The sequence below is a fragment of the Molothrus ater genome, chromosome 8, assembly GCF_012460135.2.
Source record: "Molothrus ater isolate BHLD 08-10-18 breed brown headed cowbird chromosome 8, BPBGC_Mater_1.1, whole genome shotgun sequence".
In the NCBI taxonomy this organism is placed as follows: domain Eukaryota; kingdom Metazoa; phylum Chordata; class Aves; order Passeriformes; family Icteridae; genus Molothrus; species Molothrus ater.
Window position 1 is genome coordinate 35669466 of NC_050485.2, and position 272777 is coordinate 35942242.

Sequence of the window (272777 nt, forward strand, 5' to 3'; positions counted from 1 at the left end):
CCTGATGGGGCAGAGACAGAGAGCCCATGTGGTCACTCAGGCTGCTGGACACACATGGTCACTCAGGCTGCTGGACACACGTGGTCACTCAGGCTGCTGGCCACGCGTGGTCACTCAGGCTGCTGGACACACGTGGTCACTCAGGCTGCTGGCCACTCCGGAGGGTGCAGGAGATGGGGTGGAGGAGCAGCCACAGGAGCATGCTCTGGGAAGGGGCAATGGGAGGAGCAGTAGTTCCCTTCTTAAGCACAGAAATAGCACCTTGGATAAGGCCTCTGTTTCGAGATGCAGCTCCAAATGGTGAACATTTAGAATTTTCTTTCCAAGTTTTCTCCTTAATAATGGTTTTCTAAAATCCATGGGAACATGGGGCTGGTATTCCAGCAGAAAAAGGCTCAAATGAATAAGCATTTTAATAAGAATTTTATCCTGTGTCATAAAAAGAATTACATGAAAACCCCACTGCTTTATGTGCAAGAACTGTATTTACTACAGGCAATTGAAGAAGAAATAAAATTCAACTTCCACCTCATTTCGATTTGCAAGTTATGAGAAATGTTTCTAGAAGGAGCTAATAAATGTGATGAATGCACCCAGCAGTAATTGATCATTTATATAAAAAATTCTGGCAAACATTTAATTCCACTATTCATTAAAATGTTGCCCTTGCATGACATAATCCATAAAAATGATCTATCTAATAACCAAGATGTCAGGGAGCTGAGATTGAGGGTGAAGGTAACCTGGGATTCCAGGAGGCAAATTCCAGATGCTGATTCTCGGGTGGGTGAATGTGAGTGGTGCTGTGTCTGCCCAGCCCAGTGTAACAGAGAGGAGCAGCCTCTCTCCCGGGCTCGAGTTCGTGATTTCTGAGCTCTTCTGTTCAATATAAGGTTTGTGGTGTTGGGAAGAGCAAACACAAGTGCTGTACACGTTTTCCCTGGTCAGCTGCTGGGCTGCATTGTGAGCAGTGCACATGCTGCTGCAGCCCTCGGCGTGTCCCCAAGCCCCCACTTCAACCCGGTGTCACCTGAGGTCCCCGAAATCGCTTGGGTGCTGTCTTGTCACATCCCCCAAAGGCACATTTGGCTTCCCAAGGGGTGCTTCGGGAGCCTGCCCGAGCTGTGGCTGAGGAGATCCTCCACCAAACCACTTCTGGGGCTTCAGGGCAGTCACAGGGGCACTAATGTGACAAATGGAGGTGTCCTGCAGGTGGGGAAGGAGGGAGGATAAGGTGTGGATGTGTGGATGCTGTGGGTGGGATGGGCAGTAGGGACGGGCTGGGCAGGAGGAGCAGGGTGGCTCTGGGGCATTGCTGGGCTCAGTGCAGAGTGTTGGGGCAGCACCAGCTGATACTGGGGCAGAGCTTCTCATCTTGGGCTGTTCCCAGGGGCTCCAGGTGCCCCCAGTGCACCCAGGCCTGGGGGAGCCCCAGGTGTGTCAGACGCGCCCGCTGCCCTTCCCTAAACCAAAATCCTCTGAAAGGTGAGCCAGCACTGCCTGGCAATTCTAATTGGAATGGCAGGAAAAAAATAAAACCAATTAAGGACTAATTGCAGAGTTGCCCTAATTTAGGGAGTGATGATCTGTTTCTGAGCAGATAAACAAAGGCAAAGGGTTTGTCTTCGCTGGGAGCTGCAGTGCCTTGGGGAGGAACAGATCCCGTGGCCGAATCGGAGAGGAAATTCAGCATTTCAATGTGAGGTTTTTGGCCTCCTGTTTGTCCTTTTTTCCCAGTTCCTCTTCCTAGTAATCATAAAAGCCATGTGGATGTGGCCTCTGGAGACATGGGTTGCTGGGTCCTTGGCAGTGCTGGGAGCATGGTTGGTCCGGATGGTCTGAGAGGCTTTTTTGACATAAGCAATTCCATTATTTCCTACAGCCAAATGGCATGCCAGGGCCAAAAGGTGGGCTTCCCCCTCATGAGACCTGCCCAGGAATGTGTCTGCTCCCTGGGCACAGGGCCTGTCTCGCCGGGCTCCAGCCCTGGCACTGCTGCTCTCTGCTCCAAGGCCCTGGCCCTGCAGGGCTGCCTGGCAGAGCAGGAAGGGTCAGGCAGCCCAGGGACCCGGCCTGGGTGCCAGCATGATGCTGGTGCTTTAAACTCCTGTTTAATTGCCACTGAGAGGGGAGGGGAGCAGGAGCCCAGACACAGGGAGAGAGAGGGTGGTGATGGTAGCAGAATCCCAGGCTGCACAGGAGAGGTCATACTGGCATGCAGAAATGTCCTCCAGAGAATGGATTTCAGCAGGCACCACCCACCCAAAGTCAGAGATGCATCTGGGGCAATGAGCTGAGGAGGCTTGGGACAGATGGGTGGCAGGAGGGAGAGGAGCTCAGAGGCTCTCAGAGGAGCTCAGAGGCTCTCAGAGAAGCTCAGAGGTGCTCAGAAGTGCTCAGAGGTGCTCAGAGGTGCTCAAAGGTTCTCAGAGGTTCTCAGAGGTGCTCAGAGGTGCTCAGAGGTGCTCAGAGGTGCTCAAAGGTTCTCAGAGGTTCTCAAAGGTTCTCAGAGGTTCTCAGAGGTGCTCAAAGGTTCTCAGAGGTGCTCAGAGGTGCTCAGAGGTGCTCAGAGGTGCTCAGAGGTTCTCAAAGGTTCTCAGAGGTTCTCAGAGGTGCTCAGAGGTTCTCAGAGGTTCTCAGAGGTTCTCAGAGGTGCTCAGAGGTGCTCAGAGGTTCTCAGAGGTTCTCAGAGGTTCTCAGAGGTTCTCAGAGGTGCTCAGAGGTTCTCAGAGGTGCTCAGAGGTTCTCAGAGGTGCTCAGAGGTGCTCAGAGGTGCTCAGAGGTGCTCAGAGGTTCTCAGAGGTTCTCAGAGGTGCTCAGAGGTGCTCAGAGGTGCTCAGAGGTTCTCAGAGATTCTCAAAGGTTCTCAGAGGTGCTCAGAGGTGCTCAAAGGTTCTCAGAGGTGCTCAGAGGTGCTCAGAGGTGCTCAGAAGAGCTCAAAGGCTCTCAGCAACAGTAGGCAGAGGAGAGGACACTGCAGGTGTGATGGGACAGAGTCAGCAGGAGCTGCTGCAGGGGGTCAGTGGGCAGTGGGAATCAGAGAACATTCTGAGCAGGAAGGGGCCCCAGGGATCACTGAGTCCTGGCCCTGCACAGGACACTCTGTGCCTGAGAGCCTTGTCCCAGAACTCCGTGAGCTCTGGCCACATGGGCCTCTGACCACGTCAGTCCTCATTTCTCATTAACAAGAGGGTAGGTTTATTTTAACAAAATTGCTTTTTTCTTAGTTAATTCTGTCATTTCAGAGCTTTATGAAAAGCAAACATGACTGCCCTTTTGAAGCCACCATTTATATCACTATGCAGCCGTACTGCAGAGCTCTCTTACAGAGATTTTATGGTTTTCAGGACAAATCCTTCTATACATAGAGACATGCATTCCCGAGAAATGTATTTGTTTGAAGTTAGTGTTTTCTGGAAAACATCAAGTCATTTATGAGGATTAAGTGGATCATTATCATTTTGAAGTACTATGTGGGATCAAGGGGTGTAAAAGACATTCTCTGACGAGAGCTTATTGCTGGGGCATTTCAGGCCGAGGTTGCAATGAAAGTTGACCTAATTAGACAATTTATAGATATTCAGTTACCTAATTTAAATTGGCTGCAGTGTAAGCGCCAAAAAAATATTCCCTTTTTACCTCCCCTCTACTAAGTCTTCTCTTTAGAAGTTTATAATGTTTTAAAACACCACTGGAGCAGCATTCCAGGGTTTTTTTTTTTTTGAGGCTCCTTCATTTTAAAGCCATCACAGTGCACTTCAAACAAGGTGGAATTGCAGTCTCTCAGAGGCATTTCCAGGTAGCAGAGCAGGTCAGGAGATCAGCTGCCACAGCTCACCCTGTGCAGAGTGAAGCACAGCCAGGGGTCCCAGGGGATTCATTGTCTTCAACCCATTTCATTCAAGGATTCTGTGGAATTCCAGAATGGTTTGGGTTGGAAAGGACCTCAAAGACCACCTCGTTCCAAACCCCTGTTCCCTCACCTGCTCCTCATCAGACTCGTGCTCCAGACCCTTGTGAGCTCTGTTGCCCTCCTTTGGACACAGGTTTGGGATCTGTCAGCCCTGGGCTCCTCCTCCAGCTCTGCAGCTGGTCCATTCAGTCCTTCAGTTCCCCTTTCCAGTGCCTCTTTGTTCATTTGGGTTTAGGGAAGTAGGCTTGTACGTCAGGCTGAAATGGGCATTAGATGTGGAGTAGTGCAATTTGGAGGCCTGACAGATACACTGGATCCTGTGAGCTCGCTGTGGTTTTACCAGCACTGGCACTGTGACTGCTGTAACCTCCTCAGGTAACGTGTGTGCAAAGGGAGCCACGTGAGGAGGTGAAGCAGGTTGTGCCACTGGGGAGCAGCCTGCTGCAGATGTCAGTGATGTGCCTCCTTAGTCTGTTCAGTGACCCTGCTTAAAATCAGCCTTTTCTCAGCAGAAGGAGCTGGTGGGGCCATGCAGTCTCTGGCTGCAGGTGTTGTGGGAGCAGCTTCAGCCGCAAACACTGCCAGAGACCTTTCTGATAAGCAGCTATTCTGTAACATGATCTCTAACATGTAAATGCTGCAAAAGCAGCAGCTGACAGCGTGGATTAACTCAGCACTGAGGAATGAGCATTATTTCCTCTGCACTGTACTCTGGGGAGAGCCAAGGCCAAGCCCTCCTGTGGGTGTAAGCCTGGGTGCTTGGATCCATGACCAGTTTGACTGGCCGAGGGGGAAGCCAAAAGAAACCCTGGCTGATGTTTTACTCCAGCTCTCCAGGAGTTAGGTGGCTGACGGGATCACAGTGAAAGAGCAAAGGGCAGCTGGGCTGAAATGGGATGGAAGAGCTGCAGCCTTGGAGCAGCAGGAGCCCCTGGCAGAGGCTCCTCTGTAGGAGAACAGGAAGAACAGGAGGAACAGCGGGAACAGGAGACGCCTGCAGTGCCTGGCTGGAGGCTCCAGGGGCTCCCAGCCCCTGCTCCGTGTGCCCAAGGCCTCAAGGCTGGGGCTCAGCAGCACCTTGTGAAGATGGGACTGGTGCTCTGCCTGCTCCCACACCCAGACATCTCAGTGCAGCGTTGGGACAGGGATGCACTGGAGGCAGGAGGATGCTGGCAGCAAGCAGCCAGGCCAGGAGCATTGATTTCCTGGAGCTGCCCAGCTTCCCATGGAATCTGCCTTTCTTGGAGGCATTCTGTAAACAGACAGCTGTAATTTTTCTGATTCTAGTAAGACACTTTAATATTAGATTTTGTATTTTACAGCTGTATGGGTAGTGCAATTTACAGTGGAAATATCCCTTTTGTTCTGAAAAGTGCCTTCCTAGCTTTCATTTGAGGGCTTGGTACACGGCAGCCACTGTGGAAGACCTAGATTTAGAAAAGACCTGGAAATTTTGCTGTGTCCCTCAGCCCCGAAGGAGGCGCCTGTCTGAGGGAGCTGAGGCCAGTGGGACTGGTACCTGCCCGGCCAGAACCCCAGGACACAGAGAGAGGAAACCAAAAGCAGGCTTAATGCTGAAATATCCCACTGGTGTTTCTAATCTGCAGGGTATTACACTGATCCCCTGAGCAGCGTGTGTGGGGCTGTAATCCCTTTATGTAACCCTCGAGGAGGCAGCTCTTACCCCTGCATGGGGCTCTGCCCCCAGCCAGAGGAAAGGGCCTTATCAGACCCTGCCTGGGTGATGTGGTGGGAAAGAGGCAGAGGTGGCTGTGGAAGGAAACAATTCCCTGTGAGTTTATTGAGGTCCTGAAAGGGTCAGTGGGAGAGAGGGGGTGCTGTGTTCGAGAGCATGCACCTGCATTTCAAACAGCTTTCAGGGGTTCTGCATCCAAAGCCTACAGTTGATGTCAGCTGCAGTTCCCAGTGGGAAGAGACAGTAGGTGTTAAAGGAAAAAAAGGCAAAACAAACAAATGAAACTAATAAAACCAAAACAAACTAAAAACCACCAACCCCCCAAAACAAAACAAAACAAAAAAAAACCCCACAAAAACCGTAGAAGAGTGGGAGTGAGGTGCCACTGCCTGCTGACCGTAACACACTCAATATGGGTACCCAAGCAAAAAAAAATACTGAGAAACTGCTCAAAATGGGCAAAAAGAGGCAGAGTACAAGAAGATGAGAGAAGTTAGAGGCAGCAATGGGTTGTGGGGTGGCTGTGACCAGCTGTGGAAGAGGTGAAAGCTGGTCAGACACCAGCGCGATCCTGAGCCATCACTGCAAGGGCAAATGCCAGGGAAACGCTGACTGGGAGGGAGCTGGACTGCTCCTCTTCTGTGCTCCAGGACATCATAGGGTCACAAAGTCATGGTGTTCTAGCCTGGCCTTCAAAATGCTGTATTTTATCCCAAGTACCAGGCCTGAGGGCACAGCTTTCTGTGCCCCAGCCAGGGGCTCTGTGCTGTGCACTGATGTTGTCACACGGTGCTGGCACTGATACTGTCACATGTCCTTTTGTCTGCTGGCCTGGGCCATCTCTACTCTACCCCTGTGACCGTGCTGAGCATTCCTGGTAGAATCACTCACATATCCTGCTTGAACATTCATTTTTGGGCCATTGTTAACAAGTTTGCTCCTCGTGTAATATGCCCCGAGTCTTTCTCTTCCCCAAAGCCTGGAGGACACTGACAATAATGTTGGTGTGATCCCATCCAAGGCTCGGGCAGCCCGTGGTGCTTTGATTTCGGGAGGTCGCTCCTGGAACACTCTCCAGGGACATCAGTGCGGGTTCTGCAGGGATCCAGTCCCGCAGCAGCGGCAGAGCAGAGGGAAAGGCTGCGGGGCCGGGATGAGCCTTGCACAGGGCCGGGATGAGCCTCGCACAGGATCGGGATGAACCTCGCACAGGATCGGGATGAACCTCGCACAGGATCGGGATGAACCTTGCACAGGATCGGGATGAGCCTTGCACGGGATCGGGATGAACCTTGCACAGGATCGGGATGAGCCTTGCACGGGATCGGGATGAACCTTGCACAGGATCGGGATGACCCTTGCACAGAGCCGGGATGAGCCTTGCACGGGATCGGGATGAACCTTGCACGGGATCGGGATGAGCCTTGCACAGGATCGGGATGACCCTTGCACAGAGCCGGGATGAGCCTTGCACAGGATCGGGATGAACCTTGCACCAGGATCCGCTCTGTTTCCGCAGGCAGAGGGAGCCTGAGCCCCGACGGTCGCAGCCTGCTCTGCGCTCGCTCGCTCGCTTCGTTGTTCCGCCCCGATTTCCGAAGACCTCTGTAGGAGGAACAGGAGGTTTAGGAACACAAACACAGCCGGGGAAAGCCGTGCTGTGCCCGCTGCCGGCGGAGCCCGTGCTGCTCCCGGCTCTGTGCCCTGTGCCAGCCAGGGCTGCCCACCTCCCCTGCCCACCTCCCCTGCCCACCTCCCCTGCCCACCTCTCTGCCCACCTCCCCTGCCCATCTCCCCTGCCCACCTCTCTGCCCACCTCTCTGCCCACCTCCCCTGCCCATCTCCCCTGCCCACCTCTCTGCCCACCTCCCCTGCCCACCTCTCTGCCCACCTCCCCTGCCCACCTCCCCTGCCCACCTCCCCTGCCCACCGGGGCTGCCCACCTCCCCTGCCCACCTCCCCTGCCCACCTCTCTGCCCACCTCCCCTGCCCACCTCCCCTGCCCACCTCTCTGCCCACCTCTCTGCCCACCTCTCTGCCCACCTCCCCTGCCCATCTCCCCTGCCCACCTCTCTGCCCACCTCCCCTGCCCACCTCTCTGCCCACCTCCCCTGCCCACCTCTCTGCCCACCTCCCCTGCCCACCGGGGCTGCCCATCTCCCCTGCCCATCTCCCCTGCCCACCTCCCCTGCCCACCTCTCTGCCCACCTCCCCTGCCCACCTCTCTGCCCACCTCTCTGCCCACCTCCCCTGCCCACCTCCCCTGCCCACCTCCCCTGCCCACCTCCCCTGCCCACCTCTCTGCCCACCTCCCCTGCCCACCTCCCCTGCCCACCTCTCTGCCCACCTCCCCTGCCCATCTCCCCTGCCCACCTCTCTGCCCACCTCTCTGCCCACCTCCCCTGCCCATCTCCCCTGCCCACCTCTCTGCCCACCTCCCCTGCCCACCTCTCTGCCCACCTCCCCTGCCCACCTCCCCTGCCCACCTCCCCTGCCCACCGGGGCTGCCCACCTCCCCTGCCCACCTCCCCTGCCCACCTCTCTGCCCACCTCCCCTGCCCACCTCCCCTGCCCACCTCTCTGCCCACCTCTCTGCCCACCTCTCTGCCCACCTCCCCTGCCCATCTCCCCTGCCCACCTCTCTGCCCACCTCCCCTGCCCACCTCTCTGCCCACCTCCCCTGCCCACCTCTCTGCCCACCTCCCCTGCCCACCGGGGCTGCCCATCTCCCCTGCCCATCTCCCCTGCCCACCTCCCCTGCCCACCTCTCTGCCCACCTCCCCTGCCCACCTCTCTGCCCACCTCTCTGCCCACCTCCCCTGCCCACCTCCCCTGCCCACCTCCCCTGCCCACCTCCCCTGCCCACCTCTCTGCCCACCTCCCCTGCCCACCTCTCTGCCCACCTCTCTGCCCACCTCCCCTGCCCACCTCCCCTGCCCATCTCCCCTGCCCACCTCTCTGCCCACCTCTCTGCCCACCTCTCTGCCCACCTCCCCTGCCCACCTCCCCTGCCCACCTCTCTGCCCACCTCCCCTGCCCACCGGGGCTGCCCAACTCCCCTGCCCACCTCCCCTGCCCACCTCTCTGCCCACCGGGGCTGCCCACCGGGGCTGCCCACCTCCCCTGCCCACCTCCCCTGCCCACCTCCCCTGCCCACCGGGGCTGCCCACCTCCCCTGCCCACCTCCCCTGCCCACCTCCCCTGCCCACCGGGGCTGCCCACCGGGGCTGCCCACCTCCCCTGCCCACCTCTCTGCCCACCTCCCCTGCCCACCTCCCCTGCCCACCTCCCCTGCCCACCGGGGCTGCCCACCTCTCTGCCCAACTCCCCTGCCCACCTCCCCTGCCCATCTCCCCTGCCCACCTCCCCTGCCCACCTCCCCTGCCCACCTCTCTGCCCACCTCCCCTGCCCACCTCCCCTCTGACCACTGCCCTGTCCCTACTTTCCCCTGTCCCCAAAACCCCAGCGGTCGCTGTATCTTTTAGCCTCTTTTTGTGCTGCTTCCTCCCGATGGGAAGGGGACTTGGTAAATCCCCCTGAACCGATGGAAGGTCTGGCTCCACAGCAAATCTCCCTGAACCGATGGCAGGTCTGACTCCACCCTTCAGCAGAGAAGGAGCTGGGAGTCCTGTCATGTTAGTGGCCAGAGCTGCGGAGAGGATGCTGAGCGATGTCTTTGCAAACAGAGCACAACCCTTTGCCCTCCCCAGCTCACACTCCCATGGCCAGAGGGAAAACTGCATGCAGGTTTTGTCTCCAAGGCCACCCTCAGATGAAGAGCAGACACTGCTGAGCTGCCAGGAGCAGGGTGGGCAGTAAGTGTTGCAGCCTGCCAGGGTGACCTGCACTGGGATGCTGTTCCCAGCCCTGCTCCAGGCACACACAGCCACGACAGCTGAGACAAACCATGAGGGGTTCATGTGCTACAAACAAGGAATGGGCAAGAAATTGCCAGTCTCAGCAGGCCAGCTGTCACAGCAAAACCTTCTATGACTAGGCTTTTCTTTTTTTTTTTTTTTGAAAGTAACAGCAAATTTTATCTCCAAGGATTTACTTTCCATGCATTAGGGATGTGCAAATCATAAAGGGGAGAAGAGAGGGGCATCACTCAGTCCCACGCTGAGCTCAGTCCTGACCTCTCACACTGCCTGTGAGCCAGGAGCAAGTGCAGAGGGCGAAGAACAACTCCCAGATTTCTTCCCAAATCTGTGGCTGGGCCCAGGCCTTGTCCTCATATCCTGCAATGTCCCAGCCACTCCAAGAAAGGTGTGACTGTTTTCCTTTCAAACACTTGATTTTTTTTTGTAACTGTAAAATGTAGCAAAAAGCATAAATAACACCATAAACTCTAAGGGTGGGCCATTAGTCATCTGAAAAGTGTTCTCTTCCTTGAAACACAGTGGAGATTGTCTTAGCAGAACATTTTGAAGCAATACAAATAGTAATGCCAATTCTTAGGATACTAACATCAATAAAATACCATTTTTCTCTACATCAATATTGATAAACATGTCTTGAAAAGCTATAGCACTAAAGGTTAAAAAGTAAAATTAACTTGTGCCTATGAAATTCACTTGTTTTAATTTATGTTTATTCTTTAAAAACAGCCCTAAAAAGCTTCTTGCCATAATTTATTCTTGAAATGAGTATTCCTCTGAAGTTTCCATAGTTACAGATGTTTCTGGGTTTGTAATGTTTGCACAATTGACATTTACTGCGCAGTGAAAACCCCTGATTGATTTTTCTACCTGGAGAGGAGAACACAAGTGCCCGAGATACACGAGGTGTCCAGCTGCCACGTTCTGGGGGACCCGGTGCTGGAACAGCAAAGGGCACCACACATAAACAACGCACCAGTCACAAGGTCAGAGTGTCAGCAGAGAGCAGCAGTGGAGGGGGCAGCCGCACCCCTCCTGGGAGCCCGGGTGTGCCGGGAGTGTCCCATGGCTGCGGCACTCCTGGCACTGCCAGGGGCATGGCCCTGCTCTGGCACTCAGCACTGGCACTCTACACCCTGCACCGGCACCCCGCACTGGCACTGCACACCCTGCACTGGCACTCTGCACCCTGCACTCTACACCCTGCACTGGCACCCTGCACTGGCACTCTACACCCTGCACTGGCACCCAGCACTGGCACCCCGCACTGGCACTCCGCACTGGCACTCTACACCCTGCACTGGCACTGCACACCCAGCACTGGCACTCTACACCCAGCACTGGCACTGCACACCCAGCACTGGCACTGCACACCCTGCACTGGCACTCTGCACCCTGCACTCTACACCCTGCACTGGCACTGCACACCCAGCACTGGCACTCAGCACTGGCACTCTACACCCAGCACTGGCACTCTACACCCTGCACTGGCACTGCACACCCAGCACTGGCACTCTACACCCAGCACTGGCACTCTACACCCTGCACTGGCACTGCACACCCAGCACTGGCACTCTACACCCAGCACTGGCACTCTACACTCTGCACTCTACACCCTGCACCGGCACTGCACACCCAGCACTGGCACTCTACACCCTGCACTGGCACTCTACACCCAGCACTGGCACTGCACACCCTGCACTGGCACTGCACACCCTGCACTGGCACTCTACACCCTGCACTGGCACCCCGCACTGGCACTCTACACCCTGCACTGGCACTCTACACCCTGCACTGGCACCCAGCACTGGCACTCTACACCCAGCACTGGCACTCTACACCCTGCACTCTACACCCCGCACTGGCACTCTACACCCTGCACTCTACACCCTGCACTGGCACTCTACACCCTGCACTGGCACCCTGCACTGGCACTCTACACCCTGCACTCTACACCCTGCACCAGCACTGCACACCCAGCACTGGCACCCTGCATTGGCACCACACACCCAGCACTGGCACTGCACACCCAGCACTGGCACCCTGCACCCTCTACCAGCTGCCGTGCTCCAGACACCAGGGTGCCAAGTTTGACTCACATCAAGCATTCCCAAACTAAGAATCCTCCACCTGAAATAAAGGAAATCGTGCAGGGAGAGAGGAAAGCACAGAGGAGGCACAAAGAAACCCTGGCAGGTGATGCCTTCAGTGATGGCACAATGCATTTAACTCAGCCACAGCTTGAGGGTCCTGGCTCCCCTCCTGCTCATGCTGCAGACTGGCTGGGAGGGTGGAGAATCCTTTCCAGAGTTTATTCAGCATGGCTGGGTGTTTGTGAGGCTGGTGGGTGAATGGAAGCTCTAAACTAGGGATCCAAAAGCAGCTGGTGCAGCCCTCCCTACAGCCAGCACTGTCCCCCAGCTGGCTCTGCCCCATCCCGGGCTCTGTGCTCTGTGCTCTCTGTGCCCCACAGCCAAACAGCCATTGCTGCTCACCCTCAGGTGTGCCTTGGAGGGAGTTCAACTGACCAACAACACTAGCAAAGGAAAAAGTATTTTCACTATTAATTTTTTAATGCCTTTTTTAAGTGCTGGCCCTAAGTTAGCTATATTGACAGCAATCTCTAAGTCCTAAAAGTGAAGATATGGATATATAGTGCCTTAATTTTCTCAGTTGCCTTGTTCTATCTTCAAAATAACAGGAAATGATGACGCATGTTGGGGAGAAACAGCATCAATTTATACTGAGAAAAGTAAATCCATTCTCAGCTGCTGTAACTCATGGGACTGTTACTTCCGTAAAACATGTGAAATCTTTTTTCAAACGTAATTCCATCTTCTTAAAACGCCTCCACTAGGATGTCCTTTTTCCTTCTTCCCTGGGTGTTTGATTATTTTCAATTACTTCTAATCAGGCAACAATGAGATCAGGAGAGAAGTATCTGAAAGGGAAAACAAGGTGGATTAAAGCATTAGGACTGTAGCAAACCAGAAAATATTAGGAATTCCACTTTATAGTCCCAGAGGCTAATGCTGCTGAGAACTGCAAGAACAGTTTAATGGGCTGATGTGAACACCATCAGGTTAAACTTCTTGTCTCCCTAAACCCATTTTCCTCATCTCCTGTTGTTACCCAAATACGGCTTGTTTTTTGCTGTTTTGAGGAGATTCAGACCACGAGATAAAAGCATATTATGTAAGGAGACATATGGTGTGGTTTGGGGATAACTGCTGGTGAGAGGCTGCTCAGGGCTGTCCTGGGCTCCAGTGACCAGAGGCTGTCAGGGTTTCCTGTCTGCCAGGGGTGCAGCCCTAAAGATATCTCAGCCAGCCTTTTCACAGACCTTATTCCTTGTAAAGCTTTCATGATAACAGAAATTCCTTAAGAAAACTGAAATTACTTCTAAAAACTATTAAATATGGCTGAAAAAGTGCCCAAACCTGAGCTGGATTCGAGGGTACTTTAATAATTAAAAAACATTTTTCACAGAATGGTGACAGGATCTTTTTTCCTGCATGGAGAGTTTCCTGGCAGCCCACAGGGCTCATAAACTCACTGGGGTTGGATATTAACCATGACCACACAGCCTAACAGAAGGAATGGGGAACAGGAGCCACAGTAAAGGTGTTCCCATAGACAGCCCTGGTGAAAAATGAAAAAAAACCAACACAAAACACAAAAGGTGATGGGAACTGACTTTGTGTGTCAGGCAGTGTGAGAGTTCTGGACAGTGTCAGCAGAGTGAGCAGCACTCGAGTTTGATGTGGGAAAAGAGGGAGAGACACAAAGGGAGGGGCAGGAAACTGCTGTGGTGTGGGTGTCCTGGGAGGCTGCAGCAGGGCTTTGGCCAGGTCCTGGTGCTGGCATCACGCCATGGTTTAGACCCCTCCTCAATCTCCTCATTGTGCATCTCAGAATTCAAGCTCCAGAGTAATCAGCAGCAATATTCCCAATAACAGTGAAGGTTAATTAGGATTTTCCTTTTCCAATAATTTCTATTTTTCAGCTTCTACACTTTAATTATAGCTGGCAATTCCACAGACCAGGGGTCATTGTGTGGGCTGGGAACAAGCCCAGGTGAGCTGAGAGAAGCCACCTGGATGGAAATGGCAGCAGTGGCTGCTGGCCCCATGGCACTCCCTGCTCCAGCTGCTGTCCTCATCCCTCCTCACACAGAGCACGTGGCAAGGGCTGTGCTCCAGGCAGGGCTCAGGGCCCCACCGCCCAGCTAACAACTCTGGAGCATCTCCAGGCCCACTTTCCCCACTGTTTCAAGCCTCAGATTTCAACCAGTGTTTATTTAAATTGGTTGGTCATGGCAGAGTTAAATTGTTTGAAGGCTGAGCCAGAAACTCTTGGCAGCTGGACAGGAAAATCTCAAACAAACAAACAAAATCTTAAACTGTAGGCATTGCTTAATTCTTCAGTCTTAAGTACAAAACACCTTAGAGAAAGCATCAGTTCTGTAAGAGTAACGAGGCCAGTGCTGTTTCTTTCCAAGGTACAGCCTTTGGGGTTTGGGTGTTTGTTGCTGTGGGCACAGCACCGGGCTGGACCCACTGGCCCCGAGTGCCATAGAGCCTCGGGCACCTTCCCCTGGCACAGGCCACCAGCTGGGCAGCCAAGCAGAAGCACAGAACATCTTTTCCTCTGCATTAATAAGAAGAAAAGAAAATAAAAAGCATGACCAGCACTTTGCTGTCCATTCTCCAGGGGCACAGCCTCATTTTGGCGATGGATGTTAGTGCATGCACACACAAAATCCAAATGGGAAACAAGCAAGTGAAATGGGCTAGAAGAAAATATTCAGTATTTCCTTTTGGAATGTTTTCTACTCAAATACCCAGCTTGTGGATTTCATGATGGTTTGCTTGCTGGTGCAGACTGAGATTGGTACCCTCTGATCTTACACTGAGGTACTGAGGAAATGCTACCATAGCCAGTGAGGCAGGGGAGCTTTTCCAGGAATCCCTGCCCATCTCTGCCAGTGCTGGGATAACTCTGCGTGGCACTGGGCACTCTGGGGGGCTCCAGCTGCTGCTGCAGGGTTGGGCACTGCCTTGGTCTCCCAGACTGTGCTTCTGTCCCAGGCCAGGACCAGCTCTGAGGGTTTTACCTGGCATGTGCTAGTTGAATATGCACCTGGGGATACCCAACAATACGGACACAGCAGAGTCCCTAGAAAGTTGGTTCTGCCATCAGCTGAACTTACCACTGAGTTCCTCGTGCCGAAACCCAACCTTTCCTGTGCCAGGTGAAGCACACAGGGTTTGTTCCCTTTGCTGCAGGGGGCAGCCTGTCCCCTGTCCCTTTCTGACATCTGTGGGAGTGCTCCAGGCTGGCTTTGTCTCCTGGGGTTGGCTCTTCAGCCTCAGCAACCAATTTCACCCTCTTGGTTTGAGGTTATCACCCAGCCCTGGGCTGGGCCTTGGAGCCCGGCTGCCCTGACCTTACCTGCCAGGCCAGTGGCCACCCTGGGCAAGGCCGGCCCTGCTGGACGCTGGGCAGATCCCCTCCTGCCCCAGGGCTGGGGGAGCATGATCTGCTACAGGGGCCTGGGGGTTTGCTCTGGGGTGCTACGGCAGAGGGGACATGGGCTGGGAGGGAGGGTCCGGGAAGAACTGCGCAGTCACAGCCTGGTGACACTCCAGCAACACCCTGATGACACTCCAGTGAAACCTGGGTGACACCCCAGGGACACCCCAGTGACACCCCGGTGACACCCCGGTGACACCCCAGTGAAACCTGGGTGACACCCCAGGGACACCCCAGTGACACCCCGGTGACACCCTGGTGACACCCTGGTGACACTCCAGTGAAACCTGGGTGACACCCCAGGGACACCCTGGTGACACTCCAGTGAAACCTGGGTGACACCCCAGGGACACCCCGGTGACACCCCGGTGACACCCTGATGACACTCCAGTGAAACCTGGGTGACACCCCAGGGACACCCCAGTGACACTCCAGTGAAACCTGGGTGACACCCCAGGGACACCCCAGTGACACCCCAGGGACACCCCGGTGACACCCTGGTGACACTCCAGTGAAACCTGGGTGACACCCCAGGGACACCCCGGTGACACCCGGGTGACACCCCGGTGACACCCTGGTGACACCCCGGTGAAACCTGGGTGACACCCCAGGGACACCCCAGTGACACCCCAGGGACACCCCAGTGACACCCTGGTGACACTCCAGCCCTGGACTGCCCGGCCAAGGCCCAAGGCTGGGCAATGCCATCTGCAGGGTGGCAGCAGCCATGGCCACCACACGCTCCCCACGCAGCCCATGGCAGTGCTGCTCCGCAGACGCCTCAGGGGAAATCTGCTGGTGTTGAACAAACCCGGCAGAACTTGGTGATGCAGACAAACTTCTGTCGGGATCCAGACTGAGAATCCCAGTCTGGTTTTACCTCTGCCCCGAGACACTTGAACAAGGTTTTCAGAAGGAGAAGAGCAATAAATCAAGTCCGCAGTGCTGCAGGCCCTTCCCCAGGGAGCGGGTTAAAATTAGCACGGAATGCGGCCCGCGGGAGCCGGCCCTCAGCCGCCGAGGCCGCGGCGCCGCGCCCGGCCCGGCCCGGCCCGGCTCTTCCAAAAAAGGCCAGAACCGCTCTGGGCCCTGGGTCCCCGTGCTCTCCTGGGCCAGGGGCTGCCCTTCCACTGAGAAATGAGCTCCTGCCAGCGTGGGGAGAGCCTGACTCCAACCTAAATACTGGGAAAGGAGAGGGATGAGGCATCCCCGGGTCCTTGTGAGCTTCAGGGCTTTTTCTACACATCACGGAATATTAATGGATCATTCAGCCCAAACAGTTGAAGGGAGACTGCTGAGATTCCCAGGAGCTCCCTCTATCCCAGAGAGGAGGGTGATGGAAGGAGCACCTTGGCCGTGACAGCAGCCACAGCACGCAGCGAGGTCAAGGAAGTGTCCTCTGGGTGTTCCGGCGCAAGGCCCTACAGTCCCAAGCATGCAGTAAAAATCAGGGCAAAACACGTTATTGCAATCCTGATGGACCCAACAGTAGGTTTTGGGAAGGTGGGGACAGGCCAGGTGGCATGGTGCTCAGACAGCCCCAAACACCAGCTCCCAGCACAGGGAGGGCAGGAGGGGCCCCAAAGGCCTCCCAGAATTTACTACTTCTGCCTGTAGGGAATGGAGCATTAGAAAGGATGTCTGGCTGCTGCCTAACTTGCTCTGCAGGCAGCAACAATGCCCTGGCTGGCACATCCTCCTCAGCACACAACAAAGCCACCCCGTGTGCCCGTACCTTATGACACAGAAGATCATCTCTGCTGAGCAGATGCCCATTTCAAAACCTGCATGCCAGACTTTCCTGCTTGTTTCCAAGGAACAAATAATCTGTACTTTTAAAAAGAAGCTTTCATTTTTCTTAAGAAAAGACACTGATGGTGGCACATTCACCAGGAGCAGCCTCCAAAGGCAGGTTGGATGGGGCTTGAAGCAGCCGGGTCTTGTGGAAACTGTCTGTGCCCATGACAGCAGGTTGGAATGAGATGAGGTTCAAAGTCCCTTCCAACCCAAACCCATCTGTGATTCTCTGATTAATTCCATGCCAGCCGTCAGTGGCCAGGTGGCAGTGCCAGCTGCTCCCTGTCTGCTCACCACGTCACACAGCTCATGGGACAGGGAAGGAAATCTGGGGCTGACTGAGATCAGGGTCCGCTCCAGCCCTCCGCTGTCCTCTCTGCTGCTAATGCTGTCGGGTTGGTGTGAGCTGTGCAGGAGGTGGCACTGCCCTGCCCTGTCACAGCAGTGCAGGAGGTGGCACTGCCCTCCCCTGTGTGAGCTGTGCAGGAGGTGGCACTCCCTGCCCTGTCACAGCAGTGCAGGAGGTGGCACTGCCCTCCCCTGTCACAGCAGTGCAGGAGGTGGCACTGTCCTTTTTCTGTCACACCATGCAGGAGGTGGCACTGCCATTCCCTGTCACAGCTGTGCAGGAGGTGGCACTGCCCTCCCCTGTCACAGCAGTGCAGGAGGTGGCACTGTCCTTTCCCTGTCACACCATGCAGGAGGTGGCACTGCCCTCCCCTGTCACAGCAGTACAGGAGGTGACACTGCCCTCCCCTGTCACAGCAGTACAGGAGGTGGCACTGTCCTTCCCTGTCACAGCAGTGCAGGAGGTGGCACTGCCCTCCCCTGTCACAGCAGTGCAGGAGGTGGCACTGCCCTGCCCTGTCACAGCAGTGCAGGAGGTGGCACTGTCCTCCCCTGTCACAGCAGTGCAGGAGGTGGCACTGTCCTTTCCCTGTCACAGCAGTGCAGGAGGTGGCACTGCCCTGCCCTGTCACAGCAGTACAGGAGGTGGCACTGTCCTTTCCCTGTCACAGCAGTACAGGAGGTGGCACTGTCCTTCCCTGTCACAGCAGTGCAGGAGGTGGCACTGCCCTCCCCTGTCACAGCAGTACAGGAGGTGACACTGCCCTCCCCTGTCACAGCAGTGCAGGAGGTGGCACTGTCCTTTCCCTGTCACAGCAGTGCAGGAGGTGGCACTGTCCTTTCCCTGTCACAGCAGTGCAGGAGGTGGCACTGCCCTGCCCTGTCACAGCAGTGCAGGAGGTGGCACTGCCCTCCCCTGTCACAGCAGTACAGGAGGTGGCACTGTCCTTTCCCTGTCACAGCAATGCAGGAGTGGCACTGTCCTTTCCCTGTCACAGCAGTACAGGAGGTGGCACTGCCCTCCCCTGTCACAGCAGTGCAGGAGGTGGCACTGTCCTTTCCCTGTCACAGCAGTGCAGGAGGTGACACTGCCCTCCCCTGTCACAGCAGTGCAGGAGGTGGCACTGTCCTTTCCCTGTCACAGCAGTACAGGAGGTGACACTGCCCTCCCCTGTCACAGCAGTGCAGGAGGTGGCACTGTCCTTTCCCTGTCACACCATGCAGGAGGTGGCACTGCCCTCCCCTGTCACAGCAGTACAGGAGGTGGCACTGTCCTTTCCCTGTCACAGCAGTGCAGGAGGTGGCACTGTCCTTTCCCTGTCACACCATGCAGGAGGTGGCACTGTTCTTTCCCTGTCACAGCAGTGCAGGAGGTGGCACTGCCCTCCCCTGTCACACCATGCAGGAGGTGGCACTGTCCTTTCCCTGTCACACCATGCAGGAGGTGGCACTGTCCTTTCCCTGTCACAGCAGTGCAGGAGGTGGCACTGTCCTTTTTCTGTCACACCATGCAGGAGGTGGCACTGTCCTTTCCCTGTCACAGCAGTGCAGGAGGTGGCACTGTCCTTCCCTGTCACAGCAATGCAGGAGGTGGCACTGTCCTTTCCCTGTCACAGCAGTGCAGGAGGTGGCACTGCCCTCCCCTGTCACACCATGCAGGAGGTGGCACTGCCCTCCCCTGTCACTGCAGCACAGCAGGGTGACGTGGCTGTCAGGACACCTCAGGAGCCCACAGGATCCTCTGCAGCCCTTGGGGTTTGCCACAGCCCACATTTGGGCAGGCACTGCCCAGCTGTGAGCAGAACCCAAGGGCTCCCTTCACTATTGCTGGTCTATTTTAAGAACAGCAGATTATTGTTAATGCATTTCTTGTGTTTGGTTTCTATCAGAGTCAGTTTGTTTAACTAGTAGGCAGATTTATTTACTGAAAGGAGGAGGGAAGCAGCAGTTAAAAGGATACAGCAAATCCAGCAAATATTAATCTTGTCCCCAGAAAAACCACTGGCAGCACCTTGGAATTTTTTCAATTTTTCCACAAGGTCTTTAGATTGTAGTCAAAATAATGCCTTAATCTGCACATTCCCAACTCCAAGGTCTGGAGCAGGAAGGGCTTGTGCTGAAGAACAGTCTTTGCTGTAAAATGCAATGGAATTCATTGAGCAACAGTGGAACAGATGCCAAAAACGTAATTCCCATTTATCTCAACAGGAGATTCCTTACTGCTGCTCAGGGCCTACAGTATAGGCACTTTTCCAATTTAAAAGAAAAAATCTCCTGTTTGGAAAAAGTCTCCTGGAATTACTGTCCTCCTGCAAGAGACGACAATAATTCCAAATTAATTTTGTCTCCTCTTTTACCAAACAGAGTTCCATTCTGTTTCTTGGACACCATTAATGTAAATGTTACTCTGAAGCTAAAATTGACACTGACAAACGTTTTGACAGTCCCACAAAAGTCAGACTGTTGATGCGATAATACACAATTACTGTAGTTTATTTGGGATTAATGATTTATATAAATCATGCATTCTCAGAATTTGGGTTTGAAGGGCCTTTGACGCATTCCACCCCCTGCCATGGGCAGGGACACCTTCCACAGCCCAGGTTGCTCAGAAGTAGCTGTACGGAGAACCACAGGATGTTTTTCTGCCTTCTGTGGAGCTGTGCGAAGGCACAAGACTAAAACATCCCTTCCCTCTGGGCTCACACACGGGGTGGGACGCTTTATTAACCATTTCCCTTCTGAGTGCCCCAGGACACAGCTTTGCGTCTGGGTCAGCATCCAAGCAAAGGGAAATTCATTTGTTCAGAACATAAAACAACCATTTCTTTGCTCACAGAATCTGTCAGAGAGCTGCCTTTTTCCTTCATTTGCTTTACAAAATGTTAATTTTGCTTAACCACCAACACACAGCATTTTATGAAAGAGAACCATTTTATTCCCATTACGATGTTTATGTTAAAAGGAAGAATGAGCAGCTTTGTGACAAGAAAACATCTGAGTTTTCCAAAGAAGTGTAGCAAGCTGGCTGTCACGTATTGTTTTGCCATTCTCATATTTGCATGTCAGCGTGATCTTTGTTAAAGGTTTGCAAATGAAACACTTGAGATCCATTTTTAGGCCCCAGCTGAGGGCAAGAAGCCCTGGCCAGGGACACCACAGAGGCAGGGGGGCACGGTGCCACCCCTGCTCTGGTGCCACGGGCAATTCCAGGGCTCGCCCTGCAGCTGCCAGTGTGCTGCTGGGCTCTGAAGGAGCACGGATTTGCCCTCAGCCCTGGTTTAGATGTAGAGCTCAGCAGCTGTCTGGTGTCACCTGTCACAACCTGTCCCCAGAACCCCTGCTCTGTCTCACCTGAGGTTTTCTGGCTGCTGTGCTGTGCGAGCTGTTCTGCTCCCTCCACAGAGGGACAATGCTTTCACAAGGTGAAGAGCTCTTCACACTGCTGGCCCCAGGTGTGGGACCATGGCTCAGGATGCAGAGAGCAGCCCCCCTCCTGTGCTGGCCCAAGGCTTCACCATTGGGAAAGCAGATGGGAAACATTCCTGCCATCTGCCACCACCGTGGAGCTCAGGGGCTGACCCTGCCCTGCCAGTGGCACCCACCCAACAGGGCTCCAGCAGGCACACCAGTGGGGATACTCCCCCTCCTCAGGCCTCAGTGGATTTTGAATATCCACCTCCCCCAGGAAGTCCAAGAACCAGCTTTGAGCTGAGTTGAGTTGAGTTTCAGGCTTTTACTTTTTCAGGGCAATAGTTCATATTTCTCTGATGCTGCTCTGTGCTCATCTTTTGTATATTCATTTTACCCTCTTCCTGTTTTATATGTTCCCTAAAGCCACCAAATCAGAGACATGATGGATTTGGCTTGCTGAACCCTAGTCTTTCTGTCAATAAAACTCTTGCTATCTTCAGAACCCAACTGTTTCTCACCAAAAAGCTGAAAAGATGCTTACACTCAGCCCTTACAGGTCACCCTGTGCTCCCCATCCTCCCAGGATCTCTGCTCCCAAAGGACAAGATTGATGCTTCCTCCTGTCACTTACATCAGGCCTCTCTTCCTATAGCTTCAGGCACACCAGGAAATGTAAAACCCTGTCTGATGAGCCAGGATTAGGCCTTGCTCTTTCTTGAACCAGCTGATCATTAAAGGAGACTTCGTAATCGAGACACGTTAGCGATTTAGAGAGGTGAATCATTTCCTCTTGTAAGTACAGAGCAGCACCTGGGATGACATCCATCTGAAAGACGCACTGATCTTCAGAAACCCAGTAAACACTCCTGGTAATCCTGATTATGTGCTAATATGAGCTGCATTTTTTCTGCTCTCTTTCACCCTCATTATCTCCTTGCACCCTTTCACTATGTTCCTCTCTCAGGAAGGCTGTGTTGGGAGACAGATTAAACCTTTACACAGGTACTTGAGAAGAAACATCTTTGAGAATTTGCTACCTTCCAGCAGTTTTAGCACATCTCTTGGAAAGTGCTGTCTTTGTGTGAAATTCAGCAGGCACCATCCCAGCTGATCCAGCAAACTCCATCTATGGAGAAGTCACCTTCTTTCTGTAAGCATATTCAGTCCTCTTGATATTGGTTTTTGTTTGTTTCTTTTGTTATTTCCTGTTTGCACAGGCTGGTTACTCTGAAAATGAGTCCCTGAACTGTGTGGTTACTCTGAAATGAGTCCCTTCCATGGTGGGAAGGCTGGTTGTCTCAGATGGAGCCACAGCACCCAGACACCAACCATGGCTCCACCAGTCACCAGCACTTCTCTGGGGAAAGGCATCTGTCACTCCACTCTGTTTAGTGTCTCTTCCAGCAGAACTAATGCAGGCCTGTCTGCAAAGTTTTTTTAGGCCTCTTTCCCAGCAGCTCTTTGAAGGAAAATACTCCAGCAGCTGAGCAGTGGCTGGATGCAGAGGCATGTAAACTAGCTCTGAGAGTGCCAAAACAAACGAGCTCGTACAGTGGGAAAGCTCAGGCTGCATCCCAGGGGTGAGTCCTTCCCTCACAAATCCCTGCCAACAGGCACATGTTCCTGCAGCACAGTTTGGTTTGCATTCACTTCACTGGAAGCCCTGAAAAGCCAGATTCCCTGACACTCAGGTGCAGGTCACTCCCCTCTTGCTTGTCCCCACCTCCTGAGAGAACACAAAGCTGAACTGAAAGGAATGTGGTAAGGGTAGATATATGTTCATGCATTTAAAAAACACACAGGAAAATGAAACAACATGAGTCAATGGTAAATAGTTGCAGAAAAGAGCACAAAAATTATCTCCATGACAGCGCCAACATCAAAGGCTGTGTGTGACGGAGATGCACAGAGGGCACAATCAGACACAGGTGAAAGCATGCCTGGGAAGGGCACACCAGGGAAAGCAGCAGAGCTTGCTCACAACAGGTGTGGAGGGGTCTCCTCAGGCACTGAAAAGCCTCATTGCTTGGAGAACAGTCACAAGAGGAGAACGAGCAAGGCTGAACTGCTGCCTCCCTCTGGGAAAGGGTCTGACCACTTGGCTGAGGAGCAAGGCACTCGCTGTAAGGTTTTCTTCCCTGCCCCAGCCATGGATGAGCTTTTGGCTCTGGTGGTACATTTTGTGACCTGTCTCCTGTGGAAAACCCAAAGAAACAAAGGCAGGAGCGCAGTCTGTGTCTCATCAAGCCCGTGCTCTGAGGACACCTCTCTGGGGCTTCCTTTGTCTGAAGCCAGGATTTCAAACCCCATACCTCGTGTACTACACAAGGTAGTGTTGGTGCTCACAGCAACACAGGTTTGGACAGAACAGAATTGTTCAAAGAATATCTGGTTTATATAATTCAGAGTTTAAAAAAGAATTAAAAGTGCAGAAGTCTGGTTATATTTTTTAACATCAGCAGAGAGGTAATGGTGTATTGGAGGACCCAGGGGAAGGTGGGAGGGCACAACCTAGGAATACGTGGATCTTTTTGCCAGAACCGTGGGTTGTATGTTTCTATTTAAATATGTTGTTAACGTCTTTATATAATTAATTTCTAAGTTGGTCACCATGGCAGCAATGGCAGACTCACATGAATGAAAATAGACTTCAGCGCAGATGAGACCGCAGAATAGCTGGATGTTGTTTTTGCCATCTCTATTGGTCTTGGATCCACTAGTTCCCAAGGGAGTGAGTTTCCCCAGCAAGGGCTGATTCCTTTGCCAAGCTGCTGGGAGCTGGGCACCCTCTGCCTGCCTGGGATCACCTCCCAGGCATGGCACAGAGCTCTTTTTCATCACATTGAGCTTAGGACCCAGACTCAGCTTTATTGCCATCTTCCCAGGTTTCTTTCTGCTGCTAATCAGCAAAGACAAATTTGCTCCCATAGCACCACAAAATACCTGCCTTGTTTGGTTGGCACCTGTGTGAGGAGCAAGTGAGCCCTCATCCTGCATCCTCCTAAATCCAGTAAATAGAATCCTGCCAGGCTCTGGAAGCAGAGGACTGATGGTCCCCAGGGACATCACCCAGCACTCAAAACATCATTCCCAAACCTTCCTGCTAGAGGAGAACAAGGCAGGAAGAAGCTGATGGCAGCACGGGGCTGTGGTGTCAGCTTTGGCACTGGCCTCTGACCCCCTCACCATCCCTCCTCATCAGCTGTGTAAGTCCTGTTTTCAAGAATGGAATATTCACAGCTGGAGAGGGGAGAGCACAGACACCCTTTGGAACAGCTGAGTAACTGGACATTAATTAAAACAAATCTAGGGATATTAAATTGTCTGTGACTGGTTAATTACCCTGCAGAAAGCTTGCCAGTGAGAGAACTTTAATGTTGCCATGGACTTGTGGCACTGTCAGGACATCAAGGACAGACATGGATACCAGGATGTTTCTCACACAGAAGGAAAACCCCGAGCTGCTCCTGGAGTCCTGTAGGACAGTGTCTGCCTGTGATGCTGGGCCACCTCACAGGGCCAGGGAGGGGACAGCAGCAGCCTCTCTGCTGACACTATCCGAGTGCCTGGGGGGAACGGGGCTTCCTCTCACTCTCTGCCTTGGCTTTCTCCTTGAAGGAAATCTGGTGGAAGATTTACATATGTCCATGTTAACGTAAACAGAGAGTGGAAAAGGAAGTTTACACCAAATGCAAAGAGAAGTTTCCCAAACAGGCTTTTTGCTAAGCCTCATCTAAAGGAACCAGCCATGCTTGGCTATTGGAAGGTCCAGGAGGGAGCTCTTAGCTGGGGGCACAGGATGCTGGGGATTTCAGTGCTGCATTCAGAAAAAGCAGATTGAGATCAGACTCATCGGGGATTAGGTAAATAAACAGCTTTCATTTTCTGCAGAGAGAGAGGCTGGACATTTCAGTCATTAGGCAGAAGATAAAAAAACAGCTAAAAAGGAAGGTGGTGTCAGCCCTTCATCCATTCCTAAGCCACAGGTATCAAGTAGCAGTAGCAGCATTTCTGGACTGTCAAGGATGGGTTTTGGGAGAGAGATTGTCTCAGGACAGCTTCCTGCCAGTGTCAGGGCCTTGTTCCTCAGCTGGGTGGGCACCTAGGGGTGGAGGAGCAGCTGGCCAATGGAGCACAGTGCTGGTCTCAGCTCACGCTGCTGCTCACTGCAGGACCCGGGTGCTGCTGGGGAGGGCACTCAGCCAGGGGACACCAGGCTGTGTCCCCATCCCACCAGCCCACAGAGCCCCTCCAGTGCAGGCTCTGCTCCAGCTCTGGCCTTGTGGCTGGTGCTTTCCTCCCTGCTCGGTGCCGTGGCAGTGGCGCACACACCAAGCCCCCAGACAGCCAGTTATGCAGCCAGGCAGGGGGGGAAACCAATTTTTGTTTATTTCACATTTTATAACTTGTTCCTAGGAAATTGAAACAGCTTTTATCAGAGGTATATTTGCTTCCATGACCATGAAGGTTTCTGCCAGAGGCAAGTGCTGTCTCTCTAGGAAGGGAAGTTCAGCCAAAGGCTCTTCCTGCCTTGGTTTGTTTTCCAGACCCACTACACTAGTTTTTAGTCTTTTGACCAATTTCCGTGTAATTTGATAGGGACTGAAGCATATTAACCAGCTAGCCACAGGTTTCACTGAGGAGAGGAGGCAGGAGGTCTTGCAGAGATGAGCGCAGCCAGCAGGGACCCCAGGCACCCCCAGGTGGACACCGCTCTGAATGGACAGATGGACACTGCTCCAGACAGATGGACAGACAGTGCTCTCCAGCCCAGGCTCAGTCCCTGGGCAAAGCGGCTGCTGGGTTTAGAGCTGCTCTCATTTGGCTGAAGGGCTTGGGATTAACGAGGTGATAACTTGGGCTCCCCAGTACAGGGCTGGGCTGCAGCCCAACCCACTGAAAGTGAAGCACCAAACTATTTATGTTCCAGTTCCTACAGCTATTTTTAATAGAGCTTCAGAGACTTGCTGTATTATCCTGCCTTTTTAGCGTCTGCTTCTTTTCTTAATCTCATTTCCCCTGCCCTTTCTTTATCTTTGGATCAATTTATACCATCCTTTTTATCATGCTCTAATCAGAACACACTTTATGATTTCAGATAAATGTAGTCATGGTAATTTTCCACTCCATTTAGGTCAAGTGAGGATGAAACAATTTTTTAAAATCTTATCTAGTAACCACCAGAAATGGCTCCTTGTTAAACTGTCTGTCCCCTTGCTTTTCTAACTTCATTAGATTTTAATGTCAACTGTCAGTCTCTTTTTTTGGGTTCCTCAGGAGATTGGTCCTGCACTGAAAGCCAACTTGTCAACCCTGGAAGAAAGGCAGGGTGGCCCCTTTCCCAGCAGGGGTGCCTGGTGAAGCTCTTCCATCCCTTGGTGACGGGACTGCTGGCATGTCCCGTGACCTTGGCTGGGGCTCCACTTGCTCTCTGCAGTCAGCTGAAATCTGCCTCGCTCTCCTGAAGTATTTGGAGCAGGACTTCGTTGGCTTTGGGTGACACATGCTGTCTGAGCTTTAATAACATCACTGAGAATAATAATATCAGCTTTGCGCAAGCTCACAGAATGTTAACAATAATTTCATTTCATATTGCATGATTTCAGAAGTATTTATGTGCCAAAGTGTCACACAGCTCCTCTGTTCTGTCTGCTGAGGATGGCATTGGCTCCAGCTTTGAAGTGCAAATACCAGCCCCAGAGCTCCCACTTCCTTGCAAAGGTTAAGAACACATTTCTCTGCTGCTCCTGGCTGGCTGGAGAAGGGCAGGAGCTGGGGACTGGGATGGGGGCTCTGGCACAGCTCAGGCTCAGTTTGGCTACAGGGGCCTTTGAGCTCTGCTGATTATATTGTCCCCTCACATTCTGTTCATATTCTGTTTAGAATTGAGAGGCTGTTTAATTAAATATTGCAGCTATTGGCAAAGATAAATTTGAGACTTCTGAGGATGTGTGAAGTGAGGACAGAAGTATTTGGGATAAACATTATTTTAAAACCTCAGTGTAATTAGGGTAATTAAGCAATTTGACTTTAAAATCACAATTGGATTGTTGGCCAGGGTGCTCTGAGGATGCACAGTGGAGCACAGGATCCTCTGCCGAGGAGGGCTGGGACAGAGTTTGGGGCACCAAGGGAGCTTTGGACAAGGGACAGCTCCTGTTCCGGGGCAAGGGGCAAACCTGGCCTGGCCCGCCCGGCGGGCACAGGGGCAGGGGAAGGAGGCTCTGCGGTGCGGGTGGCGCCGAGCGTCCAGGGCGAGCCGGGAGGGTGCGCCGTCCCGGGCGGGATGCAGTGCCCCGGGTGGGATGCACTGTCCTGGGCAGGATGCGCTATCCCGGGAGTGATGCAGTGCCTCGGGGCGGGATGCAGTGCCCCGGGCAGGATGCAGTTCCCCGGGAGGGATGCGCTGCCCCGGGTGGGATGCGCTGTCCCGGGTGGGATGCGCTGCCCCGGGTGGGATGCGCTGTCCCGGGTGGGATGCAGTGCCCCGGGAGGGATCCGCTGTCCCGGGTGGGATGCGCTGTCCCGGGTGGGATGCAGAGCCCCGGGCAGGATGCAGTGCCCCAGGTGGGATGCGCTGTCCTGGGTGGGATGCGCTCTCCCGGGTGGGATGCAGTGTCCTGGGTGGGATGCGCTGTCCTGGGTGGGATGCAGTGTCCCGGTTGGGATCCGCTGTCCCGGGTGGGATGGGCTGTCCCGGGTGGGATGCGCTGCCCCGGGCGGGATGCGCTGTCCCGGGCGGGATGCGCTGTCCCGGGCGGGATGCGCTGTCCCGGGTGGGATGCGCTGTCCCGGGTGGGATGCGCTGTCCCGGGCGGGATGCGCTGCCGGGAGCCAGGGGCTGCTCTGCCCATGCCAGCCTCTCGCCTGGCCTGGGCAGAGCAGCATTCCTTCGCCAGCATTCCTTCGCCAGCATTCCTTCGCCAGCTACCCCTCCTGCTCTCGCGGCACGCTCAGCTCCTTCCCATCCTGGCTTACGTGCCCTGCCCGCAGCCCCGTGTCACCCTGGCAGCCCTGACTGTCACTGGGGACGGCGGGCACGGCGGGCACGGCGGGCACGGCGGTCCGGACAGCTCCGGGGGGACAGCGGGACACAGCCCGGGGACAGTGGGACACAGTCTGGGGACAGCGGTGTGCAGTGCGGGCCGCACGGGCAGAGCAGGGACAGGAGGGGCAGAGCAGGGGCAGGAGGAGCAGAGCAGGGACAGGAGGGGCAGAGCAGGGGCAGGAGGAGCAGAGCAGGGGCAGCAGGGGCAGAGCAGGGGCAGGAGGGGCAGAGCAGGGACAGGAGGAGCAGAGCAGGGGCAGGAGGAGCAGAGCAGGGACAGGAGGGGCAGAGCAGGGGCAGGAGGAGCAGAGCAGGGACAGGAGGGGCAGAGCAGGGGCAGGAGGAGCAGAGCAGGGACAGGAGGAGCAGAGCAGGGGCAGCAGGGGCAGAGCAGGGACAGGAGGGGCAGAGCAGGGGCAGGAGGGGCAGAGCAGCGACAGGAGGGGCAGAGCAGGGACAGGAGGGGCAGAGCAGGGGCAGGAGGGGCAGAGCAGGGACAGAGCAGGGGCAGGAGGGGCAGAGCAGGGACAGGAGGGGCAGAGCAGGGGCAGGAGGGGCAGAGCAGGGACAGAGCAGGGGCAGGAGGGGCAGAGCAGGGACAGAGCAGGGGCAGGAGGGGCAGAGCAGGGGCAGGAGGGGCAGAGCAGGGGCAGGAGGGGCAGAGCAGGGACAGGAGGGGCAGAGCAGGGGCAGGAGGGGCAGAGCAGGGGCAGGAGGAGAAGAGCAGGGACAGGAGGGGCAGGAGGGGCAGAGCAGGGGCAGGAGGGGCAGAGCAGGGACAGGAGGGGCAGAGCAGGGGCAGGAGGGGCAGAGCAGGGACAGGAGGGGCAGAGCAGGGGCAGGAGGGGCAGAGCAGGGGCAGGAGGAGAAGAGCAGGGACAGGAGGGGCAGGAGGGGCAGAGCAGGGGCAGGAGGAGCAGAGCAGGGACAGCAGGGGCAGGAAGAGCAAAGCAGGGGCAGGAAGAGCAAAGCAGGGACAGGAGGAGCAGAGCAGAGCCGCAGCGAACCCGCCGGCCCGCGGTGCCAGAGCCCGGCACTGCCGCTCTCTCCCTGCCCCCGGAGGGACGGCAGCTGTCCCAGAGCTGCCCCGAATGCATCAGACACCAAAATGCTGAGATGGTGTCCGAAGGGCTCATCATATGCAGTGCCATCATCTCTGCTGCTCACATACATGAGCTCCTCTAGAATAAAATAAAATCCGTGCTCCCCAGTAGTTTGCAGAATTTAAATCCTGTGGGTTACACCACGGATATTGCTGCCTCATAATATAAAGTAGCAGCACTAGGCCCAAGAGTGCTAAAATCAAAGGGAAGCAAAAGGAAAATTACTTGGTAATGCTTTTATTGGGCTCTAACAGCTGTCAAACCACAGCATAAAAAGGCCTAAACTGTGTAATTTCTACTTTCAAAATGAAACTGGACTGGAAGAGGACAGTCTGCCTCAGCATTAATCTCTTGTCTCTCACTGAGCTACCTGAGGCATCCGGACTCAGTGCCACAAACCTCTCTTTCAAGGAGCCACCAGCCCCTACATGACAAGGTCATGTGCCCCAGGAGGGTCCATGAGGTACACTGAGGTCATTCAATCTGAAAAAACTCTCTAAGATCATTGAGTCCAACTGTTCCAACCAGTACTGCCAGTGGCACCACTAAACCATGTCCCCAGGTGCCACATCCACAGGGCTTTTAAATCCCCCCAGGAATGGTGACTCCACTGCTTCCCTGGGCAGCCTGTGCTCGGCCTTTCCAGACAGGAATTTTCCCTAATATCCAACTTAAAGCTGCCTGGTGCAACTTCAGGGCTCCCTCTTGTTCTGCTGCTTGTTCCTTGGGTGAAGAGACCAAGCTACACCCAGGTCTTTGCCAACCTGGGGACGGGGGGTAGGTTTGTAATTTACAAAACATCTGTGACTTACCCAGGGAAGGCAGCTGACATAGAAGGGGACTTGATGCATCCAGCCCTTACCAAATTTCACATGTCCTGCTTTTACAGAACGAAAAGATAACGTCACACGTCCTTATGGCTCTCAGCTCCTCTTGCCTCGAGGGTGCCACTGACACTTTAAGGTGGAAAAGCCCTGTGCTGAGCCCTCCTGCCCAGCTGTGGTTACAGCAGCAGCAGCTCTATGGAAACAGATCATGAAAACTGGTTTAATAAGTTCAGAGCAATTGGCTGTTTGTTTTGGTCTGTGCTGTGACAGGGGAGAGGTCAACTCTTCGTTTTGGGGTTTTAAGATTTCTTCTAGGTACAAGTTAGGAAGTAAACAGCCTAAAAGACTTGAAGTGAATGTTATCAGGAGTGTGGTGCTCTAATTATAATTGCATAACTCATATTTCAATTTTATGGGAATATTAAAAGGATTCCTGGGAGAATTTTGAACAGTCTAAAAGTGCAACAGCACAAAACCCAATAAACCTTGCCTTCTTTTGGAGGACATTTCCTTAAAGAGCCCAGCTCAGCTGCCAGAGCTGCAGTCTCTGCACAACTGAAATTTCCTCAAACTCGCTAAAAGACAAACTGCTTTCACTCTAGAATTTTCTCCCCTCCACCCTATAGAGTAATGATAGCTTTTGCTGTTGTCAGGGCTGGAATCCAGAGGACTGTGTGAGTGGATGCAATGTATAAATATTTTCAGTGCATGCCTGATTTGTATAGAATGCAAGATGTATTTATAGCCCTCATGAACACAAGATGGATGTGAGCTGAGAGGGAGCCCTGTCTGTGTGGGCAGGAACACTTGCTGACCTACACAGCTAGTTCAGGGGGGGTTGAAGGGCAGCAACATCATTAAACTTCTCCCCTCTTGCAGTCCCAGAGCTGCTGGCAGGTCCAGCTACCACGGGCAAAGCCAGGCAGAGCCAGGACCATGAGAAATCATCCTGTGACACCGCCTCTCATTTGGGGTGAACGTGGCCCCACTGGCTCACACCCAGCACACACCCCAAGCACTCTGCTGCCTCCTGCCCCAAGCACGTGGCTGCTGAGGGCAGGAGGAGAGGGCTCTGAGCTCCTCTGAGGGCACACAGCGGGCTCGGGGCACAGCCCAGAGTGTGTCCTTGTCCGGGGCAGAGGAGCAGGGAAGCTCCTCCTGCACCTCTCTGCCCCATGGCAGCTGCCACAGGAGCTGGGGAGCAGAGCCCGGGCACAGGTGGTCACAGGGGCATGGCCATGGTGGTGTGGGGGCAAGGGGAATGTCCAGCAGCTCTGCCCACACCTGAACCAGGCAAGGGGGCAGCTCTGGAGGAGGTGAGGGAGGGAAGGGAGTTCTAGACGAGGGTGAGGGTGGCCATGGTGGCCTGCAGGGTGGGAATGGGTCCCTGGAGCTCCATAGCTGCTGCAGCCCCTACAGCACCAAACTCCCAGCACAAACAGGGGTGGGAACAGCCTGGAACGCCTGGCAGCACACCAGGTCTGAGTGCCTGGGCTGGGGTCAGCAGTGCCAGGGGCCAGGGCAGCCTGGGGAGCGCTGGGCTGAGGGGTGCCCATGGCCGGGGGGTGCCCATGGCCGGGGGGTGCTGGGAGCTCTGCTGCTGCCCACGGGGACCAGAGGGTACAATGAGATTCAGAAGCCTTAAGCAGAGTTTCCCAGCCCTTGTCTGCTCTGATACCCAAACACAGCCTGTAGGAAATACTGCCTGTGCTCCCCGGAGTGCAGAGAGGAATGGAGGGAAGGACGGAGGGGGGATGAGTCCCAGCCCCTACACCCATGGCCTGGCAGCAAAGGAGCTGCAGCCCCTTGATCCTATCAGGACCCCAGGTCTCCTCAGCCCTAAGATTCCACAGGTGCCCCACCCACACCCCTGACTTCTTCAGGCTTAGCAAAGTGAGAAAGACAAAATGTTGAAACTCTCATTCCCTCTAGGAAATAAAAAAATATCCTTAATATGTGGGCTGTCATCATCTTTTAGGTCTTCAGACACTACCATTTCATGACTTGGGTATTTGTGCTTTAGCAGCTTCACACCCTGAAGCACTTTCTGGAAGGAATTCATTTGGGAATCCTCCTTCTCACAAGTAGGGTCTGCTGGCATGAGCGTGGGAGGAGACCAAGAAACCTGAGCAAATGCCCTGGCTTTCTTCACAGCTTCCCTACTTTCAGTTTTCAGGGTTAAATGAATTTTCTGAATCTCCAGTTATTGGTCTAATGAAACTGCAACATACTTGCTGTGTTATTCATCTCGTTCTCCACGTACCCTCAATCCTGACTCACAGTGACAGTTCCTGCATGGGAATATGAACTCAATCAAAAGTCATGCTCTGAGATTGTAAACCTTTCCAGGAAAGTATTAAGCCTTGCCTACAAGCAAAATTACATGTAATATTATCAGGTGATCCTTTCATGATAAATTTTAGACAAAATAAAGCTCAATGAATCAATTTCTGTAATACAGTGCAATGCTCAGTTTTATATAGTGAGAGCCAGGGGATTGACTGGGACCTGGGAACCAATCTGCAATGTGCACTTGTGTGTAAATGCATGCACTAAACATAGGCACAGATTTGGGCACATGAAAAAGTTCCAGTGACCTTTCCTGTTCGGCCAGACACATCCTCCCTGTGTGTGCAGGTCAAAGCACAGCTCAGGGCTGGGGATCCTGCAGGCAGGGCATGAATTTTGGGTGAAGTGGCACCAAGAGAGCTCTCCCTACCAAAATGCTGCTCTCTGGAAAACACACTGGCCTCATGACAAAGGCCTGCTGGCTACAGAGCAAATGCTCCCACAACTTTCTGCAGCTGTGCCAAGACATCTATGCAAACCCTTTTGTGCAACTTTCCTCTGTTTCTTTCCAGAAATTTTCTAGGCTCGTTCAGCCTATGCTAAGCTCAAAAATGAGGATAAAAACTAACCCTAGAAGATGTTGTTACCCTCGTGAGGAACACAACTGCACTCACACTGGGCCAGAGGAGCTGCCCAGCCCGTGGCAGAGGGAGCACAGCCCTGTGCTGATGCTCATGGGGTGAGGGTGGTTCCTTCTCCCTGCAGGAACGGCCGGGGTGGCCTGTGTGACTCAGGAGGTGCAGCAGTCTCAGGCTGAGCCTGTTCCTGCCCTGGCTGCAGCCGCTGCAGTCTGTGCCACGGGGGTCCCTGGGGGTCATACCCCACCCTGTGCCAGGGCCGTGTCCTTCCCCTGGTGTCACAGCTTCGAGAACCGACTGCCACCTCCCCCAGGTGACACACTGGGACAAAATGGGGCTTCTCCAGGGCCTGGGTGCCTTCCCCCTACTCCTGCAGGACAGAGGGGCAAATCCTGAGAGCTGAAGAGCCCTTCTGCCCGAGAGAATGTGATTTAGATTAACTATTTTTAGCGGGTTCTAGTGGGAGTTGAAGAAGGAGAGTGTCTTCCAGGAGATGCAGAATACCACGCTATATCGGGCGCCAAAATCGGAGCAGATGCTTCCAATTACACTTAATTCACCTCAATTATAGAAAAAGTAAAAAAAAAAAAAAAAAAAAAAAATTACAGTTACACTAAGAATATCCTTCCTCTGAAGTTACAAGCGTTTGGCACTGCAGACTGTCCGCATTGGAGAGCAGGGACACTGTGACACAGCCAGCCTGGAAGCAGCTTGGGACCTTCTGCAGACCCCTGCTGCAGACCCCTGCTGCTGCTGCTGCTGCAGACCCCTGCTGCTGCTGCTGCTGCTGCTGCTGCTGCTGCTGCTGCTGCTGCTGCTGCTACTGCTGCTACTGCTGCTGCTGCAGACCCCTGCTGCTGCTGCTGCTGCTGCTGCTGCTCCTGCTGCTGCTGCTGCTGCTGCTGCTGCTGCCGCCGCCCCAGGGACACGGCACTGGCTGCAGCGGGGTTCACTTCACATTCCTCTTTGGGACAGTTTATCCCAAACAGTGGCTGTTTCCTGGCATCAACCAGCTTTGTGGTGTATTAGATGTATTAGTGCATATGGAAAAGGTATTTTGTTAGAGCTCACACAGTAACATGGTCTGGTGTCATCCAGAGCAGATTATGTGACTGGTGACCACACCGTGTCAGCCTGTTCAGGTGACAGAGGCTGGGACTAATGGATCTGGAATCATAGCCCAGCTGGACTCTCCACTGCCACAGCAAACAGGAACAGTCTGCAATGTGCTCGAGACTGTGAGGTGCTCCAGAGTGCCCATGTTTCACACATTCATATCCTGCTTGGAGGAGAAGAGCTCTCCCAGCTTCCTGGTGGTGCACCCGAGGTGGGCCGAGGAGCTCATGCTGGCACACTGTGCCTGGTCTTGGATGGCACTTCCTCAGGGCCAAGCCATGAGTCACTTTTTCCTCTGGCTTTTCTCTCTGACCAGCTGTTTGCTCCAGTCATGCTGCCCTATTTATCAGCTGGAGGCAGACACCAAAGCCTGGGGTTTGCACCCGCTCCTCGCTCCTCAGGGAGGGCAGGCAGCTCCAGCCCAGGCGCCAGGCTGCCCCCAGTCAGCTCTGGGCTCTGCTGCAGCCAGGGGCTGCCAGCCACAAAGGGTCCCTGGCCCAACCCCGTGTCCCAGCAGACCCCTGTCCCCCCGGGCTCTTCCAGCTCTCCCCTGGGCCCAGACGGCCCTGGGCCCCCATCCCTGTGCTGCAGCTGGACAGATTCTTGACATTTTGTCAGACTTAAGGGGGAGAAAAAGTCATTCAGTCCGTGCTGATTTCCTAATTCAGTGTAACCTTTTCATATCCAGGCTAAGGACAGCTTGACATTTCCTCTGCATCCCAGGGAGAGGCTACAAAGCCTCTCAGCTCTGCTCCTGATGCTGCTGCCCATCTCTGCAACACATTGTGCATTGTCAAACATTTGGGAAATATTAAACTAATTTTTACAGCCTTTGTTCACCCACCTGAGTCACTGTCATGGGAAACCTGCAGGGCATTCCACTCTGCTCTGCCCACTCCTCCCCAAAATCCTCCAATTTACAGCTTCCCTGGCAGGGTGGGCAGCCCTGGCACAGGTGCCCAGAGCAGCTGGGGCTGCCCCTGGATCCCTGGCAGTGCCCAAGGCCAGGCTGGACACTGGGGCTGGGAGCACCTGGGACAGTGGGAGGTGTCCCTGCCATGGCAGGGCTGGCACTGGGGGGGTTTGGGGTCCCTTCCAACCTAAACAGTTCTGGGTTTCTGTGATTTTCTCTAAAACACCAACATAACCATTTCAAGAGAGTGTGTTACCCTTAGAGGAAGCACCAAAATGAGCTCAGGTCCACTTAGATATCATTGTGCAAGCTCTTCAGAAGGGGAAGGGAAAGCTGTCTTTCAATCATGGAAAAACACCAACCTTGGCTCCCTTTTCCCAGCTTCTCCTGCTGCCTGAGCACCCTCCAGCAGCTTTAACACATGGCCAGTGACTGCTTTGTCCTCACTCTGCTCAAAGGCAACTGTTATTTAACATGGCAGAGAAGCCTTTGAAAATAATATCTTGGATGAATTAACATTTCATTTCTATGCTTGATTTGTTGTCCCTAGATAATGTAACAGGAACAAGCTTCTGCCAGGCTCCCCCATGTACCCTTTATGGGATTGTGGGAACTTTTAAAGCCTCCCTTCATCTGAATGTTCTGCAGGTGGTGTTGCTCCAAAAAGCAAAGGTATCTGTCATCTTGAACTAAATCACCATGTGGGAGATTAAAGAACTACTTTCTTTCCATGTTTCTCACATCCCTTTTTGTTCCAGAATCAGCCTGTGTCCTGTTCCCAATTGAATAAGTAGATCTTTTTCCAAACCTTATAATTTGCAGAAACTTTGCAGGCTGATTGTCCCTCAAACTGGCTGGAGTTGTTTCTTTTTTAATAACCATTTTTCAAGCTGCCAGCAGCTCTTAAAAGTAGTTTTGGATTAAAAAGGAAGGAAGACATCCCAGGACTTCATGTTTCTAATTATGCTCCCAGAGAGCCTTGAAATGACTTTCATGAATCTATACCCAAAGCAGCCAAGTCTCTTGCTGCTCACCATGTTTCTGTCCTGATACAAATCTATTCCCTTTAATGGGACTATTACTGTTTTTAAAGGGCTTACATAAGTGTAAGCCAGTGGGTGGTCTCCAGCTCACACCCCTTCCCTGGTTTCAAACAGCTCCTGAAGAACAAAACCAAGTTAGTTAAAATAAGGCCAAAAATGTTTCTCCACAAGTAGAAAGAAGGGCAGCACATTGTCCACCCTTGGTCCCCAAGATGAGATGAGCTCCAAAAGTGTTGAGAGCCCTGAGCTTTCCAAAGCCAAACACTCCTGGTGGGCCCAAGATTCCCATTCTCTGCAGGTCCTGAGTCCATCCACTGCCTGGAAAGGGAAGTGAAATCACAGTGGCCATGCCAGGCTGGAGCCCAGTGCTCCTGGGCAAACCCACAGGAGCCAGCTGGGTCAGTTTGGAGAAAAAGTTGTTCCTAAATAATTGTCTCTTTACAATTAAGGGAATTGTGTCCTTACAACAACTTTTCTATTAAAGGCTGGATTTTAAAAAAGGCATTTTGCACTTAACCACATCCAGGTCTTGTCCATTCTTGCACTTCTCCATGGCCCTCACCAGTAATAGGGGAAGTACAGTTAGTCCATGTTGAAGACTGATGCCAACTCACCAGGCAGCCTACAAATATGATGTCTTGCAGAATTTTCACATGAAGGGAAGCACTGGATATTATTCTCAGATTCACTTTCCTCTACTAGGCTTCTTGTCAAAAGTAGAAACAGGACCATGAGAATATTTTTTATCTGGTTATCTGTCTCTTGACAGCTACTGAAAAACAAAAATAAAGCTGTTTCTTTAAAATTGCAAACAATTTTGGCCATGAAAGGGGCATTAAACAATACAGGTTCATAAAGAAATTGAAATACAGCTCTGCAAATGAACTCATGGTGAGGTGTCTCTGTGGATGGCTTCTGGAGAGCGAGGAGGAGAAAGGAAGTGTTCACTGAAAATAACTTGAGTCTTGCCTTGGAGTTACTGCAGTTCCTGTTCCTGGCTTCCTGCTCTCATGTTCTAGGGCAGAAGAAATGCACGGGTGGTGCCTGCATCCCTGCCCCTGCCCGTTCCTCTTCGGGCAGTCCCTGCACCCGAGCCCTGGGGGCTGCCAGAGCTGGAGGAGCCGTGGGCATCTTGTGAGCAGGTGATGAGCTCTGTTCCTGCTTCAGGAGGTGAACCATCTTCTACAAGCCGTTTACAAGGGTTTGTGTGAGGTGGAGGGCCCTGCTGGCACGGAGCTGCTGCCGCAGCCCCTCAGCACCGAGCCGTGCTCAGCACCCACTGCAGGCTGAGTGGGGCTGGCTCTGGAGCTGGGCTTTGCCTCAGGACTGTCTGGCAGCGGATCCCCAGTGACCATGCCTGCTTCTGGGGAAAAGCTCTCCTTAAACCTGCTCAGAGCAGGAGACACAGAGGAGAAAGGGTGACTCTTTAGAGGAGTTGGCACTCAGTGTGAGATGCTCTTGTTTTGGCACGTTCCCTTGTTCCCTATCAACACAACCATATGGAAGGTCCCAGCTGGAAGTGCTGTACCTGACTGGACTGTGCACCTGGCCAGGAGCTGCCACAGCATGGCAATTCTCAGCTCTCATGCTTGCTTGCTGAAACGCAAACGTGTCGCTGTGATGGTGGGGTTGGGTTCAGCTCGGCTTTGAAGAAGCCCAAAATCACATTGCAAAGGGAGATGCTGTAGCTGGCACCAGTGCTCCGGGTGCTGCCATCCCACCAGGGCCAGAGGTTCCCACATGGCAGGGACATGGCAGGGACACAGGCACAGAGCAGTCGGTGCAGGTGGTGCCAAAGGAGCAGCCCTGGGGCACCAGTGCAGAGGGAGAGAGCAGAGACTGCCTGAGCAGGGCTGGGAGCCAGGGGCAGCTCTGGCCAGGGCTGTGAGGGAGCTGAGCAGTCACCACACTGCAGCAAATCCCACCTCTGGGTCAGCTCCAGAGCTCTCCCCAGTGAAGAGTGGCAGCCACTGAGATCCACTAGTGAGGTTTCTGCCCTCTGACAAGTTTCCCTTTGGCTGCAAAAATCTAAGCTATTAAATAGAAAATTTAATTGACACAGGGCTCCAGGCTGTGCACAAACAATAACCTTGTGTATGTGTGCAGGTGTAGGGTGAATAAAACCCTCACCTGGTGCTCATGTTTGCACATAGGGAACTGTAAGGAAAACCCCACACTGATTAATGACACAGGGATTCAGGACTAGAGCAAATAGCTGTGCATGCTGACTGAAGCAATCCACTGTCTTCGCCATAGGCTGAATAGAAGTTCATCTTTGGCTCACTGTGAACTTTGTACTTTAAATAAAGTGGCACGGTTGAACCCAAACAATTCATTGGCATTTGTTGTCAGGATCCCTGTAATTCTCTTCTTTTTAATTTTTTGGGGGATCCTTGCTGTCCAGCTGTGGCTCCCAGCACAAGCAAGGTCTGCAATCTGAGGGTTTGGGTCTAAGACAGCAGCTGCCATCTGGGGGTCTCCTCCAGGGCATGTTGCTCACTCAGTGCCCTGGCTATGGGGGATCCTCCCATGGCCATTCACAGTTCCTTCCTGGTTCAACAGGTGTGTGTGGCCTCAGCATCATCCTCAGCTTCATCCTCGCCTTCATCCTTGGCTGTGCCTTCCACTCAGTCATCTCTGGAAGACCTGCTTCCTTGTGGCTGCCCAGCTCCCCTCTGTTAACAGGATTTAGCTAATTAGCTGTGAGCAGTGCTGTTCTCCCTCACCAATGTAAAGGGTTTACTATTTTTATCTGACTCTGGATGTTTTTGGTTTCTAGGGGATTAAGGTCACAGGGCACATATTTATTCAGATGCTGGAATTCTTACATCGTTTTTCCATTACTCAGTTGGGAAGGAGGAGCCTCAGCCTTCAACTCCCTCTTCCTCCCCTCTGGCTGCTCGCCCTCCCTGCCTCCCTCCCTGCTCCGCATGGGAAGCCATTTCCTCTGAAGCAGGAACGTTCTCTACTTTCACTAGTGGTGCAGAAACCAAACAGCTTATTTTTAAACACAAGTGGTGTCCAAGGGAGCGGCAGAGCCATGCAGCCACTCCATAAAGTGCCCTGTTGTTTATCTGCAGCAGGAGAGTTTATTCTAAGGCATTTTTGAAGCTATTGCTTCCATATGTTGCTGAAACCAGGATCCTGCCTTGCAGGACAATGCTGTTTTCCTTCAGGAAAGCTCTCCCTGGGTACAGCCCCAAAAACCCTCCACACCCTGAACTCGCTCTGCTCACGGTATTTCAGCCATTCCAATGCTTCAAAGTGCAGCCTGAAAACCTTCCTGATCCACACACACCTGGTTCGCTGGGTTCAGCTGCACTGCTGGAAAGGAACTTTCCATCAGCAGTTCCAACACCAGCGCAATCAGAGCATCATTTCAGGAGCTGCCCCTGTGTGGCTTCAGCCATTCCAGGCTGGCTCCCTGCTGGTGCTTCGTGCAGCTCAGGAGGGGCTGAGTGCTCTGGAGCAGAAATCACACGTGCTCCGAGGCGTTTTCCTCCCGTGTGCAGTATTTAACATCTGGGGGATAGGACAGTACCCAGGTGAGGAAGGCTCAGCTTTAGAACTGCATCTACTGCAGAAACACTGGGATTCCTGGTGAGCCTCAGATCCTATAGGAATTTCTGCAGGAATCTCAAGCTGGTCCTCACAGTTTTGCTCTCTGCTCTTAAGTTAAAGCTTTACAGGTTGCCACCTATTTTCCAGATGAGCAAAGCTACTGATCATGACCTTCCCTGCCCATCACTGATCTGCTGCTGTGCAGTGGAGGACCCTGCAAGGAACATGGGGATCCTGGCTTGATAGAGGCTCCCCAAAGACTCTGGTGGAGTGAGGGGGCCATGCTCCTGCACCCTGGTCAGACATGCCCTGGAACTCATCCTTAGGTAGAATTCCCCACAGGCTGATGGCTGTGGGCTCAGGAAAGTTGTGTTGCTGTAGCTCAGGTGAGATGCATGTCCTTTGTGACACATCTCTGGCTGAGGATCCAAACCTCACCAGGTTATGGTTTAGTCCTAATTTTCTGTTCATGCTGAGCTCATCTTTTATGATAAAATATTTTACAAATTATGGCCCATTTCCTCCCATCTTCCCACATGGTAAAGGCCAGGCTGGACAGGGCTTGGAGCAACCTGGCCTAGTGGAAGGCATCTCTGCCCATGGCAGGAGGACAGAATGAGATGAAATTCAAGGTCCCTTCCAACTCAAGCCATTCTGTGATTCTATGAAATAGAAATGGTTTTTTGAATGCACACAGGTTGTTGGTCTTTAAAGCCAGCATCAGATCTGAGTCTTCTTTCTATCTCCTTCACACTGTAAAATATGCTACAAGATGAAAATGACTGGAAAAAGAAGGCAGAGAAATATGGTACACATTTAACAATAATATATCTATATAGAATTCCACAGTGTATTGAATCTATTTAATGAGTTTTCTAGATTAAGTAGAAGTCTGGGGAATTTTTATTATAATGCCATATCCCACAAAAATATCTATGGTCCTGGGAGAACAGACACCATGTTAATCTATTTCTTTAATGTTGGGTGATTAGGTAATAGCCTTTCTGCAGCAATGATATTGACACTGTTACTCCTTGTGTAATTTAGTTTGAAAGTTCTGTTCCTCTAGGCCCTCTCCACCCCAGCCTCAGGGCAGGGTAAAAAGGGTGAAAGTGCAGTGGCTCTGCAACCTACAGGCTATAGACCAAATTCAGGCATTCCCCATTCCAAACTACACCTGGATATTTATGTTTTTATGTGTTTTGCGTGTGGGCAGCTCACAGAGGGAAGAAGAACCTTCATGGGGAGCGGCTCCTGCTCTGCCAGCGCGGTGCTGTGAGAGGCTGGGGGTCCCTGGCCTCCCTCCAGGGGCTCCCAGAGCCCAGCAGGACCCATCCTGCTGCCCTGCCTCTTCTCAGTGCCCCACCCCTGTGCTTCACCCATACAGCCTGAGGCTTCTTAACGGGTTTCAGGAAAATCAAATTTCTAGAAAAAGTTGGGTGCAGAAAAAGAACTGGAGTCATTATGCTGGGTTGTCTCCCTTTGGAGACAGCAGGTTTGGTCTAATCACACAGACAGACACCCAAATTATATCATAGCTCTTGTTCAAAAGAAACCAGATTCTGAGAAACTGTAAGTGGCTTAAATTATAAATTAGTTGCATCTATGTGCGAAGGATTTGCTTATGAGATTGGGAATTTCCTTGTCATGACCTTGTGAAAGCCTTGGGAAGGAGCTGGGGCAGCTGCACAGATCCCTCAGCAACCACTGCTGCCACCAGCAGCCCCAAACCATGTCCTGGTGTCCCTGTGCAGCACCTGCAGGGGTGCAATCCCCTGTCCCTGCTCAGTGCAATCCCCTGTCCCTGCTCATTGCAATCCCCTGTCCCTGCAGGGTGCAATCCTCTGTCCCTGCTCATTGCAATCCCCTGTCCCTGCTCATTGCAATCCCCTGTCCCTGCTCAGTGCAATCCTCTGTCCCTGCTCATTGCAATCCCCTGTCCCTGCTCATTGCAATCCCCCTGTCCCTGCTCATGGCCCTGGCTGGACCCTCAGTGGCACTGGGACCCCTTGGTGGCACCGGGACCCCTCAGTGGCACCGGGACCCCTCAGTGGCACTGGGCTGGGACCCCTCAGTGGCACCGGGACCCCTTGGTGGCACCGGGACCCCTCAGTGGCACCAGGACCCCTCAGTGGCACCGGGACCCCTTGGTGGCACCGGGACCCCTCAGTGGCACCAGGACCCCTCAGTGGCACCGGGACCCTCAGTGGCACCGGGACCCCTCGGTGGCACTGGGACCCCTCAGTGGCACTGGGCTGGGACCCCTCGGTGGCACTGGGACCCCTTGGTGGCACCGGGACCCCTCGGTGGCACCGGGACCCCTCGGTGGCACCGGGACCCCTCGGTGGCACCGTCCCCAGCAGCTCCTGCCCTGGCGCCTCCCTTTGGCACACAGCAGGGTCACTGAGTGCCCAGCCCTGCTCACAGCTGGGCACCAAGATGCCTGGGAGTCCTCCACAGACACCCAAAAACAACTCAGTAATTTAGGATGGCCAAAGGAGGGTTAATTCTTCTTATCACGAAAATCAACGACCTTCTGGGAAGAGGGTTTTAAATTTTTTCATGAGGAAATTGCTCGGCATAAATCCTTAATTCCCTTAGTGTGCCACCATGTATCTCACAGGCCCCCATGGTTTTCTGGGTTTTTTCTTTATTTTTAGGGACTTGTTTGTTCTATCAGGTATAAATGGACAATATAACAAATCCAGACTTCAAAAAAAATAGTTTATAAATATTGCGATACCTGCTGTGTGAATATATTCATGCTTAATAAGCTCTGCTTTCTCCTGTGACTTTTTTCCACACTAATCCCATGACACTGTGGTCTTGGTGGTTTTTTCTTACTGCTTTATATGAAAGTGAGGAATTGAGCATTTCTTAACATTCCCTGAAGTCCCTCTTTGTTCACTTTCTGGTAGAATCAGCTGAAAGTCCTCAACTTTTCTTGTTACACTGTTTTCAGTCTTTACAAGAGATGGAGGCAATGGTGCAGCTCACACTGTGTCTCACAGGTGTCTCACAGGGCTCTGGGAGATGGTTGTGCAGGAGAATGACCAATGGTTTGCTATTTAGATTCCTGCTTGCTCTAATATTTTCTATATATTTATAAAATTTTCCATTTCACACATTTCTATACATACAGCTTTTTTGCAGCAGAGACTAAACTTTAGCCAAGAGCAGAGACAGCTCATCCCCAGCTGGCAGAGGCCCAAATCCAGCTGTAATAAGTTTTGAATGCTCTCAGCAGAAAATCGGGGTCAGCACCTAGTGGCACTCCCCAGCTCAGTGCTGTCCCTGCTGTCACTAGGAAAGCTGAGCTTGAAGCACTCAGGGGAGCCGAAACCCACCATGGCAGCAGCACATTTATTGCTTTGGAATAAATAAAATAAATAAACTCAATCCATATTTCTGTTGAACAAATAAATGGTGTTGCAGCTTTCCAGCAGCCCAGGCCCAACCCTTCCCAGTTGCTGCTGCTTGGAACGTGGCTTCCTGCTCCCGAGGGTGAGCAGGGCTGGGAATGGCACCTGTGATTTCCCCGGCACTGTCCTCCTACCTGACTCTGCTTCTGAAGGGTGGTGGCCTGGTGATGAGCTCCCCCAGGAGCAGCTGCACCTCATTCATCAAGGAAACACCCCAAAACAAAATCTATACAATGCCTTAGGATTTCTCAAGAGGTGTTTGCAAGGTGTGACTCTTTATGAGCTGTAAAAAGTAAATATTTGGATAGCATTTAGCAGACCAGACGGATCTATCTGAAGCTAAATCCTCGTAAGGGAAAGAACTGTAAGAAGAGAATAAATACGAGAAACACAAAGAGTTGGAAGAATGTACAAAAAATCTTTTATTCAGCAAAATGTTCAAAAACAGGAGCAGCAAACAGTTTGGGGGCAGGGCTGTTGCTTGGCTTCTGCAATAATACTTCTTCTGGCTGAAGTTTAAAAGCTCAAAACTCTCTGTTAATCTTTATTTGGCAAATGACAAACACAGAAAGAACCATGTTAAACGTGTAGGTTTTGTTTTGCTGTTAGAGGAATTCCAGTAAGTTTCATTTGGATGTGTGTGCTACAACACTAACCCATCTCAAACGTGTGTAGGTTTTGTTTTGCTGTCAGAGGAATCCTGGAAAGTTTCATTTGTAAATGTGTGTGAGAACACTACAAAGGCAGCCGGAGATTAGGGACCCACCAGAGACTGATGAGAGCCCTGGGATGCTGTGGGAACAGCTGTGGATGCCCGACAGGAAACACAGCAGCACAAAGGCAGAGTTAAGCTCTGAGCAGACCTAAGCTCTCCTGGATGCCACACTTAGTCCAGGCTCAGAGGCCTTAGGGGGGGCTCCAGGAAATGCAGGAACAGCCACACCACTGCCTGTGCCCCAGTCTGGCTCCACTGTGGCCAACCCACTGCACCAGTAACCTCCCAGTGCTCATTGAGTGACTGCTTGGCTGGAAATACGCTTTAAAGGATGAAAACCACTCACTTACTCACCTCATTGCCCTCCCTGCCCTTGGCTGCTTGCAGAGTCTGCAGAGCCCCCACGTGCCTCGGGGTGCCCGTGCCCAGGGACAGCAGCCAGAGCTGGGCAGGGAGCAATGCCTCGCCATGACAGGGACCTGCTCCACTGCTGGGAGAGCAACTGGGGCACACAGTCAAATCCTCCCTGACTGGCAACGGGCTTGTGGCAACTGCCCGGACTGAGAGTGAGGAATGTGTGTCATGGCTGCTGGGCAAACCCCACACACCCCCAGGTACGAGGGGACGCGACCGCGCTGGCTGCACCGGCGTTATCCCGAAACGCTTGCAAGGCAAGAATGGGGAAGGGTTATCGTCCCTATTGTGCCCAAATCTTTACTGAAAGTGTGGTTGGGCATCAGCAGGGGCTGCCCAGGGAGGGTTGCAGTGGCCATCCCTGCAGGTGTCCCCTGGAGGTGGCACTCAGAGCTCTGGGCTGGGGACAAGGTGGGGATTGGGCACAGCTGGGACTCGATCCTGGGGGGCTTTTCCAGCCTCAGTGATTCTGTTATTCTATGAATACAGCTGACATAGTTGAAGATGATTATCAGTGTGAACTTCTCTTATTGCTCAAGAGACTTTGGGCACAGGTCCTTCAGCAAGCTCTGTGCTGCTCAGAGAAGCCACCCCACTGAGCTGGTGCCAGCAACACCTCCCTGAGAGCCCCTGGCTTATTGCTGGGTGTCTGGCTCGTCTCTTACATTATATAGAGATGCCCACAAGCTGTCCAGGCACCACCTTCCTGGGGATTACATTCTGGTTCTCACAGAGTGCTCAGTGGACTGCTGAGACACTGTGGAGGTGCTGCAGAGGCAGTGCAGATTCCTGCTGTTACAGGAGGGGATTTGTGAGTCCTCAGTTTTATTCCTGTGTGTACCACTCCTTTTCCTTAGGATCCCTTTTCCTGTGTACTTTGTCACTGAGGGTGACAAACACTGACACAGCTGCCCAGGGCAGTGAAGGTGCAAACTTCACCATTTGCCCTTTCCCCACCTGCCCCGATGTTGTTTGCAGTGGGATGAGAGCTGCAGCCCTGGCCTCACCTCACTGCAGGAGCTGCACGAGGCACCCACTGGGCTGCCCCTGCCAAAGAACAGCAGCAGCAGCAGCATCTCACTTCTTGAGTAGCTGGAAGAAATAGAGCCTCACTGAAGACACCAGCCTGTGATGTCCTTTCTGCCCTCATTTACTCCTGTATGCTCAGCATAAAGTAAATCACATCCTACCCACTGCAAAAGTCACAGAATGGTCAGAAGGGACCAGCCCTTGCCATGGGCACCTTCACCAGACCAGGCTGTTTAGTGCTCCACCCAGCCTGGCCTTGAACATTTCCAGGGATGGGGCAGCCACAACCTCTTGGGACAACCTATTCCAGTGCCTGACTGCCCTCAAAGTGTGCATCATCCCTCCTGTAAATCACCGTGGCTGTAAACGCAGAACAAAACATCCAAATAGTTTCAAGCACACTGGGAAACATTGTGGTGCACCTGGAAATTGTTTTTGAATAACAAATTCAGTATTTTATTTATGTGTTTTAAAGCAGTGTTTTCAGTGCATAGCATGGACTGGTGCTCGTTGGGGTAAGGGACATTCACTCCAGGAAATACAAAGAATCTTCTCATTTGTGTCACAGACCTGATCAAATGCAGCATTTTAAAAAAGAGCTTTAAATAAAAGAAATTGCATTTGTAATGCTTATAGAGAACAGTCCATGTCTGTCAGAAGTTACATTTCCTTGTTGCCTCCCTCATGGCTTGGAGTGTGAGCAGGTCTCTGCCATCCTCCAGAGACAGAACAGGCACACGTGTGTGCTGGGCTGTGAACAGCTCCACTGTGCATCACCTGAATTTCCATGTTAAACTCATCAGTTGCAGCTGCCCAGAATCACAGCAAGAGGCTCTTAATACAAATGGCACTGCAGCTGTGGGACACTGAGATGGGAGTTTCACCCTGAGGGAAAATCGCGACAATTCATAGGACCAATCATTAGTGATGGTTAAAGATATTTAGGCTCCGTATCTAAGCCAAACCTGCAGAACATTTCCCCCTCATTCTTGCAAAGCTCCTTAGTAAAAACCAACCTGATTCTTGAGCTCTCTTGTTGCATCTTAGCATTCAAGGCAGGCACCAAGACTGGAAACACTCAGACTACACTGTCTGGGTTTTAAGTACTGGAAACGAGGGACAGGGAACTTGAGGCAGCCTTAGCTAGCAGTGGTGCTTTCCCTACAGCTCCCACTGGCCTTCCAGCTCTGGGTGGGGAGGAAGGGAAATATCTGACCTGCATCTGACCCTTGAGCCCGTGGGACTCAGTTCAGGGTCAGAGCTGGGAATGCTGGAGCTGGTGCAGCCACAGCCCCTGCTCACTGAACAGATGCAAAGTGGCATTTTCATCCTACTCCCATTTCCCCACCATTATACTGTGCCATCCCCTCTGAGAGTTATCCTGTGCAGCAGATGAAAGAAAACATCAACTCTGCAGCACCCACTGAGGTTTAACATTCACGTCAGGACACAGAACTCAGCCCCCACCTTTCATGAGTGCTTTACTCACTGCTCATTTCCCCATTGCCACGGGCAAACTTTCATGTTCAAGCAGATTTTCCCAGTTATTTTGTTCCCACATAGCGCAGGTATGGATCTTGTTCATCCAAATTTAACAAGCACCAAAGTATCAGCCCTGCACAATTTGCCTTGCAAACCAGCTCACGTTCCTCTAGCCCTCCCCTGCATCTTCCATCATGTTTGTACTGGCGCCTGTAGCAGCCCAGGCCGCACCTCTGGGACAGAACATGTGGGATGTTCTGTCTGCCCTGTGCTTCCCCACAGCTGCTGCTCTCAGGTACCACTGCACCTCACTCACTTTAGCGCTCCTTGACTTTGGAAACAGCTTCCATGACAATCCCTGACTGGCCAAAGCAGGCTCTTGGGAACTCATCTGAACATGCTTTGTGTGTGCTGTGATTCTTCATGTTCCTGTTTCTAAGCTTTTACGCACTCCTCTCTGTGCAGAAGGTGTGGGGCTCACAGCCTTCAGCCCGGGCAGGTCGGACACTCTCTGCTGTGTGCAGCTGTGATGCTCTCACACTGCAGAGCTTCCTCTGCCACAGCAATTGGCAAAGTCCCTGCACATCGCAGCGGCGATTCCTCCCTGGGCTCTTCTCATTCTAGTTTCCTGTTCTTGAGCACTGCCAAACTTTTCACCTGGATGCCATAGGGCTTGGGATGCCTCTCCAGCTGGTGTAACCTGACACGGCTCCCTCCAGCATACCCTGGCTTTGATGTAATCGCTGTTGGCCGAACGCTGTAAGACTGTGCCAAAAACACAACAGCAGCAAAAGTTCCTTCCCCGATTTATTTTCTTTTTCCCTGTCTGTGGATATATCAAAGTACACCAGGGTGGTGTATTGGATCAGCTCACTTTCGACAGCTGAGAGCTGCATCCGTGTAAGATCACTGCATCTACAGTGCAACTTTATGCAGCTGTCTCAGGAGCTGCGCGAAACCCTAGAGAAGACTTTCCAGAGAAGTCCAGCACTGTTCTCTGTTTCTGCATTGCATCTATCTGCGTGCCATAGATCACTGGAGGTCAGCAAGTATCCCATGGATAAAGCAGAATTTCAATATGCTTTTCATTTAATTATATATTTAATTTGCATCTTCTGACAAGGAAGGCCGGTGCTCCGGATCTGGCAGGGCGTTTGCCATTCCAGCCGCATCCCTGCCGGGTAGTTTGCCACAGAGGAGACTGGGGAGGATTGTCCCCTCAGCCCAGCGTCACTCGCGCCCTGCCCAGGCTCCCCAGCTCGGGCGCGGGGCTTCCGCGCCTCGTGTCCCTGTCCCCGAGCAGCGAGGCACGGACCGCCACCGGGGATGTTTCACGCACAGCAGCAGTGACTGATCTGTCATTTCTCGGGTTTCTTTGGCGAAGTTACCGGGCAGGTTTGTTCCGCAGCGGGAGTTGCCGTGAGCTGCGGAAGACTTTGGGGCAGCCGCGGGCTCTGCACGGACCGCAGCCCTCGGCGGGGTGCTCGCTCCCGGGCCGAGCGCGGGATGCTCCTCCAGCATCATTAACCAGGTCGCCGTCCCCTCGCGACAGAGCCCTGTCGCGACATGCGCCGGGCCCCTCCGGTACCGGTACCGCTGCCCGCGAGCCGCGCTCGGGCGGTGGCACCGCCGGGGCCAACGGCGGCTCATCTCATTCCGTCCCCGGGGACAGACCCCGGTCGCCGAAGGGGCCGCCGGGCCCGGGGAGCCGCTCCCCGCTGGAGGCAGCGCCCGCCCCGCCTCGTTCCGAGCCCCGGTACCGGGCGGGCAGCGCCGCTGCGCGCAGGTGGGGCAGCCCCGGTCCCGCCCGGTCCCCGGGGAGCGGCCCCCGGGGAGCGGCCCCCGCCGCGTCCCCCGGGCCGCGCTCCGCGCCGCGGGGACCGCCGGGCCGCGGGACGGCGCCGCCGGGCGTGCGCGCGCCCGCCGCGGGTGGCGTTGCCCTTTTAAGAGCGGCGCGAGGCGGCGGTGACGTCGCGCGCGCAGAGCGCTAGCCCGGCGCGCCCGCCCGCCCGCACAGCCGGGAGCGGCGGCGGCACCGCGGAGCGCCCGGACCCGCCCCGGCACCGGCCCCGCCGAGCCCTGCACGGCCCGCACCGCACCGCACCGCCCCGCCGGCACCGCCGCCCTGCCATGCGCCGCGGCCCGGCGCCAGCCTCCGCCGGCGGGAGCCGTCCCGGCAGCAGCAACAGCAGCAGCAGCGCGGCGGCGGGCGAGCGCTGAGCCGCGGCCCCGCAGGGCGCGGATGTTCGCGGGCTGCCCGCGCCGGGAGCTCTCGCTGCGCTGACGGGGCGGGCCCGGCGCCCCGCTCGCCGCAGCGCCCCGCGCCCGCCCCCGGGCTCCCCGCAGCGCCGCCGCTCCCGGCCGCGCTTCCGCCCGCGCCATGGCGGGGAAGGCGGCCGCGGCCGGCGCCGGGGTGCTCCTGGTCACCGCCAACGTCGGGTCCCTCTTCGACGACGTAAGTACCGTGGGCACCGGGGCGAGCGGGGGTCCGCGGGCCGCCGGTCGCAGCGCCGCCCGCCCCCCGCGCTGCCGCTGCCGCCCTGACCGCGGGTGCCGGTGGCGCTGGGGGCCCGGCGGCCGTCCAGCCGAGCCCCGGCGCCTCCCGGGGGTGGGACGGCTCTGCCGGAGCGCGGGGCGGCGGCACGGCCGCGGGAGCGCCGGGGGAAGGGGGCGCCGCTGCCGCGTCCCGGTCCCCGGGGTGGTCGCCGGGCGGCACCGTCCGCAGCGCCCGGGGCCCCTCCGCGGCGCCTTGCCCGCCTCCGGGCGCTCTTCTCCTGCCGCCGGGCACAGCGGGGCACCAAAATGCAGCGTAATTTCTGCTCGGCGTAGTGACAGGGCAGAGCTCCGGAACGCTTCTCGTCCCTGCAGATGAGGCGAGAGCCGCAGCTGGCACGGGCCAGCAGGGCGAGGAACGCTCGGTTCCGCTCGGCTCAGTGCGTGAGTGAAGGCAGATGCTGATCACCATCGCTAGGCTCCCCACCCCGGACGCTGCCCCGAGAGCCGCTGGAGCCGCTGGCAAAGCCCCCCGGTGCCCGAGCAGTGCGGATGCGTCCCACAGTGCGAGAGGAGCATTTCCAGGGCTTTGCTCGTTATAAAGTAGTGCACCTCTGGCAGAGAATTGGGTCCAGGCTTGTGCTGTGTGTTGTTCTTGCTGTGTGTTAGGAGGGGCTTTGCTCTAAGCCTGATGCACAGAGCCCCGAGGTGCACTAACCCAGGGAGTTTTTTTGTCTGGTCTTCAAAGTCCACTTAGCTTTTTCGTCACTTTAAAGCCTTTTCTGGCGTTCAGACTTTGATTGTAACTGCTGTAGTCAAAGGATGCAGTTCACCTTCTCTTCAACTTAAATGGACTTTTACTGTTATCACCACAGTTAATTTTACACTTGGGCGTGCCGCTTGGTATTAAAATAACGTTGTGAAATGTTCGTGTCACGGGGATTGCCGTGGCTGTGGCCTTGGGCATACCCAGCCTCTGTGTGTGAGTGATGCTGGAGTGTTCAGCAGGTGGTTCCTGCCTTTTTCCTCCTCCGTGGCTGGAGCCGAGGGGTGACACCTCTGTGCACTATCCATGAGCCCTGTGACTCGCTGTGCTCCTCCTGTGCCTTGGCAGGGGCAGTGTCCCCGCAGGCTCCCCGGCCCTTCCTGCCTGTTCCTGGTGGGTGTTGGGGCTCCTGGAGCGCGCTGGCTGAGCGGCGTTCGCTGCTCCAGAGGGAACGCGCTTCAGCTCCAGCCAGCTGCTGCCTTGCCATCAGAAACTGAGCTTTCTGCAGCAGCGAAACCGGGCTTGTTTGGATCAGTTCCACTGCAGGGTGGGACATGGAAAGATGCTCTGAACGTCTGTGGTTGTGGTCCTGGTGTGTGGCTGTTGGAGTTAGGACTGGGGGCTGCCTGGCTGGGCTTCTGCAGTTACATTAGTGCAGGTTGGGTGCGGAGAAGGTGACATGAGCTGGGTTTGGGGACTTGGCTCTCCAGCTGTGTGTGGGAGCTGTCAGTGGCTGCTTCTGCTTGCTGGGCCCTTCCCGTGCAGTCGAGGAATATGTTTCTCTGCTGTGACCTGGAATGGTTTCAGTCCTGAACAAGGACTTGCTTTGATGAACTGGGCCAGAGCTGTGCTGGAAAACCACTTCCCATTCCTTTAACTCATGTTTTCTATTTCTGATTTCAGTGGGTGATATGTATTTTAGTTTAACGCTGCACTCTTAGTGAGATGTAGCCTGAGCTCCAGGCTATGTAACAGCGTGTGCTGTCACAGGGCAGTGCAGGGGTGCTGGCAGATGGGGTGGCCAGGCCAGGCACCCTCACTCACACACTGCTGCTGGCCCTGTGCTGGGCTCCTGTCTGCAGTGGCCATTCCCCCCCTTGGGGAGCCATTCCCCCCTCTGGGGAGCCATTCCCCCCCTCTGGGGAGCCATTCCCCCCTCTGGGGAGCCATTCCCCCCTCTGGGGAGCCATTCCCCCCTCTGGGGAGCCATTCCCCCCTGTGGGGAGCGTTCCCTGTGGGGAGCGTTCCCTCTGCAGCTCCGGGGCAGGTGCCCGTGTGCGAGGCTGCGGGGGCAGGCTGGGTCTGGGCAGGGGGCTCTGGTGCTGGGGGGCTCCAGCCCCGTCCCACCCAGCAAACCCCTGATGGCTCTGGGCTGCCCTGTGTCCCTCTGTTCCTGAGCAGGGCTGTGTGGCAGCAGCACGGTTTGTGCTTCAGGTGTGTTTTGTGTGAGCGCTGTTTGCTTGTGTGTGCAAATGCTCTTGAGACCAGCATTTCATAGCTCAAAATACCTTTGGTAGGCAGGTTGGCCTGGGTGGACAGTCTTTCCTAGATCAGGAAAAGCCGACCTGCCTGTACTTTTGCAAAGAGGGGAAAGTTGCTTTTTTTTTGCTCTCCAGTTGCCAGAAGCGAGTCAGGATAACATATGAGTTTGCTCCTGCCAGCCATCCCCATCCACTAATTACCTGTTGCAGTGGTGACCTGGGAGCTCATGAATAAATATGTGAAAGTGAAGAGGGACTGAGCTGGGTTCATTTCATTCCTCTAGTAGCTTTGCTGCTTCATTAAAAATATTAGTGGAATATTAGATTTTCAAATATTCTTCCAAGTTACATGAACATGTGCATTTCATGAATATGAATGTGTATGATTTTTGGTACCTTTGTGTTTAGTTAAGCATTTAATGCTTTTCTTGCTGTAGAATAATTTCCTGGTTTTATGACGGTATACACAGTAACAAAAGATGGAGTTCACCCTACCCAGGAGTCACTCTTTCTCTTTTCCCCCTCCTCAGATGCCCCTGCCTATGGCAGGGGAATGCAATTAGATGATCTTTAAAAGTCCCTTCCAACTCAAACCTGTTATCTATCCTCTCCCTCCCTGATTTCTTGCTTCCTTTGCTTCCTCTGTCTGCATTGACAAAATTTCACGTGTACCTTGCAGTGAGCCGAGTGCTGTGGCGGGCACAGAATCCATTTGCCTGGCACTGCACTGCTTTTGCTGTACAGGGGTTTAATTTGTGTCCTGTGGTTTTTTCCAATCTGGTATATCCCCTTCGCTCTGTTCAGGTGCTTCTAAACAGCTCAGTGCCGCTTTTGCTGCGGCAGACCCTGGAGAGGGCTGTGGGCAGCAGGTGAGTGGAGGAATTGCCCTCAGCACAGGAGCTGTGGCTGCTTCTGCTGCAGGGGCAGCTGGCACCTCTGCAGCTGTGCTGTTGTGGCTGCCCCAGGAGTTTGGTTGCTGTGTGCTCTGTGTTTATCTGGTGCAGGCACAAACACTGGGAAACCACCTTGCTGCTCACACCTGAGAATCGTCTCTTGCTCCGGGTCAGTCTCAGGTGACTTTGACCATCTGGGTTGGTTTTCCAACACAGATTGTGTCTCCGCACAATTAGACAGACATTAAGTGTCTCCATGCAGGTCTTTAGGGAAAGGATTTCCAAGATGCCCGGCAGACTTAGCTGTACAGGTTCTGACATTTCTCCCCAGGATGGAAAATAGTTCATTTGTTCCAGTTGTCTTTGAAATTGCTGTGCATGAGCCTAAATCAGGTTGGAGCTTGCAAAACCCTTCCATCTTCATGCACTGGATGTATGTAATCCTTAAATTCTCAGGACAGGTTTAGTCAGAATAGATGTGCAATGATGACAAGGTAGGTAAAAATTAACCAGGACATGTTATTTTATTAGCTTAAAAGAGAAGGAGGGGAGAAGTGTGCCAGGGAATTGCTGTATGGTGCTGATACCCAGAATTCTGAATGACTGACAGCATCACTGCCCTACCTGAGCCCCTGTTTTCTTTGTCTCTGTGGAACACTGGCCTTCATGTGACAGTGCCATGGTAGGGCAGTGAGCTCTGACATTCCAAGGTGGCCTTCACCTATCCACATTTGGGTGAATGTGTCCCTTTTTCTTAAAGTACACAAAGAGGGCAGGGATGGAACTTCCTGCTTCAAGCCCTGTTAGTAGTATTATTATAAATAAACTTATTCTTTAATTCTGAGTATGAACTTGAAGTATTCTTTACTTCTGTTAGAAGCTGAAGTCAATCAATTGAATTTGAAGTGGTAATAGTTCCCATGATAATTTTTTAAAACAGCCTGGCCCTTCTGATGGGTGGTGATCACAGTGTAGTCTCTCTTTATCATGTCTGATTCTAATTTTCTGATTCTGAAGCAGTGGGTGTAGGTTTGTTTTGGTATTGGACATCTGTGTATTTAGCTGGTATTAGCTGAAAACTATAAAAGGTTTTTTGGCTTTCATTTTGGTTTTCTTTTTTGATTTATTTCTCCCATGAATAATTATTTCAATTTTGTGGAACGTTTCAAATGTGGTAGGATGGGAAATGTATTCGTTTGGTTTTGATTTCTAAATAAGCGTTAAGAGCAGCATGTTGCAATTCAAGGCACCCTCTCTTCAAACCACCGCTGTGAAGTTGAGTGAAAGGTGGAGTTTGATTCATTGTGACTTTTTAGAAGAAACTTGTTATTCCCCCGCTGACCCTGAGGGTGAGGTCGGGCAGCGTTGGTGCGGGCTGCAGCGGAAGATGCGCCGAAGCCAGCAGGTGAGGGTGATGTTTCTGTGGGTGATGTTTCTGAGGGTGATGTTTCTGTGGGATGCCCAGTGTGGGAGCGTTCCCGCAGGTGGGCCGGGCTGGCAGGGAGGGACTGGGGAGCCCGGGCTGCTGCCCTGGCCAGGCGAGGGCAAGAGGAGCGGGAGAGGCTGCTGGGAGGGGGCCTGGCCCTGCGTGGGTCCGTGCTCCTCGCTGTGCTGCCCCATCGGGGAGCTGGGGCTGTGCCCGGCTGGCTCTGGGGGGCTGCAGCCTGGCTCTGAGCGCTCTGGCTGGCTCACAAGGGCCCCAGACCGGGGGGTTCTTGTCTTGCTCTCTTTGACGCTGCAAGATTGGGTGCTCACAGCTCAGACTTGCCTTTGAGGGCCATGTACTTTTTGAGCAATAACACATAAGGCCAACAGAAAAGTATTGTTCAGTGTTCTCTGCGATGGGAACTGTAGAAATAAGTAATCTCCAGCTTTCCTTTCTCTGACTCTACACTCTGCTTTCTAGTTTCTGATTGTTTTGGTGTCTGCTTTCTGGGTTTTTTTTGTTGTGGGAGTGGCCCTGTTAATTTCTTAAATATTGTTGCTGCTTTCTGTTTGTTTGGTTTTCTGTGGCAGACTCTCAAGTGTTTTTCTTTCAGTTTCTGCCATACTCATGTTTATGTTGTATTTTAGGAGGCTATCTTGTTTCACTCTATTCTGAACTCCCCGTGCAGGAGGTGGAACTTTGAGTAGACCTGGCTGCGGAACAGCCCTGGCTTTGGGTGCCCTTTAGATGCTGTAGAACGGGATTTTGGTTTGGGAATCCTTCTCTGCTGCTCGTGTTGTGCGCTGGGGCTGAGCTGAGGTGTGTGTGGGCTGGAGGGTGCAGCAGCAGCAGTGCCCAGCTGCTGGGCTGTGCTGCACGGGTGCTGTTTCCAGTGTCGGGGCACACGGAGCAGTGCTGGCACCTGGAGCAGCGGTGGGCTGCCCGGGGGAGGTGGTGTTAGGAACCCCTCCTTTGTGGGTCTTTGGAGGGTGGTGCCCTTGCAGCTGTGCGGGGTCACTGTCAGTGCCCCCCTGCCTGCTCGGAGAGGAGCTGAACGCTTGTCCTGATTTCAGCTCCCAGGGAAGCCAGCCCTGGGCATGCCGAGGACTGCTGTCCGTGTGCTGGGGTCACTGGTCACCTCTCAGAGCATCCCCAGCTCATGCCCTGCTCCAGGGCGCGTGTCCTGCTCTCCAGCAGCCCCTGGGTGTACTCAGAGTGACAGCTGAGCATGAGCTGCACAGAAAAGTCCTCTGTTTAGTAGAAATGAGGAGCAAGACCCAAAGCAGACGTGCAAGAAAGCAGTGACACGTTATCGTGCATCCACAAACTTGTAAAATTTAAAGCTCTAACTTGCTGAAGATAACTGGAGCAGTAACAGTACAGGCAGCACAGAGGGTGGAGGTTTCTTCCAAGGTGGAGTTTTTCTTTAGCAAAAATCCAGCACTTTTTTCTTTTTAGCAGATAGTTTTACAATTTTCTGAGCAAAAGAGTTTCCATTCACAGCTGGTACAGTGTCTAGGCTTCCTTAAGAAAGATGCTCAGAGCTTTATCTTCTAGACTATCTTTTTTTTTTCCCTTTTGATTAAGTGTTATCACTGACAACAAGAGCACATGGAACACCAGGAGGTAATAGTAGGAAAGCACATTATAATTACACCTTTCTTTCAATGTGGTTTTATAGCAGTAGAGTTGGCGTTTTGCAGCTTGTCAGGCTTCCACAAATCATCAGTGTATCAGTGTGAGGTTTTAAAAGGACTTGGTTCCTATTTTATTTCATATTTGAAAATGAAATTATGCAATGTGGGTAGGATACCATAGGAAGAAAGATTTTCACACAGGTCTCATAGTTTTTTAGCTTGGACAAGCACTAGGGCATATTTTAAGGGTTTTGTTCCTCTTTCAAAGTTTTCATCATCAATTTTTCTACCACAAAATTTGACTTCAAAGACACAGAATATGAGTCAAGCCCTCAGATTTTATGATTTACATAAGAAGCTGATCTGGTTTTTACTTACTATTTCTCTCTTTCCCCTTTTCTATTATTTATTTAGTCATACTGTTTATATATTCTACCCCCATGAATGTGTTTCCTCTTTTTACCTCAGATGCTTTCTTTCCCTTTCTGGTACCACGTGAACTCACCTCCTTCTGAAAGCTCTTCCCTTACTCCTCGTTTATGATTTCAAGGGAGTCACTTGAAGGAGTGTTGCTGATTTGTAGTTTTGTGGGAAGGTGAGCGTGGCTGCCCTGAGCACACTCCTTTTCTTTTCTCTTCTCTTCTCTTCTCTTCTCTTCTCTTCTCTTCTCTTCTCTTCTCTTCTCTTCTCTTCTCTTCTCTTCTCTTCTCTTCTCTTCTCTTCTCTTCTCTTCTCTTCTCTTCTCTTCTCTTCTCTTCTCTTCTCTTCTCTTCTCTTCTCTTCTCTTCTCTTCTCTTCTCTTCTCTTCTCTTCTCTTCTCTTCTCTTCTCTTCTCTCTTCTTTTCTTTTTTCTTTTCTTTTCTCTGCTGCACAGGGGATCCCACCAGGTTAAACCCAGTTTGCTCTCCACCATGGTCATGCCGTGCCCTGGCATCCCAGTGGGAAGAGGAAATCCAGTGGCCTTGGAAATCCTTCCTGCCTTGGAAGGCAAGGGAAATCCAGGAAATCCTTCCTGCCTTGGAAGGCAAACTGGATTTAAGTGTGGCTCTGGGAGGTGTCTCTTCCACCACCCTGCAGAAGATCAGCCACTTTGGCTGCCACTTTGCCTTGTCCTCTGCTCCTAAACTCTTACCTTAAAATGGGGAAAAAAAAAAAAAAAAAGGAAAAAGGCAGCCAGGTGTGACTGCAAGCCAGTTGTGTGCTTTTAGAATGTGGAAGCTCCCAAAATACATCTGTGTTAGTGCAGGTTAATACTTCATTTGATATTCTCTAATCATTTTCACTTTCTTTATGGAGAACAGGAGGTGGTCATGGGAAAACAGGGCCTTCTGACTTCAGTGGCTGCTTGAATGGCCTGTCAGAGTCCTTTAGCATCCTTTTGGCATCTTTATTACTGAAGTGGCATCTTCCTTGCTGAAATTTCCATGGAAATATGCTATTTTTCATAACGTGGAGTAGGTCACATTAAGCACAATAATCATCATTCTGGAGAAGACTGAGTATTAGAAGTAAAATGTTACTTTGGCTTCTTTTCTTCCAATGGTGTGTAGTAGTTACTCAACATTCTTAGCACTACTATCAGTATTAGTACATACATTAAAAATGTAAATATTTTATTTAATCACTTTAATTTCTAATGCTTTTCCTGTTATTGGCAAAACTTGAAGTTAAAGCATGTATTGAAGCAAACAAAAGTGTTCATTGTTCTTATGATATTTGAAGTCAGATATAATTGATGGTTTTCATTAATGTCTTCAAGTTGTTAAGCACTCATCTTCATGAGTCAGTCAGCTGTTACAGACGATGTCCTTGAAAGCAGAAGATCGAAGCTAAGGAAAGCAATTAACCTGTGGCGTTGTCGCAGGTGTTGTTCCCTGGTGGTGGCTCGGGGTGCGTTGCAGCAGCTCTTGGGGGTGTGAGTGTCACAGACACCTGGGTGTTCATTACCTGCAGCGCGGCTGAGCCCTCTGGGCTGTGCTTCACGCACCACGGCTCAGGGGTGTGCTTACAAGTGCCAGGGTGCGGCATGGAGAGCTTTCCTTTCGCTTGTGGTTTGTGACTGGAAGGATTTTCCCTTCAGGTTTTGGTTTGTCTGCAGTAAAACAGCTTCTGATCTTTTCTTGTACTGTTTCCCAAGCTGGTGAAAAGCTCTCCTGCCTATATTTCTTGCCTGCTGTCCCTGCCTCTTTTATCTCTTCTTCTCTTCCCTGGTTTCACCTTGGTTTCCTTTCTAATACAGTTCACGTCCAGAAGTTTTAGCTGGGAGAGGCTTTAATGTCACACAGAATTGCAGCAGAGCCAGAAAGAAGGCGATGGGTGATTTGGGGTGCCTGCCCTGGGCAGAGCCGGCCAGGGGCTCTGCTCAGCCAGAGCTTTTGGATAATGTGTGGGTAAAGCAGAAGAAATCCTGATCTCTCACACACAAGCTTTTTTCTAAGGCAAACACGTGTTTTTGCCTCTGCCCGCTTCCTGCATCCATGCTGGAGGCCGCAGTCAGCTGGCCAGCTCTGGGCCACGTGTGCCCTGGGCTTGCCTGCTCCTTGCAGGTCACTGACAGCTCCAGAACCACTGGACATGTGGCATTTGCTCATATCCTGCTTGTGCTCAGTCTTTGAAAGCCAGAAGGAAAAAGTGTTGATTTGGGCTGATTTGCATCTGGAAGCCATGCACTGTTCCTCTTAGACATGCCCAGGGACAGTCTGGAATGGTGCTGGAATGAGGTGGTTTGGAGGTTTTCCCTTGCAACACAAAATGTCTCATTAAATTAGGCTCAAATTTGGAACCCATGGTGTTGGACTGCAGCACCCAAGGCTGCAGATCACAGCATGGGAGACCAGTAGCCACCACAGTTCAGACAGTGACTGTGTGCCTGTGTTGTGCAGCAGCTGCCCTGGACTGTCCGACCCTCAAAACAGCCTGGAGAAAGAAATAGCTGCCTTCAGGGCAAAAGGGGTGTTTCAGGAGGAGTGTGGTTAATGGTGGGAATGCTGGGCTGGGCTCTGGAAATCTGGGCTCAGTTTGCATTCAGCCACGAGCATCCTCTGGGACCCAGAGCAGGTGGCAGCAGGTCCCCCGATGGAGGCGTTCCCAGTCCCGGGACAGGCTGCAGACACGGCCTCTTGGTTCTCCTGCCCAGGAGGGGAGGATTTTGGAAGGATGCTTTGGAGGTTCTGATGTTGAGCTAGAGCAGTGGAGGGCTGTGATGGCAGTGAGCATGGCTCTGCAGCTGGAGCAGGTGTGCAAACAGGGAGCTGTCAGGGGAGCTGGAGTGTGTGGGCCATGGAGGAGAGCCACAGCAATGGCTTGTTCCTCTAGCTTCAGCTCAGGAAAGGCAGAGGAACGCCTCATGTGGACTACAGCGCAGCCTGTGTGGGCATGCATCACCCTGGGTTGCTGGAGAAGCTCCTGGCCAAACAAAGGCTCAGATAATCTGAGCTGTGTGAGCCTTCTGCTTAACCAGAGGTTCTTGGATTGCACAAGCTGAAAGCAAAACCAGCTCTCTTTAGTTATGGGAGTAAGTACAAGCAGGGAGAGCTGCTCCGTGTGAGTCTGTGCTTTGGTGAGGCTGACAGACACTGTTTACAGGATGTGGAGAACGTCACCTTCTCTAGAACATTCACCCTTGGTGCGAGGCCTCGCTCCGGCACAGGAGCGGCCGATCGCAGGCTCTGGGTACCATGGGAACACGCAGGATCCCAAACCTGTTTGTTGTACTTTGCCTGAGGTGGAGCTGCCTCTACATGTTCACTCCTCACTTCCCATTTTCCACTGCATTCTTGAAAAGAATGTTTTTTTAGTTGCCTTGGAATGCTTGAGTGTGTTGGCAAGGCTCTGCATATTAATGGCTGGGCTCTTTGGAGCACCTCTGTGCGGGGCTGGTGGCACTGTGGGCACTGCAGCGGGTGAACAGTAGAGCCACACAGGCATTGGGAGCATGACCTAATTCTGAATTCTTTCATTAAAGCTTTCAAAGTGATGTGCTGGGAGCTTGTTTTGAAGCTTTTTGTTTTCCTGCTGTGGCAAACTCTCTAAATTTAGAGGCTTTACTAATCCTTTTGGAAAAGCAAAACTAGTTTTCCTGTAGGAACGGCTCAAAACTGTGTGCTGAACTCTGTGTGTCAAGTGAATATGAAATGGTACAAAAATCACTTGAAAATCTGTACTCATCAAGTACCATCAGCCAGCATTGGCTCTGTTTTAATTACTTCAGAATTTTTATTTAAGGACAGAATTTGTGCTTTTCTCAGACTCTCTGGGCAGAGAAGACCTTTCCGTGCACTCTTGGGCTGACAGCTGTCATTGGGTCTAGCACTGCAGCAGATTTGCACGAAGAAGGTTCCCTTTGACAAAAGCATTGGCTCTCTGTGAGAGACCTGGCCATTCAAAATGTTTTTAAAAACTGTCTGTTCAAAGTGAAAGTTTTGATCTACAATTCCTATTGTGCTTTTTATTGGAGGAAGAAATTGGAAAACTGTTTGGGTATTTATTATATTTATTTTTAACTTCAAATGCTGCCAGGCACATGAAGAAGTCAAGAACTGGGTGGGACTGTACAATAGGACCAACCCACACACTTCAGCGAACTGGATGTGACCCAAAAGTCTTCTGCTGAAACAAGTTTATTTTCATGAACTGGCAGTGTTGTTTTTCTGGGCTGGGAGGACAGGCTTGATCCTGGCTCCACTGCTCACCAGACTCTGAAGCCAGTTCTCATTTGTCTTGTGGGACAGCCTTTTAGCAAAAAGGAAAAAAAAAACCCTTTTCAGCTGTCCTTCCTAAATATTAAAGTATTTATTTATCACCATTGTGCACCTTTTACTTATCTTAGAAAAGAAAGATCTGTAGTTCCTTTCCCACTTTTTGGTAAATTATATGAATGTTGTGTGTATCTGCTTGTCCTTGTGGGCTGTTACTATCATTGTAGTGTCACTGAGGTATGTGAACAGAAAGTTGTTTCCCAGGGTGGAGGAAGACACAACTGTATCAGCCAGGTGAAGGGAGACATCCTTGATAAGTGGGTGAATTTCCGTGCAAGACTTGCTTGTGGCTCTTAAAAGTAATGAACTTCTGTGAACATTCAGTGTTGTATAATGAAAGTGCATATTAAACAGATAAGGGTAGGAACTGCTGCATTGGGAACAGTGCAGGAAAGGTCCATAAGGAAATGGCAGAGAGCTGTGGCACCTCCATCGCTGGAGGTACTTGGGAGCCATCTGGACAGGGCCCTGGGCCCCTGACTCTTGGGACACTGCTGGAGCAGAGAGCGCACCTCCAAAACTCCAGCACATTCTGTGGCTCTGTAGCCAGACATTTTACATTTTTTCCTTGGTTTTGTCTTTGTTGCTGATGCCATTGCCCATTGCCTTCCAGCATTTGCTAGGGGTGACAGCGTACTTCTCTGTCCAACATCTTGTGGCAAATCCTCATTCCCTTTTTATCTGCATTTCTGTTATGGATGTAGACCATTTCCAGATGCTTTGTGGAGTGACTGGTCCAGGAACTGGAACGAGTGCATGCTTTCCTAAAAATTGGAGGAAAACCATGCATGTCTGTCAGCTTATAAAGCCTCTAAATATTGGGAAAGCTTCCTCATGCTCTCTTGGTGTGTGGGAACGGGAATCTCCAAGTCAGGCTTGGAGCTCTTGTTTTGTTTGTTTGCTTTTCTGTTGACATTTCAGTAGCAAAATAAATATGCTGTTCCCAGTTACTTCAGAAGTGGGAAAGAGCCGGCAGAAGGTTCCAAGTGCCTGGGACCATCAGGGCAGTGGATCCACAGGGTTTACTGGCAGCTAATGTGGTATTTACCCCAAAATGAAGCTGCAGCCAGCATGTGCTGAGAAGTGATTCAAAAGCAGAGAAACTGCTATGGTTGTGTGTTTCTTTTTTACCTACTCCTGCGCTTGCAGCATTGCTGGTTTTTACTTGAAGTATGATTGGTCCAAACAACTGTGCTGAGAGCCGGGAAAAGCCGTAATAGGACAGAAAGTAAAAAGAAAGCATTCCTTTCCATGGATTTACGTTTCTGTTCAATGCCCTTGTCACGTACAGCACAGAGACCTGCCGTTCACGTTGGAGTGACTCACCTGGCGCGGCCCGAGCTTCTGCCAGCCCTGGGACGCCGTCCGTGGCCTGGCGGCGCGGGGGCTCGGCAGGGCCGGGCTCGGCAGGGCCGGGCTCGGCAGGGCCGGGCTCGGCAGGGCCGGGCTCGCCCGCTGCGCTGCGGGGCCGGGCCGGAGCCTGCCCCGTGCCCGGAGCGCCAGGCCTGGCCCACGGCGTGCTGCCATTGCTGGCTCGGCGCTCCTGCCCGAGCCGGGACCGTCCCCTGTGCCCGGGGCCCGGGCTGTGCTCTCCCTGCCGGGCTGGCTCCCCCCGGGGCCGGCGAGCTCCGCTGGGCAGCGGGCGGCGCGGCCGGGGCTCCGCGGGCAGCGAGCGGGGCACAGCCCGAGGGGACGGCCCCGGCCGAACAGGGACGGCACACGGAGATGGGGCAGGGTCACGGAAGCAGGCGGGGCTGGAGGCGGCTCTTGAGGCCGTGGTTATGGGTTATCGGCAGTGCTGTCTCTCCATCTCCGCGTCCCCTCTCCGCCAACGCAAAGCAGCTTTGCAGCTGTGTGAGCTCTTTATGGGAGGAGTCTCTGTCTCACCTGCTGCTCCAGGCGCTGGGCATGGGTTTATCCTGAAAGCCTGTGCAGGGTCGTGTCCTGGAAGCGGAGAGCCCCATCTGTGCCGCGCACCATAAACACACCGCTGGGTTTTGCATGGTTTGTGACTTAGGTTCGCCTCTGCAGTGGGATCCAGAAACGGGAACAAGGACTGGAGCAGGAGAGCGTGGACAGGGCTCTTATCCAGAATCACAGCCATCTCCCTGGGATGTCGCACAAATACCGAAATATCAATGTATATCCTGCATAAGAGACAGGTGTTTTAAAAAAGTTTTAAAAAACAGCAAACAAATAAAACCCAGCCAAGAAAAAACCCCAAGCACATCCCCAAACCCTCAGACAGTTAAAAGTGAATGTTATGTAGCCTCATACTCGGCAGGAAGGTTGTTACTGTTTTTTCTTTCAAGTACAAGAATAAGCCCATGAATCTTAGCTTCAGTGAAAATCTGGCTTTGCTGAGGAATCTGGAAATGCTTGGGTCATGTTACCGTGTCCCTTAGAGCTCCTCAGAGCTTTCCCGGGGGATTGGAGAGTGTGTTAGACAGCACTTTACTATCTTTGCATGAAATGTGCATCGCACTGTCCTAGAGGGACATACTTGCAGCTGCTCAGCTTTTCCAGACGGTTCAGTAGTATTTTAATTAATTGAAAAATATGAGGTGTTTTCCTGAGATCTTGGCAGAACTGAAATTCTTACTTTGACTTCACAGTGCTTCTTCCAAAACCTCTTAATTAAATCCATGAACCTAAAAGCTTTAAGAAAATTGAAGTTCTGATTAAATGGCCATATAAAAAAAGTTGGGAAACTTACAAAGTTGTTTGTTAAAGTAGAAATTTCCAGTGTTTCTGAAATGTGACATTGACAAAGACCACTTATTAGACTATGTCATGTGTTCTGTTTTTCATGCTTTTTCTTGCTTAAAATGGGTATTTTTCCTTTAAGTACATGTTTTAAGGTAAAGAATAGGAGGTGTATGGTGTCAGTGCTTGTAGAGGAAAGGTGCCCACAGCCTTCCAAGGCTGTTTGCCTGATGTTTCAGGGCAGTGCATCCCTTTCTGTTGTGTGCCCAACCTGAGGTACATCACTGTAAGTATAATCCTATGTCCTATAAAATATCTGTGGGACTGTGCAAGTGTTTCTTCTGGAGAGCATAAGCAAATCATAATGTGAAAATACAGTCGGTGAATCTGCCAAAACCCCGTCTGGAATTGGGGGATTTACTTAATTTGACTGTTCTGTGTGTCTCTAAGCACTAGCTGTGACTTTCCATGGGAGACAAATGGGTGCTTTTTCAAAATAATTTAAGTAACCTTGAATTCAAATGGTATTCTTCAATGCATTTTGGAAATAGATGTTAGATCTTTGAGAAGAGAGAGTACAAGCTGCATTCTTCCCTAAGCACTAGTTCAGTGTCTCAGGGAGATGCAGGTTTGAGTTCTGTCTGTGCAGTTCTCTGTGTGTCAGGGAGATGCAGGTTTGAGTGTTGTGTTTGCAGTTCTCTGTGTCTCAGGGAGATGCAGGTTTGAGTGTTGTGTGTGCAGTTCTGTGTCTCAGGGAGATGCTGTTTGAGTGTTGTGTGTGCAGTTCTGTGTGTCAGGGAGATGCAGGTTTGAGTGTTGTGTGTGCAGTTCTCTGTGTCTCAGGGAGATGCAGGTTTGAGTGTTGTGTGTGCAGTTCTGTGTGTCAGGGAGATGCAGGTTTGAGTGTTGTGTGTGCAGTTCTCTGTGTCTCAGGGAGATGCAGGTTTGAGTGTTGTGTGTGCAGTTCTCTGTGTGTCAGGGAGATGCTGTTTGAGTGTTGTGTGTGCAGTTCTCTGTGTGTCAGGGAGATGCTGTTTGAGTGTTGTGTGTGCAGTTCTGTGTGTCAGGGAGATGCAGGTTTGAGTGTTGTGTGTGCAGTTCTGTGTCTCAGGGAGATGCAGGTTTGAGTGTTGTGTGTGCAGTTCTATGTGTCAGGGAGATGCAGGTTTGAGTGTTGTGTGTGCAGTTCTGTGTCTCAGGGAGATGCTGTTTGAGTGTTGTGTGTGCAGTTCTATGTGTCAGGGAGATGCAGGTTTGAGTGTTGTGTGTGCAGTTCTGTGTCTCAGGGAGATGCAGGTTTGAGTGTTGTGTGTGCAGTTCTGTGTCTCAGGCAGATGCAGGTTTGAGTGTTGTGTGTGCAGTTCTCTGTGTCTCAGGGAGATGCAGGTTTGAGTTCTGTGTGTGCAGTTCTCTGTGTCTCAGGGAGATGCAGGTTTGAGTTCTGTGTGTGCAGTTCTCTGTGTGTCAGGGAGATGCAGGTTTGAGTGTTGTGTGTGCAGTTCTGTGTGTCTCAGGGAGGTGCTGTTTGAGTGTTGTGTGTGCAGTTCTCTGTGTCTCAGGGAGATGCAGGTTTGAGTGTTGTGTGTGCAGTTCTCTGTGTCTCAGGGAGATGCTGTTTGAGTTCTGTGTGTGCAGTTCTGTGTGTCTCAGGGAGATGCAGGTTTGAGTTCTGTCTGTGCAGTTCTCTGTGTCTCAGGGCAGATGCAGGTTTGAGTGTTGTGTGTGCAGTTCTGTGTCTCAGGGAGATGCAGGTTTGAGTGTTGTGTGTGCAGTTCTGTGTGTCAGGGCAGATGCAGGTTTGAGTGTTGTGTGTGCAGTTCTGTGTGTCAGGGCAGATGCAGGTTTGAGTTCTGTGTGTGCAGTTCTGTGTCTCAGGGCAGATGCAGGTTTGAGTGTTGTGTGTGCAGTTCTCTGTGTGTCAGGGAGATGCAGGTTTGAGTGTTGTGTGTGCAGTTCTGTGTGTCAGGGCAGATGCAGGTTTGAGTGTTGTGTGTGCAGTTCTGTGTGTCAGGGAGATGCAGGTTTGAGTGTTGTGTGTGCAGTTCTCTGTGTCTCAGGGAGATGCTGTTTGAGTGTTGTGTGTGCAGTTCTGAGCCCTTTGGTTCAAAGCTCAGCCTGCTCTTGGGTTCCTGGCCTTTTTGTGGAGCACTGGCCCTTGATGTTCCTGGGGGGTGCTGCCCTGCTGGGCTCACCCCAAAGGCCCAGGGGGAGCTGGCTGGATCTTTGCCCTACTTCTTGTCACATTTTCCCTCTGATCCCTGAACCAAGGACAGGCAAATTGGCCTTTATAGTAAAGTAAGGTTATTGTGAGTAATAAAAAATAGCTGGAAAGGCTGCTCACCTTGTAGCTTGAGGTGATTGACAGAGCTATGGAAACAGTCTGGCTGTTTACTCCAGCGGTCTCTGTTCAGCAAACCCTGAGTTGCAGGGTGTTTGGGGCTGGCACTGCTGTGGGGTGTGCTGCAGTGGCCTGAGATGTGCAGGAGGAGCCCTGACCCAGCGCTGCTCTCTCCCTCCTCACACCTGTGTCTGTCCGTCGGTGCTGTTTGCTAGCCCTGGTGTGCTCCAGCGGCACTGCTCTCCAGGCTTTAGAAATGCAGTTAGTTGGTTGTGTGATGGGCTTTTTTGTTTCTTTGTTTGCTCACTGGGTTTTTTTGGGGTTTTTTTGTTTTGGTTTTTTTTTGTTTGTTTTGTTTTGGTTTTTTGGGGGGTTTTTTTTGTTTGTTTGTTTTTTGTGGTGGTGTTTTAATTGTTTTGTTTTGGGGGTTTTGGTTGTGTGACTTTTTTTTTAATGTGTTTTGAAAGTAACTGATTTCTGACAATGAACTTGAAGATAAAGTGATGTGAACAGGTTGCAGTAAATACTGCCCCAGTGAACTGTGCTTGAAATGAGTTATTAGAGAGGTAGTAAATCTCCTTGGTCCTTTTAATCCTCTCCTAGGTTTGGAAGCCCAGGCTCCATGGTAGTGAGTTTTCTTGGAGCTGTGTTCTCCCTTCTGTCTGTCTTGTACCTTTCTTCTCCTTTTGTCATTACCTGTGCCTCAAAGATGGATAAAAATTGAAGTTTTTTGTCTAAAGCCATGTTGCATAAATACTTCTGTATGTATATACAGAAGTCTCATATATAGCAAGATGTATTGGCTGTTTAGGGATCTCAAACAGGAGCAACAGGTGAACTGAGCTCTGGCTGTATTCATGATTAATTAATGTTATGGTGCCTGGAGAGCCCTAAGTACAATTGGCAGTATAAATGCATTGTAAATGATAGTGTGTACTGAGAAGACAAGGTCTCAATATGGGAAAACAAATTGGTTTTAAAACCTCCCTAAAATTCAGTGCCTGATACAGAACCTGGAGTATAGCAAGTATCTTACCTTGTGGAACAAGAGAAAGCAAATGCCAAAGGACATGGCATTAACAGAGATTATTTAAATGCCTGAGGTGCCTGACAAGCAGGGGCTGCTGTGTGAGCAGAGCTGGAGGTGCCTGTTGCTGGCAGTGTGGGCTGGGTTTAGACAGCCTGCTCTACAGCTTTGCTGCTCCCTCTCATCAGAGGCTGCGGTGGCTTAAATATTGTAAGTAGGAACAGAGGTGAGATTACTTCAGGGAATGCTGCACCATCAGCGAAGTGGCCACGTTGTTTGTTTGGCACATTAATTGATTCGTTATTTAATTGGTTCCCCCTTTAGTTCCTGTGCTGTTAGGTAGCTCAGTACCCGAGAGGCTGCTCGGTGCTGGGCACACTCTGCAGAGGAGATCAGCACGCAGCTGGGTTTGCTGTGGAAGTGAGGGATGGCAAGAACCATTCTGGAAAAGCCTGTGTTCCTCATGGCACTCTGGAAATGGCTGTGATGGGGGGGTTGGCCCAGCAGTGTGCTGGAAATTGAGGGGCACACTTTTCAGAAGTGTCCACTCTCCAGACTGCCTGACATTTGCTCCTCTGTTAAATTGCAGAGCACAAACCAAGGCAGGGAGCAAAACTGACCTGCTTTCATTGAGCAGTGCTTCAGATCTTCGCTGGAATTTATCGCTGCATCTTGTTTACTTCTTTGAGTGTTCTTTGCAAACACAGCAGCGTCAGATTTGGCCTTAAAAAAAGGAGGCAATGTGCAATTTCTGTTGTACCTCATTTTGTTTAATTGAATATTTTTTGAAATGTGTCTGCCATCCTTGCTTGCCAAGGCCCCCTGAAATCTCTAGCCACAAGAAGCTCTGCTTGCCATCCGTGAACTGGATTTTCTTTTAGTTTTCTTTCTCCAGTTGCTGTTCTTTTTTTAAACTCGGCACAGGCATTCCCAGCATTGGGTTTGTGAAAGCAGCCTCTGTGAGTGGCTGTGCCTGTGAGCAGAGTGTAAGCCCAGAGCTCTGCTGCTCCTTTGGAGCACTGCAGATAACAGGGAAATGAAAACATGCCAGTTCCTGGATTTTTACCAAGTAACTGTGAATTTTGGTAGTTCAACAATGTTTAGGACTAGCATGTCTAGAATAGACCTTTTTTAATTTGTTAAACAGAATATGTTATTTTCATGATAAACCAAGTTTAATACTCTGCTAGTTTTTAAACCTGATGAATAGCTAAAAGTAAAAACCCCCAGCACAATTGCTGTATTCTTCCTTTAGAATGATTTTTATTAGTTGGTATGTTGCAGCAATGTGTTTCTCTTGTACTGATGTCAGTCCTTCCTACCTGTCAGGGAGAGGAACCTTCACATCTTTATGTATTAATGAGCAGAAAGGTTGAAGTACACTTCTCAATTGATGGATTGTCCTCATGTGTTGAACCTGGTCTTTGTTGTTTTAGAGGTGCCGAATGTCCCAGCTGAGCCAGGGCTGTGTGCCAGGGCTGGGCCAGAGGCAGGTGATGCAGGTGTTCCGTGTTTCTGGTGGCGTTCCCAGCCGTGGCTGGGAGGAAGGAGTGGTGTGCTGCACCCCTGGCACAGCCCTGCGAGTGCCCGTGTGGCGCTGGCACTTGTGTGCAGGGCTGCGTTTGGGGGCTCTGGCCTCAGCTGAGTGTGTCTCCAGACACGGGCCCAGGTGCTCACCTGCCGATTCCCGAGAGCGTTGGAACTTGGTACTGGGAGTGCTAGACGTCAACTTGTGATGACAGTCCTAATGAAAATGACGTGAAATTATTTATCCGAGTTTTGACCTTGATGTGGCTGCTTCTATTTCTTGCATAAATTAGTGGGTTTTCATTAAATATCGCACAAAAACTGTGATTGTGTACAAGGGAAGACAGGAATGGAAAAATGATGGAACTAGTATCTGTAGTATCTGTTCTTACTGGTTTATCAGCTCTGTTAGTTTTTTGGGGTTTTTTTCCATGGGAGATTTCATAGGGTTTGTCTATGTAAGTAACTTCATCGACCCCACAAGCCTCTTGGTGCAAAGAAAACTAATAAGATTTTCCACAAATACAAGCAGTGAAGCCAAAATAGCTGTATTCAAAGTGAAACAACTGAGGACTGGGTTGGAGGATAAGGTGTGTATTATTCAGGAAGGAAGTAGGAAGCATTGGAGTGAAGCCGTGTGTGAATTCTCTCACTCTTCTGTATAAGGATAACCCACAAAGGTGATGTTTTCCTATATCTGCAAATATTTATTACATTAGATGGATTGATGTTTTAAACAAAGTAAAGCTCTTGATGAAATTTAGTTTAAGTTTCCATATGGAAACTATGTCAAATATAATCAAAGCAGATAGGCAAACTATTAATAACTGTGCTTAGGAAATCTTTTAAGGTTTTGATGAGACCTTTATGTGTTAGGGATTAATATGCTTTTTTTTTTTTCCAGATACTCACTGAAATTACTTTTTCTTCTTAAATTGTAGTAACTGCTGGAAGAGTGATTGTGTGAAAATGATGTTGCTGCGTCACTGGCTGTAAAGGACTGGCCATGTGTGTTTCAAACTCTGCCATTCCATTCCCACGCTCCTTGGGAGCCTCTCTCATGATGTTCTGTGTTACAGTGCAAATACTGTGGATTTCCAGCTGATCCTCAAGCACGAATGCTGTGACTGCAGTTAACAGCTGCCTGAAAGTGTTACTGGATTTTAATTTTTTTTTTCCTGAGCCATCTCCTTGGATAGCTTTTTGAAAATTGATAAACCAAGTTTTACACTCCAGTGCAATATTTTTATTGTATTTTGTTTGCCTTCATCAAGTATTGTGCATGGATATATATAAACTGAGGGCACTGTATCTTCAGGTTAAGGCTGTAATGATAGAAACACATATGTGCCTCTTAGGTAAAACAGAGATGGAAAGAGTAACCAGAAGGCTGGGTTTTGAGTGACAGGGTGCAGTGTTTACTAACTCTTACAGTGGAGCTTTTTTTCCTTCTGTAATGTAATTCAAGAGTTTTCAGTGCAGGGAGATACCTAGCAGGATAAAAACAGCCATTTTGGGGTTTTTTTCATCTTTCATAAAGGTTCTTTTGTGCCAAAGGGCTGAAATTCTGATAAATCCTTCTTTGGAAAATGGTTTCAGCATCAACATGTGGGACATGCTGCATCTTAAGAGGTGAATTCTGCAGTGAAATTATTCAGAGCCAAAGGTAAAGGCTTTGTGGCCAGGGGTGTATGTTTGGGGTGCACTTGGTGCAGTAGAGTTTTGTTGGGCAGGAGACAGCCTCCTTCGTTCAAAGCTTGTCTTCATCCACTCAACTGGGACACGACCTGATTGCTGCTTTTCTCCTCTTCCAGTCTTCCTCTGGCTTCTCCCTTCTCCATGTAGCTTTGCAAACACAGACCAGGGCTGTGCTCTGCAAGTGGATCCTTTTATTTTCCCTTGGCATCACATGCGGTCCTAGCACAACAACCAAGGTGGCACAAACAAAATGGGTGCAGCTGTCTGGAGCTCTTGCCAAGCTCTGTCCTTAAGATGCAGATTTCCATGGCAGTGAGGGAGCGGATGGGACCAGAGCTTTTACTGAGGCTCTGGGGAGTGTGTTGGACAGGTGACTGTGCTGTTCCTTTCAAGCACATAGCCCTGGGGAAGCTCCCACTGAGAAGCTTTCTCCGTGCTGGTGAAGGGAAGAGCAGATTCCACTTGTCCTACAGGCTGTTCCCAGTGTTCCCGACCTGCCTGTCTCTCAGATGTCTGGCCAGCATGTTTTATTCATGTGTTTGGGGGCTGAGCTGGATTTCAGGTGTGCCAGCAGACAGGCTTTGCTCTTCAGTGTTCCCTTGATTTGCAGCACAGCCTGTGGGTTGCTTCATGCATCATCTTCATTCTTATCTCACCTAATTAGCTCCCAGGCATTGCAGGAGCCCTTGGGGTTAATGATGCTTCCAGCTCTCCTGGCATCTGCTTTCTCTCACCAATCTAATCTGCTGAGAATAGAAATATTTAATTTAAAAGTTCTACAGACAGTGTATGGGAATGTAGGTGAAATTTATCAGAGGCCAGCTGTGATGTTGTGGTTCCTTTTGAACTCTGAAAGCTATTGCAGAATGTTTGTATGTACTGACAGGAATGCGAAATGGGCGGGGGGAGGAGAGAAAGAGACACAGAGGGGGAGAGAGACTGCCTGTTTTAAATTATTCAAGAATGAGAACCTTGCAGAAACAGAGCTGCTGGATTTTTAGAATCTACAGAAAACTCCTGTTAGTTGGTATCATGTGTGAGATTATTTTGAAGATTAATTTGAAGATGCCCATTAAGTATGGATTTCATGACTGGTTCTGGCTGTTGAGTTTATGACAACCTTGGCTCTCTATCTGTTGGTATTGTGGGCAGTGTGGGAACCATTGGGAAACGAAGGGAACAAATGATACTGGCAGGTGTGCCCTGTGTGAGGGTGTCACCTGTTCTCCTGTGCACAGGGGACAGATCCTGGGGAGCAGCAAGCAGCTGTGACCCTGCTTTACTGTGTCAGACTGACTTGCACTCTTGTTATTCAGTCAGAGAGTCGCAGGATGGCTTGGGATGGAAGTGACCTCGAAGCTCATGTCCTTCCAGCCCTGCCATGGCAGGGACACCTTCCCCTGTCCCAGGTGCTCCAGCCCCAGTGCCCAGCCTGGCCTTGGGCACTGCCAGGGATCCAGGGGCAGCCCCAGCTGCTCTGGGCACCTGTGCCAGGGCCTTTCCACTAATTTCTCCTAAATGTCCAACCTGAATCTACCCTCTGACAGTGGGAAGCCATTCCCACTGTCCTGTCATTCCAGGGCCCTGTCCCTCTCCAGCTCTCTTGGAGCCCCTTTGGTGCCTTTAAGCCCCAACTCTCCCAGTCTGGCTGCAGAGCAGAGGGGCTCCAGCCCTGTGCTCAGCAGAGGAGCCTCCTCTGTTGCTCCAGTGTTTGGCAATGCTGACTTACTAAAGGCAAGGGGAAAACTACTTTTTTTCCTGTCATGGAGTATCTCATGTATCTGGACTTCTCAGAAATTCATAATGCGATTGATTGATTGATTGATTGATTGATTGATTGATTATTTTCCCCCTTTTTCCTTTGGATGAGGAAATGTACAGTAAGCTTTTTAAGCTGGAGAACCTAATTGCAATTATTGCCACTCTTGCTACTGATGTACATCCTTAAAACTGAACTGATTAAGAGTCTTTTGAAATCAATGAGTTTATTAGAACCAGGTCCAGTAAATGGAGGTAATATTCTTTCTTCTCTAAAATTCAGGGCTTGGATGGATGTTGTCTCTGTCACCAGCTGTGTGAGGACACGTAGAGGGATCTGACCTGGGATATCTAGCACTCAGCTGCTGAGGGCCGTGGGTTTGAGGAGGGTGCTTTCACTTTGTATTCATTTGCTTTTTATATTAAGGATGTTCTTGGGAAATTTGATGGTTTCTTATTTCAAAACCACCCTGTTGCCTGGTCTTTTAATATCTCTTAGTGATTGTTGGAATATCAAGCTTCCTGCAAGGTTGTGCAGAGAATGTATTAATCTGGGATGATTTTTTGTTAAATCCTCTATGCGGGGATATTTTTTTTTCCTCTTTTTGTCTAGGTATCTTCTTTCGTACATGTCCTCATTTTTACACTGTACCATCCTTTCTCTTAGCAGTCTTCCTGCTGATCACATATCAGTAGAGCAATAGAACTGTAATTTTTCAATCCCTTGTACTAAAATAGGGTGAATCTTTCTGAAACATACCAATGACATTTTCTTCTTGGACTCTGAAAGATTCAAAGCAAGCTCAGCTTTGCATCATGAGGAACAGCATGGCTTGTTGGATTTGTTGGCAGTGTCAGGGGGGCCGTGTGCCTGCAGTGTTCCTGGCTTTGAAGAATTGCTGTTTGATGGTAAGACAGAAGATGGAATGAGTTCTTAATAGTTGTCCCGTCCATCAGGATTAATTGTACATAAGCAAGGTCACGTGTGAATGATTTGGTGCTCAAATGATGCTTTGTGGAATACTGTGCAATATAAGGCAGTGGTTTCTGTGGGTGTTTGCTCTAAAGAGAGGGAGTCTCCTCCCCTCTGGCTGGTAGTCCTGGGTGAGGGTCACCAGCCCCTCTTGGGGCAGCTCTGCGGACTGTGGGGGTGAGCCTGGCTGCAGCGTGATCTCATCCTCATCAGGAGCTTATCTGGGAGCTCCGTGCAGCCACGGTGATGTGGAGTCATCTGTGGGGATTGCGTGGTGCCATCTCTGTGGTAACCACAGCTCCGCCTCACATGGGAAAGGGATTTTTAGAAAGTAAAGTATTTTTAGCTTCCCTGACTGAGCTGCAGCAGCTGGGAAGGTGGAGGGGCCAAACCAGCATAGGCAAAATCTTTTCAGGGTTTACCCACTCTCAATTTGAGCACACTGGATGCGAGCCCTGCCTGTGCCTTCCATCCCTCCCCAGCTCTGGGTGTGCTGGCTCCCAGCAGCACTGCAATGGCTCTGCCTCTGGCCAGTTGTGCAGGACATCAGCTCTGTGCTGGCTCTGGCTGTGGTGGAGCTCAGGTTTGTGTTTAGCAGGATCAGAAGCCGTTGGGACACGAGCTGCCTGCCCGGTGTTGACATCGGAAGGCTGGTTCTCTGCTGTTAATAAGGCTGAGGAGAAGATTTTAACCTTGAGCTCAGACTCTCAATGTAATAATAAACTCCAGATCTGCTCCTGTTGCATTTATGTCTTCCTCTTGCTCTTGTACAGAAGATGAGTGAGGGAGATGCTGCTGCACGTACCAGGGAACAAATAAATCATCCTGCCTAGGGTGTAGAACAGTGCCAGTACCAGAGGCTGGGACAGAGCTGAGGGCGGTGTGGGAGGGAATGGCCTCCTCCAGGAGGTGCCTGGGCTCACCTGGCAGCAGCTGGCATTTGGCTGTGCTTTGTGAGGGCTGTGCAGTGCCTGCCTGCAGTGCCAGGGCAGCTCTGTGTCCCTGGAGCCCAGGCCGGGCAGGCAGGCAGCTCTCGTGGGACCCGCCCTGAGGGACAGCGGGGTGGCTCCGCTCAGCGTGCAGGTGGCCATCTGGTGAGCACCTGGACACACCTGTTCAAAAGTTTCCTGTTTTCACAGCAGGAAGCCCAGACAGATGCTCTTCTGTTTTCCCTGTAGAATTCCTTTAGATACAGTGCACAGGGCACAGGTGGGGATGAGCTGCCTAGTGCTAGCACAGAGAGTGGGATGTGGGACTTAGAGAAAATTGAAGCATTTCATGAGATATGAAGTAAGTGGGGAAGTGTTTGGGGGTTAATCCTCTCTAAGGGGAAACAGAAGCTCTATATGGGGATGTTTCATGGCTTGCATTTCCCGGTTTTCCTGGATGGAGCAAGCTGGAATTCACTGCACTGTCTCCTGCTGGTCTGCAGCCTGACAGAGCTGTTTGCTTGGGAACAGCAAGCCTGACATTCAGCATCTGTTCCAGCTTTGCCTTGGGCACTGTTGAGGTCTGTGCTAAGTGCGTTCTGTCTCTGTGGGAGATAATGTATCTTGGATAATACAGGCTGAAGTGCAGTTTAAAATGCTTCAGAAGGTCCAAAGTGGATTTGGAGACCAAGTCCTGAGTATTTTTATTGATATTTAAAAATTCTTTTAATTGGTATATTTATTTTCTGTGGTGGAAATGTCTGTTTAATGCATTAAGTCACACAAGATATGACACTTCAGTTAAAAACGCTATGTCTTTGCACTTTTATACCATTTGGTAGCAGTGAGAGAATCTGTTGATTTTGAACAGCAGTGTTCAGACTACCTCGAGTTTGATCTTGTGGGCTAAATACCTGTCTTAAAAGCTGGAGTGCATCACTCCTGGTGGTTTCCTTCAGAGAAGATTCAGCAGGCTCACTCCGACCAACAGTTAGGGGAAGAAATCAGGATTTTTTTCTTGTTTTGTCAACAAGAAATTGATAGGAAGGAATGTTTTGGGATGTGAGAGCCTTCTGAAAGGGAGGTAAAACCATAATGAGATGTTTGCATAGGTACAGAAGACACAAAGGCGTCCTGCTGTTAAGTGTTCTAATGTATTTACAGTAGATGCAAGATTTGGTCAGTGTGAGAACAATGATGCCTTTCTTTCTCGCTGTTCCTTTCTGTTAATAGTTGGTGTGTTCAACAGCCCCACTGAAGAGCTCTGAATAGCAGGCACTTGCCTTCAACAATACACTTCTGTTTTGGAAGCCTAGGTCTGCTTCCAGGATCACCTCTGATGGAATTAGAAGGTATTTCCTGAGTAACCTTGACTCTGAATTTTCAGGCTACTGAGTGAAGTGGTTTTGTCTCTAGTCTTGTGGTTGTGTTGGAACTGCAAATGAAGAACTAAAAAAAAGTAATCCAAAATTATCCAAGTTTTCTAGGGAACTCCTTAAAAATACTAATGAAGCTGGGGGTTTTGTAATTAAAAAATGAAAATATTTCCTTTTGTAAATATGGAACGATGCTCTTAGACCCTTCTTGCTCATACTTTAGCTGTATAATAATCCAACCTGAAAAGGCAGATAATTGGAAGTAAAATGGGTTTAATTAACTTTTGACCCTATCATCTTGTTTGGCTTTTCAAAGTCAGTGAAATCTTCCCCTCGATATTGGCAGTGCTAGTTTTAGTGCACCTGTTTCTGCTGCTGTTGGCTGTAAACTGCACGGTTGTGCTGTCTCCCCACTGTGTAATTAACTCCCAGCAGCACCGTGGGTTGTCTGGCTGTTGTAGCAAGAAGTGTCACTCAGAGTTTGCACCTCAAGGACTTTAATTCCTCCTAGCAGAGAGACAGATATACAGGTGTATATAGGCACAGTGTTGCTTTGGGGTCAGTGAATTTGCAGCCTGTAGCTGGAATCCAGCCTGCTTAGGGCCAGTGGCTGCCCTGAGCACCATTTCTACCAGCCTGCAGCAAAGTACTGGTGGTTAATGTTAAGGGTGTGCTATGGCTCTGTCTGGGGTTTGGGAATCTGCCCATGTACACTCCTGTCATTGGGTTGTAAATGTAATTACAGCTTAAAAGTCACAGCTGACGTGGAGAGCCAAGCTGAGCATGTGCAATCTGGGTCACTTCATTAGCAGCCCATCTGTGTGGGATGGTGCCGGGGAGAAGCCCAGTCTGAGGGATGCTCAGGGAACCCCAGCTGGGGTTTGGCTGTGAATCTGTTGTTTTCATCTGAGTGTTTTCTGGCTGCTAAGCTGCACAGAAGGGTGTGTGGCAAGATGCTGATGGGAGCTGTGCTGTCCCCCTGCAAACGGGGCCCCTCAAAGGCCTGCCCTGGCTGCAGCCCCCTCGGCCGTGGGCCAGGCCCAGCCCTGCTCTGGGATGAGGATGGCACCAACACACTGCTGTGAGGAAGAGGCTGCAAATGCCCAGGTTACTGCTCCCTGGGGAGCTCCTTGCTCCACAAGGACCTCCTGGTCCCTTGTCACATGCCCTAATTCCAGCTGGGGGCTGTGGCTGGTGGCTCTGCAGCAGCCCCTGGCAGCTTCAGGCACCAGCCAGAGGAGGAGACTCAAGGCCAAGGGAGGCTGCACCCTCAGAGCCCCTCTGAGCCTCAGGAGGGGTCACAGCTTCATCATTTACTGTGGTTTGCACTCTAATCTCCATGAGAACTGTGACATGATCACCCTGGCTAATATCCTCTTGTTAATTAAAGATGGAAATTGGAGAATGGGAGGAAAATTCTGGAGTTCTAACATGGTTCAGACATTTGGTGTGCCTTTAAGGATCTCTGACAGGCCAGTTATGGTTGCAAACAAAAGTAGGTCTATTTTGCATGTATTAAGCTGTGCCCTGTCACTTTGAACTATCTGTTCTCAAAATAGAATAAGTGGCAAAGCAGGTGAGCTGACACTGAGTGTACTTGTCACATGAGGACACCTGTGCTGGCAGCTCGGCTGGAAAACTGAGCTCCTGAGCCCCAGAAAAAGAAGTATAAAAAACTTGATGTTTTACTGTGGAATTTGGGAGGAGGTTTCTGTTCTGATGTGACTCTGGCAACTTCTGAAGTTGGACAATGTACAGGGATGGATGGAGCCAATTCCAGTGTATCAAACCTTTTTAGTTTTGAGTAGAACTATAAACCAGGTATATGACAGCCTGTACATATCAGATACTAACTAAGAGTGCATTAATAAGTAATTCCAGTTAGTTTTATTAACCTGTAACTACAGTTGAGTAAATTTTGTGTTACTATGGAAAATATCTGTGTGAAAACTTAAGAGGGAAACAAAATCCAGTTGGGCATGTAAGAATGCTATCAGCACAGGGCAGGAAGAGAATTTTCACTTGTGCAGTTGTTTTTTTAAAATACTGAGTGAAGTGCCCTCACTTCACTTTATGAATAAACAAAATATTCCAGCAGTAGAGTAGAGGTCTTAACTTCTCTGAGGGAGGAAATTCCATTTGTGATGTGGATCTGAAGTCACCATTCAGGTCACCTATTAAAACTCCTCCTTTTGCCTCTGTGTGTCAGAGGGGCCTTTTGGACGCCACTGGGTGCAGCCAGGCTGTGACCCGCGTGGTGGGACACTGGTGACCCAGGTGGGGTGACACTGGTGACCTGCAGTGGGGCCGCTGCGGTGGGTGGCTGTGGGCGTGTTGGCAAATAGCAACTGTTGTGCTCCTCCAGGAGGGCTGGAATTGGTGAGAGACCAAGTTTTTAGTGCTGAGCTGCTCTGAAAAATGAAATCCGTTTCAAGGATGGAAATAGTTGCTATTGTTTAAACTAAATTAATGTGATGAATTATTTGCTGTAGGTTTTGACAGTTTCCATAACTCTTTTCCTGTGGAATGGGCTGTAGATTGTGTTGGTGCCACGAGGTGGAGAACAGTTTGTCAATGTAGAAAAGTGTGGCACACAGAAAAAATCCCAATACAGGGAGTCTGATGCACAGGGTTGCTGGAGGGTGGTGGTTCCTGAGCTGCAGCCTCCCTCCTCCCTGTCGTGCTGCCTGTAGGCTCTCTCTGCTGGGAGGCAGCAGCTCCAGCCTGAGGACTGTGGGGCAGCTTCCAACCGAGGGGAATGGCAATTGTGTTGATAATCCCAGTTCTCAATCCTGAATTTAAGGACAGTTTTACCCTTGCTTTTTAAATAAAATTCACATATTTCAGCATAAATATATGTTTCCAGAGCTCTCCTAGAAAGCATGCAAAAACATGTACAGCTGTCCTTGTGAGTGTGTCCCCAAATCTGCAGCATTGTCCTGAAACACATCCTTGTGCCCTGGTAGCCAGTGATGAGTCTGCAGTTCCATCTCTTTTAGGTGATCAGAGGAAAACTCAAGGTGGCTGTCCCCACCATAACCCACAACTCATTTGGGATGTTTAAAATATGAGAAAAATTTCATGGAGAAAAAGTCAATAAAGTTATCCTCACTTTTTCTCAGAGTTTAATTGAAGCCTGAAGCCCATTTTCCTAAACAGGAAAAGAGCCATTCCAGCACCATGAGGAATGTTGATACTAGGTGAAGTGCACTTCCTTGTGACAGAGAAAAATAGAGGTGTTACCTCACTGCAAACAGGATATCTCTGAATAGTTAGGTTTAAATATACAATATTTTCCATAGTGCCTTTGGATTTCTGGAGCCACGGACACAGAATGAGTTTTGGCTGCGGTGGTGTTGCTGCTGGCTGGGTGTTGGGGGGGTTCCACTGGTACTTCACGATGCCACACATTTGGTTTCAGTGTTTGATCAAGCCTGGTTGAATAAATGTGTCCACAACGTGTTTGTGGAAATGCATTTTTGTGCTTGGCTTTTTAATTTCTCATACATAGAATAGGGTTGTGTGACCATGCCAGCTGCAGGATGTGCCAGGGGAGTGCAGGCTGCCCACCAGCGTGGAGTCACCTCCCCTCCTGGGGCCCATCCTTGTGGCAGACTCACCCTTACTTCTAATTACTGAGGGGGGTTGGAGATGGAAAGTAAGATTTTCAATTGATGATGTCTTCCCTCTGTTCCCTCCAAAGTCTGTCTTGTCAGCAGCAGTGGATGGTGAATGTTGTGTAGCAAAAGAGAGTGATTTTCTCTAAGACACTTTTCCTTCTGATAAGCAGGTCCCAGAGTGCATGCTCTTGTTGTGCTTGACTTGCATTTTAATTTTCAAGCAGGTGCTTATTCAAGTCCAGTGTGCCAGACTGTGTATATGTACAGTAGGTTGGGATGAGTTCAACAGTTCTGGGGAAATGTATGCATCAAATCTCTTGCTGCAGTCTTGTCTCTTATCTGAACAAGATACGGTTACAAATGAGGAAAAACATTCTGGAGATGTAACTTCTAAATTAGAAGTCTCTATTCCTGGCTGTGTCTTGTGATTAATTTTGTAGATGGGTGTAGAAGAGCAAAGTGCTATTTAATGAGTTGGGGGAAAACACTTCTAGGTGTTTTCCATGTGTATTTTTTTGTTACTTTACCTGTAGGTTTGTATATTGCTACTAAGCCTTGTCATTTTGTTCTGCTTTTTCTGTCTGTGATGCTTTCTGCCAGCAGCAACTTCCCCATGAGCTTATTAAGAATCTCTTCAGGAGTCCCACAGGAGTGTTTATCCCAACCCCAGTGTAGACAGTGTTTTTCTGGCTCCTCAGGTTCAGGCTCAGTCGTGACCTTGCTAATGCTCTGCCCAGGCCGACGGTCAGCCCTGCTGCCTGCCTTGCTCAGGTTCTTGCTTTGCCCCTGGTTACTGTAAAAGGCTTTCCCCACTTTGTGTGTCGCATCTGTCTGGGCTGTGCTCACACACAGATCCTGTCTGGCCTGCCAGATTCAGTCTGTCACACATCCTTTGCTCCTTGTCATGTCTCTTGGTTTAGTTCACATTCCATTATTTTGAGGATAAGCTCCCTAACTTCATGTAAAGCCCTGTGGCTTGCTCAGCCTTGCCAAGACATTTTGTGTCAATAGTGGGAAACTGACTTCTGGTTGCTTGGTTTGTTTATTTGTGTTTGGCCAAAGCGTCCTGTCTTGATTGCTCTCACACTGGATTTGCCGGGAGATGTTTTTGTCCTATTGCAGGACAAAACCATGTGGAAATCTACAAAACCTTGAGGGGGACACTAAAAATTTGAGAGGTGTTGAACAGCCCGTGTGCTCGAACAACAGCCTTCGATGCTGGCTTCTAGCCTGCTGAGCTCCCTGTACTCTTACAGCCTTCACAGCTAATATCATTTTAACATATATTTGCATGTATAAAAACCACCTATATGTGTTTGTAGTTAAAGAATAAATTGGGGCCTGGGCTGCAGTGCCTGGCACACTGGGTACCACTGTGGGGCTGGCACCCCTCCTTGCTGTAATTTGGGGTGTCACAGGGACGGGGGACTGAGGTAGCTTGTGCTGCAGTGAAAGCTCCGATGGAAGATGCAAACAGGACCGAGCTGCCAGGTGTTTCCCTGTGAAATGCACCATGAGAACCTGAGTCACGCTGAGGGGGGATGGAGGGCCCCATTGGATGGGGAGCAGATCACAGGAGCCTTGGAGGAAAGGTGCCCTGGGCTCTAAGCTGGGTGGCAAAACTCGCTGCTCACCCTCTGCCTGAGCAGTGAAGCTTTGCTGAACCAGCCACGGTGGTGCTTCACATTTCTGCCATTATGTATGGAACTTCTGCAATTTATTCTTGTTTGTTCAGCTCACTGCCCTGCTTTACCCTTTGCTTGTGTAAAACTAGTGCTGCTGAATATCAAGCACAGATACAAAAGATGTTTTATAAGGCATGGCAAATAAATTTGCTTTTGTTTTTTACAAAAAGGACACTTTGAAAAGCAATTTTTCAGCACCTGAGTCCTTTGGAGCTGGTTGCAGCTGTGCAGCCTGTCAGATCACTGCTCATGCAGTGAACAGAATTTTCTTCTCACACCTGGGGCTGGAGTTTGAGGTGTTTCTGCCCTTGTCATGGGATGATCAGGGGCAGCATTGGGGGAGCTGCCAGTCCCCAGCCTGGTACTAAAACTGTGGCAACAAACCTGAAATCAGGATATTTGAGGTCTTACTCATTTGCTTCTGATTGTTATACTTTAAAGAATGCTTGATGTTTTCATGTTCATATAGCCACAGAGAGAAATTGTGAGAAGTCACATTTTTCATAGGAATGATATCTGAGGTACTCACCTGGCCATTGGAGTTTTCTTTAAAAATAATCTAAAAAGGTCTAAGTCACAAACACAAAGCACAAGTTTTGAGTGCTGAGGCAGTCGATGCAGTAGTAGGAGCTGACTACACACTATTCTCCAGTAAATGCCTGGGAAGGGCTGCATGCAGGAGCATGCAGGGATGATCTCCTGCTTGGCAGGTACTTGGTTACCTTCAGCAGGTGTCCTCTGAAAATGTGCTCTCATTTCTGCTCTTCACTTGCTGCCTGATGTGATCCTTCCCTTTCACCAGTGTTGGGTGAAAATCTGCAGAAAGGTGGTTTGGGCCCTAATTCTGCCACACCTAAGCTTGAGGTTTGCTGTAGGGCAGGAATGCCATTGTTGTTTTGCAGAGTTATACTGAAAATTGTGAAAATAACACAAATTGTCCTTTGTTAATATCTGTCCCTGTTTTCTGTTAGTTTCAAACAAAAAGCCTCTTGCCTGAGCCTGGAAAATTGTGCAGGAAATGCAGATAGGAAGTGATGGAAGCCCAGCTGCTCTTCCAAAGCTTGCTGTGACAGCTTTTCTCTTTGCAGAAGACTTGTAGTAACAACTACCACTTTGGTTTTCAGCAGCCCCTTTGCAGCCAGGAGGGTTTAGATATTAAATACCTTTTGCATCACTACCCACTGATCACACTGGTTTGACAGTAACTTAATGAATCAATTAGTCTGTTCACAACTGTAAATGCAAATTACAAGTAATAAACCTTTATTCAGGTGGAGCTGGGACTGTGTGTGCCCTGAGAGCCATGAGAGCTTTGGTGCTCCCCTCTGGGGGTGGTCACAGCCCCTCTGGCTGTCACATCCACAGTGATGCTGGGGGAAATGATCCTTGTGGAATGTGCTGTCCTGCTGAGTGTAACAGGCTTGGAGGAGCTTGACTGGGAACGAATGGAAATCTGAGAAATATGCATTGACACTTTATGTGACAAAAGGGATAAATGTAGAGTAGCTGTCTGTAGGGGCAGGAACAGGTAGCACAGCGTTTGAGCTGTGCTGGGAGTGCTGCTTCTCACCTCAAACTGTCCATGTGTTCCAGAGCACAGGGGCTCCTTTGGCCATACACAACAGGACCAGGGAACAAAGTAAGCTTTGTCTTTTGACCTCTGGCTGTCCTTGGATAACCCTTATTGCACTTCTTTTGGGCAAAAGCAAAGACTTTTGGACTGAGTCTTCGATTTGAGTTCGTTGCCGTTTGTTTTACACAAGAAATGTACTCTGTTAGTTTTGTTTTCCTTGTTCAGGGCTCTTGGCATGTACAGCTGAGGTGTGGGAGCTCAGAAGTTGTCTGTGCAGGAGGGGAGGTCGCTGCAGCCGGAGACAGGGTGGTCTGGAGGCAGCACTGGGGATGGTGCCTGCAGTGGGAGCTGGAGGAGACCCCAGGCTTGGTACCTGTGGGAAGTCGCAGTGTGGGAGCTGGTGCATTGGCAAGCTCCAGCATCCTCCTTTCCCAGCCAGATGTTTGAGTGGAAATGATCAAAGGGGTGCAGCAGCTCCCAGTCTGGGTTACACTGCTGCTCGCTGGTGCCTTGTGTCGTGGGAACAGCACGATGGTTTGAAGACAGAACTGGAATTAGATGTTCGTGTTGCAGGTTCTCACATGGGGCTGGGCTCACAGCCTCCTGAGGCTGTGTTTGGGGTGTTAGGAATAAGGTTTCACTTTCCCAGGGAAAGCTGTGAGTGGCTGGGCTGAGGAGCTGTGGGGCTGGCGATCAGCAGAGAAGGGGCACCAGGCAGGGTACGCTGGGTTCTGTGTAGTGTAGGACACCTCCCAAAGTAACACAACGTGTAGGCTTTCAGAGCTGAGCAAATTCCACCTGCTTAAAAGCATAATGGTTGCATTCACTTGAGCATTTTAACGCGATGAGGAGCAGTCAGGATCCTCTGAGGCTGGAGTGCTGGCACGGTGTTTTTCTGATCTGTGCATGCTTTTGTTGCTTTAGATATTTTTAAAATTGATTTTCAGCAATGGTGGATGCTTTTTTTCCTCAAACTCAAGAGAAGCTGTGATCTCACTGTTGGTTATTCTGCAGGTTTTGTGTTGGCAGAGTGTGTTTATCCAACACGGCACGCTGACACTCCTCGCTGCTGTTGTCTGCCTGATGTTTCCTTCCTTCAGAGTCTATATTTAGCGTTGAACAGCATTCACTGTGGCACAGGGCTACAGGCAGTTTGCTTTCAAGCCAAAGGAAATGGTTCTCTTTAAGGATAAGAGTGAACAAGGGGCAGGATTTCCTGTGGAAACGCACCCACAGGAGAGTTGACTTTTACTTTGAAGTTAATGGCAAAAAAGGCAAAGTGAAACCCTGAAGAGCTTATATGCACAGAAACGATATTTTGTCTTGCCTGGTGAAGGAAGCCTGAGTACAGGGAGGGGTCTGAGCAGGGGGCTGCAGGTCTGCATCCTCGGGGATGCTCCAGCCCCTGACACATCCCTGAGAGCCTGCAGTGGGGACCTGCAGGGTGGGCAGAGACCCCAGCTGCTGCCAGCCTGTTCAGCCCCTTTCAGGTCACACGGAGCACCTGTGGCAGGTGTCACCGAGCCTGCTGGCCGCTGCGTTTGCGGCTCTCATCCTCATCCGGGGCTGGCTGGTGCTGCAGAGGGGCCACGGGGCCCTGGAGGGAGCAGAGCAGACCTGGAACAGGTCCTGGCAAGGAGCTGCCCCTGCCCTGCGTGGGCGCGGAGGGGCCAGGGCCTGCCTGCCTGGCTGAGGGGCAGAGCTGGGGCCATCACGCACCTGCCTGGACACACAGCTGGGGCCTTGCTCCTGCTTTAGCTTCCGGGGGCAGCTGGAATTCACAAAAGAAGTGGGGGAAGGAGGATTGCTCGGGGACAGCAGCGAGTTTGGCTTCTGCCTCTCCCCACAGTGAGGAAAGCTCGGAGCACGCAGCTCATTAGCTGGAGGGGCTGGGGATTGACAGCTGCTTGCTGGGGATGTCTCTTTGCAAGGCGAGGTAGGGGTGCTGCCCACCCTGCTCCTGGGCAGCTCTGGACAGGCGTCCTTCACAGGAGTGCTGAGCTGCTGCCCATCAGTGCTCAGTGCAGTGAAGGGTTTCTGGAATTCCAGAACTGCCACCAGTGCCGCCTTTTTGGCACTGTACTAACCTCATATGAATTAATATAATGTTGCACAAATCAGTTGGGAATGCATATTTTGTTTCATCTCATGTGTTTACTCTTTATTTTCTTCTTTCATGAAAGCTCTAAAATTCCACTTTATACTATAGAATGCGTTTTTGTCTGAGGGGTGGGGGAATAGGAAAACATTCTCTTTCAAAACATACCGTGTTTGGGATTTTTGCTTGTTTTCCCACTGTAACAAAAGGATTGAGCCTTAGTGTATTATTGTAAGATGTATTCTGACTGAAATCAGAAATACTGACTGTACATCCAATTTTTATGTGTAGAAGCCCAAGGACCTTACAACTGTGAATGGATCAATATAACAACAGGCTCTTTTCTGTAACTAGGGCCCAAACACAACCCCTAAGATTTATATACTTGAATAAATATGTGGTGATATCAGCATTCCAGACATCTAAAAATCACCATTTCAGTATTGCTTGTTAGTTAGGTTTCCAAATGAATATAAATGTCAGATTTAAAGTACATCTGTTTTAAAAGCAGTAGTAAAGTATCTGTGTATTTCATTTAAGATATTGCTTCTGCTGAAGCTGGATGAAACACTTCACGAAGGGCTGCACACATCTCTGCCAATTTATTTCTTTCTAAGTTGGCCTCTCTGCCAGATCTCTGATGGCCTTTTGTGGAAACCTAAGGGAATACTGAGGATGGTTATTCCCAGTTGCATATGTCAGTTCTGGTGCTGTGGCTTCCTTGAAACTGCATCAGCAATGTTTTGTTAAGTGAGCAAAGCTGTTTTCCTTTCAGGACTTTCTCTAAATTGTTTGTTCTGAGTTGTCCATGGTTTTGAAGATTCCTATTTCTCCTTGTATGCTGTATTTTTACCATAAAGAATAATCTAGATAGTTTCTTCATAAATTTTTGCTCTTATAGCAATTGCATGTTAAGTGCAAATGTAGCACCTAAACCTTGTTCTGGGCTCTCCCAAGGGTGTAGGAGGGAAAAGGATTTGGCTCCTGAATAACCAAGATGTCAGTAATAATATATATGGGACCACGGAGGCTTCCTGTGTTCAGTTGGTTTGTTGGTGGGTGCTTTCCCCCATCCTTCCTGTGCAAAGCAAATCAGAAACCTTTCCTTTAGCTCGAGCACACCTGGTTGTGACACACAGCAGTGGAGGAGGCTGCTTCAGTGTCACTGGCAGGAGAAGAGTCTTCAGGTCCCTTCACCTGAGCTGAGCAAGCTGGACCACAGCTCTCCTCTGCGTGCTGCTGCCCTGGCATCGCGTGTGCAGCCTGCCCTCAGCTCCCCAGAGCTGTGTGCCACCAGCCCCTGCCGGGCAGCACTGGCAGAGACTCCCTGCCCGCTGCCAGGAGCAGTGCAGGGGGCACAGCACGTAGTGCCCAGCACTGGGCTGCCTCCAGCATGGCCAGGTGTGCTCAGCAGGTGTGTCCCTCAGGGCTGGGCACCCAGAGCCCTGTGCCATGGCATGGCCAGGTGTGTCCCTCAGGGCTGGGCACCCAGAGCCCTGTGCCACGGCATGGCCAGGTGTGCTCAGCAGGTGTGTCCCTGAGGGCTGGGCACCCAGAGCCCTGTGCCACGGCATGGCCAGGTGTGCTCAGCAGGTGTGTCCCTCAGGGCTGGGCACCCAGAGCCCTGTGCCATGGCATGGCCAGCTGTGCTCAGCAGGTGTGTCCCTCAGGGCTGGGCACCCAGAGCCCTGTGCCACGGCATGGCCAGGTGTGTCCCTCAGGGCTGGGCACCCAGAGCCCTGTGCCATGGCATGGCCAGGTGTGTCCCTCAGGGCTGGGCACCCAGAGCCCTGTGCCACGGCATGGCCAGGTGTGCTCAGCAGGTGTGTCCCTGAGGGCTGGGCACCCAGAGCCCTGTGCCACGGCATGGCCAGGTGTGCTCAGCAGGTGTGTCCCTCAGGGCTGGGCACCCAGAGCCCTGTGCCATGGCATGGCCAGGTGTGTCCCTCAGGGCTGGGCACCCAGAGCCCTGTGCCACGGCATGGCCAGGTGTGTCCCTCAGGGCTGGGCACCCAGAGCCCTGTGCCATGGCATGGCCAGGTGTGTCCCTGAGGGCTGGGCACCCAGAGCCCTGTGCCATGGCATGGCCAGGTGTGTCCCTCAGGGCTGGGCACCCAGAGCCCTGTGCCACGGCATGGCCAGGTGTGTCCCTCAGGGCTGGGCACCCAGAGCCCTGTGCCATGGCATGGCCAGGTGTGTCCCTGAGGGCTGGGCACCCAGAGCCCTGTGCCACGGCATGGCCAGGTGTGCTCAGCAGGTGTGTCCCTCAGGGCTGGGCACCCAGAGCCCTGTGCCACGGCATGGCCAGGTGTGTCCCTCAGGGCTGGGCACCCAGAGCCCTGTGCCACGGCATGGCCAGGTGTGCTCAGCAGCTGTGTCCCTGAGGGCTGGGCACCCAGAGCCCTGTGCCACGGCATGGCCAGGTGTGTCCCTCAGGGCTGGGCACCCAGAGCCCTGTGCCACGGCATGGCCATGTGTGTCCCTCAGGGCTGGGCACCCAGAGCCCTGTGCCACGGCATGGCCATGTGTGTCCCTCAGGGCTGGGCACCCAGAGCCCTGTGCCACGGCATGGCCAGGTGTGCTCAGCAGGTGTGTCCCTCAGGGCTGGGCACCCAGAGCCCTGTGCCACGGCATGGCCAGGTGTGCTCAGCAGCTGTGTCCCTCAGGGCTGGGCACCCAGAGCCCTGTGCCACGGCATGGCCAGGTGTGTCCCTCAGGGCTGGGCACCCAGAGCCCTGTGCCATGGCATGGCCAGGTGTGCTCAGCAGGTGTGTCCCTCAGGGCTGGGCACCCAGAGCCCTGTGCCACGGCATGGCCAGGTGTGTCCCTCAGGGCTGGGCACCCAGAGCCCTGTGCCATGGCATGGCCATGTGTGTCCCTCAGGGCTGGGCACCCAGAGCCCTGTGCCACGGCATGGCCATGTGTGTCCCTCAGGGCTGGGCACCCAGAGCCCTGTGCCATGGCATGGCCAGGTGTGCTCAGCAGCTGTGTCCCTCAGGGCTGGGCACCCAGAGCCCTGTGCCATGGCATGGCCAGGTGTGCTCAGCAGGTGTGTCCCTCAGGGCTGGGCACCCAGAGCCCTGTGCCACGGCATGGCCAGGTGTGCTCAGCAGGTGTGTCCCTCAGGGCTGGGCACCCAGAGCCCTGTGCCATGGAGCCCCTGGCAGCCCCAGCTGTGCTCACCAGGTGTGTTCCTTGGGGCCTCAGCACCGGGAGCTCTGTGCCATGGAGCCCTTGGCCCTCCATCCTTGCTGGATGCGCTGGGGCTGCGTGTGGCTCACAGACCCCTGACGGGTGGGTTTGGGGCTTTGAGCTCTGGCTGGAGGCTGTGGGACTCCAGATGACTCCTGATGATTCCAGAGCTCCTTCCCAGCATGAGATGCTTTGTCTCAGGGGAGCATTTTGCCATGTGTTTGTGGGAGCCTTATTGGCAGAGGATGTTACCCATAGGAGAATGCCATCAGTTCCAAACCCCTCTGCTGGGCTCACCCTCAGCATCACCAAAACAAGGTTGGTGTTTTCATGTGGCAGCTCTGAATAAAGCTGAAAATAAGCTTTTGTGGACTATTGGGCCATTGGTCAAAGATGCATTTATTACAGAAATTTGCATAGCAGCAAGGAGGAGGAAAAAAACCCTAGTCCTGAAAACCTACTCTCTAGATCAATTTGAAATAAATTTCCAAGTATCTCCCTTAGCCCTTTACTTTTTAAATAGCATGTAAACAACTGCATTGTCTGCTCTGCTATCAAATACATGTATTAGATAGATCACTGTGTGTCCCAGGAGTGTGTTGAACTCCCCCGGGATTCACTTGCTGGTAAATTCACAGCTGTCTTGGGAGTGTGGTATTTTGGTGTGAGGGCTCTTTTTTTCTAGTAGAATGTAGGGTGTGTTGGAGCTGCCTCACTACAGCTCGCACTCTCCTGGCGTGTTCCTCCTGGCACTGATTCTGCAGCCATTCTGAAGAAGGCTAGGACTTTCATCCCTAGCAGAACAGTGCTCCATCACATGGCATTTGGCTCATAAATAAGGATATATATCTTCTTGAGGAAAGAGCATTTATTACTCAGAGGAATTGATAGACACTGCTTCACAGCAGGGCATGCAACTCATGACCTTTAGGTCTTGAGCTTTAGGTCACAGGAGTTACTGTCTACAAACATGAGCACTTAGATAAAATTACATTTTTATTTTTTTACAGAGCACATTGTACCTTATTGATTTAAGGCAATTTTTTCTACAGGTCTCTGCAGTTACTGCCTGAGCTGCTGGGCTCAGATGCCCAGAGCTGTCGGTGTGTCAGGCTAGGAGCACGTGTGTGTATGGAATGAGTGACTGTGGTGCTCTCACCAGTCTGTTTACTTGTTGTGGAGAAGGCTCTGCGAGTCTGGGGATGTTCTGCTTCATGGTGCCAGCACAGCAGGGCTGTGGAAAGGCCTGCAGCTGACACAGACCACTGGATTAATAAAATATGTGGAATGTTTTCAAGCCTTCATAAAACTCAGCCCACAGGAAGAACCATTTGGATCACTGGCCTTCGGTTCCCAGGAGAGGCGAGTCCGGATGGTGCTGCTCCCCTGGGTGTGTTTCTGTACCATGCAGATTTAAAAGAACAGTTGTAGATACCCCCCTGTTCAGCCTGGGGGAGTTTTATTAAAGATTTCACTTCAAACAAATATAGAAAGAAACCCCACAAATACACAGGACAGGCCATGGTGGTGGCTGTAGGTGTGAATTTTGCCAGAGATCTATTTTATCTATCCACATGTGAAAGCAGATTAATTTGATTACACTCTTTCAGTTTTCCCTGTGTCATTCCAAAATCAGGATACAAACCAGTGGAAAACTTGAGTGTATTAATGTCTTTGATCTTGCTATTTGCTAACAATTAGAGTTTGTGTGGTGTTGGATTAACTCTTGTTAATGCTCTTAACACGTTGGTTATTCAAATATCCAGGAGCTTTTAAGCTTTCAGTAAGATGTCAGTAATAGAAGTTATTAAATTTGAAGTACATGGGCAGTTCACTGGGGTCAGGAGACCCAAGATTCTGGACTTCTCTTATTTCTGGCTTGTGCGTGTCGGGGTTTATCCTGAGTGTGGGCTGTGGAGAGCAGTCAGCCCAGAGAGGCTGTGTCCTGGCCCTGCTCTGGTTTTATTGTGTGCCCAGGGACAAACCAGGCTGAGCTCGCGGGTGCCCAAGGATAAACAGTGTCTGTGTGCTGCATACCTGCAGAAAACATGCTTAAACAGAGCTCAACTTCATGTTTTAAGGGTGTGTCTGTATGTGTTAGACCTGTGTAAGCCTGGTCACGTTGCTGTCAGATCTACTGAATTATTTTCTACACCAGCAATTCTGAAGATCTGGAGCTTCTGTATTGCTCCATCTCAGTATAATCTAATGTAATGCTTAAGAAAATTACCTGCTATGTAAACTCTACTAAAAATGTGTATCTTCAATGAACTGTTCTGTGGGAATGTTACAAGGGAAAGTTGAGATCCATTTGTGCTGAGAGAAGTATTTTTCTTTTGTTCTGTGATGCTGGATTAGCCAAGAAAGGAACAGACATGGGACAGACACTAATACTTTGCTTGGAATATTGTAGAATCACAGATGGATTGGGTTGGAAGGGACCTTAAAGATAATTTCATTCCACCCATCTGCCATGGGCAGGGACACCTTCCACCAGACCAAGGTGCTCCAAGCCCTGTCTGACCTGGCCTTGAACTCCTGGTGCTGGCTCTAAAGCTCCATAGCCACAGGAGTGCAGTTTCCATCTTTCTACTTGGGAGTTATAAATATTGTGTTACAAACTTGGGTATTGTATGTGATTGATGAACTTCCTGAGATTCAGTTGTTCTTATGAATGGCAAATTGCTTTTAGTCACTGCCCTGAATCATCATGTATTAGATGCAACCATTATTTGTGCTGAATTAGGTGACCGTTTCAGGTTTGCCATGTAAATTTCGCTTTTTCCATTGGTGATGAGTAGTTTTCTGTTTTTATTTTTTCCTTTCCTATTTTCTTTGAGGGATATTTTTGAGTTGACCTTGTTCCTTTGTCTGCAGAGTTTAGGTGGGGCTCCCAAATGTCTGCATTGAGAACCTGAGACAGAGGAGCTCTTTGGGGCAGCAAAGAAATTGCACGCTCCTGTTGAACAAGCAGTGTGTCTGTGGTGTTCCCTCCTCGCTGGCCTGTCCTGCCTGCAGGGAGCTGCTGCTCACCCTCCTGGCACCCTCAGGTCACCCTCTCCTGGCACCTGCGCCCACCGGGCTCTCCACATCCCAGAGACTCTCTACATCCCAGCCACGAAATTAAACTAAACTGGCAATGCTTTTACTGACACAGATGTTCTTTATTAAAAAGCATTTGTTGTTCTAACTCATTTTTTACTTACGTGGCCAGAGGAGTTTGTTTTACATGGGTTCAGTAAATGGCCCTGGGCTCATGGGCTCCGTCCCATCCAGGAGCTGCTTTAAGTGCTGTTACTGCATCGGCCTCATCAGCTGAAGAACTAGAGCTTGTTCCAGCTGCTGCTCATGAGCTGTTTGCTCCCAGCCTTGCTTTTGGGGCCATCTGTGTGATTCTTTGGTTGTTTCAGAGTCTTATAACCTGTAGGATTGGTCAGTGATGTTCTCGAGGGTTTGAAAGATCTTGTCCAGATGGGAGTACTGACAGGACATGTTACCATTATTATGTAGATGGTAAAGACAGGTGGCTCTTTCCCCCTCCCCTATCCTGTGTTGTTTGAGGAGCAACTAATTGCATGGTTGTGGTATGAACTATAATATATATATGTTACACACACACCTGCATCTGTGTATGCCTTTACATCCAGATCTTTTGAAGAGGTAGGGACTTGCTTCCTCACCCTTGCTTCTGTTACATTATTCCTTACATTTCCCTCAGATGTGGCCGGAGTAGTTAATTAACAGGTCACTGTTTGCTGTTCCTGTTTTAGGCTGCATTTCCTGTGCTTCTGTGCTCAGAATTCAGCATCCCTGGCTGGGCAGGGCTGTCTCTCTTGGTCCTTTACAGACTGGGACAGGTGGTTTCGGTTGTTTCAAGGGCTGCTGGTTTCTCCTGCGTACGCAGACACCAGTTCATACACAGCTTTGGCTGTTCGGAAACACACAGAGCCTTCGAAACAGCCAGCAGGTGCCGAGTCTGTTTCTCTCAGCGTGTGCTGTGTTGTGCCAGGGAGCTCAGGCCCCGCGGTTCCCGCCCCTCTTTCCCCGTCCCTCTGTCCCCGCGGTTCCCGCCCCTCTGTCCCCGCGGTTCCCGTCCCTCTGTCCCCGCGGTTCCCGTCCCTCTGTCCCCGCTGCCGGCTGAGCCGCTCGGGCCGTGTTCGCTGCCGAACTGACTGCGCCGGAGCCGGCCCCGCTTCGGCTGCTCTTTGTATTCCCAGCGAGCACTGTCTCGGCTGAGAGGCGCTCACGGGAAGGGAGATCAGCCGGCAAGGTCAGCAGCGAGGGTTTGGTGTTTGCGGCAGCTGCGGCCGTGCAGCGCGGCTCGGGGCTGGGGCAGGGGCAGGGAGCTCCTTCCCGGAGCCGCTCCGGACCGCGCCTCGCACGCCAGCAGCGGGCCCGGGCCCGCCCGGCTCTGCCCGAGCCTGTCCTGGTGCTGCCCTGGGCGCTGTCACCCTCCCCGGTGGGGCTGTCCCTGCAGACACGGCCGGCCCTCGGGCACTGTCCGTGCTCCTCCTGCTGTTCCTGGTGATGTCCCCCTGCCCTGGGCACTGTCACCCTCCCCGGTGGGGCTGTCCCTGCGGACACGGGCACTGTCTGGCCCTCGGGCACTGTCCGTGCTCCTGCTGCTGTTCCTGGTGCTGCCCTGGGCGCTGTCACCTTCGCCGGCAGGGGCTGTCCCTGCGGACACGGCCGGCCCTCGGGCACTGTCCGTGCTCCTGCTGCTGTTCCTGGTGCTGCCCTGGGCGCTGTCACCCTCGCCGGTGGGGCTGTCCCTGCGGACACGGCCGGCCCTCGGGCACTGTCCGTGCTCCTCCTGCTGTTCCTGGTGATGTCCCCCTGCCCTGGGCGCTGTCACCTTCGCCGGCAGGGGCTGTCCCTGCGGACACGGCCGGCCCTCGGGCACTGTCCGTGCTCCTGCTGCTGTTCCTGGTGCTGCCCTGGGCGCTGTCACCCTCCCCGGTGGGGCTGTCCCTGCAGACACGGCCGGCCCTCGGGCACTGTCCGTGCTCCTCCTGCTGTTCCTGGTGATGCCCTGGGCGCTGTCACCCTCCCCGGTGGGGCTGTCCCTGCAGACACGGCCGGCCCTCGGGCACTGTCCGTGCTCCTCCTGCTGTTCCTGGTGATGCCCTGGTGCTGTCACCCTCCCCGGTGGGGCTGTCCCTGCAGACACGGGCACTGTCCGTGCTCCTGCTGCTGTTCCTGGTGATGCCCTGGGCGCTGTCACCCTCCCCGGTGGGGCTGTCCCTGCGGACACGGGCACTGTCTGGCCCTCGGGCACTGTCCGTGCTCCTGCTGCTGTTCCTGGTGATGCCCTGGGCACTGTCACCCTCCCCGGTGGGGCTGTCCCTGCAGACACGGCCGGCCCTCGGGCACTGTCCGTGCTCCTGCTGTTCCTGGTGATGTCCCCCTGCCCTGGGCACTGTCACCCTCCCCGGTGGGGCTGTCCCTGCGGACACGGGCACTGTCCGTGCTCCTGCCCGCCCTCGCGGCCGTGCCGGGCAGCCCCTGTCCCCGTCCCCTGTCCCAGGAGTGGCGGCAGCGCCTTCCCCATCCTCTCCGCTCAGGCTCTGCTTTACCCCGGGTTACCTGCTGGCTTTTTTTCTCCGTTTCTCCTGGTTCGGTGTCCCGCGATCCACGGCGTTGCTCAGCCTGGGAGTAAATTGGCCTTAGACTCCTGGATGACAGAGGCGCGTGTCCAACCCCTGCTTTTCAGCCTGTGTTAATTAGGCTGTGCTGTGTTTTTTTCCCCGCACCTGTTCCTTGATCCTGGTGACTGTCACTGGGCTGTAACAGCACCAGGATGGGACTGTGCTTTTTCTGCTGCTCCTTGGGAAAGTTGCAGGCTTTCAGAAATGCAGAACTAAGGGACACCACTGTTGTGTTTGTAAGTTGTTTGTGCAAATGCATGGAATAAAAACACAGTGTTTAAGTTTGGATTTTGAAAAATCTGCATTTTTCTTTCAATGTTTTTTCTTAAACTCATAATTCTGGTTTTGCTGGTTGGTTTGCCGACACGGGCTTTGAAATGTTGTGAACTCATGATGTGAACAGAACATGCAGATTATCATCTTTTTGTTTGTCATTTAAGAGTGTAAAGTGGGTACAAAACACCACATTAATAGCACCCAGCTGATGGGGGGTTTTGCCAATATCATCTGCGTAATCCAAGAGAGCATAGCAACAGCAGTGCTTACAAGTCTATTTGAAAATAAAAAATATTAAAATTCAGTGGATCTTTGAATATAAATGTCTAAAGGGTGCCAGTAAATTTACAAAGGTAATATAAGCGATCAAAAATACTGATCAGAAATTCACGATATAAATAATTGTGTTGGAACAACTGTGATTGTCACCCATGTTGGCGGGCTCCAAAGAAGTTTTTGAGTAAGCCTATTGCTGGTCAAACAGAACTTGATCAGAGGTTTTGCTTTTCATTAAATAAGTAGAAAACCAATTATAGTCAAGGCAGGGAAAAATAGCCTGCATTTTATATTTTTCTTTATGTGTCTTGAAGTATAAGATGAAAAGGCTCTGGTCCTACCTGGGACTGCACCCTTGGAGTCTTTGACTGCAGCAGGGCCCCTGTGCTGCTGTAGGATGCCAGGAGACTTCTGGAACTCAGGGTTCCAGTGATCCCTCAGCCCATGTGGGGCTCTTGGGGCTGTTTCAGTCAGGCATGTAGAAAAGGCGGCTGCTTGTGCCTTGTGTGTTCAGGCAGTGTGCAGAGTCCAGGTGGCCAGTTGTCCTCTGATTCATTTTGGAACCCAGTTTTCACAAAACGAGTCAAGATTTTTTTTCCTTTTAGCTTAAAATATGAGCCTATTCTTTTCTAAAAATAAACTTCACAAAATAGAACCTGCTTTCTATAATTCATTGGCTTTCTTCCATTTCCCTCTGTACAAAGCTGAAAAGAAATTTTCCAAGCTGTTAATTTAGTTTCATTTAGTTCTTTTCCCTTTTTCCTTTTGAATGAAAGGCTCCTTATCCTGTCTAAATATATATTCTCTTTCTCATTTTTTTGAAAAGACTCCTTCCCCATATGAGTATATTTTTGCAATAGGCTTAAAGCTTTCCTGTTGTCTGTTGAGTGTAAATTTGTAGGAAATAGAAGTACTGGGGAGAAGAGAGACTACTTGTACATTGGATTTGAAAAGCCGCTTGTTTTTGGGCTGTTACCAGCTCCTGTGGTGTTCATGTGTTCACAAGCTCACTGGTTTTTCTTATAAACCTCACCATTACAGTGACCAGTGTGACATAAATAGACTTCAAGTGGAAAGTCATCGTGAAAAGAGATAGTTTGAGTGGGATTTGGAATTCCAGGAAAAGGTCAAAACTGCTTTTAATTGAGGGGAGCAGTGCATGCGGGACGCATGTCCTGGTTTTTTAATATGGATCCCATGTGGTGTTGCTGTCTGGAAGCTGTGCTTGTTTGAGGGGAAGGGTTTCTATTTGTGGCTCGGTGGAGTCGAAATGTGTGCCTGAAGGGTGCGATGAGAGCAGAGCCGTGCTCCTCCAGGCACAGGGGCGTTTGCTGGGCTCTGCCTGCGGAGTCCGGGTGTTTGAGGAGCAGCCTGCGGGGAAATGAGCAATGTGAGCAATCCGTGCTGGCCAGCCTGGTGCTCCTGGGCAGGCGGCTGGGCACAGGGCTGGGCTCCCTGGAGCCTGAGCTGCAGGGGCCAGGGAGGATGGAGGGACAGGAGAGCCCTGGGCACTTGGGAGGGACACCTGGAGCACAGACTGCGGCTCCTTCGGGTGGCAGGAGAGCTGGAGAGGGGCTTTGGGCAGGGCATGGAGGGACAGGGCACAGGGAATGCTTCCCACTGCCAGAGGGCCGAGGCTGATAAAATGGCCTTTGGATTAGTGACCCGGGAGAAATTGGTTCATCGGTGAATGGGGATGAAGGGATTTAGCATCAAAGAGGACAGGGAAAAGATTAATTTCCATTATGTTACAGAAGGAATGAGATAATTTAATGAAGGACGGAGTGCAGAGAGAAGGGATAGGAAGAAGTCCAAAGTCTGTGGAAGACATGAAATATAATGTGCCTATTTTTAGACAGAAAAATAAGAGGAAGATAAATTGTCTTTCTACTTGATTGTTATCTCCAGTCCTTCAAAAGTTCAAATTGTTTCATTTATGTGAGGTGGCTGGACAGGAGTCCGAGGTGAGGGCTGGCTTACAGAATTGTACCACAGAGTGGTGAAAGTGGAAAGAAAAGATGTGTTGGTGCCAGAGGAGGGACTGCTGGAGGAGGGCACAGCAGTGGGAGCCAGCAGGGACCTTCCTGTGCTGCCCAAGCCATGGGCACACAGCCAGGGTGAGCCATGAGCCAGAGACAGGGCTGGCACAGGCTGGGCACAGGAGTCCAGGGTGAGCCATGAGCCAGAGACAGGGCTGGCACAGGCTGGGCACACAGCCAGGGTGAGCCATGAGCCAGAGACAGGGCTGGCACAGGCTGGGCACACAGCCAGGGTGAGCCATGAGCCAGAGACAGGGCTGGCACAGGCTGGGCACAGGAGTCCAGGGTGAGCCATGAGCCAGAGACAGGGCTGGCACAGGCTGGGCACAGGAGTCCAGGGTGAGCCATGAGCCAGAGACAGGGCTGGCACAGGCTGGGCACAGGAGTCCAGGGTGAGCCATGAGCCCAGAGACAGGGCTGGCACAGGCTGGGCACACAGCCAGGGTGAGCCATGAGCCAGAGACAGGGCTGGCACAGGCTGGGCACACAGCCAGGGTGAGCCATGAGCCAGAGACAGGGCTGGCACAGGCTGGGCACAGGAGTCCAGGGTGAGCCATGAGCCAGAGACAGGGCTGGCACAGGCTGGGCACAGGAGTCCAGGGTGAGCCATGAGCCAGAGACAGGGCTGGCACAGGCTGGGCACTGGAGTCTGTGCTGGCAGCCCCGAGACCTCCTCAGCACCCTCTTTCTTGGAGCTGGTTACAAGAACTTAACTTTTGTTTTGAAGTTGTGTCCAGCTCTTTGAAAATAGCACGCTTGATGGCAGAGCAGAGCAGAAGGCTGGTGCCTGTGTTTGCCTCTGGGCAGTTGGTGTCAGAGCTCTTTGTCAGGGATGGATGAGCTGTCTCTCTGTTTCCAGTTTCATATGTTTCTGCTGCCTCCCACCAGTTCTGGACGTTCCTGCCACTGCTGTGACAAGGAAGTCTGATTTGTATTGTTATTCCCCATTAGGATGTAAAAATTATCCAGAAGTCTTGTTGTTGAAGATAAAGCTCAACAAATCAATTCTCTCCCTCTGAGATCCCTTCTCAGCCCTCTGAGGCTGGAATCTGTTCCTGAAAAGACAGAACTTGGCACTTAACTGCAGTTTTGCTGTGTCAGTTTTTGTAATTTCTGGAGCAATCTGAAAATGCTTCTCCCAGTTTGTCCTTGGCAGGAGGTCTGATGGGATGGAGCATCCCCAAAAGCACGGTCATTCCTCTGAACCAGCTTGTGTGAAGTAGCTCTGGCTCATGGAAGCTCAGGTGGCAGCAGTGGTCTGGGTGTGGGCAGGCTGGTGGGGTTTCTGATCCCCAGGTGATCAATGTGCCCTTCCAACAGCACACAGTTCAGCGTGCCACTGCCTGATGAACACGTGGGTACGAGTGCTGTGCGCTCACACACAAAATGCACCAAGGCACCTTTCTGGAGAGAATCAGAGGGGGCTTGGGAATGGAGGGGTGAGGCCTGTCCAGTGGCATCGGGGAGGAACATCCTCGTGTTTGTACTTTTTGCTTTAATTGTGAAAAAAGCTCCCTTCTTGAACGCACTGAGGAAAGCAATAATATCACGATATTGCTGTAAAAATAGATTTGTCTTACTTGTAATTAATTTTTGCCTTTTGTTTTTCAGCCAGAAAATTTACAGAAGAATTGGCTTCGGGAATTTTATCAGGTAAGGTAAAGTTTTTTTTCTCATGGAGTCTTATGCATCTTTGTTTATGACCTAATTAGTAATGTCAGGATCTTTTGCTCTGTGAAGTGAAATTGCTATTTTATAGTGATTTTGTTTTATAGTAAAAGACGGCCCTGAAAATATGTGTCTTCCTGGATTTCTAAGTAATCATTATAAAAATTCAGCATATAAGCACAATTTGTTCTCGTCAACAATTCTCTGCCTAAAAAATAGATTCAGGTTTTATAAAATTGACTTCAGTTTGGCATGAAATGGTCTTTTTAAGTCTACTAAATAAGATATATATTTGAGTACTTAAAAAAAATCTGTTGGGAAGTTTAGTTTACCTTAAAATTGAAATACAACAATTTTGTCCTGTCTGCTCTTTCTTAACAATTTTCTTGTTTGGTAATGTGGAAGTATTGACATTAAACCCATATTATAAAATGTGCTGTAACCTTCTAGTGTGAGGGGGTTTTTAAAAAGCCCCTCTCACACACTGTGTTATTGTAGTAGAGACTTGACTTGCAGTCTTTGTGTGGAAATGTGGTGATAAGCAACGGGGAATGAGCACTGCTGGGGCATGGAGGTGCCATCCCTGGGCAGCAGCAGCAGCAGCAGCAGCTGAGCTCTGTCACTGCTGACAGAGCTGAGGCAGTCTGGAGTCCCACCGTGGGCTGCACTGGAAGGGCCTCAAGGGACCTGAAAGTCCATCTGGATGTCCTGTGCCAGAGGCAGGGACACTTCACTAAAACAATCTGTTCCAAGCCCTGCCTGGCCTGGCCATGGAAAAGCGCCACAGCATTCCTTTATCCAGTCCTAGTCTCTTACAGAAAAATAGCTCAACAACAGAATGGTGCTGTTCAAATTGTAAAGTGAAACTGTGTGCAGAAAATATGATTAGCAGAATTTCATATTTTCCTTTTGTAATTGAAAGCATCCCACAAGTCTCTACATTCTCAGGTTGCCAGTGCAGCCTGTGACCTTTATTACGTTGATGTAAAATACTGCAATTCACTTTTACTGGCAAATTACTTACTTTACTGGTAAGAGATTTGCAAAAATCCAAGGTGAAGTAACCACTCTTACATTCTTTAGTATCTGCCAACTTCAGATTCATCTCTTTATTTTTCTTCTTCCGCCTTGGTTGATCACTGCTGTATGTACATGGTGCTTGCACGATGCAAGTGTCTCAGCTAGTTCTGATTCCAACCCTCCACAGCTTCAGGAAAAACTCTTCCTGTGCAGGAAATACAAATAAACATGGAGAACTCTTTATTTTTGGTTGTTTTTTTTTTTGATGGCTACATACTTTTCATCACCACATGACTGATTTACGTATCTGTATCAAGGAAACTCCTTCTGTGTTCATTTGTTTTCTGAAGTGGGATGAGCGCTGCAGAAACACTTCTGAACAGTTTGTGGAAAACAGGAAGAGGCGGGGAAGAGAACGAGCTGCTGGTATCTCAGGGACCACTGACACGTGACTGAGCGCGGTCTGTCTCTGGCCCAGTAAATGTTGTGTGTACAGAGCTCCAAAGAGGAATGCAGTTACCCGTTAATGCTCCACGGTGCTAGTCTACTGCAGGGTCCAGAGCAGGGACAGTGTTGCTGAGGCAGACCCAAGCCCATCCCTCAGCTGGGGGGGTTCTGTTCTGTTCCCTCTCCATACCTCTGCCCTCTGTCCCTGCAATGTGAGAACTGTATTTTTAAAAAGAAAAAGAAAGGAAGAATAGACAGAGTTAGCAGTGCTGCCCATGGCTGCTGCTGGCCTCGTCCTGCTTCCCCTCTGGGTCTCAGCAGCGGGCTGGCTGCTCACGCCACGCTCTCCAGTACAGTAGGAAGTGGAACAAAACCTGACAAAAAGCTCCTTAGGGAAGAGACAAACATGTACCTACCAAAAGTCACTTAGCACCATTCTGGCTCTGGCTTCAGAGCCGCCCAGCAAATGTGCAGCCTCAGAGGGATTATTGTGTTTAATTCCACACGCTCTGTGCGAAACCTCTGTGAACTGAGGTTCAGCAGCAGCACTGGAAAATGACTCTTCGTGCCTCTTTGTAAACTTGAAACCAGATAAACCGCAGACGGCAGTTTTTCCATTCTTCTGAGGAATTCAATTTGCATATGCAGTTGTGTCAGGGCGGTTTGCATAACTTCTGAGGATGAGGGCCTTGTGTAAGCAGTCAAAATGTTCTCCACAGGAAAGGAAGAACCATTACCTCTCTAAGTTTAAAATGTTTCTAGAAATTAAACCTGTAATGTCTTTGAACTGATGTCAAAGAGCATATTGGTTAAAGAGCATTTTGTGGACTTGTTTATAAATTCCAGTAAATTAAAGTAAGGGATTTTATTCACTGTCATGGGTGAATACAAGTCACTTATGTGTTACCATTGGCTTATATGCCATATGCATTTCCAAGGACATGGTAGCATACAGAGGCCTAAAATAAGATTCAAATGTCACGTGTTCAATTTTTGAAACTTCTGCCATTGATCTACAACTATCCTATCTTACATCATTAACATGAAAAATGTGGCAGATCTAATGCTGGTAAGTGAAACAGTTTCTCCAAGAAATGCAAATGGGAAAGAAGATATCTTCAAAGACCCTTTCCAGGCTGGTTTTAGCAGCAGCTGCTGGCATAGCTCAGAGAGCAGCACGTTGGCACTGTGCTGTGTGACAGTGGGCTCGGGGAGACAGCACCAGGGTGTCCGTGTACTCTGGCACAGCGCAGCACACGCTGTGCTCTGCTTGGCTTGTTGAGCTGGAGAGAGGGGTCCGGGTTCAGTCAAGGCCAGTGGGATTGGTCAGTGGGACAGTCAGTGGGACGGGTCTGCAGCATCAGTCAGCGGGACGGTCAGCGGAACGGGTCAGTGGGATGGTCAGTCCCTGGGATGGTCAGTGGGATGGTCAGTCACTGGGATGGTCAGTGGGATGGTCAGTCACTGGGATGGTCACTGGGATGGTCAGTCACTGGGATGGTCAGTGGGATGGTCAGTGGGATGGTCAGTCCCTGGGATGGTCAGTGGGATGATCAGTCAGTGGGATGATCAGTCAATGGGATGGTCGGTCACTGGGATGGTCAGTGGGATGGTCAGTCACTGGGATGGTCAGTGGGATGGTCAGTCCCTGGGATGGTCACTAGGATGGTCAGTCACTGGGGTGGTCAGTGGGACGGTCAGTGGGATGGTCAGTGGGATGGTCAGTCACTGGGATGGTCAATGGGATGGTCACTGGGATGGTCACTGGGATGGTCAGTCACTGGGATGGTCAGTGGGATGGTCGGTCACTGGGATGGTCACTGGGATGGTCAGTCACTGGGATGGTCAGTGGGATGGTCGGTCACTGGGATGGTCACTGGGATGGTCAGTCCCTGGGATGGTCAGTCCCTGGGATGGTCAGTGGGATCAGTCACTGGAATGGTCAGTCCCTGGGATGGTCAGTCCCTGGGATGGTCAGTGGGATCAGTCCCTGGGATGGTCAGTGGGATCAGTCCCTGGGATGGTCAGTCCCTGGGATGGTCAGTCCCTGGGATGGTCAGTGGGATCAGTCAGTGGGATGGTCAGTCCCTGGGATGGTCAGTGGGATCAGTCAGTGGGATGGTCAGTCCCTGGGATGGTCAGTGGGATCAGTCAGTGGGATGGTCAGTCCCTGGGATGGTCAGTGGGATCAGTCCCTGGGATGGTCAGTGGGATCAGTCCCTGGGATGGTCAGTGGGATCAGTCCCTGGGATGGTCAGTCCCTGGGATGGTCAGTGGGATGGTCATTCAGTGGGATGGTCAGTCCCTGGGATGGTCAGTCCCTGGGATGGTCAGTCCCTGGGATGGTCAGTGGGATCAGTCCCTGGGATGGTCAGTGGGATCAGTCCCTGGGATGGTCAGTCCCTGGGATGGTCAGTCCCTGGGATGGTCAGTGGGATCAGTCCCTGGGATGGTCAGTCACTGGGATGGTCAGTGGGATCAGTCCCTGGGATGGTCAGTCCCTGGGATGGTCAGTGGGATGGTCAGTCCCTGGGATGGTCAGTCCCTGGGATGGTCAGCGGTGTCGCGCAGTGGCTCTGGGAGGGCGCCCCGGGCCTTGCTGAGGGGTGCTCCGGGCCCAGAGCGTGCAGCAGCACCAGCCTGCGGGCAGGAGACACATCCACCCCCGGTGCAGCCGTCTGCCTCGGCCCCGCGCTCAGGACTGCGCCGTCGCGGGCTCTGGGTCACCCTCCATGCCACATGGTGCCGCTTCAGAACCAAACCTAGGTTCCTATCAGGAGTAGAAGCAAGCACTGTGGGGGAAAGATGCTGTAAATCTTAGGGTTTTCAGAGTTGGCTCTGGTTTCTAATGTTCAAAGCAGAAAATTGTGTTTGCAGTTGAAGACAATCTGCTGGAATCAAAACAAAAGAAAAAAGGCTTGTGAGCAAGTATGTCACACTGTGGCCCTGATCATCGGGAATTGCATCAAAGGGTGGAAAAGCCCCCTTGGGGGGAGGCAGGATCCAGTAAAGTCCTGGTGCTGGGGATTGTGCCCCATCTCCTAACTGCAGATAGGTACTGGTAACTTGGATCTGAAAGAGCTGAATTTGGACTAGTCCTCTTCCCAGTAAAAATTCTCTTACCCCAAAAACCTACACTGGAAATGAGGGGGGAAAGGGGTTGTTGGGAGAGAGTGGAAACAGCCTGAGAGCAGCGTTTTGGAGTGTTTAATGTGTGATAGGGAAGACTTCAGTTCTTACCAAGAAATGGGATGACTGGTGATCGAGATGGTAGTGCTTAACAAGCAGTGGGGTGATTTGGTGAGCTCGCTGCTGTGCAAATGAGAATATGCACATGGGAGTTCTGTCCCACTTGTGCAAAGTGCCCATGCCCTGGCTGGCAGCCTCCATGTCAGTCAGTGCACAGGACAAAGACAGGGGAACAAGCTCCTGGAGCATGAATGGAGCTGCTGGCAAGCAAAGGTGTAGGAGCGCAGAGGGAGAACTTTTATTGACTTATTTATTTACTTAGGACTCTTTTTCCTTTTCACTCCCTCCTTTCCCCATCCCTTGCCCTTTCTCCATCTGCACTGGGCCTCATGTTTGGGGCAGGAGGAGTTCAGGAGCTGGAGCTAGTGGAAATCTGCACTGATTTTAGTAACTGCCTTTTTGTGTCACATTCGTGGCACATGGTCATTTTAGATGGAAGCTTGGAGCCAGAGGGTTTTTTCCCCTAATGCCATTTTCCATGTTGCCTGATGTGTTTGAGAGTATTTTGAGCTTTTATTTTTATTAATGCAGAAGTTAAAAGTTTACCTAATAGCTAAAGGTCATCTTGGTATAGCTGCATGGGAACTTCGTGTGTTACCCTTCAGAGAGAAGGAAGAAAAACAAACAAAAAAGGCCCAAACCAACCAAACAAAAATATCGCAAACCCCAAATCACAACAAAACCCCACCCAGCCACTCAAAGGTTGTTTAATTATTCTAGTGGACCTAATGCTGCTTTTTTAACTACAGGGGGTGATTAAGAGTTTTTTTTTAAACTAGAGGGGGTGAAAAAACTGTGTTGCAGCTCCTCCAAGCTGAGGTCCTGGCCCTTTCCCAGAGGGTGTTTTCCTCAGGTGGAGGCTGTTTGGGCTGTTTGTGTTGGTTTGAATCCACGGGCTGTACAAGGGTAGGGGGATGTGGGCCTGGGCTGCTGCACGCCATCGAGGCTGGAGCTCCCGTTCAGCTTTGCTTGGGTTGAGTCTGACCCTGGTGCCCTTGTCCCTGTGCCCCTCTGGGAGGGGCCTGGCCAGCAGCGTGGGGCTGTGTCTGTCCTGGCTGCTGCCCCTGTTCCAGCCTGGCTCCCCATCCCCATCCCCTGCCCAAACAGGCAAACATCTGCAGCACTGGGAAGATGTGGGGCTTGTACATTCACCAGTTCTGTGTTCATACTCAGCTGTGCTGGAGCATCTTGCTTACTTACCCACATCCCCCTAAATAACTCCTGGTTGTGGCTTCCTTTACACTGTTTTTGCATATCCCGAATTGAAAATAATGCCCAACTTTGTAAATACACTGTGCTGCCGTGGATGCAAATTCATTATTTATATGGTCTCATGTATGATCTTTAACCTCTGGCAACTGGGAGTTTTCAGCTCTGAAGTATTCATTACTCATTATTATGTACTGTTTGTTCTTCCATAAGAGTAGAAAACTAGTAAAAGGTAATGAAGCAGAGCCAATTTGCTTTTAGTTGGAGGGTACTTATTATATGAGAGGACATAACTAATATTCAGGTATGTTCTAGTGGTTTAACCTGCAAGAAATGCCACAAGAACCTCACTGTTATTAAGCCAATGCTGTTTCCCCATCAAAAATGACATAATTATTTTTTTTTTTTTAATACCCACTATGATTTCAAGTTCTCAAGGATTTGTATACAAACAAAAAAAAACTGTGTCTTGCATCTTCAGAGTCTGGAAGTGTTTTCTGTTGCTGCTTCAGCACAATGGAGTTGTTCTCCAGTGTTGTCTCACTGCAGGACTCCCCATTCAGGGCTCCCTGTGACTGATGGTTCCTAAATCTTACTGGAAATAGTTTATTTTGTTTTTGTCTCACCACTTTATATTTTCATGGGCTGTGTAAGAAGAGCTCTTCCGGAAGCAAACTCTCAACAGTTAAAATGAGTGACACGATGCTCAGCAGGTTCCTGAAACAGTGACAGTGGGTGTGTTGGCTTTACAGGATTAAATAGTTACACTGCTTTCTGATCATGGTGTCTTCATAGGGCTCTCCAAGTAGATAAGGTGAGGGCTTGGAATCCAGAACTGACTGGGAGCAATAAAGCACATGGAGAATTGGGATGGCCTGATGTTAGGGTCCACAGATGAGCTCTGTTCAGAGCTCTGCTTCACGGGCTGTGTTTGGTGACTATTGCTCTCCAGACAGCCAACAAAATGAACCAGCCAGGTAACCTTAGTGTTGATTGTCATTTGCTGCTGCTGGCTCTGATGGCAGCCTGCTGCCAGTGGTCCCTTGGGCAGCGCCTTAGGGAGAGAGGAACATCTGTACAGGGACATCTTCTCAGCAACGGTGTCTTAGCTGTTCGTAAATCTATGATAGGAAATAGATATCAGAGGAAAAGCATGTCCCAGTTCAGTATAATTTCTTGCATTTCAGATATGGTTTTAGACATCTGGTCTGTCACCTGCTTTTTTTTTTTTTCCCCCAATTAAACTTAATATTGGGTCCTGCTCTGGCTCATTCTCCATCCCTACCGATGGTGGCATGCTTTAAAGCAAGTTGCTGATATCCCTGTTGGCAGCAACCAGCGTTAATAATCTAATGGAAGTGCTCAGTGATCATCAAACACCTGAGTGGGAGTATTTACTTTTTCCCTTTATGCAGTAATGCTGCAGCAGCAGCTCACCTCAGAATGCTTCCCCAAGCAGGTCAGTGCCAATGACCAGGAAGCTGAGGCACAGACAGAGGAAGTGGCTGTTGGAAGTGACTCGGAAGCCCACGGCAGGCAGGACGTTCCCTTCCCTTCCCTTCCCTCTGCAGGGGTGACCTGGTGAGGGCTGGCAGTGCTGTCTGGAGCTCCCTGTGTGCCCTGGATGTGGCAGCACACCGGGTTCTCCTTGGCTCTGGCTGCGCTCGCTGGCTCTGGCGGGGGTGCCCTCTGCTGCTGGGGCCCGCTGGCACGGAGGGGCTGAGCTGGGCACTGATGGAGGGGAGCGCTGTGCCAGGAGCGTCCCTGAGGAGGGAGGGCCGTGCTGCCCGTGCTGCTGAGCCCTGCTGGGCGGGCCCTGCTGTGCCCCGAGGAGCCGGGGCAGGGCCTGGCACTGCCGCCTGCGGGCCCTGCCTGCTGCTGCCCCCGAGCTGGGCGGCTCTGCCGCGTCAAAGCAGGGACCCGGGACTGCCTCAATGGAACCTGCTGCACTTCAGATTCTTTAATTCATTGTCTTTGAGCTGAATTGTCTAATGAGGTTGTTTGTGCAATCAGGAATGAAGGATTTTGCACTCTGTCATCACGTCAAATGGCAGTTTCTCTCCACTGTTGTTTCAAAGACACATCCGCAACTGTTGTGGTGTCCCCTGCCTGGAAGTGTTCACGGCCAGGCTGGGCAGGGCGGGCAGCAGCCTGCCCCAGTGGAAGGTTTCCCTGCCAGTGGGGTGAAATGAGATAAGATTTAAGGTCCCTTTCAACTCAAACCGTTCTGTGATTCCATGATTCCTAAAGACCTTTTAACAGTGATATTAGTCACTGTTGATTTAAATAACTAAAAGCAGGAGTGCAAAAGTGTACCATGCCTGTGCCTTTTGAGAGTTGCAGGGCAGAAAGGGGGAGCAGTCCCTTTTGTCTTCCCTCGCTGTGTGTGCTGAGGTTCGAGCCCTGCAGTGCCAGCGGGGCAGACGCTGTGACCCCGAGGGCAGAGCCCCCCGAGCCCTGCCCAGGAGCTGCTGCTGCAGGGGCTGCCAGAGCCCCCCACCCCTCCTGCCAGGGCTGCACGGGCAGCGTGGCCTCTGTGCCGCCCATGAGCAACGAGGGGATCCCGTTTGGAGTTTAACTGTTCGCTCCGTGTATGCTTGCACGGGCACGTTGTTGGTTGTTTTGGACTGTTCCCTTTTAAAACTGAAGTTGTTCTGGAGCTTGTGTCCATTAATTCACACTAAGACATGGAATACAAGGTATAGAGACTCAATATTAAAAGAGATATTTTGGATGTACTGTTTGCAGTTCTGAATAGAGGCAAAGCAGAGAAAATTCCATAGGACAGAGTAACACTGAATGCTATAAACTATATTTGATTTGAGGTATGAGGAAAGGCAGACATTCTAGGGTTTTGGTATGGTAATTGCATCCTAGTGCTGACTGTGTAGTATCTAAGATATTTGCAGTGTTCAAGACTAACACCTGGAATAGTATGATGGATTTCCATGTCTCCAGTGTTAACAGGTGTGTATGTGCATCTGTTATTTAAATACTTTTGTAAATAAGATACTCCATAAATAAAAATATCAAACACAACTGCATAAGTGCTGCTAAACAGCGCTGAGAAGTTTTGTAAAAGTTGAAAAAAATCCACTCTAGCAAATGAATTGTTTGAACTCTTCTACCTCCCAGACAAGGAAAGGTTTGGCTCATCTTAATCATGTCAAGTCATCTTTGAGGGGAGATGGAAAAATATATTTACATTTTAAATAAAAATACTAAAATATATTTAAAATATATACACAGCCCAGGAACTAAATCATAGTTTAAAAAAGGAAATATTAGTTAAGAATACTGGAGATCATAATTGTGTATTATGCATCTTTTATGTGGATAGCAGATGATGCTGCCCTTGCTGGTTGCTGTGCCCGTGACCTCTCAGGTAGTAGCTGCCAGTCCTCCCTGAGCACCCAGGTCCGTGTGGTTCTTGCTGTGTGCTGAGCTGTGACACAGCCGTGCTGAGCGTTAAAACTCGCTTTTCTCTCTGTTCCAGGTTGTCCATGCACACAAGCCCCATTTCATGGCTTTACACTGTCAAGAATTCGGAGGGAAAAACTATGAAGCTTCAATGTCTCATGTGGACAAGTTCGTGAAGTAAGTGGCGGGGGCTATAGCCTGGCCCCCCGAGCCGGGGACAGGGGCAGGAGCGGTCAGTCAGCGGTGGAACGTGCCGGGATTATTTATCCCGGTTTAATTTAATTTCTCCCGGTTTAATTTATGCCGGTTTAATTGATCGGGCTGGGAGGGAGCGCGGGCAGCGCCGCGAGCCGCGGCCGCGCGCGCCCTCTGCTGGCGGCGGCGGGAGCCGCGCGCTCGGGGTCGCGCTCGGGGTCGCGCTCGGGGTCGCGCTCGGGGTCGCGCTCGGGGTCGCGCTCGGGCTGCGGCAGCGGCGGCACAAATTCCCCAAATTCCCCCAGTGTTGTCGGCCCCACAGACCCGCGCCCTTCCCAGCCGTGTCCAAATGGCACTGGGAAGCTGACGATCCGCACCGAGGTGCAGCTGATGAGGGCAGATCTGGAGTGTGCGGGCAGGTGTCGGGGACAGCTGTGTCCCTGAAATTCCCCCCAGAGGACAAGGGAGGCCCTGGGTTCCTTTGGGTGATGCTGGGGATGTCACAGCACAGAGCAGTGCTGAGGCAAGGCAGTACATTTGTATCTCCCTTTACATGCTCAGTCTTTTCTTTCTCTTTCAGAGAACTGTTATCAAGTGATGCAATGAAAGACTACAACAGAGCTCGAGTTTACCTGGATGAGAACTATAAATCACAGGAACATTTCACGGTAAATTTCTTTATTTCATGAGTGTAGTTTAACCAAAGGTGAATTTCTTCTGTTTGGGATTTTTGACCCATGTGGGACTGCGAGCTGTTTCCATCCTGATGATGATAATGTTTTTACTACTACTGCGTTTTACTACTAAGAGTGTTTATTCTGTGGCATGTGTACCTGCTGATTTCACAGAGGTCCATCCATGTGAAATGAGCAGAATATCAGTGTGCAGTGTCTTTTGTTCAGAAGGGTTGTCTGAGGTCTTTTTTCCTCCAACACTAACTTTGGCAGCTCAGAATCACCTTCCATTCCAGAGCCTGTCAGTGTCTGGCAGTGTGAGGTGGCGCCAGCACTGAGTGTGATGAGCTGGTGACGAGCTTGGCAAGGGTTCAGGGCTTGTGCACGGATCTCCAGAGCTGGCTCACAGCCTCCCTGGCCTGAGGCATGGTGGCAGCAGCCAGAGCACAAGTTTGCATTAGCACACGAGCGGTGTTCAGGTACACGTGAAGTGATGTGTGCGGGGCTGCCTTTGCTGCAGAGCAGAAAGGCTTCTGTGCTTGTTGCCAGTGCTGTGCATTGTGCCAGCACGTCTGCTGTGTGTCCAAGTGATCACTGCGAGGTTGTACAGGAGAAAACAACCCTTTGGACATCTCCCTTCTTCCCAGGGCAGAAGCTTCCTTCTCCCCCAGTATGCTGCTCAGAGGCAGTGGTGGCTCAGAGGAGCCCAGCTGGAGACCTGGTGCTGCCCAGCAGCCAAGGACAGCACCTGGGACAGTTCAGTCAACAAAAAACACAGGTGCCCAGCACACACACAAACCCCAGCCTGGAGGCATATAAGCTCAGGGAATAAGAACCTGGAAAGGTTTTTATTTCTTCATTTTTTTAATAACTCTGGCTAGAAGCCCTGCTAAGATGAAACTGGAGGAGAGGAATCAGCAGGATTTTTTCTCTTGCTCATTGGAGAAGATAAAAACAAGACTATCAGCTTTACTGAGACTTAGAGGGACAAACCATTAGTGGGTCACTAATGTTGAAACCGTGCTCTGCAGATACTCAGAAAGTGCTGGCAGGTAAGAGCAGTAGGACAGAGCTGCATGTTTTGGAGTCACTCACAGGTGTGAGCTGCATCCAGATGACCCCACACACTGGTGGAGTCCCTGTGGGGCTCCTGCAGCACAGATCTCCTGATGTGGGCAGGGGAGCTGCAAGGGGCTCTGCATTTACCTGATCTGCCTTCAGCCAGGTGAGCTCCAGAGCTCCCTTCCAGCCGAGACTTTTCTGTGATACAGGAACAAGGGATAATTACCTGTGATCTTAATTTGGAAAACAGCATAGAAGACTAATGCAATCCATAACAAAATACAACTTCTTTGTGTTTAGGAATAGTCACATACCTCATAATATTGAAATTATTTTATTTAGCATGGGGTACATGGATTGGATTTGATGGCATTCCTTTGGTGGATAAAGAGGCTCTTAGAGAGGTTGAAAGGAATCCCAGTCAGAGCATGTGCTGTTTGTGTCTCTGTGAAGAATCCTGTATTTTGCAATGTCCCCAGTTCAAGAGCTAATGTGGTTTCTTGTTTCACATACCAGCATTATTTTCTAGGCACTGTGTTTCTTGCAATATTCCCCAACCACCTTTGTACTTTTCCTTTTCTTTTCATAAATATTACTTTGCATTTTTTTTCCTAATCCTTCATTTACTAAAGCTGGGCCTTCCGGGGGAAAAAAAAAGTTCTGTCAACATATTGATTCAATAAAGGGGAAAAGAAAAAAAAGACAGCTAGTGCCAATGTTGTTTTCCATGGAAATTGTGTAACCAAAAACATGTTCTTACTGTTTGGTTAAATTACCCTCTGTTGAAGTGGTGACTGTAAAGATAAAAAATGGGTTTACAGAAGTGTTTGATGTGTACTCCACGTGATAGGCTGTTTGTGACTTTAAGAACCTTTTAGAGCTGAATCTGCTTAGTGTGGAAAAGGCAGAACCCAAAGGAAGAGCAATTATTCAATGATGTTTTGTGTTACTATCACTGGGAGGAAATGCTGTGTGCTAGAGGAGTGTTTTATACCTTCATTGTTAGACTGTGGTAGTAGTGGCTTGCAACCAAAGCCCAAAAACCTAGAAAGGAGGGAGGGTGCACTTTCACGTTGAGCTCCTTAATCTTCTGACTTGTTAGAGTCTGTTTCTTGGCACTGAATGCTCCCAGTCTGCATTCACAGATCCTGGCACTGGTGTCAGGAATCAAAGCTTCATAGAAATGGTTTTTCACACTTGATTTGAACTGGCAGAGCTCCAGCTCCTCTGCTCCGTGTGTGTGTACGTGTGACTGTGCAAGCAGGGGTTTCACATGTGGTGTGTCCATTTAGGGTAAAGTTTTGCTCTTATCTCCTGTGTGGTTTGCCTTGTACGATGTCACGTGTCTACATGTTTCTTGTTAGTTCTATTTGATTGCAAAGTTCTGTAACTTCTGTGGGCTTTTTTCCATCCCTTCTAAGGCACAGACTTGGCACAGATGGTAGCTTTGGCGTTATATTATTACCTCTCTGAAATAGAAATGTTTATCATATATTGCTGTATAATGCTATTTGCTTTAGAAAGGGAGAAGCCCAAGTAGTTACAGTTTGGCTAACCTTTATCCCTGCTGCTCTCACATCCCCTTTTTTACCAGTTTTGGCATCACTTCCTCTGTAAGGCTTTCCTTGGCTTGGCTCCTGCAGAACTAAACCAGATTTTGCTGCCCACAGTTACTCAGCTTGGCTGTGATAGGACTGGCAGCAAGATCTGAGACAGCACTATCAGTGGCCTCTGTCTCCAGCTCACAGCAGCACAGGTGCAAATTGCACATGAGAAATAAGAAACCAGTGTAATAATGAGGTGTCTCTAGTGGAGCCACTTCGTTTTAAAAACTAATAATCCACATTGTATGAAGGATCAAAATGGATCATTTTGCATCATCCCAGACATAAATCTTAATACCAGGATTTGTCATTTATGGTCACTTATACCCAATCTGGTGTACGAGCAGCTGGTTTTAGGTCTGGGGAGGGGGGTAGGTGCTGTGATGAGGGAGAGAGCTGTGGTTCAGTGGATCGTGTTTGTTCTGCTAGGAATGATGGTAGGGTGAGACTGTGTGGGATTTTCTCGCACTCAAAACTTATTAAACACATGCACAGAATGAGCCCCAGAGCAGCTGGGGAAGGCTGGGGAAGGTGCTGGGGCAGCAGGTCCCTGTCCCGGGGAAGGGGTCAGCCCGCAGGGTCAGGCTGGGCGTGCAGCTTGCGGCAGCGACTGCTGGCCCAAGGCGTTCATTAGGGCCAGGCCTTGGGGGCAGCAGGGGTGTCACAGGTGCACGGGGATGAAGTGTTCGTGTCACACTTGGGAGAGGCACAGCTCTCTCAGATTTAAAAATGATAAAATGACCTGAAGATGAATCTCTTGGCAGAGAGCTGCTGCATTAGAGCTGATGCCTGTCAGCGCTGGGAAGGGGGCAGTGCTGGAGCTCAGAGCTTCCAGCAGTTATGGATGAGGATGGTGGGTGACAGCCTCCGCAGGGCTGACAATGGCTTCCCAGAAATCTCAGATTAACTAAACTGGCAGCTGTGCTGCTGTCTCAGTTCTGACTGGAAATACCAATAGCACTCAAGGGTGGATAAACTGGCTCATGTGCTAAATTTCAGAACTCAAATAACTTGGCAAATCCTTGTGAAACACAGCCTCCTGTAAATCCCTGTTTGAAAGCATGGTGCTTTCTTTTGTTGTATGAAATGTTATACAGGGGGTAGATCTTGATTGCTGTTGAAGAACGTACAATTAATGAAAAGACAGATATAAGAAGACTGAAATAGGTAAAAATCTGAGAAGCTGAAAAATTCAGTACATTGCGGGGTTTTTTTGTGACTATACTGAATGGACTTCACTTGTAGCAAAACAGGTCTTTGCAGTTCCATTGATTTTACCAAACATCCCATTATTTACATTCTCTGTTAATTTTATTGTACTTGGTATATTTCATGTAAGGGGTAAATTATAAATCTTGTCATTTTTCTATGTGAAGAATTACTCAAAAATAGTTGGGTGTGTTGAACTTTTGCATGTCAATACTTCTTGAATAACCCAAGTTAATGGTAAATAAGGTGTTTTTTTCTGGAATAAGAAAATGTACTAAAGGTAAATATCAGTCAGAAATACATTGATGTTTTCATCAAATCCATAACTATTTTTATATGAGAACACATCAGTATAATCAGTGACATTTTTATTGTAATGAGATCAAGTCTAGTTTTGTTTTGTGCCGTGTATTTATTGATTTCTGGAGTACTCAGTTAAGGTCTTGCATTGCTTAGCAAATCCTTGGCTTCCTTTTCATTGTTCAGAGAAGGCAGAGGAAACTCCTGTGTATCTTAAAGCCTCTTGCTGCCTTGAACATGTGGTTTCTGTAGGTTGGGAGAGAATCTTTGCTGGAGTACATCAGGCAAACCAGACCTCCAAGGGTGAGCTGACCACTAGCTCTCCTGCCTGGAGTGTTCAGGGAGCATTTTGAGAGCTGTGTGGCTGGCACAGCCCTTAGCTGATGGGCAGAAGCATCTGCACAGTGGGGTAATTGCTCTACTCCTCAGTATAGGCTTATTTTTAAAAAATAAACAGAGTCTTCCATTGTCTGTGTGCCTGCCCAGGCCCACAGGTGACCTTGCAATGAACAAACAGAACAAATAGCCACTGGGCTCTACGTGATGTGCTGAAGTTCCAGCCTCCTCCACCTGGTAACAGCGCAGTGCACTGCAATTAGTTCATTGTATAGCAAGGTTTCATTCAAATTAAAAAAACAGAACAAAACCCATCCTTTCAAAACCAGTGTTTCTGACATTGGAGTGATGTGTTTAAACAACACTGGAGCCTCAAGCTGCAAGCAGAATTTTATTAATACCGATGGATTGGAGGGAGAGAGGATGCTGTGCTTGCACAGCTCCCCGTGTTTGTGAGATAATGGTTGAAATGAAACATCCCTGCAATAACCTCCTGGGGGGTGGACAAAGTGAGTTATAAGTGAAGAATCCAGTGGCAACAGGCATTTTCCTGACCAGCTCTCTTCCCGCAGCCCTGCGGTTCCGTTACTGAGGCAGAGCGGTGTGGGGTGCCGGAGGTGGCAGAGGCAGCGGTCAGCCAGCACCCACGTGGTCTCCGGCCATCGCACCCCTGTCCATGGGCGCGGATCCTGGGGGATGTGGGGAGCTGACTGTCCCTCTGGCTGCCCCTGCCATCTGCACTGGTGCTTGGTGGTGCCCCTGCACCCGTGGGGCAGGACGGGCTCAGTGGTGGCCCCAGGCCATGCAGCACCCGGTGCTCCTCGCCGGGGGTGGCTGGCACCAGACTGTGGGAACACTGAGGATAAAACAAGTCCAGGCATTGCTAGGGCGTGCAGGAAAAGGTTGTGCTTTCTTTTTTTCCCCCGGATTGTTTTTAGTTCACACACTCTGTACCAGTATTTTTTTTAATGTAAAATGGCTCCTACTGCAGGGTGGATAATGCACTGGTAGCCTGCAGCAGCATCCAGGGCAGACCTTTGCTCCAGTCACTATCCTTAAGAGCAATAACCTGAGCCAGCATGACGGGGGCTCCAGTGGGGGAGCAGTGGTCCTGAGAATACAGATGGGCAACATGTTATTCAAGTGTGTTATTGTACCTTAAAATTATATCTGCTCGTTACTGAGAGAATAGTAAAGTTAATTTTTGTTAGATTAATGATACTTGAGTAATATTTTTGGTTGAGCTGAGTTCAAATAATTGGCCATTAATTGAAAAAGGAAATTGAAATTAATTTATTTTACACATAAATCCTGTCGTAGTTATTAATGCATCTTAGAAAATATCGTCCTGTTCCCAGAAATGGATGGTGTACACTGATTCTCCTGAGCTTATTAGCTCTGTCAATTTAGAGTTTGGTTAAGTAAAAAAGATGATTTAGGAAGAGAGCTGTAATTGAATTGAATATTGAGGGAATTCACATGGTGATGAGTTCTCAGCCCACTTCTTCATTAGCAGTATTACAGGAATGTTGAGGCTCGGCAGAAAGGCAGGATTTCCCCAGGAGATGGAGCTGGAGCTCCAGGCTGCAGTGCCCAGCTGCGGGCGCTGGACACCCTGCAGGAGCCCCGCACTGCGGCTGGGGACACGCTGGGGACACGCTGGGGACACGCTGGGGACACGCTGGGGACACACGGCCACCGGGCTGGGAGGGCACACTGGGGACACGCTGGGGACATGCTGGGGACACGCTGGGGACACACTGGGGACATGCTGGGGACACATGGCCACCGGGCTGGGAGGGCACGCTGGGGACACGCTGGGGACACACTGGGGACACGCTGCCACCGGGCTGGGAGGGCACACTGGGGACATGCTGGGGACACGCTGGGGACACGCTGGGGACACACGGCCACTGGGCTGGGAGGGCACACTGGGGACATGCTGGGGACACGCTGCCACCGGGCTGGGAGGGCACGCTGGGGACACATGGCCACCGGGCTGGGAGGGCACGCTGGGGACACGCTGGGGACACGCTGGGGACATGCTGGGGACACATGGCCACCGGGCTGGGAGGGCACACTGGGGACACGCTGGGGACACACACAGAGGGCGTCTTTCAGGGCCAGTGCTCTGGCCCTGGGGAGGCTGGAGAAGGGGCTCTGCTGCTGCTGCTGCTGCTGCTGCTGCTGCTGCTGCTGCTGCTGCTGGGATGTCGGTCACTGTCCCAGATTTGTCACTGTAGCCCACTGCTGAACAGGAGACTTTAGAGTGTGTTTTCTTGCTTCTCGATTACTGGAGTCTTGAAGTGAATTTTCTTTTACTATTCACATGAGCCTGTTTCCATTTATCCTTTCTTCCTCCCTCTCCTTTCTGTAGAAAGATAATTTGTATACGAGTGTTTACTTTTATACTGGTATCTGTAAAAATTATGCCGACCCAGAGAAGTAGGAATTTGTCTGCGTGGGTGGCAGCAGCACTGCTTGGCAAAATGTGATGATCTCTGGAGGGAGGGTTGGAGACTGGGCTATTCTGTAAGTGCAGGTGATGCCACAGGAGCCACAAGTGTCATTCAGACTCTCTTCTCAAATTAACTCCTATGAGGTTCATCCACAGAACAATCTTCTGGGATGAAGAAAAGTCCAGACTTCCTTCTAAGAGGCACATATGAGAAACCTGCAAGTGTTCTGTCATCATCAGTCTCCCACGTCACTCCTGAGCAAATGCTCCCCTCTGTCTCACTGTTGTTTTGTTTTCCTTAAGTGATAGGTTAGTATAAATATTTTTAAACAAATCTTACTCTGCCAGTCCTTTGGGATTTTTTTGTTGGTATTTAAGCCCAAGGAAGCAGTGTAAGGCTAGTGGCAGTGAGAGACTGCCCAGGTGCAGGCTGTCTTGGGCAAGAGCTGGCAGCAGAGCACTGGTTGTGTGCGAATGCTGGCTACTTGGATACTTGTGTGATCTTTACTTTTTCCTAGCTCCACTTACTAGGCAGAATAAAAGGAATAAAACCATTTGAAAAACATGTTAGTATTCCTTATAAAGGGCCTAAAATGCCAGAAGCAAATCTCCAGCCACGTGCTTGCATGCACAGAAGTGCTTCTAGCGAGGTGTGTGTGGTAGAAAAATAGAAATGGAAAAATGAGAATTTAAACCGTCTGTAGGGAAAATGCAAAGCAGGATGGAGCCTCGTGGTGGCAGTGCCTGCCAGGGATCAGGGCTGGTACTGCACTTGGTGGAGACTGGTTCTGCACATGTTCCAGCAGTTCTTACCTCACTGTATCCATCCTTATCCTGTTCATCGTTTTCATTGTAACTCAGAATCCTTTCCTTTTACAGCCTCCTGCTTTTTCAGGAGTTTTAGTGAAATACACGGTTGGGAGCTTCTTGAAATGTGCGTCACAAAGTTTGACCTCTTCATTAGCGTCTATCTTCTTGTAATTTAACAAAAATGGGTTTGTGAAGAAAGCTGGTGAATGTCAAAGTTAATCCTATAGCTTCTGACAAAATCCTAGAAGAATGGTTGTAGAAGTATTGTCATTCAGTGACGTGGACATTTACTTATTACAACCACCTGAAATGAAACTTCCCACTTAATTTCTTAGGGAACTAAGTTGTCTGTCAGGTAGTATCTTCCAATCTCTTCTGGGTGGGAAATGGAATTTGAAAGGTGTTGCCACAAGCAAGAACCTTCCTTTGGTTTTGAGTTGTCTTTTTTCCCGTGCATTTTTGAAATATATCTCTTAATCCATCCACAGAGTTCTTGTTGGGAGGGCATGGCTCATCTTCCACCTGTTTTCTGACACTTTTATATAATTGTGAGAGGAGGAATAATTATAAAACAGTGAGGGATTTCACAGATCAGTAGCCCAGTAATACAGCCATGTGTGCATCTCTGTTGCTTACAGATGTGCTGGTGCTGAGGAAATCGGTGATAAAGCGGCTTCTTTATCCACAAAATTGTTTTACTGTTTTGTATCAGCTATGGAATTCCTATATATAATTGAATTTTCTATGGCTGTGAATTTTATATTCATCCTGCAGTTGTGTAACAGACGACATGGTTAGGGGAAAAAATTATTTGTAAAGAATAATTGCAACCTGTTTTTGTAGGAGTTCATCTATCTAAATAACAGCTGCAATACTTGAAATTAAATGGTAGACTATAGTCTCTGTACACGAGAAGAAATCAACTATTTTAAGCTTTTAAAGGTTAAAAAAAGAGACTTTTCTAATTGCTGCTGCAGAGGTGAGGCTAAAGCAAAGCCTAGCTCTCCTTTCCGGCAGAGCCTGCTATGGCTGGCGGTCCTTGGCCGGTGCTCGCCGCACACGGGCAGCCCCGAGCCTGGTGTCCCTGCAGCCGTGTCCCTGCAGCCGTGTCCCCGCCGCGGGTCTGGGGGAGCCGTGCGGGGCTGGGCTGGGAGCGCCCGGCCGACGAGCAGCAGCTGCCGGGGAGCGGCTGAGGGCAGCGAGGCGGCCGCGGCCGCTCCCCGCTCCGGAGGGCCCTGTCCCCGCTCCGGCGGGCCCTGTCCCCGCTCCGGAGGGCCCTGTCCCCGCTCCGGAGGGCCGCTGTCCCCGCTCCGGAGGGCCCTGTCCCCGCTCCGGCTGGGCCCTGCCCCTCTCCGGCTGGGCCCTGTCCCCGCTCCGTCTGGGCCCTGTCCCCGCTCCGGCTGGGCCTGTCCCCGCTCCGGCTGAGCCTGTCCCCTCTCCGGCGGGCCCTGTCCCCGCTCCGGCTGGGCCCTGCCCCTCTCCGGCTGGGCCCTGTCCCCGCTCCGGCTGGGCCCTGTCCCCGCTCCGGCTGGGCCTGTCCCCGCTCCGGCTGGGCCCTGCCCCTCTCCGTCTGGGCCCTGTCCCCGCTCCGTCTGGGCCCTGTCCCCGCTCCGGCTGGGCCCTGTCCCCGCTCCGGCTGGCCGCTGGCCCTGTCCCCGCTCCGGCTGGGCCTGTCCCCGCTCCGGCGGGCCCTGTCTCCGCTCCGGCTGGGCCCTGTCCCCGCTCCGGCTGGGCCCTGTCCCCTCTCCGGCGGGCCCTGTCCGCGCTCCGGCGGGCCCTGTCCCCGCTCCGGCGGGCCCTGTCCCCGCTCCGGCTGGGCCTGTCCCCGCTCCGGCGGGCCCTGTCTCCGGCGGGCCCTGCCCGCGGCTGCTGGAGGGAGCCCACGGGCCGGCAGGGTGCCGCGGGCAGGACGGCACCGGGGATGTTTCGGGACGGACAGTGTTTGGGGTTTTGTTTGCTGTGTGTTGCGGTAGGAGCAGCAGAAAGCGCTGAGTGCCGGGGCCGTTCCTCGCTCGCCCCGGGCCGCCAGCAGTGGGTCACCCGTGGCACTGCCGTGGGGCCACCTGCTCTTGTTTCAGTGCACGAGCAGCTGGCATTTTTGTTTGCTTCTGCCTTGCTGCATATTTAATTACTGCATGTTCTTAAAGTATTTTGACCAAAGATTTATGGAAAGAGTTATTGGTTGGCTCAACACATACCTCAAACAGTAAATCTTCTCAATCATCTTCCATTTGTTTGACAACTCTGCTTTTGACAGTCCAGTGATATTGCTTACATATTTCCAAGGCTTTGGCTTGGAGTTCATGGCAGCTTAAGACTTGTTGCCTGCTTTTTGCATGAAAGTTCTCCATTTTTACTTAGCTTTTTCCCTTTTGTTATAGTACATAGTACTTGAAGAACATAGAACTTAAGGAAGTACATGTCTCTTGAAGAATAATTCAGTTTGATAAATTTGTTCTATTCAAACAGTAAAGAATATTGAGCCATAGCATGACTAGTAGAGATTCTCACTTACTGTGAATGGAATAAAAGTTTTGTTTTCTCGCCTGTTATTTTAATACAGTTTCTTTGCAAAAATACAGCAAATCTTCTGGAAGTGAAAGGAAGGAAATTTCCGTGGCAGGGGAGCTGGGAGCAGGCTTTGCAGGGTTAAAGGCTGTCTTGGTACAGGCACAAGGCTCACGGCTTTGTGGCATCCATCCCCTCCCCAGTGCAGGGGCTGACACTGCTGTGCCCTGTGTGTCTCTGCCTGTGCGCAGGACCCTGCTGTGTGGCGCTGGGTGCAGCAGAGCAGCACCAGCCCGGAGACGCTGGAGCTGCCCCGCTCAGTGCAGGCCCGGTGCTCAGTGCAGGCCCGGTGCTCAGTGCGGGGGGAGCTCAGTGCGGGCCCGGAGCTCAGTGCGGGCCCAGCTCAGTGCGAGCCCGGTGCTCAGTGCGGGCCCAGCTCAGTGCGGGCCCGGCTCAGTGCGGGCCCGGTGCTCAGTGCGGGCGGGCTCAGTGCGGGCCCGGTGCTCAGTGCGGGCCCGGCTCAGTGCGAGCCCGGGGCTCAGTGCGGGCGGGCTCAGTGCGGGCCCGGTGCTCAGTGCGGGCCCGGGGCTCAGTGCGGGCCCGGGGCTCAGTGCGGGCCCGGTGCTCAGTGCGGGCCCGGTGCTCAGTGCGGGCGGGCTCAGTGCGGGCCCGGGCTCAGTGCGGGCCCGGGGCTCAGTGCGGGCGGGCTCAGTGCGGGCCCGGGCTCAGTGCGGGCCCGGCTCAGTGCGGGCCCGGTGCTCAGTGCGGGCGGGCTCAGTGCGGGCCCAGCTCAGTGCGGGCCCGGTGCTCAGTGCGAGCCCGGGGCTCAGTGCGGGCCCGGCTCAGTGCGAGCCCGGGGCTCAGTGCGGGCCCGGGGCTCAGTGCGGGCCCGGGGCTCAGTGCGGGCGGGCTCAGTGCGGGCCCGGGGCTCAGTGCGGGCCCGGTGCTCAGTGCGGGCCCGGGGCTCAGTGCGGGCCCAGCTCAGTGCGGGCGGGCTCAGTGCGGGCCCGGGGCTCAGTGCGGGCCCGGCTCAGTGCGAGCCCGGTGCTCAGTGCGAGCCCGGGGCTCAGTGCGGGCCCGGCTCAGTGCGAGCCCGGGGCTCAGTGCGGGCCCGGGGCTCAGTGCGGGCCCGGCACTTACGGCCCGGCTCATTGCGGGCCCGGTGCTCAGCGCCGGCCCGGGGCTCAGCGCCGGCCCGGAGCTCAGTGCGGGTCCGGTGCTCAGTGCGAGCCTGGCTCCCCAGCGGGCGCTGTGGGCACAGGAGCTGTGATTCCCCACCCGCGTGTTCACTGCGAACATCTCCGGGCCGGACTAGGCTGGGCCAGGGGCAAGGGAGCTTCCCCGGAGCGGAGAGGAGAGCAGAGGGTTGCTCGGTGTCCGTGGTCAGCAGCTCATCCCTGAGCAGTCTCTTCCCCCAGCGCTGCCCTGTCGGCAGCGAGTGTTTCGGTTCCTGCTGGGTTCGGCACACTGGGGAGCACGTGTTGGACGCTGAAGTGTTGTGCAGTGTGTCCACTCGGACCTGACTCTTACCTTCTGCCGCACAGGGATCCCTCCCCGCCTTCCACTCGGGCTGTGGGGCAGTGCTCAGCAGCCCTGCCCTTGTCCCCGGCCCCTCGCTGCCCACTGCTCCCCTGCTGACCAGGCTCCTGACAAGGGCTGCGGCTTCGGGGGCATTTTCACTAAAGGCTTGGTAAGTGCTCAGGAGAATGTGGTGTTTTTAATAGAACAGAAGGAATGATAATGGAAAACAGTGTTATCTGCTCAAGTAATTGAGGATCTAACACAAATAATACAGGAAATACTTTAAATTTTCGAAGCCCCACGTTGGGGGTCCTCTTTAGAAATTTGGGCAACTAGTTCCCAAGTTTTGTCTTTTTACAGAAAAAAAAGGCTAAGGTATGGAGCAGTCAGAAATCGTGTTTGCATTTGTGTGTGGTAAGGTGAAGGGCAGGGCCAGTTATACAGAGCCTTCATGTTATTAGCAGCTCTTTTCAGGTAATGCATCTGTGGAATTTGGTTTGTGTGACAAAATGTTTGATGTGGAACAGCTCTGGCTTTTAAGAAAAGATGTGAGATTGGAAAATATTAAAATAATTGCTTGAGATATTATGAAATGCTGCTTAAGGCACTTGCTAATGTGTTTGTCTGAGGCACTAAATTAATACTTAAATAAGATCAGTGTGACTGTGGAAAAATCAGATGTGTGGTGTTTACTGACAGAAATTAATGGGTTTATTAGTGTTTGAAATAATGTTATAATGCAGCATTTGTAGCCAAAGAGAAAGCAATCCATGAGACTGCTCACACCCTGACTGTGGACATCCTACGGCAGTTGGGTTTCACTGCACTGCTCACCCACCATACCGTGCAGAAAGGCTGGGAATGCAGCTGTTGTTTCACAATGAAATAAAAACTAACGGGAGCAAAAAGATGGAGTTATGTCACCTGACGATATCTCAGGGCATGGCTGTTGCTGTGGAGGACACTGAACATCCAAGGGAAAGGCGGTACGGTTCTGCGCAGCTCTGGGGTGGTGCTGAGCTGAGCTGAAGCCTGCAGGCTGTGCTGGTAGAGGTCGGTGGGTTTCAGTGGTGGGGCCATTCCCAGGGACAGAAGCCAGTGACAAAGGCCCAGCTGACAGCGTGTCGTGCCTTCAGGAGCCTGAGTGCTCAGAGGTTTGGACGGGAGTGTCGAAATACCTCAGACACACTCTCACTGCTCCGTTACATTTAGCAATGTTTGCAGCATACAGACCCAAACCAGAACCCTCTGACACTGAGGAAGTGTTTCCACTTCGTTTTAGAGGGCTTTCCAAGTATCTATTGATCAGTGTTCCCTAACAGCACAGAAATAATGTGTCTAATTTAACTGGCCACATGGAAGAGTATAGAAAAAACATTAGTTATCCCTTGAAAGGCTTGGAACGTCGATAGGAGGACATAACATTAATGACTTTCCTATACACAAGCTTCAAAAATGGCTAAATGAGGAAGAAATTACAAATTTATTTTCCTATAATTTCAGCAGTTGTCTTGTTTTACTGCACCAGTAAAGCATTAAGCAATGAAATGTCAAACAAGGAGTATTTTCCTGATAATTTGTCTGACATGCAAAGTGTGTGAAACAAAAGAGGAAAAGGTAGAAATGTGGGGTTTAGTCATTTTGACAAATTTAGTGATTTTTGCTCATGAATTCTGGCTGAGACACTGCTGCCTCTGTCCAAACAGTTCCAAATATTGCTTTTTACTGAGTGGCTCGCTGTACAGGAGTAGCTTTGTGTCTCAGTTCTGGCCTTTACACTGAACACAGATTGCCATATTGGCAGTAATTTATTAGCATAAATAAATGTAGCAAAACAAAAGCAACTGATCATACTTTTTTTTTTTTTTTAAATAAAAAGGATAAATACCAGGTCTCCAGAGGTGGAGTTGTAGTTGGGAAGGGTTGTTATCTGTTCCCTTCTTTTAGTTGTGTAAGAAAAGTGTAAAGGAGTTGGGGATTGGTTCCATTCTATTCCATCTTTTCCAGGCAAAAAAAGATGTTGTTGGAGAAAAACATAAAATCTGATTTCTGAACGAAGTAAAGTCACTGTGAACATTGGTTCTGGGAGTGATGGGCAGTACTCCTGGGCTACCCACAAAGCCTCCCCAGGTGGTGTGTCCTGTGCAGGGTCCCTCCCTGGCAGGGGTGACGGGGCCCGGTGCCCGTGGCTGGTGGGGAGGGCAGGTTTGCCCGTGGGGTTTGGGTGCGCTTGTGCCGCCCGTGGGCTCGACGTCCTTCCACTCGGACTGTTCAGGGTGTGCATCTTTCGTCTCTTCTTAGGCTTAGTGGAGAAGCACTCATCCTAACATTTGGAAAAGGCTCCCATCTCTCACAAGGAGACATGTGTTTCTTTGCTGAACAAGTTGTTGCTGTACCAGGGTTCTGAGACATCCGTGTTATTTTTCCTCAAACTAGAAGGTTTCTCTTACACCTTCTTTGTAATAAACATAGGAAAAATTGTGCTATAGACAGGAATTGGCAGCTGAAAAGTGGATTCCGTTTCTTCTAAATAACAAGGTCAGTAAAGGAGCAGAGTTTTATTTGGAGCGGGAAGGGGAATCAGCCTGTCCAAGTGGGAACACCAAATAATATAAATTCCATGGAAGGTGGAAATCTATCTCGTGCAGTGTTAGAGCTGATCTTTAATGTCTGTGGAAGTCAGCAGATGTGCCAGGGATGAGCCAGTCCATGTCCCTGGAAGCCGGCTGGGACAGCACGTGCCTGTAGGTACAGCTCATGGTCATGGAAATTGTGGGAAATAGGGCTGCCCAGAAACTGGGCCAGAATTCGTGTGGCCCTCATATTAAAATTCATAGTTGATGGTTTGACCACTTAGAGTAGAGCAGTTTGGGGGGTTTGGACCATGGAGTAAGGAATCATATAAGGAAGGGAAGTCTGCATGGGTGGGTAATGTGTGAGAATGTTGGGAACAAAGTCCTAATGATCATTAAATGCATGTACACTGGGGGGGTAGAAGAAGACAAAGTAAATAATAACTTTATTCTAAAAATCCCAATGAAACCAAAACACACACACACACAAACACCAAAAACTCACAACAAAACACAAATCCTCTAACTCGTTTTGCAAGAATTTTTGTCTCTCTCAGCTAATTACAGTAATGGCTTACTAAACCTAGGCTCGGAAGGCTGCAGTCTTATATGCCTTGCATTCCTGAAAAGGTCTCCAAAAAAGATGGACTATTTCTGTACTGACTCATTTTTTTGTGAAACAAAGAGAGTGCAAATCTCTGCATTGGGACGCTTAGGCTGAACCAGAGCTTATCTGCTGCACACACTCTGGACCTTCACTCGTTGGGTGTGTCCTCTCTCCAGACTCACCCTCTAGGCAGGAGCAAGGACTCCTTTCTGGTGGTACCTCCATTTAGCTTTTGGGCAGCAGTGGGAGAACACTTGCCTGTGGGCCAGAGACACCAGAAGTAAATGGGGAAGGGAGGGATGAAAATATAATTTGGAAGTTGCTGTTTTCTGTGGATGTGCAAAACAGCTTCTTTGCTATAAATTTGTATTGACTGGTTCTCCATGTAGACAAGGGTTATTCTTCTGTATATGGAAATGATTTTTTTGATGGACAAAAAAAAAGTATCTCCAGTGGTCCTGAAAGAGTGAGAAAAATCTGAGCTAAAAAAATTAGAACACTTGGAAAATACAAACTTAAAAAACTTAGATGAACCAATCCTAAACTAGGCTGTGAAACAAGACAGTAATTTCTTAGGATTTCCAGTGCGCCACAGCTCTGCTTCATTTTTGTGCCTTTAACTATAAGCCAACAAAATACCACTTGCACAGAGTTTTTGAGTTTTCTCCAGACATGCAGCGGATATTAACAGGCCAGTAAAATGCTGTGTGTCTATACTGGCTGAGCGGGAAGGATGTGTTCCTTAGCAAGGATGGTAGAGTGGACAGGTCTGGGGAGCATTATCCAAGGTATGTGTCTGCATCAAAGCACATCCAGTGATGGGTGTTTTTCCAGGGGCCTTGGACATGTCCTCCATTCTCAGCCTTTCTCCCAGGTGAGAGATACAAACTTCTTCCCTGCGAGGCTTCCAAATAGCCCCTGGAAACACCAGGATCCTAGGGCTAGTGTCAGTCAGGTTTTAGTATTTGTTTTCTGATCTCCTACTATTAACATAAAAGTAAAAAATGTCATTTGTCAGCCTGGATTGCCTTGGTTTCTGACTGACAGAGATCAGCAAACCAAGAATTCTTACTGAGTTGCAAGATTTAATTGGGAAATTGGATGCTTTGCAGTAAAATCCAAGGACTGTTCCTTCTAAACAGTGTCACAAAAGCACAGGTGACCCTCCACATGTTTGGGTTATTTGTCAGTCACTGCAGTTCTCCACTTCTTGAATCTAGAAGGACTTACTGACTGGAATTTAGAAGTGGGTATCAGTCCCTCTCCATAGAGAAGAGGCGTATCAGGGACAGTGTGCTTGGGTGCTGTGCATGTCCCTGTGAGCCCGAGGAAGTCTCCTTACCCTGACTTTGCAGTGCTGCTGTCAGTAAGCCAGAAGCTGCTGGCTTTCAGTTAATGTCATTACATAAAGCTGCTCCTTTAATATGACCTTTACCTCGGATACATAATTTGGAGAAATAGTCCTGCATTTACTTTTCAGTTAGTATTCTGGAACACACCCCAGGAGGATGGCTGTCATTTATCACTCTTCCAAGCACAGGACTTCATGAAGGCAATTTTTTAAAGAGTGTGAGTTATTAATTATGCCGAGAAAAGAATGTGTTCCTTGGAGCAGCCCATCTTGCAGAGACACATTTCTTCCTTGTCTCTGCTGCTTGTTTTCTAAGACACACTACGAAGAAAGTGTGAGATTTCCTCATAAATGCCTCTTACTGGTAGATGCTTTTCCCATTTTGGTATCCACCTGCTTTCAAGTGAGCTGTGCTTATAAGGAACTGATTACTGCACTAAATAACAAGTAACAGCTATGTTATTGTATCACCAATGACTTCTCAGGGCTGAACATCACCATTTTGTTACAAAATCACTTGGGGTGTCCAATTAGTGCTTGAGTTTGAGTTGTGGTTCTGTGATCATGGAGACTACTTTGTCCACACAGTATAGTCAGCCTGCAGCAGTTACCTGTGCAGTGCATGCATGCCCAGGTAAGCTTGAGTCTTGCAAGCTCTGCCAGCCACAGGTCCCACAGGCCTGTTCTCGTGCCACACACATCCCATCCCTGACCTCCATGTCACTGACCTGTGTGCAGAAAAACCTGCAGTTAGTGCTCTTCTCAATATTTAGAAACACTCGTCCTTTTTCTGACGCGCTGTGTTGGTGTTTGTGCAGCATCTTCGTCTCCTAGCCTGGAAGGGTGATGCTGTTGTGGCAGGGAGGTTTGGAGCCCCGAGACCGTGTGGAAAAGGTGCCTCTGCAGCCGCTGTGTCCCAGTGGAGGGCAGGCAGAGCCAGGCCCAGGCCAGAGCGCTCAGGGCTGGCTGTGGCTCCTGGAGCAGGGCAGGAGATGTGGGCAGCGCCTGCTGGCTCTGTGGCTCTCCCCAGCCCTGCAGCACGGATCAATGGAGCCACCAGAGCCCACGAGCAGCCCCTCGTGCCACAGGGATCCTCCCTCCTCCTTCCCCTGTGCGCTCCACTTCTTCCAGCCACCAGAACAATATTTTGAAATTTATGGAAAATTAATTATCGATTACAGATGTGCCCTGGTTCAAGGAAGGTAAAAACGAATGGATGCATTTACGATGAGGGACGTAATCCGCTTTGTGAAACTGATTGTCTTCAGCTCTGCTCCTGCCCTCCCTCTCTTTTCCTTCTCTCTCATCCTGCCCCCTCCCCCTTCCCGTACACCGGGTAAGAGACAGGCCTGATAAAGTAGGAGAAGCAAGATTGGTTTTCTAAGGGCACCAGGCCCTTCATGACCAGGTAAATCATGGGCTGTCTGGAGCTGGGGCTGGGTGATGACCTGCTCCCCGTGCCGCGGCACTGCACCCCCCTGCGGGACGTGATGATGTGCACCCATGCGGCTGCGGGGGGCTGCAGTGAAGGTGAAACTGTCATATCGATCTTTTTAGCACTAAAATATGAGCCACTTTACTCCACTCCCCGATGCTGTGATGTGAAAAATAATAACTCGGATCCAAATTAAAAATATTGATTTCTGGAAGGTGTTGAAAGTAAATAAACACCTTCCGAAGTTTTCGGGTCAGCCAAGAAATGGTATTCAGCAATAAATGTGTCGGCATGTCAGAATCCAGGGTTCTTGATCTGTTTTTCCTTTCAAATTGATTTTTCATTACTTACTTCCTAAAAGTGTTGGAATTTGGTCCTCTACCGTTAAATCTCAGTGTTTGGGCAAATTATTTCTTTGGGGCTTATGAGGTGCTCCTAATCCACTCGGTCATTGATTGATTGATTTTTGACTCAATAAACTTGCATTACCCTTGCTTTATTTAAGGCTTCCATCATAATTTTTTGTACATTTAGGCTTGACTTTTTTATTTCCTTCTAACAGATGAGCTGACATTGGTCTATCAAACATGTGGGAAAACAATTGCCACAAGGTTAATTTTATTGCTAGCTCCATGCATTTTAAGTAGGTGCCAGGTATTTTCCACTCCAGGCTGATAAATTGCAGTTGAACCACTAAAGCATAAGAATGAACAGAAGCACTGTAGCAACAACAATAGAAACCCCATAGAAATGCATCACAGAGCATAAGCATTAAATGGATTATTTTTGCTTCATTGGTTTAACTTCATTTTACATCCAAGCAGCAATAGGTATGCGGCAGTGTAATGAGCTCTTTAAGTGGAACTTGCTCAGGCCCTGGCGCTGCAGCATTGTGTACTCTGGGGGTGGAGGTATTTAGGTCTTCCTGGTTAGTGGAAAGGATAAAATGCAGTCACCTGTATTTTCAAAAAGTCATTTTCTCTTAAAAAGCAGCCAGTAGAGTTTTAGATATCAGAATGTTCTTCTGAACAGGTTTATTGATGTTGCTGTTCTCCGGCAGCTGTTGCAGAAATGGCAGAGCACCGGCTCAGTGCTGAAACATAGCAGGAAAGGAGAGCTGCAGTGGGCATGGGAGGGCCTCTTGCATGAACAGAGAGGAGTTTGGTCAGTGTTTAAAAACACCCTTAAACTGTTGGGTCTGTCCCGCAGAGCCTTCTCTGCACCCCAGCTGTCCCCGAGTCACTGTTCACACCTTCACGTGTTTCCATAGGCGCGAGTTCCCATTTTGCAGCGTTCCTTTCCTGGACCCACATCCTGGGTCATGTGTTTATTCTGTTTAATTGAAGGCGACATCATCAATTAAGAGGAATAAAACTGGGTCTCTGTAAATTACTTGTTGGAGCTAATGGCAGTTTTGGTCATTGTCCACTTCCCTCCATAACTGTATTTCTTCAGCCAGGTTATTCATCAGACATTGTTAGTGTGCAGGAGTTTGATTAAAATTCCTGGGGTTCATCCTGTTTGGGTTTTTTTAAACCTGTATCTGTTTTTCTGGTATTCCTGTGACATGGCACATAAGTGTGCTCCCAGGGCTGTAAGGCTTACACATGGGAATCTGTAGGTACCACCAGCTCACAGGTGGGGTTCCCCATGTCCTGGGAAATCTGGCAGTGTGTTTTATGTCCTTTCAGATCACTTGTGGTGAGGGCAAAGGGAAATAAAAGAAATTTGATTTTTTACTAATGTGAGTGTTGTAAATGCAGTTTGTAGACCTGATACTCTTTTCTTTGTCCTAAATAGCAAAGATCCTGTGTTTATTTTCAGGGACATTTTTTGACTTCAGGTTAATGGATATTCTTAGAGTTTGTTCATAAAAGATCCAGTTCAGTAATCAAAAAAATGGGAAGGGAATAAGTCTTTAAGAGTGTAGGCCAGGTTACCAGTAAAAGAGCAGTAAAACCACAGGTTTACATGCAGCAACATAAAGATGGAAAGAAAGAAAGAATTCCTAAGAGTATTTAAATGTTGTCTCCCTCCTTCATAGCTTTGCAGTCATTTCCTGTGGGCATCTTTGACAGCTGGCTCTAACACAGCAGCACTAAAACTTTTCTCCTTTCCTGTTTAGGAATCTTTCCACGTGGAAAAGCAATATTAGATTCTGTTTTATTTTGGAAATTAAAGAGAATACAGACCCACTATCTATTTGGGTATTTTTCTCTATTTTCAAAAATGTTTCTATTTCACTGGCAAAAAGGAGAACTTTGAACGTCGTCATTGTTCTGACACCTGGAAATACCAGTGCCAGGGTTAAGAGATCACATGGCAGGAGCATACTCAGCTACTGCAGCACTGTGGCATTACCCTGGTCATGCCACGTTGTCCTTAGCAACCTTCCCTTGGCTGTGATATTAAAAAAAAAAAAAGAAGTTAGTAGCTATTTAGGTCTTGCTGGTTGTGTTTAGTTTGTTGGTTTATGATAAAATCAGTGTTATGCCCAGATTGTCTTTTAATTCAATCACTTGTCATTTGACTTTCCTAAAGAGTACGAAAAATTTGTAACTGACAGACTGGCAAAGGTTTGACCACGTGTACTGTGGTTGGACCATATATCAGGGCAAAAGACAAATGTGATTGAGTGCTGTGTCATGGCACCACGTGTGGGAAACAAATACTCCACATGAAATCTATAGGAGCAAACTGAGAATTTGTTAAGCTCTTGAAGAGCTTAAAGGCTTGTTAGCATTTCCTGACAGAAGCCCGCTGAAGCAGTGAACAGAAAGAGCCAGAGTCACGATGGCTGATTCGGAATTGAGATCTTCAGTTCTGTTCAAGATCCTGCTCCGTACAGGCACTCATGTCTTGTGCCGGGACTGGGACCAGGATGGCACCTGGGAGCCTCTTCCCTCCATGGTTTGAGACCCCCTACGACTGAACAACTGTCACCTGTGTTCAGGGAATTCATCAAGTTCCTTTTTGTCAAACTGCAGAAAAGTCTTAGTAATTTCTTATAAAATGCTGCTGTCCTTTGTGTGTTTGGATGGTTCTGCTGAAGTGGCTGAACTCACAGTGTTTGGATCTAACATGGCCATCTGCTGCCTCACCAAAAAGGCTTTATTTGGGTTTACTTTGCCCAAGATGGGTACCTGATGTGAATAGCTTCTTGTGGAGCTGCCAGCATACGACAAAGACCCTCCATCAGCCAGGTGGAGCCCCTCATTACTGCAGGTGCTAAATGAACCAAATATGCATAGGAGGAATGAAGATCAAGTTAGATTCGTAATCTGTTAAAGCACTTGGTTTTCCTTATCTTCTCACAGGTTAATAAAGGCCTAGTAGAAAAAAAATCAGCTCATACTAGATATAGTATTAAAAGAAAAGAGTTGTTTTCAAATAGAGCAGTGATGAGGATAAATAAATCTGATGGACTCCCAGTAATGTTTGGTTTGTTTCTACTGACCTGTGTTATTTCTTTAAAAGCCTGCCAGGGCAATTTGAAAAGCAAAGTGAAGTTGAACACTTGTTCTATCTTCAACACCAAAGATTTGTTCAATAATTCTGAATGAATCTGTCACTTGGGGAAAATTTTACCAATGCTTCCTTCATTCTTCAGGCACTGAGATCAGTGATGATTATTAAGCTTTGCAAAGCCAACATGGGTCAACATGTGCATGATAAATGGAGCTATTATTGTACATGGGGAAACAATTCATGTGTTGCTCCATACGGTGGGATGTCCATTAACACGCCCTACCAGTAATGCAAGCCAGAAAAGCTGCAGTAGCGTGTGCCCAGGTTTTAGGTGAGGTACAAAGGGAAATATTCTAATAGTCTATTCAGGCACAAATTTGAAAGTTGTATTTTTCTTTTTTTCTTTCTTTCCTTCCAGCCAGCAGGCAATGAAGTCTGCTCTGAACAGTGGGGTTAGGCAACTGTCCTCATCTGTACCCTTGGTGAACCATGCTCCCTGCTTTGCCTTGTGGGAGCGAGCTGGATGCTTGAGGAGAAGTGCCTTGTTCAGTACTCTTAGCACATTACTCCTTTTTAATATATATTCTATGAATTCAACTAGCTAGTTGTGGAATCCTTATGTGGACTCATGTCTGGATTAATTTTTCCTATGGCATAACGGGAAATATTTCAAGCTGTCAGTGCAGATACTGCATAATATTGTTAGGGGTGATAATTTCACTGTGGTATGAAAACAGTGTTACTTCATATTTCCTAATTTAATTAAAAAACCCTCCAAAAGATGTATGTTTAATTTCCTCTTTTAAGTTTCCTGAAGAAGAGTAACCCCTGCCCAACACATGCACGCTTCCATATGCTATGGCAGCAGCCAGGTCTTTAGGCCTGTCACTGATGTGAGAGAGGGTAAAGCAGAGTTTGAAGGAACTGGAGAATCCTAGAACAATAATGGCCTCACTCATTTGGTGTGCTTTCTGGTCATTTTTTTAAAGATAGCAGTTTGTTCTGTTTTGCTGCAGAAGCTTTAGCATTTAAAGGTTTCATTAGCAGAGCAAAATGTAATTAACTCACATTAGTAGCATTCCAGTAGCCTCCCAGATTTGAATCTGCAGCTCTTCCTGCAGGAGACAGATCTTTCTCATTACACCAAACAGCCCTCGGGGCTTGGGTTTGAGCTGTGCCAGGGCAGCAGCTGCTGTGTGTAAGGAGCGAGCAAGGGAACACCGAGCCTACTGCAGCTCGACTTCATTTTCATTTCAGAACTCTGTGCTAGAGTTAATGAATTTAATTTAAAAACTTAAGCTTGTTTTTAAAGCCCAGTTCTTTCTTTCCATTTTCTTCATCACTATGAAAAATTTTTAATAGCCTTTGGTTACTCTTTCAGGGTTCTTTGTTAGACAGTTCATCTAAGAAAATCTGTGGGTTGATAGATTTTCTGATTAAATACTTGAGACACAGTAGATGTTTTAATTGTCCTGAGATCCATTTTTCTTGAGAGTCTGTGGCAATGTGCAGTCTGCTTTTTAGAAACACTGATTGATGAATTCTGCTGTAATTTAAAGTAAAAGTTAATAAGACAGGCCTACATGGATCTGATGCAAGTTATTAGACCTGTAAGGCACTTTAATATATGCCATTTATTATTCAAAGAAGTGAAAGCCAAAAATGTTTCATGTGCACTAATAAAAATTCAATATAATTATTTCAGAGAACTTCGGGAAATGCAAACGGTCAGATAAACGGAATTTATTAAACAATATCCAGTGACAGGAATGCTGATAGACCTCTCAGGCTGGTGGTACCTTTGCAGTAGGAGTGTGATGCTGTTGAAACTTCCTTTGCATGAGAGGTTTTTGACTTTTCCTTACCAATGAGTTAAAACCATGACATTCAGTGTTTCACTTTTGCTCTCTGCTCCAAAATATAAAATGTTGATGGCCCTGTCCATTGTTTTGCCTAAATTGCTGTGGGTTTCTGTATCCCAAGGTTAAAGAAGAGCTCAGGTAACAATAGCTTGACTGCACTTTCCACTGGTCAGGCCTGAAATCCAAACCCACTCCTATGGCTGTCTCTTAAAGTTTAGGGTTTTCTACTATTAAAATCTTCCTTTGAAATAATAAATGACTACATGCTGTCAAGGTAGGGTCTGGAAAGGCCAGCACGTAGAATGGGCTGAGATTTCATCTGAGTGTAGTTGAGTTTTATAGATCTATTTATGAGATCCAATACTGTAATGATGTAATTTTACTTGTCTAATAAATGTAGCTGTACAACGAAGGATAGCAAACATTTCCATTGTGACCAAAATCCTTTAAACTGCAGCCACTTTGATCTTAGAGCTCATGCTATTTAATAAATGCTGGCCATTCTTCTAACAATCACAATTATTTAAAGGGTTTTCAAAAGGGATAGAGCAAATCAAATAAAACAATTACTGTTGTATCTCATTCTGAAGTTAAGTGTATTTTTTATGTGAGTCTTGTTTAGTGTCTCCTCCCAGTTTTCATCCATTATCACAATAATTGAGTTTGTAGCTGGAATTAAATTTATCAAATTGTGTTATCCTCTTTTGAAATTGGATAGGTATCCTGGCGGTGGGAGCTAGAAGTTAATCTGCTTTGCTAAAGCCTCCAGTGGCACAGCGGCAACAGGATTGAGAAGGCTCAAACATTTTCCTGTCACCCTGGACACGATGTAATTTCTCCTCAATCCCTTGTGCAAATAATGACATTTGAATCGAGCATTAACAGGCTTAATTACTTTAAAATTGTCATTTTAATTTACACTGATATAGTATTGATCATACAAGCAGAGATTAAGCTGTTCAGTGGAGCAGATGATGGGGAATTAAACATTAAAGGGTCCTCGTGGGGCTGAGAGGCCGCCCAGAGAGTGCCAGGAGAGGAATGATATTTCTCCATAATGAACTGGCGGCATGCAGGGACATGAATCTTTGGCCTACTGGAAAAAGGGAAATAATGGGGTTTGGGAAGCATTTGCAGGTTATTCATTCGCTGCCATGCACCAATTCTCCAGTGATTCATCCACCTCACCAACATTTATTTATCTAGCAAATTCAGGAGCTCTGACCTTTCTGCTAAGTACATTTAACATAAGACAGAGTGGAATATTTCAGGTGTAACTTTTTACAAATATTAGTTATTGTTTCTTATTTCTGACTAATATTAAACAGAGTTATTTAATCTGCCATCCATACTTGCACCCATTTGTGTGACTCATGATGAGCAGACGGACTTCATAAAGAGATCCAGGTATTGTGGGACTCGATGAGGTCCTCAAAGTCCTTGACCTCATTTAGTTACAGTCTGATTTTCTTCTTTGGCAAACCTGAATTAAAGTTAATTTAAGGCAAGCTGACATGAGTTTACGTGGGTGATTATACAGCATGTAATAGCAAAAGTGATGACTAATCCTTGTAAAATCTCCAAACAAAAAATGTCACCACTCTGGTAGGGAGCATGTTTTAAAAGACCAGGCAGGTATATACGCAGTATTTTAAGGCTAAAAACTTAATTTCAGTGATTTGGATTTGTCTAATAATTTATTGAAATGTTGCTAGGAAACAAGTATTTCTGTTTTGATAATTTACAGTTTAAAAATTCAAAACTAAATGTGGGTACTAAATTGCACAAAGTCGATTTTGTGTTTTTATACATGGCAGCAACGTTATTTTTTTCCCTGACCTTAGCTAGTAGGCTACTTTTCCTCGTGCCTTACGTTTTATTTTTATCAGGGAAAACCAGAACCAGTAGTGGAACTGCACAGGATACCGTGTGAGTCACTTGCAGTCATTGCAATTCAAAATCAAGAGTCTTCTTTGTGAAAATGGACATTTTTCTTACTTAAGAGAACAGCAGGGCCAGATCACCCCCATTGAGTCCAGGTGGTTTTTTGGTGGTTTTTTTTTAAATTTGGGAAATATGTAAATTCCCAAGGAAGCCCATTGAAGTCAATAGCATCCATGCAGTTGTTAGTGTAGCTTCCTTAGGAGGTCACTTCTCTTCCCTGTAACCGAGGGACTGGTCCTTAAAAGTGAGGAAGGTGATGCAATGTAGGAAGCTGAATTTTCTTATGGCTTATATTTTTTGCTTTCACTGGAAAAGGCTTTGAATAAAACTGTAATCTGTTGCTATTCAGAAAAAGGGTTCTGAAACACAGCAATGATTTGTGCTTGTTTTTTTAAAAAACAACTTCCTTTTGAAAACTAAGGAAATTTGTATTTCCCTATTTTATTATCGGAAAGGATGTTTTGATTGGGATTTGGGGGAAGATCTTTAGGTTTGGGTTTTTTTTTTTTAATTACAGACTTAGGAACATGCTTGGTTGCTGTCAGTTCTCTGTGGGTTTGGCTGATTTTGTAGGTTTAGTAGTTTTTGCTTTACAATGTTCCTGTTTTCCTTGAATCCCGCACTGCAAGTCAGGGGGGATGTGCAGGCACAGAGCTGCCCCAGCACGAGCGGCCAGGGGCTCGCTCCCTCCAGGGTGCCTGGCACGAGCTCCCTGCCTGGCGTGTGTCCGTCTGTCTGCATGCCCAAGTGTCCCTGTGTCCGTGTGTCTGCATGCCCAAGTGTCCCTGTGTCCGTCTGTCTGCATGCCCAAGTGTCCATGTGTCCGTCTGTCTGCATGCCCAAGTGTCCCTGTGTCTGTGTGTGCCTGTGTCTGAGTGTCCGTGGGTCTGACTGTCCTCGTGTCTGTGTGTCCATGTGTCCTCGTGTCCATGTGTCCATGCGTCCTCATGTCCATATGTCCTCGTGTCCATGTGTCCCGTGTCCGTGTGTCCTCGTGTCCATGTGTCCCGTGTCCGTGTGTCCTCGTGTCCATGTGTCCGTGTGTCCTGTGTCCTTGTGGCCTCATGTCCGTGTGTCCTGTGTCTGTGTGTCCCGTGTCCGTGTGTCCTGTGTCCATATCTCTGTGTGTCCTCATGTCTGTGTGTCCTGTGTCTGTGTGTCCTCATGTCCCGGTGTCTCGTGTCCCATGTCCGTGTGTCCTGTGTCCAAGTGTCCTGTGTCCGTGTGTCCTGTGTCCGCATGTCCCATGTCCGTGTGTCCCATGTCTGCGTGTCCCATGTCTGTGTGTCCCGTGTCCCGTGTCCGTGTGTCCCATGTCCGCATGTCCCGTGTCCTGTGTCCGTGTGTCCGTGTGTCCCGTGTCCCATATCCGTGTGTCCCATGTCTGTGTGTCCGCATGCCCTGTGTCCGTGTGTCCCATGTCTGTGTGTCCCGTGTCCCGTGTCCGTGTGTCCCGTGTCCGTGTGTCCCGTGTCTGTGTGTCCGTGTGTCCCATGTCCGTGTGTCCCGTGTCCATGTGTCCCGTGTCTGTGTGTCCGTGTGTCCCGTGTCCGTGTGTCCGTGTGTCCCGTGTCTGTGTGTCCCGTGTCCGTGTGTCCATGTGTCCGTGTGTCCGTGTGTCCCGTGTCCGTGTGTCCCGTGTCCGTGTGTCCATGTGTCCCGTGTCTGTGTGTCCCGTGTCCGTGTGTCCCATGTCCGTGTGTCCCGTGTCCATGTGTCCCGTGTCTGTGTGTCCGTGTGTCCCATGTCCGTGTGTCCCGTGTCCATGTGTCCCGTGTCTGTGTGTCCGTGTGTCCCGTGTCCGTGTGTCCGTGTGTCCCGTGTCTGTGTGTCCCGTGTCCGTGTGTCCCGTGTCCCGTGTCCGTGTGTCCCGTGTCTGTGTGTCCATGTGTCCCGTGTCCGTGTGTCTGTGTGTCCGTGTGTCCCGTGTCCGTGTGTCCATGTGTCCCGTGTCCGTGTGTCCGTGTGTCCCGTGTCCGTGTGTCCATGTGTCCCGTGTCCGTGTGTCTGTGTGTCCGTGTGTCCATGTGTCCGTGTGTCCCGTGTCCGTGTGTCCCGTGTCCATGTGTCCGTGTGTCCCGTGTCCGTGTGTCCGTGTGTCTGTGTGTCCCGTGTCCGTGTGTCCGTGTATCCCGTGTCCGTGTGTCCCGTGTCTGTGTGTCCGTGTATCCCGTGTCCGTGTGTCCATGTGTCCCGTGTCCGTGTGTCCCGTGTCCGTGTGTCCCGTGTCCGTGTGTCCATGTGTCCCGTGTCCGTGTGTCCATGTGTCCCGTGTCCCGTGTCCGTGTGTCCCGTGTCCGTGTGTCCATGTGTCCTGTGTCCGTGTGTCCCGTGTCCGTGTGTCCCGTGTCCCGTGTCCGTGTGTCCATGTGTCCCGTGTCCGTGTGTCCATGTGTCCCGTGTCCCGTGTCTGTGTGTCCCGTGTCCGTGTGTCCATGTGTCCTGTGTCCGTGTGTCCGTGTGTCCCGTGTCCCGTGTCCGTGTGTCCCGTGTCCGTGTGTCCCGTGTCCGTGTGTCTGTGTGTCCGTGTGTCCCGTGTCCGTGTGTCCCGTGTCCGTGTGTCCGGCGGCGCTGCCCGGGCGCGTGCCGGGGGCTCGGCGGAGCTGTGCTGCCGCTGTGCAGGGACCAGTCCATGTGCAGCTGCGTGCAGGCTAACGTATCGCTGCAGACACTGGTATAGACATCTGAAATACAATTAAATGGCAGGAACGCTCTATTTGTCTAAACAAGACAAAGCATGGAATGGGTTCATTTGACTTGAAACATGTAATTAGCATAACCCTTCTGGATGCTTGTTTTATCATTTGCAATATAGTAAATGATGGATTATTGTACTGTACCTTTTGAATGTCATTAACAGAATTGTTTTGTCCACTTGATTAATATGTTGCCTCAACCTCAGAATAATCAGATTAAACTAGGTTGCCTTGTTCCTTCTGACTTGGAACATTCCTATTTCCAGGCACCATCTTCTCACAAAGGTCCCATGTCGATTGGTGCATTTTGTTAATTCCAATCTTTCAGAATATATCCAGCTGGGAATTTCTCCTGGTGTATGGAATGGGTGTTGCTATAAACATGTGCTTTATAAGTTAGCTAACTACTATCTTCTAAGTTCAAACAGTGGAGGGGGGCTGGAATTGGGTGTTTTCACTATAGTTCCTGTAACAAATCAAACATCTGGTGTCTATACATGTTTTTCACATCAAGGATCTCCAGTTTTGAATGTGTGAGCCATAAGCCATTAATGGTTTGGTTTATTTTTTGTCAAATTTTGTAAACCAAACCAATTACACAAAAGCCTGAGCCTTGTTCTTTGCAAGAGTTAGTATTACAGGTTTTCAGTTGTGTGATAAATCACATTTGTGATCTGTAAACTGTTGGCTGCATTAAAGTGCTGACATCCCAGCAGCTGAACAGCTTTTGCTGCAGTGATATTATCTGAGCTCAGATTAAGGAATGTTTCTTTTCATTGAACACATGTATACTAACATATAGGCGTGAAGGTTGTTTATCAGATCTTAGTCCTAAATCCAGAAGACATGGCAATGTGTGAGGACAGGGCCAGAGGGTGCCCAGCAGAGGCCAGGCTGTGGCTGAGCCACGTGCCCTGGTGCTTGTGCTGGGCGAGCTGCTGGGATCTCCTGAGCTGGGCAGAGCCAGGGGGACCCTGACCCCAGGAGTGGCAGCCTCTCTGTGGGTGAAGTGCTGTGCGCTGCATGCGCAGTTTGTGCACACACATGTGTGCATGAGCAGATGTAAAAACACAGGAAGATTCAAAATGCCTTGACAACAAAATGTGAATGAAGCATAAACTTATGCTCTGGGATTAAGATTTAAGTTTCTGTCTATCTGTGTCAATGTTTGAGGTTACTAAGTGTTTGAGTCATTGAACTTTAAGACTGCATTCATCACAGCTTCCTAGACTAATATAAATTTCTTCCCATTAAGTCAATAAGCGTGGTTACATCAGACAGCAGTTCTGTCTAGAAACTAAGATTAATGTCCATCATAAAAGTGACATGAAGAGACAACTTGCTTGATTTATACAGACTATTTTTATCTTCTCAGTTTTAAAATAAAATTCAAGTTATTACTTCTATTTATATAGAGGTTTTCTTTCTCACTCCCACTATTACTGAAACATTCCTTTCAGATGGTGGCTGATTCGTTATCCAGGTGTGAGCCTGTAGGACAAGAAGCCCTTCTTGTGGGTGTGCTAACAGCAAAACTGGCTGATACCTTGCACTCCTTCAAAAGAGCCCTTTTTTTAGGCCTTTTAATTAATCTGTTTTCTGTAAGAAAGCATATTCCAGTTTAAAAGTAGAAATTTGTTTCCATTCAGTTGTGCTCAAATTGATGTGTAAAAGCACAGTAATCCTGGCAGTGCAGCAGCACAGGGTGGCTCCTGAGCCCAGCTGTAATTCCAGGCTGGCTGAGCAGGTGCCTCCCTCTTCAGGGTTGTCAGAGCTGTTGGCATCATCCTGAGCAGGAACAGATCTGCAGTTAATGCCCTTGCAAACTGTAATAAAGTCAGGCCTCAGCTGCAGGTGTGGAGGCTCCCAGCCCGCATCACCAGAGCTCCCTTTTCTCAACTTCCATGTGATCAAGAAGCACGTTACAGAGCTGTGAGCCTTACTTGTACAGTGAACTTCCTGTTATTGATGGATCAGCTTCACAAAGTATATTACAAAGCTCTGCTGCCCTTGAAATGCTTAAAATATATTTTCTTTACTGTTTTCTAGCTCAAAGCAAGCAAAAACCTTGAGCAGGGCAGTGGTGACAGGACTAGTAAATGAAGTAATCTTAACTCACTTTTCATATGGTCTGTAGAGCACTTTGGTTTTGTTTTTCTTTTTGAATTTATTTTTTTGAAGTCAGGAATGCACATTGAAATGCTGCCTTTGTAAGCTGGGCCCCCATCTGAAGCTGGTAAAGCCTTTGGGCACAGTTGTATTGTTTCTGGTTCAACACCTTGAATTCACTTGTTGCAGTTCAACAGCTGAAGTTCATCTGAGACTTCCAAAGGTAAAGCATTAATGGAAATGATGAATTACAAGCAAAACATGGCAAACATTTCTAGCAGGTTCTTCCTAAACTGTTAATGATGTTTGGTTTGTGAAATGAGCTTCTGCAGCAGGGAGAGTGGCATCCTTCCAAGTTCTCCACCTTGAAGCTGGATTTCTGCTTCAGGATAAATCTTAGCTGGCGTGCCTGGGCAGCTGGCAGATATGGGCACTTCCATCCTAGTGCCCTGTTCGTCTCCAGGCTCTCAGCAGGACAAGCAAATCAGGAAGAGTGAGCCAGCATTTGCTTTCTGCTCACTGTTCATTGATGTCTGTTGTACAGGGGCAGCTCACAAAATGAGTGCTGTGCACATTGCAAGTGTCCTACGTGCAGCCACAGAATCACTGGAGCTTCTTTTCCTAGCATGATGTAGGTTTTTTGGGGATTTCCAAAGTGAGAAGATGCCTTTGCTTGTTCCTGCTTCTCACAGCTGGTGCTCTGGGACTTGTCAGACCTTCCCACAGAGGAACAAGGAGGAGGCAGTGGAAACAGGTCATAGCAAGCCTTTCATTCAGACTCTGTAGGATGCTGAGGCAAAAGAGCATTAAGGAGTCCTGTTTGATGTATTAGACGTGAGTCAGAGAGTGACACTTTGTTTGTTTTTGAGCAATTTGGTTGGATTGCCAGAATTTTCAGAGAATAATGTTCTTGTCTGCCATCAGAGCAGTGGAACCTACCTGTCTGTAACAAACTTCAAGGGAGTATGCTAAATGCCTTCTAATTGTAATTATTCAAGAATGAGTTCCTTTAAAATATTACTATCTTAAAGCATTACACCACATAAACTGGGTGTTTGTTCAAGTTGAGATGCAGGCACGGCTGGTTTGGGGTGCACAAGGCATGTCAGCTTTGCTTTGAGCTTTAAATCCGGGCTCTGCTCTGCCCAGGAGTTTGCAGTGGTGGTCCCAGCAGTTCCTCTAATGCTAAAAATCACAGCTCAGGCAAAGTACTTAGGAATGTACAAAATGCACGGTATTATTGAAATTTTAAAAATCAATTAAAGCTTTTTTGTAATTGCCCACAGATACTGCATGCTCTGGTTGAATGGCAGTGGGTAATTTGTAAACTGGTTAGGTTCATTGTTGGCCATCTCTTAGAATTGATTGTCCTTTAATTAACTTATCTCTATCATGCATGTAATGTGATTCCCAATAAAAATTACAGAATTTTAATTGAAATTGAAAAGTTCTGAAAGGTAGAAATATAAATAATATATATTATATATATACATACTCCAACTTGCATGGACATTCTGAAGAGACTTTAATAACAAGGCAGGTTTTCCATGTGATTTAATTACCAATAGACTTAACTGAGTATTTAGATTAGAAGAGTATAATCTGGTTTATTTAATAAAGAAAGGCTTTACATCTTTATGTCCTTATTGATTTGCCAATACCATTTAATGAGTGTCAGTTCACAAAAGTTACATTAGTTGAAATACATCTTTGGGTTTGTTCCATGTAGCTTTATTTTGGAAATGCAACCACTTGAAGAAAATGCTGAGCATAATTTAAAGTTAATTAGAATAAAATATTGCTCTGAAGTGTACATGAAGAAATGCAAAATGGCAGCATGCATTCAATTATTCTGCATAATCCAGTTATTCTGTATAATTCCAGGAAAATTAATTTCTTTTCAATAATCCTGGTATTTTCTTATGTTTGCTAAACAAACGTGCTGCACGCGTTTATTTATGCTTTTATTTTTAGTTTACATACATTGAAATTTTTTTTCAGATTGTTCTTAACTCAGTTTTCAGTATTTTTATTGAACTGTGACAGAGTAAGCTTGAATTGTTCTGCTGTTGGTTCTTTGGTTTATAGTTCTATTCCTTTATGGAATCAGTGCAGTTACTGGTACAAAGGGCACAAGGGCTTAAAATATCTAATCACATAAATCACATTGCTCTTCATTTCAGTGAAGTGAAGCCTGTTAGGAAATACCAGGTTTGGCTCTTTGTTTGCAATAATAATAATAATAATAATAATAATAATAATAATAATAATAATAATAATAATTTTTTGAAGCATATAATCTGCATCTTTGTGTCTAGCTGAACTGGCAGCGTACAGAGCAGGACAGTGCAGTCATTGGGTCAATTTTGTTTGCTCAGTCAGTCCAGTGACATGTACAAGGTTTAACACAAAGTCTCTGTATTAGCAGCATCAAGTAAAAGACAAAGAAAAGCTGGGAGAGAGACTTTCTGAATTTTACTGTCAAATATTTTGTATTAAATTGGAAAAAGTTAGTAGAGATTGCTTTTCAAATATGGGCAATTCTCGTTGTATTTGTCACTCAGTATGAATGATGGTGACACGAGTAAGCACTGAAAGTCTGAGGTTTTGATAGTGTTGTGCGGTGTTTTGGTGGTGTTTGGTAGTATTATGTGGTGTTTAGTAGTGTTTGGTGGTGTTTGGTGGTGTTTGGTGGTGTTTAGTACTGTTTTTGTAGTGTTTTGATGGTGTTTGGTGGTGTTTGGTAGTGTTTAGTAGTGTTTAGTAGTGTTTGGTGGTGTTTTGGTAGGGTTTTGATGGTGTTTGGTAGTGTTTGGTGGTGTTTTGATGGTGTTTGGTGGTGTTTGGTAGTGTTTAGTAGTGTTTAGTAGTGTTTGGTGGTGTTTTGGTAGTGTTTTGGTGGTGTTTGGTAGTGTTTAATAGTGTTTGGTGATGTTTGGTGGTGTTTTGGTAGGGTTTTGATGGTGGTTTGTAGTGTTTAGTAGTGTTTGGTGGTGGTTTGATGGTGTTTGGTGGTGTTTTGGTAGTGTTTTGGTGGTGTTTGGTGGCGTTTTGGTGGTGTTTTCAGAGGTTTCACACTTCTGCCCGCTGCACAGAAGGCTGAGGAGGCAGGTGTGGGGAGGGTGTTCTCAAGGGGTTACAAGCACACCCTCTGGCATGCCCTGTCCTGGGGCACTGCAGGTTTCCCCTGTGCCTGTCAGGTCCCTGGTGCTGCTGTCGCCACCTCGGGTCCCCAGGAGCTGGGGGTGCTGTTCACACCTGAGCCAGCACATCCTGAGCCTGGCTGGAGCTGGAGCTGGAGCTGGCCCTGAGGGGCTGTGCAGGGACAGCTGCTGGCATGGCTGTGTCACCAGGGACAGCTGCTGGCATGGCTGTGCCACCAGGGACAGCCTCTGGCATGGCTGTGCAGGGACAGCCTCTGGCGTGGCTGTGCCACCAGGGACAGCCTCTGGGGTGGCTGTGCCACCAGGGACAGCCTCTGGCATGGCTGTGCCACCAGGGACAGCCTCTGGCGTGGCTGTGCCACCAGGGACAGCCTCTGGGGTGGCTGTGCCACCAGGGACAGCCTCTGGGGTGGCTGTGCCACCAGGGACAGCCTCTGGCGTGGCTGTGCCACCAGGGACAGCCTCTGGCATGGCTGTGCCACCAGGGGCAGCCTCTGGCGTGGCTGTGCCACCATGGACAGCTGCTGGCATGGCTGTGCCACCAGGGACAGCCTCTGGCATGGCTGTGCCACCATGGACAGCCTCTGGCGTGGCTGTGCCACCAGGGACAGCCTCTGGCGTGGCTGTGCAGGGACAGCCTCTGGCGTGGCTGTGCCACCAGGGACAGCCTCTGGCGTGGCTGTGTCACCAGGGACAGCCTCTGGTGTGGCTGTGCCACCAGGGACAGCCTCTGGCATGGCTGTGCCACCAGGGACAGCCTCTGGCATGGCTGTGCCACCAGGGACAGCTGCTGGCATGGCTGTGCCACCAGGGACAGCCTCTGGTATGACTGTGCCACCAGGGACAGCCTCTGGCGTGGCTGTGCCACCAGGGACAGCCTCTGGCATGGCTGTGTCACCAGGGACAGCCTCTGGCGTGGCTGTGCCACCAGGGACAGCCTATGGCATGGCTGTGCCACCAGGGACAGCCTCTGGCGTGGCTGTGCCACCATGGACAGCCTCTGGCGTGGCTGTGCCACCAGGGACACACAGCCAGACCCAGCTCGGGCTCAGCCCTGGAGCAGAGCCATCCCTGTGCTGCTGGCGGGCGCTCCCAGCTCCAGCTCTGGCACCTGGGCAGTGCCAGGTGGGATCACAGCATCCCACAACAGCATCCCACAACAGTCTGTGTTGGAAAGCACCGTCCTGTTCCTGCCCCCTACCACAGGCAGGCTAGTGCAGGCTGGCCAGAGCATGGACTGAGGTGAGAAAGACTGGGTCTCCAAGGACATCAGCCTTGGAAGGCACCTTCATTCTGGATACAGAAAACAGTGTACTGAAACAGGACTTTGTGCAGGGCAGTGTGCTGAGGGGTTCTACTTGACCTCATGGTTGAGTAGAATAATACTCATAATACTAATAATAATAATGGTTGAGTGGAATCCTAAACCACACACTGCTACAAACCATGTACAAAAATAGTAGAGAGAGTAGAAAAAATGGTAACCTTGTGATTATTTTTTCTCACGTGGCATGTAGGCTTTGTGCTGGTTTCTGGCTTTGGCTCATGATGGTCAGTGCTGTCCCCAGCAGCATTCCTGGACAGCAGCCTTGCTGCTGTAGGCACTGGATTTGCAGCTGTGTTACACTCCTGGCTCTGTGGCTGCCCAGGACTGTTGCAGAAGTACCAGGTCAGGGTAACTAAGCCAAAGGCACCAGAGGGGTACAGCTGAAATTATTAATAATCCCAGCTTCTCCAGCAGATTGCCCTAGCATTGTGTTTTCCTTCTTCATCTGTGCAAGAACGAGAAACGATGATTTCAGTGTCCTCAAGGTTGATGCCCTTGCAAGAAGCTCTTCTGTTACTCAAATCTGTGACCCTCTTTTGAGGCTGCCTTGTTCTTCTGCAGTTCATCTTTGTTATGGTAATTTAAAAATTTAACAGGTTTATTAATCCTGCAGAATTTATTATAGTCAAACATGAGATATTATTAAGTTGCTATTGTACAGAGCATTTACCTTTGCTGTTGGAATGACTTGTCCTCTGCATTGGCAGACACAGAAACATTCATTTTGTTTCCTAATTAGGAGAGCTGCAATCAGGAACCATGACAGGGTTCAGCTCCTCGGTGTACAGCATGCCAGGTTCCATAGTGCAGGCTTTATAAAATTCTCTTTAATTCAAGAACAGAATATCATTAACTTTGTAAGTGGATGAATACAATGGACAAGCAATTTAATTAACTTCTAACATTGGATGTTGGACAGGAGACAAAATGAAATTATGCACATATTTCTTATGCAGGCAGTCAACCTTGAAAGGGGCTTGATTGTGATGGGTCAGACAAGGGGACAGCTTTGTCCAATTATTTGATGTTTAGTCCTAGAATATGAAATTTGAAATTTGGTACTTTGTAAATCAATCATCTCTTATTTTGAAGCAGCTACAAAGGTTCTCTGAGATACAAAACAACCACCAGTGACTGTGACACGCTAAATACAACCTTTTACCACATGGTACTTTCCTATTTGTAGATGACCTGTATAATGCTAAATGAAATAGGCATTTATGCCTCCTCATCAAATTGAATTTGTCATCTTGAGTGTATTATGTAAGAACATATCAATGAAATACTGTATTGATTTAAAGTTCTCAAAATTAAAATTATTTAGCATCAACTCAATGTAGTAGGAGCCACACAGCTTACCAGTTTCCCCCAAAATAATGTGCCTTTTTTTTACTAGAAGAAGCCTGTGGTGAAGTGTTGAGCATCCATCCGTGAGTCTTTCCCTGTGCTCAGAATCTGCGCAGGCTGGCTCCCAGTTGCCGCAGCACTGCCGAGGGCACACCCCGTCAGTGTGGCAGTGCCAGCACTGTGCCCTGCACAGCAGCGTGGGCTTCTACTGATGCTGCTCTTCCTGCCAGCTGGCCCTGGCTGCAAAAATAAATGGGAAACAGCAGGTACAATACACGTGAAAAATAATATTCTGCACTTGCATATTACCTTCTGCAACCGGAGATTCAGGCTCTGTTTCTTGAAATTCAAGAACTGTTGCCACTATCCACATGATAGATCTGGATCTTTGGATAATTTTTTGAGCTTGTCAAGAATTTTTAACTTCCTGGGGGATAGTTTTGGTTCTCCATAAGATTCAACACTGAAATAACTGTGAGCATTTACCTGGGTATCTTTTGAGGAGAACTTATGCTTATCCTCTGCTGTGCTCACAGTTAGAAATTAGACCTTCTTTCTGTCCCTTCCCATCCTGAGGAGCTGGTGAATATTCTGAGCATGGCAGGGCGTTTGGCACTGGCTCCGCAGCCCTCAGGGCATCCTCAGCAGAGGTTTTGTCTCTCTGAGCCCTCTCAGCCCTGCGGCGTGGCTGGGGCCGCATGCAGAGCACGGCCCTGGCTGCAGCTCTGATCCCGTATTCCGCAGCCTCCCTCCTGCACTGGGGCACCGCCAAGCTGGGAGCCTCTTATCCTGATTGGGGCCTCCAGAGTGCTTGAGTAATAGAAATATTAAATAACAACGTGATTAATGACTTTGTGAAGGCTCTACTTTGCCTTCAGGAATATTGATAAGTGGCGCTTTTTATAAGTGCTCAGCACACATACACTTCCTTTAGCTTGCGTTGGTTCCTTGGGCTGGCACTAATCTCGGTTTTCAGAAAAGAACCTCTGTCTGATATTTTTTTAATTTAATTGATTTGTAATTAAAATATTAAATCTTTTTGTGAAATATGTCAGTATCAAAAGTGACATTAAATAATCTTTGTCCATGCATTAGGTTGCATATAGGTTATTCATTTACTCACTGGACATGTTTATATAAAGCTCAGAGGTTTTGTATGTTAATTTTTCCTCTTCTTAAATTAACTGGTCCCAAATAATGTTTTTAAATTGAGTATGGCTTTTAATTTGCTGTAACAAAATTATTAAGAGAAGGTAATAGAGGTGGATTATGTTAGCTGAAGATCCCTCATTTTTCTGTTAGTCTTCAGAATAGGAAAATTAAAACTCCTTTGGCTAAGTTTTTGTTCCAGAAAATGTGCCATGCTGGTTGCTGTTAGCAGAGACCTCTCTGGTATCTGTAATGATCAGGACTGCAAGCAAGTTCTTTTTTATGTTGATCTCTTTATTAAGCATTTAAATGACTTGGGATTTAAATATCTTAGAATTATTAGAATAGTTACTCCAGTCTGTGGTGTAGACAAGTCTCAACCTTGAATTAAATCTAAATAGATAAACCCATCTGAATATACCAAAATCTTGTGAAAGAGACTAGAAATAAACAGTACAAGATATAAGGCTATGTATGAACACTTACAGATCAGTTCTTTCCTCAATTACAGTTAATTTGACTATTATAAAGCCAAAACAAAAAAATTAGATTTTTTTTTCATTATTTGTATTTTTTTAGTGATAAATTTGTAGTGATTATCCCTCTTGTTGGTTCCACTGTTATTGGCCTCACACTTGCAAGGGCTGCTGTGAAGAAAAGAAGGAAGAGTGAGGAAGCAGTGCTAGATGTTGCAGGTATGTCTGCTGGTGCTCAACGACTGCACAGCAAAGATCGTGGCATTCAAATGAGTCAAGGACATCTGGAAACCACAGTGAGTGTTCTGGCCGCTCACTGGAGCTGGGAGCACAGGCAGTGAGAGCTGATTCACCTGGCACAGAGCAGTCCGAGGTGGAACTTCCCAGCCTCGTGCCGATGTGCAGCTGGACGAGTCGGTCTCAAAAATGGGCAGATCCATGAAATAAATGGGTTACAAATAAATTGGAATTTATGGACATTGTATGTTTAGATTATGATGCATAATGGGGCTTTATGGGGTAAGAGAATCTGCAGTGCCAGTCCTGCCACTGGTTTTATTCCTTCTGAGTGGACAGTTCCATTTGGTTTAATGAAATTATCACATGTAACTGAACACATGAATACAGACCAAGGTCTGTTTGAAGAGAGTTTTTAAAGTTTGTCAGTGAGTATTTGGAGCCCACTCACTCTGACACTTTATTAAAGGTGTAATTATTCAAAGGCTGTTGAAATGCAGCTGATAGCTGTGTTTGCAGTGCAGAGCTGCAGGAGTGGGGTGTAATTGTTTGGAATGGTCGGATCGGGCTCTGTCTGTCTGCGCTTCAGGTGGAGCAGGGCTGTTCAGGCAGCCTCAATGGCACTTTAATTGTATGTGCTTTAGCTGATAACTCTAATTCAGGAAATGATAAATTGCTGGACACCTAATTTGTTTGCAAATAAGAAGTGATAGAGTATTTTATAATGACTTGATCAGTGTACCCAGCCTGGTTTTTTAACCTTGAATGGGTATTAGACGGTTGGTGTTAATTGGGCTGTAGTGGGTTGAGTGTGCACAGAACCACAGGCAAAACCTGCACCATCCCTTGTGTGTACTTTGTCATTCACTGTTCAGGTGTGCTGGATCCAGCCTGTACCACAGCCTGTCCTTCCTTTGTTTTTGGGAAAGTGGCAGTTGTATCAAAACGACATTTTATGGCAAACTAGGGGCAGGTGATTTTACAAAGTGTTTCCAAACTGCCACAAAAACCCAAGGCAGCCATGGCTCGTTTCCGAGCAGAATTTTGGAGCTGTTTTGCTGTGGCTGTGCCCTGTCAGGGTACCTGCAGACCAGGTGCCCCCTCAGCTGAGGCCGTGCTCAGGTACCCCCCAGTCCCTGGGAAGCAGGGTCTGTCTGGGGCAGGAGAGCACCCACAGCCCAGCCAGGGCAAGCAGCCCTGGGCTGGCCCAGGGCCCCGCTCTCCTTTCTCCCATTCCAGCGTTGTCTGTTTGAAGTCTCTGAAACGTCCCTGTGCCATGAATGAGCCCGGACTGGGAGTCTCAGTGGCAGCTCCAGGGTGACATTGCTGTCAGCCTGTCTGGGGTGGCAGCCCCACCAGTGCCGGGCTGGCCCTGAGTGAGAGGTGGCCACTCACAGACTCCATCTCGCTAATGGGAAACCAATGCCTGCGCTTGATGTTCGGGTTTATAAACATGTGAAATACTTTTTTAATTGTTGGTAACAAAGCAGGCACACAATCAATAGAGTCAGGCGTGCCAAACTCGCTGTTGACATTCAGCAGAGCCAAAAAGGCTGGTAGGAGATAAGGGCTTCCTGTCAGCAGTGCTCGCGCTAATTCATATTCAGACATTGTCATGTTCCATGATAAATGAATTCCTTGAACTATATTGATATAGGAGGTTAAACATTGAAAAAGTTGGGCTGAACTTTGACTTTAAATATTCATTAAAGCTAATTATGGATTTTATGACTACATGAATTACAGTTTCTGTGTCATCATTGGCAATTTATTTTAAATATATTTAAAGCAATCTTTATATATTAACTGTCACATTTAGTGAGGTAATGCAGTAAATGTTTACTCTGTACAGTAATTAAACTTTTATTCATCTATTTCCTTTTTGCATTAAATATCCACAGTTGAAATGGTCGACTTTAAAAAGAAATTATGCCAGTTAACTGTTTAAAAAAACCCTATAGCTATTAAAATCTTCAAATTTTTGTGGCAAAATTACTGTATAATTAAAGGAATAGTGCTTTTAATAGTGCTGGATGTGTAATCCATCAGAACCAATTGTTTCCCTTGCCATCAGCACTAGTTTTCCCAGATGAGTCTTTCTGTATGGATTAATGAAAGAAATCTCTAATACCATAATGAATATCATTCTAGAACCTAATTAAATGCAGTGAATGTTCAACTTCAGTGTGCTAACAGGGAGAAGATGCCTGTTTTTTTCTCCACGATACTTTTCTGGGGAGATGTGAAGCTCTTCTAATGAATGTGCTCACCTTAGATTCAGTGTGCTCTCTGTGTCCCCAGCTGCAGCACAGGTGTGCACGCAGGTGTGGTAGGAATGCTCAGGCACTTCTGTCAGTCCGGAAAAAGCATTCTGTTAACAGCAGCATTGCCTGAGATAAAACGTCTGGCCTTTCCCTGCGTCCTGAGCGTTTCCATAAGGGCCATTCTCACAAAAGCCAGGATGTGTTTGCCTGTGTACTCTGCAGTTAGTGACCGTGATATCGAAAGCGGTCCCGCGAGTTTACAAAGGAAATTTTCCCTGCCATGCCTACAGGATCTTGGGTGCTGGTCTGACTGATTTGAGGGGTGTTAAAGCCAAGCTGTTGGTTGTAGTGAACAGGGGACAGCAGAAGAATCAGTTTTACTGTCCTGTGTGTTTCTTAAGAACTCGGCCAAGCTACAAATGAGTATTCATGACTGTGCCACCTGACTTTCTGTTTTGGCACTGAGTTACTGGTGGTGAATGTTGGTACTTCCTCATGGCCACGGGTATTGCTCTGCAGTGCCCATGTACTTCTGGGCGTAACTGGGCACCTCAGACTGTGATGAAGTCCTTTCTGTCTTGTCAGCTCCTGACTTTAGTAGTAAGGTATAAATCAAGGATTCATACAATCATGGTTTGGGTTGGAAGGGACCCCAAATCCCCCCAGTGCCACCCTGCCATGGCAGGGACACCTCCCACTGTCCCAGGTGCTCCCAGCCCCAGTGTCCAGCCTGGCCTTGGGCACTGCCAGGGATGCAGGGACAGCCCCAGCTGCTCTGGGCACCTGTGCCAGGGCTGCCCACCCTGCCAGGGAACAATTCCTGCCCAGTTCAGCTGGCTGATCAGTCCTGGCAATAACAGGTGCTGTCCCTGCATCCCTAAGGCCAGCAGGCTGGGCAGGTCTAGAAGCTTCTGGTGGTACTGAGTACCATGACCTTGATATGGTTACAGACCCATGGGCTGCCAGGTTGGCCTGATGAATTGGGGACTTTCTGACCTGAGCCTAACTGTGAGCCATCCATTCATTGCTCTGCCCTAAGGCTGCTGAAGTAGAACTCACAACTGGTCTGTGTTTGCAGACTGCTTGGTAAATCAAGCAGAGAACCTGTGGCTGCTGCCTGCACTTGATTCCAGTGAGACGTGGTGAGCAGAGCGTGTGCCATCCCCTGGGCAGGCCTTGGAGCTGCAGTGTCACCTGTCCGTTCAGGTGAGAGGTGCTGGGCTGTGTCTGAGCCCTGACCTCAGGAACTGGGCTGCTCTGGGTGCTGGGCATGGGAGCCTGCAGGCTGAGCTGCTCAGGGCATGCAGCGCTGGGGGCACGGCTGCAGGAGGTGCTTCGTCCCTGACGCGTGGGGAAATCAGCCCCAGTGGCCCCTGCTGTTATGGTCCAGGTTTCTGCTCCAGAGAGGCTGTCCTGGAGAGGGCTGCAATACCCTGGGTCTGCTGTGTGCTGTGGTGCAGCCACTGATGTCCCTGAAAGTGAGGAAGGGAGGGACAGTGCGCAGCATGGCCGCTGAGCTTCCATTTCAGTGCAAGCACCTAGTGGCAGGTGCTGTGGAATTTCTGCTAACCGCAGAAGTCATCCATCTCAGCAACCTTTCAAATGGAACAAATAATAGCTTTCTTTCCTTATGTTTGAGATATTTAAAAGTTAGGATGTTTGGGTGGTTTATAATCTGTAATGTGTTCCTGTGTTGTATCACTTAGATATTTTATGTGCTGCTGCACATAAAGTATTTTATGCACCAGGTCTGCTTTTTCCAAAGGATACTGAAATTGTAAATAAGAAAATAAAGCAAAGCTCTTCAACTTTAAATTAATCTCATTTACCTTTATTGTTAAACTGACATTTATGAGAAACAAATTGAATTAACATAATTGCCTCAACAAAAGGGCCTAAGCAGTAGGCCCTGGAAAGTTTTTTTTAATATATTTCATTGTGTTAGGGCACAGAATTATAAGTGCACTCCATCATTTTTGCAAGTTTACATTTATGTACCTAAGCCTGATTAAGTCTATAATAATGCAGAAAATGGTGATAGCTGTAATTTCCATTCCATTATAGGTTTGATTCTTTTTAGTGGGGTGTTTGGAATTGCACAGTCCAGGCCAGTCTGAATGTTAGCGGTATCAGCTCCTGAAACTTGACAGAGTTACTTCATCACTGTCACAGGTTGATTGTGCACGAGTAGTTGATACTCAGTGCCACAAGTGTACACTATCAAACTAAACTTCTGCTGCATAAGTCTTAAAAATTAGTTTTTAAAAATGAGATTAAAACTGTACAAAGTCAAGCAATGAACAAATTGTGACACTCAGAAATGAAGTTGTGGCTTAAGCATGGCAGTACTGTTTTTAATAGAGTTATGACACCCTGAGTGAAAGGGGGTTTAGAGCATCTGGTTTTTTCTTGGTTTACTTTTTGTTATGCGATGTAGAGAAGCTTTGGAGTTCACAATCCTGTCACCTAGATTTAAATGGTCACCTGTTTTTAGTATTACTCATACCTGAATTCGATCGGTCACTATTTCCAATTACTTTTTTTCACTCAGTCATAAATTTCCGTCTCAGCTGAGGCATGGGGAATTCCAATGAAAATGAAGGGAAAAGGTTTCCAAGAGGGTGGTCAGAGACAGGAGCAGTAGCTCAGAAGGGAGGGCAGGAACTCTCCACCTCAGGAGAGTTCTGAGTCTCCTGTCAGTGCCCTGAGCAACCACACTGACAGGGCTTGCACTGGACACCGCAGAGGTCCCTTCTCACAGGGTTCTGCTGTCCTGCATTGTGGGGAAAAAGGAAAAGCTCACTTAAAAACATCCCTTAGATGTCACAGGTAGGCTGGATTGCCATGTGTTACTCACATAGCCTAGGATTTCCCATTCCAGGATCCCTTTTTCATTTGCTTTTAAATTTTTCAGACAGGATGCATTTGGGATTATACTTTCCAGATGCTTGCCAAGGCTCTTTTCTTTTTCTTTTGAAGGCAATGTAAGAAAAAAAGCTTTATCCGTATACTGAGTTCTTAAAGAGTATTATTATATAGTAAATGTTACCTTTATATATGTCAGATTTTGCCCTACGCATTGAAGAAAGAGATGGGCCAGAAGGGAATATCAGGTGGCAATGTTTTTACCTTGTATGAGGATTTATTTTCTCCTGGCAAGGTGTCCTTGTTGCAGCACACTTAACCTTGAGTCCTTCCCAGGCATGTCTCCTGCAGTTCCTTGTTCACCTCCTCTGTGTTATAAAAAAGCCACCCAAAGGCCTGAAGGAATCTGCCTGGGTCGCAGGGACATGTACTCATCAATTAAACGTGTGACACTGCTTTCTGTTGGATGGACTAATATGTCAAGGAGATGGGCAGGACCTCCTGTTTGTGCTTTTGACAAATCAGCAAATGTCTAATCTCTGGATGTGCAGCATCTCATAAATAATGCAGCAGTCACCGGACCAAGCACTGCTGTGCTGGGAGGGGCTTTGTTGTTGGAGAGGAAAAGATGCAATGAAACCAAATCATCCTTTTTGGTTAATGTGTTGCTTCTTTTATTCTTCTTAGTAAGAGTTTATCCAGTAACAGGCTGGGGTTTTTTCAGTTTCTTTTGGGTGCATCAGATGTATCTAAATGCTCATCAAATTGTCCTTTTATTTTTTTTTTTTTGTTGTTTTGGTTTTTTTTAAATATTCCAGCATAAAATCTATTTGCTCTGGTTTGGTTTTTTTCTTACTTGATTTTCATTTGCTCTCTTCTAATATGTAATTTTCCTCTCATTAACTGGGCAAAAGCAGTACATGGCCTGTCTGTGGAGAAGACACAGCAAGCAGCCAGCTCACGGTCTCTGTGTGTGTCCCATGGCAAAGCTCCCATGAGAGCAGGGGAGGGACTGTGAGCCCACGGGTGGAGAAGGGGCACGTGGGCAGGAAGGCAAAGGGGGGCTGTCCCTGTTGAGGAACTATTTAACTTTCAGGGTAGGCAAAAACCACATCAGGCTGTGTTGGGAGGTCGTGGAGCCTCTTCTGCACAGGCTTTAGGTGCAAGTTAGAAAACTTCAAAATTGCCCTTGTTTCCTGTACCACGTGCTCTAAAAGCTTTGGTTTTGCTTTGAAAGTGAAGAAGAAATGGTGAGGTTTTTATAACAGAATTGAGGGTCTGTTCTGGGGGCTCAGAAAGGCATCTGTCTGTGTCACCTACCACATCCATCTGTTTGGTGCTTCAGTGTACACCTGGCAGTGCCCTTACCACAGTCAGTCAGCTGCTAGAGGTCATCTTTATAATGACTGATGAAATCTCAGAGAAGCAACAAAAGAAATTAAAATTTTTATAGATCTTAGAAAATGTAAACATTGGTTTATTTATTAGTATTTAATTTCTTGAGTTTGGGTTTTTTTGTGGTTGTAAAGCCTGATGCTCTTTTGGGTTTTGTTAGCCAAAGTACATATTATTATAATTCCATGTTTTATTGGGTTTTTTTTTTTACAGGCTCTAGGAAGTTTTTACTTTCTTCATGAATCTTTGAAAAACATCTACCAGTTTGATTTTAAAGGTAAGCAAAGGCATTAAATGTTTTAATGGTTAGTTGGCTTTTTACATCAAGGCAGCTTTTCCATCCTCTTTTCTGGTGGTGGTACCTGGCAATGTTTTCATGTTATGCAGGCTCCTGTAAAATGCAGGCAGGTCCCTTGGTGACAGGTGTTGCTTTTCTTACCTTTTATAGACCTTTTAGAAGAAGTCAATGGACCAGCCACAGGCTGCAAGCCAGAGCATTAATCATTCCAATGCACCTTTAGGTCCATAGTGATTCCTGAGGATTTCAGAAGAACTCTGAATGGCCACAAGGTTCTTCCATGTAGATCAGATACAGGACCAAGACCTTAACTGTCCAGCAGTGATGGCCATTTTGCAAAGCAGCTGAGGTAGATTTATGGCTTAAATTACTTGGGAGCAGAGCAGGTCAGTAGGAGGGTGGCACTGTTTAACCCACACTGATCCCTCAGGTTGGAGGTCTTGCTGTGTCTCACAAGTTTGAAAGTATAGCTGGGCTATATACATTAAATATTAGAAATATCATAGAAAATTATTGAATGCTTCCTGAGGTGAATATAGAAAAGATTATATAGAATTTATGTTCTTTCAGTTGAGAACTGTATCTCTTTAATACAAAAATATCCTGAGCTTCATTTAGCTTACTGAGCTGACTCACATTAATACTGTGTCTAGCATCCCATTAATGTGAGACACTGTTGAAATGGTAGTGACTATGACTGAACTAATTGTCATCATTATATGGATTAATTATTTTTGTTCTCAGCAGATTCTCTCTGCTCACATAATTGAGGGTATAGGATCTTCCTGCCCTGAAATATTTGAACAGTAGTTCTGTGTATGTACAATTCAAGACTTAGCCTCCATAAGTCCTCCTGTTACCACTGGTTTCAGTGCTGAAGGAACATTTTTGCTGTAATATCACCGACAGAGTGATTTTATTTCTGACAAACCATGTGGGAGCTGTGCACAGCGGAGCTGGCGCTCCTGAGAGCTCGCCCCTGGGCTCTGTCCCTGAGGAGAGCACTTGTACAGTGCTCAGGAACGAAGAGTGCACATGGTGGGGAGGCTGGGGGCAGCCCCCAGGCCCTGGGTGGGACCCTTGCTGTCCCCTGTGAGGCTGTTTGTTCATTCTGCCGTGCAAATGGCTTTGTGTGCCAGTGATTTGGGAGCTGCCTCAGCACACCTGAGCCCTCAGCTCCATCCCATCAGCCCCAGAGGAGCAGCAGCAGTTTCGCCCCAAGCTCCACCTGCAGGTCCCTCCCAGTGGTCACAGACGGGAGGTGTCCTGCTCCTGTGACAGGGAAATGACAGCTGCTTTAGGAAAAGAGGAGCTTTCTGCATTTATTAGTCCTTTGTTGGCAGCTTATTTGCTTATTTGCTACTGTACAGCTTTTAAAGAAAGTGTAAGAATTTTTAAAAAGTGAGAAAACAGAAGAAAAAACTATAGAGGAAAACAATTAATAGCAAAACAATAAACAGATGCTTGTTTCAGAAAAGAAATGCTTTAAATGGTTGCTGCTTTGTTTTGCATGGCAAAACCGTAGCAGAGCCAACTTGCCAGTGTGAACCATGCTCATAAAGATGGGTTTGGCCCAAACATCATTTAGAAGGAAAAAACTCTTAATAAAAATCAAGGAAATGGGTGAATGAGTGTTGTAAGTCACACGCTGTTCTTGTCAGAGCAGAATCCATCTCCCAGCATAGGGTTTGTAAAGTATGACCCCAAAGGCTCCCATCTTTCAGGGGAAATGTAAAACTTGCCTCTTCTCTCATGACTATTGACGTTTTCACAGTGTATTAAGCTCTTAAATCAGAAGAAAAATCCAGATGGATACAAACATTCTCTGCACAAAAATCATTTTGAAATTCTGGTTCTACTCGAAAGTGTGCAAAAAATAGATGTTTATACACAATTCAGTATTCCTGGAACATCACTGTTGCTTTTCAAAATTCACTGCACAGTTGGATGTGACTGAATACAGACTGGAAAAAAAAGATTGTTGCTGTTTTTCAGATCTTAGGAAGACATATCTCCATTTTGAAAAAGGAATAGTTTTCTCTTGCAACCTCACATATTATATGCTATAGTGTAGGTCTGTTGAGCTGTTTTCACAGTGGTCAGAAGGCCAAAAATTTGCTTACAATACAAACTAGTGCCAAGCTGACTGTTCTGAAGGGATGTCCTCTAAGAGAGGGGGTTTAGGCCAGTTCCAGTTGACCACTTGTATTTACAGAAGGTGTGAAGTCAGCAGTGGAGCGGGGCTGGTGTTGGTTGCAGCCAGGCTGCGCTGGCCCTGCACGCTCTGCTCTGCAGTGCTGTCACAACGAGCCTCTGGCTCACGGGGGATGCAGAGCTGCCTCCCTGTGCCAGCTGCTGCCTGTCAGTGGAGTCTCCCAGCAGGTGCCTTCAGTCCTTGCACTTCTGCCAGGTCTTTCCTGTAACTCAAAAGGCATCAGGATCTCTTTGCTGACACTGTTAAACTTGCTGAAAGAGTCACATCCATCCACAGTTTACTTAGAATGATGCCAGTTTATCAGGATATTTGTTCAGTTGTCCCATGGGAGCCAGGCCTCAGAGGGGTTGGCACATAAAGAATGAAACTTTTTTTTCCCCAAAGACATTGGGCTGCATTTCAGTAAATGCTTCCTCAGATATCCAGTAGGACTGAACAGTTTAGGAATCTTGATAATGCTTGGCGTTTTTCTCTTACACATTCCCAGCTGGAACTGACTCCAGCTGAGCAGGTCCAGGATAATGGCAGGGGAACATTAGCTGCCCGAGCTCCCGTGTCAGAGGAGTTAAACTAAGTCAGGTTCTCACCCTAGATATGCCAGTACATTGTTCTCATCAGGTGAGAAACCAAGTATAAAGTGGATCAAGGAGAACCTCTCATTCATGAGCTGAGTAGATCCATAGGAGTCTGTGTTGTTTCTGTCTGTGATGAAATTGTTCATTAGAGACTTGGAAAGTGATGTGCATCACCACTGAATCTCTTGTGCTAGTCCAACACCCATTCCAGCTGTAAAAATCCATGCCTCATGTGCTGATGGCCAGAAAGGGTTGTGATCAGATGGAGCCTGGGGGCTGCAGGGTCTCAGAGCAGCTGAGATGGGATTTGAGTGCAAGGGTTTACAGAGATCAGGCTCATGATTAGAGCTCCAACACTTCATGGGGCTCTGGGTCGTAGAAATGACAACGTCATAACTGTGCAACTTCAAGGTGTCTGATATAAACAGGGTGTTTATCTTCCCCCAGAACAGTTCAGTGCTTGCACATTTTTTGTACGATCCTGTTGATTTACCAGCTGTTTTTCCAATGCTGCTGCTTTGCCAATAAGTGTGAGAAGATGCTCGTAATGTTGAAGTTATGTGTGTTAATTTTGGTTTATCTCTCTTCCTAGCTAAGAAGTATAAAAAGGTTACTGGGAAAGAAATCTACTCTGACACTTTAGAAAGCACACCCATGCTGGAAAAAGAGAAGTTTCCACAGGATTATTTCCCTGAGGTATGTACAGAACTGTGAAGCATTCCCAAATACCAGGTTTGATTCTGATTTCCTCTGACTGCTCTTGAGCAGCTCCTCTCAGTGATAAGGGCGGAATGGAATCTTGGAATTTTGTCTGTTTCTTGACACCTGTAATCCATGTTTTAAGCCATGGCATGATGTACCAAAATCCAGTAAGAATTCCTCGTGAAGGGTGAGGACAATGATGCAAAGACTGCTGTGTGCAGTGAAGCCCAGGCGGTGTGGCAGTGTGCCAGGGCAGGACGCTGGATTCTGCCAGCCCAGCCAGCACAGGGAGCCGGCCCTGCTGCCAGGGACACCCGACCCAAGCACACACTGACACTGTCCTCCAAGGCTGCCCTCACACTCCCTTTGCACTTGCTCTCAGAAGAACTGGGGGTGCTGCACGTTTGAGATTGCTGGTCTTGTCAAAACCAGCAACACAAGCAGAGCTGAGGGGTTTCTTACACTGCACCTGAAAGTGCAGACTCTCTCTTCTTTGGTGTTTTCTTTAGTTTTCTCAATTTTAATTTCGTAAGAATATCTAGAACATGGGTGTTTAATGGTTAATGTTCTCCTCAAACCGAGTGAATAAATTGGTTGAACTGCTGTAACATTTGGGGATCAAACAGGCGTGTCACTACTTCAATAAAAGGAAGAACTAAATAAACTCCTAAAATTAATTTAGAATTTGTAAATATACACACTTAGAGATATTTACACAGTGCTTGTGTGCTTGGCAGAGCATTGCATAAATAGTTATGGGATTGATAGGATGAAGGTTGTTCTTTTTCTTGACTTGGATACTAAATTATTTATTTTTATATCTCAGTACTGGAAGGAAAAGTGCCTTTGACATAATTTTGCAAAGCATTCACTTCCTGTGAATAAACATGTCAGACAGTTTGAAGCTAAGTGTTAGATCACTCTGAGGGAGCTGGAGCCATTCCTCAGGTGTTTGTTTTCCCCCCTGTGGCAGTGAGCTGCGGCAGTGCCTGGCAGTGCTGTGCCAGGGCTGAGAGCACTGCACAGCAGCTGAGTTCCTCACAGCCCCAGGACAAGCTGTGCCTTGCTCACTGACACCCGGGAGAGCTATTTCCTCCTTTATCTACTTCACTGCTATTGCTTCATTGTGATGCTGGCAAAGCTGTAACTTGTTCAGCATTGTTTATTACCCCTCGTGCATCAATAATTCTTCACAGTCTCTTGGAGCAGTGGTTGAGTCTTAGGGCTCTCCCACACGGTTTTGTGGAGCAGGAATGGTGCTCAGGGATCAGGTGTTCTCCCTTCATTAGCAGCTGCAGCTCCTCCTCAATAACCCTCCTGTGCTGCTTTTGGGACAGGACCACGGGGGCTGCGGGGAACCCGAGGAGCAGCCTTTGGAGGCTGTGACACCCTCAAACTGCTCCCATGGGTCCCAGTGACTTAAACAACTGTTCTGAGCAGAAACCTCTGTGGTTTGGTTGTCAGGGATAGTGTTTACCTGGAGGAGGAAAAGACAGGAAAAGAGAAAATCTGCAAATATATGCAATTAAGTAATGAACTAATCTCTGAAGCTCCTTGAAAGTTCAGTTCTGTTCCTGCCCCCAGCACAATTCCTGGGAATGCTGTTGCTGCCAGGCCCATGGAGCAGGCTGGGGCCGTGCTGCTGCAGAGCTTTGCACAGAAGGAGAGGAAAGGGACACGGGCTCTGCAGGTCTGCAGGGACGTGAGGAGCAGCAGCATCCTGAATTACTGCAGCTCTGGAGCCTGTGTGCTCGCCTGGCCTGCACCCTGGCATGTGCCAGCCCAGTATATTTTCATCTGACTTGAAAAGTTAGAAAGTAATTGCAATGGTTCTTAGACCATGCTGTTTTTCTTTGGAACTGGAGACCAAGAAGTGTCTGAAACACACAGATACAGCAAGAGCAAAAATCAACAGGGAGATAGTTTTGGTTCTCAGATGCACGTTTCTATATGTAAAGGTAAAATTAATTTGCTATCACGTTTTCTCTCTGGACAAATGTTAGTAATAGCAATTAAAAGGCCACAAAATAATAGGTATTTTGGAAATTTGGGTTTACCCAGCAGAAAGCATGAGCAGCATATTTACCCAAACATTGCATTAACATGCTCTTGTGTGTTTTAGCCAGACCTTTCATATCACATCTGCAATTTTTTGTGTGGGAAATGGTTTAAGACTGATTTCTTTTATTGCAGCTGTTTAAGGATGATCTAAAAGTAATTACAGTGATTGAGGCATAATGCAATTCAAAATAATTACAGCCCACTGCATATAAAACTAACAAAACTTTCTGCTTTGATTTATGGGTCCTCTTGGCAAGGCATAAACCTCAAATGATGCCTCTGGGAGCAACACTCTAGATAATGTTAGGCCATTTTAAAAAAAGCAGATTTGTGTAGTCTATCAGGCCTGAGTAATTTTTTTTTCTCATAGTGAGAAATTGGTTGTTATCATAGATCACAGATACTGCTCAAAGCTCTTATGAAAGATGAATTAATTTCACTAATGCTTTAATGCAAACCTTTCATGGAGGAGGCTGTATGGTGATAACCTTACTGCGGTCTCTCCTTTCTCAATTATGATTTATGTTGTCTTTTAGTAGATGAAACTGCCCGTATTCACAATCCATCTGCTGGCTAAAGGAATCCTATTAACAGAGGATCTGAGAAGAGACTTAATAATATAAGGTGAAAGATGTGGTATCCCCTTTCTGGGACATGAAGTAGGATTTTTTTTTCCTATTTTAAAATGTAGATCACTCTCTGAGAGCATAAGATGACCTATGTCATCTCCACCTGGTTTTATGTGGGCTTACAGATGGTATAGCAGCTAGTGACTATTTGTTAAAGTAAAAATAAAGATTGTTGCTTTGGAATCTGCAATAAAAAGCAAATTTCTCTTTCCTCCTTCCCAAGCTATAACTCTTTTTTTACATTCTGTTTCCAAAACTTTCTGCATTCCAAATACTTCATTTAGAAATACTAAAGCATATGCATGATCCAAAAGTACATGAGGCATGTTGTTCAGCTGCAGTGTGCACCCAAGGCTGAGGATGACTCTTCATGTCAGAGCTGTTGAGCTCCAGCTCCTGGGCTGCACTAGGAGGCCTGAAGCCTGCTAACTTCTGCGTTCCTAATGTTAAATAGACAAGCTATTGATAAGTGAATTATTTACTGAAGTTAAAGGAATGAAATGTGTTCGAGTTATGAGTAGCTAAAGGTAGTTTGCAGGTTGGGATGCATGCCAGCTGCACAATGAAACCAGTGTTATTTTACAGTTCAGAGCACAGGTGTTCCTGCTTTATTCAGCCTCAGCTGTATGACCTTTTCCACTGTGGGCTTAAGCTCCTCCCTGGTCTCCTGGCTTCTCTCTGGGCCAGGTAAAAGGCCCAAACCCTCATGGCTCTGTCCACCAGTTGTTGCTTTTTGGCAGGGACCCAGTCTGGAGTGTTATGGAGCTCCTGACTTCAAGTAGTTGCTGAAGCAACTGATCTAAGGGAAGAAAGGCAGTATTTTGAAGTAGGAACTACGTTCTACATTGTTTTCATGGCAAGCTGCCATAATCCAGCTCTGTTTCCTGTGTAGAGAAACCCTGAGTGTGTCATGAGCAGGGGATGTGGTCTCCTCTGTAAGGCTCTGAGGAGGAGGAGGAGGAGTTCTCACCAGGGCGAGGAAGCCTTGTCAGTGCTGGGCATTGCTGCCAGTATTTGGCTGATTCCTGTTTCAGGTTTCCCTCTGAGCTGTGGTGTTCCTTTAAGGAGCTGCAATTACACTGCAGTCATCACCACTTTAATATGTCTTTCCTTCATGCCCTGCTTTGTATGGTTGAATAAACCCTTTCTGGGTCACTATTTAATTTGATATGGTCCCCCTCAGTAAAATGATGGAGAAAAGATGAATTAAGGCTCTGTGCTGGTCATTATCAATCATGGTTTGTGTGCATTACTTATTGCTCACAGTGCTTTTTGACATTAGCCCTCTCTAACCTCTCTCTTCATGTTAATGCTGCCTGGAGGTCCTTTCCCCCGATGTAGCAGGGGTTATTTATGTAGGTGGTGGTTCTGGGGGGTTTTAAAAGGTCAGCACAATCTCTTCAGGGACTCTATTCACAAAGGAAAAGCTGGCAGAATGTAACTACCAGTTTTCAAATTGTGATTTTAAAAACGGTACTTTTTTGGTGAGGACTTCTGCTGGCGAGGTGTCAGAGCTCCGGGTGTGGGGCTGGCCCAGAGCTGTGGCAGGACACAGCAGAGAGCCAGTCCGTGCCCCAGGAGAGGGCAGGGACAGGCTCAGAGGACAGCTGCCCTGGGGCTCTGCAGGAGCAGGGACAGCAGAGGCAGCAAGGGAAAATCGGATTTAATCTGGAAAAAGCTTTCACCATCAGGTTAAACAGCAGGAGATGGGCCCAGACAGGTTGTGGAATGGCTGTTCCTGGAGATGCTCAAAACCCAGCTGAGTATGACTCTAAGCAAGATGATCTGGTTGGGCCTGTTTTGGTGTTGCATCTTTTGAAGTACTTTTGCTATTTTGCCAGAGAGGAAAATAGCAAATGAGAAATGGCAGCCTGATTGAAAACATTATCTTGGACCACATCATAGGCTTGGACTACTTGATTTTAAGTTCTGTGTAGTTGTTTTTAAGAAGGAAATGACAAAGCTCCCTTTTTTAATCAAGATGAAATTCAAGCCAATTTTGAATGCTTTTAGCATTCAATTTTTTTCATTGATTTCCTTCTGAATAAGTGTTGACATCTCTACTTGTAACTGTGCCCCCATGAGCATCACAGAAGAGACCTAACTGTGTAGGGGGATACATTATAAGAAAATAAAGGTAGTATAGAAAGTAATCTTGCCCCTTAAGGAGTTGCAGCTGAGCCAATTAGTAGAGATTGGGAGCAGGCCTGACTTGAACAGGCCGCAGCTGTAGCCAGTGAGAAGAGTGTTATAAAAGAGTGGATTGGGGGGCTGAGGGGAACTGGGGGCCCTTGGCTGCTGCAAGAAGAAGGAAGCGTCAGTGCTTAGAGGAGCTGCCTATGAGAAACATCAAGGAGGTATGACACTCTAGCAATATGGAACCTTTGCAATATACTGACAGTAGAACCCTTGCAATATAATAACAACGTTACTGGATTGTGGGGTTTGTGCTCCAGCTGTGGATCCTGTTAGGAAGGGGTAGAGTGTTTGCTTTCCAGCCAGCCATCCCCTGAGTGCTTGCTGGACCTGCAGAAGAGGCTAATTTTTCACTGTTGAAAAAAATGGCAATAAAGTCAATTGTTATTTGAAATATAATTATTATGGTGTTGTTTCTGGTTGGTCTTGGCTGCTGTCACTGTGCTTGTGCCTGGGGAGAAGGGGAGGGAGATGGGTCCCTTTTCCCTGAGGGATGCTCAGAAGATGCAGACTAGGTTGGACAGGGTTGGAGCAACATTGTCTACTGGAAAGTGTCCCTGGCCAAGCAGGGAAGCTGGAACAAGGTGAACGTGCCTTGCAACCCAAACCAGTCTGTAATTCATTTGAAGTCAGCCTGGTTTGGTTTGTGGAGGCCCTTCACTATCTCAGCAGAGTTTAGGATTGAGAACTGTCTGTTTTTAGAGAGAATGAATACACCTGACCAGTGCCTCAAGAGAGGTTTGGGGGAGTGGTACCTCTGACTGGGGATGCTCTGCTGGGACTGGCAATTTATTCACAATAAGGACTCACATTCTTTAGCTACAAAATCATTGGCATCGTTACTTAGGCCTGTATGGTGCAATATTCATTCCCAGAGCAGATTAGCCCAGACATTGTTAACAAGGAACAAATAGGATGCAGAATCATGTATTTTTATGGGAGGTTGTGGATTGTGGTAGTGGCTTGGAAGTGGTGCTGAACAGCCCCTTCTTGTATGTGAATGACATGTATGGGCCCGAGCTGAATTGTGGCTTTCTAACCAATGGTGTGGCTGTGATGAATGGAATCTTTTACCACTATTTAAATTCTTACCTTTTGTAGAAATATTGGGTGGCTTGGCTCAGCAAGAGAAATAGCTTTCTAGCAGATCTCATTCATTTTAATTTGATGTAAATCTCTGATGACATTTTACAGTTCAGGTAAAATTACAAAGAAAACATTAGAAAAAACATTGCATAGGCAATAAGAATTTGCTGGTTTGAGCTAAGCATAAATATAGCTGGAAAGCTTTCCTATCTGGTTATCTTTCATTTGTAAACAACTGCCAGGGCTTTTATTAATTTTACATGTAATTTTGTAACTGCTGCAGGATCAAAAATATAATTAATTCCAGGATTTATAAAAGACACAATATCTGTTTTAAAGGTACCTCAGTTTGTGTTCAGTGCTTCTTGGTTATAATGTATGGATGAGCTCTGCTTCATTTTGTTCTTTGTGTCTGTACATTTCACTTTCACAGTATTCTTTACCTAAGATGATTGGTTCTTATTCATTTATTTTTCAGTGCAAGTGGTCCAGAAAAGGTTTCATTCGAACAAGGTGGTGTATTACTGATTGGTAAGTTGCATCTTAAAGTTGTTTCTGCTTACGTTTGTTAACAACAATTTCAGGCAGGTGTTTTCATGCGTAGACTGGTCTGTTCATAGAGCGGGGGGTTCCACGCCTGCTCCTGTCTGTTGGACATGGGGTGCTCAGTGGATTGTGGTGGTGCTGGTGTGGCCCTGTGCAGTCAGAGGGGCTCTGGGCCAGGCACAGCGTGGTGCTGGCGCTGTCCCCCTGCTGCTGCACCGCTCCTGGGGCTTGCCAGCATCTCGCCTGGCTCTGTGCAGCCCTCGCCTCTGGGGCCTCTGCAGGGAGAGCATGTTCTATGGAAATCTGAAGAAATCTTCTTTAGATTTCTCTAAGCCTACCTGGAAATCTGGCCTTGCTTTTTTACCGTGTACTCACAGCTTTGGTCTTTACCGCTTACTTATATTGTAGTCATGTACATGAGCATTCAGCACTTTTCCCTTCCTCATGTGGTTGTTTCACATTTACAATTGAAAGCTTGATTTTGAAATCTCATGAATGTTCACATAGGTTGACTTCTGAGTACTGAACAGTGTTCTGGCTTTGTTGGCATAAGCATGTTTATTTAATTAGACAGCTTGTGAAAACAGAAAAGGTACCAGGTTTATTCCTTTTATGGGCTTCTGACCCAGAAATTGGGCAGGCAGTTGTGTGATACTGTAGGTTCATGTTAGTTTTTCCAGATCCACATGCTTGGGGTGTGATTCCAGCACTAGATAATTGCAGAAGTGGGTGTTAACATCAGATGCTAATCTGGACTTTGCTCTTGCATCATGACTACCCTAGGTTCTGTCTCTTCTGTCCTCTGGGATTTCCTCTCTGCTGAAAAAACAGCATGAATTTATTTTTAGGCCTTTCCAAGAAAGAAAGGTTCTTCAGAGACAGACTTAAGTGTAATGTTTTCTTGTGGGGGCATTAAAAAAAGACAGTCTTTGGCTGTAGGTGATGTTTGGGTGTGTTGGGCAGTGAGGATGAGGAAGCTCACAGCTTCTCCTAGTCTGTAATGGGCCATGGTGGTAGTTCTGTCTGGTGTAATTTGCAATTATGATCCACATGATCTAGCAAGGTCTCAGATTTTCTAATGAGAGATTGAAGGGGTGAGTTACTATGTACAATTTCTGAAGAATGAAAGTGAAATACTATGGGAAATGCAGGTTGTTATAAAATCCACCTGAGGAGGTCTGAGTGCATAATGTGACTTTTCAGGGTGTGATGAGTGCTCTCACCCAGTCTCTGTGCATATGAACAAAGTTCTGCCCATAGTCATGAAAACCAGTTCCATAAATCATGACTTTTGGTCAATGCATTTCTACAGTCAAATAGGTCAATAAAAATAGAGCCCAGGCCCTTGTTAGTACTTCTGTGTGAGACCTTGAAGGGAACTATTCATTTTCCCTACCTAGGAACACTGTTACAGAATGTATCTCATGCCAAAAACAAGGGACTCCCAAAAAACCAGAAAAGTGACCTTAACAGACTTCAGAGAACTGTCCTTTTTCTTCCTCTGTGATCAGTGGTCTGCCCCAGTTGAGTTTCTCTGTGAATCCAGATTTTTCAAATCCATTATTCTTCATTAACTTACCTTTAGTGTGGACAAAGAACTAAAGAATCCTGGAGCACTCATGAATTTTCACATTATGCAAAAATGAAAGAGAACTTTATAATTCATGCACTTTAACTTTGTGGGGTTTTTAGTATCTTGACTATAAGGTGAAGGTGTTTGTTTCTATTCAAATAGTTCTCAGTGCACTGAATGCATTACAGTCTTAAATACAGTTTACATATGTAGCTCATATTTGCTAGTGAGAATAGAGTAGAGGATGTGCTTACAGCATTTAGGCAGGGCACCAAGCCTGGGGATGTTTGCAAGTGTATCAGTGATCAGAATCAGCAACCAGAATAATTTTGATATTCTCAAGAAAGTAATATTGGAAGATGACAGTCAGGGAAACGCAGAGCGTTGCACTTTGAGAGGAGAATTTAAAAGCACCAATACTATTTTTGGGATTAACTGACTCATTACCCCTGCTGTAGAAAAGGATCAAGGGAGAAGGAATTGAATATGGATCATTATTATCTTACTGAGATGTGTTAATAGGTAGGTGCTGTGAAGGACACGAGGGGAGAAGGCACGGTAGTTATTTGAGTGCTGCCAAGGCCTGTGATAGAGTGTTGTGTTTGGCTTTCAGTGCTGTGCTCTAGGTATGCTGGAAAGAGTCAGGAATGGTGGAAGGGTTTGGCCAGGGGGTGAGAAACTTGGGCCGACTACAGCAGGGAAACTAGTTGCTGTCAGCCCTGCAGAAGGGGCAGAGATCAGTTTAATTTGCAGGAAAATAGGTAATACGATGAAAAGCTGAGTTTAAGGACAAGAAAGTTGCAGGTGGAAGGCCCATCATCAGTAAATTTTAAGAGCAAGCATGTTTTAGACACTTGAGGGTGGGTTATAGGTAACTTTACACATCAGGTGAGCTGGTGACTTGGGACCCTCCCTGTCCCACAGGGATTCTTTCTGTCTGTCCTTCAGTCAGACAGGACTGGATGTCTCAAGCTGTTGTGTTTTGTAGTTCTGTGGTTGTTATCTCTTTATAAGAAGGTTAGTGGGAGTGCTCTCCGTCAGTGTGGGTTCACTGGACAGGATGTGCTGCTCCCTGGAGCCAGAGATGTTCACCAGGATCTCTGGCAGAGCCCTTTGTGCTGTGTGACCTGTGTGTCTGACCGTGCTCTCACTGCCATTATTGCTGTGTCCTGGTCCATTCCCATCTCTGCCATGGTCTGGGAAACCTCCCTGAGCAGAGCTTGGGTTTCTGCTTGGTGTCTGTCTCAGCCAGAGCCTGTCCATGCACTCACTGGCAGGCTCAGGGGGCCTTTCTGGCCTAAACAAGTCTGTGCTTCTGTGGCCTCACAGGCATGGACTGACAGAAGCAGCAGGTGTCCTCTTCCCAGCTGGATGTGGTGTGTGTATTGACTGCTGCTGTCTCAGCATTCTCTGCACAGGGACAGATAAGGAGTCACAGTGATATGATTTAGGCCTTAATGACAGTAACATTTTCCTCTCAGTAGCTTTTCATGTTGTTTATTGCAGAGCCACAGTTCTACTTGACACTTAGCTGCAGCTTTGAAACTGGAAGTTGTTTGTTTACGCATTTAATTTTGTTTTAAAAATATTTTAGTGAAAGGGTACTGCCTGATTTCTGGAATTGTAACTGGCAAATAGCTTTTCATTTTCATGTTATACATCCTTTATGCAAAAGACTTGATGGAGTCTTACCTGTGGATGAGCTGTAAGTTTGATGGCAGTCTGACAATTTTCTGATTATGATAGCTTATTCTGCACAGTTCTTGTGAGTAAATATTAAGGTAACATAAGAGTGAATACAGTAAGTGCTGTGTTGAATACTTTGCTGATGCAACAAATGTTTTTTTTTCTTTTATCCTGAATCATTTTATTTTTTTCCTTTTTTTGTCATAGTGCCTTTGACTTGGTAAACATTCATCTTTTCCATGATGCTTCCAATTTAATTGCTTGGGAAACAAGCCCATCGGTTTACTCAGGAATACGGCATAAGGCTCTTGGCTATGTACTTGATAGGTATGTATTAGCCTTTCCTGGCCTCTTTCAATCTCTGTCTTCATAAGCAGCGAATGAAGGATGTTTCAAATGGCACACTCAGAAATGTAGAGGGTTTTATTCTGTCGCCTGAAAGTGGTTACTGCTTGCCAGAGTTTTCTAGACAGTGCAGGTTACAGATCACTTTATGACACTTATTCTTTAAAGCCAAATAACTGATCTCAGGGAACCGCTCTGAAGTCACCAGAATTGCAGAGTAGGAACCACACTTATTTTCTAAATGTGTTAGGTAGATTAGCTTATTTTTAGACTATGTGAGCTCTAGTGAAGTGCATTCAAGTGCATCGTCAGTTACAGAATAACAGAATAATTCCAGTTGGAAGTGCCCTCTGGAAGTCCCTTACTCATCCCTCTGTTCAGAGCAGGGCTGATTTCAACAGCTTGTCCAGCTGAGCTTTGAGCAGCTCCAGCATGGTGGTTTGTAGCTCTTCTGGGCCGCACATTACTGTGTTCTACTACCCTCACTGTGAAGTTTTCTGTCCCTATTATCCAGCCAGAATTTTCCTTAAAGTGGTTTGTGTCCATCACCTGGATCTTTTGGCATGCCCTGCTGAGCAAAGTCTGGCTTTTTCCTCTCTAACTACCAAACAGGTAAAGCCAGCAACAGAGTCCTCATGTAGACAGCTCTTCTGCAACCTGAGCAAGCCCAAGTCTTTCAGCCTCTCCTTGTGAGTCCCTGCACACAGAGCTGGTGTGCTCTAATCTCCACACCAGCTGGGTCCAGCAGGCAGCTCATCTCTGCAGCAGCACAGCGCTTGTGTATCGTCGTTGCTGGTGTTAGTGGCCACATGGGTTCTGGTGGTGTTACAGAGCTGGTTCATCTGATGAGTGGTACAATACAGAGGAGTCCCAAAAATACCCAGAAATTTACAGCTGCCCTAATTATAAAGCCAGGAAGAAGACAGCTTTCTCTTGAGTAAGAAAACAATGTTTCTGTGTGGGCATCAGTGTGTTGGCAGAGTAAATGTATTTCTACTAGCAGGTGCCAGCCAGCTTCATGCTTGCCTGAGAAACAGAGCTTTAACGTGTCCCTTCAGAGCAGCGTGGCACACACTGCAGTCCATGGCCTAATGGGGGGCTTCAAACAAACTGCTGAGCCTGGAAGGAATACAGAGCCAGAGCACTTTGTGTGCTGTTCCTGCCCCCAGCCCTGCTGCCCAGCAGCCCGTGGCCATGAGCCTCTTCACCAGGCCCCCCAATGAGCACGGGACCGCTGCTGCTGTCACCTGGCCAGTGTCACCTCTGTCCTTCCCCAGGGCGAGGAATGGGGGGCCCGGCCCGGCAGGGGTGCTGAGCCCCATCCTGCTGCCCCACTCAGGCTTTTGGCTGAGCCGCACCACCGGCCAGGGCCAGCCCTTGCTGGCTGAGAGCAGCACCTGCCTGGCCCCATGGGCAGCCCCTGCCCAAAGCAGCCTCTGCTCCTCTGCTGCCTGGCACAGCCATAAGGCATCCCTGTCCACAAGCAGCTGTCTGCTCTTCTGCCTCTCTCTGGCAGCAGCCTGGAAGTTACAGACACTCCTGAACAAAGCAATTTATGTGTTGGAAAATATCTTGTTCCCGTTTTTCCCTATGTAGCTTTTCATTGAAAATGTTTTGAAATGTTGCAGTTGTGTGTAAATGCCTTTCCAGTCGTGTTCTTTCTCAAATTTCCTTCTTTGTGGGTTTTCTGTCCTGTAGGGCCGGTAGGTGGGATAGTAGAGACTGCCTTTCCCCCAGCAGGGGGCTGATCAGGAATTTCTCCAAACAGGAATTTACCATCACCTTTGGGATGACCCAGGGGTGAACAGGAAAAAGCCAATATTGCCTTTCTCTTGTATCACTTGCAAAACCTGCTCAAACCACTTGAAAATGCTGGAGGCAATTGGAAGGTTTGCATAGATAGCATATATATAAAAGATCCCTAATTTACAGAACAGGGGCTCAGGAAGATTAGGATCTCGGTGCAGTCTGGGTGCATATTCTTGAGTTCTGCTGCATAGAGCAGTATGGTTTGTTTGGGTTTTTTTTTTTTTTTTCATTTTGCTTGGCTCCATTGGTATCTTTTCCTTTTCTAATGCTTTGCATGAGGGAAACCTGTGCAAACCTTTTGCATTATTTACTGCACGCTTGTTTGCAGCATACAGTGTGCTTCATTAGCTAATTTTGGCTTTGGACCTCCCACGATGCCCTGGCAAGGGTAAGGTAATAAGACTGTAGTATTAGTGTCAGCCGTGGGTCAGGGATGTCACGATGGTATATCATTAAAATGTGACACTGCCAAAAACTGCCCCAACTCCGCTGTCCTTAGAAAAGGAGCCCTTGGATTTCGGGTTGCGCAGTGGCACAGCAAGCTCGCCGTGGATGAATTGTTCATTTTGAGGGAGCAGCCAGCCGCAGATCCGGACCTCCACAGTGCGGTGAGGGGCTGGCGGGCACAAAGGGGGAGTTCTGTAGCCAGTGAATAATGGGAAGCCCCTTTCATCGGCAGGACTAACCTTTTGGCAGCCACCAGCACACTCTATTCTGATCTGCTGATTGGGGAGGACAATACACTGAAGCTTACTTTGAATGAATGCTGCCACCAACAGTGTCCCCATTCAGGGGCTTTGGGAACCATCTTTGGCCATTGTCCCCCAGCACTCCCTCAGACAGCAGGAAAAGGGAAAGTGAGAGCAGCTATAGGGGGAAAAGTACTTCTTTTCTTGGCTTTAATCTCTCTTTAAAGCTTCATAGATCTACATTTCCAGCTGAGCTACTGGAACTATGCAGTGTCAGATAAATACAGAAAGAGAGAGGTTTCAAGCTGAGCTTTCAAATCCCCTTATCTGCATGAACTAATAATGCAGATTTAGTGCTGTTAAAAACAGAGACTGATAAGTCTTTTCCTTTAAAGCCTTTAAACTGCTAAAGAGCATTTAACAGCGATGCAGTTCAAACCCGATGAACAATGCTGAGAAGGAAAACAGTTTATTGAGCTAAACCTTCACTGAATGAAACTGAAACACCTTCTCACAGTTGATTTAGGTCACTGTGGGAGTCAGTGAAAGCTCAGTTGTGTTCACGCTGCATCTTCATAAACATGAGTTATGTACAGCCTTTTATTTGGGCAACAGCTACCACAGGAGTTGGGGATGCAAACCAGAAGAGGGTTTGCAAATTAAAGCTAAAATGGATCAGTTTAACTGTTCAGATTGCCAGGGAAGTTGCTGTCTCTAAAGTTATTTTAGCCACAAAGTTTTAACGCATAAGAAAAAAGCTGTGCAACATCACAGCATTGGTGAGCAGGGGGAGGCTGGGGGAAAACCAAGGAAAAAGCATTGGGGGAATGATACAAAGTTATGCTAAAAGTTTTCTCCTGGGGAAGTCTGTTAGTAATCCTAGTAGCATGTTTGAGGAGTAGAAGGGTTTGTTCTTCTAGCTTTAATAAAGCTTCTGCTTTAATAAAGTTAATCCTGAAGTGATTTAGCTTTAATAGCATTAGAATTAGTTAAATAGAAAGAACACTTTTAAAGGCAGCTCACTGGTATGTGCTGAGCCAGGTTGCATTTAATATTTGCCATTTTGCAAGGGAGATGTGGTGTCAGATTGTTGCTTTTAAGACCAAGAGGATTGGAATCATGCTGTTGTTGAACAAATATTTGCTTGTAACTTTACAAATACACATACAGTGTGTATGTAGAAAATTGAGGTGTGTAGTGAGTCTCTGTCAGCACCAGTGTAAACCCAAACTGAGCCCCCAGAAGTCAGTTATGTTGTTCCAGGTAGGCGCAGGTCTACAGTCAAAACTGAATTTGCTTTAAAATGAGGTAAGAACATCTGCTTTATATTTTGTGGAGGGAAAAAAATTCTTCAAAGCCCGTTTTGGATAATTGCCATGTACAGTTAGCCCTATTTGCATGATACTTGGTTTTTTGTATTTTCTGAAGTTGGAGGGTGTAAACTACACATGCAAGTAAGAGAGGAAAATAGTTTACAGTTTGGTTTAATTTTTCATGCAGCTGTTATAACTAATGCTTGTGCATATTTCATATTAATTAACTATATTGACATATTAGTCATGTCCTGTAGCCACTCGATGGGCAAAAGTGTAAGAATGCAATACCCAGGCTGGGGAATGAGGAAAAAGCTGCAGGATGGGGCCCTTCAAGAGTGGGAAGGAGAGTTTGGGAAGGACAGGACGTGAGGTGTTAGCCTGATCCCTGGCTCTTGGGATGTGCCAGCCATCTAAACTTCCTGAAGTTATCTCAAGCATTGAGATCCATAAAATGAGTGTGGTTTTTTTTTAATGAAAGTGACAGTGCTCTTCTGTTTTCCTATTGAAATGTTCCCTGGCCTAGTTCAACAGAAACATTTTTACATTACAACTGTGAAATCTTAGCATAAAGCTTCCCTTTGTGCCCTTCATTATTTTCTCACAAATATAGTCCATTGTCACATAGCTGAAGTTAATTTGATCAACATTGGGACATTTAACTTTTATGTCCGGTCAAAGGAGCTGTTTCATGCTGATTTTGAGTATTGAAAAGAAATGATTGCCAGAAAAATAATGTTACTATTAACAATTCAGAGCAATTAGTTTCCCAGGGAGAGGCGATGTGATGCACCGGCTCCACACAACTATTCTTTGTCATTTTATGGATGCTCATCAGTCAACTGTCACCTCTTCTCAAAGACCCCTCCAATCTAAATGTTTCTCTTTGGGCTTTTCCCAGAACTAGCAGCTGAATGAGCAAAAGAAAAGCCACTTAGTTTCTAGGCAAAGGAAAACTTTGCTCTAAAGATCTGGGTCATTTGGGAAGATCCTCAAAGCTGCTTGCTTTAGGAGGGCTTGGGATTTTTTTGTCTTGGTTTGGTTTTGTTTTTACTTTATTTGGTTTTTGCAGCAGTGATTTTAACATGAGCCTTCAAATGCATAGTGAAATTTCTGTGTATTCAGATAAAAAGCACTCTCAAGGCAAATAAACCTTCCAGCCAAATGTTTTCTAACAAAGGTTTAAATCCCTGGATCACATTCAAATCGACAGCTTTTCATTAAACACCCGAAGCTCAGCTCGTTAATATTCAGTCATTCTCCCCCTTAGAGGAAGGTTAAGTGCTCTCAAAATTAGCGTGTTTGGATAATATGCTCTTTAAAGAGTAAATCCAGCAAAATTGTCTTGTTACTTTCAGCCTGTCAAATACAGCCAAAGTCACTTTTCCTTGCTCCTTGTTTTTCTGCTGGCTTGAGCTTTGGCGTCTTTGATGCAGTTGTCAAAAATTCAACTCGTCTGTCCTTCCTCTCTGCACAGACACATTGTGAATTTTACTTGGATTGTATTTTTAGCAGGAAAATATTTTTGTACTGGTATGTATTGTAATGGAAAGCATACACTAGTATAATTTGAAGGGCACACAATAATTGCAGTTCCATATTAAGTGAATGATAATTTTCGGTCATCCTAATCACTAATTTTGTCCTTATTCTGTTGTTTTCAGCATTTGGAGCTTTTTTTTTTCTTCTTTTCTTTTTGGCATTACAAACTGAACAGGTTATAATAAATTTTCAGTGTTCATTATTCAAATGGTAAATATCTAATGTCTCTCTTGTGATAAATCTGTGTGAACAGTACCAGGTTTGGAAGCGAAGATCTGAAATCCTAAATCCAGAACTTTAGATACTTGCAGGTATCACAGAGAAAGGTGTCATTTAAAGAAAAAATGGAGTAGATGCACTAAGCCAGTTTTTGCTGTACCTGGCCAGTGTGAATAGTATTGCGGCTCTTTCAGAAGAAATGCTGCAGTTCAAGCTCTGAGGATTCCTGGAGACGTTTCAGTCAGTTGTTTGCCCACACAGTCCCTGTCCAGCAGTGGGGATGTGGATCATGGCAGTCTTGTGGCACTCGGGGCCTCCACCTCATCTTCCCTAAAGGCTTTACTCCTTTTTGCCTGTTTTCCATTACCAGGATCTCCTGGAGCTGCCCTGTTGGCTGCTGAGTCTTTCTGGTAGAATGTAAGCGCTGCAAGCACAGGCAAGGTTGGGTTTACTGCAACAGTCCCTCTCCCAGGAGAGCATGTGTAATTAAACATGTGATGCAAGAAAACAGAACGCCTCTTAAAAAAGAAATTACTGCAAGTAACTTGTTGCCTGCTCGATTTTGCTCAGAAAGTGGCTTTCTATGAGAACGTGCAGAGTGTCACATTCTCATTGAGTTATATTTCTCTCTTTACTGTAATTTGTTCCTTAGAGAGCCTGGAGCGGGAAGAAGATAAGTCATTAGTGTCCAGCTAAAGGTGACACTGACATCAGCATCCATTGTGGTCTGCCTCTTTTCAAATCTCCTATCCTATGGCCATATCTTCTAGAATAGCTGTGATTCAATTAAGGAGAATCTATATGGGCTGTTGATCCAATTTTTACTCATTTGCAGAGAAATGAAAATAAATTGCTATTGTGATTTTATTTACAATGCTGTGAGCTGATAAAATGGAGAATGGTTGAAAGAGCCCCATTCTGCTCCCATTGGAGCCTGTGGGCACCAGGCCAAATAGCCACCTTGGAGATTTTGACTCTCATAAGGTGGGAGCACTGTGGGAGGAGGTTGTGGGCTCTGCCTCCTGCGTTCCATGTCCTGGAAAGATTCGGATCATCCCCACCAGGAGGATGCTCAGGTGGGAGGGACAGCGTTTCCAGCCACTGGTCTGCCTGTGCAGGAGCTGGAGAGGATGTAGCTGGCTGGGCAGAGCCTGCTCAGGGCTGGATAGGTCAGTTGATGCAGCTGCCTCGACTGTTGTGGAGCTTCTTTATCTTCATTTCATCTGTGCTGGGTTTAAGATGCAACCAAGATGAGTCAGTTTCTCAGCTCCAGCAAGGAAATGGGTCCTGCTGTTGTAATATCCACTAGAATTTTCATTGTTCAAACCTAATGTTGACAGTTCTTAACTTTCTTGATCACCGTGCTCTTTGGAAAATGGGTTGTTCCCTTCTCTTTAGCACTTCAAACGTTTCTGTCCTCACCCCTTTTTTGTTCCCTCTCTTAGCTCCTGGTGCTCCACTGTAGTGTGATTTTCAAAGGGATAATGTAAAATTGGTTGCTCATGAGCTGTTCTCAGCATCGAGCATTGTTTCATCCTTTGTTAGTGAATTCTCTCTGGGTCTGAGCCATTTGCATTGCCCTCTTCTAGAAACATTTGGGTTTATTTTAAATTCACAGTTGCCCTGAGCCCAGCTGTCGCCCAGTCCCGATGGTGATGGTGGAGCCTGCTGTGGATGAGGTGGCTCTGCTGCCCACACAGCCATCACAGGAGATGGAGCTGGAAGAGATGCTTCTTGTAGGTCTGGCAAGACCCAAATCTGACAAAAGTCCTTAACCCTTGCACTGTCGTTCCTATCAATGAGCTGTTTAGGACAGACAGTGTCTTTAGTCTGAGTTGCTCTAAATATGTCACAAAAAATACTTTTATAAGCTTAACAATAAGCAGTATCCTGTTGCCACGTATCCTGGTTATTTCTGTCTCACTGTTTGTGCTTTTGACACTAAGTGGCTGCAGGACTTTGGCTTTGCTCCCCACATTTACGCCCTGCAGAAGAAAAAGCAAGAATTGGGATGTCTTGGGCTTCATGCAGAAAGATTGGGCAGTTACCTGCTGTCTGCTGAGCACCAAGTGTCACCAGCACTAAGGAGCTCAGAAACTGTGTGGGGGGATGTTAATATTCCATGATAAAGCAAAGATCCAAAAAGACATCCCATCTCTCTGGTTTCTTCTTATAGTTTTCTCTTGTATCAGCTGAAGAGCATGAAAATTTCTTTGCATGGTAATGCCAGTGTTGTAGTGCTGTGCTGTCCTGGAGCAGAATTGACAAGTCCTTACATCATTATCCAGGGCTGCTATTTCATTAGGCGAATGTCAGTGTCAGGTAAGATCATGGGTTTGTCAATATAATGAAAATACCAGTCAAGTGAGGAAAAAGTCACAATTTTCCAGCTCTAAAAATTGATTTTTATTGCTCTTCTTGTATTCCTTTCTTTGGATTAAGTATTTATTATTGATGTGGTCTTTCTTTTAATCTTAATAGCTGCTGACATTGTAATTAATTAAAAAATACAACATTTTTGCCCAAATGGCACTATATTGAAATTAAAAGTGAACATCACATATTAGTTAAACAGCCCTGGCAAATGTCTTGAGTGCTAAGATGATTGCCTAAGCTTCTTGACAATTCCCTTCATCTTGCTGTATGGTGCTTGACCTTTTGAGATATTTTGGTGTTATTAATAGGTTTTAGCCATTATATCAGAAAGAACAAGGCACAAAAATATTATAAACTTTATCTTTTTAATGACAGCACTACACCACCTTGGGCATGCCAATGAAGGCACTTCCGTTATGGCTTTTGAGGCATACTTAAACTATCAGTCAGCAGGTAACTTGCCCTTGGAATGGATGGGGATTTTTTTTTTTACTTGCCCCCAAATGTGTATTTGAAATTGCAAAAGTGTGCAAGCTGAGCACTATCAGAGCTGAAGGGAGGTGGTATACAGGAGAAGACAGGGTTCTCTTTCAAAGCTGTCTCTGAAACCTCTGCTGGGGAGGGCACCAGTTCTCAAGGTGCAGGTGTTTGGGCTGATCTCTGCTTTTTCTTTTTAAAAGTTTTCATCAATGCAGATAGGAGCAACAGAAATCTGAATGGTCTGGGTTGTTGTAAGCCAAAACCTAGTGTTTCCATCCTCTTGATCTTCAGTGCCTTGACGTGGCTGTGGCAGGAGACAGTGTTGTCGTTCCCCAACTTTCCACCAGAAGTCAGTGCAGGAGCTGTCACTACCTCTGGCACTACAGATCCGTGGAGATGAAGGTGTTGTATAACCTTGTTATCCATAGGTCACCTGCCACTTCCCAACCAGCTCTTGGCTTCTGCCAACACGATGGCCAAGCCACTTTTCTAAACATTCCCTGTTGGGGTGAGACCCTGCCTGGCCAGGGAAGGTGAGTTGATGATGCCTTTGGCACTCTGCCACGGGCAGGGTCGAGGGCCTGGGCGCCTGTGCTGTGCACAGCGAGCGCCCCACGGGTGCCCTGAAGGCTTCACGCAGTGGGAGAGAGGATTTTCAGAGCCCCTCTGGGGACACAGCCCAGCACTGCTTCTGCTGCATCAACTCCACACAGAACCTGTGGCTCCAAGCTGCAGGTCAGCAGTAGACAGAGTGAGCAGTTTGTCCTGAGAAGTGATGGTCGCACCAGGAGTGAGCTGATCCTCTTGTCTCAGTGTGTTAGTTGTGATCTTCATATTCCTTCACTTAGGAGAGGACATTTTATATAGGCAGTCATATGTTAAGGTCCCTTCCAACCCAAACCGTTCTGTGGTTCTCTGTCCTTTGTTAAAAGCTTTTGTGTCTGTAGCTCCCATGTGCAGATAACGCACAGAAATAAATAGATTGTGGAGAGATAGTATCTTACCCCAGAGGTTGTGCGAGAAAGATGGAATGGCTCATATTAGCTGGTATTTATCTTAAATACATTTAGTTATTAGAAAAATTTGCTCACCGAATAAAATATGGCTTGACCTTTGGATTGTTTCTTCCCAAGAAATGTGACAGTGTCCCTCCTTCTCCCCCATTCAGCCTGCTTGGCAGAGCTGCACGGTTTTTGTTTTGTTTTGTTATGTTATTGTTGTGTTTAAAAAAAACCAAAACCCTCAAGCCCCTCTTTTCAGCAGTGTCAAGTTAGGATGAATTGGCCAGGGAGGCATGTTTATAGACTGTGTGAAGAACTTTGTCTTTGTGTGGGAATGCTGGTGACACTGGTATGGCTTGCCTGAATGAACTGCGATGACGCGGCTAATAAGGTGTCCTGCTGAGCCTCGCTGCAGCCTTTCTCAGACCTCCCACCTAATGCCATTCAGCTCCAGCTCAGTGTAGCTAATTTTTCCCATTCCCTCAATTCTTTAGGCCTCCTTACAAACAGAAAAGTCAACTTTCACACCGAGGAGAAGATAAGTGCTTTAGGAAATAATCATGTAAACAGAATGTTACCTTCTGACCTGATGCTGATACCTTGGTCTGGGACAAAACCCAGCTGGCTATTGCATTCGACATGGCTATTAAAGGAATAATGCTGCTGATCCTCCTTACAAAGTGCCCTGAGAAATGGTTTAGCCAAATCACAGTGCCTCTTGTCACACTGAATCATGTTCAGCTGCTCTCTTCCATGACCAGATTGCTGATATTTAACTGCTTCCTTGTCTTCTCCATTCTGTGAAGGGGGGACAGTATAGGAGAGGGAAAATATGAAAGCAAGGGGAAGCTGATTCTTTAATTTTCTGGCTGAATTTCAATGCTTTGAAGTATGTATACAGTGGCCCATACAGCATTTATAAAAAGAGGTGCATTTAATCAAGTAACTTTATTTTTAGCTGCTTCAAGGAGTACTTTAAAATGTATTGCAAAAGGATTTCAGGGATTCTAATAACACAGAATTGTTCACTTTAGGACTGCACTGAACCCTGCTGTGTGTAGCAACTGAAATCAATAAATAGGTCCAGATTTCAAGTAGTATTGAGAAGATGAACTGCTCTCTCTTCCTTGTTTTAGTCTTGGTAGGGATCTGACATTTCCTAAGTGGCTTTGAGAAAACTTTGCCTTCACAGTCAGCAAAGCTGGCACTGCCACCCGAGCTGAGAGGTGTGTCCTTATGGCAGAGGAGCTGGGGGCACCCCGAGCAGCCCCGAGCGCAGGCTCCTGCCGTGGCATTTGAGTGACCTCTCCCTCGAGCCCCGCTCCCATCCCAGCCGGGCTGGTCAGCCCAGGCTGAAGCTGTTCAGCAGCACAGCTTGGGGAGGTCAGAGGTTCCTCATAATTCACCTGATGCCCCCAGAATAACAGATGGTTTTGTCACAGGACAGTGTGTCAGGGTCTGCCAGGCCAAAGGCTCTGCTGAGGGAACGAGGTTTGCTCAAAGCCTGACTGGCACGGCAGAGCATGGATGTCTCCAGTGCAACACAGGAGCTTCTTTCTGGGCCTGTAAAGCTCTTGCTGATACCCAAAGTGAGCCAAATTGCAGTTATTAGACCAAAATAAGAATTACATGTATTTATTTTGCAGCAAATAAGTTGTAATTTAGTGTTAATTTGCAGTGACAGTCAAGTTTACTCCTTAAAAAAAAAGTACAAATCATGTATTTAACTCATCAAAACATTTCAGCATGGGGATAATTTGGACTGCAAGCTCCACTTGAAAGTAACAATTGCTTGAATGTTTCTTCTCTTACTCCCCTGTTGTGGCTAAAACAGTCTTCTGCTCATTCATCCAACTTGTCTGCTACTTCTCAAAATAAAACAAGGTGTGAAGACAAACAGACACTAACCCATTCAGTGCAGAAAACTTTCTGTGTAGTGCCATCAATTAAAAATGTATCATGTGTTTGAAACTGGCAAAATAATTCAAGAAATGTGTTCCAGGTATGAAGAGTCTGTTATCAAGGACTCTCTGTGCAATTACAAATTCTGTGGTTTTGGAAGAGGTGAAATCATCTTTGGTGTTTGTTGTTGTGTGCTCTAAAGTTTACCAGGGACAGCAGAAAGCCCAGAGGGGAGCATGCTTTTTTCCCAGTGCAGCTGATTTTTCCAGTTTGTTATATTGATTGATTTGCCAATTTGTTATATTGATTTCCAAAACGTGCAGAAGCAAACATCTTTCTTCGGTATGTTTTAAAATGTTAAAAAATTCTTTTCCTATAAGTGATTCCTTTTGGAGCAAGAGCAGAGGATGAGGAGGGTGAATGTGTTCTTCCACCCTTTTCAAAATGAAGACTTCTCTTTCTGGAACGGAAGGGCTGTCTGTCATCTGTTGGAAAAGTTTCCTGTTTCGTTTGCATTTGAGTTTTGGATCCACTCTGAACCCCTGTCCCCTCCTGGTGGCCTTGCCCAGGTCACAAGAAGCAGCATGGCCAGTGAAGGCATTGATGACTTGTGTGGCTGGCATGTAGAATTGTGCAAGGGAAATACCTGTGCCTTCTGTACAGTCATGAATAACTGAGTCACCTGTTTTGTCATAAGCTATCTGAAGTTGTACAGGAATAGAGCCTTCAGATGTGCTGAAACCCTTTGGGATGAGCTGGTAAAAGTTGTTAAAGGAAATGTCACTGGGTCCTCCCACTAAAACCATTGGATTTATACTGGTGACTTGGGCTGGCTGCTTTCTTTTTACATGGTTCAGATTTATCACTTCATTGAGTGGTGGCGGTTTTAAAGGACTGTTTGATTTGTAGTTAAAGGAAGGATGTTTTTAGAAACAAAAAGCAAAGGAGAATGACATCGATTTGGAAGCCTTCCTAGTTTTTCTGCAAGCACTCATTCTTTTTTAAAAAATTTGTCTTCTGAATTCTCAGTTGCCTGCACACATGTTGATCTGTACATTTTTATGGCTTAGAACATGGAAACACAAGGAACAGAGGACTTCTGTTGAGCTCTCACTCCAGTCCTAACACCTTCCCTGTGTCCCGGGCCAGACTGGCTGTGTTTGCAGCGCCCCATTTCTGTCCCAGTGCCCTCAGTGACAGGCAGCTTTTCTGCTCGTTCCCAGGGGAGGGGACATTGCTGTACTCTTCTTTATTGCCATCTCCTTTGCACACTTGAGGTCTGCCTCTGAAAGCACAGTCAGGAAAACTGGTTCTTGTGCCATTGATTTGGGGCAGTTTTAGGTACCAGGAGGCATTTCAGCACAAAGCTATCAGAGTTCCAAACTGCTGAAAGAGGTCTAAGATTTGGGAACTCTTGAACTAACAGTAAGTTCCACTTATTAATAGTAAGTAATGGCAAGGACATTAGGTTACGTACACGTATTAAGTTGAGTCGCTTAAAGGAATTTTCATTGTTAGGTACCCCACATCACTTAGTAAGTACATAAATGTGTGCATCCTTTGCTGTGCCACTATTGTGAATTTTCTTGTACACCTGAATTAATTTCACCACTTGTGAAAAGAGATGTGTCAGAAGCCACTTGGAGAATCATTCTGAAGTAACGTTTGGACTCTAACCTATCATGAGACACTCTTTCTAAAATGTCCAAGAAGATAAGCTACTAGGGGAGAAAATGGACAAAAGTTATTAGTAGTAGAGCTGACAATGATTTGTATGCAAATCACATTTTAATCAGGTAATGTGCAGGACTACGAAATGGCTGAGTTTTCATTAATTGATCAGAAGAAGATTAATTAGCTGTTTCAGTCATCAGTTTGGAAACATTTTCACAGACTATTTTTTTAATAGTCTGTTTATTTGGAAAATCTGTCTTTGCATAATTCAATCACAGGCATGGTACTCATAATCCAAATTTGTTTCAAGAGGCCTTCAGTGGACCTTGATGTCATTCCTGCAATATCTGTCATTCCTCTGTCAGCAGTAAATGGCAGGGAGCAGAGCCAAAGCTGGTCCTTGAATCAGGACAGTTGGAAAGCAAAGTCTGGTTCTGATGTGTAAGTTGATGTGATTTTGCAATGATAGTGTTAGCAAACTGTAGCAATGTAAATGGTTTCACTTTTAGCAAACTGTGGCAATGTAAATGGTTTAGCTTTTAAGTTCTCATTTTCCTTCAATTTTCCGTGAGGGCACTAATCAAACTAATGTTTTGTGCAGGTCAGGAGTGACAGGTTTTTCTCAGGGCTCGCTGGGAGCTGACAGTGGGCAGTATTTATTAACAGTGCCTGCAATAATCTGTCAGCTAAATGGAGGATTGGAGATTTTCATAGCGGAAACAGATAAGTCTTTGCAAGAGATTTTCCTCAAATGATCAGTGTCTTAGGCCCAATGCACATAATTTTTTTCCATAGAATAATATTCCTCATGTAATAGATTACTGTTGATGAAAACCGTGAGATGTTTTCAGAGGAGAAGCAGTATCTCATTGCAGATCCAGTGTTACATCCTTCCTTATAGCTTGAGAATGAATGGGTGTAATGCATTAGAACTGGTAAAGCCATCTGAAGCAATTGCCTCCTGATGGGGCAGCAGTGCCTCCCGAGCAGCGCTGCAGGATGGTGCTTCACCTGCCCGTGTGGGCCCTGCCAGGCTCACCTGGAGTTTCTGACAGTAACGCTTCCACGTTGATGTATTCCCAGAATGTTCACAGGGCATTGCCTGCGTTCGTTCCTTAGTTCTCTCATCTTGCACACCCAGGGGGGTTCTGTGTGCTCTGCATTTTGTCTGTATAAATTCTTGGTGGCTGTGGCAGTTGAGTTTTGGGTGTTTCATGCCTTCCTCAGCCACTGATAGGAGATGAATTACATTGGTTCCTGGTTTGAAAATAAGTGTGACTTGGTGGATTTCTAAATGCCAAGATCTCTAGAAGCTGTAAAATTGTGTATTGTTGAGAGTACCTTACAACTGTTGCTAATAATAGATCAGCTAATAATATGACAGCTTTTAATAATATGAGATTTGAAAGATGGATAGTAATGCCATATCTCCCTGGGTAAGACTGAGCAAAGGCTTGAGGAAAAGTCAGTCTTCACAGCTGGAGCAATTACTTGTTAGGTGTTAGCTACAGCCTCAGCAGAAATCCGCTGTGAACAACACAGAGAGCTGCCTTGAGAGAGCTGTAGCCGTTCTGGGAACCTCAGGGATGCTCAGTCTGTCAGATGGGATGATTGATGTCTAGCCCAACCCTGTCACTTCTGTTGTGGTTCACAAAGTACCCCAAAACAAGGTGACGTTGCTTATATATCAGTAAACTCAAATGTACTCTGAACTGACTGCTAATTCAGCATTCCTAATTCTTACCTGCCCAGACCAAAGCTATATCCTTAAACTTTCCAAGGTGTGAAGGACCTCCATGGTACCCTCAAGATTTCCATGGTTCCCAAATGCCACTTCTGCAAGATTTGTATGAACTGTTGCTTTCCCCAGCTTGCTCTGTCAGCCAGGCATGGGAAATTAGATGCCCTGTTGTACAGGGACTGGAGATAAAATTGCCTAAGCAAAGAAAATCAACTGAAAAATATGGTTAATATATTGGTCCAGTACAAACTGGTAGTTTTGATGGTTCCAATAATTATTTCTGAGACTGTGCTAAAGGATAACATGTGTGTCCTTGTATATTCTTGCATGTTTGTAAAGCCAAATGACAGGTTTGTTCTGTTTTCATTTTTTTCCAGAATTATCGATCAGCGATTTGAGAAAGTTTCGTATTTTGTCTTTGGAGATTTCAACTTCAGACTGGATGCCAAAGCAGTAGTAGAGGTAAGACTTCTCTTTTTCTTCTGTTGTAGACCCTACCAGGTTGGAATTATTATTTTTTTTTCTGAAGAAAACCTAAAGGTGACTTGACAAAGTAATGTTAATATTGACATCAGACTTGCCCAAGACTGCTTCTAACAGGAACATCCAACAAGTAACTAACATTGTGTGGTTGTGACTCTTGCCATCTCCTTATAGCTCACAATGAATCAGAATAATTGCCTGCAAACAGAGGAAGTGTTGCATTACCTTCCTACTCTGAGGAAAAACAAGAGGCATTTCCTCAATGTCTGTGGTAGAACTCCACACTTTAAAAGTACAGGCAGTCATCAGTACAGACCTTTGTGCCTGTAGCATCTTGATGTGGAGGGGTGACTAGGAGATTTGCATGAAGCCAAAATAATGTACTAAATTTTTTCATTATAAGTTGAGATAACCTTGACCTGAATGCTGAAGCTTCAGGTAAGGTGGTGTCAGAAATAATACCCAGATTGAAATGGGTATTTAATCTTATGGCTTTCACACTTTATTTCTCTGAGGTGCTGCAATGTCTTTTTGGTGTCCTTGAGGGTAGGCATGCATCTTTTGAGCCAGAAGTTTTTATTTTGTAAATCTGTGGGAAATATCCTGTGCGCCAAAGGCTGGCAGCCCCCCATTCAGGTGCAGTGCTGTTCTCCTTCCTTACACGATCAGTAGTCCATCCGTTGAAAAACTGGAGTGTGATGTTACAACATTTCATATGGAACTAATAGCTTCTTCTTGGAATCCTTTCTGTAGTGCAGTCAGTCAGCCAAGAAGCTTAAAGCATAGTTGAAATGGAAGTCAAGTCACTAATTCAGAATATGCAGCTTCAGACTGCATATGCTAAGGGTCAAAACCTGCTCTGCTCCCCTGTGGCTGCCATAGTTCTCATCAATGTTCAGAGATCACTTGATGGGGATCACTTCAAAGAACTGTTATGCTTTTTCTCTTCACTAGTGGTGTGGTGGTGTTACTGAGGATGTTGCCGTCTGAGAGCCCCTGTCAGTCACACTGCAGCAGTTACCCCCTGCACTCAGTACTGATGAGGGTGCTCCAAGCTCTTCCTGACTCACATACTGCCAGCAGTCTGCAGCACTGACTCTGCAGAGGGTGTTTGCTTTAGTACCAATTCTTCAAGCTTTCTATGTTTATATCTGTCGGTTTCAAAATCATCCCCATCAAACAAAATAGTATCACTAGCCCCAAATGATGGAAACAGAGTGAGCTGCAGAGCAAGAAGGGTGAGCCCAGAGGTTTCTGAGCCTCTGCATCTTGAGAGTGTTTTACCCCTACTGGTTTACGTTGCTGCATGTGAGCAGAAAAAGTGTAATTGGAAGATGAATCAAATTCATTTTCACATTCTTCCTACCTCAGATGCAAGCCTGTGTGAGTCTACAAAGCACTAGAATTATATTTTCTATTGGTTTTTTTTTTTTGAGAAGTAGCATACCCCAGTAATCAGAACTTCACCCAGCTACTCTGCAATGTTAATTAAGCATAATTGAAACTGATTCAGAAACTTCCAGTTTATGCATGGACAGCTAAAGTCACGGTAAGTTTGTTTTGTAGTGTTTTGTACTTGGTGTAGTTTATAAATCTGTATGTCAGCAGACCCCAGAGCTGTAAGAAACAGTTGTCTGATGAGTCTGGGACTGCCTCTGGACAGTCCTGAGGGAGTTAATAGTCAGCATGCAGCACTGGCAGTAAGGGCTGGCTCCTAGGTGACAGATCCATTCTGAAGTATCATTTGGAAGGACAGAGCTATAGGCCACCTCTAGAGGGAATAGCACTAGATAGGACTCGGTGTCTGATTGTGTTTTAAGATCCAGGCCCAAATCACCTCACAAAGTAGCTTGTGAAGGGTGTGACTCAAAGGTGCAGCTCAAACGCGGCCGGCCGTGTACAGCTGGCAGCGGCACAACAGGAGAGGCAGGGGTGCTTCTGTCCCACATGCTCAGTGCCAGCCCCAGGGAGAGCCTGTGCTCAGCTGGGAGCCTCCCACTCCAAAGGCTGTCCCAGTCCCTTCTGGTTCTTAAACGTGTGCCCATGCAAATGGATATTAACCGCTCTTTGGACTATTCAGCAGCGGAGTTAATACTGGGAATTGTAAGGGTTAATCCATTGACCTGTCATCTTTGTGTATGTTACTAAATTTATCTCTGCTTTTCTTGCTGACCTTTTGAATTCCCTCTTGAGACCACAGCTGCTGAACGTTTGAACACTGAGATGCTACAAGCAATACTTGTGTAAATGCAGACTGTGCTTACATCAAACATAAAGAATAAAGCGTGTTTGTAAATAACTTCCCAATTAAGCCATTTAAAGGGAGAATCTGAGAGCTGTTCAGAATGTAGAGTCCAGACCCTGATGTGCAGTGTCCTAAATCAGATGCAAAAAATATTGTGTATATTAATTCATAATTAATAGACTATAAATCATTAATATGTAATTTATTGAACACTTATGGGAGCTTTAATTTAAAGTCCCATTGATTTCCTTGCTAGGAAAATCTGCTTTCCTGTTGTTGTAGCCGTGCAGGGGGAGGCTGTTACTGGCACATGGGCAATGCCAGGTGCTGTTGCTGAGGCAGCACCAGTGAATTTTCCAGGTGTGTTTGCTGGTCGGGTCCTGGCCTGCCTGGGCAGCCTCACTGGGACCAGGTCCCAGCACATCCTGCTCGGGCTGTGCAGCCGAGGCTCTCGCTTTGAGGAGGGTGAGTGCCAGGGCTTTATCACTGCGCAACATCCAGAAAATCTTCTGTTAGAGTCCAGCCTTGTGAAGGACACCACCCTGCTCCAGCCAGCAAAAATAACCCTTGTAGTTACAAAGTGTGTTTAGTAAGGCAGTAACTGCAGAAGAAAGATCTACATTTCCTTGGGTTTTGGTCACTCTAAGATGTGCTGTAAGACCCGAATCTTCTGTCTGACAGCCAGGTAAATTCACTTAATCTTATATTGGCAAAGCTGGCTGAGGATTTGCTGCTGTTTAAATTCAAAGTTTTGCCTACTGATTTTTTTTTTAAATCCTAGACTTTTTTGGCTGTTACAGCATTCTGATTATTTGCCCACTGCTTTCAGATACCTTCCAGCACCTCTATTCCCAGCACATATGGAAGTGTTTGCAACATAATATAAAAAAAATACTAAAAATATTAACATATTAAAAATTCACAAATTCAAGCCTGCCCAGGCACTGTGCTGGAACTTGGAGCTGCTTCTCTCCTGTACCCTGCCCCAGCCCAAAGCATCTCAGCTCCCAGCTGTGGCTGTGCTTATCCAGAGGAGTATTTCTCCTTCTGTCTGTGGGCCAGTTCACCACTCTTGCTCTGTTTTAGTTACCATTCAAGTGTTTTAGGTGGGTCTAGACCAAGGAAGAGTATTTTTTCAGTCAGCTGGCCGTAGTAACAATCTGTATTAATCTCTGAGAATTACTTTATTTTAATATTTAAAGAAGTTATTAGTTGAATCTCCATACTAGAAGTCTTCCTCATGCAGTATGTCCATTTTAGGAAGGTATAAACAGGCTTAAGAAACTCAGCTTATTTTGACTGCTTTGGGAGTAAAACCCTCTTTCTGAGACTGCTGATTCAGGACTCTCTTAGAAAAGTACCTTGTAGTTCCTAGAATTTAAAATTGTGTGCTCCTGAGTCCCAAGAATGGCAGCTCAGTAACGAGTTCAGTTTGTCAGGCTTTAGGAGAAAGTCACATTAATCACAAAATCCATTTGCTCAAGGTAAACCATAGCCTTGCCTTGTATCCAGGAAAAAATGGAAAAAAACCTTTTTTTTCATTACTAAAGTCTTGTTAGGGTTGGTGGCAGCTTGCTTGGTAAGCTGGAGGGGGATTAAGTGTATCATATATGAAAATTTATAAAGATAACAACAGAAGTGGTGTTTCAGAATTCCAGACATTTTGGCCTACAAAAAGCTTTCAAGCTCTACCTGCAGAAAAAAAAAGTTACGTCCTCATCTTAGAATTAACCGTGTCCACTCACTCTGTGTGCTCTGTGGGTTACAGTCAACCAGAATATTTCCTTTCTAGACTTCTGCCAAGCAGCCCTTTGATAAGCCAGGACTGAATTGCTGATTAAATGTTTTTTAAAAGCTAATAACTGCTCATAAGAATTTACATGTCTGACTCCATCATTCACTTGCAGCGTGCCTCTCTGCCACCTCTGACCATGTGATTTTATATTATCTGATAAAACAGGAACGACTTCCTTCTGGCATGACTTTTTAGCTGCCACTGTATTGCTGATGCTGCAGTGAATCACACAATTTCCATTTGATCACGCTGTCTTGGCACAATGTGGTCTTTAATTCTGAGCAAGCCGGGGGGGGCATGGTATCCCTTTATCCAGCGTGCTCGTGCCAGCAGAACTTGGAGGAGCACTCCTGGCACTGCCACAGGGTGTGCCTGCAAAACGGGGACCTCTTCCTCTGAGACATCACTCGCTCTCTTTTGAACAAACATCTCTTGTTCAAAATAAAAGCTGATTAACATCTTTTCACCTCTGAATAATTGATTTAGATCTTACTCAAATCTGGGGAAACATTTTAAGTTGAAATTGTTTCATCCCATGCATTGGACACTAACAAAGATCCTTGCAAACTCCAGCCAACAAATGACCCATTAGTAATTGTCATGAAAAAGATTAATAGTTAATTAGACAATTATCACTGATTTGAAAAGCTGATTCAAGTGAGATAGTCAGGTGATGGATGGATGTGGAGACTTAATTATCTCCTCCTTGGTAGAGATGTGCTTCCCTGGACAGAAACAGGTCACCTGTCAGGATGAGGCTCTTGCTCTCCTTGTGCATTCAGGAGACACCAGCAACCACCTGGCTGTCTTGTCAGGTGCAAATATTTGTGTGTGTGTGTGTGTGTATATTTTTTAATCTAAGTAATATCTGCAGAAGATGTTTTGAATGCATCAGGAAAAGGGCATGAAAGAATTGCACAGTCTTGTTGTTACAAAGACAGCAATATTTTATTTTTTTTTAATTCTGACTAATTTTGCTTTGAGAAACCAGTAAAGTTCCTTTGCATTAAAAATACTGACATGGCATATAAAGCAAGTGTATGTAGTTGTGGGCATAGTCAATTGTGCCTCCCTATTCCAAACCAGAGTGTTACCTTTCCCGGGCAGTGATAATGTGCAGGTGCCCACGTGTCCATTTGGGATATCAGGTGCAACCATTGAATTCATGACCAGGTGCTGAGCTCTGGGAGGTCCTGCTCCATAGTGGCTGGTGGTTAAAAACTGTGACAGGGTCCCCTTCCTCCTGCAGTAAAGTGATACTAAACCATTCTTGTAAAAAAAAAACCACATTGCTTTATTTCTGAGATAAACCAGCGCATCATGGAATAAATCAATAGCTTACAATTTTCACATCATGTTTTCATTCCAGTTAGGAAAGCATGTAAAATCTTGGATTGGTTTTATAATCTCAAACAGTTTGCTGTAAACACTTTCTTCTCATACAGATTTTAACTTTTTTACAAGCTCAAATGTTTCTAGGAAATGCTGGAAACAGCATCCTTTGTAAAAGGAAAGTGTAATAAAGATTTGTTAAATTAAAATGCATACAACTTCAGTTCTAATAAGGAGAGCTTTATTAATGTAGGTAAATTGCAGCAACACATCTGAGGCACCTGCTAAATGTTCATTATAAATTACTCTCATAGACCTTGTGATGAGTTTTATATTGTAGCCAGACTTAGAAAGGCATGCAGATTACTTCCCTGAGGGACTGGATATATTTACTTAACAGTGTAGTTAATTGCAATTATTTATTTTCCAGTGATTGCAAATGGCCTCTGCGTTAAAGGTACATGTGGCTACTAGGAATTATTCAATTACCTCTCTTCTTAGTAGTCTAAGGCAAACCCGAGCATGGATTCCCAGAGGCCAGGCAGCAGTGTATTAACTCAATCTGCTCCACAGCTTTCTGCTGGGGCCAACCTCTATAGCCACCAGTCCTCTCAGCAGAGCAAGCTTGAGAGATGCTCATTACCCTGCAGCTGATTTTTTGACATCTTTCATCCCACACTGATGCTGCCACACGTATTGGCAAGATTCATAGGAGGTTAATTAAATCCATCTTCAAAACAACGAGGGGCCAATGAGCCATATCCCCGTTGCAACAGTAAATTAAATGATGCAATTGTTTCTACTTCCATCATAGATAAGGGGAGAGATGAGTGAATGGATTGTTCTCTGGCTGCCTCCTCCAGGGCCCCAGAGGGTCTCGGAGCATGTGGTCATAAACCTGCTTTTAATTTGTGGCTGCAGGAAGGGATGGCCCTGCTATCAGCAGGCAGAGGTCCCGCACGGCGTCATCCTGTGAAGGATGACACGGTAAAAACGGGGCCTCTTGGCAGCAGCGCCGTCAGCTCCTCCAGCCTCAGATGCAAATTAACACAAACGCGGTGACAGAGCAGAACGGAGAAGATGATACGTTCATCAAACTTGGCACCGCCTGCTCCGTAATTAAAACGTACACAAATTAAATACAATTATCTCGTGCTTTCTGATAGGGCTGGGCGTCATTAAGCTAATGAATCCCGCGGCCTGTGCCGCGGCCCCGCTCGCTGCGGCGGCAGCTGTGCCCTCAGCTGGCGGGGACAGCGGGGACAGCAGCGCCCGCCCCGCACCTGCCGTCCGTCACCGTCACCTGCCGGCAGCGCGGGGCCGCCGCACGGGCATCCTCGGATCGGGCCGGCAGGGGACGGAGCCGGCAGGCTGCTGCGGGGGAGCCGCTGGCACCGGGCCTGGGGTGCCCGTGAGCCCCCGCACCGGGATGTGCGGGCACCGGGCCTGGGGTGCCCGTGAGCTCCTGCCCCGGGATGTGCGGGGCACCGGGCCTGGGGTGCCCGTGAGCCCCCGCACCGGGCTCTGCGGGCACCGGGCCTGGGGTGCCCGTGAGCTCCTGCCCCGGGATGTGCGGGGCACCGGGCCTGGGGTGCCTGTGAGCTCCTGCCCCGGGATGTGCGGGGCCCGGGCCTGGGGTGCCCGTGAGCTCCTGCCCCGGGATGTGCGGGCACCGGGCCTGGGGTGCCCGTGAGCTCCTGCCCCGGGATCTGCGGGGCACCGGGCCTGGGGTGCCCGTGAGCTCCTGCCCCGGGCTCTGCGGGCACCGGGCCTGGGGTGCCCGTGAGCTCCTGCCCCGGGATCTGCGGGCACCGGGCCTGGGGTGCCCGTGAGCTCCTGCCCCGGGATGTGCGGGGCCCGGGCCTGGGGTGCCCGTGAGCTCTGGCACCGGGATCTGCGGGCACCGGGCCTGGGGTGCCCGTGAGCTCTGGCACCGGGATGTGCGGGCACCGGGCCTGGGGTGCCCGTGAGCTCCTGCCCCGGGATGTGCGGGGCCCGGGCCTGGGGTGCCCGTGAGCTCTGGCACCGGGCTCTGCGGGCACCGGGCCTGGGGTGCCCGTGAGCTCTGGCACCGGGATGTGCGGGCACCGGGCCTGGGGTGCCCGTGAGCTCTGGCACCGGGATGTGCGGGCACCGGGCCTGGGGTGCCCGTGAGCTCCTGCCCCGGGATGTGCGGGGCCCGGGCCTGGGGTGCCCGTGAGCTCTGGCACCGGGATGTGCGGGGCCCGGGCCTGGGGTGCCCGTGAGCTCGGGCACCGGGCCTGGGGTGCCCTTTAGCTCCTGCACCGGGATCTGCGGGCACCGGGCGGCTTTCCCCGCGGTTCCCGCTGGCACCGGGATCTGTGGGGCACCGGGCGGCTTTCCCCGCGGTTCCCGCTGGCACCGGGATCTGCGGGCACCGGGCAGCTTTCCCCACGGCTCCTGCACCGGGATCTGCGGGCACCGGGCGGCTTTCCCCGCGGTTCCCGCTAGCACCGGGCTCTGCGGGGCACCGGGCAGCTTTCCCCGCGGCTCCTGCACCGGGATCTGTGGGGCACCGGGCAGCTTTCCCCGCGGCTCCTGCACCGGGATGTGCGGGCACCGGGCGGCTTTCCCCTCGGCTCCTGCACCGGGATGTGCGGGGCACCGGGCAGCTTTCCCCGCGGCTCCTGCACCGGGATCTGTGGGGCACCGGGCAGCTTTCCCCACGGCTCCTGCACCGGGATCTGCGGGCACCGGGCGGCTTTCCCCGCGGCTCCTGCACCGGGATCTGTGGGGCACCGGGATCTGCGGGCACCGGGCAGCTTTCCCCGCGGCTCCTGCACCGGGATCTGCGGGCACCGGGCAGCTTTCCCCGCGGCTCCTGCACCGGGATGTGCGGGGCACCGGGCGGCTTTCCCCGCGGCTCCTGCACCGGGATCTGTGGGGCACCGGGCAGCTTTCCCCGCGGCTCCTGCACCGGGATCTGTGGGGCACCGGGATGTGCGGGCACCGGGCGGCTTTCCCCACGGCTCCTGCACCGGGATCTGCGGGCACCGGGCGGCTTTCCCCGCGCTGGCGGTTCGTGCACGGGGGAAAGCGGGCTCAGCAGTGGCTCGCAGGCGGTGCGGTCCTAGTGCCAGGCGCAGGCAGCGCTGCAGCCTGCCCGGCTGTGGCAGTGCCTGTGTGTCTGCAGGAGGCGGGCCGGTGTCGCTGGACACGCACTGAGGTGTGTCTGTCACTTCTTGACACGGCCGAGGTTTTGCCACTGGGGTTGGAGTCACAATGTGGGAAGCCGTTCATGCCGTGCTTACCTTCGAGCACCGGCAGCCAGCCCTTCTCAGGCAGGGCAAGGGGGTGCAGCAGGGACTGGGGCTGGAAAAACACACATATAACAAACCAGTAGTAATATCTGGACTTTAAAGTTGTAGTCTGAATAATTTAGTGGAGTATTGCAATGCATAATGGAAATCTGTAATAAGTACTTTAATAAAGCCACCTGTTATTTGTTTTTTTTGTTTATGTCTAGACTAGAACCTTAGCTCAACCGGGGCAGAATATCACCTGGAAGATGCTATAAAATCCCTCTTTTTAAGAATTATTTCATTTTATAAGGAATAGATGTACCTACAAAAAGTGCATTCTTTCTACATTTCAGTTTATTCCTGGGTCTTACTGCAATACAAATTTTTCACATCTGTGTGTGAATTGTGCACTAGTATTTAGATCACCCAATGATGATCTAAAGCAAAAGGCAGGGGGGAGGAAAGGTTTACACTCTGCATATTTGCGGTGTATTAAAAGCCTATCAATACCTATTTTCATTGCCATAAATGGAAGCCTGGAGGGAGTTTTTTTTTTCCAAAAAATTACACTGTGTATTAAAGAACAATATTTTGCTTGCTTATCAGAAACAAAATTGGGTAGAAAGAATTTGGTAGCTATCTGAAAATCAAGGAACAGGATTGTATTTACCTTTATCATCGGCAACTCCTGTTGTGATGGCAAATTTTATTCTTGAGTAGGAGAATAATCAATTGAGTAGGAGAATTCTCAATAAGTGAGAATTGGTGAACTGAATGCACAAAATCTCTGGATGTGTGTGCAGCTATGTTAAAACATGAAAAAATTTCTTTATTTTACCTGAAAATAGTAAGTCTCAAAAGTTGTAGAAAAGAGCACTAAGAAATCAAGATGGATATTTTGTTAAAAAAAAAAACCTTTATTTTTATTTAGGTTTGACCAGTGGTAAATGTGGTCAGCCTCAGGGAGAATGGGCAAAGGTGATGCCTAAAGTATGTAAAGCTTATTTGTGGTAGGATACTGCATGGGCCAGGCAGCAAATGATGGTGGTGAGAGACACCAGTTGCTGCTGCATTAGATCATCTGGCTTGTAATTGAAATCGTGATCGCATCTGTTCCATTGCAGTGCAAGCCACCTCATGCAGAGTGCGATTATCTGAACTGTCCTGGCAGGTAGAGCCCCTCAGCTCCAGCTGGGGCTTGTGCCTGTCACAGTGGCACAGACCCCCTGAAGGACAGCTCTGCTGTCCTTGCCCGAGGCACAGGCAGCGGGGTGAAGCTGGCAGGATAAAGGTGTTCCGAATGTTGTTGGGTTGTACCTTACAATGCAGGCATACACGTACATACATCTGTTACTCTTTGGCAGACAGATTTTCTATTTGTTTCTCTTTCTCTTCCAGCTTCTCCAGCCCTCTCTGCCCTTTCACTGTAAATTAGCATAGACAGCAGTATGAATTTTAAGAAAGTTCAGGAAACACACCCCGAACTGCTTAGCACCATGGAATAAGCACTTGCAGCCTGTTACTTTTCTCTCTTTCATGGTTCTTCCTCTCACAGTTCTGTAGCAGAGAGGTAAAAGAAACAGGACAGCAGCTTCTGTTCCTCAGCCCCTCTGAGGAGAGCTCACACAATGGTAATTTTGAAAAAAAATATATTGGCTGCTGGTCTCCACTGCATTTTGTCATGTGCATTATTCAAGGAAGCTTTGACTTTCTGATCTACATGATGTGTCCACAAATCTGACTTTATTAGTATTGATAATTTAGACAGCAATTTTACCTTTGTCAGAATAGGATTTCCCATAATGTATCATTTTTCCCGGTCCAAATTTGAGATGAGAATTTGACATTTCAAAGCAAAATATGCAAAGTGGCAATCTAGGAATCTCAAATCAGCTGTAGTAATTGCTGTAACATTTAGGTTGCTCCTCCTCCAAGGAAAGAAAGATAAAGCTTCCTGGCCCTTTATGTAGTCATGCAGAAATGGGTCACCTTTGCCTGGTACACATGGCAAGAGAGGTTCTCTATGTCCTGCACTGCACGAAATACCTCTTCAATCTGCACCCTTAGCAGGGAGATCAAACTCCTTTCTTCTCACACAGAGGTCAAAAGAGTGGGAAGGGGGCAGGATGCAAGTTCTAGCAGTGACTGAGGCATTACCTCCTGTGAAAATTTTATCTCCTATCTCCACCTTATTAAAATCTAATCCTGAATTCTCTCATTACTGCTTACACAAGAAGTGTGTTAGGATGTAATTTACAGCTCTTTCAAGCTTTCACAAGGGTCATCAATGCGTAATATTTTAATATGTAAAGCTGCTAAAGGGTTAAAACCAATTGTATGAAAAGAGATTATAGGATCTTTATCACATGTTGTTTATCTGATCAACAGTTAACAATTTAAGACAGTATTATCCTAGTAAAAAGAAGATTTGTTTCAGATACTGACATAAACATCCCCTCATAATAGTGGCTTTTCATTTACTGCGTTGCAATGTACCATAAGCTTAAAGGCACAACAGCTTCTTTGTGTGTCTCAATAATGCCTGTCCAGAGTGATGTCAGTCAATTTTTGACCTATACAGCCTGATGTTATTCTCAACGATCATGGAATAGATTATTTTTTTTTTTAATGAGTGAAGAGTATGCCAATAAAGTCCTTGAAAATTATCATATTTTCTTCATGGCATCTTCCTCTGGAAGAACAAGGTATGTTACCACATAGGCCTTTCTGTGAAGTCATGTTTCCTCTGGCTTCTGCTGGTTTTTGTTGTTTTCTTTGCTGCTGACTTTCCACACTTTCATGCAAATAAATGCTAACAATTAATAGCACTTTCTGGTAGAGGTATGAAAAGAAACAGTATATGTGAAACAGCCCCCTGGTAGGAGCAGATTCTGAGTTCAGCCTGTGTGGTGGCACTCGTGGGGTCCCAAATCAAAAGTGTTTGACAAGTCAGCTTCCTCGTGCTCCTTGGAAACTGCTCCTGCAAGGTGGGGAAAAGGCTGTGGAGTGGGCCAGGTTCATTTAGGGTGCACAGAATGCCTCAGGGGATTCCTCTCCTGGCACAGCTCGGGGGGCACTCCCCATCCCCAGCCCAGGCAGTGGGAAGAGGCCCAGTACTGACCCAGTATCACAGAGAGACATGCTCATCCTCTGCTGCTTTCCTGTCATAAAAGGGAGGAAATCAGCTTCCTGGGGGAAGCATCTTCCTGAGCTCTTAGTGAAGCTCATCTGCCCAGCCCTTGCCAGGCAGGAACACTGACTGAGGGCCCCACACCGAGTTCTGCCTCATGGTTCAGTGCAGGGGGCTGTTCAGCAGCTGTAGATGATTCCCATCATCTCCTGTCCAGCTCTGAGCACAGCAGACAGCTCTGACAGGCAGAGGCTGCTCATTTGCTCTCCAGCCTCAAGAAGTCTGGGCTGGATTAGGGTGCACTGCTGCTCATTGCATCCAGCTCTGGTCCTCATGGAGTTCTGGCAAGCCTGCTGCGTGGCACTCAGATCCCCTTGCTCCCCTAGAGACAGGAAAGAAATGCATATACTGTGGAACTCCTTATGGAGATCATGTTGTGCTTCTGAAATTCTGCTTCTAGATTATTTTTATTCATATAACCCTAATGGTTCCCTGAAGACTAAACCAGATGTAATTTTTTGTTTGTTCTCAGCTGAATGCAGTGTAACTATAGTACTACCATTAAGCTTGCAGAACACAAACATAAGCTGAATTGAGTTGGATTTTAGTGTGGGTCCTGTGTTTCCCCGTCAGTGTCATTTGGGGCTTTTGGAGTCATGGAGGCTGCAGTGCAGCCCCTGAGCTGCTCTTGGAGAAGCCTCTCCAGACTCCAGCTGCACTGCTGTCTGACTCTTCCCTTCAGGGGGAGCCGAGGGAGTGTCACAGGAGGTGGCACTGTGCCACCCCGTCATCACCTGCTCTGACTAGAGTGTGCTAAATGCTTGAGTGACAACAGCTGAACTTAAGCAAGCCCAAAGTCCAGAGTATACAAGAGATTTAAATTAAGATTGCCAAAGTGGGATGGAAATTTGTTTTTCTTCCGTCTGCTGGGTATTTTACATTATGTAAAATGAATACTAGATGATAATTGCCAGTGCAGTATCTTGTATTGATTTAATTCAATAAGCAACTTCACCTCCACCTTTTGCATGCACTTGCCTTAAAATATATGCATTATGAAGGCAGTGATTCAAACTCTTTAGGAAATCAATACCCAGACAGGATTCTGTTCTTCAAATATTGACAGCAGAATAACTCTAAGAAACAATGACAAACAATAAAAGCAGGGTTAGACAAAATGAAGGCTGCAATTCTTTTGTTGTTAGGCTGTGCAGAGGGCCCAAGCTGCTGCCTGATGCTGCATGTTATACGTGCTTCAGCAAACAGCTGACACTGGCCTTTTGCTGTCAGAATTTCTGGTGAAACCATGACCACTGAAATAAAAGCTAGTTTCTGCCTATGATTCCTATACAGCTGGCTGTTTCACCTGATGTTTTTCCAATAACTCACACAGATTTCCTTCAGCCATATGTGTGCACTGAGGAGATACAGAAGGGTATATATAGACTGTTAGCATTAACATTGTTCCCACCTTTGATAATTTCTCTAGAACCAAATGGAATTTGCACTGAAGCTGGTGAATTACAGATTTTTAACTGATCAGATCTGTGTACTAGTTCACAGTGGGTTTTTGTAATGGTAATTTTAAAATCCTGTAATATGAGCAGCTCAATTTCCTGCACACTGAGTATAGCTTTCAGAAGTTAAAGTCCTTGATGGAGTAAAACGTGCCGAGTTAGTGCAAACTGCACTGGTTACTCAGTTGATAGCAGTTCTGAAATCACATTGCTGTAGATCGTTCAGCACTGCAACTATAAGTAATACTACATTATTAGCACTCATGCAGAAATCTCTGATGACAGTCCAAAAATTCAGATTAATATAAATTCTCTCTCCCTTAGAGGCAGAAGGCTTATGAAGGGTAGCTCTTTACAGTATTACTCGACTTGTAGATGTCATAGAAAGAGTTAGCAAAACTTATTTTCATTTCTATCCTTTATTTTTGCAGTTTTGACAAGTGCTGAATTTCACAAGGATGTCAGTATTGTAGCCATAAAAGGTTCAAAAGCTCTGTTCACATCTGGAAGTAAAAAAATCCTTAGGCTTTTCCCTGAATGTACTGGAAATTTCCTAAACTTGACATATTTATGTATAATTTAAAAATGAAGGAAAGCTTTGAGCCATCAGTGCCTGAGTGATGTTTCCTGACAGATCAGTCAGGAGGAACTGGAATTCCTGGGAGTCAGGAATTTAAAGAGTAGGAATGGCCGTTTGTAATTGCCCATCTGTAACCAACATGTTTGAAAGTTGGTTTGGAACAAATGGGTGTACCTGGGACATTACAGAATTTTAGAAGAATAAATTTGTTCCTGTAGTTAAGGGGAAGAAAGGAGAGAGACACCAGGCAAGGTTGTCAATAGCTGAAGGCTCATTAGCTTGACACTCATTTCAGGCAACCTAATGCAAGAGTTGGTAATGAGAAGAAAATTGAGAGAGAAAATGCAGTCACAAAACATGCTTGAACAAGGCAGTTTATCCTGAGATTAACAACTTGGATGAAAGTGGTGAAGTGAAATCAAGTGATCCTATGGCAAGAGGAGTTTGTTGGAAACATCAGTGTTTAACTTTGCATTTGTCTGTGTTGCACATGCGGGAGCACCAAGGGGTCAATGGCAGAGCGATGGGAGACACCAAAGGCAAACCCCTGCCAGCAGCTGAACCCCAGCTCCCACAGCAATACCATGGCATAATCATCCAGGCATCTTTAGATAAATTTATTGTAATTGCGTATTTGACTTTACATGTGGCTGCTGAGCCTGTGTGTTGAAATCCATTGCACACCTCCACTCCAGGTATTGCAAAGTCACAGTCTGGTGTGAGAGGAGAGCCGGCCCTCCATCTCTTACCCAGACACTGGGCCAGATCTGAGTGCCAAGGAGGAGTTTGTAGGGCCAGCTTTGCTGAGCCGAGCTTCCTTAGAGGTGCACTCCAGTTAACTCAGACACCCCTTGCCAGTAGGTCAGAGGGTTTCCCAGGAGTTTGCAGTCAGAAGGCTGCAGTTTCATACTTTGCTGTGTTCACAGCAGTGTCCCCCTTCCTTTTGGATCTAAGTGATGTTTAGAAGCTGCTAACAGACAATTTAAAATGAAAAATCATATGCGGGAAATCAGCCATAAGAGTGATCAATAAGCAGTTCTGTTCCTGGAGTGGCTGCCAGAGGAATTAGTGAGTGTCCTGTGTGTTATCAAGAGGTCATGCCTTTCTGAAGGTTTGTTTTAGTCAAAGAGGTGCCATTTGCTTCAGTTGAGATTAAATCAGTGCCACGTAGGATCCGGTATGCATGATTAGAGTAGACAAATGCACAGTCACTTCTGGATGGAGTTTCAAGCTGTAATTTCTTAAGCTTCCTAAGCAGGCTCAGATACCTTCAGTCTCGGCTTTGTTTGTCATTAAAATAATTCCTACTGATTGTGATGCTGGTGGAAAAAGATTCCACTTCTTTATTTCTTTGCTGTGTGAGTCTCATTGATGCTAATAACTATCACATTAAATCTGCACCTGACCACAAGCAGCTGATGGAACATTCCTTTTAGCCATCCACTGTATCCCTGATAGAGACAATCAATAGGTAAAATCTATGCAAATGAGAGGAGTTCAAGTGAGGGCTACCCTAAACAGGACTTAAGCTATGCACCCGCCTTTGTGCCAAATTTTTCAGGGTTTTTTCTCCTGTAATGAATACATGTATTTTGTGCATTGGAGCATGGCACAGGGCCTTTTGGACAGCAGGCTCTTCAAGAGAGAGGAAGAGAGTTTTAATCACAAAAGCAGAAACTTCAGTCAGAGGAATGATTCCACACTTTGTTTCATTTGTAAATGCTGCGTTTTGGCTTTTGTGAAACACAGCCCAAGTCCAATTCAGGACAGCGCTTCAAGGATTCTTTCCATGGGGCTTTTTGAGTCTGAAATAGTGCACATGAAAAGAACAGGAGATTGAACATAATTTGTTCCAACAGCTAGTCTAAGATTTTTTCCAATCAAGATTCTTTCAGCATATTCCTCTTTGTTGAGCTGTAAGCAGCTTTTAAAATAATGGCATTAGCCTATATTTCAGGGCTTCGCTGGGTGTTTCCAGCTCTGGTGATTAGTTACAAGAAACAGAAATGCCTGTATTGTAACCTTTTAATGGCTGTGGGAGACTTGTAAACTAAGTTGAGATTTAAGCAATTTGTAGATTTCAAAATGAGCTGTAGAGTTCATTGAGAAAGAAAAATGCATCATTGAAATTCATGGTGCCACTTTGGTTTTCTTAGCTGAGATTTATCAGTGAAAGCCATATTGCTTTCCCTTTGCCTTTATTTTAAAGCTCTTCAATACATTGTTTTTAAGGTCCATTTCTTTTACAAGCTTTTCCTTTCAGCTTGCTCAGGGTATTGGGCCCTATGAACATCTGTTTGTGCCTAAAATCAGCCAGGACCTGGACTGTACCCTGCCTCCCTCCTCCCCTTTGTTTCCAGAGGCTATTGTTTCCGATTTCATGCTATCAGAGGGGCTGCATGTTTTCCTGTGTGAAGTTGTCAGAGAGATAAAAGCACAGGAGCAGGGTCACATTTCGAGGGATGGGCATGAAAAATTGGTAAAATGTATCTTGAAGGCCACCCACAAGATTGCCCGGAGAAATTCAGAAGTAGAGAGTAGAATTGTAATTTTGTGCAAATTCCAGGGTGGAATAAGCAGTAATGAAGTAAGTGTTTAACTGGCAGAAATCTCTTAGTCAGATTTACACTTGGTTGACTTATTCCTGTTAGGTAGCTTGAGAGCCTCTAGTTGGACTTAGTTACAAAGAAAATACCATCATCTTCACTGCAGTGCTGCCCACATCCCCTCAGTATGACAGGGAGAGGCCAGAAGATTTAAAGCCAGTGATTTACACCTTTCAGCCATCAGAGTACACGGGGGAAATGAGAGGCAGTACTGGAGGTTTTGCCTGTCCAAAATTTTCAGTACAGAATCATTAGCTTGTATGATACAAAACCTGCAAGAAGTACAGTAAGGATGATGATGATGAAAGAAAGATAAATTGTGCATCTTAATTAACCTAATGAAACACATCTTCCGGTAAGGAAGCAGGCTACTATCCTTGTACCTGTGGCTGTGGTTTGTAATGCAGCAAACCATGGTCAACCAAAACACACTCTGACATGAGTTGCAGAAGTGGCACCCTGCTTTGGAAAAATGCAGAGTGGTTCATGTGGTGGCGGGAGGGCAGAGGAGCTGCAGTCACACACAGCTGAGCCCCTTCACACCAGCAGTAACCCAGCAGGAAGAGCTTGCAGGAGTCTTACAGGTGCTCCTCTGAAAGCACTAAACAGCCAGGAAAGAGTTGTGCCTGTCCCTAGCTTAGTGCCAGCAGAACTAAAGCAGTGCCTTGCTAGTTTGTTTGGTTTATGATTTCAACTCTTCGCTTAGGTCTCTACCAGGTATGAATTGAAGAAAATGGTTTAACAGTACTGGTTTAGGTCAGGGATTCACTAAGATAGTTACTTTTGTTTTAGAAGCTTGTAATGAGGATTTTGTTAAAGCACATGATGAGAAAACAAATTAAATATGTAAGTTGTATTTTTTCCACAACAACTGATAGGTAAGGGTTGCCAAGCAAGGTGTTATCTTGTTGCCATATGGCTTCTGAATTACTAAATGATAAATGTGATACAAATCAGCCCAATACTGGAATTTCAAGGAGATTTATTTTTTCTATAATTTTTTTTCCAAAGAGAAGTTAATTATTTTTTCTTAAATGCACAAATTATTTGCAACTTAATATGACAAAGTAAATATACATTCTGAGTTCTGCTGAATTTAGTAGCATTTTTGGCTGTGGAAATTCAGCAGGGAAACACTAATACGCCAACTCTTTTCCGCTTTGCTAATATAGTAGAAAAAATTACTAAATATGCTTTGATTATTGTTGAATTTATATCCTTTATGGTAGTACTTTTGGATATTAATTTGTTCATAAATAGACATAGAGGAAAGCAGCAACATTCCAAAGTGTGTACCAGTTGTGTAGGTGAGTTTAAAGACCACTCAGTGAGTATTTTTCACTTATGAGCCCTTGTATTGTAGCTTGCAGTGACTGTGGTCAGGGTTCTGGGTCCCACAGCAGGAAGGGCTGTGGAGGTGACATCCCCTGCTGGCACGGAGGGATCTGCCCCCATGAGTCCAGGTCAGGGTCCTGAAGGTTCCTGCGTGGCCGGGGCCCCCAGGGGTGCTGCCAGCCCCAGCCCCGCGGTGCCCTGCCTGTGTGCTCCTGTTCAGGCAGGCAGCAGAGCACACACATCCTCGGACCAGGTGTGCACCACCAGCTGTGAGAGACATCTTGGCAGGAAGTCTCACCAGCACAATTCCAGTTTTGAGGGGAAAAGGATAATCTGTTCCTTTCTCAGCATGCTGACCACCACTTCAAGTACTTAGACTTGAAGAATTTAAACAGTGCTGTTAGCATCCATTGCTGGTATTAATGGGTATAAATTCTTTTTAAAATCACAACTTTCTTATACCAGCAGTTTTCTTTGGCATACTTGTCTAATTTTGGATGGGTTAAAGAATTTACTTTGTTTAGCTTTGTCTCAAAAGGGAAAAGAAGAAAGGCTAGAGTAAAAATTAATAGCACATCTTAAAATCTGTTACAACATCTCCCTTTTTTCTGACTAAAAGTGAGTGAAAAAGGCCTCTCTAGAGGAAATAAAGAAGTTATTACAACTTCTACTATTTTGTAGAGTATGAAAAAGCTTTCTGTATGTTAAACAGTCTTGTGGACATCTGGCATGATTGGTTTTAATCTGCTGACTAAAAAGTCAGGATTAAATCTTGCTTTACACCTCTTTGTATTGCGGTCAGTAAAGTGACAGAGCTGCCCTGAAACAATGGCACTACTTATTCCACCCAATATGCCATGTGGTAGATCACCCCCTTTTTCAGCACCACTTCTCTGCAAAGACAATGAAGCATCTGGTGGGGTTTTCCTGTGTCCAGGATATTTTTTGTCAGTAATTTCACTCAGCCGCTCTGCTTAGCTCTCCCTCGGTGCTACTTTTTGAGATGGGGTTTGCCAAATCCAGTGGCAAGAGGTCAGTAGGCCAAAGTGATGAATTTTTATGTGCCTGTTCCTTGTGTTTCTGCTCAGTCATGATTCTTTGCGCGCTGCGCTGCCTCTGAAAGGGAGCCACAGTGAGCAATTTGTCCTCCCGGGCTGGGGAGAATGGGGAGGCAGATGAGTTAAAGTAGCGTGTATGACTGCGGACAGAGCTGCGCACAAATGTTTTCTGATGGCAGAACAGAATCCTCCTGTCACTATTCAGCGCGAGAGGGGCTTGGGAGATTTGTAGCCTGTTGGCTTTCGATCAAGTGACAAATGAATTTAACAGCACTTAAAGATACAGCGGAAAGAATAGCACTTCACAAGCCAGCCCCAGCTGCGAGCTCTAAAATGATGCTGCATTAACTCTTCTGTACTCACGTGTCTCACATATTTGAATCTTGGTTTGCGTAACAAGCATAATTTCATTTCTGTTTCAGGAACTCTGAAGAATACACTTTTGGTTGTTTGACGCAGTCAGGTCCCATCCCCTCTGGGGGGGTCTTTGGTTGTTACAAGCAGGAGGACCCTGCTTGTCTCATTTCTTGCAGAGCTTTCTGTCCTCACTCAGTGGTGCCCTCAGTGAAGGGGTCAAATGAGCCAGGGATCAGCATTCACTGCGGGGTTAAATCCCATTGAATCCCCAGCCAGTGCTGTGAAGTTGCCGTTCCTCCAAGTTGTTCTCTCTCAGATCAGCTTGCCCCTAGTTGGCCAAGGGCTTTTGGTCCCGAGCCTTGAACCTGCCAGTGGAGACCATGTCCCGGGGCTCCTGAACATTGCTGTACTGCACAACACTTGACTCTCCCACCATCACAGACCAAGCCAGAAGGAACTCAGAGCTGCATTACCAGCGTGGTGAATAGAGGCAGTACATAGAATGTGCCACCCTGTTTCCTCTCTCCACACTGACTGTTCTACCCCTCAGCTGTTTTTATGTGATGCCAGTCTTCTTTGGGTGTGTACACGTGCTGATCTGTCAGTCCATCTTAGCTTTCATCAAGGAGAATAGTGCTCTGAAGGTTTCCAACAAGGAATTTCTCAAGCTGGCATTACTGCACAGCCAAAGCAGAAAAAAAATGGAAGATAAGTAACAGAACATCTGACTAGGTCTGAAGAGGATCACGCCTTATGGAACAAGACATATATATTACATTTATGTAGAGAATTTCCTTAGGAACAGTTGGACTGTCCCAGTTTCTGTAATTAAGAAAAAGCAAATATTTCTCTTAGAATACTCCCTCAGGACTACTTGACATCAAGTGGTAATACAAAATTATTTAGAAGGGTGGACAGGAGGAGGGAAGGGATTTTTCTGGCAGATTGCTTCCAAGTTCCGATCTTGTAGTGCTGTGGACTTACCTGGACCTGATCAAAGTCCTGAATCCATATTATTGATGTCTGATGTCAGCAAGTGAATTTAAACTGAGGCCTAAAAAAGTGAATAGGGTAGCCCTTTACCTTTGTCCACAGAGACCCTGCGCAGTTCTGTGTCCTGATTCACACGGGTGCCAGACAGCTCCAGGTAAATTGTTTGTGAATCACCATGTAGATGCTTTGCTGAACTCAGGCTTGAGCTCATAGTCAGGAAAATGAAACAGGAGAGTACAAAAAGATGTGTAACCTGACCAGAGAGACAGAGGAGAGAAAATAAGAAGGTAAACAGCGTGCAGGGAAATATGGAAAAGGAGCCTGATCTATAAACTTGGAGAATCTGAGAGGCAGAGGCCTTTTGCAATTAATTCAGATTCTTTTCTGAAGAAGAGAATTTAAAAGAGCTGTAATTGCCACCAGCTGTTGGCACAGAGCAAAGCTGCTGAGGCAGAGGCCACAGTCAGGGACCTCAGGGCTCTCTCCAGACCTGGAGAAGGGCAGGCTGTGCCCCTGACACATGGCATTGAGCCGGCCACTTTGGCACGGGGCCAGCTGTTCCAGATGTGAGCCGGCCGTTCCAGTGGCCATCCCTGCCCGGGCCAGGGTCTGCAGCAGCATGCTGTGCTAAGCCTGGCCTACTGCCTGCTGAGCAAACACGCACAGGAACCACAGTGCTGCCAGGGATGACTCTGTAGGAGCTGGGTGGTGCTTTGGGCAGCGCCAGGGCAGGGGAGCCACCCTGCCCGCAGGCGGGTGCGCTGTGCCGCCGGACAGCGGCCGGGCTGTCCCTGGACTCTCAGGTCACTCAGCACAGTGCCTGAAAAGTAAACAGGAAGGGTTTAGCATTGCCTGGTGACATGCTGTGGTAACCTTGTCATGAATTATCTCGGTTTCTGGACAACAAAATACATTTTATAATTAACCTTGTGTTGCTGTGAAATAGAGACCAAAGTAAGGCAGGTTGTTTCCAGCAGGGATCATCTGTTTTAGGGAGGCAGGAGATCTTTGGGACAATGGGCGCATGAGGATAATGTTTTGGTGCTGACTTTTTGGTCACAGACACCAGCCAAAGAAGCATTTTAAAATATCCCAGAATATCCCTGTGCCACAGTTCAGTAGGGGAGTTGCATGGAAGGGACCAGAGCTCCCATAGGTCCCGGACAGCTCCTGAGCCAGGCGCTCACGGGGTGAGATTGGTGCTTCTTTAGCCTGCCCGTGGGGTTAAGTCAGTCCCGACAGGCACAGGCAGCAGGGCCGTGTCAGTGGTAGCGGTGTGCCCTCGGGAGAGGGGCCGTACACAGGGCACGTGAGCAGTGCCACCAGCCAGGGCAGGGCAGGGCCTCGCTCTGCGGGCACCCGGCTCAGCTGCCACTGCCTCCCCTGGACGTGAGCTGTCCCCGCTGGGAACATCCAAAGAGAAAGTCATTTTATTGGTACTTCACGTGGATTCTCATTAATACTTGTTTGTGTTTGTTCTTTATTCAGCTAACACTTACGTCACTGCTGAGTTCAGTTCCTGCTGCTGGAAAGTGTAGTAGCTGTTCTGGGATATTATTGCTATTTGCACACAGTTAAAGTTAACACAAGGTAATACATAGTCTAAAGGATATTTTTTTCAATAGAAGTGTATGTCCTCTCAGACAGGGTTTGGTTGCTGTACCCTGGAGATTGAGCCCTGGGATGCCCTTGATTTTTGCAGCAGCTGTGAAGCCAAAAACCTCTGTGGCTGTGAAAAATTGGCTATAATAAGCCTCCATTTCAATGGGAAGGTGCAGTTTAAAAAGCACAGTGTTATCTGTCCCATAGCTAAATGCACATCTCTCATTGATTCAGAAAGTTATGTGTTACTTTGTTTTTCTCACTTATAAATTTTAATTCTCTGACATCACTTGACTTGAGGAATTTGCTGCTATTATATTCTCAATATCCAGGAAATCATGTCATCTCCTCAAAGGTAAGGAGGAGCCCAAACAAGACAGATGCTTCTGTTATTCCCAAAGTAGCAAATTTTTTACCTTGCTGATTATTTCAAATACAATTTGCATCCAGATTATAATAATTTTTTAAAAATTATCCTAGTTTAATAAGTGTCAGATTGATTTTGGGTCTTGAGCAGCATTTCAGTAGTATTTCACTTTCATAATTAGATGATGCATGTATGTCTGTCTTTTCTGTCATTCCAGAATCCACGGAGTATTTAACTGAAAAAAAGTTAAATATCTTAAATCTAGTTGATTTGGTTGCTCATGTGCTCAAGACTTTATTTCAATTTCCTCCTGTCAGGAATCTTCACTCTGAACTTCTCTGCTAGCATTCACAGCCATGAGCACATCTGTGTCAATCTATGCAGTTTGCTGCAAATTCCAGTGGCAGCAACTGCTGAACTTTTTTATGGTAAAGGAACAGTGTATATATTCTGTTTTCTCTTCTGTTTTTTAGAAGAATTCAAAGTGATAATAAGTCCTGGGTATTCAAATAATAGAGAACAATAGTGCGCATTTAGCATCAGTGGACAGATGCAGTAGGACAGGTTGAGTCTGTAGGTCTTTAAATGCCCCCTTTTGGGGGGTTTCCCTCCCACCCCCCAAAAATTATTGAGGGACTTACAAGCATGTAATAGCTCACACATCAGGAGGTGGACTCCGAGTCTGAAGTGTGGAATCAGTGAAAAATCAGTTGCAGTTTCCAGCCAAGCAGGAGGCAGCAGTGCAGCCCACAGCTGCTCACAGTGTTCCTACGTACACACGATATAAAGTGTATGTTATAGGCTGTTGTGTGTTTTATGTATATAACAGTTGTTTTAATGCCTGGATCCCATTTACTCTATGAAGAAATGCAGTCTTACACACTATGATTTGTGGTGTATATGGGGGAGCAGAAGGTGTGTTATGCTGTAAATCAGCAGTGTAACCAGTGTAACTCTGAGAATTGCTGAGTTTAGAAGAAGTTTCAGATTTGTCTCTTGTAAATATAAAAACCATTTCCTCCTAGCTTTGTGTAACAGGATGTTGTTATTACATTCCAAGGCCGTTGTCAGGAAAGTTGTTACTATGTTTTGCAATTCGGTATACATAAGTTATCGCAAAGGGCTATTTCAGAAGTGCTACAAAGCATCTACCTGTGTATAGTATGGGAAAACAGGAATAAGATATGGCTGTGTTTGCTAGGGAAAGGCTGGCTCTCTCTCAGCTCTGAATACAGCCCTCCTGCAAGCTTTTTAACCAAATCTTGTTTCCAAAGAAAAAAAGATGCTTTTTTTAAAAAGAAGTTATGTCAAGTTATGATATCTGATTTCAACTTTTCTGCCCTTGTAAAAATATACCTTTGAGGGAATACCCAGCAAGGAACAGTGAGTTTTCATAGCATTTTGATTTTCTTTGCTAGCAACAAAAAATCCCTTCATAAGCAGGCTTGCCTAAAAAGGCACATGATCCTGAAAGTTTTCTGCTTGGGTGACTACGACTGTGGAGAAATTGAAAGGAGGAGGAAAAAAGGAGTGCCTCCAGCTTGTATAAGAAATGAACCTTTGCCCAATCACTTTTGTCTGTGAATAAGGTAACTTTTTGTGTGTGTGAAATTTGAAAGCAATAAGGTATGTGGGTCCTTTCTCTGTATTGGTTCTCAAGAGTCGATCGCAGGGTTTTTCTTTTGGAGCCAGCCTGACGTTGTGAGATAAAGCAGCTCAGGGAAAAAAATGTTCTCAAGCAGATGCCTTTAAGAGACAGAAATCATGAATTTGTTGAATTGCAACCACTCTGGGGGTGGCTACAATGACTTTTTGACAGTGACAGTAACTCTGCCGTGTCTTTTCGAGCCCTTCTTTGGCCCATTCACTCTGGAAAGCTGCTTAAGCGCACTTAAGCGCATTAGCATTTGGATGCTCGGGGACCGTATTGACCCTCATTTGGAAAGTTTAAATGAGTGAAAGATGGAGCGATTTGTTAGAGCTTTTGAAACCAGCTTTAGAGAGCTGCGGGTTTTCCGCTCTGGTTTGTTCGGGTGCTTGTTCTAATCTGGTGTGCTGTTTGAAGGGACCAGACTGATTTGTGACACATGAGCCCAAAGCCTCTTTTTTTGGGCTTGACCCGATTATCTGATCTGTGCTCTGAATTTCAATCACCCGCGTGGAGGGAGCGAGGTTGGGAATGGCTCGCTGCTGGATTACCTCACTAGCTCCTATGGACACAGATGGCAAAACGGCCGCTGCGTGTCTGAGCAGACAAAGGGATCATCCCCCTGCTCGGCTGCGAGGGAACAGGTAGGAGGTCTGTGCTAAAAAGGAAAAGGTCCCGGAGGTGCAGCTCCCACAAGGAGTCCAGCATGCCACTCCTGCTGCAGGCAGGGTGGCGTTTAACCAGCGTGTTACCACTCTTCTCCCAAGGCTTCAGAAAACCACCCTAAAGTCCTGCAGATCAGACGAAGCACTCCAGAGCAGCCCGTGCCTGTGCCTGTGGGACCCCTGCTCCTTGTGCCAGTGAAACCTGTGATTGCACACACCTTGCAGCTGTTCTGGTACTTCGAGCGTGCTGTGTTCTAGAGTAAACCCAGAGTCAGATGGACGTGGCACTGCTTTTGGGGACGGAGGAAACAGTCAGGAAAAGTTTGTCAGAAATGGACGTCATTTTTTCAGTGAGATGGGGAATCAACACCTGTTTAATTCACAAACTTGTAAGAAAAATAACAAGATTTGTGGGTTTTTACCAAACCCCATTCAAATTACTTGTTAAAAATGAAAGCACCCAGTTTGCTGCTTTTTATTTGTACTGTGCCAATAGGCAAGGGCCTTCATCAAGGATCAAATTTTTATCAAATGGGAGCAAAATGTCCATTGGCAGATTGTTCCCATTCTGGCACAATTAAGATCCTCAGCTGAGATCTTAATTATTTGGAAGCAGATGGATTTTTGTTTAAATACACGTTTGGCATGAATTCCTGCCTTCAGGAGAAGGCGAGAATGGGGAAAGGAGAAGTGAGCTGTAGTCCATGGTGTTGTGTCTGGTATACACTGCACCTCTGATAATGAATCCAAATATAAGTATTTCTGTCTGTGAGAGATAGAAGCATGTAGTAGGATGTGAAAGTATGTACCACAGAACATAAAGTCTATACCACAGAACGTATTTATTTTACAAATTAACATTATGCAAAATGAAAACCTTTTGTCTGGTTATTATGAAAAGGAATGGGGTGAGCACCTCATTCCTTGTTACCTCTTTACCTCGTTACTTCTCCTTGACTCAGTTACTTTCTTTAACAGAAAACGCTTTTCTTAACAACCTCTAGCAAAATAATTCATGAAGGTCTTTGCCAGTATCCATATCCACGTCTGTGCACAGATCCTGTCAGCAGCATGTGCCTCAGCAGCAGCCATGGATGCTGAGTTGCCTCCCAGGTGTGGGGACACATTTGTCTTTGAACAGTGCCCAGTTTGAACAATTTCCTCAATTCTGCTTTCTGACTTTCCTTGTGGTTCCCAGCAGCCGGGCAGAGGGGCACGGGTGGCTCTGCACAACAGCCAGCAGTTTTGCCCAGGCAGGGAGGCTGCAGAGCACTTCACAAAATGTGCCCAGTTAAGATGGAGATGCCTCCGTTTCAAAGCACTTAACATACTTAAAGCTTCGCTAGCTGCTTTGCTAAAAGCTCTAGATTTTTACCTGTTGCCATGCGGTGGAGCCAATGCTTTGAGCAGCCCATTTCATGTTATTCCCCACTACCTGTGGAACTGGGTCCCAGGCAGGCCAGTGGCCAATGGATCAAGGCCCAGCACTTTTGTGGAAATTCATACTATGCCTGATATAAAGTTGTTCATCTGTGTTCATCTGTGTTCATCTGTGCCTGATAAAATGTTGGTTCATAACATGTTTTAGGCACCCAGTCCTCAAAATATCTAGGGACATGATGTCTCTTATTTAAAAGAGGGAAATTGCAATGCAAAGTAAATTGTGAAAATTGCTGTCAGATTTGTGTAAGCATTTCTCGGACTTGCAAAGTGTACTTGTAACATGAATTTATAGGCAGATGTTTTTGCAAACGAGGGTTAACTCACAGAAGTGTAGTGTCAATGTCATTATCAGCTCTTAAGAATCAGCACAAAATCTGGTCATTATCTGTAAGCAGTGGTTTGGAGGATGTTTGCAAGTGTGATACAGCATATAGTGATACCTGTGAAAGAACCTGTCTACATGGTACAAGCTGAATGACTATTTGCCTTTCCTGATTGATATTTTCTTCATATTGCCTGTTTCTCTTCAAGTGGTAATTCAGTTTATTGTTTCAAGTCCATCATAAGTGGAAGTGACTTAAATTAGCAATGCTTTGTGTTTTGACCTACAGCAAATTATATTTGATGGGGGGCTTTGAAGATACATCTATTGATAATGTTTGGTTAAATCTGGTCTTCTGTTGCATATAATCTCGTTTCCCTTTCTCCCCTTATGTTTTTCTTAGACACTGTGTGCAAAGGCCACAATGCAGACCATCCGGGCAGCTGACACAAATGAAGTAGTCAAGCTAATATTTCGTGAATCTGATAATGACCGAAAGGTAAACAACTTAATGCCCTTGGCACCCCTGTGTAAATAGAAACGGTGTTGAATGTTCATTTTCTTTTCTACAAAGCATGAATATAGCTGTTCCAAACTGATAATGTAAAGGGAGGGGAGGATATAGATTGTCACACCTAATGCTCAGTTAATTGGATCTGTTTAAGTGATTGCAAGCCAAGCAAATGGGCAAGCTGACAAGGGGCTTTGGACATGTGGAAATGTGTGGTTTTAAAGGGCTGCGTGTCTCTGAAGGGGTCACTGCCAGCAGCTGGGTGTTGAGTTGCTGAGTCCAAGAGCTTTGCTGACCTTTCTCCCTATTTTTTTATTTAGGTTATGCTGCAATTAGAAAAGAAGCTCTTTGACTATTTCAATCAAGACGTATTTAGAGACAACAATGGCACTGCGGTAAGTTCATTGCTAAACTCATTCAAAGGAGTAAGTTGGGAGCTCACATACAAATTGCATTTCTCTAACCAGCCCTTTATCCTTATCACCCCTCCTGTCTGCAGAATGAGAAGAGATAATTCAGCCACACAATAACTGCTCCAGATTTCCTCACCACTTAACCAGTTATTTTGTGTACAGATTCCTAACTTTGGCATGTTTACCTTCTTTTTTATACAAATATATTGTAAATTAAATGTACACAACAATTCACTTTTCTTGTCTGTCCTCTAGTCTGCATTTCTTCAAGCATCCTGTTTTTCTTCCTAGCTCCTCATTGTGCATCACACAGTAACTTAGGAAAAGTCCTTAAATGCAAAGCCTATCTGAAAATACCTGGGTCTTCTAAGTCTGCAAAAATATACTAGAAACACAAGAGTAAGTAGAATAGCAATCTCAAGCTCTGCAGCAGACTGTCACTATTTGGACAAGCATGCAGGGCTTCCCAAGAGGATTAGAGGACACTAACCCTCTGATTTGTAATAAGGAATCTGATTTTTATGTGGAGAGGGGCATCGTAGTTTCTTTAATGTGATTTTGTTTCAAATGGTAGCCACTTCATTTTGGAAAAGCTGTGTATCACTGCTTGCAGCTTTCTCCATTTCATCCAGGGTTCCTAGGGGTTATGTATCCAAGGGAAGACAGAGAGGGCCCTCGTCCCCGCCTCCCAGTTTAGCTGCACTCTGAACCAGTCACACACTGTGCCCACTCACAGGGCACATTGCTGCTTGGTGCCCAGGGACGGGTTGAGCAGAGGATCCCTGCTTCTCCACCTCTCTCCTCTTTTCCCCTGCCTACAGCTCATTCTCTCACTGCTCACAGAGAGCCAGGCTGTTGGAGGGCTGTCTGCAGGGCTCTAGGATATGGGGGGCAGCTGAAGCCCTGATGCCCTCTCTGATTTTAAGTTGGCTTCCCCTGAGAGATTGATTCCATGTGAGAATCTGAGATTTCACTCATTTGTTGAGGTCAGAAGAGTTTGATGAGTAAGACCCATGGGGGTGAAGATCTGATTCCCCTTCTGGTCTTTGCTGCTGTCCCACAGCGTGGCTCGTGTGGCCTGTGTGCTCACTCCGAGGTACCTCTGTGGTACCTTCAAATGCAGTTTGGGGTTCTTTGGTTTCAATTTACAAGGTGAATGCATCCTCGGGAAATGCCTAATGTTTCTTTCACTGATGTTTTGCAGTTTTGGGGACATTTAATTCAAAGCAGTAAGTCTCCTCCCACTTCCTTTTCCCGTATTAATCACATTCCTGTCTCAAATTTTTCCTCTGTGTATATAATTATTATAACTTTTCCAGATTTTTTTAAACAACTCAAGTATTTGTCATTTGTGTTTTCCCCCAGTGCATTCCTGAAGCTGTGTAAAGCTGTTCTTGGTGCTTGTTTGGGTTGTCCTAGTGGTATTTTGGATGGCTGCTGCTTGATTTGCATACAGGGCTGTGGGGTGTGAAGGTACAGGCAGAATCGCACTTAAACATATTCCATTTCAAAATCAGTAGTCATTTCTTTCATGCATCAAGAAGTGGGAAATCTTCCAGATCAAACATGGAAGAAAGAGATAAACGATATAATGAGCCATTGGAGATAATCTAATCTTCATGGTCTAGTTAAACACGCAGCACCATGATCACTAAAAACAAACTACCTATCTAAAACGATAAATGTCTCTGTGCCGAATTCAACCCAAAAAATCCATCGCATCCTTCATCAACCGCCGGTCTTGTACCGGCCTGACAGAAATTTAATTCAAGCTGGCTCCTGAAAATAATTATTGTATTTTAAGAGTAGTAATCATTGGTCGGGACATGATTGAATGTGTCCATGCCTATTGACTTTTTCTATGATTTATAGCTTTGTGCAGTCGATATTCCCATCGAAATTGTATAATTAATTATAAGTGGGGCTGTCAGGTCTGCAGGATGGAGTGCCCTGATGAGTATTTGGGAAGATTAAATTTTCCTTAGCTGTACCAATGCAAGGCTTGGGAATTTTCACAGCACTGGGGCTGTTGGATAAAGATGTTTTCTGTGTGTTTAGCAACTGCTTTAGCTCAAAATCCATTGATTTTTCAGAGGGTATTTTTTTATCAGTGCTGTGTCTCTTCAGTAACATTGGAATGTATATGGATGTGACAAGGCCTGACAAATATTTATTATCAACAGGCTACTTTTTCATTGTCCATACACAGTTATTCTTTCCTTTTTACGTTGTAATCAACAAAAAGAATCATAATATATATTTATAAAAATGATTATTTTTATGAAAAATCTGATACAGATACAAATCACCTATTTAACAGAAATTCAGTTTGAAATGCATACTGTAATCTGTCGCGTCTAATTTTCCCAAACTAATCTGTAGCTTATTCAGACTTAGCTGTACCTTATTCCAAAGCTGACTTAGCAATTACCTATATTGATTACCCCAGAGTACAATGATTGTTCTGTATCATTGTGTTTCAGAAAGAAACACCCAGATTTAACCAGTTGTGTGGTGATAGGAAAAAAGATAAAGCCTATTTGCAAACAGGTGTTGCAATAATGCAGAACTGTTTTATTATTTAATTCTTACGTTCTGAATTGTCCGTTGGAGTCGTGGTCCATCCAACAGACCAGGGTGTGAGTCCATAACCACACGGAGCTGTCCTTGGGTGTGTGGGGAGGGTGTTGCAGGGAGCACTGAGAGACGTGGGCAGGAGGAGCTGCAGCGTGCAGAGTTCCACTTTGGCATCACACAGGTCACAGTTAGGTTGTTGTTTTTCAGTTAGCAAAAGCTCAGCATTTCTGACCTGGATGGTAGGACACAGCCAGGCTGTGCTGATTGGTTCCATGGTGTCATCCTGCTCTGGGAGCTTGTCCATGAGTGATGGAAAAGCACAAATGAGGCTTCTCATTTTGGAGTGGTGGACAATGAGGGTTCTCACACCTTCCCAGAGGCAGCAGCCCCTGACCAGGAGCCACCACCATGCCCCCATCCCTCCTCTGTGGCCCTGCTCCTCTTCTGCCCAGCAGGTGCAGAGTGCCCTGGAGCCCTGCACGGATTTCCTGTGGGCTCTGAGATCACTCTGGCTCACCAGCATGTCACTCACACAAAACACACCTTTGGATTTTCAGCCCTTAAGTGATAAAAATCAGCCGTGCTGGTGCTTCCAGAAGAGGAGCAGGGGGTTCTTGAATAAGCCTACACTTTTACCAGATATTTGGAGATGCTTTAATTGTTTGTGATAGATCAGGCTATAAGTGAGTCGTTTTTCAAAAGTAGTTCTCTGTTAATTTCAAAACAATCAAAAGAAAAGAAAGCCAAGAGTAATTATGTAATGAAAAAATATAATCAGGTTATTGGCTTATACCAAAGAACCACAAACTAAATTGTATTTCTTCAGTAGTCAATTAAATAAATCTGTAGTAAGAATGTAAAAACCTGTAATGACTACAGAGGAACGATTTAATCATCAGGAATCATTTTATAATCTTTAACTGCAATTAGAAGTGAGGAATGGTACCTACATTCCTGTCTTTCCTATGATCTGTATTAAAGAATCAATCCAGGTAGAAGCTAATGCACTGTCCTTAGGATTTGGACCACAACTGTGTAGTAAAAGTGATCAGTGAATTAATTGTCTTTAGAGTGGAACCTGATGATATTCCTGCTAAAATCATGATCTCTTTTTTCTGTTGATCTTTGTGGAAGCTGGTGGCTAGTAGTGAAGCTGTGCTTGCTCCGGTGGTCCTGCATCCTGCATCCCGCTGCCCCTGGGTCCTGCTGCCCCAGGCCCACAGAAACAGAGCCCCTGTCCCTCTGTCATACCTGATGGTATGATGTCATAATCATCATACCTGATGATACTCCTGCTAAAATCATGATCTCTTTTTTCTCTGATCTCCTGATCTCTGCCCCAGGCCCACAGAAACAGAGCCCGTGTCCCTCTGTGGTTTGGGCTGCTTGGGGGGGCAGAAGGATTAGCCCAAGGGTGCTGCTGCATGCAGCTCCAGCATCACCAGAGGGTTCAGAGGGCCCTGGTGGGGCACCAGCGTTCATTCCAAACCAGAGCCAAGAGTGTTATGCTGAAAAGCCCAGTGATTCCAAGCCTGGATTTTTATGGAATGGAAGTGTTCTATTTCTTATTTTAATTGTGCAGCAGCTCTCCTGGTGCAGAGGACAAACAGTGAACCTTATGGAGATTATGTTCTGACTCAGTTTCCCTTCACAGAATAAATTTCCTTTATTCTGTGTCTGTTCAGCCTTAAGAGAAAATTATAATGTGCTCTAAGTGCAGATTGAGTTAAAGGTCTTGTTTTCCCTCTGAGAAGTAGTGATTTAAGGTGATGTGTTATCATGCTAGTTAACTTAGAGATGTTATTGCAAACAGTACAGGCAAACATACTTTTAAATTTTAAGCAATATATTTCGGGGGGGGTATTGCGTGTATTCCCAGGAAATCCTGAAATGATACACAAATTGAGCAGAAATATATAGTCCACAAGGGACCTCTATTAAGATTTTTGTGAGAATATGTATGCTTATGAAGATTAAGGATCTGGCGTCACTGAAAATGTATTAATCAACAGACAAGATATAGCACAATGCACTCTTCCCAATGGCCTTGGCTCTGACCCTTTTAAAGATAATGGGAATACTGTCCACTAGGAACTAGATTAGGACGATCAAGTGCATTTCATCAGGGTATGACTTGAACCATGATCCCAGGGGTGAAAAGGCAGAGGTTTATCCACTGAGCCAACCAGCCCCTGTCCAGATAAAATCTTGAATATGATGTATAAGGGCAAATTAGGATAGAGAAAGGAAATTGATTGCTTAGGACCATTGCTTCCTCAGACTAGTCATAAGGAAATCCTGCCTATCCTGAAACTGCTTCTTTTATTTAACATCGTCTTCTGAGATGCCTGATTTTCATAAAGTATAAATAGGAAAATGGCTTCATGCTCTGTATCTTTATTCAGAAGCAGCATTCTTGTGTTTAGAATTGCATTTGCTTAAAATGAGTGATTAGTTGATATGCCACTGGATAAACTGCAAAATGAGAAATGACAGAGATAGGAAATATTACAAATAAATTTTTCTCACAAGCAAAACATAAATGCAAATCTAGATTTCACAAACAAGTCAATCCAGATGTGTTGGGTTAGCTTTTACTGCAAGCTTCAAATAGATTAATTATTCTGGTGTAAAATTTGTCCATAGCACAAAGTTATAAATATTATTTCATGACCTTTTCCCCCACCCTGTTCTATACAGCTGCTGGATAATTCAAGTGTACTGTGATATATTTATTTTTTTAGGCATTGGCTCTTGTTTAAGTCTGGCCCTAAGAGTAGGTTCAGCATCTGTATTTGCACTCTGTCATCCAGCCTGTAGTATGATCTGCTAATGTGTTTTGGCCCTTTTTAACCTGTGTGACATGGAAGAGAATATCCAGGGAGGCAACATTTGCACCTGCATTCCAGTCCCCAAGTTTATGGATCTCACCATCATCCCTTACAGTTAATATTTGTGCACACAAGCGTCATACCAATACTGCCACATCTTGCCTGAGGCCTGTGGCAAGCCAAATAAGAATAGAAAGGTGCTTAATTGTTTTTTCACCATCTCTGTACAGTAGCTCAGTCCTCTTGTGCTGTCCAGGTACCCCTGATAACCTCCCAGATGAATGTCTGCATGCACAAAAGATTGCACAGAGAAAAGCAAATACTAAGTTTAACATGAAAAGTTATGCTTGAGGACACTCATCCAAAAGGCACAGCTAGAGATGGGAGTGGGGTACCCAGCTGCAAGGATGGAGATGGGAGGGGGGTACCCAGCTAATGTTTCACAGTAACAGATATATTAAGTTTAATGAAATAATCCATGGAGTGTGCCATATTTGCAAGTAGGATATTGTCGCAAACATCTTTTGTGAAAAAACTTTTCTTGGGATTTTTCTCCCTTCTGAGAAGCTGGGGCCTCAGAAACAATATGTAAACAATGGTTATCTGCTGCTGTGGAATGCAACAGGTGGATTTTTGATTGGGCCATCTTGAATGTTTATAATTAATGGCCAATCAAGACAGAGCTATCTCGGACAGAGGCCAAGAGAGCTGCCTTTTGCTTTCATTCTTCTTATTCTATTCTTAGCTTAGCAAGCTTCTGAGGAAACCTGTCCTTCTATTTCTTTTTAGTATAGTTATAATGTAATATATATATATCATAAAATAATAAATCAAGCCTTCTGAACATGGAGTCAACATTCTCATCTCTTCCCTCATCCAAGAACCCTTGTTACCACTGTCACAGGATATTCCTAATTAAAGTCTTTCAGTTTTAAAGACAGCATCCACTCAGTCATTCCTGACGTTTTGAAGGAGCTTTGTCACAAGCTGTTATGCACAGTGTATGAATTACTGTAATAATATTTAGTGTCTGTCCCAGAAAAGTTGTGAAAAGTCAATTTGCATGAATACATTTTTCCAGAGTCAACTTTCTTTTAATTTGACGTAAGCACTGGAATCCCGGGAGAGTAAGCAGCAGAATCCAGTTTTCCCATCAGAAAAGGGAAAGCGTGTGTTCAGCTGTGACCCGCTGGCAGTCAGTGGCACAGCCCCTGGCCTGTGGCCACACCAGGCTGTGTACGGGCGAGCAGAGCCCGTCTGCTGGGGAGTTGGCTGCACACAGGGTGAGGGGGCTGTGGGCTCTGTGCTGCCTCTCGCCTGCTCCAGGCTCTGCTGGGCTCAGGGCAGCTGAGGGATGGATGGGACGCAGTTCACTGCTGCAGGGCAGCGTTTGGGCAAGGAGCCCTTGGGGTGGGGAAGGAGCTTCTGTGGTCAGCAGAAAGTTCACTGCTGCTGCACGGGTGGAAGCCCAGGCTTAATCTCTGTCAGTGCTTTTGGCTTCTTCACTAGTTTATCCTTTACATATACTCCAGTCTTCTCACTGAGAGCTAATTCCTAAGTAGCACAACAGGTTCTGATTTCTGATGTGGTTTTTTTCAAGTAACAAAAGTCTCACAGGATGAGATCTGGATTCTCTGCTGCATGTTGCAGAACAGAGGGGTGGCTGAGCCCTTGGAACTGTTAGCAGGATGTTTGACAGCTTATCCATACCAGTCATGCCAGCCCTCAGTGCCACTAGCACTGTGCTGTGCCTCACCCCCCTAAAGCTGAGAACAATCTCTTTGGTGCCATTTCTGTGGCCATAGGACCACATTTCTCTGTGTGCCATAGATCCACATTTATGTGGGTGTTTGTGATTTGACAACGCTGCCATTCAGGATACATAGGTATCTGCAGAAATATAATATTATACAAAAACAGCAAAATGGTAAATTTATATTCAGTGATTTGGGTTTATTTCTGTGAAACATGATTTTAAAGACTGTCAATGAGAGAAAGAAGATTCAGATTCAAAATACGTAGTAATATAGATAATTTTACATAGTCTTTGTTAGAGAAAGAAGTAGCTTTATATCAGGCAGAGTTATGTACAGCATTTTCATGGGTAAGGGGGAAGGATCAGCATTTCCACAGGCTTTTACCTGAAGTCAGTAGACTGCTGAATCAGTTTCTAAATAATTTGCTTGGACTGGAAAGATGGATAAAATTACTGTCTTTCCAAAGTCTCTTGGAAAAAAATGTGTGCTCCACAAGACTGGCAAAGGAGGTTACAGTGACCAGGGTCCACATGTTTTAATTCTCTGAGGTCACTTCTGTATACTCATCTCCTCTTTTTGGTCTGAAACTTCATTTCCCTTTCACAGCTGTGAATTCTCTTGTGGGCCCTGCGGATGGATTTGATAAATGCTGCTAATATCACCTCCTGATCTACCAGTGCTCTGACTTTGGTCTGTAGGTCTTGATGAGTAATTGCCGTTGTTCTACTCCAATGACTGAATTAAGTTGCCCTGTTTGAAGGGGTTCATACGTGTATGATTTTAGCCAAGGTGGCCCACTGCAGTGTACCCAATAGATGCTGACCTTTTACCAGTGCTTTAAATTGAAGCAAGCAGAACCTCGGTTTCTGCAACTGCCTAGACTCTCTTATAACCCTTTGATTACTATGAAGCTGCATAATGTAGGAATTTAGAATTTTGTGCATTGCTTTCTCTTCCACCCCAGCACATAAATGCATGTTACAGCATTGCCAAGAAAAAGGGAACAAAGAGTGAGACTCCCTTCAGCAGGTTTTGCAGAATATACAGCACCCTGGAAAACCTGCAGTTCTGATGATCCCCCTAAGAGGTGATGGGCACTGCAGCTGACACAGCCATCAGTCCTGAAAGCTTTTAATTCTCCTCAAAATAAATAGGAAATATTCTTTACTGCAAATGCAGTCATTCCTACACATACTGCATGGCTGCATTCCCAGCAGCGAGGGTCACAGTGGCTCACAGGTAGTTGCTAACTATTGATACACTACCTGGATGGATGGATGGATGGATGGATGGATGGATGGATGGATGGATGGATGGATGGATGGATGGATGGATGGATGGTGTTTTCATTCAGGTGCTCATCAAACATTCCTGTTGGGCTGGTCACTGGACATTGTAGAGCAAACATCTTGATGTAATATCATCAACTTGGTGTTGAAAAAGATAAAACGTAGACCCTGCATCATCTTCACTGTTATTTAGGTATAAATACATTGGTGAAACTGAGTTTGGAGAACAAAAACAGTCTTCTGAAAACTGCCTATGACATATAATTCTGGAATGGTCTGCCAGTCACAGCATTTTAAAATGTCTGTGTAATTGCTCAAATTACCACAGCATGTCATGTAACACCTTAAAGATTTGGTTCCTAAAGAGGATCTTATTATGAGTAAATTAAATAAAACAATATATTGATTTCTGGCATTTGAACTTACTTTTTTTGTCATTTTTAAGGCATTTAGAGTGACAGACATACTCATGTTTCCTGTTCCAGCAATGACATTATTCACAGTGCTGATTGGTGTGCAGTATGGAAATGAGTGAGCAGCTTGTGGTGAAATGGCCATGAAAGGAGTATGTTCCAGGTGGGGTTTTTTAGAGACAATGTTAGATGCTTTAACAGTAAAGGCATTACCCTGTGAAATTCTGACTGCTCCTCAGTATCATCTTGCCCATGTTAATTTTCATTCATTTTCTGTCATGCCAGGTTGCTCCAGGCACCCATGTACCTGTAAAGCAGATGGAATTGACTGATGCCCATGTCAGGCCCAACTTTTAACTAAAGTTGCTTTTAGGGCAAATGGCATTTGTAATTCATTGTGACAAGGCTTAGTGAACAAATTGCATTTGCATCAAAAAATCTTGCATTTTGAGATTACAGGCTTAAATGAGAATGCAGGTGCTTTTCACACAAAAAATAAAATAGTTAAAACATGGTCTTCTGCTGAAAAGAATAACTACAATTTTCTCAAAATGCAGCATTCAGGTTTTCATCATCTCTTCTGTTCCTCTCCTCGCTGCCTGCAGTGCTGCCAGGTAAACACAGAGAGGTTGTAGGGGGGTTCCCACTGCTCAGCCCTGAGCACACAGATGACCTGTCCTTGCCTTGCAAGAGCGAGCAGGTGTCTGTCTGCACACTCGGTGGACGTGTCTGGACAGAAGGTTACAGGTGCTGTAACACAGTCACTTAATAACTAGGAAAAAATAATTTATAAAAGTGCATTATTATTTAATATATTGCAGGAAGTAACAGCTTTTGCAAATAATCCAGTAAAAATATTTGGTTGTTTTATATGGCAGCATGAATTCTTCACCATGAGCATTCCCTAAATCCTTCTAGGCACCTAGCTGGGCTTTGGCTTCAGGTTGAAGCTGTCCCTTTACCTGGGGAAACTTGGGAAACTGGCAGCACAGTACACAATGCTGTCTTGTTCCTGTTATCTGCCACCAGTGTCAGCAGCTCATCTGCATAGCACAGACACTGCATACACAACTGCAGCAAACAAACACAGCAGAAACTTCTGTGGATGATAATGCACATCCAAATGCTTAGTCCTTTAAACCCCAGGCCTCATTGAGTTTGCAAATATCATCATAGCTAGAACAATCTGAATGTATAAAATTTTGAAAATGTGAATTGGTGTGAGAGGACAATGCATCTATTGAACTTTGCCAACCCTTGGGATGCCCATGAGTAATTTATACCATTGTGTTCTGTGGAGCATTGTTCTTTCATTCAGTCCTCACAGTTTAACACTTCAGAAACAGCCTTTGTCCTGACACCTCCCCTTCCCTACTCTGAGCAGTTTAATTGGAACAGTAGGAAAAATGTATAGACATACATTTCAATTAATAGTTTTAACTGGGGATGGCAACTTGTTTTCCTGTCCCAGATTCACATAGGATGGCTGATAGCTCTAAAATGAAGACACACGGAGCAGGAAAAGGATGATAACATTTGTTTTCATAGCCAGTGTCTATGTATTGTGGCTACCAATCTGTTCTGCTTACTGAAATACAGGATCAGAGCCTGGAAACATTCATGGTGATGGAAACATCCATTTATTCTTCAAGCGCATTGAGATTGCTTCAGTTAGACCAGTGAGTGCTGGACCAGCCCAACAGTTTTAGTATTGAGTATATTATTAGATACATACTGTAAGTTCCCACATAGAGATTTCAAAATATTTATCTAGGCATATTGAATTCTCAGGCTTTCAATCAGATGTTAAAACAAGCACAATTTGTCACAGTTATTGGTACTGCAGAATCTTTCCAGCATACTGTCTCACAGAGTTTGGTGTCGAATGAAATAAAGCAGGGAAAGCTGCCCATCACCTGGCATCCTCATGTAAAGATACCTACATATGGCAGGAGAGCCTGGAGAGAGCTGGGTGAGCCATGGAGAGGGAGCTAATCAGCAGTGCAGGTGGTTCAGGTAGCTGCTTTTCACACAGATAATTAATGTGTACAAGTAGCTGCTAATTGCACATTTCAGGAATGATTTATGAGGTGACAGAGGGGAAAGGGGGACACGATCTAATTTCTTTGGGAACCTCTGCCATTCATACAATGGTATCAGCACAGCTGTGAGATGGGACATGATTAATGAACGGTGGGCAAACAGCGCCGTGGCGCAGGACAGTGCCGGGACACTCGTCACAACAGCAACGGCCCTCAGAGCCAGGGCCGGCAGCGTGGGCATGATGAGCTTTTGTCTTCAGCTTGCAGTGCCCTGGGACGTCGTGGGCATGATGAGCTTTTGTCTTCAGCTTGCAGTGCCCTGGGACGTCGTGGGCATGATGAGCTTTTGTCTTCAGCTTGCAGTGCCCTGGGACGTCGGCTGCACCCCAGCCGGGTTCTGGAGTAAGATCCTTGTGTCCATCAGAACAGTTACGGGTTTAATGGGGACAATTATCATTGAGTTGTGAGTGGGTTTGTGTTTATGAACAAAGACTCTGGATATTTATTCTTTCTGTAGAGGTCATGGAGAAAACAAATGTGGCTGGGACTAATATTTATACAGGACATTAAATCTGTTAAACACCTGCTTCTGGTGCTCTGCCTGGGAGCACCCTTTACCTACTGTCACATTTCCCTCTGTCTGCTGTCTGCCATGCACCATCCAGAGCAGGTGTACAGGAACTCGGCTTTGATTGGGAAGAGTGATGTGCACATTGGGATTGTTGTACCTGCTTATCTGCACTAAAGATAATACAGACTAATATGATGCATTTCACTGACATTCTCATGGGCTGGTTAGCATATCAGTTTGGTGGTTTTTTTAATGCTAGTCTAGTTTTTCTCTGAAGAGACTACTAACGAAATTTCAAGAAATGCAGCCTTCCTGTGGTGTAAGTGCACTTATAGGGCAGTGCTGTGAAGAGCCAGTGTTCAACTTTCACTGCAGAAAATGAATGTTTTCAACACTTTTCTCAAGGCACTGTTTATGTATCAAAATAGTCCAGACAGTTTTGCACTTCTACAAAGGCTATACCTCAAGCTCTGTGTGATCATAGTTTTCTTTTATTTCCTTTTGTATAATGTAATATTTTTAAATTGCTGCAGTTCGACATTTAAGAGTGAAAGCATTTATTTCTATCTTTTATAGCTTTTAGAATTTGACAGAGAGCTGTCAGTCTTTAAAGACAGATTGTATGAACTGGACATCTCATTTCCTCCCAGGTAAGATTCATATATAATCCATTTATTTAACTAGCTACAACATAATCATTACTTGCACTGTTGGTAAAATGTGAATGTTCCCATATTTATTGCAGAAATTATGATGATGTCTGTTCCTTTTATGATTGTTTATTCTCCCCACATCCCCTCCATCACTAATAAACCACATGCCAGTAGTGCTCCATAGCTCATCATGTGGGTTCCGCTGATCCTGTCTTTTATAGCTGCTCTTAAAACAGACCTGTCAGGAATGTGTGCTCAGAGATGTGGAAGGACTTCTAAGCACTGGGCCCAGACCACCTGTTAAATCACATTATTGCAAGCATAAAGACAGTCTTTGCCTCAAGCTGTTTGATGCCTGCCAGCAGTGGCGCTCAGCAGGAGTGCAGTCAGCTGGGCTGTGGAGCTACTGCCATCACTCAGGGAAATCCAAGAGGGCTATCAGGAGGGAGGGCAGGAACTTAGATTCTGCTTTTTCAGTTTCACTAAACATCATATAACTACTTAAGACTGTTAGAATAAATTGGCTGGTTTAATACACGTGCATGGTTTTAGTCAGCAGTATCCCTGAGGTGTTTTAGCCATGAATGGACAACTATTGCTATTGTACAAAACCAAGCATTTTGCAAATGGCAGTTCTATTTGGGAGAAATGTGTGGAAGATTTGGTGCCATTCTGTACAGGTATGGTCCCTTTCCAAGAGTGAGGAAGTCAAATCTCACAGTTGCTTTCAAGGGAAAGAAATACTGCATTCACAAAGAAAAAGTTCAAAAAGTAGTAGAAAAAAGGCAGATAAAACTATGCTTTTTATATACTTTCTTGTTAATAGATTTAATATGTTTAAATACTACTATTTTATGCTTCATGGACAGATAGGAAAGTATGATGTTTTGGCATGCACTAAAAAAAATTTGGGAAGCTTGCCTTTTGTGATCATAATCTCATTGCTTCTTACCAGCCAGCTGCGATACTGATTTGTATTGATCCCCTGGGACACTGGAAGTATGCACGGAGTTACCACCACTCTAAATTGTCCTTATTGATTGAGTATGATAACAGTAGACCAGCAGGGTGTGTACATCCCTAAGTGTGCCTCACTCCTCTTGTATCTGGTCAGGGCAGATGAAGGTGAGGGGAAGTGATACAATTTTTATGCCATACATACTCTTGTACTTCATTTCTCCAACACTAGTGCTTTCAGCCAGAGCAAGGCTTACCAAAAATACATTGTTCCATGAATAGTTTTCAGCTTCTTCAGACTCTGTGAGAGCTTTTCAGTGTCATGCTCCCCTCAAGCAGAGATCAGCAATTAGGTGTAAGTAGTCTCTGTGTGTTTTAGTTCTACTCACTCTGTTTCCTTCTCAACAACTAGTTAACAGTAATAATAATAATAAATGGTAAAAAAAAAATTATATACTGAGAGATGGCATCTATATATAAAGAGCAAACTGGCTTTTTATTAGGATGTTTTTTTACCCATCCCTCCTTGCTTTCTGTGTCATAAGGCATGGACATTCTATTGCCTATCCTGTGGTCCTTGCATGGCCACAGGCTCAGTAATGTATCTTTAACAGAAATATGTTACTATTTTCAGTCATACATAATTTTTGGTGTGTATAAATAATTACTTATATAATACTTCTATGAGATTTATAGTTACAAATTGAATTTGTATCTGTAAATGGAATGGTATTAAGGCAGCACAGCAAATTATTGTTTCTGCACATACAAAGGAGTTTCCTCGGAGTCTTGACAGACTCTGTGTTACTGCACATTAGCCTCAGGCCTTTTTCGTTAACTTTGAATGTGGGAAGGATTGGAGAGCCACTTCTGAGCTCTCCTACAGCCACATCTAAACCTAGCATTTCTGCAGGCATACTCAGGGAACTCAAAACTAATCTATTGTTCTTCCCCAGTGCAGTACTGTAATTTAAGACCAAACGTCTGCTTGATCTGCTGTGAATTCCTCTTCCTGATGTGGGTGACCATCATGATGCAGTGCAGAGGGGGGGGTTCTCGGGTAGTCATCCCTTAGAACCATCTAGAACAAAGCCTTGACTGAGCTCAAGAGTTCCTCCAACCCAAACCATTCCTTCATTTTGTGATTTTATAGCACTGACAGCATCTGCAGGCCTGTCAGTTATCTCTTCTCTGTTCAGCATCCCTAAAGCATTTTCCAAACTCATCTTCAATTCTGAGTTCCTTTCAATTCTTTTATGTATGTGCATAAACCACGTCAGCTCACCACCCTGTATGCCTATGCCCAGAGGAGCATGCCAGGGATGCAGTGAATGAACTTCCAGGGGAAAGAGGCTCATCCCACCTGTTCTGGACCTGGATCTGCTGATGCTGTGTCCACAGGGCCTCCCACACATTCTGTCCAGGGTCCTTGGAGCCTGCGGGGCAGTGGCAGGAGGACAGCCGGGGCCAGGCATTCCTCTGGCCCTGTCCAGAGCCCACCCTTCCCTCGCAAACCCTTCCTGTGTCCTGCTGAGATGTGCCAAAGGTGAAGGCAGCCTGGCAGGGTAGCCACAGTTTAACAAGAGACCACGCGGCAGGTCTGCTATGTTAGACAACCTGTAAAAAATCATTCCAACAGAATATTCCTCAGACATTATTCACCCACTCCTAAATTTTGCAGTCTTTTATTTTATATAGTGAATGTTCATGTTTTCATCTTGTTATCCTCTGTGATCTAGTGTAGCATATAGCAACCCAAGCCACTGGAGACTAAATACAAGTTAGAATTTTAAACTCTGTAAGCTCTGTCACTCACAGGCTGAAGAGTCTGGCCATGAGCAAACAGCCCAGTGCGAGGCTGCAAAGGGCTTCGTGGTAGTCAACAATCACTGCAAAAGGCAGGAGGTGTGAAAAAAAGAAGTAAAAACATTGTAGTGTGTCAATATACAGGTGGGCAATTGTTACCTTTATCACTGCTCTCCATTAATTATTATAATTATTCTTGTAGCTGTTGTATAACAAAGATAGGAGCTGACTTTAGCAAGAGTTCACACCCACATACAAGGTTTGCTCTCAGATAAGGCTGCATGCACAGCAATCTCATGTATTAATCATTCTCTTAAAGTGACCTATTCTTGTTTGTTGTTGAATTAGGCTGTCATGTAATTTACTGGTTGGACATATGTTTGTGTCTTAGATACCCTCTGTGTGATATTTGTCTCAAGCAGACCCTCTGCGCTGGCAGTGTCTTGGCTTTTGACGCCTCTGAGCAGGAGAGACAGGTTGAATCTCATTTACTCTCGGCACAGTGTTCCTCCTTTGGAATTCTCTCTAACTCTGGCTCATTGTTCTGCAAAAATCTTATTTAGTCTATAAAATATTTTTTCTCTACCTTGTATTTTGTCCCATGACCCTTCTCCGTTCTGGGAGGTTGCCCAGCGACACATGTATTTTGTGGTCTGATTTGCACTGAGCCAGCCAGCTCTGCATGAAGCAATGCCCAGAGTGCTCCCTTGTTCCGTCTCTTCTGCAGAGACTATGCAGAGTAGAACCTCTGGGTGCCAATGCACAGAGCCCCAGTGTCACCCTTGGGTACAATATGGAAGGACAAGATGATGGTTTAGGTGTCAGCAGGCTGCTCTTCCTTTCCAGTGTTCTCACTGCCTCTCTGCATGATCTCAGATCATACAGACTGCCTGCAGATGGGGCAGGACAGCACTCCTGAAGCAAATGGGATTCTCATTTCCTAGAACTTCTCCTCGGTAATGCTGCTGGTCCTGTTGTCTCACAAAAGGGGAGTTAGGCACTCAGATGAAAAAGCCCTAAGTTATTTTTATGCTTGCATTATCAGTTACTTTTATAACACTATTTTTTTTTTTTTTTGCCAACTAAGAAGTATTTTCTACTGAACAGAAATACTTCAGACTCACTCATGCACTGTAAAACTCCTTCCAGGTATTAGTGAGGTGTCTGAAATCATCCATGGATCTCTCAGCCCTCCAAAAAACAAATTCCCACCTGACATGATGCAGTTGTCTGGGTGCTTCCAGCATCTAAGGCTGAAGCACAGCAACAATTTCCCAGCTGGAAACAGAGAGACAGCTGTCATTTCCTCCAAAACAATTTGAATTTAATTATTTCAATGATTTTTCAGACAGATCTTGCCTCCATGTTTCCACTCACATTAAACCAGTGCCACTATCACCAATTCTCAATTTTCAAATCGAAACAGGGTGTTTCTTTAATTTGTGAGGAACTAGACAGCATTACCCACAGTCTGGTTTAAGGAATTGTGGCAAAGGGGAAAAGAAAGGACCACAAATGAATTTAAAAAGTTTCAAAGAATTACTCTACACCATGTGTAAGGTAAGGACTACGGACCACACTGCCAGCAGAAAATAAAGTGTATTCAAAGAGCTTATGGTCCTTGCTGCCAGCCAGGCTGTCCCATCTGAATGTACTGCTGAAAAGCCCAGTAGTTTGGAGCTTGAATCCTGATCCATTTCTTCCCTCAGGTTCCCAGTTGGTTTTTTTTTCAATATGAGGCTTTGTAAAATTTAGCCCCAGAGTAAGGTACTTTTGAGAAGTACAGGTAGGCATATTCCCAGAAAAGACATCAAGCTCAATCACAGTCATAGATAGTAACATCAGGCTCTTCTGGTACAACAAGTCAGCACTGGGTCCTTCCCAACAAGCCAACATTATTCATAATTCCATATATCCACTTGTAATAGTAGCAGTATTGCATACATTGCATGAGCTACAGCATTACTGTTATTAATGCGATAGAGTTCATCACTCAGTGTTCACTTGCTGAGGCACTGGTATTGCCAAATAATCAATTTTTGCCAGCTGGGCCTCCCCGTGGCTCTGGGGCCAGAGCAGAGCACAGTGTGCCCCTTGCCATCAGCCGTGTGCCAGCCTCTGGTCCTGGGCAGGTCCTGGCACCGGAGCAAGTGCCAGCACGTGTCCTCCTGTCACCAGGGTTTGGCCACAGGGTGGTTTTCAGCAGCACTATGGACACCATAGTGCTGGGTCACTGTTCTTCACAGAAAGTGAAGGGTTGCACTGTGCTTTCTGGAAAAAAAAAAGGGCTCTGGGTTTATTTATATTTTAAACTGAAAAAGGTCCTGCAATGCTGGTGATACAGGAATGCTCACTCTGAGGCATATTACAGACTAGTATTTTCTAAAGAAGACTGTTAAGCCAAAAAGCAATATGCCCAGCATAAATCTATTAAAAAGGTTCTGATAAAAATACCATGTCATTAACCCTCCTGTTTTGTGTTGTGCCCAGACTCAGGGCTCAAGTCTTGTTTACCCATCCTGCCCTTTGCTGCTGGTTTGCCCGGGTGACCCCCTGTCCCACTGTCACCTTTGACTCCAATTGTTGGTACTATCACCATGGTGTTAGCGTAGCCTGTGCAAGTAGCAGCTGTTTAACACATTGCTCCATAACTACTGTGTTTGCAGGGCTCTGTTTGCCCTCCTGATTTGGCTGAAGTGAGACACGTATCATGGCCAGTTGGCTCGCAGAGCATCACCGAGGCTTATTAGTGTTTTGGTACCTATGAAGCAGATAATCTAATTCAAACACCAGTGTGTCTTACAGCTTAGCTTAGATCTGCTGCCTAAGATGTGCATATGAAGATAAATTACATGGGGTCATTTGTTAGGAAGAGATCTGGGGAATCCAACTCTCCCTCTCAGGTTCAGGGAAATAAAAAGTGTTAATTCAATTTTGAGGAAGAAACACTCTGGTAGCTGACAAAAATTAGATGTCACCCTTTGATTCGTTGAATGGCATTTTGTTGAAATCACACTTATGTACCAGCTTACACTAGTGCTGACTGTAAATTGAAAATATCAAAATATTTTTGTTTACATATTTGGCCTTAAAACTTTCAGAACACCCAAAGGTTGTATTGGCAGTCCACGTTCACCGTCCTTTCTTCAGGTAAAAGTATCTTAGACAATCTGAGAGCACATCAGAGCTGAAGGTAAATTGATCCAACATTTCTCAGAAAATATGAAAATAGTAAATAATTTCCTGATGAAGAGTGGTTGGGATTTTTCCCCTTTTGGAGTTAAAAGTGAGAAAATGTTTAGTAAATGTGAGGACTCATACCTAAGTTCAAAAATATCTGAACCAAATCAAAATTGTCTCAGTTCTTCCCATAAAGAGCTCAGTTTTCATTGATGCTTTATAGTTCCATCCCATCTCAAATACTTTGTATTATAAAAAAATTGGTGATATAAAATGTGGGGATAGTTGACAGATGAGCGAGCACAAGGGGTTTTTGAACAGGAGGCATTTCCACTCCCTGAAACGTGATAAAGTTTGCTAAATGATCTGCATTTGAACCTAGATGTAGGCTGCAGTTGTTCAGAATGACCTTTACTGGAATAAAAAAGATTAAATAGCTGAATTTTCCCCACTGTTGCCTGGTGAGTCCTGCCACACTTCCCAGGGCAGCACCGGCAGCGTGGTCTGTAGAAGGCAGGGTCCCAGAGCAGCACCAGGTGTTCCCAGCACTGGATGTCCCAGCACGGGGTGTCCCAGCACGGGGTGTCCCAGCACGGGGTGTCCCCAGCACTGGATGTCCCCAGCACGGGGTGTCCCCAGCACTGGATGTCCCCAGCACTGGATGTCCCAGCACAGGGTGTCCCCAGCACTGGATGTCCCCAGCACTGGATGTCCCAGCACGGGGTGTCCCAGCACTGGGTGTCCCTGCACGGGGTGTCCCAGCACGGGGTGTCCCAGCACGGGGTGTCCCAGCATGGGGTGTCCCAGCACTGGATGTCCCAGCACGGGGTGTCCCAGCACTGGGTGTCCCTGCACGGGGTGTCCCTGCACGGGGTGTCCCAGCACGGGATGTCCCAGCACGGGGTGTCCCAGCACGGGGTGTCCCAGCACGGGGTGTCCCCAGCACGGGGTGTCCCAGCACTGGATGTCCCAGCACGGGGTGTCCCAGCACTGGAAGTCCCAGCACTGGATGTCCCCAGCACTGGATGTCCCAGCACGGGGTGTCCCCAGCACTGGATGTCCCCAGCACTGGATGTCCCAGCACGGGGTGTCCCAGCACGGGGTGTCCCCAGCACTGGATGTCCCCAGCACTGGTGTCCCAGCACTGGATGTCCCCAGCACGGGGTGTCCCAGCACTGGATGTCCCCAGCACTGGATGTCCCCAGCACGGGGTGTCCCAGCACTGGATGTCCCCAGCACAGGGTGTCCCCAGCACGGGGTGTCCCCAGCACGGGGTGTCCCAGCACGGGGTGTCCCAGCACTGGATGTCCCAGCACTGGATGTCCCAGCACGGGGTGTCCCAGCACTGGATGTCCCAGCACTGGATGTCCCAGCACGGGGTGTCCCAGCACGGGGTGTCCCAGCACTGGATGTCCCAGCACTGGATGTCCCAGCACGGGGTGTCCCAGCACTGGATGTCCCAGCACTGGATGTCCCCAGCACTGGATGTCCCAGCACTGGATGTCCCAGCACGGGGTGTCCCTGCACGGGGTGTTGTCCCAGCACTGGATGTCCCAGCACGGGGTGTCCCTGCACGGGGTGTCCCAGCACGGGGTGTCCCAGCACGGTGTGTCCCAGCACGGGGTGTCCCAGCACTGGATGTCCCTGCACTGGATGTCCCCAGCACTGGATGTCCCAGCACGGGGTGTCCCTGCACGGGGTGTCCCCAGCACGGGGTGTCCCAGCACTGGATGTCCCAGCACGGGGTGTCCCTGCACGGGGTGTTGTCCCAGCACTGGATGTCCCTGCACGGGGTGTCCCTGCATGGTGTGTCCCAGCACTGGATGTCCCAGCACTGGGTGTCCCCAGCACGGGGTGTCCCAGCACTGGATGTCCCCAGCACTGGATGTCCCTGCACGGGGTGTCCCTGCACGGGGTGTCCCAGCACTGGGTGTCCCCAGCACGGGGTGTCCCCAGCACTGGATGTCCCTGCACGGGGTGTCCCAGCACTGGATGTCCCAGCACTGGGTGTCCCCAGCACGGGGTGTCCCAGCACTGGATGTCCCCAGCACTGGATGTCCCTGCACGGGGTGTCCCAGCACGGGGTGTCCCAGCACTGGATGTCCCAGCACAGGATGTCCCAGCACGGGGTGTCCCAGCACGGGGTGTCCCAGCACTGGATGTCCCCAGCACTGGATGTCCCAGCACTGGATGTCCCAGCACTGGATGTCCCAGCACGGGGTGTCCCAGCACGGGGTGTCCCAGCACGGGGTGTCCCAGCACATCCCACGGTGGGCTCGGCGTGAGCCAGAGGACACTGCTTGTGGCAGCTACAGGTAGCAGCCCTCCAGAGGGAATGAATTGTTTCCTGTTAGAAAGTACATTTCACCCATCTCACTAACAGATTTTATCCATGCTTGCACATGAGAAGAGTTCATTAGGAGCGTTTTTCCTAACTGGAAATGGCAGTTAAGGAGACATTTATATACACAGCATTGTTGGCTTGTGTTTTGAGTTAAGGCACTGCTGACAGGATGGTTTATGATGTCGGACAACTTTTCACCCTGCAGTAAGCATTTTTGTAAAGGTGTCTAATCATCTCTGACAATACCTGTCAACAGTAGTAGTGCTCTGATATTACTGACCCTCTTAATGGTTTATTTTCCCCAAACAATTACCAAGTAGTTCTCATCCTTATTGACTGTGACAACAGTAGTTCATTGGACGGCCTGCTCCTTATTAACAGAGTAAGTTAGCAATTCATCAAAGTGTTTGGTTAAATTTCAACAGTATTGAACATTATATTAATGATGTTGCTGGAAGTTTTATTCAGAAAACCCACCTGACAGTAATCCTGATTAAATGAGTGCAACTGAAACAGAAGTTTGTGAAACAGGATGGAAAAGCAGCTAGAAGCTGCATCTTCAGAAGGAGTAAGTCCTAAACAAGTGGAGATAAATTGTGCAAGCTTTTCATGAGGGTGCTCCAGAACTACCTGTCTGCATGTCCAGGGGCATGCAGAGTCAAAGTGTATTTTTTATAATTCTGCTGGCTGGAATACACAGAGAACAACAGTCTCTTTTTGCTATTTATTACCCTGCTAACATGAGTGGCTAAGGTCCTAAATTCCTAGAACTTTGCCACTGTTTTAAATAGGGCATCAAATTTGTTCCACAGGGAATTCCCCATTTCCCCATTGTATTTTTAAATAGACGTGATATAGTGTGTGTAGAAAAGTGTGTAACTGTGCAGAATACTATGGAAGTGTGTACATCCTTACCTTACCTCTAGCACCTGTATGTGTTAGCATTATATCTATCTCTCATTTATGTTTCAGTGGTACCTAGAGGCCTTTATCTGTTATGTCATCATTTTACATGAGCACTCCCTATTCATTCTCAAGATCACTGTTTTCTGTGTATTACACAAGGTAGATTGTGATTGAGGCAGAATTCTAATGAAAGGAAAAAATAATACATTCTTTCCTGTCTAATTATTGGGATAGGGAGAGCTGGTTTTCCCTTTTTCTCTGCCACAGTCATTGTCTTGGTAGTCAAGACTAATGATGGAAGCACAGAAGGATGGCACAATACTCCCCCAACGGCAGATTGATATTGGAATTTCAAACTTTTGATTATTTGGTATAGAGTCCTTGACTTTCTTTTTATCAGACCTGCAGCTGTTTTAATCAAATATGTAATTATTTCTACCATTCACAAATCAGAAGATCTGTTGACTAGAATTACTAAGCAAGTTTTCAGTTAAGAACTGATAGTTCCTTACGTGCCTGGAGTAAATGTGTTAAAAGAGGCTGGACATGTCAGCAAAACAAATCTAACTTATTGCCCTTGATCACAGACAGTCTTATTCCTAATGTCTTTTGGAAGATGGGTATTACAAGAATAGTTCTGCTTTTTTGCATGTACACAACCTTAAATTTACAGTAATTTTTAAGAGATTATTTATGCCTAAAGGCAAAGAAGCAGTCAAGAAGTGGGATTGAGAGGAAGGAAAAGAGAAGGGAAACCATGAAGCCAGCTTAGAAAGAACAAAAAGTGAACAGTCAAGTAGAAGCGTGTATTGGCATACTCGTGTCTCTTGTTCCCCCCTGCAGCAAGTGGAAGTATTTTCCAGTTTCCTGAGTGCCACCTGGGATGGGTTGGTGCTCTCAGCAGTGCCTGAGGGATGGGATGGGATGGGTTGGGATGGGATGGGATGGGTTGGTGCTCTCAGCAGTGCCTGTGGGATGGGATGGGATGGGTTGGGATGGGATGGGATGGGATGGGATGGGATGGGATGGGATGGGATGGGATGGGTTGGTGCTCTCAGCAGTGCCTGTGGGATGGGATGGGATGGTTGGTGCTCTCAGCAGTGCCTGTGGGATGGGATGGGATGGGTTGGTGCTCTCAGCAGTGCCTGTGGGATGGGATGGGATGGGTTGGTGCTCTCAGCAGTGCCTGTGGGATGGGATGGGATGGTTGATGCTCTCAGCAGTGCCTGTGGGATGGGATGGGATGGTTGGTGCTCTCAGCAGTGCCTGTGGGATGGGATGGGTTGGTGCTCTCGGGCAGTGCCTGTGGGATGGGATGGGATGGGTTGGTGCTCTCAGGCAGTGCCTGTGGGATGGGAGTCCTTGGGGACAGGACTCTTAAAAACACACCAAACAAGCAAAAGCTTCAGAGTTCACATGCAGATGATTCTGGAAGCAGTCACACTATTTTCATGCCACTCTTCACTTAGCTATGGAACAGGATGATGGCAACAACTTCTGAGGCGTATGGTATTTGAAAAGTTTTGTTCTGGAATAGTATACATTCAGCAGCATGTTTAACAAAATCTTCTTCAGTGACAGTTCTATTCCAGAAACCTCTAATAGAACTTCTATTTGCTAAAATCTATTTTAGATCAATGGCATATAATAAACTAAAATAGCCCTACAACCCCAAAAGAAAAAGAATCCCTCATGGGAATTTTGATTCATATTTAGCTATGGCCACTATTTGAGCCCATCTACAAAAGAATTTTGCTTATTCCAAAGTGTTTGTGACCCCTCTAGAGCATGAAGGAGTGCTAATAGTTCTCCCAATTTTGGGGGCATCTTAGGATATTTTATTATGTTAGTGTCAGTATTTCACTGAGATTAGGACTTCCACATGGCAGAGTGGATGCAGGGAGGGAGCTTTATTCATTGGAGTGCAGTGAGACACAACACTCCATGCTTCTTGCTTCCTTTGAAGGATTCTTTCTCATAAAAGTAAGAGTTTGCCTCTCTTTATTATATTAAACTATTACCTACAGGCCATTTTGTCTGGACAATTTTGCAGCATTTATTTTCATCTCTGTCCCAGCCATTAGAAATCTGATTTGTCAAAGATACTTGTAAACTACAGTAACTTTTTGACTGGGTGATCAGTGTTAAGGACCTTGAAAAATTGGCAGAACTTTTCATCCTGTGAAAACATTAAGATACATAAAGCAAATTGATAAATACCATTTAATAGAATATAGGCTCTAGGATTTAATGCTTTAACACATAGCAGTAACAGATCATTCCAGGTATGGAACATCGTATTTCAAAAGCCATACAGTTAATGCTGTAAAAGGAAGGATTATAAGAAATGTGATTGATTCTTATACCTTTATGTCATAAAAAGTAGCTTCAGTTATGTGGGGTTCTGGAATAAGTAAAGTAAGAGGTTATGAGAAGAAGTCAACCCTTAAGTTGCAGACAAAGAGCTTCTACTACCAATATAGTATTACATCATCAAAATATTTCACAGACACTCAGAAATAAGCTGTACTTCTGTATGTCAGTGAAGCAGCAAATTGAATTCTCATAATATGTTTTGAAAATGAGTCTTGTTAGGTTTGATGAGGTGGAAAACGTACTGAGATCACTGGTTTGTTCCAATACATTCAGTACACTTTTCTTGGATGTTTGCCATGGCTAATCTTTTTAATGGCAGTGTAGCTTGTAAACCCATTTGGTAGAGAGCTGTATGTCTCCGTTTCAGAGTATCACACCAAAACAGGATGGTAAATAAGTTTCTCTTCAAGCATGCAAACCCTATTTTTACAATACTAGAAATTTTATTTTAAGACACATATCAGAAAAACCTCAGTGTTTCCTTTATCAATTCAGTGAGGAGCAGAATAAAATGCAAATGTCATTTCAAATACTCTCACACATACATATGTAAATGTTTGGGGGTTTTAAGAGTTTTATCGAGGGCAGACTTCAGTTAATTCAGGCCCAGTATTCAAGAAGTTGAGCCTGTCACAAACCCTCTGGATTTCTCCAAAACCCCTTCTTAGCTACTCCCACATGCCATTTTGGAAATGGTCTAAGAAAACAGTGGGCCTTACAGTGTCGTGAGCCATCATTGAATGCAAAGTTCTGTCTTAGTAAAATGATGAGAAGATTTGGATGAGACATGAAAAATTCTGGCCTCAGCTTATTGAGGTTGAGCCAGAGGTTGCTGTTCAGGTGCTTCAGATGATCTCAGCCCATGGGCTCACACTGGTATTTGCCTTTAGTTATACTCTGTAGATTAAAATAAACACTTTCTGTTGCCCTTTAAAGCTAAGTTAGGATGCACTGGCAATGTCATAGCATGTTTATGACGGCCCCAGAGTGTAACTACCATTTAATCTGCTTCTATTCGAGATGTCTTTACAAAATAATATACTTTTCCTTAACACAGTTTCATAGGTATGGGATCTTATGTAGTCAGCATCGCTTTCTTTAAACCACATTCCTGATTCCTTGGTTCTGAAGAAATCTCCCGCAAATCCTGCTGTCTTGTCCTGTCTTCCTTTCTGTCACCCTTAAAGAATCCATACAGGAGAGGTTTGTGTACTGCTGCAGCGGTCCCAGCACTCTGAACTCTTGTTTTCTGTTAAAATATGCATGGAAACTCCCCTTGAGAGAATCCTGGGAAGAAATCACATAAGATGAACTTTTTTTCCCCTAGGTTTCATTTTTCAACTTCTGCATGTGCATTTTCCATAGTCTCTTGTCTAATTTCAGGTTGTTGTTGAACTGATTTTTTGTACTTCACACAGATAAACAGTTTGCTGCCTTTAAACACTCTCACAAAAGCACAAGGTAGGAGGTGAGAGTTTTTAAACTGTGTATGTCTTAAGTTCTTAACCATACAGTAGAGTTGTAGATCTGAGAAGAGATGTAGAAAAAGAGCACATGAAAAGGAAAGAGGGAGGAGAAAAAAAAAAGTGTCTGGAAGAGCTGCTTTTTAACAGTGACATTTTGTAAGTAATATGGCCCTTTGAGCCAGAGGTTTCAGACTGCTTTGCCAAGAGTCACTGATGGTTGTGGATGGGATTTGTTTGCAGTTATCCCTACAGCGAGGACTCTAGCCAGGGAAGGCAGTACATGAACACGAGATGTCCAGCCTGGTGCGACAGAATCCTGATGTCCCACTCAGCCAAGGAGCTCATTCTGAAAGTAAGTACAGACCTGCAGCCCCCTGATGCCTCCACACTGCATTATCTGCACCAAAGGCAGGTATGGCTGGAAGACTCTGCCCTTGAGTTTGCCAAACTGGAGACAGCACACCGTGGTAGTAAATGGAGGGGTGTGCCTCCAGTGCTTTGCACCCAACAAGGGGGATTTGTCCCCATAAACCTGCTGACAGTGACTAAAAGATGAGCTTTCACAAGCACTTCTTTAGGTATCTGAGCTGCCAATGATGACTGACTGTCTTCTGTCCTGTGCCTCTTCTGTGCAAGGATGCACAGCGCTGGGAGACTGACTGCTTGCTTTAAAGAGAGTAACAGAAAATAAAAAAGCCCCTATAAAAACCCTATGAAAAGTCTCCATTAGTCCCCCAGCCCAGTCCACCCTACAGTGACATAAGCAGCAATATTGCCCCTACCAAGGATTCAGCGGGGATGCAAACAGGAGCAGGTACAAGTGGCTACTGGCTGAGGAGTCACACAATTGAGAGAAAGCCTGTACTGCAACAGCTGCAGGCACCTGACTTACCAGAGTGGTAGATTTCCTAAGGTACTCCCAGGAATATGTCAAATCCTACGTAGGCCACATCTATCGCTGTCCCCTGAATGAGGATGGTCTCCAGCAGGTAGGCTCCCAACTTTGGTACACCAGCTAGGTGCCTAAATTTAGACATTCCATTGAGGCTTTAGAGATAAGCTTGTGCAATTATTTTAGAACATACAATTCCTCTTGGGATTTAGTGTTTGTAGATAGGGTTAGGGTTGGTTGGTGATGTTCTGTCCAAGGTTAAATGATCTAAATATGGTTCAGGAGCCTTGCAGTTTTCTTTCCTGTCATTTGCTCTCTCCTTCTTGTTCCACTCTGCCCTCCTTGTTTTCTTGGGAGCGCTGGACTAGGTCAGCTGGTTACCTGTGCCAGCTTCCACTGCCCCTGTCCCTGTGTGTGTGCTCCTGGCTGACGCTGGTTGCCAGCTGCTCTAGAGGGCCAGGACCAGGAAATGGGGATGTGGTAGGAGATATCTGCCACTTCTGTCTGTTCTGAGCTGGCCAGCTGGCAGCGGCCATGGGTGGCTGCATAAATGGGTGTGCTGCAGTGAGGGCGTCTTGGCTGACCAGACCGGATGACTCTAACAGACTAACTGAACCTAAAATTGCCAAAAGTCATGTGTCTGTCTGTGTGCACCTATATAATTAATGCAGTTTAGTGGGAGTGAATTACAGAAAATAATCTTCTAAGTAAATCAATGTTCTATAGCTTCTTAGCTTTTTTTTTCCAGTTTAAATTAATTACACCCTTGAAACTTGCTCTCCTGAAGTTTATAACCTTCTTTTTCTCTCTCATTGGGGTTATTTATCTCGTGATTAGACTGTTTGCTTTGCAGTATATAACTCACTGAAAGGCTGGGAACGTGTTTTCCACAGCTGCTCGAATTCCAAGTCAATGCACTTCCTCACATGTTTTCATGTGTAAAAAGTGTCTGCGTGACATCATGAAATTTCACCCAAAATTTTAGACAATGCATGTACTGCAGTATTCAGTAAAAAAATGTGAAGCCTAAGGGCAATACAGGCTTTATAGTCAAATAGTATGTCAAAATCAGTGTTATTTATTTTCATTACACAAAAATGCCATGTGAAAAAGTGAGACTTTACCCAAAATGTTACCGATAGTGCTTGGCGACCATGAAATTCCTAAAGAACAAAGGATTAAAACCATGAAAAGAGTGGCCAATGAGGAAGGATTTTTTTTTAAAGCTATGAATAAGGAGATAAATGTGTACACAAAAGCTTGAAGAGTGTAAACAGTACAGAGGGAAAGGAATTCTTTCTGATTATCTAGAGGGCTATAACTTGGATATAATGGGAGAAAATTCAACAAGGGAAAGCAAAGTTACAGAGCTGACGAAGTTTGTAACTGTGAGGTCAGTTACAATTTCCAGTCTCCGTGTAACAGAAACTTCATCAGTTGGATCCTTCAAAGCTCACCTTTAAAAGTGCACACTGCTCTGTCTCTGGAGCTTTGCATTTGCAAATTGTGGTCGGGCAGTTTGGGACTTCTCCTGAAGCTCATATGCAAAGTGATGGGTGCTGCTGAGGCCACACTGGGCTTTGACTCAGTGAGTCTGTAACCAACATAGGAGTTTGCTTATCCAGCCCAAAGCCAAACCAGCATTCTGGCCCATAAAACCTAGTGAAATAGCTACTAGAAAATAATGCCAAACTGATAGAGGAAAGGGCAAAACCACAGGTTTCTGTGGTTCTACACAAGAAGCAGTGTTGGCCTTGACTGAGAATTTACTCCACTGCAGAGACCTATTCCTTAAAGCTTTAAAAGGAACTCTGTAGAAAGTAAAAGCAAATTTTAATTAACTGATTAACAAATCCTTAAAATAAAAATGTATATGAACTTTTAAAGAATTTTTTCAATCATGACGATCTATTGAATATTCTTATTCGGCTAATTATTTTGCTGTATTACCTTTTCTTATAGGCAATTAAAGAGTTTATTTTTCTGCCTAGGCAATTCTGTATTTTATTTTAAACAAAAATTGTAGCTAATCTGCATTTAAATCCTGGGTAAAGAAAGGATAGGGTGCACAAATTGCCACTGTACAGTGTGTTCAGCTACACAGTAGGCATTACAGATTGTACTGACATGGGGCTGTAAACAGCTTTCATGCAACATCATCTATCATGCCATGGTCGGTTACCTCACCATCATGTTATTTTATGCTTCCTGAGCCCTAAACCACCAAAGGTTGCCCACTGCTCAGGAGCTGCGCTGATGCCTGATCGCATGAAGTAATGAATGCTCAGCCAAGTGTATATTGTTTCTGCTTGTGCACTGCTGTAATTTGTTTATCTGTCTAAAGATTATGCAGTTGAAAATCCACAATTTTATGCTGCCTTTGTAAATTATCAAGTCGCTTTTGATGAATGTATCTCCACTTCCGATGCTGGTGGCATTATGATCTTGAAATATTGGAAAGTGCTCATGCATACAATGCAGAAGGTTATGTTTTTATATTTTTGGCAGACAGCCGTGCTGTAAAGTAAATCTGACCTTAAGCTTCCTTACTGCATTAAAGATAATTCAGTTTTAACTTTATAGTCCTAAATGCTACTGTTTATATAAAGTTATTGCCCAGTCAAACTTGACTGATTACAGATGAAAAAGTCTTGGCTGTTTCCTACAAAATAAATTAGTATCGCGAACTAGTTTAAAGCACATCTACAGTTGCATTAGAGACTGGAGAGTGTGCAGATAACAGATTTAATTAGCTTATAGAAATTGTTTAGCACAATAAGAAATCATTTTGTATGGCAATGTATTTGTATTTATTCCTGAAGTACGGTGCTAAAGAATCAAAATAGCTCCTCCAAATCACGTTTATTGCAAACAGCAGAAAGATGAGTACATTTTATTATTCATTAAGATAAAAATGCTAAAGAAGTCAGTGTATAAGGGTAAAGTTCAACATGGAACAAAATGAAAGCAATTCATAATGGAGACCAGAGGAATGTCATCCGTCATTTGCTGCTTTTCTTAAAATCCCTGAGTGCTTTTTTTCAGATGAAGAAATTTTTCTCAGAGAAATGGCTAAAGATTATGCTCATAACCTGAAAATAATCATTCATCTCTCTGAACATTTAAAATCCCCTATATGATGAAATCAAATGCTGTTATAAGGCAACATGGATTGCTTTTAATTCAAAGAACATTTGTCTCACCTAATTCAATAAAAATTGTGTTGTTCTTAAAAAAGGACTGGCCAAATGTGCTTGCTGCATTTTGCAGCAGAAGCCTGGAATGCAACTACAACGAGTCACTCATTTCACTTAGTGCAGCGTTAGCCACGAATATTTCCCTAGGTCCCATCAGCAGGGAAGAGGCATAGAGATCTCAGGGGGTTTTTATGCAGGCAAAATGCACAAATTACTGCAAGCAGTACTGGGCATAAAAGTTCATTTTACACATTCTTTCTCTGGAAAAGCCAAGCCAAGATGTGTTAATATCACCTCATTCAGAAATTGGTTTCACCTATTTGCACAATATTTCCAGTGTTCCTTTCTGTGTGTGTAATCTGGAGAATTCTTGGACTGACTAGTGTTTTGTTGTTTTTTGTTTTTTCTTTAAACTAGTCAGAAAATGATGAGAAGATAGTAATATATGACCACATTGGGCCAAATGTCTGCATGGGGGATCACAAGGTAATTAAATTAAACATTTTAGTCTTTTATCTTCTATTTTTTTCATTAGGAATGAGAATGTATGCACTAGGTTCTACTAATTGTAAGTCAGCTACGTCTCTGTCCTATTTTTAAGTAATACCTTGAAAATGTTTCAAAGTTGAATTCAGCTGCAGTCAGTCTGTCTATCAGTCTGTCTATCAGAATGGCTGCTTGTATGAAATCAACAGGATGGGTGCTAGAATGAAAGCAGGATACGATGCAAGCGAAGAGGAGCAGCCATCTGTACACTTAAAGCTCTTCTAGCAGAACACAAGTGATTTCATGGGGTTATCAACGATGCTTTCAAAGCATAGCTTCAACTAGGTTGATGCATAGGTGCTTAATAGTAAAAGAATATATTGGCAGTTCCATATTCAAACAACAAGTGATAAAAAGAATATAGAAAAAAGATAAAGAATTATAAATAAATAAATACCAGTTGTTTAAATTAGTAAAATACCTGAATTCTCTGGTCTTCTTTGCTGAAGATACCAGATGGAAACCTAAGTTTGAAATACAATAAAACAGAGTATTTACTTTCTCTGAAAAAAAGCCAATTGAGGAGTAGGAGGTAACCTCTGAAAGCCTATCTACAACCAGCACTGAGGCTCTTGAATGATAATTCAGAGGGATAGGGGGTAATTGTATGTGTGGATGGATGTGTACTTGCAAATCTGAACTCACAAATGCATACCCCTATTTAATTCCATGGTCAGAGTTCTTGTGAGACAGAGAATTGTTTTCTAAGGAAAAATGCACTTAGGGCATTTGGTCCAGAATCATCCAAGGTTTTAAAACAGAGCAGCTTACTAATTTATCCAGTAAACAAAAAGCTCTGGGTCAGCCAGTTCAGAAACAGCAGTTTTTGCTTCCTTCATCACGAAAGTGGTGCAGCACTGTTACAAAAGGGAGTTGTGTATGGGACCTGAACCTCTTCTCACAGAAATCTGTGGAAAGTTTTCCTTTAGGTTTCAGTGGGAGCAGAAATCTGTGAGGAGATTATGTTGTTCCTTTATGCATTTTGTAATTAGATTAATTCAAAAACTTGTTGCAATATTTTGTTTCCAGTCATAGAGATTTTTTTGTTGTATTTACTACTGACTGTAAAGAAAAAAAAAAAACAAAACACATATGTTTCAAACATGTAACTTCTATTTTTCCCTAACTTGCTGCAGCCTGTGTTCCTGTCCTTTCGAATAGCTGCTGGGGCAGGTAAACCTATTGCAAATGTGCACAAGTGTTGTGTCGTGCAGTGATGTGGTGGTAAATATCATCTTTTTTCTTTACGTTTCTATTACATTTTCTACATCATTTCCCCTGTGTTTATCTTTCTTTTTAAAAAAATGCCAATTCTGCAACAGGAAAAAGATGCCTACGAAGTGAGAAGATTTTCCGTGAAACCACACTGTAGCCAGGAGGGAAGGCAGCACACTGAAATCTGTAATCCTAACAGCTGTATTGATAAATCCAGTCCTGAGTGCCACATTTTTAGACTGCTGATCGTACACTATGCTTCAGCATCTGGACTCTGTTCAAGAGACGCCTCACATACCTCACTGTCTTGTATGTTCATGTGACATCAAGTAGAAATGTGGAATTATTTTTTATATATATGTCACAGTTCTGTTGCCAAAACTCTAAATAGACAGCAGAGATGTTATGTATTCTAGATTTCACAACTTTCAACTTTTAATAAGTGTTTGTCAATGTGGAAAAGCTATTTCAGCATATTATAAAGTTTTAAAGGTATCATACCCATTATATATCTTTACCACTTTGGGATTTTGTACATTGGATTGTATAGATAGGGATATTGATGGTTTTAAATGGTATTTTCTTTTTTGACCAAGGCTTATGGTTTGTGTTTTAGTTTTAGTATTTTGGTTTTCATTTTTTAATTTTTTTTCTCATTTTATTTACTATACTGCCATGTTACATGGTTTTTGAATCACACAGCAGCTGCTTTCTATACATACATATATGTGTGTATATATATGTATGTATGTGTATATATACACAGATATATAAATAATTTATAAACCTGACCAAAACTTATGCTAAATATACTTTCCAATATGAATGCTTGAGAGTGCCATATCAGCAGTAAGTATTGGAGTCTTAGCAGGTTTAGTTAAGTGTACATCAACAACCAACATTTATATAATAAATAATATATAGCAGTGCCATCCTTGATACAGATATATAGCATACTATATAGCACATATATTAGCAGTTTCACTTTGTTACTCCTATAATCTCTTCTTTCTATGTAATATTAAGGATTGAATGTGAAGTTCTTAGCTAGGTTTGGGTGTAACTTTCCAGAATTTTGTAAACTGTTTTTGTCCGTCTTTTGTTACTGTTTTATGGTGCCATATTCTATATTGAAACAATAACAACACGGGAGAAGAAAATAATAGTCTGCTTCAAGTAGCAACGGTATTGGACACAGACTGTATTTATACAGTATTAAAGAAAAAAAAACTAAACACAACCATCAACCCAACTGTAAATTTTCCTTGTTAGTAGCTCAGTGCAGCCTACAATATAGTCTTGTTACAGACATTTTCCTCCCACCACTAAATACAACATTAAAAGGTGATTAGGGAGTCTGTTGATGAAACACAAATGTATGTTTTATTGATTTAATTTAGAACACTACAGAGTTCATGGACTGCACGATGGCATTAGATTGATGCTTGATTTTGGTATAAATCACTACCATTGGAAATGATTTGATGTCTGCTTGCAGAGTTTTCTCAACAGTACAGCCCAGTTTATAGCAAGTATTGTTGCCCAGAGGGTGTCTGCAGCTCTGTATTGTTACTGTGCCATGTTGCATTATAACCACACAGTAATTCTATTTAAGCGAACTCAACTCATAACTCTGAAGGCCTTTAGAAATGAGTACTCTGGTTCTCAAGCAATAAAACTAATCATGGTGAACATGGCTCTGTGTCTGCCCCTTTAATTTGGTAATTACAGGGAAATTACTAAATTGTTACATTTCTTATTGAGATGCGTTTGACTCCACCAAGCAACAAGGGTATTTTTCACATTAAAACTTCTACGATAGGATGCAGTTCTGGTGTTAATCAAAACACAATACAAACCGAGTAAAAGCCACTGAGAAGCTGGTACGGGAGCCCTGATGAGAGGAGGGTGATGCAGCTTTACGAGCCGTTCACAGGATGCTAGTCCTCAGCAGGTCAGTAAATGTGCCACCATAAACTCCTTCGTGATTATCCCAAGTTTCAGAAGAAACCTCTCCAGCCTTTTCCAGAGGGGCCGGGGCCCCGAGTGCAGATGAACTCGCTGCAGCCTCCAGCCGCGGGCCGTGCGGGGCCCGAGCCTCCTCGGGGTGCAGGGCGCACCGGTCACCTGCCGGGGTTGGCTACTGAGAATGCCCCGGAATTGAACCCTCCGAAATTCATGAAACGCAGCTTTGGCACTTTAACGGCCCCGGAGGCGAATCCGGAGGCGCGGGGTGAGCCGAGCCGGTCCGATGCTAGCGGACGCCCCGCCGCAGCCCCGGGACAGCCGAGGAGCGACGGGCTCTGGCCCAGGATGGGGACGGGTCCTGTCAGCTCGCCCTCTGCCCGGGGCCGTGTCCCCGGGCTGTCAGTCCTGCGGTGTCGGAGCCCCCTTCTCCCGTAACGTCCCCTCGTTTCGTTTAAGAACTTGGGTGGGAATGACTAACCCCGAGCGCAGGTGCTTTTATCCAGACACTTCCCCTCAGGAGCCCGAACGCCGGCCGGCCTCAGCGTGCTCACAGCCGGGCGAAGACTAGACCCTAAATTCGATTTATTCCCTCTGTAATCGCGGCTTAACTGGGCGCGGCCCCGTTCGGTGAGTAGGGACCTGCGGGACTCCACACCCTCCCCCGGGACGGGGAGCTGCCCCGGCAGGAGCGAAGGGAATCAGTCACGGTGCGCGGGGACGCCGGGACCGAGGGGGGCTCCAGGGGGAAAGGTCCGGGCCCCGTTCCGCAGCAGACCCGTGCCGTGCCGTGCCGTGCCGCGGTGGGTGACGGCGCCGTGCGGGGCTCGGCACCGGGAGAGGCCCGGGCGCTGCGGAAGGTGGCTGTAGAACCGTGTGCTGCTGGGTCCCGCACCGGCCGCTGGCTGCTAGTCAGGGGCAGCAGGAGCGACTGCGGTGCAGCCGCTCCCGGCCTTTGCTCGGGCTGCGAAGCCATAGCTGAGACACTGGGAAAAGAGACGCTCTCGTTCCTTTTAAAAAAAATAAACAAAAGCAGAAAAAAAAAAAAAGGCAACTTAAGAATGCGGGCGGCTCACACCCACCCGAACTCGCGTGTGCCGAGAGGGAAATGTGGAGTCTCGGGCGGCTGGGAGCGCCTTGGCGGCCGCGGAACCACACGGAACGCGGTTCGGGCACGGCCGCAGGTGTGGGGCCGAAGCACGGCCTGGAAGCCCGGCGGGAAGGCACGGGAGGGTGGTGGAGCTCGCAGGCCGCCGCGACGGATCTCAACAACTTCGCCCCCGGGTTTTTACAGAGGCCAGTACTCAGGCAGCGCAATGGGCTGTGTCCGGCCCCTATCTCCCCTCTCCGGAGCGGACCCTATCACCCGCCCGAAGCCGACGAGACGCTGCATGGGCAGCTGGGGCTGCACGCTCAGCGCCGGCCCTCTCTGCTCTCCGGGGCTGACGGGCAGTCCCACAGCGCGGGCCCGCACGCCGCAGTGACCGCGGCCCCGGCCCTGCCAGGGGGGCCGGGGCTCTCCCGGCTCAGCCCGCCGGACGCAGCGGCTCCTTTTCCCCTGAGCAGCAGCATCGGGCACCCTGCAGAAGCTCTGGTGTCCCCGGCCCCTGGCACAGAAATGCGGGAAGAAACTCACTAAAGGAGGTTGTTAAATAATTTATTGATTTATACAAAGTCTTTCCAACACGTGTGGAGACATTCTAATGTAAAATCGTGTCCATTTTCCTCTCGTGCCTTTTTGGGCATTGGTTTGGTTTTTTGGTATTATTAAGCATAAAATCCAGAGGCAGGAGAAATGCAGCTGCCAAAACACTGAGGGACGGAGTGAAAGAAAACTGCCGTTTTTACACTAGAAATATACATCACAAAATCTGAAATTGACTATATACAAAGTGGCTGAGCTCGGACTTGGGACCCATAGAAAACATAACAAAACCTGATTGTTAGGAGCAGGAAATTAACAGGAAGACTAAAGGAAAGAGCGGGAAACCTTACAGGGACACAAAACCCAAAAAGTTGAAAAATTTTCTCTGAAATTTACATCAATGGGAAAGAAAATAAATTCATAACTTATTCTGTAAAAAATATATACATTTCACATACATTTTAGGCTGTACAACACACCACTTCAAACACCCAGTTACACTCACCCCTGCCGCGCTGCCCGGTGCGGCCGTCGGCCCCGCGCCCTCACAGCGTATCCGAGCTGGTGCTGCAGGGGCTGACGAGGGACAGGTTTGAGGATTTGTGCTTTTTCAATAGCCTCGTGATTTTTTCATCGTCTGAGTTGGGGTCCAGGGGCTTGTTGTATTCGTCATCGTCCTCATTGTCCGAGCTCTCCTTCAGCTTCTCCGTCTCCGAGTCGTGCTTCTTCTTTGCCGAGGCCATTTCTGCCGCGTGTCTCTTCCGCCACTTGGTCCGTCTGTTCTGGAACCAAACCTGGGCACCGGCACCGGGCACAGCTCAGCCACGGCCTCGGCCCCGCCGCCGCGTCCGCCCCCGCCGCCCCCGTCCCATCCGCAACGCGGGGCTGCGGGCACTCGGAGCAGAGCCCGCCTCAGGCAGAGCCTCGGACGGCTCCTGAAAAGGGGGCGCCCCGTTGGGGACACCTGCCCGGCTCTACGGGGCTGCACGACGCTTAAATCAGCAGCTTCCCGGAACAGTCGTTTGTTGAAAACAGAATACAATAGCCAGGAAAAATATGTATTTTTGGCTTACAGTGCACCCCAGCATTCAGATGCACCTGTAGGCTTTGCTAAAAAATTTGCAGGGTTACACAAGGTAAAGTTGTACCACTGGACATGATCATCGTGAAAAAGTGACCCTTTAAAAAAATTACCTGCGGGGGGCTTTTTGTCGTTGTTGTGATGGGGGTTTATATTAAATATAATATGTCTATTTATTTTAAACCGTTTGCAGCACAGAGAGCTCTAAGCACAAAATAGGTAGAAATTACCCTAAAATCCATCCAAAATCGAAATGCAACTTAAATTCTAACTGACTCCCAGAAAAAAAAAAAAAAAATCCCGGCATAATTGCGCGGTGTTCGTGGCTGCTAGTAATTACGGACATGGCAGAAAGCGGCCGCGGCAGGGAGCGGGAGAGGAGGGAGCCCGCAGGACGGACCTACCTTCACCTGGCTCTCAGTCATCCCCAGGGAGTAGGCGAGCCGGGCGCGCTCCGGTCCTGCCAAGTATTTCGTCTGTTCGAAGGTTTTCTCTAAAGCGAATATTTGCTGCCCAGAGAAAGTCGGTCGAGAGTGTTTCTTCTTGCCGTCCTTGTCTAAAACCATCCCCGTCTGAGCTGGAAGCGGAGAAAGAGCTGCGTCAGAGATGAACTCTGCACTGCCCCCGGCCCGTAGCCGGGCCCCGCCAGGCCCTGCGGAGCCGCTTCGGGTGTCCGCCGGCTCTAAAGCAAGGCTCGGTTCGGGACAGACCCGGGACCGTGGAGACCAAGTGACCCGCACCGGGCCTTCCTGCCGCCCGCCCCGTCCGCCGGCTGGGGGCCGCCCCGGCTCTGGATCCCAGGCCGCCTGCTCCCCGCGCCCTGCAAGAATCGGCCGCACTTACCGGGACAGGCGAGCCGAGGATCTCTCCAGGGAGAGCTTTGCACCACTCCCGGCCAGAAAATGGGCGGCCGTCCCGGCAGCTCCGCCAGAGGCTTCGGGTAGCGGGAGACGGCAGCGGGGCTGAAGTACATCCCGGCCGAGGCTGCCAGCCCATTGATGCGGGGCAGCCCGCCCAGAAGGTTGCTGGCACTGCCCACGGGCCGCCCCAGGATGTCGCTTATTCCGTGCGGTGTCCCCAAGGGGAGCTGCGTGTTGAGTCCGCCCAGGGCCGGTGCCTTGAAACCGGAGGGGTTCTGCAGGGCGTAGGGGAACAGGGAGGTCTTCATCTCGGCCATGTTGTGCAGCGCGGCTAGCGGCGCACTGCTAAGGACGAATGCGCTTTGGCGATTAGCATCCATCTGTCCCACCGCTAACATCTGCGGGCATCAGCGAGCGTAGGTCCTCCCCAACCGCGCCGCGGCCGCTCCGCTGGGGACCCTCGCCGGGACCGCGGCCGCGGGCGGGACGGGCTCCTCGCCGCTCGCGGGATCTCAGCGACAGCAAGTGCCGAACTTTGCTGGGAACAGGAAAATCCCGGCTCTTGCCCGCCCGCTCCCGCGGCGTGCACCTCCGAAGTCCGGGCTGAAGAGCAGCGAAAGCCGAGCCGGGACAGAGCGGCGAAACAACAGACTGGGAGTCCCGAGAGAAGGAGCCCTCACCGGCGGCGCGTCCCGGCGGACTACGGGCAATGCGCTCCACGCGCGATCCGGCGGGAAGGGGATGCGGGACCGGCAGCTCCACGCGTCGCCCCGGCCGCGTGTCCGGCGGCCGCGGGGACGCTCCGCGCCGCGCCCCGCGCGCAGATAACCGCGCGGGCACCTGCGCGCCCCGCGCCCATTGGGCGGCCACCGCCCCGCGCCGCCAGCACCGCCCAATCGGCGGGCGGCGCGCGCCTCCACCCCGATACGTCACAGCCGGACCGAGCCGTGGGAGCGCGCGGGGCTGCACGTGGCCGCGCCGCGCCCGACGGGACCCCCGCCCCACCGCCCCGGGTCCGCCCGCCCGGCCCCACCGCCGGGTCTCACCGCCCCGGGTCCCACTACTCCGGCCCTGCCCGCCGGGTCCGCTCCACCGCCCCGGGTCCCACTACCCCGGCCCTGCCCGCCGGGTCCGCTCCACCGCCCCGGGCCCCACCGCCCCGGGTCCCACTACCCCGGCCCAGCCCGCCGGGTCTCACCGCCCCGGGTCCCACTACCCCGGCCCTGCCCGCCGGGTCCGCTCCACCGCCCCGGGCCCCACCGCCCCGGGTCCGCCCGCCCGGCCCCACTGCCCCGGGTCCCACTATCCCGGCCCAGCCCGCCGGGTCCGCCCCACCGCCCCGGCCCGCCCCACTGGTAGCTTTGCTCCCGCCGGCAGCCAGCGGCTACCCCGGAGGCGGCGGCGCCCCCCCCCACTCGCCGCGTCGGGCCCCTCCCGCCGGGCGGGGTCCCGGTGCGGAGACCGCCGGCGCCTCATCGAACAACCGGGCAATGACCGCGGGGCCCCGGCGGCTGCGCTGCCCCGGAGCACTGAGCGGTAATGCTCGCCCCGATCGCTGTTCTTTCGGGTCATCGGCTCCGTCTTCCGCTGCTCAGCGACCGTTCCCTCGCGTTAGAGCCCAACGTTTTTAAAGCTGTTGTAAAAAATTACCTTACGCCCTGTGAATAACTGTTTAGCTCAACTTTGTTGACTATTCTGAAACCCACTGGCGTCGCAAAGGCTTCCTTCCTTCCTCCCTCCCTTCCTTCCTTCCTCCTTTCCTCCCTCCCGACCCGACGTAGGGGTAGAGCCCCTGGTCTTTAAAGGGAGAAAAACTGCTGTTGGATCACCGCAGAACAAAGCTCGTTCGAATAAATAAAATGACCAGAGATATTCCTAATCGAAAGCACAATTCACTGACAAGAAAAGAAGAATTCGGATTTGAGGCTTATACAGAAAATAATTCCGGAAACAGGGTTTATAGCATGTTTTTCGCTTTGCAGCTGCTTTCTCCTACGGGTTTGATACATTGCTATCCAAGGAAAATATAAACCACAACAAGCGGGGAACTAAATATTTTCAAAGTGTTCATAAAGTAAACATGAATCAACTTGATTATATCGTAACAATTACTAAAAGCGTCGTCCTTGGGATGTGGTCATGTCTGTCGTCAGAATCGTTTGCAGGTGAACAGGATTTCGTTTAATCTGTAACAAGACCGTAATGTCAATGTAGGTCAACTTTGGGAAGTAATTATTTGGGCTCGTCCATGGTCTTTGTTTTCAATGGCTGGAGTTACGGGATGTAACAGTCCGTGCGTCTCGTTTCGCGCATCCTTGTAAAAAGCTTTACGTACAAACGTGAGATTTAAAACGACGCTGCGCTAAAGAAGGTTTAATAAACGATTTCGTTGCTTTTCCCTCTGTCTATTGCAAACATCAGCAGCGGAGGGAACAGTCACGGTGTATCGGGCTTTGTGAGGAGAGCCTCATCAGCTCTGTGCAGGCTCGTTCCCGCGACGCCTGCGTGCGTTGGGAAGGGGCTGGCAATGCCACCTGCTCCCTCCGCCTCCGGCGCGGCCCGGGCTCACGGCGGCTTTGAAAGCTGCTCCAGGGGACCGCAGACGGGGCTGAGCGGCCCTTCCGGAGAGTCGTGGCTTCAGCCGGCGATCGGGGGCCACCCGTCCCGGGCAGGCAGGTGCCGGCGCGCAGCCAGCCCGCGGCTCGGCTCGGTCTCTGCCAGCCCGTGTTCCCCCGGGGCGCAGACCGCCGGGTTTGCTCGCGTCCCGCCGGTCTGCCTGCCCCAGAGCGGAGCTGGGGGCCAGCAGCGCCTCTGCCCGCCGGGCCCGCAGATCTTGCGACTCTGAATACCGACCCCGCGGCGCTGAGCGGCTCGGTTCGGCTCGGCTAACGAGAGGGACACCTCCCGCCCCGCCCGGCCGGGGGCCGGGCGCTGATCCAGACACAGGCAGCCGGCAGCCGCTCACCGGGGAGCGGCCGCGTCGAGACGCTGCTTTCTTGCGTGGGACCGATGGAGCAAGGTAAGCGTGCGGCCTCCGCCATCCACGCTGCGGCCGGGCGACACCGACCCCCGTCCGCCCTTGACGGGTACGCTCGCCGCTGGGCTGTCGTGCCGCCGGTAGCCGAGGGCCGTGGCGGAGCGCAGTGAACTCCCGTGCGCCTGCCGCCTGCTCCCGGGCACATCCGAGGGTGTCCGTGTCCGTGTCCGTGTCCGTGTCCCGCCGCCGCCCCGCTCCCGCGCGGCTTCCGCCGCAGCCAGGAGCGCGCAGAACTCGCGGCCTCAAGACCGCGGTGGACGGTGGCCCTGCGGGGGCCGCTACCTCGGGACCCTCGCCCATCGGCGTACGGGTCCCGGGGGCAGAGCCAAAGCCTCCCGCTCCATCTAAAGCCGCCCTCGGAGTCCTGTTGTCAGTTTGTATGTTATCAGTGACACTTGTTGCACATTAGTGGTGCGTTTCTCCATTTCACTGACTTTCCTGAAATCTCATACTCTCGTTTTTCCACGTGGAAATATGTGGGGTTTATTTCTGTAGACCCCGGGGAGTGATAAATCTGCTTTTGCGCCTGTTCTTCCCATGAGGTGTGGCACCGAAAGAGGAGACCGCGGGCAGGCATCCCTTGGTGTCTCCGCTCCCCACTCGCGGGCTGCTGGCGAATCCTCTTTCCGCCCCGCCGCTCCCTCTCCCCGATGCTGTTGGGTCCCAGGCGCTGCCAGGCTGCTCCGGGGCCAAGGACTCCCCCTTAAGCAAACCCCGTTCCGGGTGTAAAGCTCGTTCCCCTCGGAGACGTCGCAGTGGCCGGGCAGTCCTCGGGGAGACTGCACCGGCCGCTACGCGCGCCCTGGCCCCGGCCCGGGCCCCGGACATCTGACTGCTCGCCCGCGGGCCCGCAATCACGCCCGGCAGCCTCTCGGAGTGGTGGTCTCGGTAAAATAAGTCGGGGATACCGTTCCGAAGAGTCAGCGGTTCATCGGCTGCCGGAGCGCTCGCTTTCTCCGGTGCTTCCTGTGGCCGAGCAGAAGTTAGTGATGGAGGGCTTACCCGAGCAGATATAAACCAGCTCCAGGCATTTGTGACGGCCAGTGCGGGCGCGTTGTAGCGCGTAGTCCGGCAGCGCTGCAGCTCGTCCCGTCGGGCGGACACGCCACCGGCACTGCTCGTGTCGCCGCTTTCGGAACGCTCATTTCGGCGGAGGAGAGCAGGGCCGGGCCGCGGGCAGCGCGGTCACCTGCCCGGGCCCCCCGCGCCCTGCCCGCGCCCCGGCGGCCGGCCCGGCCTCCGCCGCCGCCGCGCCCCGCCGGCGCCCCCTGCCGGCACCGGGCCGCTGCACCGAGCGGGCCCCGTCTCGTCCCCCTCGCCGGGCCCGCCGCCGCCGCCGCTTCCCTCCGAGCCGGGTGTGCTGTGCCCGGACGGACACCGGCGGCTCCGGGGGACTCGCGCGGCTGCCCTGGCGCTGTCCCTGCGCAGTCCCGGAGCCGTGACGCGCCCGCGCTCGGCGCGCGTAGTTCCAGGCAGGGCAAAGCACGAATTCCCACCGTCTGAAGTTAATGATCGTTTTGCTTTGCCCGACATCAGTAACATCTCTTGCAAATGACACAGAAACAAAACTGATATCAGTAACATCAAATTCGTCTGGGATTTACGCATTCCAGCATACGAAAAGAGGAGTATTGCAGGAAGTGAACCAGAATTAAATACTACGGTATAAAACTTCAGACAAGTTTTGTTTAACCTGCTTTTTTTTTTTTTGTGGGTTTTTTTGTGTTTGTTTTTTTTTGTTTGTTTTTGTTGTTATGCATACAGCCAATGTACCTTTTCTTGTAGCTTCTGTGCAGCTGAAAATGTCTGAGAGCTTGTGGACTGGAAGAAAATAAGTCATTAATATATCCCCCCACTATATTATACATTATTCCAAAGTGCAGCTGTAAAGTCCATGTAGAAACAGAATGTTTGAGGAAGCCAGAGCTCAGAGCAGCTCGCATCACAGGTTTCCTTTCCTGAGTTATTCTGCGGCTAATGGAGGTGCCAGTGGAGGAACAAGGGAAATTTTACTGTTGCATGGAGTTACACAGAGCAATAGTAGGAACAAGAGGAAAATCCATGTACTGGCCCTGTGATGATGCTGTCTGCTTGTGTTGCTGGCAGTATGGATGCTGCTTCTTCACAGCTTATCTAAAAGAGATCCTTGTGTTTAAAAATAAGGGGTATTTTTGTCTAATAATGTAGTCATTAGAAAACAAAGTCATTTTAGACTAAATGATCTCTGTTGAAACATCTACATAGGATGATGTATGTTCTGAGAAAGCCATATTTAAAGTTTTCAATATGATCCTTGGCACAAAAGGTAGGAATCTGCTAATGGTGCAGAGCTGAGTGTTCATAGTCTAGAGCAGGAGCAAGAGAAACTGGGTGACCTTGAGAACAGTGTGACAGAAATGTGAAAAAATGTAAAAATTCTATTTCTAACTGATGTCTTCTTGGGAAGCCAGTTAACTTCAGCTACCAAGCACAAAGATGAGACCGCTTTTTAGTTCTTTCTAGAAAGAACAAAAACAAAAGGCTCAGTATGTGTTGTATCTTGTGACTCTCTAAGGTTTTAATCTCTTTATTGGGGTGGAGGGAAAGCTATATGTATACATCCTTTCAAAATAACTTATTCCTGCTGAAGACTAGAGTGAGATTTTAGAAGTATCATGAGAAAATTTTCAGTGCCTCTGTCTGAATTGGTATGCTTTGGATTTTAAGCCACAAGTTTTGAAGCTCTGGCAAACATGAACTAGGTTTAAGGAAAGCTTCTGATGCTATAATCACCAATCACTACTGTAAATATTGATGGAAAGTAGCATGAATATAGTTTTATACATATTTTTAGGGCAAAAAATTAAACAGTATTTTTGTAGGTGAAACTTCTGAGAGATTTAAGATAAGCAGTTATTAGCATTAGTTTTGTTCTCTTTTGTGTATCTTGACAGGCACACTTAACAAGGATATGGTGGGCAGGGTGGGGATGATTTTTTGGCTTAATGTCCTTATCAAAATGAAGGGCTTTTCTTACCCTAGTTGATCTAGGAGTCAGTTTATGGTGGACTGAATTTTTGGTGCAGTTTTCAGCAGATCACTGGTATTACTGAGATTCCCAGGACTTTGATTTTTTCCCCCTCTTTCTGGGGAAACCCTCGTTTACCTGTCCCTTTTCTTCTGCCAGTGGCTTAGATGGTTGTTAGTATTAAGAGCGTTGAGCTTTTAGAGTGTGTTAAACTTAGTGTCCACCCACCAACCCTTTCCCACTTCACCTGTTCCTCCAATGCTGTTCTTTTCCTACTGTCTCCACTCTAATAGTTTGTCCTTTTAATGAGAGAAGGCTACAAATTATTCTTGCTGAGTAAGATAAGCCCTTGTGAGCTCTATTTTATCTAACCAAGACTGGGAAGTAATTTGCCCTTATTTGTATTAAACAGATGTATATACTTTACCACAAGTCATTAGTGCTATAAAGAGTTGCCTTCCTAGTGATAGCCTGGATGGGGGAACTCAGAAGTCTAAGTTGCCAACAAATAAAGAGTGTGCTAATAAGCACTATTGATTCTCTATGAGCCACAGAGAATTGTTTTGTTAGTAAAACTCTTCCTGAATATGTGAGAATAAGAAAAAAGACAAAGATTACTGAAAGCAGAGAGGACTGGGGTATCACTTGGGATGAGAACCTTATGTTGTTTTTCTTTGAAGGGTACAGTCTGTAAAGACAGGTGACCAAAATGTGACAGCAATTTTTCTGGCCATCCTCAGCAATCTCAAAGGCAATCCTTAGAAAACTGAAGGGCTTCATATGGCACACGATTTCAGAGTGATCAGAGAGTTCCCCAAATCATCATGGAAGAAAATGAAAGTATCATTTGCATAGGAAATGAAAGAGTGGTGCAATTCAAATTCCTTTTGTCCTGTCTGGGTTTTGCAACAGTTTGAAAATGCTTCTCTGAGCTGTTTGGGGAATATTTCAACCTATGCTGTTAGGCAGCTATTAGGAGCCAATTCAGGAGCAAGTAAGAAGAGGAGCAGCGTGGTTCTGAGCTGTAGGACAGCAGAGTCCATTTACTGGGAGTTGGAAAACCTGTGGATTACTCAGATTTTTGATGCTTGTACTGTCTTGTATGTTCTTCCATTTTCACACAGCTTGCTAAAAATAAATATTATTTACATAGCTGTTTTCCAAGACAGATAATAGGACAGAACTGGATGGACAGCAGGATGAAGCTACAGTACAGTGGTGTTCTCTGTGGAGCCATGTTCAGTGGTAGGATTTCCATCATCTTCAGTGCACATATTCTAGGATGGAATTTATATTTTTAAGCTCACAGGTTATTCCTTTCAGAGTATCTCAAAAGAATAACAAATTAAATTATTACTTCAGCTTTGACAAATCTTTTAAATGTGGTAAGTTAGAAGATTCTCCTGGTGATGTCCCGATCTTCGTCACATTTTTTTTAAGAAGACATAAAACAGTGATAAATGGTGGGCATACATCAAGCATTTGGTTATACAAGACAAAATATTGGAAATACCCTGACTGTGGAGCAGTAGTCAGCTAAATAATATCCAATTTTTATTGTTACTCTTAGTAACAACAAAAAAGTATTATTAGACCGATGCACATTAAAGATATACTGTGTATTCAGGAAGATGATTTCTTCAGACTAAAATTACTATGAATTCAGAATATTCTGAATTACTAATATTTCTTCAGACTGAAATTTCAGTATGAATTCAGAAAGTTTCAGGTTATATTACAAATGCATCATATACTGCTTTCTTTATGCAATTTTCCTCATCATTAGGACATACATGAATATATCTAAGAAAATTCTATGGTATCTGTGGGGGGTTTGGTTGGTTGGTTGATTGATTGTGGTTTGGACTCTGTTTTGGTTTTTAAACACCTACCTCACGTTTTGTTCCAAAAAGCTCTTACAGAATTCATTACGTCTTCTCTTAGGTTTTACCTTCTTTTTTAGATCTCTTTCCCTCTATTGTTTTTTGCTCTTACATTCAATGATGATGTTATCTAAGGGTTTTTCTGGAGATTTGTTACAGGTATTCCACTGTATTTAAAAATTAAAGAATGCTTTTTAAATATCAGGGGTTGTCAAAACACTCAAGAAAATAACCTTTCTTGGGAACAGAACTGCTTATGCTGTGATTTGCCATCCATATTCACCCAGTCTGCTAAAATTAGTATTATTTAGAGCTGTCTTTCTAGGGAAGAACAATAGGACAGAATTGAATTTGCACCACCTGAGGGCACTCTAATACTATTTACTTTAATTTACAGGGCAAATATTAAAAGAGTGGTGTTTCAAATAGTCCCAATTTCTCTTCCTCTTATGATTACTATCAACTTCTAGAACAAGCATACCACTGAAATGAATCAATATCATTAATAAAGAAAAGACGTGTTGTTGAAGGCAGGTCTCTTGGAAAGATCAACCTTTTCTCGTGTCATTAACATTTTTTCCTTGTACCCACTGTAGAATGATGGTAATTTTATATACAATGTTATTATTATTTTAAATGATGTGTTACTAGTGTGGCAGTGATTGCTGTATAAAATCATGGAATCAGTTGGATTTAGGTTGGAAAAGACTTGCAAGATCAGGGAGTCCAAATGCTAATTTGGACTGCAAGTCCAAGCACCCCTGCATTCTCCACTGAACTGCACTCCTGGGCTGCAGTTCTGGCTGTTTACATTTGCTGCCTCTTGTCAGTGTGCAGAAAAGTGCAGAGCTGAAGTAAAAGCACCCAATGATTTTGTTGTGTCCATGCACTTACACTGCTTATTCTACTTAGCTAGAATCATAGAGTCACCGACTGGTTTGGGTTGGAAGGGATCTCAAAGATCATCGAGTTCTGATGGCAGGGAGTGCCATGGGCAGGGACACCTTCCACTAGACAGAGTTTTTTTGAGAATATAAGAAAGTGAGAAATAGGAGCCGTAAAAACTTCCTACATGGGCACTCGTGATGTGGCTCATTTTCTCTCTCTTGCCACGTTTACGTGCTCTTTCAGCACTTTCTAAACTGCCATCTCTCTCTTTTCTTTATTCTTTACTGTTTTTCTGTCTGGTCTCTAGTAATTTGATTTCACCATCTTGTTATTTTCCCTGCTGGTGCAGGAAGAGGGTCTCCAAGTGTCGTTTAAATAAGAAGGCCCCTGTGCAGGTCAGGAGCTTCTCTGCAGGAAGATGTGCTTCCAGAGGTCACAGCTTTTAGCACTGGGCACTCCTCCCTCCTTACACGCCAGAGGCTGAACTCTGCCAGTGTATATTCCCTTGAAATCACATCCTGGAGCCTTTTTGTTCCCTTTATACAGCATGAAACGCAGTGAAACCTTCATATCAGAAACTAGATAGTATTTAGAATTTTGTTAGAATAATAACCAAGTGCGTTTCCACCAGAAAAATGCCTTAAAACTGTACTTTTTCAGTTTGGTCATTTCACCAATCCAGGAGTACGTTCAGGATTAGTTCTATAGATAATACATTCTATAATGACCAATTTGACAGACATAAATAATACTTTCAATTTGTGTATGCTAATTGGATTAACAAGGGAATGATACTGTTTCTTTTGCAGTTGAGAACAGAAGTGAATGAGATCAACTGTGCTTGGCGTAACAGGATTTCTTAGAACACATAGTAGAAAACAGAAAGTTGTGTCAGATAATGTAGTTTAAAAATACACTGGAATAACTCATAGAGAAATTATCCCATATTAAAGAAAAATGAAAGTAAAAAAAGGATTTTAAAAGCTTCATTTAAAGACAACTCTACCTTTAAAAGGCATAGTATGTACCCTGTATTGGAGACAGGAACAGATATATAGTTATTTTAGAGATCTTAGCTCTTCCAATAAAGCAATTCCAATAAAACAGAAAAAGACAAGGACATCCTCTGTAACTAGTCCTGTTGGTTTGTATGTCTTAACTTGTCTTTATAGATACTTAAGTATCTTGAAGCAGTGAGATTTTCCTTCCTTGAAATCTGATCAGTCTAATACATTACTTTATTACATTAAGGTCATCAATATCAAATATGTTTGAAATATATTCCTGAAATCTGACCAGGAAGTTAGTTTTTGCTCTAGTGAGAGAATGAATTACTCTGGAGAGTATATGTGCTGTGTTTCACAGCAAGTGTCTATGAATGAAGCAGATGTTTAGGCAGTTTTATTTCTAGCAGATTTTTTTTTATATGAGATATTAGCAAACACTTTCTAGTGATATTCTATCAGCATGGAATGTAACTTTTTTTCTATATGTACACTCTGTATGTGAAATCGCGAGGCTTAACTTTACTTTCACAAATTCTAATGTGCACTTTCTATCCTCTCACATGCCAAATGACCAATACCTCTTTTTTTCCTTTCTGGCATTAATTTTTGCTCATTTGACATCCAATTTGCCAAATGAATTATGACAGTAATCCTTTCTTCTGTGCTGTTGCTTCACTTTATTCCACACTATGTATTCAGGTTTTCTGAGGTCATTCTTCTCCCCCACTGCCCCTTGTTTTGGTAATGAAAGATAGGATATTTTTATACTGATTCAAATAATTCTGAATGGTTTAACATTCATTTTAGCTCAGATAATCTGAATTGCAAAGAGTAAATGTATCTTGTAACCACTTATGCAGAATGTAAGGACTTTTTATTTGTTGATGATATAGAAAAACTCTGTATGAACGCACATTTGGAAGGAAAAAAACTACTAACAAACCTGTTACTGGAACAGGGGTTAAAAGACTAAGAAGCAGTACTTACAAGATGTCATGGAAAGAAGGGTTCGAAATTACCTTCTCAAAGGGAGAAAAAATCGTGGAAAGATATTATAGTTGTTTCTTTCCAAAAACAAACATTTAGAAAATGTCTACTTCAATAGGAAAGATAATTAGAATGGCAAATTAGACATCTGTAAATGTGAAGGAGGCAGAAAACAATGCATTTTGAAGATTAAACCCTTTTTTTTTCTGTACATACAATATTTCTCTTGAAGTGCATATATCTTAATTTATCCACAGAATAGTAAGGCAGAGGGAGATGTGCTTAGTGCTTGCCTGTTAGTGCAGTTAATGCAGAAATATCTTACTCAGTGTATGCACAACCAGCAGATTGGAGGGGAGAGCCCTGTCCTGTCAAAGGTTCCTCTTATCAAGGGCTGCAAGCCCGCCTGTGCACCCTGGCCAGCTTCTAGCCAGAGTCCCATGGCTGTGTTAATGCCAAATCCGAGCTGTGAGAGCTGCTTGCTGGTCATTTATCAGGTTGCATAAGTGGTGAATTTTTTCCTTGCATAAAGAAGCTTACTTTGTGCTGGATCTCAGTGTTACCCTGACTGTTCTGACTCTTCTTCTCAGCCTGTGCTTTTTGCATTTCCCTATGATTATATAAGAAAACTATCTACTGGGGTGTAATACTTCTGGTAGAGAAGTCAACAAGATCAGGACAGCTATCTTTGTGCACTGCCTTTCACTATGGCAAATTCATAGTCACTCCGCCCTGCATCCTTGCCTGAGAAAGCCTCATTCCCTCTCTCAACACCTTTCCTTTGCTTTTCTCTCCAAAGCACTGAGTAGCAGAGGTGATGTGGAATTTCACGCACAGGATGTCTCAGGCAGTCTGAGTTTATCTGCAAGATCTCTGCCTGTGCTCTGAAGCAGCCTGAGCAATTTCTGCTGTTTTGAAGCTGAAGGACAGCTCAGCAAGCTCCTGTGTGATGTGACAGTCCCTGGCTCTCCGGGCTGGTGAGCAGCTGGAGCAGCTCTGGCGGTCCCTCCCCGGGCTGACCCCTCTGCTGGGCCAGAAGGGAGCGTTGCAAGGGCAGCGTCCCCGCAGCACGAGGAAAAGGTGCTGGCACGGGTCCTTCTGTGCATCCTCACCACTTCTCTTCACCCCCTCTTTGCCCCGATTTAATTGGACTCACTTTTGGTGATAGAATTTAATGGCATTTGGATCAGTATAAGCCTTCATTTAATGGGCTGCAAGATATGCAAACTCTTTATTTAGGGCTGCAATAGATACTCTTGTTTAAAAAATTAACCCTGAACAATCTGAAGCATACAGGGACATAAATCTGTGACATTTGAGCTAGGACTAAGAGAGTCACTGAACTGAGAAGTGATTGCTCTTTTTTCATGGAGCTTTGTCTATGATGAAGTGACATATGGCTTGATTTATACAGGACCTAAAACTCTCTTAAAGTAGTATCTCAGAACATTTTATTTTCTTCCCATAAATTCTCAGCAATAAATGTTCCATTTCAGTACAAATACAAAAATAAAATTTATTTCGTAAAACCTAATTCAGATGGGCAAGAAAATAGATAAAAGATGTTATGCCATCAGAAAAATCCAATCACAGGCAATTATGAACTCCATTGACACTGGAGGAAAGAAGATATGTGGATGATAACTTCTGGTGCATTTCAAAAGGAAGTACTCAGGAATTATTTCGATGTTCATTAAAGCACCTGCAAGTGTATTCAGTTTGCAGAAATGGAACTTATGTTCAGATCAGCCCTACTTGGGGAAACCATCTGCAGAGATACCGAAAGAAATTATTTACTGATAGGGCAAGAGAAATAAAAAAGCCCCTTTAATTTTTCAAATTTAAGGTTGTTTTTTTTTCAAAGAGAGCAGAAAGAGATAGGAATGTTTTATGTAGGATCTTGAATACTCTTAATAATATCCAAAATTGCTATTTAGAGCAGAAGCACATATTAAGTCATGTAGAATCAAGTCAGGATCAGCTCTTAAAATCCATATTTGCAATTAACTTTCAGTAATGCCTCTATTCTTACTATTCTGTTAAATTCCATCAATTTAATCAGAGGTTGGATGACATGTTAAGCAACAAACTGACAAATTCTGCCAGCAAAGTGATACAGCACACACAGTTCTTCCTGTCAGCAATGTGCAGTCACGTCTTTTCACCAGCTACCTGCCTAGGCTACAGGAAATGTTTTGGGTAAAGATAGATTCAGTATTCAGTTGTTGGTATGAAGCAAAACCTTGGCTGCTTTTGTTTCTGTTGATGCTGAATTTCAGTTTTTAGTATTGTAATTATATTTAGAAGGCTTTCAGAACATTTTTCAATCACCAGCTGATCTAAGAAAACAGGACTACTCAGAAGATGAGCTAGAAGTAATGCATTTTGGGGCTAGAAATTAGCAGCAGAACTTCACTGCATATGACATGTATATAATGAGACCCCATGTGTATTGCACATATCACTACAGCCAGACGTATGTTATCTTTACATCAGTCATTATAAAGGCCTCTGAGCAGGTGAAATATTTAGGACATTTATTTTCATTTATTGATTATCTGAGATCATTAGGTTGATTAAGAAAAAAATAACTGCTTTGCAAAGAGACAGTGGGATCTAATCTTGTGCAGCTAGAGGAAAGAAGTCCCTAGGTCTGGTTTTGCTCCCTGTTGGTTCCATGTGTGGCCTTATCTGTTGGTTTCTGAAGGTCTGTAGAGAAAAGTTCATCCATGGAGAATTCTTTGGGAACCACCCGATGAAAAGGGTCAGTACAATGTCAAACATCCCATTATTTTGATTCCAGCACTTACTGTCGGCTTTCCCGAATTCCTGTAAGCTCTCTGGCTCACCAAGGACAACTCTCTCTCACCAGGTAGCCTTTCTTTTTAAAGTGATGGAAGTGTGGGAGGCTTCCAGGCAAACACTGATGTTTTTCCCAGCGGAGCAGGGCTGAGCTGAGGGGTATTTCAGCACTGCTGGCTGCTGCAGGAGGAGGAATCTTACTACAGATAAAGGCACAGCTGCAGTGAGAGAGAGGCAGTGGGCAGAGAAGGACAGAAGTTGCTCTAAGAGATATTCTTGCTAATCCCTCTTCCCACTTTCATTCTGCAGCACTAAACTTTCCTCCAACTGAAACATTTTTTCCTCAGTTATTATAGGAGAGCAGAAGGAGGGGGAGTTTGTTCACACTTCTTTTGGAGAGAGCAAACATCTCCTTTTAATCCTGAATATTATTTACAGGTTTGAAACTCCAATATTATATATTATTTTTGCTGCTGAACGAAGTAATGGATGCATTCAGAGCATTTGAAAATGGGTCGCTCTTGCCCAGTTACTTTGCTCCTGCCAGATGGGATCCCTTCCGTCGTCCCTTGGACTCCATCCAGCCCTGGCAATTCAGGCTTCTGGCAGCAGTAATGTTGTTGGTGACCTCCCTGTCACTTGCTGAGAACCTGGCTGTAATCCTGGTAACTTTTAAGTTCAAGCAATTGAGACAACCTGTCAATTATATTATAGTCAATTTGTCTGTGGCTGATTTCCTGGTCTCACTGACTGGTGGTACTATCAGCTTTTTAACAAATCTAAAAGGTTATTTTTTTATGGGATACTGGACTTGCGTATTGGAAGGATTTGCTGTCACATTTTTTGGTAAGCTTGCTTTTGTTTGTAGTTGTATGTTCTTTTTTTTCAACTTCCTTAAATGTATTCTACTGTAGCTTCCCAAGTCACTGACTTTGCATGCCTTTGCATTCACTGGTATTTTCCCCTGTTACATGTATTCTGTAGTGGAGAGTGAAAAATGCATCTCTCTATCCCTGTCATATACATGGCCTGTTGCATGTGTAGTGATTATTGAATATGTTTCACAGAATGAGGAAAAGCTTTCCGATAGAATAGCAGTGTTGTGGGGCTTATGGTAAAACAATTTCAGGAAAAAAGTCCTTATGTATAGCTATTTTCAATATTTGTATTTCGGTGTGTGCATATGTGGATAAATAAGAGAGAGAGAAAAAGAGTGAGTGGCTGCCCATAAACTGTGGAAAATCTCAGGGCACAGAACATCTTGTGTTCTCTGTCCTCCAGGGGCTCTGAGGAGCAGGGACACGCCTGTAACAGTCAGTCTGAACACCAACATCTTTTTGTGATTATTTTTCATGGCTTTGTTCACTTACTACAGAAAAAATATTAGAAGTACTCTAAGAGGAAAAATCCTCACCACACCGTACCCCGTGTAAATACATCTCTGCCGAGTAAACAGGATATTAGTTTGGAACGGGGCATCTACTCGAGACAGACACTCATTCCTGTGTCCTGTCCCTGTCTCTGAAGCTGCATGGAGACAGCCAGTAATGCTTGTCCCTGCTCTAAATCACACAGTGCTGATCCTCAGCCTGAAAAGGAGTCCCACAGCTGCTCTCTGCCTGTTTAAGCTAGACAGAGGGAATGTCACTGAGGGACAATGCTTCTACATCACTTTGAGGCATGTAAGCTCTGTCCTATGGAGAAAGATCAGGCTATTTCAAGATTTTGGTGTCCCTCCAGGTAATATGTGCCTAAATTGATAATTTGACGTTGTGGGCACCTGTCTGCAGGTTTGAGTTTTCTGATAGCCTGAAATAATTTTTGCAAAGATAATATTTTGAAGATTTTAGTTAATTAATTTGGATGCTACACATAATTTGCAGCTTTTCAGTGTAGAACTAAAAGTGCAAGTCCTAATCACTTAACTGGCCTGATTAGCTGCTTGGTTTTGTAGCCCTTATACTGTAGATTGGCAAACTGGACAAACATGAAATGCTCTTCATTCGTATTAGAATAATGCACATGAATTGCTCATCCTTTCATAACTTGTGTTGATAGAAAAGGTGTCTGATGTTGTGGGTAGTCAAAGAGTGTAACTGGTTGCCCAGAGTTGTTGCAGAGCCTTCATCTCCAAAGATACTCAAAACCCAGCTGGACTTGGTCCTGAACAACCTACTAGATGGACAGTGCTTGAGGGGGAGTGATGACTGACCTCCAGAGATGCTTTTCAAAATAAACAGTTCAGGGATTCTGTAATTTGGGATGGTGTTTGCTGTTCAGGGGTCCACCCAGATTTGATGCTGACTGTGTTCTCTTGCTACAGGCATTGTGGCTCTCTGGTCTCTTGCTCTGCTGGCTTTTGAGCGGTACGTTGTGATCTGCCGCCCCCTGAGAAATGCGCGCTTGAGGGGGAAGCATGCAGCTCTAGGAATTGTCTTTGTGTGGAGTTTTTCCTTCATTTGGACCATTCCACCAACAGCTGGTTGGAGCAGTTACACCCCCAGTAAGATTGGAACTACTTGTGAGCCTAACTGGTAAGGCCACTCTCACAGAGTATGGTAAAAAAATGAAACTTGCAGTTCAGGATGCCTCAGGGCCAGGAAGTTAAAGGAAAGGGTTAAAGATTATGTAAATCTCTGAAAAAAAAAACCAGATATAAAGAAAGTTATAATAAAACTGATCAAAATTTTCTGTGATCAGTTTCTAAAACAAAAATTTCTAAAGGATGGAGCCTCCATCTCTAATGAAAACAATCACTCTAGACCTTATGTTTTTTGTCAGGAGTCAAAGGACAATGAGATAGATTTTTTTTTTCAGAAGACTGGACAAAGCTCTGAGCCAGCTAGTCTGACCCCATAGTTGGCTCTGCTTGGAGCAGGATGTTGGACTACATGTCCCTTCCCATGTAATCAGCCCCACAGCTCTTTCAGAGTGTACCTATAGTTGTAGGATCCCCTCCAAGCCCCTGGGCAGGGAGATGGCCCAGGGCTCCATCTGGGGATATGACTAGAGCTGCAAAGGGGCGTGTTGAATAAAAACATTTGACAAAAATACTAGTGACATCTTTGAAAAGAAAGATTAATATTCCAAGAAAATAATAAGAACACGTAGTAGTAACACATACAAAGGTATTTTGTATTTTATACAGGTACTCAGGAGCTTATGCTGACCGTACATACATTATTACGTTCTTCACCACCTGTTTTATAATACCCTTATTGGTGATTTTGGGATCCTATGGAAAATTGGTGCAGAAGTTAAAAAAGGTAAGAAGAAGCACCCATAAGTAAACTTTTAAAATGTGTGTGCATGCAAAAGTTTGGAATTACTGTGTTTGATTTTCTATAAAGATCAGACATAAGCAGGTCAGATTTGCAGGCAGCAAACATAGTCAATTACATCCCTTGTTATATAATTACCTTTACACACAGAAATTCATGCTATGGTTAGAAGTGATGTTTTAAAGTGTGGAGTTCACATCACTTATCAGTACATCTCATTAGTCAAACATCATACAAGTGAAAGAATGTCTACCTCATAAATAAATAGAATGATCCAGTACTGCTTTATTTCCAATTATGCTTCCATTCAGTGATATTTCATAAGACTCAAACCAGGCAAATTAGAATGCTGCTTTAAATGACTGCAGTTGTAAATTTTAAGACTGCTGCCTACTACTTAGTAACATGCTCAAAATAAGATGTAGCCTTTGTAAATAATGCAATGCTGTTTAATAAACAAAATATTAGATTGTCCAGGAATATTTAAAAGACTTGAGAAATGCTTTTGAATTTTCTTTAATGGTTGTGTTTACCTGATCCAAAGGAGAAGCTGCAAAAAGTGACAAAGAAGACAATAGAACAGGAAAATTCCTATTTGGTCCAGGATTTGGGGACAAGATTTTGGGACAATATTGGTATTTCTGTTTACTGCAAAGCTCTGAAAAGCCAGTACCTGCAACGCATTCTGTAACTCTATACTGAATTGACATATGATTAGATCTCATGACTAAGGTCCTTTCAAAGATCTGACTACAGTGAACAGAGAGGGATCCAAGCACCAGGACTGGTGTCTTGATGTTCCAAACCATCCCTCCTCATGCATTTTTTTCTACACTTGTCACAGTGCAGGCTTGTTCCTGAGTGGAATAATCTGCCCTCAGTCCCAGTGACCCCAGCTTTACAATTCTAATTGTAGCTTTCACTACAACATCAAAGTTGATGAAATAAATTAATCTTTGGGAAAATAACAAATTAGCAATTTACAATGGAAGTAAATTATTATGGCAGTGTTCCTTTGTATGGAAGATAAAGCACCAGTATGTTTTTCCTTGTCAGTATTTAGAGAGAAAGGAAAAGCTATATGTGAAAAAAAGACCAGGCTGATACGAGACAAAGATGAAACCTTTGCAAGTACAGTACAGGAGTATTGAAATATGAAATTGATATATGAAATTGAAATATGATCCCAATATTACCGGGTGGGACGTGCCTGGGCTCTTCTGGCCCTTGCTGCTTGACCAAAGGCAGCAGCTGTGGTGGTTTCACCTCAGAGACACCCCTGGCTGGCTGGATGCTGCAGCTGGCACTTGGAACAAGTCCAGGCAAGCAGGAATTCAGTTTTTACCTCTAATGGAAAGGCTTTAGGCGACAGTGCAGAGGAAAAGGAGATGGATTCTGCCAGAGGGTTAATCCAGAGTTTTATTCCAGGGTCACAGATCTCCCAATCTGGGTAACAGCTCCAACAGGATCCTGACTGCATGGTCCCGTGTCTTTGTAAGCCCTGGGGAAGGGGGAGGAGAAGGGGCAGGTGTGCCACCAACCAGGTGGGAGGGGGGCAGTCTCAGGGGACAATGACACCCGGACGGGCCAATGACCCCAGGGCTGGGAAGCATCTTTTGAGCGTCACCAACCAGACGAGGGCCTCGCTGGAATGTTAAGATTGACGGACAGCACCTAGCAAGGGGGCAAGGGGGAGGGGAAGGGAGAGGCTGGCACACCTGAGGGACTGGGAAAGGTGAAACAGGAAATTGCTTCACACCGCAAAACCGGAGATTGGGCTCCTTTTCCAGGGGACTGCAATTCTGCTGAAAGGGAAGCTGGGCTGCTCTCTGTGTAAGAACAGCATACATTAAAAAATGCTATAGAAATCTCATATATTGGCAGAGTCTATCTTATCAGTACCAAGCAGAGCCTTTGTTGATGCCTAATAACTTGTAGTTATTGTAACAATTCATTGTTGTTGTCTTTGTTGCTGTTGCTGTTGTTGTTATGTTTCTATTTGGTAAAAACTGACGTGAATTGCAATTTTCTACAGATGTGAGGACATTGCCCTTCCTAGGAGGTGCATCTATACCTCTTTAAGCACAAACATTGAATTGTCCAAGTTCAGTTCAAAAGTATTAGGGAAAATGTCTCCATAGAGTTCTAACATTACTGCAGGAAGTTAAAAGGCCATGTTATGCAAACAAATCTTATTTTATTAGAATGTAATATCGCAAGACCTGGCATCAGGTTTTTCTGGAGCCATAGAGACTTACTAATTATTTCTCGTGTAAAATAACATTTCATAACAGTGCCTTGTTTCGCTAAGTCATCAGAAACCAAACAGGGATGTTTCCAGAATGACACTGTTTTACATCAGCTAATTTTTGTATGGACCTCTGTGCTTAAGCTTCTTGCATGATTGCTGAGGAAAAGAGGGAGGGCATTCCTACTAAATGCCCCAATCCCACTTTAATTCAGATATCATTAGATCATAAATGCTCTTCTGGGGAAGGCCATCAAACACCACCAGACAAACTCCCCTGGTGTGACTCTGCCCCTCAGTGAGGAGGTTGCACAGCCTCAGCAGTGTGCTGTCTGTAATACCCATGCCAGACACCCAGCTGTCTGCAAAAGCTACATGGAATAGAAAGTGCTTGAATTCAGCTCACTATCTGCTTGTGACTCACCATGATGTCCTTCTTTTTCACTTTGACAATAAAAATATAAAGATACTTAAGCAAAGGAAAATTTACTAATGCTGGTAGATGGTAATTCGTGTGCCTCAGCAGTAACTTGGGCACCCTCTGTGCTGCTGCACTAGGGCAGAGCAGGTCTTTCCTTCTAGCGCGGCAACTGGACAGCGTACTAAAGTCACTGGTTGGACACCTTGTTGGTTTTTTTCCTAGAATCTTTTCTCTTTTCTTAAAAGGTGTCAGATGCACAAGGCAGGCTGGGAACTACCAGGAGACCTCAAAGACAAGTGACTAGAATGGTTGTTTTTATGATCATTGCCTTTCTAATCTGCTGGATGCCATACGCCACCTTTTCTATCCTAGTCACTGCATATCCCTCCATTGAGCTGGATCCTCGTCTGGCAGCAATTCCGGCCTTCTTTTCCAAAACAGCCACCGTTTATAATCCAATTATTTATGTCTTTATGAACAAACAGGTACTGTATGCTCTCAGAGTGTCTCTATCTTGATTTATAATGAATTATTTCTACCTACCTATGTGTTACCTAACAAGCATTACAATATCCAGCATTTAGAATGAAAAAAATAATCTGCCTGGTGGAAGATAGTGTAAACCTCTGAGCATTATTGAAATATAAATGTTAGTAATTATTAGGTTTTGATATTATAAAGGAAAATCAGCCCATAGGGAACATGAGTTAGCTTCCTGTATGAAAATTATGTTCTCAGGACTGTCCCAATGTATTTCAATAATTCTTTAAGAATGCAACATCATTAAGTTGATCTGAAGTGGGGTGCACATTTTCAAAGCTTGACTTTGTCTTGGGAAAATGAGACATTTGTGGTTCATGTACAGGGGGGAGAAGCATTGCACATGCCCATTTAACAGGGCGCTTTTTTCTCTGGAATGAGGGCAGAGGATTGGATGCAGAGAAAAGGAATTGACATGGGGATGAACCAGAGTGCTGTGTGCTTACAGTGGTAACAGGCATGATAAAAAACATGGGCAGATTTCTGCAATGAATGCAGCAACTGAGAGTGGTGGCATTAAGCTCATAAATTAAATAAAGAAAAATAGTCAAGTGACTGTTGAATAAGAAATGTTGAATTAATTTATCCAGTCCTGCAGAGAGAGGTATTGCTTATCTCACATCCTGTGGGCAGCACTCTGATCTCCCAAACCATGTAGATGTGTGCTACACTTTACCCTGTTTGTGGATGAGAACAACAAAAACCCATCTTTGAGTAGCCAGGAATTTAGTATATAAAAGCATGAGTCTAGAGAAATGACCAATCATGCCCATTAGATATGATTACCTAGAAGCAGAAAAGGAAAATTGTTTTCTAGGTTAAGATTGGCTCTTTTCAGAACACAGTTAATTTTTAGGTTTAGAGTTCTTTGTGGTGGCATAGGCAAATCTATTTTATAGGGTTATTTCTTTATATTCCCAACTGATTTGTGAGAGAAATTCCAAGACTTTTAGCTAATACGCAGATTAATTTATAAATTGTATTTACATTTCTTATGTGTTTTGACTGATCTCCTGTTTTTTCACCTTTTTAGTTCAGACAGTGTCTGATTCAATTGTTCAGTTGCAGTGCCATAGGAACTGCAGAGTCCAACATGAACCTGACTTCAGAGAGAGCAGTGCTAACCCAGGACAGAAGAGGCAGCGAGATGGCCCCCACGGCAGCTCATAGCACCATTTCTAAGAGGAAAACCGGAGATGAACACAGAAGCCGACAAGCTTTGGCTCTGTTGACAGCTTCAGAAAACAAAATGTGTCCCACGTAGAGTGGGAGATAAGGTCATTAATGCAATGCTACAGTGTATTTAGTTGTTACAATCACCTAATATAAAGATATGTTGTCACTGGGGACATTGTGCTCCTGTGGACACAAGCTTTCGAGGTCCCAGGCTCCTCCGCGCATGTAAGAGCTGCTTGGTCTGTGGCTGCAGTCAAACATCCAGCCATAAGGTGAGTCCCTTCCTCCACTGCGTTTCTCTTCCCAATCCACAGCCAACTTGCAGCAGGCAGTGGCACCACACCTGCACTCCTTAAGTGCCTGTTTCTGCTTAAGTCACATCCTCACTGCTTTAATTGGGCTGCTGATTCCAGAATAAATTCTTAACTTGTTACTACACCTCTGCTTTCAGAAGCAAGGACTATAACACAAATACTGCTTCTGTAAACAATGAAAACTAATGGAAGTTGCTAGCTTTCCATGTCTGTATTCCATCTCATATTTAATTCACACAATGAAGTGCAGCAATATATTTAGCTTTAGTGGAATGTCACTTGCACATGAAAAGCCAAACCAGGTTATGAGTGTAATAAAGACAGACTTCTGTTTTACAAAGTGTTTGGGATCACTGTATGAAATGTTGCTAAGAAATAAGCTTGTGCTAAGGCACATTGGAATTTTAATCCTTTATACAATCCATCTTTAATTGAATGAATTTTAGGAGAAAAGGCAAAAGCTGACTGTATTTAAATGCTTTAGAATGGAAAACCATTATTTCTAGAGAAGACATTATAACAATGCCAGCTGGAACAAATGTTGTTCCACAATGGTATAGAGAAGCTGCACTAGCTCCACCCTGTTCAGGGCCTTAGCTAAAGAAATATGATATGGAATGAATCATCCATGGTTCAGTTTTACTTCCAAAAATTAGAATTATTTTACACAGAATAAGTAAATTTTGTTTCTATCAGATTTTTTTCCTTCTTTCCCTTAAGTTAATGTTTGAAAAATTATATTGCCTTGAAAGAGTGGGACTACCTGAGATACCTGTGGTCAAAGCTAGTCCCTGAGCAGTACCTTGCTGACTTAGAAGAACCATTCTTGCAGCAACTGGAGATGCTGAAGGGTCAGGAAAAGGTAATACAGACATCGAGCACAAAGCATATCCTGAAGCCCTGGTTTCTGTATGACTCCCCTGCTGTGAGGAGAGAGCTGTAGCTGCCGCTGGCTGGGGTGGAGGGACAGGCACGGGAGCGTTGCCCTGAGCCACTCTGGCCTTGGCATGCCCGGTGAACTGCTTGGCCATCTGTTCCTGCCCTCACAGCACTCACACCCATCGACAGCCATGCTCTTTGTTTTGCATCTTATAAAAGCCCTCTGGACCTTTTCTACAAGATGTCCTTTGCAGAAGAGGAGGAGAGGTTAGGAAGCATCAGATCCTTTTTTGTTTTCTGATTAGAAGGATGTTCAGATTCCATTGCCCTGATTTCATTTTGGGATGGTAAGACCAAAGAGAGTAGTTAGTCTATGAATAAAATCATGAGCTGAACATGTGAGAACTCACTGCACAAGACTGTACAGTCTTCCAACTCATCTCACAAAATTTCATGAGGTGACTGCCTTTTAGAGTGTAATTTTCCCTTGAACTTTTGCAGGCCTCAATCTTAAAGACAAATGTTGATCCTTATTCTGACAGGCACATTCTTTAATCCTGTGTTATCTGTAGCAGAGCAATGAACAGATGTATATGTCTTTTTAAAATGTTTTGGAAATACTGTGAGATAGGAAGAATATGGTATTCAGTTATTAATTCTCTGCACCTTTTTGTGCTCATTAGCCTGTTAAAACAGCCAGATATGATTTGAAAATGAGAATTCTTGCATTTAAGACTCAGATTTTCTCTTTCAAGGATATATTGACCTAGGTTAATCACAAGTTAATGGTATTACATATATTAAATCATGAAGAATTGGCAGAAGTGCTAGTGTTTAATTAAAAGCAACAGAATTATTTTATCTTTGGAGAAGGTGAGGATATGTAAAGTATAGCTCTGTAGTACAAAATAAAGCAACAAAAATTAAGTAATCGCAAAGAAAAAAGAAATGTAGAAATGCATGGAAATGATGTAAAAATGTATGGAAAGCAGTAGAAAACAGCAAGCTGTCTCTATGAGATGTAGCCATCTCTGATAGAAGCAAGGAATAATAGAAACAATGGGTATTTTCATCATAAAATGTTTTCAGTAATGCTTTTCAGGAGGAGGAGGATACTGGTCAGAAAGTACATTTAAAAAAGTGTGAACACCTTGACACACTGTCATGGTGGGCCAACCAGAACAGTATCAGCCTATGAGCAAAATATTACAGGGCTCCCAGGAACTGGTTGTTGTCTTTCAATGTAACATAATAAAAAAAATTTTAGAACTACAAACAAAACTAGGGGTTCATAGTTGTGCACAGTGATTAAAGGGACACATTTTTGCAGTATGTGTTAGAAGCACGACATGAACATTTTACTGTATACAAAAAGTAATTTAGGCAATGGATGGTTTTAAGACCTTAAGATTTCATGAAAAAAATGTGTTAACACTGCCAAAGTCAGCTTGCTACACTTGATTGGGAGCTAATAAACAGCATCTTGTGTCCTTGAATTTTCATTTTGCCACCAAGAGTATGCCTAGAAATCACACTCTTTAAAAAATTTTGTAGCATTGTCTATTGTTTGCAAACCTAGCAACGTAACAGTACAGCACTTTCTGCTTTGTGATCATTGCATTTTAATGATGTAACCCGGAGAAAGATACTGCCCTTCCAAAAAATCTTCCATGGTATAGGGGGATAATTGCTTTGTGTTTTTATTTTTTTAATGTCAGCAGTACTTCATCAATCTACTTGTTTGTAACGGAAATTGTTTTTTGGGGTTTTTTTTTGTTTATTTTTAATATCATTTGATGGTTGCCATAAGAGTTACTGAAGTGTTATGAGGTCATGTTGGTTCCTTTGGGATAACAGTAAGAAAGGCACTGACACTGAAATCCAGCTAAATGATTCACTGAGTGAAAACCAGAAATTATGGAAAAGATAACAGCAATCTTAGGACCTTTCTGGTGCTGGACATCTCATGTTTCAGCATGAAATTGATCTCTCCTTTTAGGTCATGACATGCTACCCAGGAGGAAGTATTCCAACCTTGTTCTTGACATCTTTATAATATGTCCAAGTGAAGAGTTACCCCTCATGTGCCTGCACAATGCTGGACTTTCTATTTGGCACACCGTGGTTCTCTCTCACTAGGAATGAGCCCATACAGGTGCATTTTTAAGGCAAGTGCATCCTGACATCACGGCGTGTGCACAGGGCATGGAGTGGCCACTCAAGCTAATGAACAGGCCTGTAGAGCTGAGGCCTCTGTTTAAACTCTGCTCAGTCTCTGTCTGAAATCACTCTCTCCTCATTTCCATGTTCTTGCTTTGACAACAAAGAGCACAGCTTCTCTGGGTATTCCTTACTGCTTTTTGAAGATACAAATGTCCTTAAACATACAGATTTTGTTTGTCCTAAAACCACCTGTACTGCAGAGCACTGCTGGAGGAGTTCTTGTTCAAAGTGCAATGGCATGGAGAAGGGCAGAGATTGTTATTGAAGATCAGCTCTACCAGAAGTTCACCATAAACCAGATTATTCCATCATAGGCTGGATGCAGATTACCTTCTAAATCATTTATTTGTATCACATTATAATGTTACATTAATTTATCTGTTTATAAAGTTATTATAATTGCTCCTTTTGCAAATATTTTTGCCTTGTTTTTTGGTAAAAATGCACTTAACCACATATATGAGTTTCTTTCACTTTTGAGTGATAAGACCTTGCCCTTCCCCACACTGAACCTTTATTGCCAAGGGCTCTGAAAGCAAAAATGCAACTATCAATCAAGCCAAGTTTGAGAAACACATTTCTCTCTATTTCTGATTTTGGATGAAATATTAATTCCTGCCTTTTTTTTTTTTGTTTGTTTCCTGCGTTCTCTTCCATTCATTTCTTCACTGTGTTCAGAGCAACATCTCCAAAATAAAACACTTTTAATATTCTCCTTCTGGTCGCTCTTACCTGCAGATCTGAAATCCCACTCACAGGAGACTCCTTCCCCCAACAAATGCACTGCAAAGGAGAGAAGGGTTTGACAGTGAGATGCGGTCTCAGCTCAAGCAGGCTCAGCATTCGCCTATGTTTAGAGTGTCCATGGTGTTCCTCCACCACTATTCCAGCCTGAGTGTTCCCACAGATATACACAGGGCAGATATATTTGACATATTTTTTTCACAGTCTAGCTAGAGGAATAATATACATATTATATGGCTAGAACATTTCTGTTTAATTATGACCTCAGTGAAACTGATTATCCAAGAAAACAGAGTCATGAACATTAACAATAATTCTCATCTCAATTATTAAGAAATATAATTTTGAATGATTGGTGAAGAGAAGATTCCTAGAAAATTTATGATAATGTTCTTTATTATAATAATTAGTATTATAGATTGTACTATTTTTTCTCTTTATTACATTATATTGAGGTCTCTTTCCTTTTCTATGTCACAAATAGTTAAAAATCTGTAAGAGAATTTAAGGGCCTTTCAGCAATTTGGCACACCAGTTTTTTCTCAACTATTATCTAGCTGCATCAAGACATTAATGTAGTCATCTCTCTTTAGTATCAATGAATTACTATAAAAATGTCAAACAATTAGATTATATTGGCCAACACAGCCCTGTTTGATTGAGTACAGATGTAGGCCACGTCCTTTGAATCACACTGATGAAGAAGCAGAAGGGTTTGTGGAATTCCAGTGCAAATTTATTTCAACGTGGATCCCACTTCAGATTCTAATGCCATCTTGCAATACTAATAACCAAAAAATGCTAAATAGGTATTTTCAGATGAAATAAAAGTCAGTATCATTCAGGAGAAATACCAGTGAACTCTGTTAGAGGAGAAAAAACCGAAAACTATAAAACAAGCACAGAAGCCAGTGTGCTGGTGCAAACACAGGTACTGCCCAAGGGCACAGATGTGACTATACCAAACGAGCAAAACGAACATTTTGTTGGCTTCTGTGCCATTCTGGTGGCCACTAGGACTGTGTGTGGACATTTTCTGCATACACAAACTGTGCACCCAGTTGCACATGTGGGCTCATCAGGGAGTGGCAAGGGACAAATCCTTACAGATTAAATACCTCTCAATTACCTGGTGCCCACACAGATAACACGTGAAGAAAAGCTAAAGTTATGCTGTTATAACTTAAAAGCTGGAAACAGCTTCTGTTCCATATACGATAAAAATTCAGAAGGCAGTTATGTCTGTGATATTTTGCTACAGCAGACACACCATAAGAAAGGCATACTGGCAGTGTATCTCCATGGTGAAGTCTGCCTCAGCTGAAGAAGTGTGTTCCCACTCGATGCCTGCACCTCTGTAATGATGGGTATCTGAGCTTCTTGAGCAGCAGTGCAGGAGAAAGCATGCACCTGTGTTTTTATTGACAGTGACAGGATTACTTGCTAATAATCAGAAAAAAATAATGGCCCAGAGAGGCTCAGATACAGAATGACAAGGTAGGAACTCTATGTCAGTACCATGCATAGTGACCTATGCAATTTAGCTGCTGCCTCACTGTCAGGTTTAACCAAAGTACAGGTGATCCTCTACATACCTCAGCTGCAGCGTACTCCATACTCAGTTCCTACTCTGTAACCTACTTCGAGTTACAGGCTCATATAAATTCTGAGGACATGACAGAACTGCAAATATTTCTGAAACCCATTCCTTGTTCCATCAGGAAATCTTAGTTAATTCTCTCCACTGGTGTATTGACAGGCAATTAATACACATCCGTGGGAGAACAGACTGTTCTGGCTGCTTCTACAATGCTGACAACTCCAGCAAACAAGCTCATTACCACCAGAATGAAGGTCAAGATGTCTGCTCTGAGTAGATTAAATGTTTTCATCACAAACTTGTTTCCCTACATTCTTCTTCCAGGATCTTGCAGATTACAGGTCTTAGCTGTAATTCCACTGTCACTGTTCTCTCATCAAACCCCCTTTGTACTCAAGAGGCTGTTCTCCGAGCCATTGCCTGCAGTTTTCCAAATGAACACTTCTGTCCTACAATATGAAACTGCTCTCTCTTACTGATGGATTACAACCATGTCTTCATTGCACTAATCAAAACACATTGGGAACACTGATCTCTTTCTTAAAATTTTGGCATCAAAAAGAAGACAGAGAAGAGCAGTGTGGACACTGTTGCTATGATATAGATTTGATCTACTACCCGGTATCCAGTCAGATAATAAAACACCTGTATTACATAGTTTCACAAAGAAGCCAGTACAGTTTATGATTGTCAAAGGATATTATCATCTGCACTTCTGAAAAACTCAGGTTTGGTTTTATTTTCTTTGATTTCTGAACCTCTCCCTGAACTTCTTTCACAATTGACATACTTGGGCAAAATTAAGAAAAAACCCACTCTAAATTAAAAATAATTTCAGACAAAAATGAATCTGATTCTTCAGTTTACTTCACTATTGTTATTTGCAACTTATCTCAGTGTACCTATAGCACAGAAAAATTATGTCAACTTGGAATTGTGAAATTGTTGATGATGGTTATGGTAGGTCCAGAAGTCTTAACCATCCACCTTGCTAAGAAACTTATGACATTAACTTCAATTTCTTTAAGAAAATTAAGTCATCATGAAAGCCAGAACATTATAAAAATATTTTTAGATGCCTTTTCAGGAAATAAACACAAATCCTAATTAGTGCAGCCCTGATTTTTGGTAAAGCTGTACATCTTTGTAAACATCTAGTTTCTCCTAACAATTTCAAATGCTAAATGTCAAGTATGAGACTATCAAGAACAGTGACAAGTCATGAACATTCAGTTACTGGAAAGGATGCTCTACTCAAGCTCAGTACTGACTCATTTTCAATTTAATCTTGACAGTTTTCACCCTCTTCTGCCATCATGTATGAGGCTGAAGCATTTTATGAAACAAAGGGAAAAGAAATCACAGAAGTTATTCCGTGACAAAGAAACATCTTCCTAAATATTTCCCATAGTAATGGACACTGTCACAAAACACCCTTTTAATTCCTTATACCTTCCTAGCCCAATATATTGGTGTTTACTTCTGAAAGAGGTCCTTATTTTGTTGGCTTCAACTGTTTGAACTCAGCACTGACTTTGAGCACTCTTTTGGCAGAGGAAGAAAACATTTCTTCATAGATAGACTATTGCATTTACAATGTTTATTTTAGTATATTTAAAAGTAAACATGCATATAATAATAGGTATCAAGATTCATCTTTCAGGGAATATTAGAACGGATATTTTATCCACCAGCAATATTGTTAACATTCCATACTGCATTTTTATAAAATGATATTAAGTGATCTAAAATTGTTCCTCTTAAGTAAGTTGTAAGTAACCATAAGCCTTAAGTAACCATCTGGAAAGCTGCAATATATTAAATACATTTTCTCTCTTATTCTGAAGTGAAGACTGTTGTGCCTGCTACTTTTGAAAATGCTACTATCATGTTCATGAAAGATCCCACATGCTCTTCTATCACTGGCTGAGAAGTATTCCATCAATTTATCACCTGAGTACCAATCTGGGTCTTCCACCAACCAGTAAATATTTCAGGGCACATAGGCATGCCTTCAATTTTAACTTGACCACATCCTTAAAACCCATGCTGATAATTATCTGTCACTATATCCACATGAAGACACTGCATTTGGAGACCTGAATTAATACCCAAAAAGGGCTTTAAGGGATGAGAGACTTCCTGGTGACTTCACAGTGATGAGCTGGTCTTTCATCCACATGCAAGAGAAGAAAGGATTTCTGCTCATATAGGATGATTGAATTCCCTCTGATACCCTATTCTGGGAGAGCTTCCAGATCAGACAGTGCCAAAGCACAGGCTGGAAGGCTTAAAAGGCTGTAAAATCACAAAATTAGTGTTCAAACTCAAGATGAATGGTCTTAAATAATTATGGGAATGATGTGTACACCACACTCAAATCTGCTCTAATTTGCCTGCCTACGAACACCTGCAGCAGCAGCTGCTCTGTTCTGGTGTCTGCTCCCCTGCATCCCTTTGCAAAGCAGGGACAGCCACGGCAGCTCTGGAGAGAGGGACGCACATGTGCCATGAA

General features: G+C 47.1%; 4 protein-coding genes across 5 annotated transcripts; 3 read left to right on the top strand and 1 right to left on the bottom strand.

The window, feature by feature from the left end:
• Positions 1-48517: 48517 nt before the first annotated feature.
• On the top strand, positions 48518-239370 carry INPP5A (inositol polyphosphate-5-phosphatase A). 2 transcript variants are annotated; one of them, XM_036385695.2, is made up of 16 exons: positions 48518-48637; positions 95986-96027; positions 105464-105564; positions 106163-106250; positions 150547-150610; positions 154014-154117; positions 160574-160626; positions 164108-164227; positions 179369-179453; positions 206136-206231; positions 206564-206638; positions 218713-218786; positions 232065-232176; positions 236331-236399; positions 237596-237683; positions 237782-239370. In XM_036385695.2, exons 1-15 carry the CDS (start codon positions 48563-48565, stop codon positions 237674-237676), a joined length of 1239 nt encoding a protein of 412 aa, XP_036241588.1. In that variant the 5' UTR covers positions 48518-48562; the 3' UTR covers positions 237677-237683; positions 237782-239370. The 2 variants fall into 2 exon arrangements, with proteins under 2 accessions (XP_036241588.1, XP_036241587.1); XM_036385694.2 differs by having other exon boundaries at positions 237596-237632.
• A 1910-nt stretch (positions 239371-241280) lies between these two features.
• Positions 241281-243997, bottom strand: NKX6-2 (NK6 homeobox 2). The gene is made up of 3 exons (XM_036385675.1): positions 243209-243997; positions 242770-242942; positions 241281-242078 (listed from the first exon to the last, which is right to left on the bottom strand). The coding sequence occupies exons 1-3, from the start codon at positions 243621-243623 to the stop codon at positions 241830-241832; spliced, it is 837 nt and encodes a 278-aa protein (XP_036241568.1). The 5' UTR covers positions 243624-243997; the 3' UTR covers positions 241281-241829.
• On the top strand, positions 243935-244765 carry LOC118688590 (basic proline-rich protein-like). Its single transcript, XM_036386250.1, has one exon. The coding sequence runs from the start codon at positions 243935-243937 to the stop codon at positions 244763-244765; it is 831 nt and encodes a 276-aa protein (XP_036242143.1).
• Positions 244766-257321: 12556 nt separating this feature from the next.
• LOC118688249 (vertebrate ancient opsin-like) lies at positions 257322-264965 on the top strand. Its single transcript, XM_036385701.1, has 5 exons — positions 257322-257682; positions 259160-259370; positions 259985-260102; positions 263032-263271; positions 264360-264965. The coding sequence occupies exons 1-5, from the start codon at positions 257322-257324 to the stop codon at positions 264588-264590; spliced, it is 1161 nt and encodes a 386-aa protein (XP_036241594.1). The 3' UTR covers positions 264591-264965.
• Positions 264966-272777: the final 7812 nt, after the last annotated feature.

Bases quoted from the DNA above. Each gene is read 5' to 3' on its own strand.
- LOC118688590 (XM_036386250.1), top strand. From the start codon at position 243,935: ATGCGCTCCACGCGCGATCCGGCGGGAAGGGGATGCGGGACCGGCAGC.
- NKX6-2 (XM_036385675.1), bottom strand. From the start codon at position 243,623: ATGTTAGCGGTGGGACAGATGGATGCTAATCGCCAAAGCGCATTCGTC. The intron at 242,943-243,208 runs GTAAGTGCGGCC...CTCCGCTTCCAG, and splicing joins TCCTCGGCTCGCCTGTCCCG to CTCAGACGGGGATGGTTTTA. The intron at 242,079-242,769 runs GTAGGTCCGTCC...GCCGGTGCCCAG, and splicing joins TGACTGAGAGCCAGGTGAAG to GTTTGGTTCCAGAACAGACG.
- LOC118688249 (XM_036385701.1), top strand. From the start codon at position 257,322: ATGGATGCATTCAGAGCATTTGAAAATGGGTCGCTCTTGCCCAGTTAC. The intron at 259,371-259,984 runs GTAAGGCCACTC...TATTTTATACAG, and splicing joins ACTACTTGTGAGCCTAACTG to GTACTCAGGAGCTTATGCTG. The intron at 263,272-264,359 runs GTACTGTATGCT...TCACCTTTTTAG, and splicing joins ATGTCTTTATGAACAAACAG to TTCAGACAGTGTCTGATTCA.
- INPP5A (XM_036385694.2), top strand. From the start codon at position 48,563: ATGGCGGGGAAGGCGGCCGCGGCCGGCGCCGGGGTGCTCCTGGTCACC. The intron at 150,611-154,013 runs GTAAGCAAAGGC...CTCTCTTCCTAG, and splicing joins CTACCAGTTTGATTTTAAAG to CTAAGAAGTATAAAAAGGTT. The intron at 154,118-160,573 runs GTATGTACAGAA...TTTATTTTTCAG, and splicing joins CACAGGATTATTTCCCTGAG to TGCAAGTGGTCCAGAAAAGG.